The sequence below is a fragment of the Apteryx mantelli genome, chromosome 7 (genome assembly GCF_036417845.1).
Source record: "Apteryx mantelli isolate bAptMan1 chromosome 7, bAptMan1.hap1, whole genome shotgun sequence".
In the NCBI taxonomy this organism is placed as follows: Eukaryota; Metazoa; Chordata; class Aves; order Apterygiformes; family Apterygidae; genus Apteryx; species Apteryx mantelli.
The window spans coordinates 25,661,085-25,923,655 of NC_089984.1; the positions used below are offsets into that span (position 1 = coordinate 25,661,085).

The 262,571-nt window shown below is 39.1% G+C and overlaps 4 protein-coding genes and 2 long non-coding RNA genes across 8 annotated transcripts; 4 read left to right on the forward strand and 2 right to left on the reverse strand.

Moving 5' to 3' along the window:
- Positions 1-5,536: 5,536 nt before the first annotated feature.
- PCGF5 (polycomb group ring finger 5) lies at positions 5,537-36,654 on the forward strand. 2 transcript variants are annotated; one of them, XM_013954301.2, is made up of 9 exons: positions 5,537-5,894; positions 18,083-18,179; positions 24,674-24,729; positions 24,852-24,911; positions 28,398-28,546; positions 29,922-30,020; positions 31,649-31,738; positions 33,700-33,759; positions 36,107-36,654. In XM_013954301.2, exons 1-9 carry the CDS (start codon positions 5,783-5,785, stop codon positions 36,152-36,154), a joined length of 771 nt encoding a protein of 256 aa, XP_013809755.1. In that variant the 5' UTR covers positions 5,537-5,782; the 3' UTR covers positions 36,155-36,654. The 2 variants fall into 2 exon arrangements, with proteins under 2 accessions (XP_013809755.1, XP_013809756.1); XM_013954302.2 differs by lacking the exon at positions 33,700-33,759.
- Positions 36,655-89,990: 53,336 nt separating this feature from the next.
- On the forward strand, positions 89,991-129,427 carry HECTD2 (HECT domain E3 ubiquitin protein ligase 2). Its single transcript, XM_067300054.1, has 21 exons — positions 89,991-90,209; positions 95,399-95,528; positions 100,618-100,756; positions 102,985-103,087; positions 103,965-104,054; positions 104,881-104,945; positions 105,960-106,005; positions 107,105-107,214; positions 108,620-108,768; positions 109,534-109,657; positions 112,872-112,968; positions 113,863-113,970; positions 115,858-115,990; positions 119,688-119,776; positions 121,206-121,364; positions 121,833-121,907; positions 122,413-122,500; positions 122,768-122,874; positions 124,412-124,527; positions 125,176-125,319; positions 127,144-129,427. Exons 1-21 carry the CDS (start codon positions 89,991-89,993, stop codon positions 127,262-127,264), a joined length of 2,412 nt encoding a protein of 803 aa, XP_067156155.1. The 3' UTR covers positions 127,265-129,427.
- A 12,210-nt stretch (positions 129,428-141,637) lies between these two features.
- On the reverse strand, positions 141,638-148,322 carry LOC106494117 (uncharacterized). The gene is made up of 3 exons (XR_001294257.2): positions 148,270-148,322; positions 144,196-144,386; positions 141,638-141,700 (listed from the first exon to the last, which is right to left on the reverse strand). It is a non-coding gene; the product is annotated as an uncharacterized lncRNA (long non-coding RNA).
- Positions 148,293-196,121, forward strand: LOC136992418 (uncharacterized). 2 transcript variants are annotated; one of them, XR_010884654.1, is made up of 3 exons: positions 148,293-148,362; positions 154,844-154,952; positions 196,083-196,121. It is a non-coding gene; the product is annotated as an uncharacterized lncRNA (long non-coding RNA). The 2 variants fall into 2 exon arrangements; XR_010884655.1 differs by lacking the exon at positions 148,293-148,362 and adding an exon at positions 152,605-152,671.
- On the reverse strand, positions 179,701-182,417 carry PPP1R3C (protein phosphatase 1 regulatory subunit 3C). The gene has a single exon (XM_013954307.2). The coding sequence runs from the start codon at positions 182,292-182,294 to the stop codon at positions 181,350-181,352; it is 945 nt and encodes a 314-aa protein (XP_013809761.2). The 5' UTR covers positions 182,295-182,417; the 3' UTR covers positions 179,701-181,349.
- Positions 196,122-208,197: 12,076 nt separating the features above from the next.
- Positions 208,198-241,801, forward strand: TNKS2 (tankyrase 2). The gene is made up of 27 exons (XM_067300055.1): positions 208,198-208,408; positions 215,338-215,562; positions 216,575-216,670; positions 217,007-217,043; positions 217,366-217,441; positions 218,764-218,858; positions 219,999-220,065; positions 221,579-221,765; positions 222,772-222,893; positions 223,418-223,509; positions 223,615-223,693; positions 224,570-224,741; positions 225,507-225,586; positions 226,009-226,154; positions 226,590-226,755; positions 227,085-227,304; positions 227,893-228,002; positions 228,689-228,877; positions 229,633-229,885; positions 230,320-230,402; positions 230,962-231,082; positions 233,877-233,974; positions 234,660-234,734; positions 235,838-235,943; positions 237,458-237,644; positions 239,079-239,235; positions 239,540-241,801. The coding sequence occupies exons 1-27, from the start codon at positions 208,198-208,200 to the stop codon at positions 239,600-239,602; spliced, it is 3,513 nt and encodes a 1,170-aa protein (XP_067156156.1). The 3' UTR covers positions 239,603-241,801.
- The last annotated feature ends 20,770 nt before the right edge of the window (positions 241,802-262,571 follow it).

The following is a 262,571-nucleotide window of genomic DNA, read 5'->3' on the forward strand; positions in this document are numbered from 1 at the left end:
CTATATCCATCACACCCATTTCTTAAATCTACAGCTGCTTTTAGCTGAATAGTTTGAATTCTGCTGTGATAGATTGGTATTTTTAAATTTGCAATACCCATGAGGACTGTAACCACAGTTCTTAAAACTCTGTAAACCGCAGGGAGGTATGTCAAGCAGGTCTGGAGATCTTCCCTCTCAGTATGTTTAATGGTCAGCTAATAATATGTTCAAAAATAGGGGTTTTCTTTCTCTTCAGCCTCTGCCTACAAGTGGCTAAGGTTAAATTGTCTCTTTCATGCTAGTGGCCGTTTCTATCCTAGTTCATTTCACAATTACAATTTGTTTTCTTGCTGTGACAGTCTCCTCCTCCTTGCACTGCTATAACCTTGTTCCTTACTTGTTTTCTGTGATTCTCTGACCAGGAAAAGACAGTGTGTGCTAATCTGTATTTTAGTGTGTCAAGAAAATATATAACAATATGTATCTGCCCATCTTGCCCTTAGTAGAATCACTAATTTGATTCCCTTTCCTCTACCAGCAGCCAATTATTAAAAAACCTGTAGGAGCTTACTTGAAGATTTCTCTTACTTTTTCAAAATTGGTCGAAATTAGTTCAACAATTTAGAAAGTTGGAGCAGTTTGTGACGCAATTTTGTCCTACTCTAAAAATATATCTTGAATGCATTTTTCTTGTTTACGTGTTTAATTGTCAATGGCATAATAACACAGAAGTGGGCGTTTTGGAACCTGCTTTGCTACTTAATTTTAGAATACAGAAAGAGAGTGAGCATAACGAAAGAAATGCTATCTGTATCACTGAAGTGCTATTATGTGCTAATATACAGCATCCAATAAAGAGTTTAGTAGGAATGGAAGAAAGCCCTCATGGTAGAAACACAAAACCCCGCTGCTGATCCTTTTCAAGAATAAGAGTTGGGGGTAAGAATGGTCTAATTCCTACCATTTCCTAGCAAATCTTCACACTGAGCATAGTAATTTTGTTTACATGGTAAACACTGTTACTACTCTTTGCCTAAAAAATAAAGAAATATGATGCATGATCCCAAGATAACGGTAAAGAGTGATAATGACAGCTAAAGTTAAATTAACTTTACTTTTTTACTAGTAAATTATTCATACACATGGAGAAAGCACAAGATGCAGCAAGGGTAATTCCAATTGGATGTAAGGAAAAAAGTTCACAGCGAGGATTGCCAAATGCTGAGACAGGTTGCCCAGAGAGGTTGCAGAATAGCCATCCTTAGAGATATTCCAACCTTGCTTGGACAAGGCCCTGAGCAATCAGATTTAACTTTGAAGTTGGCCCTGCTTTGAGCAGGGGTTGGGCTGGGTGGTGCCCAAAGGTCCCGTCCCACCTAAATCAGTGCATGAGTCTATTCGAGTGACTGTCCCATTGGGTAGGGAATGTAACACTGAAAATAGAAGATCCAAAAGAGGTTATACTTGATGTGTTTTCTTACCTGAGTAAATATGCCATAATTTCAAGCAAGTTCTCAAGATTTAGCAGCCACAACTGTCAGAATAAAATGGCATTTCCATCAGAATGTCTAAAGATTCAGTGTTCAGTAAAGATGAATGCTGTGGCTTTCCTCTAAATACCATTCAGATTGCTCCACACTACCTATTAAAAAATGTAGGGTTTTTTTTTATTAATTCTTTTTATTATTTCCCTGGTCCAGATGAGTCCCAGTAATTCTTCTTTCTACAAAATGCAAGTAGCTCTTAGGATAACTAGAGGATAGTTGGAGACTTGCCTAGAAATAGAATTCAGTGTGTCTCTGCAGGGATGTAGGGTTGTGCTCATGTGGATCAACTTCCAGAATTAGAATTACTTGCTTGTTGCAAATGTTACTGACAGCTTGGCTGTACTGACAAATATATTTTGGAATTTACCTGAGAACTGAAATAAAATATTGACATTATTTTAAAATGTTGCAGTTGCATTAGTGAGTAAAATTATTGAAATGCTTGGAGTTCACAAGTTCTTATGTGTCCCGGCTGTTCCTTTAAAAAGATACATTTTGTTCTTACCAAATGTGAAGAATTACTCTGTCTTATATTGGCATGATTCAGTAGTTTTTCAGGGATTTCAATAAACCACTTCTCTACTTTGATAATTCTTAGGAAGCAATCTTTATTTCTGTACGTTAGACTATCTCATATATGTAAGGATGGACTTAAAATAAAAAAAAAGTACTGTTAATGGACACTCCATTTCTGTGACAGCTGAGTACAATTCAGTCAAGTCAGATGTTTAAGAAACATGAAAAAATTAGAGCAGTTATATTTTTATCATTGAGTTGAGGGCTATAATCATCCTCTTTTTACACCACGTTTGCTGTTGGTAATACAGGATATATATATTTAGCACTAGCTGAATTTACTTAATTCTGTTTTTCTAATAAAAATGACTGCTTTGTTTGATTCAAACACGACATCTTTGCTAAAAAGAAGGATCTACTTTTTAACTGCAGTAAGTAGATGCACATGCTCACATAAGTTACTTGGTCCTGTATTTTTAAATACACCTGTTGTATCCAATGCTGAGAGTTAACTACCTTTGAAATTACAAGAAATTCATAAGCATTTGTTAATATAATTTGCTTCTTCATGATATGAAGTAGAAATAATGATTTAAAGATCTTTTACTACTTTCCTCAGATAAGAATAAAATGAAAGGTTTCTTTGGACTGCTTATTTGTTCTTTATGCTGTGGTCTTAAAAGGTGCTGAATGCCTCAACCTTCACCGTGTTCAGTGAGAATTAAAAGAGCATTCAGCATCTCAGAGAGAGCTTGGCGTCAGTTGGACCAAGCTTCTAAACTGGAGAGAGATAAGGCAAGAATTTTTTCATATACAGCCACTTACCTGGCATATGACTGGTGCTCCTTAGAAGAAAGGTTTTAGTATGACTTGTGGGAATCTGTACAAGTTGTGCGTGTGTGTAATTACCACAATTGCTGATCGATTATTATCATATGAGCTAAACAGTAAAATAATGCTGTAACTGTATGTATAATGTGCTTGAATAGAACATTGTATATCCGTTATTGTGTAAACACAAGCCTAGCTGATAAATTTGTTTAGAAAATATGTTTTTTTCAATAGGGAGATTTGATAAACTAAGTTCTGAAATCCTCAAATTGGAATCCAAATCTTACAAGTCTCAGTCATTTCGAAACAGCTGGGAAAGCGTGAGCAGTTGCTTGTTTTAAATGCATGTACATCAATGTAATAATGCAGTAGTCCATATCCAAGCAGGGCCGCTCTCACGCTCATTCTGAAAAATGTCAACTGCTGCAAAATTGACAAAATGTGACGACTAATTAAAATGTTCAGTTTGAGAAGTAAAATTTTAAGTTATATGAACAAGAATTTATCTTCACTATCCTAGAAATACATTTCATAAGCTGTGCTTTCATAGGAGTAACATTCATTAAAAAAAAATGCTACTTTTCAGTAGTGCAGTGCTTTCTGCAATTTCCACTTTCAAGTATGTGCATCCTCAGTGTCTTAATTCCATTTCAAACTTATTTAAAGAAAAAACTAACATCATAGTTTGTGAGGATGACAGATTTTCAAAATTAAAAAATTTCCCAAATGGAAATTGTTGGCTATCCACAATGTAAGAGAAACAGCTTTAGAAAACTGGGTCTTAGGCTTCTTCTTTTCACATCCCTAAAGAAAAGAATGATTGAAAGTATTAATATATTTTACATATTATTCTTTATATTTTACTCAATATTTAAATTGAGAATATTTTCCAGTACTGTATTTTTTTCATTATATATTTTATGTTGTGTCTTTTAGAATTCAGTATTCTCTAATGTAAACTTGGCAGAGTATGCTTTATGGTATAATAATGGCAAACGGTGGTTAACAGTGGAAGGCCAAAACCATCAAAATACAACTCTTTGTTAAACTATAGCACATGCTGCTGCTTCGCAGGGCTCTTAGCTTCATAAACTCTTGTTCATATTGTGGGATTGCACCTCAAGAAAATTGTATTAGGAAAAATTATACACATTCTGTTGAATTGTTGTATTTCAGATGTATCATGCATTCACCACTGAAGTGTAACTTTAATTACAGGAGTTTTTACTGCACCTGACTCAGCCCTGCAATTGAGTTGATGTCCATGGAGAGGTACTGGAGGGTAACTGCTCCAGAAGCAGGAACGGGTGGCAGGAGCCGGCTGCATTCGTCGCAGCCTGCTGCTGCTGCTGCTGCTGCAGCACGTAGCCGGGGTACCAGGGGGACGGGGCGGGAGGGCCGATGCAAAATGAGTATTCGAATACGGAACGGAAAAGCAAGGACCTGGCACAGTAATTGTTAATGTGCTGGTATTGCAGTTAATATAGGAAATGCCTCACCCTATTTGTTGTTGTTAAAGTAAGTTTAAGAGAAATTTTCTAGAAACAGTGCAACTAAAAAATACCATAAAGACAGCTTTAGTTTTATGAATAATTATTGTGTATTTTTATGAACAGGGGCGCACGAGAGAGAGCTCTCTCTGGCTAGCCCTGATCGGGGGAAGCACATGGATAACTGCTTATGGTGCTGGGGCCTAACTTGCTCTCGGGAGCTCAGGGGTAAGGGAAGGAGTGGGCAGGGGGCTGAACGGGAGCCTCGCAAGGGCAGGAGCGCAGCGCCGGGAGCGCGGCTCGCAGCGCCGGGCTCCTTGTTCGCAGCCGGCCCCGCGGCGGGGCGGCGCCCAGGGCCGCGCTCCCCGCTCCGGCGCTACCTGTCGCCGCCAGCTCCGCCGCCCCGCCCCGGCCTGCCCTGCCCGGCCGCCCGCCCGCCACCTCGCCCTCGGCCCGCTCCACCGCCCGCGCCGCTCTGCGGGCACCGGCCCCCGGCCGCGGCGCGGCGCAGCGCCCCGGAGCGGCGCAGCAGGGCTCGGCCGGGGAGCAGCGCCTGCGCGCCCGTCCCGCCCGCCCGCCCTGGGACCGGCCGCGGCGGCGAAGGAGGCAGGCAGGGAGGGAGGCAGGGCGGGCTGCGAGGGGCGGGAGGCGCTCGCCGTTTCCCTTTCTCTTTCGCTGGGCGCCCGCCCGACGCCGCGGGCTCCGCCAGGTAGGCGGGGGCGCCGCGCCGCGCCGCGGAGGGGGCGCCGCAGGTGCGCTGCGCTGCGCTGTGCTGCGCGGGGGGCGGAGTTGGGCCGGCGCGGGGAGAGCCGCGGCCGCGCTGCCCCGCCCGGGCCCGGAGCCTGCCGCGGGCGCGGGGCCGCCGCGGGGGCGGGGCGCGGCGGGGGCGGCCCCGGCTCCCTCCCGCGGGGCCCCGAGGCCTGCGGGCCCGCCGCGCCTCTGCGGGGCCCGGCCGGGCCGGGCGGCTCCGGCACCTGTCACCCGCGCGCCCGGCCCGCGGCGCCTGGCAACTTCTGCCCCGGGCGCCGGCGGCCTCGCGGGGGCAGGGACGCTGCCCGGAGCTCGGCTCCCCAGCGCCGGGCGCGCAGCTGCTGTGATATAAATAATAACCGGGTGCCTGCGCCAAGTTCATGGCGACACTTGACCACCCACTGGGGCAGAGTCGTCAGGATCGTTCTGCCAGGTTTACGCACCTCTCTCCTTCCACGTGTGTTACAGGTATGAAAATGACTCGCCGGACACAGGAGCGGGAGTTATGAGCCATGTCCCCGTGAGACATCCAGAATTTCGATCAAATGCCTGGAGAAGTCCAGTTGCACAGAGGAGCAGAGCAGCTCTTGTGAACCACAGGCGTCTACGCCTCTCGGATTTGCTACTCTGGCCCAGAGCACTCTGTCAGCATTTCCTACCCCACGAATGGCTACTCAGAGGAAGCACTTGGTGAAAGATTTCAATCCTCATATTACCTGCTATATCTGTAAAGGTTATCTTATCAAGCCAACTACAGTAACTGAGTGCCTCCATACATGTAAGTAGTACTTTGCAAAACATCTATCCTTTGTAAGTAATACTTCCTTGAAGTGTTGCATTTTTTAATTTGATCTCTGTACTGGTTTTTGTTTGCTTCTTAAGTGTTGCATGAAATGCTATGAAGTCTCCAGTGGGGTGTCCTAGTCACTAGTTGCTATTTGGGTCATCTTGAGAGCATGTCTACTCTGTTTAGCAGCATGCAGAGTGAAGATCCCCCTTTCCTTTCCTTTCCCCCAAGCTAGCGGTGGTTGTGCTGGCTTCAGAACCAAACATATATCCCTGTGCCCTGGCTGATCACAGGCAAGATCATTAGGTTGGGTGTGGTATTTTGATAATATAACCAGGCTGCTATTGAAACGTAGGCATATCTGTTGGCAGCATGCATTATGGATGCACCAGTTTGGTCAGTACTGGCGTACACGTCTCCGTATTGTATTACATTGCGTTCCATGGCACAGTGCATAGACGTGCTTGGAGGCTGGCAGAATATTTGTGTAAGGAGTAGATCTCTTTGAATGAGACTGACTCTGGAAAGACTATTCAGGTTGCCTTATGCTTATTTGCATTACAGTAATTATTCTATTTCTTCCAAAACATTCATGTGGATGATATTAAACATATGAATGGTCCTGTCAATTTCAGTGGGCCTACTTGCATGAGGTAAATTACTTATACACTTGAATTTTTCAGTTTGTTCATGAATAGAAAATGGTTTGTTCAGAACGTCTTGAGAATTTGGCATCTTTCCAAATAAAATTTGAATTCTCCTTAAAGAAGAGTAGCAAAACCATACATTTTCTGGTAGTTTAATACATTTTAGCAAGAGCCTTGTGTTAGCATTTCCTGACATTTTTGTGCAGTGTTGTTCTTGTGGTTGTTACTGTCTTTACTGCTAATTTTCAAATTATGGTGTTATGTCTCTGGTATATCAAGAGCATAGAGAATTAAAACATATCATTCCTACATGTTGTTCATAGTACAAATATATTATTGTTTAGCATTATAATAATATTATTTTTAACTTAGTTGTTTAAAAACTATTCTGAACTGAATTTTTTGAAGTCTTATATCAGCCAAGGGTTATAAAGTGTTTGGGGCTATTATTCTTCTGCTTTGGGTTATTTGGTAAAGGAATTTTTAAGTTTAGGAGGAGAGAAGTTGAGTAAAATGTTCTTATAACAACTTTAAATAAAATGGGAGAGAAATATATTAGTTATTATTAAATTATTTTTCATTTGGAAATGGAAAAGTTCCAGCATTAAAGTTAATTTTTTTATGATTGAAGCTGAATAAACCATAGTAACTTTTTTTTTTAATGGTTGGAGAGAAGCAAAAAGTTTGTCATCAAAAATCAGCTCAGACTTTGACTTATTTTTATTATGGTATCCTTCTGTCTAGATAATTCGTTTGTTTATTTACTTTTGCTCCCATTACAAAACAATAATGGCAGAGGGAACATTTTTTTCTCAACAGCATCTGTTTCTCTTGTTCACTTGTAGATTGTGGGCTTTTCGCTGAGGAGCCAGACAGCTCTGTTACTGCCTGGTTCCCAACTCTGCAACCAGCTTAGTGCAAGTGAAGTTTACTGAGCTTCTGTATAGCTGCAGAGGTCTCCCCACACAAAAACAGTCACATATTTGGTCATTAACTAGAAATGCAGGAAATCAGGTGACCTTTCTTTAAAGGCAAGTTTAGTTGCCAAAATATGAAGCTTATAATACGAGAAAGGAAAATGAGAAATTTCAGATGTTGTACTAGTAATTGCCATAATTCAAAAAAGTGTTGCACAAATGATCAAAATCTGCAGATGTTAACAGTTTAAGAAGCAGAATATATTCATTAGGTAATGCGAACACAATTTATTGCTCTGGAAGAGATGAAAAGTGTGTATTGATGTACATGATCTCTGGTGATCATAGAAGAGCTATTGCGATCAATAGTAAGCAAATCAATCAGTGGTTAATTTCATATTTTCTGTGTTTACTGAAAAAGTTTAGTAGTAAAGTTCTGCATTGAGAAATGTATACCTTTTTAATATGAGATGTTTCTGTTGAGGGTTTTGGAAATGTTGGACTGACAGCTGAAGCCCAATATTTACTGGGAAGAATAAGAGCAACTTAGGCTTCAGTAGTGCAAACTGTTTGTGCTATCTGTGTTTGAAGGGAAATGATTATAATACTATAAGAATAATGAATTCTTCTACACACTTAGTACTTCATTTTGGTTTTGCTCCTTTCAACAGAATGATTTTGCTTATGGACTGAGACCTCTTTTTCTAGTCTATTACACGGTTGTCAAAGATGTTTAAGAACTACTGGTTCAAGTGGGCTAGATGTGAGCTTGGGGGTATGTCCTGTTGTCTGTCTCCTGAGTCACTCCATTGTTTAGGACAGTGCAAACTTATAAAACTTGAAAAATAAACTTTCCTTAGGAACATTCTTTAGTGTCCTAAAATATATCAGACTGTTTATATGATCATAGAAATGTTGGCTGGAAGGGAGCTCTGGAGATTTTCTAGGCCAACCTCTTGTGTGAAACAGGTCTGTTGCCAACAGTAGACCAGGTCAGCCATGGTTCTATATAGCTGAGTCTTCAAAAATTCCAAGAATGGAGATTCCACAACCTCTCTGAATAACTATTTCCAGTGCTTCCCTATCTAGCTAGTGAATAAGTTTTTCTGGATGCCCTACCAAGCCGCAACTTGTGACCACTGCTGCTTGTTATACCATTTGCAACTACCAAGAAGAGTTTGGTTCTATCACTTCTGTAACAGCCTACACCATTTGAAGGGCAGTTATTAGATCACCTATTAGCCTCAATTGTGATTTGCTCTTGGTAAATCTCTGTTGATTATTCCTGATTACCTTGTTGTCCCTCACAATCAACTGGAAATCAATTCCAAGGGGGCATGATCTGCCATCTTTCCAGGGAGTTAGGGGAGGCTGTTTGGCTATAGTTCCCTGGGTCCTTCTTCTTGTCTTTCTTAAGTACAGGTATAACACTACCCTTTTCCAGTCATCAGGGACCTCCCATAACCACCATGATTTTTTATCAGTGACAGAAAGCAGCCTCAGATCTTCATCAGCTGGCTCCTTCAGCTTAGTGAATCCTGTCTGGGCTTACAGATTTGCATACATCCAGCTTCTTTAAGTAGACCCTAACCTGCTGTTTCCTGGGTGTTGGTTGTCCCTCTTCTTCCCAAATCATGCTGCTATGCATGGAGATTTGGGATCAGGCTCTGCCTGTGAAGACCAAGGCAAAAAAGACATTGAGGACTTAAGACCTTTCCATACAATCCATCCCTGAGTTGTCTCCCTCATTCATTAACAGACCCACATTTTCCCTGAACTACTTTAGTACTTCTTTAGCTACTAGCCTGCTTGTAGAATCTCCTTATATGCCTCATTAGTTTTAGCTCTGGTTGAGTTTTGGCCTTCCAGGTTTTGTCCCTAATTATACTTTGTTGCCCATCCTTGTTTCCACTTGAATATGCTCTGGTTTTGCATATTCATTATGAATCTTTTGTACCAAGAAGTTCTGTCAGAATCCCCCATACAATGGGCTGGTTTGCTCTTGAGGTCTAAATAAGTTTTCTTTTAAAAATCGGCCAGCTCTCCCCTTCCTACTGGCAATCTCCCTGGGAATTCTGACTAGCAGTTGCCTAACAAGCTGAAGCTCCATCTCCTGAAGTTCAGAGTCCTAACTGGTGTTTAGCTTTTTAGCCTTCCTCCATATGCTGAACTCAGTCATCTTGCAGTCACGACAAGGCAAGCTGCTGTCTGCGGCTGCATTCATCACCAGTTTTTCCCTGTTTATGAATAGCAGATCAGGTGGAGCGTTACCCCTAGTTGGCCTCTTTAGCATTTGCATTAGGAAATTGTCAACCAGTACAGTTTAGGAACTTCCTAGATTGCTTGCACAATGTGGTGTCCTCTTAATAAAAGTCATGAAGACCAAGGTCTATGATTGGGAGACTTTTGCTAGTTTGTTATAGAAAGCTGCAGGCACTTCATGTCTTGGTTGGATGGTCTGTAACAGGAACTCCCACCACTTGTCTGATTTCCTAGCTCATCTTGACTTAGAGGCTCTCAACAGATTCAGGTCTGGTTTTATACTGGAACTCGGTGCAGCCAATGAACTCCTTTTCATAAAGTGGCTCTCCATCCTCTTCTTCCCTGCCTGTACTTCCTAAATATCTTATACCCATCCATGACAGGGCTTTAGTGATGTGCACTACCCCACCAAGACTCTGTGGTTCCAATCATGTCATGGTCCTGTGACTATGCATAACTTTGTCATACTCCTTGTTTGTTGCCCAGGCTCCGTGGATGGTGTGCAGACACGCCAGGTTAACCTCAGAGTGCAAAAGTGAAAGTTTACCTTGTAGCCTTCCCCATTGCCTGCCATCTCCATTGCCCACCTTTTCCTTTTGCAGTATTTCCTCCCTTAGCTCTGAGCTTATGTCCCTGTCCCCTAATGATTCTGGTTTAAAGCCATGGCTTAAGGCTTGCGGTTTAAGTTACCATACCAGTCTGGAAGCCATTGAAGTATATAGACAACTTTTTTCCCGAGTGAACTCTTCAGTAGGCAGAAGAGCACATTCTGAGATAGTGCAGTAGACAGGATTGTAGATGCACAGTATGTTCTTTTGATCTGGGTGATCAAAAGCATCAGTTTTGCAAGAGTAATGAAAGGACTTGGCAATTTTTAGGGCTTTAATACCTCTTGGAGCTTTTTATGGTATTTGCTGCTTAGTTCTTTCATGTTGCTACCCCTCATACTGTTTCAAGCAAAATCATACAACTCTAATTGTGTCTAGGTGCTGCAGCAGTTGTTTAATGGTGTTCAGGACAACTGACTTCTTGGAGGTCTAGTCTGCTTACTACTTAGCCAATCAAATGAGGGTTGAAAAATAGAAATTAAATTGCCCTCTAGATCTGGAGTCTGTCCTTCCTTTGGAGGATATGCATCTGATCCATCTTTACAATAGCTCTACCATAGCATGGAAATTCAAGATAGGATCCAGGATAGGTCCTTGATCATCCGAGTAGGTACAGAGGTGTTAGAGGTGTAAATGAAATGTCTAACTAGGAATTTTAAACTATCTTGGGCCTTCTGAATAACACAGATAAGAGCGTTCTAGAGATAATCCTTTCAAATCATTGAGACAGAGCAACATCATCACCCAGTAATACAGTGTTTATTGATATAATCCTTAAAGTCACAATGATGGAAGACTTACCTTTCCCACAGTTTAGAGATGCCCATCCACATAGGAGAATGACCAGAGAGATGGAGTTTTCAATATAGAAGTGTAGTAATCTTGCAACCTGAATGTTTTTCAGATTTTGCTGTAAAGTCTAAAATCTGCTCTCACCGAGAGGTCCCAACTAAGCATAACTGCAGCAAAACTTTCTGCCCCAGACAGGCAACCTGAGCTGCTCCCATGCTCCTCTTCCCATGGAAGCTTCAGTAAATAGCTTCCAGCAGGTCTTAAAGGTCAACAGATCCATCTTATTTTGAAATAGAAGATTTCAAACCGTAGTCGTTTTTGATCATCACATACTACCATTTAATCTGTCTTAATAGAAGGGAGCCAAGTTGGACTGTGCCTGGTGATTGTAATTAACAGTGGAGTAGTCTCACATGTAGGGGTTTTTTTCAGAAAGGTATCTAAGTATATCGAAGTTTTTTGTCCTGTTTCTATGCAGAGACTTTTCCTAAAAGTAAGTGCTTTTAAAATAGGTTTAAAGTCTTGGAAAAGCTTCTCTGGTAGTAGGTTAATAACTTCATCAAACATACCAAAAGACTTGTTACATCTCTGTGCCATCACCAAGATGGGTTTGATGTTCCACTAGCCATGCATATCTTGTGTTCCCTCCTTCCCTCGCTGGTTCAAGGAGTGATTTATTTTGACTCTGAGAGAGGAGGTCCTTGGAAGAATTTAGAGGCTAATCGAGCTATTAAGGCTCATCCAGAGGGTCATAGTACAACCAGGAAGTGTGGGTCCTCATTTCGTTGGTGTATGTGGCACAAACCTCAAAATTCCGCAAACTGTACATGCCCTGATTAAGCTGTTTTCTTTCAGTTTTTTTCTTTTAATCTGTGATCTACAATGAAGCAAGTAAAACCATATCATTTTATTAATGTATACCGTAAGTGTTAAAAGGTTTTTAATTTATTTCCTGAAGTGATGAATTAAATATATCTGTAATTCAATTTTGTTTAAAGATTCTCTTTTTTCCCTACCCTTTTCACCCAATACTTTGACTCCATCCCATTCTCTGAAACTTCAAAGTGATAGTCTTTGGAAAATGTTCTCCTATATGCCTCTTATATTGAGAATAACTCAGGAAGATTATACCTGTCATATATGAAAATACTGGTTGTTGATCCCCTCCTACTAAAAGTATCATGGATCATTATTCTTGAGTGCTAGAATTTCTGTGTATGTTTGACTTTTGTGTTGCTGTCAGTACATCACATGTGCCTTTTTGACAGACAAATCCTAATGGCAGCATAGCCTTACATGAGAAAAAGCAGAAGTTGTTTTAGATTACTTCAGTATTGATCTACGATTTTCATTTTTTTTTCCTTCATGGTGTAAGATAACCTCATGCTTTGACTTACCTGCACAAAGACTTGGTCCAAATCTGTATGTTTGTGGGGGCAGGGAATGCATCCATATAGAAGATTATTCCTAAGATTCCTAGCTTTTTATGATGTTTTGTCTGTATGTGTTCTACTCATAGATCTCTCTTTCACTGGAGATTAAAATCTTCATCAATCATTAGTCTCTTTCTTGGACCCCCATGGCTTGCACAGGTGCCCTCTTCTCTCAGAAAAGGTCCAAAGAGAGCACGTAGATATATTGAGACTGAGGACTTTGGTTCCTTTCCACAGATTGGTTTATATTATAAATAGTTCTTTAATTTACATTTAAGTGGATTTAGCAGACTTTATGTTTAGCAATATTTAGTATTGCTACTAAACATTGTTAAGCTTGGGAGGTTTGGGGAGCCAATCATCTGGCTTTAAACAAGCTTGTTAATTCTCTCTCCTGTGGCATAGTTCTTCTGAACAATAATTGTTCCAAGTTCTTTCTGGGTATGAAGGAAAGCCATAGCTCGGATAGATCCCTTTTGTGTATAGTTTGTAAAACAAACAAAAAGCTTAGGAAAGCCAAGTTTAGGTTATCTTTGCAAGGCAGATCAATGCGTCCTGCTTCAAGGTAGTCAGAACAGATCAGTGTTGTCTCATCATAGACTTCAAGAAATTCTGTGACATGAATGGAGCAGAGATCTCAAGGGCGGGTAAAGAAACTCTCCTCAAAGAATTTCAGACATAGCTTTCTAAAAGCACAGGGGAGTGTGGTCTGAAGGAGGCCAGTATGGGATTCTAATTGCTTACAAGAAAAAAAAAAAAAACAAAAAACACTCTCTGGTATTGCTATGAAGCCACTGGTAATCTTGCTGAAGAATTTTTGTGTCAGTGCTCTCAGAGTCTCTGTTGCTATAATTTCCAGAATAAGAGAAGGTTCACTATACAGCCTGTCAGTTTGAAAATGAAAACTGTCAGAATTCTGAGTGTTGGCCAATACTGGTGATGTTTGTACCATTTTTTACAAATTTCTTATTCTTTATCAATCCTTCAAAATTTGCATCAGATTAGAAAAAGTGAATCCAAAGAGATGCTGCTGCTTCTACCAGACTGGAGGCTTACCAAAAAAAAAAAAAAAAAAAAAAATTAAAACCAACCGCTTCATTTATCAGAGGGGTTAGTAGAAGAGGAACTCCGTCTTACTTTCTGGTCTGTATTGAAATAGAGTTATGCCTAAGCTCAATTTCTGTGATGTCAAGTTAGAAAAGGTCTAGAATAACCCAAACCCTTATGTTACTTACCTCAGTGGCTTTCAGCTGGACTTCCATATGGCCATTATTTATGACTGTGTATTTATGACTTTATGATTTCATCGTCATAGTAGTTGCTATGACTTTTTTCACACCCTTTAAATTAATATTCTTCAACTAATGGAATTTCTGAGATAACAGATGATTCTTAACCCTGTGGTTCTCATCAGTATTGTCATCACCCACCAATAATCTGTTCAGTTTCTCCTGACAGAGGTAATGTATCATCTCCATCTTCAGCACAGTGTGGAAACCAGGATTATGAGATGTCAGACGTTGCAGTTGAAGAGATCATTTGACAATAGTGAGTTCCACAGATCCCCTGAGTTATAAAGAAGCATGAACAGAACATGATTATTTTGGTTCTCATTGAAGTCATCCAGGAAATGCTTATTCTAAGACTTTTATTTCAGACTTTTAGCTCTAACACCTTTGTTTCTATCTCTGATTTCTGATTTAATAGGTTAATAATCTTTAGATCTTTAATCGACTTCACCCAGACCTAATATCTCTACACTTAATAGCTTTAATGCTTTCTGCTTCAATAATATAGAAGAATCATGCTCCAGAAATGTCCTGATTTTTTGATTAATAGGAAGAAAGGATCTTTTCTATCAATGAACAGGGAAATTTTAATTTTCAACAGTGTTAATTGCTGCCATTCACTGCAATATTTCCTTTTCTAGACCATCTTCTTTCTCTAAAAATCTCTGAGTTGCATAAAATAAATGTAGATGCACCATCTTGTGTTTAAAATACTTACATTTTTTACAGAGTTTACAATAGGTATTGCTATCAATTAAAGAGCCTCCTCCATCATGGTTTTGTGCCATATTATCAAAAGATACTCCTGTTTTGATCTTTGTATCGTGTTCAGAGTAGGATCTTTTTATGATTGGTCATTTTTCATTTCTCTAGAAGATAAATGAATGACTTGATACAAGGACTACTTTATACACTATTTCAGAGGGAAAAGCTCACTTGATTCTAGCTTTCTCATGAACATTATATCAGAATTTCATATTAATTAATGTTAATAGTGTATGTTCCAAAATTCAGATGACATGGTAAGTTCCTAATTTGTCTCGATAGTCTTCTGGATTACTCATAGTATCAAAGAAGGAAAGGTACTCTAATTACTGTTTAAAGATGAGCAAGAAAAATTTGGGGGAATATTACATTTTGTTGTTTGGCTAGCTTATCAAACTCCATCTGTGCTGATTGTAACTACCCGAATGGTGCTGGTGGCTGCTTGTAAGTAATTCAGGTTTGGATGCTTGCAGGGCTTCTATTTTTTCATCAGTACATGTTTTCACTGAGCGTTGTGTCTTTTCCAAATGTCTGACGTTGGGACAGTGGTGCTGCTCCTTCGCCGGTGACTCTGATACCGCTTGTGATGCTTCCTCATCTCAGTGGCTCAAGCATGCACCCAGGCATCTAGCTACAGGCGAGAGGGCTTTTCTAATTACTGTGTGCTACTATATGACACCTCTGCCTCTCCAGGCCTGTGCATCTGAAATGAGGATACACTCTGTTACCTTTGGATATGCTGGAGGTTGTGATTAGGAGTCAGGATTTTTATTTAAAGGAAGTGCAGCAGAGCAGATTCATGACACTTTTTGGTGAGGAATGTCTTGTTTTTATCTATTTACTTTACAGTCATACAAAGCTTAAGCCGTTTTAAGATAAAGTGCAGATAAAAAGTTTTAATCACAGTATCCAAAGCAAACAATGCAATTAAAAATGCCTATAAAAGACCTGGGTAAAGAAATGACCAAAAAAAAACAAAAAAAACCCACCCTCTATTTAATCTTGGCATGGCTAGTTGAAATAAGAAATGTCTAACTCTTATCCAGCCAGTGCACTAATATAAGAAAAAGAAAATGGTGATTGATATTCTTGGAGGGCTGGTTTTGTATATATTTTACAATCTGTTCCTCTTCTCTATTATATTGTTCTTTATATGTGGCTGGGTTTTGATTAGTGGAGGAACTAAAGGATGTCTTCAATTGCTCCTTGCACTTTGTATCTCAGGTGGGTGACAGAAGTAAAGATAGTTCAGATACTTAGGGGAACTGGGATACCTGAGGAAGGGAGCTGCTGATCAGCTAAAGAATTCTACTTTATGATATTTGCCCCTGGTTGAACAAGTGTAGATAATACATCTTAAAAAAAATCTTTCACCTAAGAATTTTCATGTCTTTTCATTTTCAAAGATCACTTTGATTTTTTTTTTCAGTTGTAATGGAGATTCTTAGTCATGTTAGCAAAGAAAGATTATAGAAATCCTAACTACATATGTCTTAAGAGTTATTGGGACTTATGCTTAAAGTTAAGTATGTTAAGTGCTCTCTTGGACTGAGGCATGAGTGCTTCTATGTGGGTGATGAAATTCTTTGTGTTCTAAGCTTAATGTATTGATCACCTAAAGTCTGAGGAAACCGGTTTTAAAATACTGGTATAAAGACACTACAGCAGCAAAATGTTTAAAGTTTTAGGTATAAAAAAGATACAGAAAAGTGAAGAAGTCCTGTTGGTATAGAACATAGCATTTGTTGGTCTTTATTAGACTTCTTACCCTGTGAGAATGTTAGGAAATACATGTACAAAAATGAATTAAGTGCAGTAATTTAACAAATTATAAGAAGTCTGTGATATAAGAAAAGTTTTGTGATTATAGTTTCTTGCATCTGTATGCCACTGCCAAAAACCTTACAGCTTGAGGATAAAAAAAAAAAAAAATCATTATATCCTAAGGGTTGAACTGTGCTTTCATAGCACCAATGTTCTTGGCTCCGTTTTGGAGTCCCTATATCTAGAGGACAGCACTGTGCCCCACTTACTGGGCTTGTTTGGCAGGATTTATGGGCTTACTGGACTCATTTTACCAGGATTATCAGAAATCTGCCGCGCGTCCACACTGCTAGAGCTATCTAGCTTGGGGAGGGCAGCCACCAGTCCCTCTAATAAAAAGAGCCAGCCACTGAGCTTTGAAGTCTGCATGTCAGACTTGGAAAGTTCATTGTAATTTTTACTAAAGCTATGAAGTTAGTGTCTTGAGGTTAGTGTTTTAAACCAGATTGAAAAAACACCTACACAGTAGTTTAATGTACGTATATTATCAGCTTCAGCTGATTTGTTCTAACCTTTTGAGCACTCTAAGACAAACACGATTGCAGACTTGGCTTGTTAGGTGACATTTGTTAAAATGCTTGATTTTTCTAGAGGTTTCAAGATTGCCATATGATTAAGATTTACCAGTTTGTTTTAGGAGTGCTCTTAGTTCTTTGGATTATTGATGAGAGAAATTATAAAATAGTGTTTCAGCAGAAGGCACGTTGCAGTTGCTGCAGTTTTATTTACTTTTTCTGTCCATTTACTGTTGAATTTGTAGTTCTTAGTTTAGGTGAAGTAATAATGAACGGAGAAGGGAGTTTATCTCCACCCAGAATGTTGTAACACAATAATAATAGCAAATATATTTGTTCTCATCAACTTGGGTTCCATTTTCTTATTAATGCAGGTAAAATCTGCTGTCTGCAATTAATCATTTGGAAGCAACAACAGTGCAGCACTTTGTTCAGTTTGATACCAGTTTATTGGATTTTAAATTCTCATTGTTGTGCTGGGTTTATTTATACTTACCATGATGATGATCCTGATTTTCATGATAAGATTCAAGTATTAAATGTTTACTGTTATTTCTGTCATTGCTTTTGAAGGCATTATGTCCAAAGGGAAACAGCCATTTTGAACCTGTGTACAGCTTTTGTGAACTTTTCTCTTCTAAGAAGTGTTTACAATAGTATTTTCAGTTGTGAGCAAGGCTGAAGGAAAGAAAATGATGTGCACAAGTCATTTCCAGATCATCTGAAGTAATGAATGGCTTCTGCTGGGCTGGAACTCCCCGGCATGCACTTTCTCAGAACCTGTGCTTTGCATAAGCTGCGTGGTGTGGTTGTTGCATTTTACAGTGCTGTGAGAATTATAACAAAAATACTGCATGCTATGAAGCAGTGTTTGTCTAACCTGTTCTGCTGAACTCGGTGCTGCTGAACGGAGCGCTCTCAGTCTCAGCAGAGCAGAACTAGCTCTGACTTTGGGTAACAAGAAGTAGATAAGGTATATATGGTACATTGTAATTATTTGCTTTAAAATAATATTCTTTTATGTTTGATGCATGAAGTAGTTAGCTGGTAACAACAGTAGGCTATGTGCAATCAATAATAATTAGATCTTGATCTAAGCTATATACTTTTTTTTTTCTGTCCTTCAGTTTGTAAGACTTGTATTGTTCAGCACTTTGAAGACAGCAATGACTGTCCCAGGTGTGGCAACCAAGTTCATGAGACCAATCCACTAGAAATGTTACGGTAAGATGGCATTAAACAACATTTGCTGAAATGCATGGAAGAAAAATTTTAAAAACTCCTAATATCTTTATGCTGAAAGTGAATTCCATTTTTTGCTTATTTGTAAAATTATATATCAGTTGTTCTTGCCTGTAGATTTTTGCCAGTTTTTAGTCACCAAATAAGTAGTAAACTGAGATTTTCAGATATAATAAAAGAAACAAAGACGAGGGAAAGACACAGTGAGGTTGGCTGTATTGTACAAATAAAAATATTTTTAAACCTCTAAACAAAGAAACAAATCAGACTTATTCTTTACATACTGTAGTTCATTTTCCAGATGATTTAGGGTTTTACATGTTGCGTGTAACTTTTTTCTTAGAGCAACATAGAAAATCAGTCAGACAAATAACTGTTTTCCAAGGGATAGGCTTACCAATCTAAATTGACATCTGCTGTCAGACTGATCACAAGGCAGTCATGAAAGAAAGTTTTGACACTGAAAGTGTGCTCTCTTGATTACGTGCAATTTTTTATATCACAATAACTTACATGACATTGTTTAAATGATTATTTTTATTGAAGTTCTGGATTCTCTTTTGGTGATGTTGTGTGGAAACAAAAGTGATAGCTATCTTAAAAGTATAGTACAGAGAAATCAAGAAATATCATTATAGGTGGAGGAAATGACGCTTTTTCCTACAATTTATGAACAGCCTTCTTTCCTTGCCCCTTCTCCCCACACCCCCAAAAGTTTTAGCTACTTTTTAGAGTGTTCTTGTTGGCAGCCTGCAGGATGAAAAGCCTTATATATGTGCTCTTCCCCTGCCTGCTACAGAGATTTCTGACTAAGTTGTGCCCAGTATCCTGAATAAATTAAAGTGGGATAGCTAATCAAAGTTTAAAGTTTCTCATATACAGCTGATATATATAATTCTTAAAGCCAATCAGTATTCTCATCTAAATCGAGCAATTATCTATGGAGTTAAATATAGTGTAGTAAATCCCTGCTAGTACAGTTACCTAGAGTAGGGAAACTCTTCTAAGATATCTGTATTTAAATGGATCCCTTCAGCTCTACAAGAGCATTCCAGGACGTACAAATTATGTGTTACTGAATGAACAACAGTTTGAAAGGATGCACAAGCCATACCAGAAATTAAAGACAACTTAAACATAGGCAGAAAGCTAGCAAGAAACAGGGAGACGGCAGGTTATCAGTGTAGGACTACAAAGACAAACTGTGACAGGTTCTGAAAAGTTGGTTAGGGAACATAGCAAGTTTATGCTGATATCCTCTCCCAGTATAAGCCTGTAATTCCTAAGGTGTGCATAAGAGGAGAATTTGTAAAATTTTCTCATATTAAATGAAGTAGGTCCAAATGGAAGTTAGCTGAATCTGTGTTTAATGTTCGCTTTTCTCTCAATATTTGATAACCAGAACAAATTGTTTAAGATATTTCTAATCTTAAGATATTTTATACATTGGTAAAAATGATATTTTTTTAGGAGCAATTTCACCTACTATTAACTAACCTACTTCTCTTGAAATGTTGCGGTTTCTTGTTGTGTAGTTAAAAAGAAAGTGTTGTAAAAACTTATAATTTTGTCCTTCCATATATAACTGTACAACCTAATACAATCCAAGTAGTTTTAGGAGAGATTTTCCTTAGTTGATCTTACAGGTATTTTTTCACATACCTCGTATCTGAATTAATCAAATAACAAACCCAACTGGCCAAACATAGAGAGAGAGAGAGAGCATGCATGCAAGAATGAACCTGTGCTTACAAGAGCTGACTTTTTATTTGTTTGTTTTTATTTTTCATGGAAACTGGTCTCTTAGCTGAAAAGAGGATTTGAATCAATGATCAATGAGCTCTGTAGAAATCAAAGCAGTAAAAAGTAAACTAGCTATTTTCTTGATCACTGTGAGCCAAACAAAACCAACTAAAATTAACTGGATGCTACCCAGGCAAGGCTATCCTGTCTGATTCAAATTCTTGAAAACATAATGCAATCCTAATGGTTGTCCCCAAGGAAGCATTGCTTTCTTCTCACAGCTATCCTTCATCTTCTGTACAGGTTAAAAAAAGAAGAAAAAAAATAGGTGCTACTGTTTTGCTCTGAGGTTTATTTGTTTTGTAGTACTACTGTAAATTTAGAGGAAATTTTCTTATGTCAGTCTGAGAATAAATATTCAAGTCTGGGGTTTACTAGGGTCAGTATTATTTCCTAATTTCCTTGTGTTTGCTACAGTTTGCTATGTATTGCTTTACATTTTAGATATGTGTGTGCAAAGAAATTCCTGGGAGATTGGCATACTTCAGTTGTATATCAAGAGGATAGCTGAAAGAGCTTAAATTCAGCAGCTCTAAGAGTGTAATTAGTGTAAATCTTTAAAACTATCATCTGAATGTTTCTGGAAGGATAGGGCTAAATAGGTTCATGTAGATATTTACCATAGGTATTTTTCTGATCTCCTGTCGCTGTCCGAGGCACTGTGTCTGCCATAGCATAAGATACTGTACAGAGTGCATAATGCACTGAAAAGCTGAAAACAAAAGCATTTAAGAAATATTTCTTTTATTCTGACAGGACCATTTCAGAAGAGCTGAAAATGCATTTTCTGAAACGCCTACAAGAAGTTTAGTAGACTAATAATATACTTTAAACAGGAAATGATAGAAGGTTGAGAAAAGTTAAGACCACAAGCCAGAAATGCAGGAAGAGCTATTTTCTTTGGGATATTTCCTGAAACCCCATTTAGGGTGAAAGGGGTTTATTTTGCCAAGAAACTGCATATAACTAGTAATTTGCTGGTTGTATTTTATGAAACATTTTTTAAAATTTGCTAAATTAATAATCAGAAGAGCACATGACCACTGTAATGAAATTATTTTTTTGATGTTGCCTGCATAACTTAAGGTGCATATTATACTCTGTAACTTCAGAGAGAGCAGCCCCATCAGTGCTTGAGAATGCAATAATTTTTTTGAGAAATGGCATTGAACATTGCAAATAATATTTTTAAAGAAAGATCTTTGAGATATAGGTACTTCATAAACTCAATTCTGAATAACTTCATAAATATCTGAGTTTTTTAGAAGTGTCTTTCAGCTGGCAGTATTTAGGATCTGTTGAAACTATAATTCTAAGTCTGACATTTAATGTCCAGCTCTAAAATGAAAATTCAAATTTTTCAGTAAGTGTTAAATTCTAGAAATCACTGTAATGATTTAACAGAATTGTATATGCATTAATATTCAGTAGCATTTGGTTATACCATGAAGACCAAGTTCTTTTTTCTTGTGAGCATGCTGCTTTGGATGCCAGTTTTCCTGAGAGATAGTTTCATTTGCTTCACTTCAGATAATTAGCTCTTATCAGAGAGTTGCTTTGATCTTGTAATTCATTCAGTATTATAGAATAGGGAAAAAATGGAACTGCAAAAAGCTGACATTAATGCCTGGTTCTTCTTTCTATGCATTCTTTTCTGGAGGTTGGAAAATGTGGGGGTGGAGAGAGGTGTGTCTAAAATATTTAATGCTCGTGTTTCAGCTTTAACAGGAAATATACTGAGTGACTAAGACCATCTTTGGAGTTATGTTATGTAGTTTCATTTTGGAATGGGTATGATGCAAGTCACAGAAATATGAGTCTCTCTCAGAGTTCTCATTGGCTTGGATGATAGGAATACTGTAAGATGCCTCTCAAATTGAGAGTCTTTTTTATAATTTCCTGAATTATTCCTTATAGTTAAAGTTTAGTTTCACTGTACTTAAAAATCAGATAATAGTGTTATTTTTTTCCTGCTTTTTTTTTTTCTGTAAGTCCTGGGGTACTTTGTTTTGATTAGTGTTTATGCTTCCTAAGGAAGGGATAGCTGGTTTTGTTTACTCTTTGAAAGATAAGAAAATCATTGAGTATAGTATGAAACCAGTTCTTGGGGCTAGCATCATAAATTCACTAAGTATACTGGTTTTCTTGCAATGTTAGTGTGACTTTTCTTTTGAGCCACTGAAGAACAAATAACAAGTGCTAAGTGGGAATTCTCAGAAATATGTTTTATAACAGGTCTATATTGTATTTTTATACATATGTACATATGTGCCTATGTGTATATATGTATACATACATATATAAAAAAATACAGTATTGGCCTGTTATTTGTGTGCGCACATAAAATTATTGGGAAAACAAATTACTGAAAATGTACATATACCAAAGGCAATTTCTGTATTGTAGCTTCTGGCTATATCTCAGGTTGCTTCATTTCTCTGTCTGTATTGCTTTGTGCTTTGTTGGAAATCCTGGATTATTTTTTTTTGTTTAGGTTGCGGACAACATAGGTTACTATTCACAAGGGAAGATATAGAGGGCTGAGGAGAGAAGGAAAAAGGAAACAGAATGAGAGACGGAGGAAACCAAAGGATAAGTGAGACATGGAGAGGAAGTAGAAAGCAGGTGATAGACTAAGTGTATAGAAGAGTAGGTAAAATTCACAGAGAAGGAAAAAAAATAGTTTTCGCTTCAATAACAAAGATAAACACGCTTTATCTTTAGGAAGGGGCTGTTACAGCTATTTTTGGCGCTATAGAGAATAATATATCAAGGTGTGAAAGGACATGCCTACGCTACATACTTTAGTGTGGTAGACAAACTCGTAATAGGTTTAAATGAATTAGCTTGGGTAGTGAGAGCTGTCTAGCCGGAGCGGCATGGATGTTTGTGTGGGTTTCTTTATCCTGCCAAGCTTGCTTCGGCTGTGCTGTAGTGAGTAGGGAATAGTCTGTTCAGTTTTTCATAACAGACTTATCACTCATAACAGACTTATCACAAAGGACTTAAACACTTAAAATCAATCTTACTGTATTATTTAACGGTAATTAAAAAAATGTGAAAAGAAGAATGAGCAAAAGATAAGCTTAAAAAGCTATTTAAAACATGAAATAACATAAATTAGCCTGTGCAGAGCCCTCTACTGCAGCATCTCACCTCACTGGTTCCTGAACAAGCTTGCACAAAGCGGCTTGTAGTGTGGGTGCCCTGAAGCCCGTGTGCATTTGTCTCTAGACCTTAATACTGTAAGTGTGAGGTATTTCTCTGAGGTAGAGAGAGAGGGACTACAGCTAAACTGAAGACATTAAAACCTCGTAGTATCCAGTCTCTTGAAACAAAATTTGACTACATAAAAAGAGTATATAATAGCTCAGTGACCTAAACATGAAGTGTAGTTGCATTGTAAAGCCTCTATAAGGGATGAAATAGTATAACCTGCGTAGGTGTGGTGGTTAGTAAATTTGTTTTTCAAATGCACACTGTTTAAAGTCATTGCAGCTGCAGAAATTGAGTGATGATTCTAATTCAGCTTTGTGCTTCTTTGGGTCTGGGTTGGCTGAGACCAAAAAGACTTGCCAGGAAAAATTTGCAAAATCAGAAAAGATTCACATTTGTGAGTATACAAACTGAAGATGTAAATGCCATATCAGTTACTCGGTTACTCTCATCTGCACATTGGTTTGTATCTCCACTGAAAATAGCCACATGCTTTTATTGACCTGTATTACACAGCTGTATTTCAGGTGTTAGCTTATTTTTATCTGTAGAACTGCAGTTCAGAGTACCAAAATATGGACCCTTCTTTTAATTTATTTTATATCTACCGGTGAAAGCAATGCGATACCTACTGACTTGCTAAGCACGCTGATAGAAATTACAGTGGAACCATCCTCTTTTCATAGGGGTTTGCACAAGTAACTTAGTACCAATCTTCAGTTACAAATAGTCGGTTTGCACATCAAAACCAAATACATTTGAAATTAGCCGCTCTGTAATAAAACTTCCTCGTGCAGTTTGTGCCACATCTGTACTATACTAAGCATCAGGCTTTATGCACGATCTGTTCTCGGAATGGTTATGATTTTTCATCTTTTTAATCAAGAGATGGAATATTATTTTGCTATGTTTTATGGCATAGAGGTGTTGCAGCGACAAGAATCTTTAAAATGATTATCCAGTAGTTTTTAACTATGAGTTTTAGGTCAGGAAGAATATCAGCTGTAAGCAGAAGTTTACAGAAGTTTACATGATAATGGTGTTTATTATTTCAAAGCTTACTACTCATAACTTGGATCTTAAAACTGGATACCTCTTTCCTGTGAGTTCTTTTTAGAAACATAATTATTTGCATGTAACACAAATTAAAAACAATGAAAATTTTACAGAGTAAAATTTTCCTCTTTTACTCCTTTTTTTGTCTTTATACATTAAAAGAATAAATAAATTCCTGGGTTATTTCTAAAAGAAATCCATGCAAGAGGTGGTTGAGATAAGCCTTTAACATGTGTTTTCTGTCTTTCAAGCTATAAAATCAATTGGTTTGTGCATGATGTGTTATTAACCAGAAATGTGCAATTCATTTTATTATTCAGAAGTTCTTATTCTTTAAAGGTTAAAAATATTTAAAATGCTGTTTCCTACTTAATGTGAAATGTATTTTTTCCCCTTGAAAGGCTGGATAACACCTTAGAGGAAATCATATTTAAGCTGGTACCTGGACTTCGAGAACGTAAGTTTCTGATTTGGTTTTGGTACTTATTTGGGTTGATGGAGGGGAGTATGGCTATTTCTATTGATATTTTTCTAGTATTGATTTAAAAATTCACATTACTGTTCTTTGATGTTAACTAGAGGAACTGCAGCGAGAGATCGAATTTTGGAAAAAAAACAAACCTCAAGAAAATGGACAAGGTGATGATTTTTTTTTTTCCTCCCCTCTCTTGTATGTTAGGTAAAATAGTTCCTCTGTAAGCCCTGATTCTACAAACACGCATGTACATTGTTTCTACTGAATTTAACAATACTACAGAAGCTCTTAACATATCTATGTAAATGTAATCTGGGCGTATGTGAACGTAATCTGTTGTTTTACAAACACTAGAAATGTTGTCATTATTTTTATTTGCATTTCCCAAAGCTCTCACATTCAGCAGTCTTTCGATTTTCTGTTTGAATTCTTAATTTAATATTACATATTTTTAATTTGATCCTACTTATAATCCATCATACTGTAGGATGTAGAACTACTTGAATTGTTTTTACAGATTATTTTCTGTTATCAAATTTGACCAGCTGTTAAGTAGGAGGTTGTCAAGAATTAGTTATGACAAGTAGTAAAACAGTTTTCCACGCATGCTAAACAATTGTTTTATATAGATTCCAAAATGCTTTTTTTCTTTTTTGTAGTTGACTCATGAACTCTGAGAGCTCTTCACTGAGCTGCTAAATAGGATTATATCCAAGTTTTATGCCCCCTTAATTTGACTTCAAAGTTTTGATGCTGTAGCCTATTTGGGTGTTTTGGTTTTTTTAAAACTATGTTTGAAAAGCTCTGCTAATCTAAAGAAATAGCTATTTCTTCTAAAGGATCACTGTCAAGTAAACTTCTTGTAATACTCTTTTTTTTTTTTCCTCTCTGCACTCTGTTGTTTATAATATCCTCTTTTTAATATGAAAATATTTCATATCCTTTTGCAGTAGTTCTGTACGTTTTGCAGTTGGCAACTATTATAAGTGACAAGGTTCTTTTCTGTGTTACATAATTAAATCAAGAGCTGTAAGACAGTTTAGATGAAATTATATTAGTTTACTACACTGTGTAGTGTATACACATTAAATTTTAAAAATATTTAGAAAATATTTTTATGAAATATAGGCTTATTTGTTGACTGGTTAATAGAAGATTTGTTGCTAAATAAATAAAGATGGACAGAAGAAAAAATAACATAGGATTTATAAATTTGTAGAATGTGACTTACTTTTAACCAGTCTATTCTTCTGGTCCTTACCTTCCTCCCATATTTTAATTGTAAATCTGATGGAGTTCTGTTACTAAATGTAATGAATGATTGAATTGTTTTGTAAGGCAGAGGGAAATTCAGACTCTCAAAATATGCTTTAAAGTACCTACAGGCCAACTCTGTTAGTGAGTATGACCTTGGGCTAGGGAAATTTGGCTATGCAGAATATTTGAAAGCCATGATAACACATTGAGACAAATTATGAGCATGTAGTTTATTCTCTGGCATAAACAAGCATTTAGAATCTTTCCTGAAAATAAAGTGTTTAGTAAGAATAATTCCAGTAAGAAGGGACTGTTTTAGTTGTCAAGACTATTGCCCTGCAATCCCATAGTCATAATCTAGTTTAAAAGAGTCCGCCATTTACGTACTGTACCACAGGTCACAGTACAGTTTCCAACCTTTGCACTTAAGATCTATAATAAAATATCAAAAGTTACAATTTTCACAATTTTTTGTTTATTTGTATCATGTTGAGATTTAATAGAATGCCTTTAATGTACCAACACTTTGATTTCTGGAAGTGGCCTGTGCAAACATCATTAATTCTAATATCTGCAAGGGTCTTTCTAGTAAATAGTATGGTGCCGTTTGGGACATGGAGGTGCATTTACATTTCTATAGAATATCTTGAAAGGTGAGATTTTTTTGTGTACATGTTTCTGGAATAATTTTATGATTGGAAATTTGCTAATTTCCCTAGGTCCTTATTTGGTTTGCCTTTCAAGATTTTTCAAACTGTGTAATTAAAACTTCCTCTATTATTCAGCACTGATAACTGTTGAACACTGTAGGTGTATTTATATTGCTGAAGAATCTATGAATCATAGATGGATACTCCTCAGACAGATGCTTGTGACAGGTAGACTTTGCCTGCTTAATTAAGAGAATTTAATTCCTGAACTTCCACAAAAATAAAAATTGTGTAGCTTGATAGTGTAATTTCTGTCATAGCAAATCGGAGACAATAGGGACAAAATGTACATATGATACACATGCAGTTAAAAGACTGAGTGGCTAGTAGGAACTCATGGACAAAGCTTTTCTTTTAATTCTAAAATATTTCAAAATTGTAAGAAAATAATATATAAGCTTAAAATGGAACTTGAATATGAAAACTTAATGAAGTGAACTAATTACAGTGTCTAGGAGCTTATGTATAGCTTGGTATTCCTTAAAGTTTTCATTCTGTCTTCTCATCTTAACTCTCTTAAATGTCATATTAAAAGTTTGTGATAAATGTAGGAAAACAGCAGAATTCAATTCGAAAGTTTATCAGGAATGTCAAAAATTCATGTTACTTGGACATATCTTCTGATAATGTTTTATGCCAACAGAGAGCAGTCTCTGTTTTAAATCAAAATAAATAACTAGGAGATACAGAAAAAATCATTACAACTGATGTATATGATAGTGTTATTGTATACTGTATTCCAAATCTGTAAAAATTACGCTATTTTACTTCACTGCTTGGTTATTATTTATGTACAGTGCAGCAGCATCTAAATATCCTTGCAGCTCTTAGGATTTGGGTCCAACAGTGCTAAACCTTTGAAATCTGTAGGAGATGGTACCTTTTCTGAATAGTTTGATATTTAAACTAAGATTCAGTAGGATGTGTAACAGCATCAATGAGGAGAAAAACATGGCATATGTGATTATATAGGCTATATGTGTTCTGCCAAAAAAATTAGGGACCATTCCTCTGTGTTTTTTTTTTTTTTTTTTTTTTTTTAAGGGGAATAAATATGTATTAGTTCTTCATTTATAAAATCCTGCTGGACAAAGGCACGTGGAGTTTTTACAATGACATTGCCTGGACTAGGTCAAAAATGGGTGAAAGTTAAGTTTTATCTTTCCTTAGTGTACTTCATAATAACATTTCAGGAACTTGTCTCCACAGGATTATTACAGCAGATAGTTAATGTGGATTACTTACCCATGTTACTTTGATATGCAAGTAAGGGGATTAGTTATCCCACTGTGTATTTAAAAGCAGGGAGATGTTTTTGGCAGTGAACGGTCAAACCATAGAGTAGGTGTGCGTGGTTGAGTGATCTTGATGCATTACAGTTGGGGACTTTCAACTGGACACAAAAATAGACATCCATAATCAGTAGCGGTCCATCAGCTTAATTATTTTCTGTCACATAGAAATCTGTTGTATGCATATTATGTTAAAATTTCAATACTAAAACTTCATTTTGAGAGATTTGGAAATTGATCAATTTAAGAACACACTGAATTAAAATTACATAAAGTTAATTTGAAGAAAAATATGCTGGTAGAAACAAAGTATTACTTTAAATAAATGTTTGTTGCCATTGTGACCTTGAACTATTTTACACCTAAATAATATGGTCTTCATATTTTACAGATGAAAGTCCAAAAGCTGATAAGCCCAAAGTAGATGAGGAAGGTGATGAAAATGAAGAAGATAAAGACTATCACAGGAGTGACCCACAGATTGCTATCTGCCTTGACTGTTTACGCAACAATGGGCAGTCAGGGGATAATGTAGTAAAAGTGAGTAGTTAAGATAATCTGTGCTCTTACGGTTGTTGTTGTTGGTGGTGGAAAAGCCTTTTACAGAAACCAAATAACTTCATAACAATTTGCAGTAAATTTAAATAAGACGTAATTGGTGACCTGTCTCTGCTTCCACAGTTATTTAGACCTTTTGTCTAAGGCATTTCAGAGACTCTTGGAGTTTTTACGGAATTCCATAGCATTATCTATCTGTGACTGAATTTTTTTCAGTACATTATAGAATCTTAGTCTACAGACTTGATGGTGTAAAACTGTGTTATATAGCAGATTACAGCATACCACAGAGGCACTTCTAAAGCTAGCTGTAGGTGAGCTGCCTCACACTTTCAGAATTGCTGTTTCACTATGGCAGTGTGAAGCTCTGCTTTTCAGACATTACACACTGAATGATTGCAATCTAGATCTTCTGACCTATAAACCTCATTTTGACACTCATTTCTTGTCTGCAGCCATGGGCAGGTCACTTTTCCTCTCTGTAAGATGTGTAGAATAATACCTACTCTTTGCTGTTTTTAGGGGGGAATAATGAGAATTAGGGATATTTTGTTTCATTTCAAAAAGAGAAGATTACCTAAGTGTATCAAGCCTAGAAGAAAATGTTTGGAAATCCTTTCAGATTCTAATAATATTTTATTAAATGACAAAGACATTAAAGAGTATAAAACATTTGCCTAATCAAATGCTGGCTTATATTCTGTGTGTGCTGTGTTACATGTATGATTTTGGAAGTTCTTACACATTAAGAAAGTTTTTATTCAGCAGGAAAATTTGTATGTTATTTCTGTCTGTCTGTACCATACAGTAAGAAATCTATATCACCATGTTAGGAGTCTCAAGTTTTCAACTTTCCCCTTGAATCAAAACTGTTAGCCATTTGGATCACAGAATCTGTGATAACAGATCATGTCTCAAGATTGTAGCTTCCATGTATTTTACCTAGATTATTGGAGGGTGTTTTTACTTCCTCTTTGTCTCAGTGACTAAAAAAATTCCAAGAAGAATAACATCTGTTTGACCACCAGTGTTACTAACTCAGACATTTAGATTACCCGTGTTGTTCTTACATTTTCTGTCCTTCCGTATCTTTTGTAAAATTCTTTAGAACCAGAGATGGGCTAATGAACTCATTTGTCATCTTGCAAGTTTCATAAAAATGAGTGAACAAGAATGTACCTATGGTGCCATTATGGATTAGAAGAAAGTGCAGTAAAATTGGTTACTGTTTTTAAAAAATTATTACTTACAGCTTTTCTTGCACTAAAGATTGCTTATATGCTATTTAATGAAAAGTGAGAATGCTTAGCTCCAAAATTTCTGACATGGCTTTTCTGTTTTGTTCTGGTTGCTTTAGGGTTTGATGAAGAAATTCATCCGCTGTTCCACCCGAGTGACCGTGGGAACTATCAAAAAGTTTCTCAGCTTAAAATTAAAACTTCCAAGTTCTTATGAGGTACATTTGAAAGAACCATGCCTATATTTTTATTCCCTTGTAAAGTATTCTGTTTTTATGACATTGATTGACATTTAAACCTGAAGAATATATATATATTTTTTAGCCCAATCACTGAGTACTGTTCAATATTCACAGTTACATTTTCCAAACTTTAAATGAAAAGTGTTCACTGGAAGTCATTTTATCACAGTAACTAAAGTTGTTAATCAAGCAACTCATGTTGTTCAAAATAACTTCAATTTGTTGCTCACCTGTGAAGGGACAGTTTGGGGTATTTTAATATAAAAATAAGTGCTTTTTCTTTCCATGTGGCTAAAGCAAATGTTACTTAACGTAGGTTTTGGCCAGTAACTGCTGGGGAAAAGTAGAGATAAACTAGACATGCACCAAACGATTCTGCAGTTTCATTTTCTTTATGTAATTTAATATAAAAAACAGTCCAGTAATGATGACGAAGTGGTGAGCAATACCATTTCAATCTTTCAAAATGCAAATACTATTTCTCCCCTTTTTTGGAATTAGGTGGAATTTGACAGAAAGAGGGGAGGATCTTTGCTCCATCAGTGATTTGATTTTGGCAGAGGGCCAAGACCATTCCCTGGGGCACTTCCTAACATGGTGGAGGTTGTGATGCAGGACGGAGCTGGAAGCCTGCGACTCCTGCCTCTGCTTTCCCTCTCCCCAGGGACACAGGGATTTTGGCCCCAGCACAAGTTTTTTTCTTCAGCCATTTCCCATACCAGAACCCAATGACTTCACAAACCGCAGGCTGCCTTTGTGCAGACAGCATCCCAGCTTTGGTCAGAGGTAGGACTGAGTTCGGCTAAGTGCACAGGTTATTGCAGAGCTATACACAGGAGTCTGTCACAGTATCATGACATCCCCACCGGCCATTTTGGTGTCTTTTGGTTTCGTATTATGTTAACTTAATCTATCTCTGGCACCTTAATGACTCTTGTTATATAGTATCTGCTTACTTCAGAATTGTAATGTATTTTTTCCTCTTGACAGTAGAAAAGCATTTCTGGTATAGTAATGAAAGAATTATCAGATGTTTTCAGTGGAAGGTAAATGTAAGACCCTGTTACGCAATTTAAACCAGTTATTTTCATTTTTCACAGTAAGATCATCATTTTTTTTCTTCTACCTTTAGTCCTCCAGTTAACGAAGAATCAAGTTTGTATACTCAGAAACTCAGTGCATTTGCCTTGTAATTTTAAATTTATTTTTATTTATTTTGAAAAGCTAAAAATTATTATACTTTTGTTTTGTTTCCTTGGGATTGAAAGTGTGTTGATGTAGCAAGAAGGCCTTCAAAATACAACGTAAGTCTTTCTCTTAAACGGGTACAGTGTAGGGTGGTTTCCTACCTAGTCTAGCAGATTTTCTGCAGCCCACACCCTCACTGAAAACATTGAAGTGAACAAATAAAGTGGAAGACTACTGTAGAAAATAGCATTTTGTCAGTATGTTGTATTTATCAGGGTTTGATACATACATCTGATTGGATTATTGTATCATGATAGGAGTTCTGGGGTTAATTCTCAGAGAATCACTTAAAAGTTCATTTAGTCATTGAAATTTTGCACGTGTTTGTCTTACTGTTTGTTTTGTTGTGTTTTAAGCTGGATGTACTATGCAATGGAGAAATCATGGGGAAGGATCATACTATGGAATTCATCTATATGACAAGATGGAGACTAAGAGGCGAAAACGTAAATGATGTTACCTTATTAATACATGATGTTTAGGTAGATTTATTATTATAGAGAGTATACATGTTTTCATGGCTTGGCACAAAATATATTCTGTGGCCCTTCAAAAAACCCTGTATTTAAAAATGAATTTTGCATGTTTTCTGGATTTCTTATGTTTAAAAGGATCTAATGAGTGAAACGTTGCAGTGAATATATTGTGTGGATTTTGAAACTTTAAATTAGCAAGAATACAGTTTACATGCGAATTCTGCTCTGAATTTTAAGTCAAGTATCTGAAAACCCAAGCGTTTGCTCATTGTCTGCAAATTCCTTTTCATTGACCCTTTGAGTTACAATAATTTGAGGAATCTGCATCCAGCCATTCTTTACCGGAATCTATATTCAGAATCTTTATCACAAGTCATTCGGTAATAAGCTGTGCCATTGAAAAAATATCTGAGAAATCTAATTGTTTTATTATTGTTTCTCTTAATACTACACCCCTAGTTTTTAGATATATCATATCACAACCACTGACATCCAGATAGTACAGCTAAATGGGTTTTCCTTGTTGTATGTGTATATTTTAGAATTGCAATATTTACCTTATATTTCTTTCAGGTCTGATACTCAGTTTGATTTAGTAGCCCTTGTATTGCTTTGTATATTTGGCATTTTTTGTTAGAAATCATATCCTCATTTCTTCTCTTTCTTTTATGCAATCGTTTGTTTGTTTGTTTGTTTGTGGCTACTGATTGTTTCAACCCTTCACTGCTTTGTGCTGTATGCAGATATGTTGCCTATCACTACCCGTGGAGGCTACATTGGAGTGCAGCTAAGGTTAAGCACCTAACATATTTTAGCGTACTAATCTGTAGTAAATTCCAGACTTTCTCCACTCTTTCTTTAAGCTTTCTGGTACTCGGAATGAAAAGCACTGGGGCATGGACAGAGAAGACAGAGGATTAAAGCACACTGTTGAGTTAACAATTCACAAGTTTCTTAAAGTTTTACCTTAATCTGAAAAAAGAGTAGATTTTGATGGGGAATTAGAGAAGTTACTTTGCATAGGCAAGTATTGCCTAAATTTGAAAGTAATATTGCACTGAAATTTGATTGATTACCAAAACCGCAAGATTGCACTCTTAAGGGAGAGTTTTAATCAAAAGTGGTATTTTTCCAATGCTGCCTTGAAACCAGTTGGTGTTTGTTTGGCTTGTCGTCTTATTTTGTTAGTATTGGCTGTGCTTTTAGGAAATGTTGAGGCAACAACTTTAGTAACAATGAAATTCTTTCATGACATTTAATCCTGCTGCCCCTGCCTACAAATGGACTTTTGGCAATTGCATTGGTTTGGAAGCAGTAGTAACTATCATCCTAACAAAAAAGAATTTTATTTGTACTGGTTAAAATTTTCAAAAATCTTAGAACTATTATTTTTAACTTTATATGAATATAAGACCTGACAACTCCTGATTAAATTAGTAAACTATGTTTACATGCAAATAATAGCATCAGGTATGTGTTGTCAGGTATGTATCTTTTCCTTTAGGTAGTTTTAAATCACTCCCCTAAACTCAAAGAAGACAGACTAAAACCTGTAACAAACTACATAGTACTGGTGATAAATCCAGTAACACCTGGGCTTCTATGATTCTGTTTCACCTGACTGAGTTGAGTCTTGTTATAAAACAGGAGTTAATTAATAATCTCTTCTTTTGGATGAAGATCCAGTAAATCCGTTATCTCCGTCTTTGATGTTATTCACCCTGAGCTTTTACAGGCATACCTGTGGACCTTACAAGAGGTAGAGTAGTTAAAGGAAGACATCCATTTATTCATTAGAAAACTCTTTTCTGTTTTAAATAAGTAGATGGATTTTAAACTTTACATTGGAAAATTACAAACAATTAAATGATAAATGTATGTGTCCAGCTGTGATTGCCTCTTATCTGATCAGAAAATCATCTCCTTCGCAGTTTCGGTGTCAGAACTGCTCATCTTCGCAAGTCTGCTCGCAGGATGGCACTTTTTATCAGGTAAGAGGCACTCACGACTGTACATATTACAGTCATTAAGGTCCTGTTAGCACCTCAATTATTGCAATACAAGTTGTGGAGTTTTTATAATTCCTCATTCCAAAGTGCTAAAATGTTACGAGGGAGGTCTGCGCATTTTCATTCATTCAGAGAAGGCTTTATTGGATGAATAAATAGAATCCACTCAAATTATCAGGTTTATGGGTTTCTTTTATTTTACTTTAGGCCATTTATCTTCTTGTTTCATTGTCTAGGCTGGTTTCTGCATGAATCTGGAAGAATTATCTAACCCTTCTTATCCCTTTAACTGGTAGCATTGGGCAGTTACTGACAAGGGATCAAAACTGAAGAGTGTGAATCAAAGAGACTACTTCGATTTCATTTCTTTATGGAAATTCCAATTTTTTTTTAATGGAGTAAAGAAATTTTAGGTTTTTCTAACATTATATTCCTTTCACTTTTTTTAAAATCAGAAATGGAGTAATGACTTATCTATAGAGTGTGGCAAACCAGAACTTCCAGAACCTGCAAGCTGAAATTGCTTTCTAAATTTCACCGGTCAGACTGGTGTTCTTTTTCAGCCTATTTGAAATAATGTTTCAGTCTGCTCATTGAGAATTTTGATTTGAACTAATTTCTTTTAAAAGTCGTTTTAAAAGTATAAATGGTGTTCTTGATTGAGTAAAAAATTACAGTTAGTGATATAGAGTCACTCGCACAATGGGTTATACTTTGCAGTCATGCCTATTCAAATAATTTTAACTATTCCAGCGTCTTGCATTTTATTTCTATAGTTGGTTTGTAATTTTTCTGAGTAGCATTCAGACTTCGTTTGCAAAAAAGGCTGAGCCATGTTGATTTACATGTTAAATTTTAAGGAGGTGACTGCTCTGTCTCTGCCTACATGCAATTCCGGTTAGGTTTGAGTACATTTAGAGGCGATTTATATAATCAAAGTATTTGTTTTGAAGTATGAACAACAACTGAAATAGCTTTTAAGTAATAATATGGTAGTCAGATCCTATATGAAAAAAAATCGGAGCCAAATAATTTATTATACTACAAGTAAATGGTTATTAATTACATTTGCAGACTGTCCATAGTGCTCCCTGTCTTCTCTCCTGAGTGCTCTTGCTATTTTTGAATACCTCTGGCTTTTCTTTTAGTTTCTCTGCACTCTATTTTTTTAAATCTTCAGCAAATGTGATCACATTTAGTTCTGGTGATCATTTCCCTATGATAGCATGAAAAGATCATTAACCTGTGTAAGTATCTACAGTAATATCTTTTGGGGTCGCAGAAGTTCATCTGTATTGCATTTGAAGGATGGAGTAAAATATTTCTGTTTTTAATGTTAACTTCCATAGTAATTCTTGATATTTCAATATTTACAATAAAAAGGACTTGAATTAGCTATAGTTTTCTCACAGCCCTGTGGCATAGAGGCCATTTAAGCCTGTGCGGTTGCTGAGACAATAAGATTTTCCTGGCTTTTATGCTATAGAAAATGTTCAATGTCCTAGCAGAGTTAAGAGGAAAACATCAGACTTGTATGCAATTATGACAGATTGAAAAAATAACACATTTAGTAAAACAGAACTTCCAACAACAAGTGCCTATATATTCCATCTCCCTTTCTGGAAACCCAATCTCAGTTCCCATTCCACAGCACAATTTTGTCCAATTCAGAGATCTGCCATTTTTCAATAATTTGCCATTGATTTGATTTGCCATTTTCTATTTTTCCCAATAAGAGCTACTAAAATGTATCACATTTTCTGGGAAAGTTAACCTTCATTTCTCAGAAAATTTTTTGATAGCAATCTGACCTGTTTTTTTGTTGTTGTTTTTTGTTTTTTTTTCCAGTACAAGAGTAACCTAGTTCCCATTAATTACTGTTGAATACTAGTGCAGCTACGGAATCCCTGTACATTTTAAATCAAACCAAGTACATTGTCTAGGAATGGATTTGGTTTTACAAAGTGTAAATATTTCAAAATTGCTTTTTCTCAGATACACAACCCAGAAATAAGAAGAGTTTTTTGAACACTCAATGTCATGAACTACATAAAAGTCAGATATGGGAATTTGGTATTCATGACAAAAAATAACAGCTAAGTTGCTTAAAAATAGATTTGAAATACAGGTATTTAATTGTTGAAATGTATAGAATTATTTCAGTTGTATAAATAAAACTATGATTGCCATATACATATGTCATAGAGATAAGCACTGGCTATTCTTAAGGCAGTCTTTAATTGCATTTTCTTCAAATTTTTCATGAATTACATCTTCATGTTATCTCTGTGTGTTTTTGTTGTTGTTTTTATTTTGCTTTTGTTTTCAGTCTTACCCTATGGTACTTCAGTATCGACCTAGAATTGACTTCGGTTAGACCAAAGGGCCAGATCCCACTGAGATGAATCCTGCACTATTTGTTTACCCATCGACAGATTGCACAATGAATGGATGTGCCTGGATTAGGGGGACACAACCAGATTTTCAGCATGCAAATAAGGACATTGTCTTTCTTAAAATTGTCAGTTGCATCTTTGTTGTTTCTATTAGAGCAAGCCAAGTGCCATTCTGCTACTGAAATGTGCATAAGATATTTGTGTATCTTACAAGTGTGCTGCAAGTCATAGCCAAAATCATGAAGTGTACAGTCAAGATTCAGAACCTATGGAATATTTTTGCCTGCATATTAGAAAAATTTTCTGGTCCTAATATTGATTACACTAGCAAAATGGCAGAGTGCTCATTCCATGTGGTGTTGCAATTTTCACATACGTACTATTTTACTGAATATTGTTGTTTAAATCATAGAGTACTGTACAAATAGCTAAGGATTATACCTTGAAAATATTTTGTATAGAAAATATATTTAGAAAAGTGGTGATTGGGCCACTGTCTTTTCTTGATAAGCTTCTCATGGGTCCAGGTATAGCTCACTCATGAGTGTGCAACAGTCCTTTTGCAGTGAACAAAGATCACCCTTAACAAGAGATGTATAACATGGTAATTCCAAGTATTTTTAAATTCTCTAAATAGATTCTACCAATATCACTTAAAAGCATCACAGTCTTTGTGATTGCACTTTTCTATGATTTCCATAAAGACTGGAATTTGAGATATAACTAAATTTGGAATATGGCTTCTGGTCAGATTACCTTTCTTCTAATAAAGCCTTTGTAAAAATGAAGTTAAAAATTATTTAAATGGCTATAAAGCAAAGAAATTTCACTATAAAATCACAACTAGGGCAGAATTTATACGTAATTATTGCCTTTCAGAGTAAGCATTTCCTTTTAAGATTGGGTGCAGGTAAATAATATGTTAAGAAAAAACTAACATATTTCAAAACCTATAGCTTTAATTACATTATAGATCTCTTGTGACTCTCTGGAGTTTGGAATTAATTGTAGAGTTTTTCATTAATTAAAGTCACATCATAAAACCAGTACCATAAAATTAGAAGTAATGCAATACTGAAGATAAGCAGTCTGACCAAAATAATAGTTCAGGTCATTTTTTTTCCTAAGACCTGGTAGTGCTGGATAAACAAGTGATTGTTGCCTTAGGTATTGCAAACATAATGGTTCTAGTATAGAATGTTTATTGAGGTTTCTGGTAATGTTGCAGGGAGCATAGTAATGCGTATGTTTTCTGTAGTCTTCCGTTGTCTTTGCTCTGTTTAAAAGTCAAATGAGTTTTGTTTGGTTTTTTTACTTTAAATTCTGTGGAGATAATTATAGTTCAGTACTTTTATGTAATTTCTACTTAATACACACCTACTAATATTGTAGATAACTATTTACTTTTTTATGCCTTTTGCATACAACAAAAAGGAACCAAATCAGCTTTTCAGAAGCTACTCTAGAGGGAACTAATCATATTTAGATAAGACAAAGTGAAAATTCTATCTTGAAAACCTGGGATCAAAGTATAAAAGATAAGATGCAAGGCTGTAGCTGCTTTGTAAGTTTATGTTCATGTACATTAGTGTGTTTCAGTAGGAGAAACAAGCATGTTGTGGATAAAATCTGGCCCCTTTAATGTTAGTGGGTGTTCTAACATCAAAGACTTCAGGAATCCATGTGTAGTTGGGTTAAATCCTACCATTGCACTCCAAAGCCCATATGACATGCAGAAGTAAAGATGCTGTCAGTAGCAGCCTGTTTAGGAAACCTGCCATTGCAGGTCAAGGTTGCACATATTGTGCAGACACCAGTGAACCTGGGGAAGCAAAATGTTTAGGAAGCTGCTGTTCCTTTCTGCAGGCATAAGGTGCTGACCGGTATAGGCACTCAGTTGCCCACACTGTTGATGGGAATGGGTGCACATACTGGCTGCAGGAAGTGGTCACCTTTTTGCCCACCTGGTCTGTGATGTGCTGCTTGACAGAAACAACAAGATATTTCATGAAGGGAGGGCCCTTCTCTGCATAGTCTCTGGAGACCAGATTCTTTACAAGCAAAGAGGTCCTCCGCATGGAGCAGCTTGTAAGATCAGAGCATACATTCTAATTGCGAATCATTGTTATCTTTATTATACACAATTGTTTTATACAGTAGAAATAGGATATTATTTGTAAATATTTACATGCACATGCAAATGACACCTTACAATTTTTATATATTTCACATGTTTTTATACCAGAATTTTCACTGTAGCTCCACTTAACATAAAAGGCCTGTTTCAGTTTATCACAAAACTAATGATAGTACTCTTAAGCGTAATTTCTACTTGGTTCAGGGGACAATTTTTTTCTCAACAATTGCGTTTGCTATTTCAGCAACTTTGAACAGACTTGTTTTAAGAAAAGAAAGGAAGAACAATATGTATTATTTTAAATCTATTTTCAGTTATCTTACATGAAAGTTTGCATCCACCTAACAGGAGCGCTGAAATTTGACTATTTTGTATTGGCTTCCGAATGATAACCAATAGAAGGTTTGAATGTTTAATGACTTTCTGCATTCCCAGTTCTGAGAGCCATTAATTTGTCTTGATCAGAATTGGTAACTGTTTTAACTAATGATATCTTCTTGATCCAACTTAAAGTTAGATTTCAGAAGGCAGATCTTCATTTTAAGCACGGAAAATACTGACAGATATGGTTTCATGTTCCCAGCTGAAAATCATGGCCTTAAATGCTTTTAAATGCATATAATCTAGCCACCTACACTTTATATCTTTCTGGTTTGATGGCACAGTGCCTGAGTGCTGTTCTGGTTTAATGGTTTTTGTAGCGGTGAAGTGCCAGTGAAATACGTATCTTAACTGGGCAGCTTGTATAACACAGGCATTGCTTCTTTTACAGGAAATTTCTCTTCCATATAGTATGTATGTGCCATGTGTCTACAGATATGCATATTTGATTGTCCCTGTTGATTCATTTGTGCCAATTAAAAATATCTGAACAGCATAGGAATATGAGAATGCAAGTACAGATTCCAGTGTGCCAAAGATGGGATAAAGTGAAGTGAGTACCTAAGCATTCCATTAAAACTGCACTGTATGCCCTCGTAGAGCAGGAGGTTACTCTATACAGTCACACTTTTTGAATATTTCCATGACAAGGCGTCACCACTACATAGTAAGTAAAGAATTGGAACGTAAAATAAGTATTGCTACAATTGTCTTTCTGCAGCTTTCCCATTTGGCAGTACCTAGCTGCAGAGGTATAAGACCTAAAAAGTTCTGCACTACTACTTAACCATCCAGTCTCTTACTCAGCAGATTTAGTGGTCTTTTTTCCCAATAAGCCAATAATTTGTATCTCCTTTTAACTCTGGGGTAACCCATTAATGAAAGTCATAAGCAACCTTTTGTTGGGCATAGCTGTATGCTGCATTTCTCTAGTAACAAACTGTAAGCTAGAATTTACAAGTGAGATCTTTTAAAAGGTGAAATGAATTACATAATCAAGAAATGTATGTCCCATCATGTATTATTACACTGCTCCTAGCTAAGGGCTTAGTCCTATAAACAAACTCGTATTTGAGTGAAATACCAAATAAGAGTACTACAATAATCTAAGGGACTCATCACCGCAGTAGGGATTGTTCACATGAATGCTTCTGGGATTTGGGCCTTAGCAGTATGCAACACTATAACTATAATGTGCTAGCTTGCAGTTCATATGCAAAAAAAAGTCTTTATTCTTTTCTGAAAAATACTATTTTGGCTTTACTGATAATATTATATAAAGCAAAGTGCCTGACTGTTAATACAAAATACCTTTTAAACCCATTATTTGCATCTGGCAGGTAATACTACCTTCTGTATTTTGTCAATGGTCTTAATATTTTCAGCAAGAATATTTCATAACCATTCTGTCTTGAGAAGCAATCTTTCATATGAAACAAACAGAAAAAGAAATGTGTTTGGTTAGATCATATAAAATTGAAGAAACATATCTCAGCGGAAACTATATGATAAGAATGAGTTTTATATTGAGATTATATCATTTTTCTTCATGAGGTAACCATGAATTCTGGATATTGATCTTTTCTCTCTGGGCTCTAAAAGTTTGGCTCTACTTTCCTCTTCTGCAGTTAACAGAAACAGTTCCACTGTATCTGTACAAGAAAAAAGGTTGATCACACTTGTTATAGACATAATCTAGGCTCTCATACTCCAGCACAGAGTGATGGTCCAGAGTTCTCTTCTCTTCTCATCTCATCTCTTCCATGTGTAATTGTTAGACCTGACTTTGTGAGAGAAGTAAACAATTTTTCTTTCTCCACTTTTCTAAAATATCAAGATACGCCAGTGTTTAGTCCTTTAATCCACCAAACTGTACTGTTAGATTTGTTTTTCATTCCCATATCACTGAAGACACCAAGAGACATTCAGGCCCCAGAAAAATATTCATGGGGGGCAGGGAGACGTTTGCAACAAAAGGAATAGCATCCAGTTCAGCCAAGTGCTAAGTCTGGTAGAAATTCTAGAAAACACATGATTGTTCAAAGCCAGTCTTCAGTCTCCAAATGAACAGGTTGAGCCCTGTGTACAAAAGGGCTGCATAAAATCCTGGCCAGTTGTATGGACTAATCAAACTCATTTTTATCCTGGAAAAGACCAGAGGCAGTTAGGGCTTTTATTCCTACCCACAGCAAATATATAAACATTATAGAGATGCTTAAATCAAGAACTTGGTCTGACTTCTTCACATAAGTTGAAGGCGTCAGTTCAATTCCATCAAAAAATGCATTTATCAGGCAGGGTATTCCCCCTCTAGTTTTACCTTCTTCTACCTTATTTTATTATTTACACCAGTTCAAAGATTTATTCAGGCTCCCTGTGTCCTGTAATTCTAGGTTCTTACAAAGCCTTTGTGCCCTTTCCCTGCCCCCTTTTCATGCCCAACAAATAGAAACATCAAATAGTTGTAAAGGAGAAATTGCACATGAGGAAGCAGATCATAGGTTTGGTTAGTCAGGCAATTCAGAAAAAGGGACAACTGAACCTTTCTCCCTTAATAATGGTTTTCATATCTAGCTTTGTATTTGCTTTTTTAAGAAGATTAAAATTAAGCATGTTCAAGAAAATGAATAGTTAGAAAAGATTCATGTAATCATTTATCTGCCCTCTCAAAGGGTCATTCACTTAGGTAAAGCCTTAATAATGTTAGAAAAGATCAGGTCCCATGGAGGAACATGTGGAGTGTCCCTTAAGTCTTAAGCAACCCATAAGTCTTGTGGTCTTGTAGTGTAGGAATAGTTTCATAGGTAACACTGAACATGGTGGAGATTCTGCAGGCTATTAACAATGTGTACGAAAGAAAGAAAGAAAACCCAAAATGCTGACTTTTAGGACAGGACCTTTTAGAACAGGAAGCACACTTCAAGCAATTCCAAGAAAAGTGCCAGAGCGTCAGTTTCCTAGATGTGAGAACAAGGAGGTGACACTCTGGAGCACTGGTGCTTGTCTTAGAGCACCACAGAATCAGATGGCATCATGACCATGACATCTGTAAACAGATGTTAGAAAGTTAATGCTTAATGCCCAAGTAATTTGTATTTTCTTTTGGGATTAAGCTAATCTGTCCTGGGTTTCAGCAAAGTTTTCGTGATTCTGCATATTGAATCCTTTATAGCCAATATGAACAAAGTAATGCTTCCACAAGGTGTTCAGCTCAACATACTTGTTTGAGGAGGGATTGCAGTCTACTGGAGCATGTTCCAGGATGGACACAAGGGGACTGATTCACCCTAAAGGAAATGTGAAAAACTTCCAACTGCTCATTTACCGCTAGTTTTATGAAGTATGGAAGGTTTGGCTTTCAGACTTCAGCTGAAGCATCCTTTTGTAGGAATGTCCTCCAAAAGATGATCTTATAATAGTAATATTTTTTTCTTTATAAGCAGGTTTTTTTTTTAACTACTACACTGCCTATGTTATAGATCAGGAAAAACACATCAGATTCCAGAACAGGAAATAGATTAATGGATTTCTAACTGAGAGATGCTTTCTCCCAAGGTATGCACCAGAAGTCCTATAGTGAATTCTTCTGAATTCAGGTAGCTTGCTAATACAGTTGAGTACGGACATTGTTTCCTTCTCTAGTAAGCAATTTAGTACATCCATGCAGTTCTGGAGCGTGAAGTGGAAGAGCTCTATAGACTAGTGGAAAAGTCCAGGCTACTTCTTCTACTTGCAGAAAGAGACCCAGTTCTGTAGACCCGGGATGGAAGAGACATTCTGGAATGAGAGATGTCTAGAGGTGGAAGTTTTTGTAATTTTAACCAAAGAGAGGCATTAGTTTGAATTTGCATGTTGATCTGAACCATTAAACATTCTTTTCTTTGAAGTAACTTTTATGTGTGTTTTTAGCAAATATTTCTAACAAGGTTTAACAATATGTGACAGATAACAGGATGAGATGGACATAAGTAGCTATTGTGTGTTTCCTTTTTCCTCGCAGAAATGAGAGGAAGGCAAAGTAAGAGTTAAGAGTTTGGTTGCTCCGTAATATACAAAATTGCTGCAACAGTAAAACATTTGTGCTGCTAGCTAACATACTGAGGTTTGTATTACAAATGAAGTTGTAATAAAGATGTTTATTATCAAAGTGCGAGGCACATATTTTATGATGGTATTCTATTCCTAAAATAGTGTTTTGTATTATAGCATATTGAGAAAAGTAGATGTTGTTGTTGTCTGATGAATTTTGATGTGGTAGAATGAAACATGCTCCCTTTTTACTGAAAAATATAACATACTAACTGACTTAAAATTACTATTTCTTTGTTGTCAGATATTTAGTTTGTTCATAAAAAATTAATTTTTTTTTCTAAAAATAAACTATTTTTATGGATAATCTGATTGCCTAATAGTTTTAAGGGACTTACTTAATACCAAAGGCAAGCCACCCAGAAACTGACTTGGAATAAGGCATTGACACTTTTCTGGAGTGCAGTGGTCCAGAGTTACACCTGGAATCAGTCAAGCAGAAGTTCCTGGTAGTAGCTGTATATGTCACCGAACTAAAGGGTTAGGCACACCTAGCGGTTTCCGAAACAAAATAGATTAAAAAAAAAAAAAATAGGACTAGTATAAGGATTGAGCTGACAGGTATAGAGTAGCTCTTTGAACCATAACTAATGTCATTAAAAAAGAAAAGCACAAAGGCTTGCATTACTGATGTGTCTGCTATACCTGGCCTGTGAACTAATGTAATACTTCAGTGTGCTGTCAATCCTGTAAACCTTCCAAAGCACAAAATATTCACCAAGCTACTTTTGGGTTTTCTAGTTGTAGTTCAGTGATATTTTGGAGGGTGGAAAGGACAGACTTGGAGGATTATGAGAAGATATTAAGTATGTTTTACAAATTTTTATAGATATTTTTTTAGCAAATGGCATTGCTGTCCAAGATGTCAGACAGAGATTAGCAAAAAGTCAATTATTTTACTTGTGCAGTATGAAATAGAAAGAATAATGAAATCCGGTAAATATCTTGATTTCTTTTTCCAGTATAGTGATTAACTAAACTGGAAGTAATAGGACAATTTAATTATTTAGCTGGCTCTGAAATATTTCATTCTAAAAAATTACTGATCTTAATTTTTTTCTCAAATATAAGCTTCTTAGAATAAACATTAAGCAATGCGTAATTTTTTTCCCATATTGCAGGCTTAACTGTTGAAAGGAAAATACTTTGCCTTTTTTTTTTTTTTTTTTTTTTTTTTTTTTTTTTAATTAATGCAAAGCCTGAATTGTTGGATGTTCCGGGCTACTGAATAGATGATATAGAGTTACTCTAAGTGGGTTTTTTCGGATGGGGGCCTAAGTGTCCTTATATAAGCTGTGATCCAAGTTATGATAAGAAAGGAGCCTATGGTGAGCAGTAATAATGTTCTGATGCTTCCTTGCATTTGATCAGTAGCTATCAGTTTTTAATGTAACAGCCCTCACAGTACTTAGGAGCTCATAGGACATATTGTGATGTTATGTTGCTAATTTGTTTTAAAATATAAAATGTTTTAAGCTTTTTGTCAAAAGTGATAACATCATATTACAAATAAACCTTTTTGTGGTTGTAAAATTTAGCTTATAAATCATTCAAATTGAAGTGAAAAAAAAAAACACAGGTCATTGTTAATGACAGTCTATCCTATTAAGAATATATGTATTTTTGTAAAGGAAAAGCACTTGTAGATATGTAATCAGTCCAATATCTATCTATGTTAATGTTTTGAAAAAACAAAATGCTGCTTAGAGAATCACATATTTTTATTTTTGTGCTCCAATGCATTTTCTCTTGGTTTATGGAATGTTTATTCTGTATGAAGCTGTATAGTTAGTACAGCTGGGCTAAATGCATTTCTTACCTGAACTTAATCAAGTATATCTGACTATGCTATTACATTTCCTGTCCGATCAGAAACCTGACTGCAAAACTTAGATTGGTGGTGCTGTTTTTCATCTTGATATTAGCTTCATCCTGCCTTATAACATTTCTACTTCATAATATTTATCATAAAAAATACTAATAATTTTGGTGAGAATTGTGCTTTAATGGATGTTTTAAGGTATGTTTAGTTATTCATTTGCATCTCACTATACCTATAAAATTTTTATAAAATGTTGACAAAATTTTACTTAGAATACTTAAAAACCAAGTCCCCCAGACAAAAAAATAATACCAGATTAGTCAAGTTTAATACTTATTTTCCTCCCAAGTAACCTACTGCTGGGCACATGCATGGATTGCATTACTAAAGTTTTGGTTAAATGAGCATTTGTACAAAGCGTTTCTTTAATTCAGAATAACTCATTTCTTGTAATATTTTGAGGCTATTTGAAATGTCATCCTTAAAGTAGTTTGACTCAACGAATTAACATGTTTTTGAAAAAAACAGTAAAACAGAAAATTTTGTCAAAGTACTAGCAAAGAGTGATGGCCAAATTTGTCTGTAGTTGCCCGCTTATAATACTCTTTATTTTAGTGGGATTCTACGGGGCTCTATTGAGGGGGCCTAGTACTGAGTTAATGTCTACAGATTGATCTCAGTGAAGTCACTTTGCTTAATTATCCTTGTAAATAAGACTTGAAATGAGCTAGAGTTCCCACTTCCTCACTGAGTTTCGTTTCATGTGTGACTTTTTCAGTCTCTTAATATTATTTAAGTTTAACCTTACTGTATTAACCTTATATATTTTGAAATCTTTGAATGTCTATACTAGCAGTAGATTCAGTGTTATAAGTTCAACTGAGTAAATACTTGTGTAACTGTCAAATAGTGAATTTCACTCAGACTATGAATCCTTGTAATGCCACTCTCATTAATATGCATGCTTTTCGAAGATCTTTAAGTGATCAATTTTTAATGTGTTTAATGATTTGAATATTGTACATTTCTACAATGTTTTCTTAAAGATAATTTATATATGAATTCACTGGGAGCTTAACATCTCAGGGTCCACAAAGTAGCATTTAAAAACTTAGATCCATTTGAGCTATAAATACTACATACATATATTGCAGTCTTGTATTTTTTAAAGAACCAAATATGTTGTGTTTTGAAGTGTTTAAACAAGCACTGTAAATTCCACCCAGTTCTGCCAAAGGAATTTTTTTTTTTTCATCTGTGCTAAAATCCTTAAAAGTTGAGTGTGGCCCTGGAAAAAATGAGAAACCTGTAACTGAGTTAGCTCTAGTGAGCAATTCTACAATTAGGTCAGTGAGGTGCCAGTATTAGTTTTCATTTCAGCAAAACCCTTTGGTACTGTATTTTGGTGCAAAGTGAAGTGAGCCTGTTTGAAGTTACATCTGTATCTGTAAACAAGATTTGTTTTAAAACAGTAGCTTGTGTGAACCCTGTAAATGGACCTTTTAAGATCTTGTGTACTAAATATATTTGATATGTAATGATATTTCTAATTATGTAACTATCTATATGGTTCAGTACCAGTGATGTTCAATTGAGTGCTTCATGCTAATGTCAAGAATGTTCACAGCACCTTTATAACTGCTGATAAGTTACAATTTGGTATGGTCCATATGCTGCAAGATGCCTCTAGCCCAGTTGGATTAATCCTATGAATCTAGATGAGCAAGAAGTATAACTAATCTGCTTACTAGCACTGAATTGCTCCTTTCTCAAAGCAATAAATATATTCATGTTGTAACATCTGTTGTGCAGCCTACAATACAAGTTGTTTTGTTGCGTTGTTTCTATATAATTTATTTTGTGCAATAAAAAAATCTCTGGTTTTATCTGACTTTTCTCTAGTTTGTAATAATACTTCAATTAACACATTTACTAGCTTTAGGTCTTAGCATGCAAGCATACTATCAACTCACAAAAATGCAGATTAGAGAATGGAATGCAATAATATTATGCCTTACAGAATGACCAGAATGTACTTATATGGCCTAATTTTGCTCTCATTAACATCATAGGGGGTGTTACCATTGATTTATATGAGCACAAAGCCTGCCTAACACTAAAGTTGACTGGATTTGGCATCCTCATCTGTAAAATATAATCAGGTAGATTATACAGTGCGATTGTGTGTTTGGGGCTTTTTAAAAGTTCGCTTCAGTGCTTTGCAGTCTCATAGAGCTTCTGCCACAATCTTTTTAAATCTAATTTTACTGCTTTTTATCATGTCAGATTTATTTTTTCCTTTTTGTTCTCTATCCTTTTGATGTTTTTTTTTCTGAGTTAATATGGGCTCAGTCATATTTATTGCTCTGTGTATTTACCTTCTGATTACCATTTTTTTGTTGTTTTTTTTTAACTCTAAGGTAATGCAAAATAAACATGCGTGCACATTGGAAACTAGAGGATATCCTTGTAAATGAGCCATTGGCATGAATGAACAGTCATGGTACTATATACTGAGTCATTGCACAGAGAGATACTACTCAAGAAAACTCATACTTTTTCCTGAGATGCTACTGTGAAACCTGTAGTCCCACTGCATGGAATCTGAGATGTGGTTCAGATCAGTAAGTCATAGAAATGATTGCTGATTAAACTAAAATGGGACAAAGTATTTTGCATCCTCTTGTAAAATTCTTTGAGATGTTTGCAGAAGATAACAATTGCTTCTGAACATAAAATGTGAAGACATGCATAGTATTTTGTAATATGCACATATGATTAAATGGAACCAGTTTTCCATGTCTGTTTTGGATTTGTTAGTAATGTTGCAATTTGCTGATACACAGGCAAAGAGCAGTCGTGATAATATTTGCTGCTATGATAACCTGTGCTAGAGAAAAAGTGCAGGCTCACTAGCTTTCTTTTGAACCTATTTTCATGTTGGCTATGTGACCTCCAAGTTTTTGCAATGTGTGATTATTTAGCTTTTGTCAAAGGTCATAGACTAGTATTTTTCCTTGTTCTTCTAAAAGTGTTCTTGAGAACTTGTCACTCAGTAGAAAAAATCATACTTTACATAATGCTTCTACAAGTTAGAAAAATTATTCTTTATGAAATATAAATTTGTTGAATCCTATTCAACTGCAAAATTCTGCTCTGAAGCAGGGAGAAATGCTTCCCTCAAGCAAGATTTCCATAAAAATGTTGGTGATTAAATTATTTTAAAGATTTACTTTGTTTCAGGCAGCTAAAAAGAGAATCATTATGGGAAAAACCATGCATATGGCTAGTAACATATCCATGATCAGTCATAAACCCTATGTTTTATTGAAGGAGGAATCCAACTCCTTCCTAGAGCCAGAGCTGCAGGTAGGTGGTATGCATACACCTATTTACATCAAGGACGCAGCATATGAATTTTCCTAGTAGTAGAACTGTGGTTGAAATTGTTTTATATCCTGATTTTTTTTTTCTTTTATTCTAGAGGAGAATATGCTATGCAACATCACTATAGGAGAGAGTAATTTTTATCATACTTTGTTTTCTTTCAAAAGAAAAGGGATTTAGTAATCTAGATTTCATTAAAGAAACTGAAATTTGCTGGCAGTCTGTAATATGAGCACCTCATTCCAGTGGCAGACTTCCAACATCTTCATTTGGAAAGAAGACTGCTGCATTCATAATTCATAAAAACATTGGCATCTGTCCCTTTAAACTAACACAGGAAGAGAAAACATTCTTATACTCAAAAACACTCTGTCCATCTTTTCTAAACTATTTATAGGTGAAATTCTGTCATTTTCTGCAGTACAGAAATAACTACAGTAAGTGCATTTATAGATATGGAAAATAATTATAATAATGAACCTACTCTTAGGAAGAAAAAGGCTGTGCTTGATACAAGTATTTTCAGAAATTCTAAATTCCTTAGATTTAATTTTATCCTGCAGTGATTGAAGATGTGCAACATATAGGTGTAAGTGCCTCTGCAGACTTCCAGTCATGCTGTCAGTAGCCTCTACAGACTTTGAGCGTTCCAGTACATCTGTGGAACTGGCAGATCTTGGTACTAGCTAATATTTTTCATTTGTTTTCTCTGCTCCCGTGCCCATGTGTTTCTCAAAGTGGTATGATTTTGTCTTGACTACTACTAAAAGACATTTTATTCCCATGCTTCTCCCTCTGAGCCACTAAAGCAAGTGGTGCAGATGTAAAGAGAGCACTCTGTGTCTGCTCATCTTTGTGTCCTTCTGCTGCAGCCAGCATCAAGATTCCTCAATATCTCAAAAAGTGGTCTTGGGAAGTTTACTTTCGCCCCTGTGCCCTGCTGGTTTATGATGCTGAATGTGTAAACCACCTTATTGCTCATGAAGAACTCCTAGTAGGAAAATGTCCTTGAAGAGCAGAGCTAATAGTCTCTTCTGAAGCAGATAATACATGACTCATTTTAAGAAATAAATGGCTTGCTTGTGATATAAGGGGCTACTTAACTTATTTCACAGGACTGGCAAAATTCAACACAATAACTTGAATCTGGTCCATGTGAACAATTTGACTGTCATCAGCCTAGATAAAAAAGAATTTTATCATTGCAAAAATGAAACTACATCTAAGAAGTGCTAGCCTAGTTTAAAATCATGTGTTTCCTACTATTTATTATAAAATCTACTATGTAGCATTGCATATAGATTATGCCTTGGGTTTTATCCTGTGTATATTAAAAAGTTCCATAGATTTTTATCTGTTACAGCATCAGAAACTGGCTGTCTGGACAGCATTAATTTTCTCTAAGTTCTGGAATTTATTTGAATCCATTACAATAAGAGGTGCACTTTCAGTAGGTTCCCCTTGGAAGTAAACAGCATCAGAATAGCGCCTGTAAGTTGATATGTATGCTATCTTCATCTCCAGTGTTGATCTCCTTCTAATGTTAAACAGCAGTTTCGTGGACTGCATCTAGAGCCCTTCTTTTTCAGTAAATATTCAGCTCAAACTGTTGTTCTCTAGCAATGAAAACCCCTGGAGCAAGAAAAGGAGGCATGGATCTGGTACTGGTACTGGTAAATAGTCTTCTGTTGCTTGCAGTGCTTGGCCTACCCCATCTTTTTTTCATGCTTTGCTGATTGTCAGAATCTTTCTTCTCAGAAAAGGCACTTCAAGAGTACCTGTAACTTGTTGCTTTTCAATTTTTGAATAATTCCTATTCTGAAGAGATCTGTGGCTAATACTTTTAGAGGGTGGATATGTAGGTGCATGTTCAGAGAATTGCCTATCTAATTTGAAATTTTTTTTATTTATTCATAAAGTCAAAAATATTTGGTCATGGTGACAGGAAATTTTTATTAATACAAAAATAAATAAATGTCTAATGCTGTAGCTTATTTAAAGAAGTAAGTTATACTGTGAAGGATAAGACCTGCACTGTTCTTACTTTCAGCCAAAGCCAGCTGTAATTTAATTTCCTTTCTTGCTAGGAAAAACACAAGGAGTTGTGTTGCAGTATAATCATAGCATGAAAGCAGTGTTATGTAGGTGCTTGATTCTATAAACAGGCATGTGCTTAGAGAGTACTCACATGAATAACATGCAATACGTATACACAGGATTTTAGTAATAGGACTGTAGAAATACGAATTGTCTTGCTGGTAGCATGTTCTCCATTTGTTTTACAGATTGTATCTAAGAGAAGAAAATCACCTGGAAAACAGATGCCTACCTTGTCAAAGGAATCTGAAGTACTTTGCAAATTATATATTAAAATATACACATGCAGGAGTGACTTCACTATGGCAACATGGCTGTAGATGAAAGTAGAATATGGCATTCTAGCACAAGAAAGGAAGACTGCATTCAGCTGCAACTTTGAGATAAATTTTCAAGGTAGCTGTAACCTGAAATCAGAATTCATATTGAAATCTGTTTGGGTTGGTACCATAACTTTGGAGAAAAGTGCCCCAAAAACCCTTTCAGTGATTGCACATGGAAAACTGCTTACCACCTATATTCAACCTCAAAACACTCTTATTTCTGCCCATAGCTCTTAGCCAAGACCATGGCAAGCAAATTCTCAGGAGCAAAAAATCCTTTCATCAGGAAAGATGGAGTAAAACTCTTCATCACTAAGAGCCTTAATACAGGTTTATATCCCAGATAGGGAAACTACAATAATCATAGCTTAAAGAAGCTGAAGAGAAGCTAAATTCTTTTAAGTTCCTCATAGTATTTGATGACTTTTTGAGAAGGGCATGGATGTGGTTGGAGAGACTAGTTGTCTTTCCAGGGAGGGGATTTGTAGTGATTTTCTTTCTTCTGATGTCATCATCTGATAGTCACAGAAGGAGACTAGCTAAAACCGAAGTTTAATAGTCTGTAAGAAATTCAGTCTTCAGTTCTTGTAGTTCTAGTTCTTCTAGTTCTCCCTAACTCTCGTAATTGCACAGCAGCGGATGGGGCCAAGAATTTCTGAAGAGGCAGCATCTCGACACCGTGCAGAGGCCTCTATATTGAGGAAGGTGCTAAAGGTTGAAAAACACGTTAACACAATGGAACACCAAGCAGACACCCTCACAAAGCAACAACTAGACAACCAAGTCAGTACAAGTACTGTAGCTGCATTGGTACAGCACTGTCCAAGCTATTAGCAACTCTGTGTGATCAGTGTGGAAACTGGTATCAGATAGAAAATACTGCATTGCTGCAGCTGTAGTTTTTGAACTCTCTGTGTAGTGTTGTACTACAGGAGGTAGAGGTACAAGCTCAGGTCAGTGCTAGCCAGGATACCCTTGCAACATGCTTCATTACACACAATGTTTGCCCATGGGAACGATACAAAAAGCTGTTTTCAAATTCGCCTAGCAAATACCAGCAAATACATTTTTATTATCACAAACCTTCTTAACTAGTGCCAAACCATAGCACAAATTAAACAACAGGTGACCAGCAAACATTACTGCATTTCTTAAATGTCCTCCCTTTTTACTAGTAAGAAGCTTACACTTAGTTTCAGCTGCAGTTCGCAGTTTGACATTATGAGTTACTAAAGAATGTGACCTTGGAAAAAATGGCATCCCAGAGCCTTACCACAGAATTACTGACAGAAAAAAAGGTGTCCTAGTTTTGGCAGAAGAGAGGAAACTTCTTGGAGTGGCCATGGGCCTGAGACTGAGGCTATGAAACTCAGTGCAAGACGGTCTGTATATTCACGAGTATCTTGTTGCTAAATGCTTTGGGAGCATAGGTCATGAGAAAGGGAAAGCCATTTGTTGTGAGGCAACTATATTGCCTGGCCTGCTTTTATTTGCCCACCACCGATCACTGGAAAAGGAATCTTCTTAGGGGGAAGAAGGGGAGGGGAATGATGTGGTAAGGAGTGCACAGTTGTGAATATAAATAAAACATTCTGGGAGAAAGTAAGTGCTAGATAGTGCTTCATACTATTAATAGCTTCTGAGAAAAGATACCAGGTCCCAAGAGCACAGTGGGTTGTAGTTGCTGCTAAGAGAACGTATCTAAAAGTTGCCCCGCAGAGGCCAAAGATTGTTTTCGTTTCATCTCTGAGTTGAATGTGTTTTTTTTCCACTTCAGCACGGGACCAATTATACATATCTCTAAAAGCACACAGGTACAAGCACCTCTAATGCAGCAAACCACAAAGGCACATATACATTTCTAATTGAGGAGCTGAAGCTTAACTGAATCTCTATCTCTTCATGCATCAGTGATATTTAGAAGAAGAAGAGAAATCTGGCTTTGGTTGAGTGATGACCCATGAAGGCTGCATTAAGAATGCCTGAAGTATCATAGATCCCTTCCAAGCAACACTTAGATGCTCCAGTTGTGATTTCTACAAAAGTCACCAAGAGAGATGGCAAGATGATTTTCCCTGACTTCCATGAATATGGGAGCAAGGCACTGAAAATGCCCAGATAGAGAAGTGAATCTGAGTAAGAACGGTGAGCAGCAGCTCAGCACGCAGCTGGTTTCTGTCGGCAGAGCAATGTGGATGTATGCAAGGCTCAAGTTCCACAGTGGGACAACGAGAAAACGGAGAAGTCCATCGCAGGGGATGGGAGGGAAGGTTCCTCTATGGCTCTCCAGAATCCATGCATCAAGGCTTGTTTAGCTGTCACCCACAACCAGTGCTTTTGTCTAGGGTGGAGTGAATATGCAGAGCTTGTGTTTTGCCTTGGAAGAACAATTACTTTTTGGCAATTTCCCAAAAGCCCGAGGCAAATTCTTTTTAAAGTTGATTGTAAAAACACCAATGCTGTAAAGTGAGAAAGCAAAGCTCCTCCCTTAGCACTGAGAGACATTCAGCAGCATGGGGAGACTGCAAATGGGACAGCAGCAAAGGAAGATGTTCCTGTGACCAGAAAAAAAACACTCATTACACTGAAAAACTGCAGAGGGTTTAAAAAAGAGTTCACTAAATTGTACATCAAAGTAGAAGCTAAGGGAAGTAGAATTTTAAAAAAGAGCTTGTTAATGGTTTTATAGATATTCTGAATGTTCATTAATATCTGGCCTTTTTTTCTGTAGAAAAACAAAAATTGAGCCCTAAGCTGTTAAAAGAGTATTTTACTGCTGTTAATGATCAGTACAGAGCAGCCATTCCCTGGGTTCAGATGTGGCAAACTTAGAATTTTGAACTGTAAATAATACCTTTACAGTGGTTAGGCAAAAACTAACCTTAAATGCAGGAGAGCGCTGCTGTAGATCACTTGTAATATCTGGGGAGGAAGGAGGTGTAGAAAGTTATCTTAAACTTTGGAAACTTCATCTGTCTGCAGTCTGTCATCAGTCCTGACCTTTAGGAACTTAAATAGTATGACACTATATCCAGGCAGGATAACATACCAAACAACATTTTGCACCTCTAACTCTACTATGCAATAAAGATTTCTAAAAACCATCCTTAATCTCCAGGATCTATTGTTTTCAACAGGTAACGCAGCTGGATCTGGGCACTTTTGATAGTATTTATGCCAGGTAGTCGTATAGAAAATCCAAGTTAAATTGGTCTGATACTCTGCCAGCCTGCAATAAGCAGAACAAGGAGAGCTAAGCAGTAAGTCCTATTCCGTTGCTGTCAGTCTCCCGGGAGCTGTCGGAACAAGTGTGCTGGACCTCCACGTTTTAAGCTCATTGTATATGAAATGTGTCACAGATATTTGTTTAAATTGCAGAAGGATTTGTGCTCAGCATCTTTTGCTATCAGTTCAATTCAACAGCTGAAGCCAATGAGCTTGCAGAGCTGTGAGCTCATGCAGTTAATTATACCAGCAAGAGTGACTATTCTGTTAGCTCTCCACAATGCCAGAAGTCCCATCTGAGAAGCCGGTTGTGTTGTGTAACCCTCTCAGACTGGATCTCTTAGCAAATCAGGGGCTGACTTCTCAGATATTCTTCTTACAAATTTAGCTCTATTTTTCATTAAAATGCCTTCGTCCTTTCAATAACAACAGCTCTGCTTGAAATTGTAACAGTTAATTTCTTTGAAACAGGTTCTGCTGGTGGTAGTTGTGTCAGCAGGATGGAAATTGCTGCTAAACTGGAAATCAGGGGTATGTGTAGTTGCTACGGTCTGAACGCAAAGTTGTTTTAGTCCTCAGTAACTCCTTCCTTGTTAGCACAACACCAAAGCCTGGGGCACCTTCCCCAGGTAGCCCCAACTTTCAGGAAAATTTGCTTCATTTCTGTGTAACGTAGAACAAGCCCATAGCGGTTCCTCTGGGCAGCCACAGCATGTTCTACCCCTTCTCTGGCCCGTTGGTCCTTGCTAAGAGGCTGAGTAGGTTGGTCTGGATTTGGCCTCACACTGGTTTGGTCCCTTCTGCTTTTCAGCTCAGAAAACTCCCAGGATGTAAACCCTTAGGAGACATTCTAGTTTTGTCCCTTAAATGGTGACACTTGTAATATAAGGAACGCCCTGCCGTGCTTAGAGTAGTGAGACCCCCTGATTCTGCAGAGACAGGAGTGTTATTATAGACATATGAGTAAATCTATTCAATGAAGTGCCCTGGTTAGCCACACTCAGTTAAGAATGTACTATTTTCTTTTTAACCTGGTAATGGATAGATCAGTTTTTCCTTTCTTTATCATTCCTAGTATCTTTATTCACAGTGTCTTTTACTGTGCTCTTCCTATAGTTTATAGTAATACAATAGCATGGGCCTACAGTCTATAGTACCAGCCCCTCCACATTTCTCTAACATTATGTCTTTTACAGCTTGGACACTCTACATTGGTATTCCATTTCTGAGAGTCATTTCACAATGTATATTTGCCCATGAAACCATCCTCTCCATAACTCAGTGCTTTTTCTGTTTTTTTCCTGTGCCTCCTGCTTCTGTGAAGGCCTGCTTCAGTTAACTTTTTTTGACATTTTGTTTGAGAACAACTATAATTTTTCTTTTTTTCTTTTCTTTTTTTTTGAAGCATGCTTTCCTCTCCCGTATGTATTTCAGTTAAATTTAAACCTTCATTTTTCTGTCTTCTTTTAAACTTTTTCTAAGGCTATCCAATATGTTCACTAAGTCCTGCTTAAGGATACCAATGGCGCTTCCACACAAGCATGACTCCCCAAAAAAATTCAAACTGGGGCCAACTTCTGTCCTGCCTTTACCAACGTGTTAGGATCAGGAAGATTGTATATGGCAATAATTTTGCCAGGATAAGACTTTTCTGGAAGAGAACCTGATTCTTTCTCTGTTTAAATCTGGGGTTGCTCCACTAACACTGTGTTCATGTAAAGCAGATTAGATTAGAGTCCCAGCTCCTTTTTTTTAGTATATGCATTATCAAATCTTATTTTTATTATTACAAGCAAAAAAGATGTAAATAGAGTGTCACTGCATACTTTTCTCATCTGATTAATGCTATTGTGCATTACTTGCCACAGGTTGCAGGTGTGTGAAAACAGACCCTACTCAAAAAGTTTTGCAAGTCTCCTCAGTGGCATCCACACATAAGCTAAAGTAACATGACTGAAGGATTTCCTTAGGACTCTCCAAGTAAGTCTTCACCTTCTTTTCAGTGTGGGCCTCCTTATGGGAGGAAACATGACAGTGAGACTAGTTCCCCTACCCTGTTCAGAAGCGCAATACTTTGTACTGTACACAGGGGACACTTGGGTTAGTGTCACCTTTGAATTTCTTTCAACATGAAAACAATGTTTATAGTAAAAGTTGGTTGATAGTAAACACAGCAAGAATGGACCAGAGCTCATCAGTGCTGCTTATTAACCTTTCAGTTAGCTGATTAAAGAAGCAGAACGTGGTCTTGCTCTTTACGTTGCTTCCTAGTATAGATAAAGTATCATTTTCAATGATAACTGCAGGAGGACATTGGCAAGAGATATGTGGATCTGAGTGGGTTTCTGGCTTTGTTTTAGTCTGTTTCTGAACATCTGCTGGGGTGGGTGGCTGCTTCAGGGGGAGTGGAAATTAACTTTATTGATTGAGTAATTTCCTTTATGAAGGGGATGGCTGCCTGCAGAAACAATATTTGTTAAATGGCCATGTTTGGAAAATGAGTCATCAGAAAATAGAATGCAAATCCCCCAGCTTATCTACAGCAGGGAAAGAACAGAGACATACTAAGAAAGGGGGAGAGATGCTGACTTGGTGCCAAGCTGAAATGACCCTAACAGGAATTTTTGTTCAATTTTGAACTGAAAAATCCATTTTGAAAATGTTGGAATTGGCCATTTCAAATACTAAAATTTTTCCAAATGAAAAATTGCACTGAAGTAATGGTCTTCTTGCAAAATATTTTGTTTCCCAAGTGTTCATTTATACTGGGGATAAAAGTTTCTGCAGATCTATCCTTTATCTACCTTCACCTGTTTTTTTAGAACAGAGACATAAAGGAGAGCACGGTGTTGCATTTAAGGTATGAATAACAAAGGAAAGGAAAAAGAAACTTGTTCTTTGTGTTGTATGAACTACATCAGCATAATATACAAGGCTGGCCAGGCTCCAGAAATTGAACAAATAATTCACAGACAAATCTTTGGGTTTTAGACAGTTAGGCAGCAGCCCATCTGATTAGCTAAAGTTACCATCTCTTTAGCAGCTTTGTCACCGCTGACCTTCCCATTTGGTATGTGTCTGTGTAGAGGATATTTTCCATAGCCCTTTCTTCCAGTAGCTGGCCCTTTAAACCCAGGAGCTGACTGAAATGGTTTCTACCTTCTCCCAGTTCGTGGGTGTTTTGGTTCTTATTTTCTCTTGTGTTCCTCCTGTTCCTGAAGAGGTGCCATGTACTCGCTTGGCATTGTGCCAGCGTGGGCTTGGAGTAACTGCTAGGGAAATAGTAATGCTTGTTATTTGCAAAACTTTGCCGGGGAGGGGAGAAGTGGAAGGGGAAGGGAGACTGGCAGCATTTTGATCAGAAATGCTAAATTACATCAACACTTTTGTTCTTAGCCCTAGGACTGGGGTAGGAAATGGTAGATGAAACAATATGAAATCCAGTGTTTACCAAGTAAGCCTTTAAAACTCATGCATTAAATTGGGACTCTGCTTGTGGAACAGAATAGCTCTGCACTGATGCAACAGAAATGTTTCCTGCCAGAGTTAAAACCAAAATAGCTTAGTAGTAGACAGGGCTTTGGAGTCAGAGGCCTGAGTAGATAACACTGTGGGTTGAGCAGCTGCTCTGGGAGTGAGCAGCCCTGCTTTTGGGGACCACTCTGACCACTCCTTCACCCTGGAGGACCTGGGAGGCTACCTTAGCAGCTGGGAAATGCTTTGAGGCTTTGAACTGGAAGATGTTAAAAGTTTACAACAGTTTACTCGTTTTTGCTCCAAATCCCTCTCCCCTGACTGTACTAACTGTAATACTCTTTTGAAAAAGAAAGCAGCAAGCAAGCAAAGCCTTCTGCACACCTGGGACTGCGCAGAATAAATTAGCAGCCTGGGGACAGACTAGATGATACAGCTTTGCCCGGCAGTCAACATTCACCCTCTGCTTTTTTTCTCTTCGTGGGTACTGCTTCGCCTCAAGTCTGTGATCTTCTCCATGAAACTGTTGTGCAATTGGGAGACAGTGGGATACAGTCTTTTTAGAAACATTTTTTGACTGATTTATTGTGGTTTAATACCAACATCATCTTTCCCCACTCATGCCAGAAAATACCTGTGCTGCATTAAAGCAAATGAAAAACTCCTGACTTCCACCTGCAACAAGGAGTGTTTTCCAGTCCACCTAAAAACTCTTATCTCTGAAGTGGTTTGTTATATGATTTTTCAAAGATGTAAACTCTAAAAGTTATTACAGAAACCAGTGGAAAACAGTTGATCAAAACTGTACTGAAATATCAGTGCTGCAGATAATAGTGACAAATAGAAGATTGTAAGTTTTGAAACATATACAAAGCAAGCATTTTCCCTTTTCTTTGATGCAGCAAAATATAATGGGACATGTGCAGGATGGTCCTTCCCTAGGGGACAGGGTTGTCAAATAGACAAAACATTTTAAAAATATGACTCCTTTCATGTCAGGGAGCCACTGGGGGTTGTGGCATTCTTTACAAGATGACCCTTCTAAGAATAATATTTGAGTTCTCTTACTGTAAATGGTTGTATTCTGGTCCTGGACTGCAGAGCATAGTTATCCTTGCTCTGTTTGTTTTAATAAAGATAGATGTATTACCATCATGTCCCGGTGAAATACAAATTAGTTTATTTCCTTCTAGCTAAAGCTTCCTCAATGTCTTTAATTGGATATATTCTAATTTGCCTTGTGAGATTGGGGAAGAGGAACATGCTGTTCAGAAAAGTCCTAGTCACGTAGGAGGTCTAACGAGCAAGCTGGAGAGTTTGTTCAACCATCTCCTTTGGTCTGCCCCAGAGTCCCCTGCATATCAGTCCCGTGGGCTTGCAGAAGCAGAGAAGACAGTTAAGTGTTGACAGTTCACACAGTACTTAATGGATGGACAAAAATCTGTACTATTGAATGTAACAGAATTACAGAATCACAGAATCACAAAATTATTTAAATGGCCAGTATGCTTAGAAATTCCTGAAACCTTCCACTAATTTTTTACCATGGGCAGCATATTTAGAATTCAAAGTAGATATTGCCATTGCCCTTTTTCTTCTTCTAACTGCATTGCCTTGAACTGCACCCTTTGTGTTAGCTACTAGCTAAATATTAGCTAGAACTTGCACTGTGGATGATAGGGAAGTCAGAAAGGTACCAATTTTGGTCTCTGTTCCAAGACAGCAAATATTAATCTATTTTGTCATTATATTTAGTCTAGAGACTCTAGTCAGTTACACAAGTTCAAAGAAAAACAGAAAACAACTGTGGACTAACTCCATTTCCTGTAGTAGATTTACTCCAGATTTATATGGGTTTGAACAAGGGCACAACTGAGTCCTATGAGTTCACCATGATTGGTTCCATAGACAATAAGCAAAAGTCAGCATTAAAAAAAAATTTTTAATATCTTTCCTTCTGCACTCTGGAGTATTTGGATTTACTTCCAGTAGGAAGATCAGTCATATTCTTTTTTCTTTTTTTTTTTTTTTTAGGGCAATTATTGACGAACAGATTTAATCCAGTGGTGAGCCACTAAGATGGGGGAGTTAGGACTGGGCTGGAGCACATGATAGAAGAAGAGAGAGCTATGGAGAACGAGTTTATTTATCCTTGAGGAAAATAAGGCTGAGGGGATGTAATTGCAGTCTTCTACTACCAAAAAGGGGTTAGACGGTTAAAAGGGGTAATTTCAGTAAACGTAAACTTCATTAAATACCAAAACTCCTTGTAGGCAGAAGAATAGGTGGTACCACTGAGATTACAGTGTACTGAGAATTAGCAATATGCCTGGGTGTTTGTAATACCTATTAACTGCTAGAAGAAAGCCAGCTTAAGTAATGTTTATCATATATTCTCTTCTCAGACAGTATCTGGGATTTTCAGCGTTCTTGTGATTTCTGAATATATATCTCACTCTAGAGTCTCTGTTCTGACAGTGGGTAGTAAACAAATAAAAAGCTTCAAGTTAGAAGTCTAAATTTCATGGGAATTGTAAATGTCTCAACAAATTTCAGTGGATCTTTAAAGTAGTAAAATGAGAGATTATTCCAATGCCTCTGTGTAATCAATTTCAGCATTAATATGACTCAGACTATGAAACATGCAATAATGAATTATTCATTGTGGGCCAAGAAGAAAAATAGGTTAGTGAATCTTACCATACTGTGAAGTATTATTACAGGATAGTGGTGTTTATACTGAACTTTTAAAAATCCTGTTAATGTAAGTTAACTGAAATGTAATAAGACATACCAGGCTTGATGTTTGGATATAAAAAGTTTGATTTCACAGTTTTTTTTGTAAATTACACTTTTCTGAAAGTGTAAGAAAGGTTGAAGTGAAAATAAGTATATTTGGATATTAAATTAACATGACATAACCCAATAACTGTTATTTTGTTTAGTTTTGATGATCTTTTGTACATAGGACAGTAGGGCTTAAAGGACTTCAAGAGTTACTGGCTCTCCAGTCTCTACACCTTTGCTATGGATGCTTGAGTTAGTAGAAACTCCCAGAGTCGTCATCATTTGACACCTTCACAGTAGCCCACAAAACTCAGAATGCCCAGCTTGTGAATATCTTTTGGCATTTTTTCAGAAAGATCAGTGCTCTGAGACAAGCTTGTGAAATTTGTAATTTTACTAGCTCCAAGCAATCCAGATCTGGTAATAACATTACTCAAAAAGAGGTTATGGGTGAATAAAGCACTTTTCCCCTCCCCCAAATATCAGTGATAATACCATTTCACCCAAACTGTAAGGTCAGTTTAGTGCTTGTACATATTGGGTCATATTCTGAAAGTGTTATTTATTACCATAGCTATTTCTAGAAGAAATCACTGGGGTTTTTTTATTTTCTAGCATTTTAGATTTGCACAGACTCTGTTTATTACCTGTGCTTACGTGTATGTGTCAAGCTGAGGAAAAAAGTTGTACATGCAAAAAATAGGCACTGCAAAGCCTTAAATCCGGACATTCGGCCCTTTTGTGGAATGCAGAACCACCAGTATAAGGCTGTAGATTCCCTGTACCTCAAACAGGGAGAGGTGGCCACCTCAGGATGACATCAACAGCAGCTGGAAAGACTGAGAGGAGGGTCATGCAAAGCTTTTATGCTCAACAAGAAGTTGCCTAGGTAATTGTCTGAGTAAAATGTCTTATTACAGCCTTCAAGCTTCAGGGAGACATCTGCTTTCTTGCAGGATTCTTGGTCCTGGTTCTGCTGTGACCTGGGTGGTTGCGAGCGTCCATTCTTTCAAGGAAGTGGCTATGGCTTGCTGGATTTGTTTGGTGCCCACCTTTTCCATAATAATAGATGATTAGAGGCCTTGTCTAGGAAGCAGGAGATTTACGTTCAGTTCCATTCTCAACATGAAAGAATTTAGGTCCACATGTCCTACTTTCAAGGCAACAGCTTATCCTGGAAGAAAACCCTTCCCCTCTCCTTTTGAATGTGTGCCACCAAACAGAAGTTAACTGAAGAGAGAGAAAGGATGAATACAAAGAAACAGAAAAGCTGCAGGACTGTAGACTAATGCTTAGGGCACTCATGAGGAAGAGACGAGTCCTGAGTTGTGGTTCCTGCCCACAAGACCAGTGATTTGGCACTTAAACTGTAATACATGAGAGCAGTTCTGGCGGCAGGAACTGGAACCTGGACTCCCTGCTCACTGTGGCGTGCCCTGAGCATGGTGTGTGCTTTCAGTGAGTCCTCAGTTCTTCCCTGAGGCTTCCGCTGGTGGGTCAGGGAGTCTTCCCTCATGGAGAATAAAGTTGTCACCTTGTGACGAAGACATTCTGCTCAGAGTCACAGCTTTCTTGCCTTCAGGCAGAAGAACCTGAACATCAGGCTGATAAAGAATTAAGAGCACCTGACTTGATTCTCTGTTCTACAAGAAAGCAGGAGCCACCATGGTATCTGTCTGCATCTCTGAAACTTGGAAACTGAATGCACCATGACCAAGTGATTTCTGCCACCGAGCTGAGCTAACGCCCTGCCTCTAGGTCTTGATCGGGTTGAAGCAGACCTGCATGGTGAGCTCCTCCACCCCATTTGAGCTGAGACAGTTCTAGAAACAGGAGCTCAAGGCACCTGGGCATTTTGAAGTGGAAAAAGTAGGTATCCGTGAAATTGATTCTTCTCCAGCATTAGGAGGCAACCAAGCAGAGAGAGTCTAGGATCAGGTACTTGAATGCTGCATAAGTCCTTTTTGATCTCACCTAGCATCCTTTTTTTGTCTCTTTGTTCAGCTCAATCTGCCTTGCCTCATTGCAAGGACCTTAAGAGAGCTCTGAAAGGGTGAGCATTTCAAAGGGTTATGTATTAGTGCAACTAAACATGAGAAATGCCCCCAGTATAAGGAAAAGCTAGTTTTAAACCAGCTTTCAATTTCTGCATTAATCTCAGGGCTGTCTGTTCAAGAAACTTTTGATGAGAGTGCTGTTCATTTTGGAACTTAGCGATAACAGCTGCTTTTGAGGATGTGTAAGCTGGGCTGTAATGACTTTTAGTCTGGGCATGCTCAGCCAGGACATGTTACTGGAAGAAGGATCAGCATTGGCTCACTTCTGCTGCATTGGCAGGCATTCCCTAGTCACTGATGTCTGTTTTCTTAGCCACTGGAGCCAGAGAGAGAAAGCTGAAATGAAAGTTAGGAGTGGCAAGGAAAGAACAAGGTATAAAAATGTGAATCTCAGCATTCTAATCACAGCTATGGTTATAATTAGAGATACGGCGAAGATACAATATGCAGCATGCCTGAGGGACTTATATATATCCAACTGCTCCTGGATTGCGATCTGACAAGTTAATTAACCACAACAATGCTGAAATACATATGCAGAATGATTGCTTGGGCCTGGACTCTGCATACTCTCGTCAGAGTGACAGAGAGGGAGAAAGCAGATAGAAATATAAGGGAGAAAAGGAAGCAGTGAAATTAAAGAACTGTTTCTCAACCAGAATGAGGGCATTTGGTCTAGTAAATTCTGCATTACAACTGATTTTAAAGATGAATGAACTCCATCTGAACCACAGATGGGACTCCGAGCATGCTTAGAGAATTCAAGCACCACAGAGGACAAAGAAATAAACTTTCCTCTATGTAAGCAGTGGAACGATGATGGAGCATTTCTTTAGGGTGAACAGAATGAGGATCCAAATTTGGCTTACTACATGAATAATTTGCTAAGCTGCAGGTGCTCAGATGTACTGTGATGAGTATCTACAATTAGATTATGTCACTATTGTTTGGCATGTGATGCCAAATCTATAGGGCAGAGGAATGATATCTTTTATTCAAAGAAGAATGGAGAGGTCTGACAATTTCTGTCTCCTGAGAAATGCTGACATGTCTGCTTTGGACACAGAGTTGAAATAATGAACTTTCTTTTGTTCTGTAGAAAACTTCAATCATGTGGAAACTGTTTTCTGGAAAATTCAGATGGGTTTCTATACTGACTATGTCTAGACAGATTTGGCAGGGCATGCTGGCAGTGTTTCAGTGGTACACTGCCATGCCAGTGACCTACCCTTACTCACCTTTCGGTCTCTTTGCTGACGGTACTGCTGCAGTTCGTAATTCCCCTCTACACTGGACTAGTAGAGAGGCACTGCTGCAAGATCTATGAGTTCAAATGATCAGGTCTGTCCATCTTCTCAAGTGTGGAAGATTAAACTGGAAACCTTAATTCATGTGGAGAAGTTGCTTCCTGTTGAATTCATGTGATGCAACTTATAACTACTAAAGAATTACAAGTGAATTGAGAGGCCTTCTAAGTGAATTGTAAATGCCTAATCAGACCCATGTTCTTTCCTATCACAAGTAGAGTTTGATATGTATGGTTGGTTGGTACAGAAAATCTGAAAGAGATGGCAGGTCTAAGTGAAAATCCCAACGTTACATCATAATTTGCCTTGACTATGTGTATATCCATTCATTAAAAGCATTTTTAAAAGTACCTTGCAAATTTTCAACTTCTTTTATGTTTTATTAACTATGGAGGTGGGTTTATGCTTGGTCTGATGCATCTCTTGTGTATCTTGTGTTTTAGCAGATGTTTACTATTAAATGAGCTGCTTACAATGATTGGCAGGTTTGTGATGGAGGTTCCTTTCTGCAAGTGTGAATGTTTGGGCTGTCTTCACTTCCTGAATAATTTACGATCAAATGAGAGCTTCTCCTCTGAATTGAAAATTAATTGTAACCAAACATTAGGGAAGCCCCAGTGATGATAAACAAAAATAAACAACCCCATAAAAATGCAAGCTGAGTAAACTCATGCTTTCTTCTGCTCACAGATAAACACCTCCGTTTAATTAGAATCTTTTCAATTGCACTGTTTATTCACCTGAGAGCACTATAGCACATTCTCCCATCTTCACCATAATTTGTTGTTTTCTTTCAAGCCACTAGTACCCTGTTCCAAGTAGAAATCTGGGAGGAGTGCAGAGATTAGGAGGCCGGTAGAGCCATATTTGATTATTGCAAGCAGTAGAAAAAACTCACCAGGTACTTTAACTTAACCTCTTTAAAAGGTTACTAAGTGTCACTGTGTAACTGAGCAGATGTTTATATTTATTGGAACAAACCAGGAAGATGTAGCAGAGGTAGTTAAATGTTCTTTTTCATTTTGCCTTATTGGGTATTTCTCATTAAATAAGAAAAGCCCACAATGCCAATAGACCAAAATGTTGTTTTGGAGCAAAAACTACATTTTGCAGTCCTTAATCAAGCAAAGCTTCTGGTAATTCAGATGGAAATCTTGCTGCAGGAAGGATCATTTTTTGGCTACAAAACATAAGAGCCAAAGCAAAACATGAATAATTTTGACAGGATTTACTTACTTTTTTTTTCTAGAAGACTTTTTTTATTTGTTCTTGTGACAAGAAATCTCCTCTTTCCAGCACAGCCACAGAGCCTGCTTTAAAACCTAAAAATTGTTATTGGCCTGTTTTCAGCTGCTTCTCTTGACGTCAGTGGGCAGATCTGTCTCTCCCTGAAACATATTAAAATAGTGGATATGAATCTTATAAATATACTAAAAAATAAAGAGATCCCTTCAAAACAAGGGAGAAGCAGCTCCTACATCAGCAGGTACCCTGCTACCTCCATTCAGCAGTAGGCAGAAGTATGGCTGTTTGGACAGGTGCCCTTCTTCTGTGCTGTTGCCTTCTGCTCCAAAGCATACGTATTACTTCTAAAACATTCAGTCACATCAAGTTAAATCTAAACAAAGGGAAGTCCTGTCAGGTCAAACTAGGAAGCAGATTCATTTTATTACAGAGTCAAACAGAAATAACTTTATATTCCCTGTGCAGAAAATTGCCTACTATTCAGGCATGATGACTGGTTTTTTTCACTGTGCTTTCGTACTGAAGGAGATGCAGAGGGTAACCCGGGACATTGGTAAGTGGCTTTTCTTGTAACATGAGACTTTCATACAGCACGCATATGAGCAAAGCATTTGTGTGCAGCTCAGCACGAATAATCCTGCAAAGATGATCATACTTGGTTATTGATGGAAAGATGATATGGCTCCTCAGCCGCACAGAAGCAGCTCTCCTGATGGTTTGCATTATTTCATATAGAAGGCATCCAGACTATGTCGCTGGCAGACGGCTCTGCCTTATTAGGATGAGGCAGTGTTCTTCTCACAGTCTGCACTTTCCTGGGTTACAAAGAAGCCTGATGGATGGGTAGATGTTATATCAAACCGGCTCTCGCTTTTTCATGCCAAACTGATTATACTATTTCAACATAAATCCCCTTTCCTTAAGGTATATGTTGACATTTATTTGACTCTAAATATATAGTTTTCTTTCCTTCTGAAGTCATAGATTATGCTCATTGCCATCTGTGGGTGAAAGTTGTATTCTTTACATTGTTTAGGTCCAGATAAAATCCTAAAGCTGCGTGTGCAGAAGCGAAAAGCTCTACCTGAACCTCTTCACTCCTCAATCTGCCAGCAGGGGATTTTTAATGTGGGAACTTCCTGAGGAGCTGTTGTAACATTATTAAGCAATTACTATTAACACTGCTTGGACCAATCAGTCTTGGGGCTTGAATGTTACTGTAGAAGTAAACAGATATAAAATATTGGACATTTCAACTTTGGTATTAGCCACATGTCTGGTTTTTACAGCAATGAATTTTACACTTAAAGCAGCAGCAGAAACCGCTTCAAGGACACTAATTCCAGTCTCCCTGTTCCCTAAAGAAACTTAACATGATAAACACGACTCTTCACAAAACTGAGCTGTGATCTGCTCAGAGATCAAGTGCTCTCCCTCCTCCTCCCCCAGCCACAAATCTCTATTTATAATAAAGATGTAATATCTTGGCTCCTGTCACCACTGCTACTACAGTAGAATAAAGATGTCTTCACAACAGAGCAGAGCCCAGTGTTTTACGGAAGCGAAGGTGTTGGTCTCACAGACTGTGAAACTACATTTCAAATATTTGGTTTTGCTGAAGTTATTGAATGACTTTTGTTTGGTCTAAATTTGCAAAGAGAGCAGAACTTGCTGAATTCTCAGCAAACAACTGAAAATATTGTTCTACAACAGACTCAACTAGATAACTACTTTAAAAAAGAAGAAGTCAAACAGTAGGCCACATTACTGCTTTGAACTTTTTCTGAAACCATGTTTGTTAGGAATAGCTCTTTCCAGTAATGAATGCAGTTAATTTAGACTATCACAACACCACCTTAAGAGCAACTCTGAGATCAGTGGTGAGGAGGGCATGATTTGGAGTCCGACTCATTTTATATAAATCCCAAAACAGTAGTCACACATGGAATCCTAGCTACTTCCCCAAGTGATTTAGAAATGCTTTCTGTTCCCTAAATTGTTGTTACAGCCATCACTAAATAAATAGCAGAAGAGAACAGGAAAATTCCTCCCAATCCTTCTAACTACTTTTTCTATCTCCATAAAAAATAAACAAGTATTTTTTTAAAAATACAGATATTCTCAAGTCTCATAGCCAAAGTCAGTCACTGGAATAGAGTGAAGTTTAACTAGTCTTCATTAAAAAAAAATCCAAAACCGTGTACAGAATGACTGAATTCCCAGTAAACCCTCTGGGGGGGACCCATCATGCCATAGCGTTTCATTTCTTTTTCTGCAATAAACTGCCAATTCCAGAAGGAAAACAATTCTCTTCTAGACTCCCAATCCACTAGGAGATTCATTTCTCCAAAGCATTTATATCACTTCTCTTACTTTACAGCTTTTGTTTCTGTAACTTTCCCCAGGGACATTCCACAATACTTCCTGCTCTAGACTTTCACCAAAGCCAAAGAGAGCTGAAGTTACACCCATAACTTCCTTAGAGACAGATTCCAGAGAGAATGCATAATTTCTTGGGTTTTGGCTCACTGTAACATGCTCAAGCTTTTTGAGCATTAGACTTTTAATGTGATCAAAATTTATACCACCAAGCAAACAGATGAACAGTATATAAGACCTCTAAAGTACACCTCCTGCATTGCTGTCTGTTAAATACACTGGAGAATGCAATGCCTCTCACCTGATTGAAATTTTCTTTTATGTCATGGGCATGTGCTTTTAATCAGTAAAAGCTGAAAGAGGGCCTCAAGCAGAGGTGTTGTCCCGTAAATCATTAAACTCTTAAGTCTCAATCTGCAAAGCAGGACAGGTTTAGACTGTTACACTTCTGCAGAGCCTCACTACCTTCTCTCTCAAGAATTAAAGCCATCAGGAAGACAGAAGTGTACAGAGGGTGATAAATATATAGGAAATCAGAGGTAAAATGTACTGCTGACCTGGGCAATGTGCTATTTCTTTAAATATGTTTATTTTTATCAGCTACTAAAAACTTATTTCTCTGTTGTAAAAATATATACAGTAACAATTACATTACTGTGGAAAAGTAGTATAAGCACAAAATTCTGCTTCCAGTTAAATTTGGAGCACTAACAAAAGCTTCTTATAACCATTTTTACAATAATATTTACTTAAGATATGTTTGAAAATTGTGTAATGTTTTATCCTTCTTAAAGACCTTTCCTTGACCATTTACTATATTTGTTCCTTCTTCCCCCTTCTTTACTGGGAACTTTTGCATGAAAACAGAATCTTTGTTTTGAGTCTTCATTGTGGGTTTTTCTCTTAATTGTATAAGGGAGAATTGACTTTTTTCTTTTCTTAATCCCCCTGGAATGTTGGCTGGAAAACTGATTCAGTCTGAGAGTGTCCGTGTTTGATCTGCAAAGAACAGACTAGAGCTATAGGAGCTGAAGAGGTCTCAAACAGTTGCTGAACTTCAAATGACTTAGAAAAGTTAGATCCACCAGAAGGTGTCTTCCATGTAATGTTTGCCTTCTTTGGGCTTGCAAAGGGTTTGATGTTCCTCATGGTTTTCATAGAGCTGTGCATGAGCTGTATCACAGAAAGTGCTTTGTAAGTTACAAGGGGGAGAGGGGGGTCAGCTGTAAATAGGTTTACATCTAATCTTGCTTCCATTGGCTTTAATGAAAGTTGGGGCTACTAGAGTTGACAAATGACAATAGTATTCCTAATGTAATTGAAGTCTAAGTATTTGAAGATATAAAAATCTAAGGGTTACTGAATAATAAAGAAAATCAGTCTTTAAGTATTTAGCATAAACATGAATAGGTAGGATCACATATCTATCTTATGCTAAGTATTGAAATTCCATAAATTTTAGGTAACCTTATTGTCACCTAGCAACTTAGCAGATTTCCTCAAACAAAGGTTTTCAAATTTGGAAACACCTCCAGAATAGCCAGTTACAAACAGTCAGTTTTGATCAAGTTCCTCTCTGATGTGATTTCTACTGAATCAGATGCCTTGCTTCACAGCTTTTCAAATTTCACATCTCAGAGCAAAAGCCAAATTTGCTAATACCTCTCTTATGGTGTAAAATGCAGACAAAACTAACACCTCATAGGCAGTAAGGCAAATGTTTGTTGTGTAGCTGTAGCTCTTGCAATGGGGCTGTGATGGAAGGTCTGGGTTACTAAAGGAGCTCCCAGCACTAACTCATATAGTTTGGTTACAGTCTGGTCCTGTCCCATTCTTTGAATGGACATTTGCCTATTGGGATTGGATCCAGCTGCCAGAATCCATCTAAGTCCCCTGTGTCCGAACAGTGACTGATGGCTGTTTTGTAAATCCTGAGTGCGTAAATGCATTGTTGAATATTTCCTGGGGCCGTGGGACACTGCAGGTCAGCTCTTGCAATGTGGAGGCATGCCAGGGTCCATGAGCCTGCCTGGGCTTGCCGTGATACCGTAATCAAGTGATGTCCATCTAATCCACACCGCTTGGCCGATAAAGCCATTAGCTGGCTTCTGTCTTAGTCTAATGCCCAACAAAGATGGGAACACAAAAAGTAGAGACGATCGTTATGTCAGCGCTTGGGAGCTGCTGTGATCTGAGATGCGTGCTACCACCCTGCTGCAAAGGCCGATGGAGCTCTGTTCCAGCGCACATCCATCACAGGAAGAAAGAAATAACAGCAATAGTGCTAGTGCTGGCTGCCAACTTGAGAAATCCACTGACCACCTGCTCACCTTCGTTTCCCTCCAACACGTGAACTAGGGTGGTAAGGAAAACAATTTACAAAGCAGTAAGTTTTAATTGCTGTCACTGATTAACTGCCACAAAACCAGAGGCAGAGCAAAAGCTCATCCATTATTCTTACAAGTAACAAGTGATCTTAACTGTTTATTTGGCCCTATAGCGGGTGAAAAAGAGTCAGTAATAAAGATTTATCTCGAATTTTCTGCTTGTCTGAACAGATAGCTAGTGAAAAGAAACAAAACAAAAAAACAAAAAAACCCTTCCAAACAAAACAAGGTAGGTCTTTCTTTCATTTTCTTAATTTTTAAAAAAAAAAAAAAGGGCTTTGTGGAATGAAATACCTAGAGATGTGGGAACACTGACTTTTCTGGGTTCTTCCTCATAATTTTTTCCTCCCATGATTTATGGTGGGTAAGATCTAGGCACTTTCTGGATGGCATGTCTCTCTCCCTATTGCATTTTTAAGGCCCGTTAGAGAGTTTTCCGTCTAATGTAATTTGAACAGATTTTTTTCAAGTAAGATTTATGACACGTACAATTTTAACTCCGTTCCTTGTGCAAATGAGAATTTATTTCACTTTACTGAAAAGTGACATTAGAAGCAGCAGCAAAACCTCAAAATAATCTGAAGTTTTCTGGCAATTGTGGGAAAGCTGTAGTGTAAGGCAGGGAAAAAAGGTTTCCTAAGTTACTGACCTGCTCAGGGTAGCTGGAGACTGACATGGTCTCTGCTGTAGTTTTATCCTAGCTAGACTTTGCTTGGAAAGTAGAGTCTTGCAGCATCTTCTCCCGACACACGCTTTGAGAGTCTGACGTCCTATGTCCAAGACTGCATTCAGGTTTTCATGGTCAGTAACCCCGGACGGACTTACTGTAACAATGTTTTCTAATTTCTCTTTGTCAGGTCACTGAGACTTATGACCTGCATAACACCCTGCAGCAACGAGTTCCACAGCTTAACAGTGCTCGGCGGGGGGGAGAAAAAGAGCATTTCCTCTTCTTTCTACGTCTGCTACACAAAGTTCTTGCGTTGTGAGAACAGTGAATAATCATCCCCTAATGATCTCTGCACGCGTGTTGCTACTTGCTGCCTGTGTCTTTCTCATGTCATAGCCCAGTGTTGAATTAATGCAGCAGTGGACTAACATGCCTTTCCTTAATATGGGGAAGTGGGAGATCGCATGACTATTATCTTTGAATAGCCTCTGACTGTTTTCTGCCAGCCCTCCGTCCGAATAGCGGAACAGCAGTCATTTGTTCAGACTGAACGTGGTGTTCTCGTTTGGATCCGTATCGCTGTTTCTTGCGGTAGGATCTGACTTGCTCCCTTCGCTCTAACTAGTACAGCCCAGCACGCAGTTCTCCTGGAGCATGCTGCAAGTCCTGAACTTAGGTTTTCATTGCATGTCAGGAAGAGAAGGCTGTCGATCTGAGAGGGGCTTGCTCCAGAATGGCCAGTAGTCTCATGCTTAGAGCTTGTATCTGAGCCAGGCAGCAGAGCCAGGGCTGAGCAATGGCCCTGCCTGAGGGGGGGCAAGAACTTGGCCTGGGTATCCCACGAGTGTCCTGAATGCCAGGCTGCTGGTTGGTGGTAAGGTTTCTCCCTCTTTATTCCAAGTGGAGAAGCCTTTTCTCTCAAAGCAAATGGTGGTGGGTTTTTTGTTTGTTTTTTGGTTTGGTTTGGCTTTTTTTTAGCTAATTTTCTTTAGTAACTATTATCGCAATATCTAACAGTCTGACAGTTTGTTTAAGTTCCCCTAATAATGTCTATGGGAGGTAGGGAAGGTCTGTTTTGTTGCATTTTACAGATCAGGAGCTGAGAACATTCATCCTGAAAGATAAAATAGCCCTAATACAGCAGTGCGCTGAGTGACTCTTCCCCAAGCTGAGCCAGGCCATGCATCTCTTGGTCCTGAATCCCGAGCAACATGGGCTATGGGCAAACATGCTCATCGCTGAATCACCTGAGTGTATTCCCTCTCCGTTACATCCAGTCTGGATGGAAGATCTTTTTAATTTATACTCCAGAACACGTGATGGACAAATTCTAGATCTGCCCTCTCCTGTCGAAATATGGATTCAGTAGTCAGGCTTGTATATACATGGTGAAAAGACATTTTTGAAAATCTTTTAGTAAGGGCAAGCTAGAAAGGCTACAGCTTCTGTAGAAAAAACATATGAACTATGCTTTTTAATGGCCTAAATGTAGTGTAGTATGGTAATTGCTAACATGTGTCTCTTATTTTCAAACTGTAGTTCAGCCAATTCTACTTAATAAACTGGATCATGTATTTGTTTACAGTACTCTTTGTTTAAAAGAGAAATCCCATTTTTAATAAGTGCGTACACATGGAAGTCATTTTATTCATGTCTTCTTATCAGTTGTTCACGCTTTTAGAACATTTATTCATCTTATTCCAGTTTCACTGAATCAAGAATTATTTCAGTTCAGAATTTGATTAAAGAAAAATTAGGTAAACAAGTTTTTACTGCTAATCACTGCAGAAGAAGTGAGAATTATTCTTGTCTGATACGGACAAGTGTGTCTGTATCACACAAACCCCAGATCAAGTGTGGGGTTTCTGCTGATTTACATTCTTTGCCCGTTCCCAGACTTGGCCATGTGTCAGGCTTGTGTGAGACTTTGCAGCTTCGGTTTAAACCTGCAGGTGAGTGACCAATATCACCTTATTTTCCTTGTTCGTTCCAGGCTTTCCCAGAGTGAGCGCATGTTTTGGGCTTTTGACAGATCTAAGTGCTGCTGTCGCCCAGTAAAACCTTGCAAACGATGTCTTTCAAACTGTGCTCTCCACATTGTGCAGATTGCATCATTCCCATGCAAACCAAGCCAAATTAATGTCTTTTTAAAGTCTGTTACAAAAGAGTAGAAAAGTGTGTACATAGGAGTTTAAAGGGGCAAGAACTTGCTGCCAAAACCGATAGAGAACTTAACATCATATTCAATTGTTTTTAACGGCTACAAAACAGAATGTTCTCTTTTCCAGTTCATTTAAGTTTTATGATGGGGTTAGCCTAAACTATGATTATATTAGCAGAAGGAAATAAATACTGATGGATTATCTGCTGGAAAACACATTCTTTTTCATCATTGTGCTTCCTTTTATGTAAAGAATCATTTTTGTAATCTAGTCTTTACCTAAATAATATGTTTATGTTCACTGTCTGTTTTCCAGTATTTTTCAATCCCAGGATAAGTATTTAACCATACAGAAAGACTTTTTAACATTTCTGCCTGTTATTGCTCCCCTAACTTCTATACCCCAAGCAAGCGGATAAACTGTGAGATACCCTTATTTCTTCTGAGTGGTGCCTTGCTTTGCAAATAGCTTCAGTGACCTCAGTGGAAGTCCCTGTTGTGTCTAGCAGCACTATCAAAACAAGACGTATCACCCGGTGAGATTCTGGCCGTTCCAGCAGGGTCACTGGGCTGACAGAAGTACAATTGCTCATGTAGCATATAGGGTCACAAGCCCAACAGAAGCGGGATCAAACTGAGGAAGCTTTGGGAAGGGCTAGGGTAAGAGCTTAACAGCCACACACACAGATATTACAATCTGGCCTTCAGTCATAAACAATACTGTTGAATGGCACAAAACTATTGAAATTTTTTGTTACGCAACCTACACAAAGCTTTTTGCATTTGAGGATCATGTAGGCACAACAGAATACTTCACACGTACAAAGACTAATTCCCCACCCCAAAGAACTCCAAATGACTAACAACAGATACCAGCACAGCTTTATTGATGAAATTGTTGTGCTAGCTTTTATGGACAAATGGAAAATATTATGCCTCAGTTTTTTTCAGATAGAATTTCATAAGGTATTTTTCTTTGAAAGACTTAATCCTAATTATACTATATCTCCCAAAATCCTCCTGCTTGTTTTGCTATTTAAATAGCACCACCTGACAAGCATTTATCCTTGTGTTTGCTAAATAATACAATAAAATGAGAGTTCAGTTTAAATGCAGAACTAGTCCCACAACATTTACTTTCATTTCATCTAGTTTATTATTTCGTCTTGTCTGTGAAGGGTATAAGAGGTTGAAGTCACTGTTGTAATAGTTAAGGAATGGGAGTTAGTTAAGATCTCACATCTAAAACTAACAAACTTGTCAAAGTCTATAGGGCCTCATAATAAGCAGCAGGTTGTTTTGTGATGATAATTCCACCCTTACAGAAAGCTGCACTTCATTTTAAAATAAATAAATAAATCGAATTGTTAGTTTCCTATGTCTGGTTACTGTAGATGCTAACCACCTGGGACACTGGCTGACTGGCAGTGGAAGCTGGTGAGAACGTGCAAAGCCTTCCAGTTCTCAATCAGAAGACCAAACAGTTTGGGTTAGTAAAGGCTGAATGCAGTTATTGGGAGGAAAAGCTGTCTGGAGTATTCAAAGCAGCAAAGTCTGATTCATGGGAATAGAACTTAAAAAAAGTCAAAACTGATTTTGCTGGTAGTTCAGCTCAGAGGCTGGAGGACAAACAAAAAGTGTGAACCTCCGGCTGATCCACCAGCTTCAGGCTGTTCACACAGGGGTGTCTGGAGAAATTAGTACCACTGTTGCTTGCACCATGTGCAGCTCTTCGACTGCACTGGTCTTGCTTTACGCTCTTTGGGCAACACAAGGCAGCCATAAACTCTTAAAGCTCTCACCCAGAAGTTTATATCAGCAAGCAACAGGCGGAGTACCACTGTGAGCCCATATATGCTGTTTTCTTGTAGGCCATTCCCAGCTGCTTTTGTTATTCAGGTTTTGGGGGTCCAGCTGGATGCTCAGCTAGTCTGTGAGAGTTGGGCAGGGTCAGGAATGAGGGAAGTCTCTTTCCAGACTGCAGCTAATGAGAAATGGCCCACTAAAGGTTGAGTATGAGTAAGGGAGAAGAGGGAACTTCGAAGGATGAAATGAAGAGCCTGGACTTTCCATTATGCCTGTTTTCCTTAATGTACATCAATGCATGAAGGAACTATGGCAAGAGCCTCCAGAAGTGTGTCTGATATGCTGATACCTCATATCAGCATGTCATGACAATCTGGTTCTCTACAAAGTTGCCTTGACCTTGGTCAAGATACAAGGAAAAGGGATTTTCAGCTGTGTACTGCATTCCTTTCCGCTTTGATCAAATGACAGTCTCTGCATAAGTGTTGGGTTTGGGGGTTATTTTATTATCTCTGGCATCATCAAATTGTGAAGTTAGTACAGGTGGAGGGTTATTTCTCCCTGCCCTGCCTGAGATGAAAGAAGTGAGATCTAGTGGAAACTCTCTAAGTTTCTTAACTCCAAACATGTAAGTGTCTAAGCAGACCTGGCTTTCTTGCTCAAGCAAAGCCCACTATTTCAAACTGCCCTCAGGGGTTAAACTTTATGCATACTCCTGTGGGATTTTCTAGTATAGAAAACAAAGATGGTTTTGGCGTGAAGAGTGAGGGGAAGTAAGGATTAAATTTTAGTAGTTTCACTTTTTCTACTAATGAGGCCAGAGCTGGTTAACTGCAGGGTGTCTGTTTTCCAATGAAAACTGTGTTGCTTCTTTATGTGGGAGATTCTAAAAATTGAAAATGAGGAAATACTAGAAACAAGAACTTTAACTGTCATATGAAGCTAGTTTTATAGTGTTAGTGCAGGCAATCTAGAGAAGTGACAGGATTTGCCTTTAGTATAGATCTTGTTGAAATAATTAGCACTAAAGAGACGAAGCTTTGAAGAACAGAGTCCTGATATGCTATGAAATATTCATTTCTAGCAAGGCATTAAATTAGAAGTGTAGAAAAGGGAAGCTGTTCCAAGACTTCCCACCAAGTCTGTGGAATAGTTTGGTGGGAATAGGGAGAGGGAAAGGAGAAGGAAGGGTTGTTCTGTTTTTGTTTTCTTTTTTTAACTTAAAACCTGACATGGAGCTCCCTGTGTTTATATTTGTGATGAATCCCTTGCTATTCCTTTCACGTAGTCGTATGATGCTGACCAAAACTATGAAAGAAATGTTTGAAATGTATACCTAAGTCCCTTCTCCTATTCCAGCAATTTGTACTGTGGGATATAAAGTAATATGAACCAGCAAAACTGCCCGAGGTGTTGGTTAACACTGTTCTGGAAGACTTATTACTACCCAAAACGAGAGAAATTCTTCTTGGTTGACTGATTTTATGGTAGTAAGATCTCAAAAACCCACGTACTGTGGCAATGTTTGAAAAAAAAAATTTCTCTTTGTACTACTGTGTTGTAACAGGCTGCCAGCCAATGTCACCCGCATGTCTGCTTGGTAGCAAAAAAGATTTTCAGTGTCTCTTATTACTAAAATGAAACACTTTATATATATTTCAAAAGCATCCTGTCATTTTAAATTAGATCACATACATTTAACTTTACTTCGAAAAGAAAAATAAGGTTCCTACCACTTATAGTTTGGCTTCATTTCATATCATTCACTTTCTCTCCTTTTTAAAGCATTTTCAGCAAAAACTCCACTCTGCCAACCAATTTTAAGCAGAACTGCTTAGATTAAAGCAGATAAGCTTATACAGCAGAGAATAAAGGGCACAGTGCTACAGCTCTCACTCAAGTAAGTACCTTCAGCGGCTTTACTCACACAGACTGGGAGTCTGGCATCCGACTTACCACGTGAGCTGCACTCGCAAGAACCCCGAGTTCATCACAGCTAACGCTTTGCCCACAAGAATGGAAGAAGTCAAGAGAACAGTCAGATAGTCACTGGAGACATTCGTATCATGAGCAAATGGAAAATTACTGGGACAAGGACATCTTGTGTCCTTCAAGTTGTACAGCAGTCTGTTACCATTAATAATTCTTATTTATGTGGTGGTAACACCTAGAAGCGCCAGTTTGGATTGGGACTGTGCTGTGCTCTGTGCGATACAAAGACCCAAGAAGCCTTGTTCTTCCTGGGATGGGCTTGCCAGGAGCCGTGGACACTGAGAGCAGACTGGCCTCTAGCTCATCCCCATGATAAGTCTGCACCGGAGTCAGAGACCCTGGATTTCTGCCTTCGGAGCACCACCACGAAGCACAGTGATGTACTGCGGCAGGACGAGATTCAGCGTAGGACAGACCAGCTGGGGGTCCCTCCTTAACCCAGAGATCCCAGCTTCGCGGCAGTCCAACAGAGCTCCACGACAGTGCATCAAACGTGCAAGAAATATGAGATGAAATATGTCAAACTCACTAAGTAGCCATTAGTATCATGGGTAGTTTCCAACAAGATTTTGAAAAGATACTGAGCAGAGTCTTCCTCTTTTGGAATCAGTCTTTTGTTAGAGAACAGGAAGTTTTTATCTCCTCCCATCTTCTCTGCAAACCAATTCTTGAGATCACTGAGCAGCCTATAACAGAACTGTTTCATTATTTCCATCTGTTAACATTCATTTATAGTCATTTGTATCACTTGCAGATTGCCAGCTCTCTTCGAGCCTACCTTTTTATTTCAGTTTTATAAAACATTCAGCACAGAGAGCTTCTGGTCTTCTAGGCACTCCAGAAACAAGGGTGAATAATGCCTATATACAACTCTAGGCTTCTTGAGTGTGACTTTTCAAAGTGTGGATAAATATCCAGATTAATATAGATTTCCTCATTTGGATAAATATCCAAATTAATATTGCTTTTCTTACTTTTCTCTTTTCATCCATAGGGGCAGTTAAGCGAAATCTTTCCCTCAAGAGTTGACTCACCCAGTGATCCTCTCAGTAATTCTCTGGAGAATAATGGGCAGAAAGAGAATCCTCTGGAATGCCATTTCTTATGGATAGAATCAAAAAAAAAAAAAATTTCAGCCATTTTCTAAATGTACTGCTGTTCAGGAAAGCTGTGCTATCCACAGCTTCTTACAAAATTCTGCCAACTTGCTTTCTCAGTTTTCTTATAGGTATTATACACGTACATATTAAAGAACATGATTTTTAAAGATATGTGAATAGTCTTGAATACTTCCTTAATAGTATAAAAGAATAAAATATAAAGAGATTTTTTTAAATAAAATTCACTCCTCTAAGCCAATACCTGCATATCTGCCCTTTTGTTCCTTTTGGAACTCACAACATATTAAAAGGGAGAGTAACTTTTCCAAATGTATTATTAAAGTTACAAAACCTTTAACCTTGTATAGGTTTTGCATCGGTGACTCTGTGAACATGCCTTTCAGATACATTTGTAAAGCCTATCTGATTTTATGACAAATAAATGTTTACTGCGCACAGATCTAAGCCCCTTGGCGTTTGATCACCTGCTCCCAGTGCGTTTTCTGTCCCCCTCTCTCGCCTGTGGACGCTAAACTCGCGGTCGCATAGGAAAGGGAGACTGAGTGGTTTCACGGAGTAATGCAAGGAGAATTTTGCAACGTGGGAATATAAAAGCACAGGTTTTGATGGTTATGACTAGAATTATTAAAATGTGTAACACCAGAGAAGTAAAACAACAAGTTTAATTGCTTTTATTATAATGAGCAAGTTGCTAAGAAGCAGATTGTAGTTAATGAAACTACTCACATAAGTAAAATGGGCAGGAATTGGCTCTATAGCTCGCTAAAGCTGAAATCTAATCACATTGGTTAATTTGTTATTTACCCAGAACACCCTGTTTGTTACATTGTCATCCTTCACAAATAACTTTATGTAGAAATTTCCCTTTCCTCTCTCCTAATTGTCTGACAACAGAACTGGAATGTATCGATTTACAGACAGCGGCATCCACTGAATTACTTAATCAAAATTACAAAAAAGGGCCAGGGATACTTTTTCCTAAAAGGTGGTTGGAGCAAATCTTCCTCTTTAGCTGCTCTCTTAAATCACAGTCCTTGTGTGCCACCCAGAGTTGGGATAGCCAGGGCACGTATCGGGTTTAGAGGGGACTATAAGTCACTGCAATCCTCGTGTGTCAAGCATCCCCTTCCATGTTTCCTTGGAGAGGAGTAACTTTAAATACAGTTAAATACTAAATGACTCCTCTCCTGACAAAACATAGGGAGGAAAATAACATCTCCAGAAGCTAAAGAGATGCAATGTGTGGCAGTAAACTAGTATTTTATATGGTGTAAATAATTACCTATAGTTCTTATTTATCTATGACTCATTTCTAAACATAGATCACTTTTTGTACCCCAAGAGACAAGGAGGAGAGGAGAATGTAAATTGAGTCCTAGCTTATCTTGCTGGCAACGAAGAAAGGCTTACCTTAAAGAGTTCACTTCTAAGTTTTTGCCTCTTCTGTGGTTGCTTCTCCTGGGACTGACATTCCAACTTCCTCCTCCACATGTGATAACACTATGTTTCCATGTGCCCAGCAGAGTATTTTTAGCACTTATTACAGCTCCTTAGATGGGAAGTAAAACCACAATGTTGTATCTCAGTCCAACGGTATCTCTTCAGACTCTGCCATGAGCTGGTACTTAAGTCATACATCCTCAGTTACATCTGATACACGCTAGGATTGCATTCTTTGCCCTGGATGGTTGCTGTGGTATGTCATGTGTCAAATCACACCACAAGCAAAAAATATTTGCTCTACCTTTTTTGGGCAGTTCTCACAGTATGTAACTTAAGTGTGCATTTCCTGAGCATGCTCTAGGTAGGAAGGCATCAGAAGTGAGTGTGGGCTCAGGATCCCAGGTTCAAGGAGTGACGTGTTTCAATTTCCCCCATAGGTTGATTTAGGCACCCAGAGCACAGGACACCATTTCCTGAACAATACACGGAAAATGGAGACACCTAAATCAGTGTTGTGAACTCCAGCTTTGGAGATAACGCCTAACCTTTAGGCACTGCAAAACTGAGCATTACTGTGCCTGGGTCCTCCTGCTGGTCCTTTCCATGAGCGCTTTACCACCCTGGCTTGTTTTTTCCCTGATATAGGCACAATCGGTTTTCCATGTGACCACACACAACTCTCCTGCAAACACAAGCGAAAGGGAGTGGTGGGATGACAGCAAGCAGTTAGAAGGCTGGGGAAGGGTGGTCACCTTCTTTCAACATCAGAGCTGGTTTATGCTAGCTTGAAGCATCCATGAAACTGCAGCCACAGCTGACTGTCTACAGCATTAATAACTTAGACCCTCCACCCAGCTTCTGCTTTTCTCACTTGAAGACAGGTACAGCAGAAACTTGTGAGAACTAGAAAGCTCTGGTGTTGACCATGGTTTCCTGATGAGAAACACTACAGTGTGATCTGGGGTTCATTGCAGTGGAGGAGATGCAAAATTTGCTGGCCAAGGTGTGCTTCTCCAGCCTGTTCCCTCTGACAGCACGGCCTGGGGAGAGGCCTGCAGCTCCTGCCTGCAGCCTGGGCAAACCACCTAGGCCACCGCAACAAGGGGCATGAAACAGTCAAATTCAGAGCTCTGGACTGAGCCAAAAGTCCCAGAGTGCCCCACCAGCATCTGAGAAGGCGAGTACCAGGCACCGTGGCTATTCCTAGTTCCTCCCCTCTGCCTAAACTCATATTCAGGCTTCTTGAAACCTCTTTCTAAAGAGGGTAGGTTGTTAAAGAAACAACACTATCCCCAACAGCAGTAGTAGATGATGTATGATGTGACGTTCCCTACACTCCTGCGGATCCAAGAGTAGGTCTAAGTGGACACTGATGTAAGGACACATTCTTCTGCCTGAATCTCATGAGGCTGTGTCATTTCTATCCAGCATGTACAATAGGGAAAAATGCAATCTCTTATTTTCCAAATGTCCTTTCAGATGTGAACAAAGAAAGCAAAAGATTGATAGAGAAGAAGCCCCTGTGAGTTTGGGTTTTAGGGTTTTTTAAATCATAAAATGAATTTAACATTTTGAAATAATTAAAGAGATTGCGTTCTGTACAACACTAGGCATTTTTTAATAAAACATGATTTGGCTCAACCTCCAGGTCTGTAGAGTTGAGAAAGTGGATCCCTGAGTTTTCTGTAAATTACCTTTCAGAGAAAGTATTCACAGAGCACATGATGACCAGAAAACATACTTTCTTTTTCACAGTGACAGCTGTAGCAAGAGGGGAGGAGACTTCCTGACAAGGTTCCCATCAAATGATGACATAAGATATGTGGCCTTCCCAATGGTATGCTGGAGTGTTTGTTTGAAGAGTAAACTCCAGCTGGCCTGATTTCAAAACCTGACCATAAATTAGTTCTCATCCACAGCTGTCTGAAAGGCAAAGAAATTAACTCAGGTTCTTCACATTGCTTCATTCTGACAGGAAGGACCAAAACATTTGCACATAATTACTATAAGTTGCAATGCTAAATCTTGGCCATGAAATAGATCTTGATACAGTATCTTTATCCATTATTTTGATATTGCTGAACATAATGTGGATTAATTTTTAGAGTAAAAGGTACTGATGAGTCTCTATAAAGAGGTAGAGGCAATGAATGTTGACACTCTACTGTTCTTGAAAGACAAAATAATTGAGTGGTGAATATACTGTATTATGTATGAGCAAATGCTTCAAGCTTATAATCTTGCAACTGGTCTTTATTCATATGTGGGTCCAATTGAATTCAGTGGAATGACAGGATCTAAACTTAAAAATATTCACCTGTAACCATTATTGTAAATACACTTTGTCTCCTAATCAGATGGAGCACACCTCCCCAAGAGGGGTAGGGTAAAGAAGTAATAATACACATTAACTTGTACTGGCATGTGTGCTTCTGTAAAGGGTAAATGGATCACTGGAAAAATTATAGTTAAGAATTTGAAGATCATATTAAATGAGTAAATTGACTTGAAACCTCATCACAACTTTTGTGTCCTGTAAGCATTCTTAAAACTTAGAAAATTAATAAATATGCATATGTTTATATGTATAGTATATGTAATATATTAATATATTATTGTGTAATAATACATATGTATAATAATATAGGACACGGTTTATTTCTGAAGCAATTTAAACATATTTGCAAATAATTATGTGTATTTTGCCTCCATTCATTACAAATGGAAACTTGTGCTCTAGACAGATCTTTGTAACAGCTCTCTGACCAGGCAGGACCTTGCTGGCATTGCCATCTCTCCCCTTCTGTCCTCCAGGATACTTACAAAAGAAAGTGAACACAATGTATGACACCTCATTTTGCATGAAAGATCCTGTGTTATGCATTCTGCTGATTTTGTTTGCTTGACTACCAGAACTCAGAGTTGTTGACATCAGGATATGGCAGAAACCATTTCCTTGCGCAAAATGGAGCAAATGGGTTCATCTGTGAATGTATATTTGATTTGGGTTATTATGTGAGGGGCAGCTTTTTACTGTTCAAATAGTGTTGTAGGTCACTGAATGTTAGTGATCTGCACTAATATAAGTTGGGGTTTTTTTTGTCTTTTTTTAATTGTGATGCCTTAGACTTTAATACACATATTGAGTAAATATCAGGGTGGACGTAGGGCTGTCCTCTGCAGTAATCGCACAGGGAGGAGGTTCTCCCTTATATAAATTAGAGCATTAAAGGCCCTCTACAGTGGTAGAAGCTAGTTTGGGCCTGAGGGTTTTGTCTTCCCTTACACCATGCTGTCTAGTAATATGTCATTACTTTGGGTAATGCTGTGTTCACTGTAGGTCTCCTCTCAGATTTTTTTTTCTTTATGGTGACTTGATAAGGATAGTTCTATTTCAGCAAAAATTATTGTTGCTTAAATTTATTTCCAGGGGACACTGTCCTTGGATTATTTTTATGTTACTTGTATTCTTATTCCTCATTGTTCAGGCCTGTAAATTTTGGAGGATGAAGGAAGGAAAGAGCTTTTGTATAGCTAAAACAGCCAAGCACTAAAACATCTGCAACCACTGCATAAACAAACCATTTGACACCTTTAAAAGCTTTAACATACTCTATTTTTGGAATAAAATTAGCATCTCTGCTGACAGCTTACATGCCAAGTTTCAGTTCGATGCAAATTTAAAAAGCCCTGGATAAAAACTGCTAAAAATCAGGAGTTTATAAACGCTACCTGATCCTAAATAACATTCAAAATAGACATCACTAAGCCGCAGTACTTATATGTACTACTTCATACATTGGAAAGATAGAAAGAAAGTAATCTCCTTCTTTAGAAGAGCTTTACCAAGTATATGATTGGGTCACCTGAAAGGTTATTATAAATAGAAATACTTAACTTGGCTGAATACAAATGACATTATAACTTGGCACCACCGTCAAGGGATGGTGTCGGAAGTACATTGATTGCCGTCCTCACGCGGTGGCCTCCAGTAAATCAGACACCTCTACGCTTAATAACAGTAAACTTTGCAATAGCAGCTGAAAACGTCCACTGCTTGCCCCGCTCCATCCCTCCTGGGACTGGGAGGGTCTCGCACCTCATTGTTCGCCTCTTCCGCTGGACGGATGGTTCAAGGGAAGCTCTGCAAGAACCTCCTCTGCCACTTTTCTTCTCCCAGGGAGGTCGGGTGGAGCGGTGCGGGATGAAGAACAGGATGAGCCTCTTCCGTCACTCAGACTGAAAAAGAAAGCGACGCTCTGCTCACACTACCAGCGCTGGCCAACAAAGCTGTGAGCTGAAGCCAGTCGCGAGAAAAAAGCTTTCAAATTTATTTTCAGAAGAGGGAGTTTTCAGTTTAAAGACTAGTAATAATTTATACGGGGACCTGGTATAGCTGCTAGTTTCAATATCTTGATCTATATATGAAAAGCCTTTCGCGACTACAAAATTCTCTATTGCTTTACTGTGTGTCTGCGGGACTCCAGTGAGTGTGACCCTCCTAGATATTACGTAAAGGTGAAGATCTCTCTGAAAATGTTGGAAGATGCATTTTTTTAATGTAAGTAAGTGCAGGAAGAGTACAAAGGAGAAACATTTTTTTAGAAGTGAGGAGAAAGTCAGATATATCAATCTCATTATCTAGACCAACGCTTCGCTTTTTGGAAGTTTCTACCATTAGAGTTAAAAATTGTTCGTTTTCTTATACAGGAGTTCTGTGCAGATAAAAGGCAGAAAACGTGATTATTTACTGCTGTGTGAAGAGTCTTCTGAAGATGACAAAAAACAGAAGCAAAACAAGATTATTTGTTCATATGTTAAGTATATGCAGTTGCTATTATATTTAGTTGTGTTTGCATCCCTCCTTTTGTTCCACACACACTGAGGGGACTTCTTTGTGCTTGTGTTTGAGAAGGAGCCTTTATTAGTGTAGACACTCAGCTGTTTGGGAAGGAAAAGGAACAAGTTCTGAGTGAATATGGGTGAATTGCCAAAGTTAGCCAATATCCATAAAATACACCTACTTGCCGTTCATGCGTAATTTTAAAACCCGTACTGGAGCACGCTGTTGGCAACGACAGCATGGCCATGGTGAGTGTTCGGATGGCACCCACGCTGCGCAAGGCAGGGGTGCCCTCGGCACCCGTCCAACCCAGAGGCAGGATTACAGGAGAGGTGTCTCACCCCGCCTCACGTCAGCAGGTGCAGAGCAGGGATGCTGCTGGTAGCAGAGTGGATGCTCCCCAAAAGCTGCTGTGAAACCTCAGACGTGCTCCTTAGAGAGGGTGGTGTTGAACATTTCAGTATTTGTAATGGTCCTCTATTGGTACTACAGCACAGTTTGGGGACATTTGGGTTTTTTTCTCTCCCTTTTGAGGTTTTGGTCTGTGGCTGCCGCAGCACAGCGCTGTGCCCCTTACCTCTGCTCCTTCTCACAGCTCTTCCCAGCAAGCTATTGACAGGCAACCAGCTGGTCTATAGTGGTGTCCAAGTGGAAATTTTGAGAAAATCTTGCGAAAATGGAAGTGTTCGGTTTCGAAGCCCTTTCCTCCTTGGGAGATTCAAGAGTTCTCTAAGTTTTCTCCTATCCAAGGAAGTCAGCCACCATCTATTCAAGAAACAGGAAACACCATGAGAGCCAGCTAACCACGGCAATGGAAGGACGAAGCACCGGACCTGTCCCGTGCAGACATTACAACAGTGAATAGCACACAGCGTGTTAAAGATGTGAAACGCTCAGCAGCCTGCAAGCATCAAGCTCTTGATTCTGCCAGAACTACCACGAGTTTGACTCTATCCACGCCGTTTGTTCGGTCGGTTTCAGATACTCGTGCAAATTATCATATGCGTGATCAAATCCCACATCTATTGCTTTGAAGGACCGAAATTTAAGACTTCCAGCTTGCCTGTGAGCTCATAAACGGTTCCAAGAGCCTGGGGAACGGGGCAGGAGCAGGTGCGGCGCGGTTTCCCGGGAGGCAATGCCGCAGCGGGGCCGCTGGAGGGAGCCGGAGCCCGGGCAGAGCCGGAGCCCGGGCAGAGCTGGAGCCCGGGCAGAGCCGGCGCCCGGGCAGAGCCGGAGCCCGGGCAGAGCCGGCGCCCGGGCAGAGCTGGAGCCCGGCAGCGGCTCGCGGCGCCCGCTCGCGCCTCCCCGGCGCTGCTCGGCTCGGCTGGGTCTCCTAAGCAAAGAGGCTGCGCATATTACAACTATTTAAATTTTCTCTCTTGCTGTCACTTCAATTCAAGAGTGTTTTCTTTTTAAAGAAAATTGGGCTAGTTTACTAACCTGTAATTAAGGAAAGATTTGCAAAGCCATGTTATGCAGTAATCTCAATTCCAATAAGCGTTTCGCATTTCGCAGGTCATATGATGGCTAACAAAGTAAAACAAGCAACTTCCTGAATTAAAAATTATATACTGCGCCAGGCTATCTTAAAGTGCTCCTCAATTGAATCTTCTTTAGCAATGTCATACTTGTTTTTCATTTCCCGTTTGAATAGAAATTGGGCTAAAATCCTGTGTCTAATATCTGCATCTATCTATCTCAGTTTAAAATAATTTACAGGCCAAATTTGACAAAGATAGAGAGTATCTCCTAGCTTCAGCTTTAGTCCCTTCCAATACCTTGGGGAAGAACATGTTGCTGGTCCCTCTCATAAGAGTTTAAAAGACTGAAGGCCAGCTAGGAATATGGGGGGTTAAAGATATTCAGGACACAAACAATTCCTAACCAACACCAACTTTCTGGAGAGAAGAAATTTTTGTGGAACCTTCTTAAGTAAAAGTTGCATGGTTACTAAGTTCACTCTCTTCACTTAGTGAATTTTTCTCTTGCCTTAAGTCTTTTTCAGTGTTTGCATCCAGCATGTTATCACAGATGATAACCTCATTCTGTGGACACCACCAAAATATCCTTAGTATTCCTAAAAACAGAGGCCAGTGATTTCTTTCAACCCAAAGGTTCTGTTCCCTATCAAAGGGTAATTCAATATTCAGCTTATCTGAGTAGACAAAAAAAGAGTTAATCACTGACCCAAAAAATCAGCTGTTGCCTAGGCACCAGTGACCAGGAGCTTGTTACAGTTAGCTGGTACGAATATTGTATTGCACCAGACAGCGACGTCTGGACAAGGAACCTGAACAGCAAAAGTAATTATGCAGAAAAGACAGAACTGCTTGTTAGCTCTTTCTTATCTTTTTTAGGAATGAACAAGCAGGTCGAACCTCATATGATCATGTACCTTCAATCAAAAGTTTACCATGTATCAAACAGATGGATATAAGTGAGCATCTGCCAGGACAAAAAACAACAGCTGGGTTACTTGCATGTAAGAGTCTCACATGAATTAGCTGAAAAGCTCTTTTAACCACTTTTGTAAATGTTAATAAAATCTTTACAAAATGGGGCTTTCCAAAACACTGGAGGATGGCCAAAGGGTAAGTGAGAGATATAGATCAGTTCTTCTAATGTTAGTCATAGGGGAAATAATGAGACTTAGCTCAGGAGAGTTCAAATTCACCTTGCACATGTGTTCATGGAAAAGAGATATGGCAGACGGAGCTTTTCTATCTTGCAGACGAAGGCATACAATCCAGGGACTGAAAGCCAGAGAAAGGCAGGCTCAAGTGTGACATAAATTCCTGTTCCCAGCACAAAGAATAAATACTATTGGACTAGCTTGTCAGCAGAGGTAGAAATTCACAATCATTCAGATTTTTCAGGACAAAATTCCAAAAACTTATACTTTAGTCCAGTTTCTAGAGAAATAGACTGGGGTCATCCCTTCTGAGCTCAGAGGTGACGCAGTCTTGGAAGTTATGACTTGTGGGTAGACATGAGCTTCCATTTTTCCTAATCCGCTGCCTCCCTGACTGTGCAGCCGGGTGGTCCGGGAACGCCACGTGAGGCTAGAGCAGCTCAGGCATTAGCTGAGCAGGGAGTCCAGAAGTCGTGCGGTCCCTGATTTTGGTGTGATTCACATGACAAGTGTGGTGAGCCCTCCAACTCAGTCGGCAGGGTAACAGGTGGATTTCAGCGGCATCTTGCCCGAGTTCTGCTAGAAGGTCATTGAAAAAGATGCTTTTCTGTAAAACATTTCCATTTCAATGAATCAGGTCTTTCTGTTGAAAGTGAAATGTTTTGCTGAAAACCTGTTGTGTTGGAAAACTCCCAAACGTTTCTCTCTCTCCTACTCCCATAGAGCGGAAATGGGTTGTCTCCAGCTTTTTGCTTCCCCTTTCTATGTTTCAGCCATCCTCTGCTTCCCTTCGTGCCCACTCAGGGTCCATCTCATAAAGCACACATCTGTTAAATCATCCAAATATATTTGTTCTAGGAAGTGTGTGAGATCTTCAAACAGTATGAAGAGGAAGAAAAAGTATTGTTCACTAAGTAAAACGGAGACAGTACAGCTGTGTGATGAGAGTCTGTCACCAATCGAACAGAAAATTCAGCCCAGCTTTTCTAAGGGATGCAGGCCGCTTCAGTTCCTGAAACCTTCCTCGACATTCCTGCAAACACCAGTAAAGCATTTCAAGGACAGGAAAAAAACTGCAACAGGCCAATACCATCCCTAACATTACTGCACGAAACCAGGGCTGAATTTGGCCATGGCTGCATTTTGACTTCTGACTATAAAGAAACATGTGATCAGCTACAGTGAATTATTTGTCATGAAAATATTAGCCAGGGAATTTTAGCCCTTTTGATTTTTTCATTTGTGCATCACTCCCAAATGGTAATCTCTGTAAATGTGTCTGTTCCTTGTAAGCATTTACTAATCATTTGTGAACAAATGTTAGCATTTGGTTTGCTTCCATCTGTCATTTCCTGGTGGTGGCCCGGCCACGTCATTGCACAGAGATGTGCAGTTGACTTTTTCCCCCTTCCTGACAACTCAGACTCTTTGGATAGAAGAAATGTGTTGGTGAACAATTTTAAAACATGTTGTCAAGCAGCTCTCCTTTGGTTGGAAAGGCCCAGCACTCTGCTAAGGTCGGATTGCTCTCCCACGAGTACAAGAAGGCATTTCTGGGCCGCGTGCTGCCTGTGTCCCTGCTGCAGTCAGGGGTGTTACTGCGGTCGATGTAGGCTTGCCTGAGCCTGCAGTGCGGCACGTCAGCGTGGGGTTCAGCGCAGGCTGCCAAACTCATCCAGGAACCAGGGCAAATGTGTGGGCCCAAGCAGCCTGGATTTGACAGGAGTAACAGCACAAGTAACCTGTGACTGAACTTTCCCATTCCCCAACTCCTCCCAAAATACTGAGAAGTAGCCAGCTCAGTGTGACTTAAGATCTTTTAAGCAGCTCAGAAGAGATGAGGAAAATCCAGGAAAGTGTCCTTGGAAGGATAAATGAAGGAACACAGTAACAGCTGACAGTGGAAAAGCAACCATTAAGGTAAGCAAAAGAACTGACAGCCTCAAAAAAATGCAAATATTATGAAAGGTGATCCAAACAACGAGCCTGCAAATGCTTTGAACTTAAAGGCACTGAGTGTGCACAGGCCTCTGCCTCAGCTCCCGGGCCATCTGGCCAAAAAAATTGGTGAAGTCTTGTAAATAGGGGTTGCATGACCTCCGTTTAGTTTTGCAAAGTTGTGCATGCTGTACATGCAACAACTCTTCTCTGACTGGAGATGCACTGTCTTTCTACTGTTTGCTGACGGCTCCATTGCCCGCTACCCTGCTTTATCACTTTGGCAGCAAATGCATTACCTGACTACATGTGGCACAGCTGCACCCAGCTAGCAGCCATCCACGCTAGCAAAATTAAAGCCAGCTGAGACATGCCTTTCCAAGCTGTGGTTACATCTTTGACTGCATTGTGGATGTATGAATTATCTTGAATACCTGCAGTTACAAACCATAGGCAACAGTTTATGCTACCTTTGTTAGGAGTGGGAAGATGCATTTGTTTCTCCTTCAGTATATGGTCCTTTTATTCTCTTACGAAAACAGCAAGAAGAAGTTCTTTAAAATGGTAGTTTTGTGCCTGTCTTCGTAATTGTCAGGGGTCAAAATGTTCACCTGACATATATTCGTTTGTTGAACTAGAACAGTTTAGTGTTCTGTTGCAGACGATATTGTTTGACATTTCTATGCACAGTAAAAAATGATGTCTTTAATGTCACATTAGCTTTTGTGCAATAATTTTGGTAGAAAGCTATTTCGATGTTTTTGAAGCTATCAAAAACCAAGCTTTATAGCTCAACAGAACTGAAAAAAGCTGTTACGAATTCATTTGTATACTTCCCTTCCTGCATTTCTATTTCGCTTTGCTTCATCTCTCTCTGTGCAGGCTCATGGGAGTAAATCCTTCAATGTTTTAAGTCGGCATAGCTCCACAAAACAGCTGTGCCAACTACTTACAGTTGAGGACTGCCACTGGGAGTATAGCTGTGCGTACCCAAGTCATTGCAATTACTATCATTATGTTATAACTTGGCAAGGAAAGGAAGAAGACGAATGGGGCGAATGTTTGGGGGGCTTAGTTGAACTGCGATGGGCTGCTCATGCATGCAAACCACTGCGAGCAACTGGGAAGCAAACACGGTGAGAACAAGCGAGCTTTTTGGAAAACCAGCTCTCAAATTTAACTCGGTGCGGAGACAAAGGGATTTCTTAATGGAACCTAATCACCTCCGGTCTGCCAGTTCCTTCAGAAAGGCAAAGCGCTTGTCAGTGTGGTAGCTGCCCACTGCAGCACCCCTTGTGCCCCGGCTTTTATGCAGCTTGCAGAGACCTTTTCCCCCACAGCTCCAGCCCGCAGGAGCTACGTGAGTAATGGCAATGCTGAGAAAAACCGTAACATGCTTTGTCCCCATCTGAAAAGCTGTACAATACCGCAAAGATCTCCTACAAGCGGCGCACAGCTCCGCAGGCGCTGCCTCGGCGCTGAAGCCTGGAGGAGGCCTCCTCCCCGCACACGGCCCGCGCCGCCCCTGGGCGCCCCCTGCCGGCGGGGCGCGAAGCCGCTCGGGCCGGGCGGCGAGGAGCGCGGCTGCCCCGGGCGGCGGCGGCGGCGGCGGCGGCGGCGGCGGCGGCGGCGGCGGCGGCGGCGGCGCTCCCCCCCCCCCCTTCCCGCCGGCGCGGCTGCGCGGAGCGTCGCGGCAGCCCCGCGCCCTGCGCCACGGCGTCTCCGCGGCCGTGTCCTCCGCTGCCCCCGCGCGGCGCCCCGGTCGCCAAGCGCGTTTCCATGAGCCGCCTATAAACAACATGGCGGCGGCGGCCCCTGCGGCTGCCCCCGGGCTGTAGGTGGCGCGGCGGCCGAGGGGGCGCCGCGGGCGCGGCGAGGCGGGCGGCCCCCGCCGCTCCGCTCCGCTGCGGCCCCGCGCTCCCCCTCCTCGGCGGGCACGGCGGGGGCGGCCGGGCCGCGCTCCGCTCCGCCCCGCCGCGCGGGGGTGTCTGAGCGCCCGGGAGCGGCCCCGCTGCTGCAGTGCCGCGGCGGCCCCGCGCGGAGCGGCGCGGAGCGGAGCGGCTCCTCGCAGCGGGCTGGAGCGCTGAGGGGCGGCGGCCGGGAGCGGGGCCATGTCGCTGCAGAGCCCGCCCGCGGCCGCGGCGGCCGCCGACCCGCCAAGCCCGGCGCTGCCGCCGGGCGCCGAGCTGAGCCGCGGCGGCGCGGATCCCCCCGCGGCCGCGGAGGACGGCGAGGGCGAGGGAGAAGAGGAGGAGGAGGAGGAAGGGGAGAAGGAGACGGAGCGGGAGAAGCTGCCGCCCATCCAGGCGGCATCCAGCGCGGCGGCCGGGGTAGGTGGGGGCCGCGGCCGGGGCCGGCGTTGGGGCCGGGGCCGGGGGCGCCTCTGCCTGCCCGCGCCGCGGAGGGGCAGCGCCGCGGCCAGCGGAGACCTGCGCAAGTCTCGCCGCGGCGCGCTCCGCCGGCGGCTCTGCCCGGGGTCAAAAAGAAGGGAAGAAAAGGCATCGTTTCGGTTTAACGGTCTCTTCCTCTGGGTGGCTTTCATTCAAGTTTCTTAAAAATAACAAGTGCATCTGCAAGCAGTGACATAATGAAGCTATAAATTCTCAATCTACTTATAGTTCTTTAACATTTTACAACGGTCTGTCCTTTTGGGTTAGTCATGACAGGATTTGCAGCGCTGTGAGTATTCGTTAAGCTTTTGGGGGTGGAGAGGTTCAGTCTGTAATGCACTTACGGCAGAAGAACCAGCTGGGAATTACTTCTTTGTTTTTAAGTTTTTTCTTGAAAGGTCTTTTTCATTTTTACATTGTGTTAAAGGAAAGATGACAAAACATTTCGGTAACTGTTGTATGAATTAACTCGGGTGAAAATGCGCAAAAGAAATCTGCCAGAAAAATTCCATTTCGTAAACCTTATTCGAGATTTTTTTAAATCTTGCTAGAGTCAAAATTTACTTTCTGCTGACTACATAATGTTATGAAACATAAAATTTTCCTGGCATAAGTTGCTTTTTTTTTTTTTTTTTTAAGTAGCTCAACCTTCAAGCTTAGCATAGCTTACTTTAGCCTAACAGAGAAGCAAAAATGTTACCGATCCTATAGTAATACAGTTACGAGCCTTTAGTTCAATAGTTTTGATTAATATCTGACTTATTAGAAATTATCACTTTATACAGCTTGACTTTAAGAAATTGAGTGTCTAATGTTTATGACCGTTCTGAAATAACTGTGATGTTAAACCAAGTAATTGTGGGCAAACTGCAAACTCCTTTGCGCCATTCTGCCCCTTTGTGTTTTGCCTACAGCATTCCGATCTCCTGAAGGACTTTCAGCTTTGTAAGTCTCTCTGAATTTGGAAGAAATCCCATGTATTCGATCTTAGGATTCAAGTAAAGTGTTGGAGGGAGAGTTTCGGGAGTCTGTCATGGAGAAGTACCCAGGAATCATTTGCATCTTTGAAAATCTCCACTTCAGACTCTGATAAGCAAATGCTAGTCCCTTAAAGCTTAGGTATGAGTGCTGGTCTAAAATGTGTCAGGCTAATGACAAATGTGTGTAATCAGGGAGCAAAGTGTCCTAAAGAATCAAGAGAGCTAACCTAGCTGTAAATGGCATATCTTCATGTATCTTTGAACTGCAGCCCACAGGACACGAGTTGTCCAAGCTGACCTGGTAGAGAGGAGCTCGGATCTGGCTAGGTGTGACTGCTTGTCAAACACACGTGAGATTTTGAAGTTACAAAGAGATGCATACAGGTTTTAACAGTGTAGCATGGAGAGACAGTTTTGTGGAAAGATGTAATAGATATTCCCATAGTGCTGTATTCCTTTGTGTGTAATAGGAAGAAATTTTGATCCAAATATACCAAGTAGGGAGCACAGATATCCTTTTGCAAGACCTTTGTAAGTTGCTGTAAAGAAGCTATTGGACTACTGGTCTGCTGAACCTTAGTTCTGACCAGCACAAGCATCTAATTCCAGGTATTTATAAAATGTGTTGCTAGATTCATAATTTAAAATCATAGAATGATTTTAATACAAGTTCTTGTATTAAAAGCTCTGATTGAAAATCAAAAACAAGTGTTACTTAATCAGATGCTCTAAAATACTTTCAAAGTAAAATATATTTTCTGCTGCATCCTCATTAAACTGGAGGAAAAATTGTAATTTGATATGATGACTAATGGGAGAAATTAATGTCTTTTTTTAAAATTTCTTTACATATTCATGGTTTTCCCATTAAAATTCCCTTCCGTTAAAAACAAATGCCTGATACAATTATTAAAATACTCCCAATGGCCTTAATTTTCTCAGTGTCTTTGTTTTGTCTATATTTGTAGCCACTGTGTGTTGACTTACCTTGTAGTCTCTATATGAACAGCGAGCCTCAGATATCCTTCTCTCAGAACATCTCCCAGTTTCTTGGTGAAATTGGTATTTTCTTCAATGCCCTAATGACCCACCACAGATTGGCATGGCATGGCATTCCTAGAAGGCCATGCAAAGGTGTGACACATCCTTTAAAACCAGTTTCCAGGCTCCATGATAGCTGTGGAGAAGGTTGGAATTTGAGTAAGTCAATAGGTAACAGTAGCATCCATCTCATAAGAGCATGTGTGTGAAAGATGTCACATCTTGAGTCTAAGCTGGTAGCAAGCAGGAATAAAGGGCTTACATGACTACTGCTGTTGCCGTCTGCGTTGTGCTGCTTCCTAGCTGAGGACCATGTGGAACCGTGGGAGAAGGATTACTTCTTTGAGAAATGAAAGCAACAAAACATAGTGGAGATTGTATTATTCCATTTAGTTCAGGCTTTCCTTATGGGTCAAGTGGTGATAAAAACCAATGTGTTAGGGATGATGGATGTCAGTTTTCAGATTCTGAAAAGAAATCCATAGGAAGTTAAAAAGCTTGCCATATAGTAAGCAGGAACAGGTAGGAACATAAAGAGAACGTAATCCTGTGTTACAACTTCAAGACTTAAATGAAAAGGAATATTGTACTTCACAAGTAGGCTGTTGCATTGACGGCTGCTTTCACGTAATTTGAGTGTCTTCCGTGTTGTATGCATAGAGAGGAAAGCCTTTTACTCTTCCCTGGCCTTTGCTTGCCACGTACAGATGGGTCTTGAGCAAGTGATGTTAGAGCTAAAGCGGAGAATTTTTGAGAAGCTCTTCTAGATGGTCTCTTTTTTTCCTTTTCCCTCTTCCCAGAAAGTAGTCTCTACTTGTTCTTCACAAACCATTTGACTTTTTTTCACCATCTGATTTAATTTCAGAAATGACAAGCATAAATTTATGAAGTATAAGGCTAGTACTTCTCCAGCCTTATGGAAGGCTTACTGGTTTTGAAAACTTTCTCTAAGAAGCAAGAAGTGTTATGAGTTATTAATATGCTCTTAAGAAAGAGGATTAAAGATCGCTTTGATCCACTGACTTGCTTAAGCATGCTCTTTCTTTATGTGGGGGTTCATTTTTTGTGAAGGCAGCATGTGAGTCAGGCTCTAGAGGCTGACTGACCTCCTACAAAGTTTTTCAAGTGTGACGTGGTGCTGTACGCTTGTCCTACATTACTCTCCCAGGAGACGTCAGAGATCCTCATTAATGAGCGTGTAGTTTCCTGGTTTTCCTCCAGGGCTTTTTCCAGTAAAGCCCGTTTCCATATGTTTATTTAAAAAGTGTTGGAATTGCACTTGGAGCAGGATGATGCAGTTAAGTGGTATGTGTAAGTTTGGGGTTTTTTGATCGCTTCTCGGGGAGGTGGCATTAAGAGGAACCTGTTTAAATGCCTGTACAACTATACTATTGCAATGGCAAGACTGGTGTAAAATGTAGAAAGCTGTGGAAAGGTTATATCAGTCAAAAAGGCTGTCATAATAGCCTGCTTCATAAAAGCTCCTTTTTTGAATTATGTGTGAAGGCTCAAGGAAGTCTTCTGTCTAGAGCATATGTTTTGTGGCACAGCAGCTAACCGTCAAATCTGGGTTTGCTTTGAGGTCCTTCTTTGGCTGATCACATCTTGCTATGTTTGTTCAGGGTCTGGGGTATTTTTTGGCCAGGTGCCAGAAGAAACCGTGTTTTGGATGTTCTAGAATAGAAAATAATAATAATAGGAATTAATTCTATTTTATTTTTGAATATTTGTTGCATACAAGGAATTTTAAGATAGAAATTGAAACTCAGTAGTTTTAAAGCCAAGTCCTGCTATTTGCTGAGCTATAAGCCATGGGAAAATGACTGTTTGTGCCATAGTTCTTTAAAATTCCTGGCAGTGTACCAGGGTGCACACACTGGAGCATGGCAGGTTTATGGGCTCTATTACCTTTCTGGTGGTATTTCAGGATGTTGTGGTGGGAGTGAAGTACTTTCCACAGAACTCTGGCTACGTGTCTTGGCCAAAATTTATTTCTTTTAAAGGAAGTAGAAATGCATGTTTTTAAAAAAATTTGTAGGATAATGTGTTTATTATTTTAGAGTTTCTATTTTGGTTTGGGGAATCCCACTTTTGATTTATGTGGAATCTCTCCAGTCTTACAAAAACATTCATTTTTTTCCCGACTGTGAGAGCGCAGGTGTTGGCTATCAAGCAAAGTGCTCATTAGGTTAATGGGAGGATGAAAATCCTGCTGCGCAAGAAGACAGTATGTGTTGTCTCTGCAGCATCCACCGCTGCTGAGTGTCATCTGATCTTCTGGAGCCGAGGTGGAAACTAGAATCTCTGTCATCTCGGACAAGCCCCTTAGCTCACCTGTGCTTTGCAAATTCTCTGTAGTAAATAAACGTGTTTAATAGCACGAGTGACTGGCGCAATCCCGTGCACGTTCTGCTGTGTTACTTCACCACAGTTTCCTGTTAAAGCACATTAGCACTCGATGTGTTAGCAAGGGTTTGCGCAGGCTCCTTGGTGGCAGCACATGCAGATGTTCAAGCAAGGTTTTTTAACATTGTGTTAACAAATGAGTGTTGGCTGGCCTTTCTTCAGTGGCAGCTGATGCTGAAACTTTTGAATCATTAGAGCTTTTTATCCAGTTAGGCATTATCTGGAGTTTATTAGCAAGTAGCTCATAGCATTCTCGGATACACACTTCAAGTCTCAGGAAGTTTGTCTAAACTACTTCAGTACATCAGGGATATCTTGAAAAAGGACTATGAGACACTTTTGTCTTAAACTGAGATGGATGCGGCAAGGCATATGAGGGAATTTGAATTATGGAAAACTAGAATATCGTTGAAAATATTCAAATCATATTGTGTCCTGCTCACAGTTATCTAGAGATGGCTTTACATACTGTAAATTAATACATGAGTTTTTGAACAGGAGAGAAATGGAAAGGAATTTTATGGTGTCTTTCATGATTGAATTTGGAACAAACTTGCTGAAACATTGTTTAAGTCTTATTTAAATATTACTTCTCTTATTTCAAGATAAGTTATTTAAGCATTCTGTATAATACCTCATGAGTAAGATTACTCTTGCAGTAATGTATTAGCCCTTTATAGCATACTGTCATCTTAATTACAGGGGTTGGAGAGAGGAGCCAAAAATCAATTTTCCACTTTCAGCAATTTCATCACAACTATCAACCAAAAGAAAGAAAGCACCGGAAGCAGAAGTCCACCTACGCAACTTGTTATACCTAACATCAAAAATGGTAAGAGAATAAAACTCCTGTGTTACTTAGTTACCAATTTAAGAAGGTGCTCAGTGTTCTGCCAATATTTGTGTTGTGCTAGTGCCAGAAAATCTAGATTTCATTGAATTACACTGTACTGTGCATTGTACAGTCAGTGGGATGACAGTCCCTGGCATCCTTGGAGAAGGGACTCTGGAGAAGTTATGTCACAGAGGACAAGATGGATAAGAAAAACAAATTGGTAGTAGAGCTGGAGGATAAAGTAATCATCTGTAGTTTTAAAGGAAATTACAGATTCAGTAGTCTGTCTGTAGGTGCTGTTTGTCTAACTGCAGTCAAATGACAGATTTCTCTAGAAATTGTGTCAGAACTGTGTCAAGAAAACTTGACTCTGACTAAATTTGAAGAAGGATGGCAGGAATGAGGCAAGCATAGGGTTTTTGAGGGCAACAGTTGATCAGTTGCTGCTTTTCAGTGAAGATGAAGGCCGGTAATGACACAAAATAAACTTGTAGGCAAAGAATAGTGATTTCTGAAGACCTTTAAAAATGAGAATGAAAGTTACTGTGATCTTATGAGGTAGAGATAATTGATTGAAAGGTATAAAGTGGATCTGTGTATTCAGGATGATAGGCTAGAATCACAAAGTCTAATAAGATGATACTGTGGATAGACCTGAAAAATTTTAGCATCAAAGATGTTGAAATAGATTTTTGTGACAGGATATGGAGTTTCAGTAACTTCAGACTTCTAAGAAAAGACTGCATGAACATTTGTCAGGTTTGTATGAGCTGTGCTTACAGTAGCTAGTCTTGCCTCTGGGCAGGTCCATTTCGGTCTCAATATTCTGTGATTCTTTAAGTCTTTGTCTTTATAGCACTTTTGAGTGAATTTGAAGCTGGAAAGAAAGAGAGTGCATTAATTAAAGAATCAAAGTAATGAGTTTGAAACAAATCTGTGGACAGAGAAATTGTCAATTTCAAATTTGTGCAGAAAGAGGTGGCTAATAACTTGTGGGATTGGATCCTCTAATAAGATAGTCTTCACATCCTTGCTAGCTATCCTGCAAACGTAACAGTCAGTGCAAAACTTTTTTTTTTGGAGGAGGAGGAGGAGTAGTAGCTTTTGACACTGAGTAGGGAGGTGCTTCCTTCTTCAAAAAACCTGATCATGGAAACACACAAGGCAGTTATTTGTAAATGACATAATTTGTTTTAACTTGCATGGTTTGAACAGGATTTTTTACTTCACTCAAGTCGCTTTGTACCACACAGAGCAAAGAAAGAGGACTGGAGATGGCCAGTGAAGAATTTTTCCACTGCTGGTACTTTCCCAAGGGTAAAGTAGAGGCAGTGTATTTGAGGGTGATACATGGGGCAAGGCAGAAAGAACATGCTGCAAAGCAGAGCTCTGGTGATTCCTGTGAATGCTGTAAGGCCTCCCTGAGGAAGCAGGAGAACCACCTTCCTGTGGCCATTCCTCTCCCTTGTATATTTTAAAGAAAAGCCTGCATATCTGAACTGCATGTAAGCAGTTACAGTATTGTCAGAATCTGAAGGAGGTCAGAGAGAAATAAAATGTTTTGCCTTTTCAAATCAGGACACTTCTACCTCAGAAGCTAAAAATGACCACTTGTCCATATCAACTACTCATCTGTGCTAGCCTTTTTAACAGAAAAGTATATGCATTAGTTTCGTAGACTCCTACTTTATCTTCCTCATACCAGAAGCCTTAATTATTTCCTGTACAGTTGTAAGCCTTTAAGCTTCTGTCTGGGTAGTTGTTTAACACACACTCATGTTATGATATGCAAGTCTGCTTCTCACAAAAATTTAGGACAAAGTAAAACTAAATCTAGTATCAGACTAAGCAGTGTGAAAAATACAGTACCCTTCCAAATAGAAGAAATCCTTTCTTTTCTTTTTTTTTTAATGATCATTGTAACACACTTCACGTTTTAAAACATTTCTGTTGGTATTCTAGAGTTCAGGAATGATGTTTGGTTAGTAAAGTCAAAATAATGTCTATATACACATACTGTGTGTGTGTATATATATATATGTACACTGTAATACCTTGGTAGGCTCGAGTTAGAAGAATGTTAATTTCTTTGGAAAAAGTAACAGCACAGCGAAGGTAATGCTGATAGTATAGCATGAAAGGTAGGATGAAGTTCATTTGCTATGTAGCTGCCACAAAGACTGAATTTATATAACAAGTTTTATGATGCAACAATGATCTAGCGAAAAATGCAGTGAAATCTGTATGCTTAATTGTTCTAGTTCTTCTATAATGTTATGAATACAAGTAAGATTTGTTTGCTTTAACTACTTTGGAAATTTTCATCTGCCTGTAGCTGCGTTGGTTGCTGTGAAAATACTGCTACTTAGATTCATTCATCCTGCATTTCTTTGTAGTAATCAGCTCTACTTCGTATCTGTGAGATTTTCTTTCGCAGAGTTCTTGGTCGTTCCCGAAGCAGTCGTGCACTGCAAAGTCATTTTACTTGATGTAACTGGGCAAACAGCCAGAAGTGATTGCTTTTTCTTGTCTTGTAGGATTGTGTTATTGCTGCCTATCAACTCAGTACGTAAAGTTTCAAGTTTCTCTTGAACAGAACTCAAGTGACAGATCTTAATGAATATTTTTGAATGTCAGACAGATAAATATATTTACAGATAAACTTGAATTATGGCAAAACATTGAAGATGACAATATGCTTTAAACATGTTATTAAAACTCAGTTTTAATGTATCCAATTTAAGCAGCGTGTATTTTAAAGAAAATTGCAGCACTGGAATGGTGCAAGTTACCAGCTTAGCACCTGCAGTGGCAATTTACTGAAGTGAGAAACAGCTTCTGTCAGCAGTAGATCTTCTACAGATGCAGAGAGAATATTTTCTTCATTTCAGTGTATTCAGCTGGTTTTAATTCAAAGTTTAATTCATTCAGATATTGAGAAGACAGAATGAGAGTTGAATTAAAATGATTTGTCTTTCATAGATTAAAAAAATAAAAGACCATCTTAATTTCTTTTAAGCCAGTCCATCCTGCTTTCAGAGAAGGATGTGCGAGAGCAGAGCAGTTGCACAGTGGGATTGTTTGGTACCTTGAATTAATTTAGTATCTCCGCGTCCGCTTTGTTTGTGATTACTACTTTTCTCTTTAAATGGCTTAAAAATTCCAGCTGTGGGTATGGGCAAAGTTCCATATCTCGAGTCAGCACTGTATGCAGGGGGCTGAGGGCAGCTCTGCTCTATTGCCTTCTCATGAAGGGAGCTGAGCCAGTCGCGTGCTGTTCGGCTGTCATTAGCAGGAGCGAAAAGAGTCTGCCCTTGGGTTTGGGGGATTTTATTAGCTGTTAGCATTTATCACAGCTGTTTCCCTGCTGTGATAAATGGAGTAGGCAGCAGAGTAGTGATAGTACTTTAATGTTTGGTTTATTAAAAAAAAAAAAAATCCTTGGAATTATGGGGGGGGGGAGTTCTTAGAGGGGTTTGGTTTAATGTTTGACTTTTGAGGTCACTTTTAGGTAGTGTCTTTGGTCCCAAACGTGCATCAGAATTCATATAAATGCTTTTTTAAAATGTGCAGTATAAATCAGATAAAAACAGCATTTTAATGATACTTGAGAAGAGACTCAGTAGAATGGCTGCTTGTGTATGCTGCATTAGAGTATTTTTTCATGTTCCTGGATCAAATATAAAGTAAGGAATAGGAGAAAGACCTTGTTAAAGCACTGTATTTGTACTTAGAATAGGCAGCCAAATTTACTTAGAAGAAATGTTGAAAGATACTGCTGTGCCAGCAATAATTCTCTGAAAGACAGAGCACTTGCATATCCCGTTTAATTTATGAGAGAGATTCTTTAGGATCCACAGTCAGCTCTAGGTGTAATTATATATGACAGCATAGGCAATCAGACTGATGACTTGTCCTTGTATGTCAGAAATAGTTGGGCTTTGGTCTGGTTGTGCTTGAGATTTTTCTTAGCCTTAGGGACTGCTGGTGTTGCAGTTTGTCTATCGTTACTTTCAAATGAAATACAAACCAGTAATGGAGAATGCTACCAACGTCATGGACGTTGCTGACATTCATGTGCAATTTGTCTTTTCAAACAGTAAATTCTACAGTCTGGATCAAACTGGGTAACTCTAATTTCTTGGCATCTTTTGTAAGATTAAGAGCATTATGCTAGTTTTTGCTATCATGTTCCAACTTACTTACCTCAAGTTCCTCATAGATTCAGGTGGATGTGAGGTTATGAGCTACCTGGGATGTTCAGAATAGGCATTTTATTGTATATCTGACCTTAGAAGGTACTTGACTTAATTTTCAGAGAAGTTGAGCATCTACAGCTACAAATCGATTTAATGAAAATTTTGCAGCGCTCATTTTGAATGTGATACTACATATGAAATTGGGGGGTTTTTTGTGTGGTGCAAATACTGCTGTAACACTAGATGTAATACCAGTCCATCTTATGTATGTACAGTATTTTATTATTTTCCTTAAAATTAATCAGTTGGAACATGGGTCACCGGCTTTTTTGTCAGCAGTATGCCAGTAATTCAGTTGTGATTTTGCAGGGGAGAGGTGACAGGAGAGGGGAGGTTTGTAGACAAATCCTATGTTTGCAGCTTGGGCCACCGGTTCCGGTATAAAATAGCCAAGGCTCCCTCCTTCCAGGAAGACCTAGCTCAGAGACAGACTGGCCAGTTTTCTCCTCCCGTTGGCAGGAGGGAGCAGGCAGGATCCACTGCCACATAGGAAGATAGCAAGAAACACTGTGGAAGTTTTTCCCTGTTCACTAACAGCTTGCAGCTTCCCCTGCTTTTGCAAAGACCTAGTTATGACCTCAGGACACAATTTTTGTTCTTCATAGGGTATTATTTTCCTTCAATTACTATAAATGTCTTTCCTGTCTGGAAAGATAGTTCTAAGAAAATTACTAGGAATGCGTAAGGGTTTAAAAGTCGCATAACTGGCCATTATAAGTTTTCTTCTTTTTTCCCTAGTTCATATGCACGTATCATTTACTAGCTCAATATGTTTATTATGTATATGATTGCACTGTATTTATTGTTGTTTACATTTTTTTGATAAGTGAGAGATCTGCCACCTATTTGCCTCGATGTTAGACAAAAGCAGCGCATCTCTATAGATACACTACCACAGGAACTGAAAGCACCGATCCCTCCTGAACCTTCCCTTCCCATCCGAACCAAAACTGTGAAAGATTTTCAGTAAGTTGCATTGGTGTTTCTGAAAGTATACTTTCTTTGTTTGGACTTTCTTCATTTTTTGCCTCTAATTTGTACATTTGTTTTTTGTTGGCCTCAAATGAGGGAACCCATTAAGTGTGACTGCCAATTAGTAGATAGAAGGTAATAGCTGCAGTTAGTCCAGCTGCGGTAATGGGATTGATACCGCCGTTGCTATGAAATGGTCAGAGGACTCTCTAGCTTGAAGTGTTTTTCTGCCCAAGAAATGGGAAAGCTTGTACTTGGGGAGTTGGAAATCCAACACCTGACATCCAGTAGATGCTTAGTTTTGGAACAAATAAGCACGGCTGGTCCTAGGCTAGAAAATCCATTTCAAACTCTTTGTATTCCCAAATGCTATTCTAGCACTTCTGTATGAGAAGCGCTATGTTTAAAAACTTTATTTCGGTGAACTTAGGGCAAAGAGTCTGTGCAGACAATATTTTTTATGCTGCTGTCCTATAGCACTGATTTAGCAAAAAGGAAATCAGAATCCATCAGAAGCAGCGTCTTGTGTTCTTCTTCCAGCGTTTCAGGTCTCTGCAGACCCTTCGTCCAGACTGTATCTGCATGAGACTTCTGCCAACATAGTTACGTTACTTGGGACATGCCAGGCTGGCTTAGCCAGGCTCCCGGAAATCCCCAGTGAACCTGGCTGAATCATCCGTAACTAGTACAGCCTGTGTCCTGGATCCGGGTCTGCACTACAGCGTTTTGCTGGCTTTGCTCAGGTCACCCTGGGGGCTGGGGACAGGGAGCAGCTTTTACACTACCTAGCACAGCTATCCATTATCCCCAAAATTGTGACAGTGACGCTGTCGTTTGAGGAAATGGTATAACTTTGTAGAAAAACTAGTGGCATAAGCAGTCTACACTAGGGGTTTCTGCCTGTAATGCCGCAACATACCTGTTTTGGCAGAGTGTTTCATTAGAATAGATATGTTCTTGGAGCGGTATTCACTAATCCACTCAAAGTGTGGCTTTTATTTTCCTCCCCCTGCCCCGAGTGTTAGCACCCACACAGCAGCATTGTGCTGCTGTTATATCCTTGATGTTTTTACTGGTACAAGAATCCTGGTAGGGAAATGGGGGGGAAGTATTACTGGAAGAAGCCTGATTCTTCCATTTTTCAAACAGATGGAAAAAATCACAGCTGCTCTAAGAGACATATGAGCATATCCTCTTCATTGCTCTTTTTCGTGTTTGAAATTTTTTGCATTCAGTGAGGAAAAGGAATGCTTCTCAGTTAGTCAGTGTATTTATTTGGTGCAAAAGGATACAGGTGTAAAGATAATTTGGCAAAAGATGATCCTTTGCCAGTGTTCAGGTGATCTGAGGTGCTGAATTTTTTCCATATTCAGACTTTTTATCTGACTTCTGTATAATAACTATTGAGAACTACTCTTTCAAGTAAAATATTAAAAAAATTGTCACTAGCATTTTGGTACATCCCACTAATGATTTCTTTGTACTAGATATTAAAAAAAAAAAAACCATTTATCTGGGAGGAAGAGAACTGGGATTGCATCACCAGCATTGTAGACAGCTAAGATAATGTTTGTAATTCTGTGATGTGCTTGAATATTTTTGATCTCATTTTTTCTAATTTATTATATTAAACAATTTCATATACAGGTAAGCTTTACAGGTCCAATACTTAAATTTATGGGTAAATCCATAGATTTTTTTTTTGTCCCTTCAAAGAATATGTACAGTCACATTCAAAGTCTAAATTTTAGTTGAAAAAAATTGGAAGAGAAATAAAATTTGGTATGGATAATAATCAAATTAACTAGTTTAGGAGCCTGCATATTTCAAAATAAATAAATTAGTCACAGAAATTTCATCATGGGAGTGCTACTTCAGCATAATTCTGTTCTGCTAATGATTTGTCTTACCGTACTGAACTGTGACACCATGAATTAACATTTTGAATAAGAGACGTTGCTCAGGTGTATCAAGCACAATCTATGCTTTTGTTCTCTTGTAAGACCATGATCTTACAATGACAAGGGAGATGTTAGAAAGACATTGATCTTATACTTGCCTGTCTTCTGAATATGCTTACTGAAGAAACTTTAGAGTGAGAGCACAATATAAAATGGAAAGGTGTTTTTTTTCTTCTTCTTCTTTTAAGGCATTTAGTGTCTGTTGTTGGGAAGATTGAGCATTTATATTTAATTACCAATATTTTAATACATTATTTCTAGGGATGATATGGAAAAAGCTAAGTCATCAGGAGATTGGAAAGCTGTACATGATTTTTATTCTACATCATTTGATTCTTTTCTGGAGATAAATGCTGCATTTAAGGTAGGAAATAATTCGTAATGTTATTTAGCACTTTGTGCTTTGCATCTTCAAAATGTTTAGACAATCATAATTTTAAGACTTTTGGCTAGTTACTCAAACCAGCTAAGATCGTTTTATCGTGATCTCACCTGCTATTGTTGGATTACCATTGATGTATTCATTTCAGATTAAGTAACTACATTTCAAGCATACATGTAGCTTTAAAACACAAGTATTTAGTTTGCTTTGTGACACTATGACTGCTTAGGTACTTTCTATATAAACTGTGGTTTAAAAGAGTGCAAGCTTAATGCAGGGGCCCAGGCAAACCTGGAACCTGAAATTCCCTCTTCCTAAAAAAAGTGTAATTTGGGCTCAAGTAGTATAGTTATTCTTGTGCTGTGGTGGCATATTCAATTTTGCTTGGGCAAGATTGTATCTGTGAGTGAAAAATCTTTCAACTCCATGCTAAATTAATATTTTCTGCCTGTTACAGAGCAAAATGTGCTTGTGATATTTGATATTGACAGTAGGGTCTGAACCTAGGCAAAATAACTGTTGAATGCTCATGGCCGTTGCTCTTGTCTGATGATGGATCTGTAGCAAACATGGAAGTTGGAAACTACATAATTCGTTATTTAAGACCCTCTTACATTTTAAAATAGGATGTGTAGTTAATGGAGTCATGTGAATTTTGCCAATATGTAAGATTCATATTCTTTAGTTTTATCTTTCAAATATTAATAATAAAAGTGACTCATTCTTATGTTTTGCTAAGGAAAATAGTTATGCACATGTGTTTCACTTAAACTTGCTGTTAAACTTTTATTTTTAAAGAAAGCTAAAATATTCAAAATACTTCAAAAACAAAATGTTTCATGTACTATCTAACTTGCAGAAAGACGCCAATTTTCCATTTAATACCATTGAAGACTCTGGAATCAATGCAAAATTTGTGAATGTTGTCTATGATGCCTTATTAAATACTGTAAGTAGAAAAAGAATTCATGTTTTAGAACATTTTAACAATTATTTCAGTGAAGAAATATGATAAGAAGCAATTACACCAAAGGTTTTTCTCGGGTAGGCATGATTTCTGAAAAATCTCTCAAAACACACTTAAAACGGTCCCATGAGAATTGCTGTAGAATCATGAAAATCACTCTTATAAAAGGAGAGGAATTTCTTGCTACTAGTGATGTGGCTTAGACTGTGGTAGATCTCAAAGACTTCTTGCAAGATACGACATGACTTTGATGGGGCACTGCATGGTGGGGAAATAAAGAAAATGTGGGAATGGGCAGCAACAAGTACATGCTGTGCTTACTAAGTAGTAGTCAGGAATAACATAGAAATGATGGTTACAGTTCTTAAGTTCATATAAATAAGTGAATGATAAGGATATCCCTGCTTAATTTAGGTAGGTACCCTTGCTTGACTCCTGTTTGTAGTCTTCATAGCCCTCTGTGGCTGCTGCTAATATGCAGTATACCACTTGCACCTTTGCTCTAAGAGAAGGTGGTAGTCAATTTTGCTATTGCCTTCGGCATACTTCCTGGGCACAGGACTTCCCCCTGCTCCCCTCTCCCCAATTTTGAATCTGGTTAAAATGTTTAGTGCTAGCTGACAACACTTGCTCTGCTGTTTCTAGGTGATATAATTGGCAATATAAAAAGTTCAGTTTTGTCACCATTTCTAATATTTTACTTCAGGTATGATTGTACCACTCTAATCTTACTGAATTACAAAAATAAGTTTATCTAATACCATGAAATCTGCTTAATTTTTTTTCCTCCCACCTTCTTTTTCCATAGCCTCAAGACGTTCAGAAGTCAGTCCTAAAGGGAATAATTAATGGTCTGTTACAAGAATGGAAAGGGTAATTATAACCAATTTTTACACTAGAGCTGTTCCACTTATTTACGACACTGACTTTTGTCTTTTATTCTACTATTTTGGCCAAATGATACAATTTATTCGACTTAGAAGAGCTTGTCTCCTTTTGGCAGGCAAGTCTGCTGAAATACACCTTGAACACTGTAAGGTGACATTGAACTTCTGAGAAGCAGACCCAGCCATTCATTCCCCCACCCAGAATCCCAGTCCCTTGTGCCAAGGCAATCTCTTGGGCATCTGAACTGTGAGATGCATTAGGGAATTGATCTTGGATAACCTCCTGCCGCCCCCCGCCCCGTGTTAGTTCTAACCTAGATCAATTCCTTGACCTGAAATTCGCTTCACAACACCTTACACATGTGGCAGCAGCACAGAAAGGGAAGTACGGGGTGCAGAACAGAATAGCCAGGGGGTTGGGAGAAGGAAAGATTTTTAGCAAAAAGTAATAGAAACAAAAATGTGTAGTCTGATTCACAAAAAAGATACAGCAAGATACAGCCCCCTGCACTCACTTGTGACCCAGCCCCTGCCTATTCCTTTCTGCGCCCTGTATTGCCCTCTGTATGCTGTTGCCACACTGTATTTGTGGTTATGTAGAAATCTGGAGGCAGATGAACAGCAAGATGTACGGAAGGCTGCAGTGGTAGAAATTATAGAGAATTGTGGCAGGAAATACCAAAGATGGAGCAAATACTCCTCTACGATATCTTCTGAGATAGACAAGAGCATGGATTGAAAGGCCTCTTGCCTCTTCAGTTCTGTGGGGTTTTTTGGTTTTTATGGGTTTTTTTTTGTTTGTTGGGGTTTTGGGGGGGGGGGGTCTGCCTCCTATCTTGTATTATACCACAAGAGAGAGATGCTAGAATAGCTTACTCCTGAGCATAGTGTACAAGTATTGACAAAGCAAAGTTGAGTCCTAAGTGCATGCTTTCATGGCTATTAATGTGTCTGTATAAGGTATCCATATGATTCTGCTTCTTATTTCGTTCATTCTTAGGCCACGAACAAAAGATGATCTTAGGGCATACTGTATACTTCTACAGGTAAGAAAAATATGTTTATTTAAGTATATGTATGCTTAATTTATAATCTATAAACCAGTATACTATGCAAACAAAATATTTAGTAAACTATAACTGAGAAACTTCACATTTAATTTCATGTTGTAGGTGTGTAATAAAATACGAAAAAGGTCTAGGGTATGCATGATGGGAAGGGGAGCTTAGTGAAAGATAGTTGATGGGGAAATGTTGTGTAGGTTAAAACTATGAACTCAGAACATTTAGACATACAATTATTTCCTACCATATTGTGGTTTGAAAGAGCAAATATTTTCATGGGGTTTTTTTGTTCTTATTTCCTCCTTATTCCCAAGTTTGCTTTATTGATATGCTGTAACTTTGATCCTTCTGAAAAGTTTCAGTATATCCACTTTTTGGTGTTCCTGGAAATTTCTATAGTGTTTCAGTTTATTCAACAAACTCATTCCAATTTTTGTCTGTGTTAGCATATGATCTTTGCTACTAAAGTTGGTTTCTCCTTGTAGCAAATTTCTTCTTTAATTTTTGGAAGTGTAGATAACACCTGTCCACATGAGAGAAGTTTCTGCTGTTAGCGTAAAAGATCAGGTGGTAATTAAATTTTCAGAGAGATTTTCTTCTCTGGGGTAGTATACTAACTGTGAATTATGAGGAATATATCCTGCTGAAAGGAGGGAGTGTTTTGGACTCATGCATAAGAGGGAAAAGTTGAGACTGATGTGCTTGAAGGTAGGAGCTGTTAGAATAAATATACTGAGATGCAAAGCTCATCACTCAGAGGAGTGTAATTTGTGGGATATATAGTATTGGAATATAAAAAAAAAAAAAAAAAATTAGCAGAGTTTTGCCTTTATTACCGGTGGGCTTTCTTTTAAAAGACAAAAAAAGTTATACTTTTACAATATTGGAGTTATGTATTTTTCATTTGAATAGAAGTTATAAATAATATTTTTTCATAGTTTTCCACTGTCACAGCAGTTTTCTGAATTACACTTTTCTGGATAATTGTGTTGGCAACAACAAGCAAATAAAAAACAATCCTAACGACTTTTTTCCCTTTATGCAGATTATTAATCTAACACATTTTTTTAATCTTTTTCAGAATCCTCAATTTAGTAACACTTCTACTTATGTCATCTATGCTCACTTGCTAAGACAGATAGCAGCCTTAACAGAAGCTGACCATCATTTCCTAGTGCACTGGTCTAAAAAGTAAAAAAAATAAATAAAAAATAAAAATAAAAATTCCATTTTTTTTAGGATTACAATTGTTACTGTATTTCCATTGATGTTGACTGTTTTATATAATATTTAAATTATATGAAAGTTAATTAAGTTGACTACGGAGATTGTTTTTGTTGTTTTCAAAGCATATTTGGACATAGTCCACTAAGTGATACTGATTTATAGATGCAAACTGTATATAATGTATAAAAATACCTTTACACAAAAAGAAAATAAATGCCTTCATTGCAAAATAATTTATATAAGATTAGTTTTTTTGTAAAGACGTATTCAAAATACAGTATTAATGCGAATGACTCTGACCTTTGTTTAAATCTCTCTTTTTGCATTATTTCCAAAAGCTGTTGTAGCTTTGCTCTAGAGCATGAAAACCACAAATGAAAGCAATTCCTTGCTTCATACAGTTACAAAGGTGATGAGAGAGTGTTGTTAAGGCATTAAACTTTAATTAACGGAAAAAAATTCTAATATCACCAACCTAATAAAGTTATTTATGGGTATAATTGTCTAAAAAATATCTTTTAAGTTTGCATGCATGATGCCTGTCTTAGAGTGCCTGGAGTGAAGAAAGTTTAAATGTCCTTATTTGCGACTGCCTTATATCCTAGGGAAACTGTTAATTAAGGATTCCTTCCCTGCAAGGATAGGGATTACCTACATAGGTAGATGTATGTATGTGTCTCCCTCCCCCCCTGAAATATGTCCACATTTGCTTAAAATTGTGGTAATTATCATTTTATTTGGAATAGTGTTTGCAAATCAGATTTACTCTCTTGGTTAAGGATGTAATAGGCAGATTGATATTTTTCATTCTTAAAACAAGCATTAGAAATCTAAACCATTTAAAATGAGAGCTTTTAGTTCTAAAAGGATTTTTTTTAATGTATCTAAATGTGTGTGTGTATGTGTATATATGTACACACACACGTATTTTTGCTCTGATTTATGGAAGTGATATAGTACATGATTTAAAATGTGCACTTGTCACAAGTGCTTGAAGTTTTTTTTAGTGTGCACTCATTAAGGTTGAATATCAATCAAAAAATTGAGAATTGCTCAGTATTCAGATTGTATAGTGAAATAGATAATGTGGTTTTTTTTGTTTAACATTTTGTTTACTAAAAGAACAATGATTCACATGTAAATTTTTAAAAATTGCAGATGTTAAAAGGCATATTTGAAGAGAGTGCTTTTGCACTGAAGAGCATTTTTGTGTGCTAATAGTAAAAGCATGCTGCTTCAAACTTTATAATTTTGTTTTTATGTATAGGAAAAAATCATGTTCTTCAGAAAATAGCGTTGAAATCTTGATAATGTAGGCTTCAGTGTGGGCAGTGATCGCATAAGAGTAACTGCAGCCTGTTTGTTCTAGGATTTCACAGAGAAGGTTCAAGCAGCTGGTGGACAGGTTACTGCAATTTATTTCTTTACGCTTGTTTCCTGCAAAACCTGAAGAGTTTCCACCCATGATGAAATGTACCTGGTGGATTCCATCAGCAACCAAAGTCCTGGCTTTATTTAGTAGGTTTTTTTTCTTAAAGCGTGTGTGTATATACACACATCTGTATGTACGTATACATGGTTTGGGGGGGACAGTTTATACCTCTCTTCTTGAGAGGGAGAGTGACAGGGATGGTGGCATAGTAAGAAGTACAGTAGAACAGGATGCCAAAAAGCATCTAAGCATTTCTAAGCAGAAACGGACATCTTCTGACAAGTCTTCATACTCGCTTTTTAGTAGAGAATTGCTATGTTTCGTTTCCTCCTATGGCAACAACTGAAGATCATTCAAACAAAAATCTGCAGAGGTAACCTGTGCTTAGGGTTTCCCTTTCCATCCCCTTCTGCAAACAGGCATCAAATTCAAACAGGTGACTTACCTGGAAAGCCTGTAGAGGTTATAGCCATAGGTGTGTTTGAAATTAAGTGAAGTTGTATCAGAAATCCATCTTTCAAACTGCTTTTTCATAGATTTCGTCAGAATATGGCATTAATCTTCATCCGTGGCATCTTAACTTATAGTGTGTGTCACTGACTAAATTGGCTAGAGTCAAATGCCATAGAGGTATTGGTCTTGATGTTAAAAAAAACGTATATCAAGCTTTTGTTTTCCTAGGTGGACTGAGCTGGGGAATTATTACTTCTACTTTGGCTAAGGCCAAAACAAAGTTATTAGTAGCTGATTTATTTTACAAGTTTCTGAGATCATTAGTGCTCAGAATGCCTGGAAACTGATATGCCTAATCAGGGCAGTATTTTGAAAGACCTTTTGTATTTTCTTTTCAGATGCTGCAAATAGTCTAAGTAATCCTCCTGTTATTTCATATACGGATTTCTATAATTCTACACTTGATCATATTGATCTTATGGAAGAATATCATAACTGGCAATGTTATGGAAATTCTCACAGGTAAGAAGGGAAAATAGATTCTTGTTAAGTAATATTTCTTCTGTCTTTATGCACTATTTACATATATGCTGTTTTCCAGTAAATTATAATATTTAATACAGCATAACTATTGTTTGCAGACACTGGATAGATTTGAGGTTGACTGTAATAGAATTCATATTCCATCTTCATAAACTAGATAAAGGTGTAAATTATAGATAGTACTGAGTTTATTATTTATTGATATGGATTTCTCTGCTGCTTTTTGTACTAACTACGTCTTACCGTGAACATATTATTTCAACCTCTAACATAATCACAGAAAGTGATGTGTGCATGCTTACCACTTAACAATAAAAACGTGTCTAATTATGCTTTGTATGATATATGTGGCTCTGATCCTGAAAAGACTTAAGCACCTCCTTACTTATATGTATTCTTGTTAGTCCAAATGATTTCACTGGAACAATTTCTATTGAAAAATGAGAGTATAACTTAAATCTTTACAGGCTCAAGCTTATTAAGGTGTTTCTCTTCTTGTGAGAGACAGCCAGAAGTTTTATTTTGAAACATATAGATAAATAGGCATTTAATCTTTCTACTGAGTTTTAAAATTTTGTTTGGTTTATTAATAAAAAAAAATGTATTGCAGCGTTTAATATAGGTGTCTTTTTCAGCAACCTGAAAAATAACATCTCCAGATTCATTGCTGGGTCTTTATGGCTTGAATCACAAGATCATTTTTATTTTTCCCTTACTTCAAGACTTTTTCAGTACCCTAATTTAAGACATCAGCCTCCAAATGTCCTTGTGCTTATATGTGTGTACAATTTTCACTGCCCTCAGCAGGTTGTTGAGGAAAACTTGGAGGGCAGAATTTGTTCCGTCAAAGCAGGCATTTTAGGCTAGGCTTCTGTCTGATATCTGGTATTCTGCTTGGGAAGTTGAAGGGGAAGGAAAAATAGCGTGAGAGATGATAGCAGTAGATGTACAGTAGGCTTTATGTAGTCTCAGTCAAAGTATTAGAGTCTCAGTGATGCTGAGCTTCAGGCTGCTTTTTGCATGGATACCATCTGGCTACTTTGGCACCCCCACCCGGATGTACAAAAGGGCTGTGAGATTTCCACCTGTGCCAGTTCTCTTCAGTTAGCTGGGACACTTGGGAATTCAGTATCCAACACAACAGAGTTTGCTTGATCCATAGTCTCTGAAGTAATACAGACTGTATCACTCTTAATGTAAATTTGATTCTTTTTACTTTGATATTCCCACTCTATTTTCTTTAATTTTACATCTTGTAAATCTGCATAGTTGCACTTCAAAACCAAAGAATCCCAATCATGGCTGTATGCTTAGAATTAATAAGGCCCAGGATAAGCAAGTCTCAGTTCACCTTGCATATAAAATATTTTGACATACACAATTCTTCCAACTAAGTCAAGACTCCTTGGTAAAAGTCTTTGGCCACCTGGAAATTTTAATCCAAAAAGAGATCTTTACTTCCTCTTTTTTCTTTCTTTCCTAAAGACAGCAGAATCCAGACCTCCTCGTGGGCAGGATTCAGGGCGTGTATGTAGGATCTGAAGCTCAGTCTGGGCACCTAAGTATGAACTTCTGCTAGATGCCCAGCTCACTCTGCCTGCCTGTACTGCTGAGCCTGTCAGAAATTCTTCAGCTGGGGTTAGCTTGGAACAAATTTTGAGCTCATCTCCTGAGAAAGGCAGGCTGCGTTAGCTTGGGTTTCACAGTGCGCTTGAGAGTAGAAAGAATAAACTCACAGGTGCCTGCAAAGATAATGTAGGACAAGATATTGGTGATAATTGGGACTACTTAATGAAATTTTGCAACCGTTGTCAGATGTTTGTCTTCCCAACAGCAATGGTCTGTATAAATTTCCAGAAGCTAGGCAAAATTCCCAGACAAATGAATTTTAAAGGTAACGTAGAAGGTTTATGGATTTTTTTTTGTTACAGAAAGTTGTGCAGTGTTTTACCAAATGCCTCTTTATGGTGCCATAATCATAGTTAAAATAATTTGGGAACAAAAGTGAAAGAGTTGGCTTCAAATTGACCTCAGAAGAAGACAATGTATGAGACTTGCCTTGGCTTGCATCTTAAATCAAACTGTCTGCTTTTGTTTGACATATACAATACTTCTCAGTACTAACAGTATGAACTACTGACTTTTGAGATTTTGAATATACCTACATAATGCTTTCCAAGGTAAAGAAATCTTTTGGATTTAAATGTGAAGTGACTTTGGTTATTTCTTCATTGCTATTAAGTTGCTTAGCCACTTAATTGGACTGCTCTAAGGTTTGGCATCTTGAATGCAAATTTCTACGTGCTCCACAGTAAGTCTGGGTGGGAGAGAAGCTGTTGTATTCTGTTGAGTATCGTAATATTAACATAGTGTTTATGCATTGTTAAACAAAATATATACTAAATGCTGCTAGCGTTGTTGCTTATCAGAGTTAAATCCTTACAGGTTCACACAGAGAAGCTTGTTAATATCTATATTTTTTTTGCTAAACTAGGGCTTTTTGCTGAACTAGAACTGCTATTATCTGACTTCCATGAGCTAAATGGACAAAAGACTTACTAAAGTAACCAGTAACAAAAAAAATCTGTTACCCTAATGATTTCTGAAGTTTTTCAAAATCCTTGGTGGTATTTGATTGCAGTGGGATGTTGATGTGATCTGATACTTTAGAAATACTGAGCACCTGTAGCCGCAGATTAAATCATAAGGACCTGTGGAAAATCAGTGCCTTTGAAAAGCAGATCTGCAGCAAATAAGCCAAAAGAGAAATATTTGTACTGTGTATCTGAGAATGCTACGCTGAGATAGTTGTTCTGCTTGTATTTAGTAAGATGATGTTCACATTTTCGTTAGTTCAGTGTAGCAATTGAAATTTAGTATTCAGAGCAGGAGATACTTCCTGCCATCTGAAACTGATAACTGCATTTTCTTAGGACTATTGAGCAATGATAAACAAAAAAGAGGTTTATTTAGGATGTGTACCATTGCTGATTAGAATTTCTACTTGTAGTATTTGTAACTAAATGGTTTTGAGTTTTACTGAACTGAGTATGTATATAACACAAGAATGGCAGCTATTTACAAATTAATACCAGTAGAGGGAAGATGGTTATTGAATACTAATACAAAGATTCACTCCTCTTTTGCTCTTTAGGAAATGTTATATCTTTTTTTTCCCTCATTTGTCATTCAGGTTTTCTTTCTGTCAATATCCATTTATTATTTCAATAGCAGCAAAAAAAGTTATTATTCAAAGGGATTCAGAACAACAGATGATAAGTATCGCACGGGTAAGTCATTTAGTGAAAAATGTTTGTGTCTAATCAGTTGTAATCTTACAAATCTTTGGCTAAATATTCCATACAGCACTTCATCACAACTTCTAATATTTAGGGCTACCCTGGAAAAGTACTTGAGCTATCTTACAGTTACCAGTCTACAAATAGCCATACTGAATACTTTCAGTATTTTTTTTATGTTAGTGTGCTTGGCTTCAGGATGCTCATAAATACAATGTTGTGGGGAAGAGAGTTTCAGTAAATTTTTTCTTAGTTTTCTTTGAGACACCAGCATGATGTACTAGCAAGTTTAGTTAATAAGATAATTAAGGAAGAAAATTTCCCTGAGAGTTGCGGTCCACTTCCTATTTTATTTGTAAAGATGTATTGTCACTGAAGACCAGGATGCAGCTGTACGTTCACAAGTTGCAGAAGAGGTTTGCTTCTGGGCAGTCTGTTTCCTTTGGAAAGAGGCTTTGTCTCCCTCCTTTGGTGACTTCCTTCAGATGGTAGGTGCTACTGGTTTCCCCAGTGCTCAGTATGGGAGCACCACATACCAATTACTGTCCCGCTGGACCTGTCTTGTGGATAGATAAATAAAATGCAAGCCAGTCTCTGGAGTCTTGTGGGTATATATTTTTAACTGTTTGGGAAGTTTAAGATTGCTGTACAATTGCCACCTTATGGTTTAGACTTCCTGATAAGTTTGTTAGAATATGGTGTAAATGCTATCTGCAGTAGAAAGGAGATTGTATTGCTCTCCACCTCTTGCAAATATTGAAGCAGCTGTCGTATTAGGGTAATGTCTTTAATGCAAGATATTAAGGATTTCCTACATTTAGCCAGTGTGACACTTTGTTTTTTAAATGAAGATGTATGTATGATGTTTCTTTTCCTTTCAAATAGCAAAGCCTTGTGGACAAAGTCTCTCGCAGACAGAAGCCTGACATGAATATGTTGTTCCTAAATGTGAAAGTGAGGAGGACGCACCTTGTTAGTGATTCGCTTGATGAGGTATCACAAATGTAATTAAATGGTGTTACTGCAAAGTAGCTATTGTACTTTGATTTCAGTATGATAAGTCCATTTAAATCTTTCTGTGCAAAGAGCTAGGAAATATAACTGCATAATACTAAATAAAAGTAATAACTGAATTACTGTGTCACAGCAGTTTGAGATTGAGTTGGACATTCTGAACTTTGTTTTCTGCCCTTGTATTCCTCCAGAGCTAAGCCCACAATGAGCATGTATATTTGCGTGCTGCATAGTCTGTTGGTGTGCTTGTTTTTAAATTTTCCCTTAAGAATACTGTGCATAATTATCAATTTATATGGTACCTTGTTCCATGGTAGAAGCACCAATAGTAAGCGGCTAGTCTAACCACTTGATGAATTCATTCGGTTCTAATTCTTGGAATACTTTTATTCTTTTTCTCCTCTAACTTCTCTATCTTATAATATTTATTTTAGGCTTTCTTAACCTCATATCTTCATTTTAACTAATTTCTCATGTTCCTGAATCTAACTTTTCCCTTTTTTTAGAGAAGAGATAGATGTGTCCACGGAACCTTTTTAAGTTAACATTAAATAATGAAAATAATGAAATCTAGTTCCCTAATCTTTCTCAACACAAAAAACAGCCTGATGGTATTAAAAAATTGTTTCAAATGGTGAAAACAAATCAAGACTGCTGTATCGGTTCTGATTGCTCATGTTCAGAAAACATAAGTTTAAACTTTTTTGCTAGATTAAAGCCAGTCTATTTTAGTCTCATCTCCTAAGATAAAGCAGTTCATAGTTCTTCTATCTGAGGCATTGTAGGTTTTTGTCTATCACACTGGCATAACTATGAACAACTACAAGAGTTCTGAAAGCCAAAACCTTCTCCTATTTATTTCTGGTATTTTCTTCTGCCCATCTCAGGGATGAGTGAAAATGTACTATAAAATTTCCATGCTCTCAAAAGAGTGGGGAATGGAAGCTGGGTGGAGGGGATGTTTTATTTTGTTTAAAATTTGAAAATTAATTTGCAAAGGAAAACCACTTCAACTAGTTTTAAAAAAAAAATCAAATAATACAGATACCTATACATATAAAACTTACACAACTGGGATTTACTTGAGCAGCTAAAAACTATAATTGTTTTAGTACATGCATCATCTTAATTGGTTTAAAAGCTTTTTCTGGAGTTGGCCAGTAATTATTGTTTTAGAGGAAAATTGGACAGGGACATTTTCTGAATAGTCGATGCTAATTGTGAAAGGCTGTAATCTAATTCTTAGTAGGCCTCTTGCATACACAGATGAAATGCTGCACGTAGTCTTTTAGGACAAAGTAATGAAAAGAGGTGTTACTATAGTCTAAAAACCAGCTTTGCAAAACAGTTGGTATTTGCTGGCAGATATCCTGTGCTGAATAGAACTGTTTCCAAATGTTGACAATTTTAGTTACCACCTTATTTGCTAAACATCTCCCAAGCAAGGATTTTTTTTTTTTTTTTTTTTTTTAAAGGCAGCTAGCATTTCTTCCTGGCAGATTGGCACTTGCATAGATCAAAGAGGATAGGTCCAGAGTATTCCAGACAGACTCATTTTCAGTGTTTCTAGGATGTAGTAGCTCATTAAAAGGCAGCTTTGCGAACCACTGAGCTTGTTCTCCAGTCTAGGGAGAGACATTCTGTGCAGGTTGGTTGATGATGTCAAGTGGTCGTGAAACCTGCTTCCCCAAATGAATCTTTTTTTTTTTTTAATGCACTTGTGACCTGTTGGTAGGAGATAATGCAAATTTCTAGTTTAGAGCCCTCTAGTAAGAGCTGTAGAGATGAGGAAATGTGTTCTGTATATCTAGAAGTTGTGATAATACATTAAGTCTGCTTTTTTTTAATCTCCCTATTTCGTAATAGCTGGCAAGGAAGAGGGCAGATCTGAAAAAGAAGTTGAAAGTCACATTTGTAGGAGAAGCTGGTCTTGATATGGGTGGCCTGACGAAAGAGTGGTTTCTTCTTCTAATTCGACAAATTTTTCATCCAGACTATGGTAAGTCCTCATAATTGTCCTTAAGTACAAGTTCAAAAATTGTTAATTTTAAATTATCAAAATGGTGATGGATAGGAATTTTCATTAGTCCAATATCAGGCAGGTCAGTTACTAATTGATATTGTGAAAACAAAGGAGGGCAATGTCATCACTATATTTGGGAAGAAGTTTAGGCCTAGAAGGTGGCAGAAGAGAGTGGGATGTATTGAATTGCTCAGAAGATTTTGGATTTTCACAAGGAGGTTCAAGTGTCCCTGAGAAACTGAGACTTCATTTCGGTGGTATGACAAAATTAGAAGGTGAACAAATCTCTCATCAGTGGAATTAGAATAAAAAGTAGAATTAAGCTTTTTCAGACTTTAGTCATGCTAAATCTCATTTAACAAACCAGAGACTCAATGTTCATGTTTTGTTAGGATCCCTAGGCTAGTGAGTACGTTGGGTACAAACCAGGAGCATTCAAGACTAGCAGTGGACTTTTTTTTTTTTTTTTTTTTCCAAGTCCATTGTTATATCTGTTGTGTTACAATGTTTCCAGCTCTATCCAGAGACAGGACCTTGATTTGCCTCTAGGCAGATAGGAGAAGGCCATTAATTATTTTATGGAATGGGACAGACATGGTTTAAATCTGTTACAACTCAGATGGAATTGGGCCTTGGAACAGGTGCTTTCAGTTTCTTTCCTGAGTAGTTCTTATGAGTATTAGTGAATTGCTAGACTTACTAACAAGCTAAGAAGAATAAGCAAAAATTGTTCCAGCCATTCAAACACTGGTGTCTGCCCTTGGAAATCTTCTAGGATAAATAGAAGTATATATGTGGAGAATATTCCAGTATTTGGAATCAATAATAATCTTCCCATTTAGCTTAATATGTTGTTTGGTTGAAATCAGAAAATGGTATTCTTATTCTAAAATAGAGAGGCACATAACAGCCTTTGAAGTAGGTAGTTTAGTAAATACTCAAGTGCTGATAAGGCCAAATGTATTGTTCTTCTCAGCCACTGTTCATGACTCTTCCTTCTCATGCTGCATTTTCTACTTTTACACTGCCCTCAGCTGCCCTCATATTGTTGCTTTAGAGGGTCTCTCTGTTTTTCAGAAGTAGCTGCAGTTGGGTGATGTTACTGCGCATGGTCATGGCAAACTGCTGGTCCTGGTGGCCACCCATGTATCAGTTGTTTCAATTTGCACTGATAGCTTAGTGTCTGCAAGCTCTAGTACAATATCTTTGTGATTAATAGAGTTTAGTTCTTACTTGAATATTTGTTATTATATCTTGTGGGGCCAGTATTCTTAAAGTGAACTGGTCTGAGATGCTCTCAGAAGAGCAAGGTCCTTGAATCAGGAGCAGGGAAAGTACAGGCAGATGTGACACTGAATGGAACAGGCTGCCTCTGCTGTTTCCAGGGCCTGTGAACTGATAATAGTATTTTCGGGGGGGGGGAAAAAGGAAGACTTTTGAGTGAATAGGATATTAGATCTGAATGAACATTCATAACCAAGCAGTTCAGTCTGCTACTTCTGTAGATGGATCTGGACGGGCTTTTTTTCCCCCATTTTGAACTTTCAAATGAGTCAGCTTTCCTCTGTTGTGTATAAATATGTTACTAATATGTTTCTAGGTTAGAGTGTGTGCAGGTTGGTTTAGATTAGAAACATTAATTAACTGTCATTCAGCATGACACCTGATAGTCCTTGATAGAGTGCAAGAGCTTGTCTGTCTCTGGAGGTGTTTGTGCCCCCCAAATACATGGTACTCAGTTGTTTATAGGACTTCTTTTAAAGATCCACAGAGTTTTAAGCCAGAAACATCTCATACCTGCTGAGATCCTTTTTTTGCCTAGAGTCTTTTTCTAGTAAAAAGGGGTCTGTGTGGAGAAATAACATTTAGTGATAAACTTAATAGGAAACAATTTATCCTGGAGAAATTGTTCTGTAAGCTTGACAGTTGTGTTAATAAAAATGTGGTGTCAGTAGAGCTTGGTAACTGACGAGTTTGGAAACATTTGAGAGCAATTTTTTTTCACCAGTTTTGGCAGGCTTTCTCGCTTTGGAGTGTAAATTCTTTCATTGATATGACTGTCAGCCAAGTGAGGGAGGAGTTCAGTGTTGTTCCTGTCCCTTGGAAGGGGACTGTGTAATCTGCTGTCTTTAATGCTTAAGTTGCAAATAATGTCTGTCAGAGAAGCTTGGAAGGACAGAGGACCTTGCTGTCGCTACCCTTTTGAGCTCAGCTGTGGATTCTTGTGGATTTAACCCCTGAAATTAAAGAACTCTGACTTAACTCAGGTGCCTGCCCTCCAGTGTGGAAATGTTATGATGGTTTTTTCATCTTGATGTGGCTCATTTGTTAATGGAGCTTGAGACCTGTTTTGCTGCAGCATCACTGCCGTTGTTCGGTGCATGGACCTGGCGCTTCCCAACACGCAGCTGTCCTCCTGCTTCTGGTGTCCCCTGGCTGAACATTTTGTGATGAGCTCACTGTCGTAACTCAAGTTTGAAAAATAAAGTGAGATTGCTCAGGAGAGTAGGGAAAAATAAAAAATCTGAAGGCAGATTTTTACCTACAGTTTCTCATAAGGACTAGAGGTCTGTGAGACAGATTTTTTTTTTTTTTTTTTTGTTGACCAAGAAGTTTGATTTTCATATAAATCTGTATTTTTTTTTTTTCCCCGACTTCATTTACAAAAGGAAATGAGGTGAGGTACTGCATACTAGATATCCTTAGGACTATTTAGTGCTTTGGTTTGTACTCTGGCTGTGAAAACAATACTAAACTGTAGGCCTGTTCAGTCCCAACAAATTAAAACCAGTCATCAGTTTTTATCCGATTTAGTTATGAATTGAAGTTAATTTCACTCTTGCTTGCCTAACAAGGTATAAATTACTTTTCTTCTTTTCTTGCTTCTCTGAGAATATTTCTTGCCTAGGCTTCTTAAAGCTGTTACGTGGTTTCCTTACATAGGTTTTTCCTTTCTGTTCCTCTTTAAAACGATAATCCATATCTGACGCAAATAGTAGTCATACCATTTTACAGTCCTGATTTTAGTAGGCTCTAGCTTCTAATTTAGGACAATGGATGATTTGGGTTTTTTTGTTTTGTTTTAAGGTTTTTGTGGTTGTTTTGGGAGGTTTGTTTGTTTGTTTGTTTTATAACTTCTCTAATTGAATTTTTGGCCACATAAGTATGAAGAATGCACCTTTCATGGATAAGATGGACTTTTTACAGCTTTCTATTCAAAGATGATAAAGCTTATGATATTTGCATCATGGGATTCATGCCAGCATTTTTAAAGATTGTGATCTGCTGTTGATACTGGAAGGCAGGAAGAAATGGGCTTACATTGCGGCTTGGAAGTTTTAGGTTAGTTACATTTCTGACTGCACAGATTACAAAGCACTGAAACAGACTGCGTAGAGGTGGCGTAGAACATCTGTTATTAGAGGTATTGAAGAATACATTACACAAACGCCTATCAGGGCTGATACAGTTGATCCGCCTGTGGAGCTGCTCTTGGTGATCCTTGCTGCGAGGTTCTCCGCTCCTCCTGTGGAAGGGAGGACGCAGGGTTGAAAACAAGCGTGGAGATGTACACTGATAGACGTGCTTGTAAGGGTGTATCTAAGGAAAAAATGTTTTAGTATGACCTTTTATTGAAGATAAAGCTTTGTAAAGAACAACTTTGTGCTTGCAGGTATGTTCACATATCACAAGGATTCCCACTGTCATTGGTTCAGCAGCTTTAAGTGTGATAACTACTCCGAATTCAGACTGGTTGGCGCTGTATCCTTTTATGTTCGCTAGAAGGTGCTGTATGAACAGGCGTTTAATGTGCCGTTATACGGGTTCAGTGGGGCATGAAGATCTGCTTTCAGCTCATTCTGCTACTGTATATACAAGTATGTTCCATTTTGTAGATATAAAAAGAATGTGTCATTCAAGCAAGAGAACTAAAAATAGGAATAAAATGTTTGTGTATAGGTGCATGGTACATTTTGCAGTCAGAAAATACTAGAATTAAGATTACATGTGCAACTTTTTATGTATACATGGTCATTTTTTACATGGTTATGTTTTTCAGTCTCATTCAGTAAACATAAATGACTGCATTAATATTTCATTATTTCATTTAAATCCCTGTTGATCAGTACGTGCATGTTGGCGGGGGGGAGGGTTAACTGAATGGAAGCCAACTGCTATTTTGAGCATAGGTTTATTTCCTAGGTTTTCTGTTGTGCCCATTTATGAAGTCCTCAGACATATTATTAATGATAATGAGATGGCGATGTCCCCATTTTACACATGGGAAGCTGAGTCATAAGAGTATTCTGCTAATTTTTGGTATAATTTTAAATTTGTACTACAGACTGTTAGTTCAGGTAATTCATTATTTAATGTTTTTGATATACCTTATTTAAACCATGTAAAGGACATGGAAGGCATTGTTTCATTCATCAAGAGAGAGTATGGGGCAGAGAGGACTAAATTGGATGATTCATCTACTTTAATTGAAACCAACTAATTGAAAATTATGCTGGTTTTGTGTTTGTTCTACATGTCCAAGTTTTATGACAAAATGTGGGATATTTCTCGAGTGTAAGTTGCCCTTGATATGAAGCTAAAACAGTAGGCTGTATTAGCAAATCTGGCGGTAGCAAATACAAGTCTGAGAAGAGGAATCGGTTTCTTGTACACGCAAGTATCTTTTGGCAGCTTGTTCTCTCCCATCCCTACCTATTTCCCCAAACTCTGCCACTATGACGTTTCATCAGATATTCTTAAATGGGCTAGTTGATGAGCTGTAGTGCCAGCACAGGTTTGTCTTTAGGCTTTTAATTTTAATCAAAAGAAAAATTACTATATTGAGCGCTCTCTAGGATTTTTGGATTAAAAATCTATATCTACAGTTATTCTAAATTTTTTATTTTAACAATACTTTGAAACAATTGCTTCAGGAAATACTTTATCAAATATTATGATGAAGGACTTCAAATGTGCATCACTTGACTGCTTTAATTATTACCTAATTGAAATATAAAATTGTGTTTAAAATAATGTCAGTCCAAAAAATTTAAATAATTTCTGTCAGTTTATTTAGCATTTATTAGAGTATGCTCAGTAAAAATTCAGATCTTTTTTTTTCCAAGTTAATTAAATTATTAACTACAGTAAGGATGTGGGTTTTTCTCCCCTTAACCTTTGACATATATAGCTTATGGGACTTGCTGTATATAATAGCATCACCTTGGATATTCGTTTCCCACCTTGCTGTTACAAGAAATTGTTGAGTCCTCCCATTGTTCCCTGTGATCATAACACACTCGTAGGCATCTGTGATGTTGCATTAGAAGACCTGGTTCAGATTATGCCAGTAAGTATTAAGCGTTTTTAGAGGCTAAATTACTGATTTAAAATCTGTTTTATTTAATTTAATTCTGGAATCGTAGACAACTTCAGAACAGCCCCCTTTTTTGCACTGACTGATAAATAGTCTCCCTTTTTCCATTGAAAATAGAAATTCTCCACATTCTCTAGCATAGTAGAATTTTGTAAGATCTACTTTAATTGAAGTTAGAATACCAGAGTCAAGTGTGAATGTTTTGAACACATTTTCCATAGTAAAAGGGAAGATTTAACAGCTTAAATTGAAATTAAAAAAAAAAACCCACACACTTCTGAATATTCTATTTAGGCACCACGTTTTTCTGTATGTAAACATTTTGAATATGCATTTTTTTTCCAAGATACTTTTTGTATAGAGTAATGATTCTGGTATGTCCTTGTAAAGCACATCTTTTGGTTTTGTAAGCTTACTAAAGGGTTTTCACTGTTATTGTAGGAATTGGCCCATGGACTAAGTGAACTTCTATCCTATGAAGGCAATGTTGAAGAAGATTTTTACTCAACCTTTCAGGTCATTACGTACACGATTATAAGTGATTCTCAAACTAGTCCAGTAATTTGTAACCAGTGTTTCTGCAGTGGAGCGGCCCGCAAAGCGTGCTTGCTGGTTGTTGGGGATGTAGCTGGATGAGGATGAAAGCTCGCTTTACGAGAACCAGTCGAGTCCTTGGGGCTCAGGGCGTGCAACAGCCTGCTCCAGCTTGCAGGGCTTTGAGCTGTGGCTCCGTGGCAGTTCAAGTCAATCGAAGTATTGACTGCCAGGGTCCCACATCCTGCTGCTGGTGCGTTTCTAGCTTTCTACTTCCTCTGACACCATCGCCTTGCAATCAGTGGCTTCGTCTGTGGAATTGTTGAAAATTGTAATATTTAATTAAAAAAAAAAAAATCCTCACAATTGCAGCATGCTCTAAAGAGAGAGACAGATTAAATACTTGCAGTAATAAAGACAAGCTTTTTAACTTGTGAGTATATGAACATGTTCTCTAGCACTGAGCTTAAATCTTCTCTTTCCCCAGGTTTTTCAGGAAGAATTTGGTGTTATAAAATCTTACAACCTAAAGCCAAATGGAGATAAAATTCCAGTTACGAATCAGAATAGAAAAGGTACTTAATGCATATTAATTATGCATACTTGACAGATTGAAATTTATCAGCTTTTCCCTTTATAAGTCTACATTTTATTTAACAAAATATGAAATTGAAATTCTTAAAATTTTTTCTGGTATACCTACCAGCTTTAATAGTATCTTAATAGTACCTGAAGTAAAATGCATTCATTTTTATTAATTAATGCAATTTGAGATAGCACAACAAGTGATTGTCTAAAACTCTTACAATGTAACAAAAGATTAAAATGTTTTTCTTTTTTAGAATATGTGCAGCTTTATGTTGATTTTCTTCTCAACAAATCAATCTACAAACAATTTGCAGCTTTCTATTATGGATTTCATAGTGTCTGTGCTTCATACGCGCTACTGGTAAGAATAAAGTAAAGCATAATTTTTCACTTCTGTTTCAAATATGTGAAAATGACTAATCTTAATGATGCAAGTTACTCTCAATAACTCCAGTGGTTGTTTAAGGGTTCATAAAGAATCTTTATTAATCATGTAGTTGAGTAAACATCTAATTATACCTATATAGAGATGTTTGTTTTGATACTGAGGAGTCACAGGTTCAGACATAGTTTTCTCCTGCTCTTTTTGCTGTCAGGCCTATCAGTAATTTTACAAGGAGAAGAAGGAAGATAATGAAGTAGTAAAAGTCATAGGTTGAGGACACTTTTTTTAAACAGTGCTGTGCTTGCAAAATAGAGCAGGGGAGATCCAGAGTAACACAAAAGACCACAGCCAAGTTATGCATAACTACTTTTAAGGATAAGAGTAAAATTCCATGTTTGTAGGCTGTGTAATGCACTGGGAGCAGGTCTACAAGAGTCCCAGGAGTCCAAGAACAACAAAAGGAATTAAACAGGCAATGAACTGTTACCTGTAGTGATCCATTAGAAACAGATGAATAAAGGTCCACGAATTATTTTATGTTTAACAGTGTGTATTCACTGACAGTTCACAAGCTCTCATGAACGTTTACAAGGACTCTCTGTATTACCTACAGTCATAAGCAGTAAAGCTCCAAAAGCCCGTGTTACATTCTGCAGGAAGAATATTCAGTGAGACCAATACTAAAGATTCTTGTGTATTCAGTTCTATTTGGCTGTTGGAATGTCTTTTATATTTTACGTTGTTCCTTGTGCAGTAAGAAGAGAAGGAAGAGGCGATTATAATTTGCATGAGAATTTCTGCATTCCTGTGAAATTAGCCAAATATGACACACTTGCAGCAAAGTGAAGTGTGACCAACTGCAAGGAAGTTTCAGGAAGGAGACTGAAAATCCATTGAAATGCCATGAAGTGCTTTCATGCAGCTTAATATTGTAGTAAATGATTAAGAAGTAGGTTCTACTAGTGTAAGTTTAGTAGTCATTTAACATGGTTTATTGTTTTATGTATTAGCGTTGCACAGTAGTGTCTACAACAAAGAGGTTCTGTCTGCCCCTGCTCCTCATCAGTCCACTTGGGGTGTAAATGAAATAGAAATTGTTTAAAAAAATAAATAAGAGAGAGTGAGAGAGAGAGATAGAAGTCCCTCTTGGGGAACTCCAGATGTACAAACCTAATTCTCTTCCTGACCCATTTGTAATCTAACTGGAAGACAGGCAAGTAAGTGTAATAAATGTAACAAAGGAAGAGAAATGAGGACAAAAGAAATATGCTAAAATATGTTGTTTTCCAGTAACTTTGCTTTTTACTATATATGGTAGTAAGAGATTTGTCAAAATATTGAAGAATTTATTTTTCCATGAAACAGTGTGTCAGATCAAAGTTATAAATTTATATTTGAATATTGTTAATTTTTTATAGTGCCAACAAAATATCCTAAATTCTTAATGTGAATCTTGTAGCATTGTTTCTCATCTTTAACAAAAATTAAATATTTTACAATTAATTTCTGACAGCTACTTCGTCCAGAAGAGGTTGAAATTCTTGTTTGTGGTAGTCCTGAACTGGATATGTCCGCTTTACAGCGAAGTACCCAATATGAGGGCTACCAGAAAACTGATCTTACTATACGGTACGCTTAATTTTTTTTTTCATTCTAAATGCTGAATTTTAAAACAGCATAGAATGGTAGACTATTAGGAATAATCTCTTCTTTAAATATAGTCTGAGAATGAATCATAAATGATTGAAGCTTTAAAAATGTGTTTCCAAATAAGACAAAGAGACTTAATTTATCTGCCAGTAGGAACACTTAGAGCCTTAATGATATAATGTGTTACTGGGTATCTTTAGAAGGATATAACCAGTTTGAATTGGAAGTAGTCAAAAAGAACAGTAGTTTCAAATCCTGCATGGTGAAATCTGAGTCTTTATTTTTATTATTCAATCTTCTAAAAATGCTTTTTCTCTTCCGTTACCACTTGATACTCAGGATATTTATAATAGTAGGACAACAATTATTTTTTATAGGTAAGTGGTTTGGGGCATCATTTGACAATACATCATTGCAAAATTCATTAAATGTTGTATGTGTCAAATCCCCAGGAATTTTTTCAAACCTTTACATATTAGGATAGTACTGATATCCTACTCAATACGTTAATTAAATTTGTAGCTAGTGACATTTCATCATATAATATTTGCAGTTGTATTATATCCTCCTGCTTTGTCAGGATGTTTCGTCTTGCACCATTTTCTTCTTCCTCTGTCTTGAATATAGATACTTTTGGGATGTAGTACTTGGATTTTCTCTTGACCTTCAAAAGAAGCTGCTACATTTTGCTACAGGAAGTGATAGAGTACCTGTGGGAGGGATGGCTGATTTGAATTTCAAGATTTCAAAGAGTGAAACATCCACTAATTGGTAAATAATTTTCTGGATTTTTTTTTTTATTTTTGTTCTTAAATTATTTCCTGAGAGTCCTTGTTGCTCTTGAATGTCTTTATAAAGAACAGACTAATTTATAAGGGAGAAACTGTACGGTCCCTTCTAGCTTGTCTTCAGGATGTTATTAAACCCATTTATTGATTACCTAAATTTAGCAGATGATCATCTAATACAAAATCAGTTCTCCAGGCAGAGTTTACATTTGAGTCCAGGAATTACTTATTTATGAAGATTTTTCCTTACATGTCTTCAGTACAAAGAAACTATTAGCTTTAGTGTTTCTAGCATGACAGCTGAACTAATTAAAATATGCTGTGAATCACCACAGATTTTTCTGAATTCATTGAGTCTGCTTGTCATTACGAATAGCAGCCCCTGCAGCTGCAGAAAAACATTTACATTTCTTGACGGGCTAGATAAGGATTTTAACGTGTATGGCTGGTAAAGACAGCGTTCCTTTCTGGTCTCTGGTAGATAAGTTGTCTGTGAACTTGCTGGTTCTGAAGCTTCCTCAGCAGAAGTTGCTGGCTTACCCTCCTTTCTCAAGCTTTTAACATAGTTCCTTTTAAATGTCTTTATTATGTTTCTAAAAAGTCACAATTTTGTTGGTTTTCTGTGGAGACCTGAAATATGTGCATGCCAACTCTGTTTTTGTTTTTAAATTTTGTTTATATCATTACTAAAGCTTTATTCAATTAGCTGATAACTGATTGCAGTAATATGTTAAGTGAACATAAGGATCTGGTAAAAAATGAAGAAAATTCAGTCATCTTTGAATTTGTTTAATTTCCACTCTCTTGTAAATTGCTGTTTTTCTTGAAACTGGAGAAATGTGTTTTGAAATGGTATGTATTTTAGAGTTACGTGGGTCTGTGTTTTACAAGCTAATCGTTGCAGTCAGACTGCCAGTGTGGTGATGGACATGGGCATGTTGGCATTGCACTGCTCACACGGAAGGATCGGAGAACGTAATTCCCTCGGTGCTCTCCTGCTTGTCACTGGAGGGTGTAAAGGGCAGGAAGATCCCATGGTTTCTGTCTGCCTGCGGCTGTGAGGCCGGACATTGGTGACATCTAGTACTGATGACAAAGCAAATATTTCTTTTACTGAAGAATAGTTCTCATCTAGCTAATCCCTCTTAGTGAGGAGCCGTGTTTGCAGTGTTTCAACCAGGCAATGTGAAGAGACATCTGCAAATATGTTCAAGCTCAGCTTTCAGAAGAAACTCACAAGTTCAAATATTGGTATGACTAGGACCAAAATTGGTCAACTGTTGTTTTTCCAGGGCTTCAATCAGTTCCTCAGTGCTTTGCCCTGACATATATGTCTGTAAGGATGATTTTACCAGGCTGAACTTCCAGCCTTCTGTATCCTAAGAGTAACTTTGGTCCATCTAGTTGTGTCCATACCTACTCCATGACCCACTTCATTCTTCATGTTGTGGATTCTGATTATTCCAAATTTAGTATTTAGAGAAGAACTGATTTTTGAAGTTGTGTGGCTACTTGGAGTTTGCAAAACCTGTAAGGGATGTTTCCAAGTTGAGCAAAAGGAAGGGAGGGGAGGGGGGGCTGCAGGCAAACAAACCAGCCTGAGAACCTGAGGAGCCCCCAGCACCAGCAGTGGGGATGTTTATATTTACAACACAACTTGAACAGTAACACTGGGATAAATATTCCTTTTATAGGGTTTCTTTTTTAAGTAATGTTGAACTGGAAATGTGTAGTTAAATGACAGTGTCCTGCTTCTATTGTATTATTACTAAATGAGAGATTTTATTTTTTTATTTTAATTTTTTAGGTTACCTGTGGCCCATACTTGCTTCAACCAGCTTTGTCTCCCTCCTTACAAGAACAAGAAAGAATTGAAGCAAAAGTTGATTATTGGAATTTCAAATGCAGAGGGGTTTGGTCTAGAATAAGGGGAAGTACTTCAAGAACAGCATTTTTATGTAGCACTCACTCTCTTCTAATTGTGCCTTTAAGCTTTTCATTGTTATGTCTCTTGATACTGTGCAAGTCTTACCCAACTTAGAAACATTTTTTAAATTAAATATGAAGTGTATGTTTCTTGCTGTACGGCAATACATTTACTGCTTGCTTTGTTACAGAAAGTAGTTTTCTTCATATGAAAAGTTGGTCTATTTGATTTAAAAAAAAAATACTGACTAAGGCAAGTTCTAAGTTATAGCTCATTTCTGGTTGTTCCTAATAGCACTTTATCATTAATCGTAATTACTTTACATTGTGTGTATCCCACTGGGAAATAATATACAGAATATTTCTTGATTAACTAATCCCAGTGGTAGAACGTCTTCAATTAACACGAACAGTAGAAAAGAATGTAACATACAGCATGTAGCCATATTTTCACAAAGGCAAATAGAAATTTTAATCTTTATAAAATGTATGCAGTTTTAATATTCTGGTTTTCATTCTCAGTTAAACAGGCTGTCTAAGAAGCATGTAAATAATTGCCAGTGAACAAATAGGGTTTTGATAGTGCCATTTACTGCTAAAAGTTTATTTTTTATGAATAAGAGGTTTTAAATGTTCTATATTCAGCTTTTACAGATCAACAGGATTGACTGTACACGAAGGTTAAAAGGTGACTTTCAGGTTAAGTGGATTCAAGGTCAAACTGCAGGTGTTAAGCAACTTGTATGTTCCTCCTTCAAAACTGACAACAAACTAACCAGATTTACTGTAGTTTCATAGTCAGAGTAAACAAAACTAGATATTTAAAATAAATTCCTCATATATTTAAATCAGGAAAAGAATGAAATCACAGCATAAGAAAAAATGATATATAGTGTCATGCTATCATATAATCAGCCACTTTGTTGAAAGTCTTAAAGCTATGACAAAAGTGAATACAGTAACATTTCAGAAGAATGTTGAAGCCTTCATTAACTTGAAGGTCAGTACCTAAAGACAATATTTTGTGGTTTTCCCTGCACAAACTAAGTGAAAAAAATTCTTAGTATGCCTCTTCTGAATTAGTAAACTAGGGGCTGGGGAAGAAACTGGTTCCAAAATGCAGGTGTAATTGAAAGTCTGCATTTAATTCATTAAACAGAATTTATTAGCATGCAGTATAGTATTTTTTTCATATCAAAAACTACTGTGTGTTCTATAGATTTTTATTTCAGCTGAATGAGGCCTAGATCTTCCAAGATATTTAGGCATCTAACTTGTCAGCTTTCCCAGCTGACTTCTACTGGGAGTTGGATGCTTAAATATTTTTGAATATCTGAATTCAATTACTTACTTGCAATAATAGCAAATTATTTTATTATTCTTGTTTTCCCTTCCTTTATTTGTGTACAACCAACAGATTTTCACATGATGAACAAATTCATTTGTCTAATCTGTAGTCTCAAATTGGGTTTTCTTCAATAGCTAAGTGTAATTTCATTTTATTCTGTTTCCTAGAGAAGGCAGTTGTGATTTTATTAATTTATTAAAGCAGAAACAAATAGTGGGATACTTTAAAGTATCTGGCACTGTATTAACTGTACTCTTATTGAAACAAATATTAAAATTTGTTGACTTCAGCTTGGAACAAAGCTAAGGTAGCACTGTCTGTGTTAAAAGCAGCACTTCAAAATTGTGCACTCTATATCGTTTCTTCCAAAATGGAGTTTTCAAATAGATTTCAATTTACGGGAATTCAGGTGTTAAGAAAGAAATGAAACTTTCACCATTGCACTGAATGAACTAGGCAGAAATTTAAAATTGCTTGAACCTGGCAGCAGAAGCGGATGTAGGTAAGAAATCTGGAAACAAACACCTCCCTTTGCCCCTCTGTAGAATTGGACTCGTGGAACGTTGGCTCATGAATAAATAGCTATACAGTTTATCTGAAAACAAGGCACATTAGCCAAAATATTTTTTTATGGCTTAAGCCCAATTTTAATAACTGTTTATCTATTATTGTTAAAATAAAAGCTTTATCTTCTTATTTTCACTGAATTGCACTGTCTTGAGTTTAGTTTTATTTATTAAAGCTTTTTTGATTTACTGTGTAATATTACCTCAGAATTCTAAAAATGCTATTGTATTTGCATCGGTTTTTAAATAAGATACTGTCATGTAATGACATTTTATATATTTCCTGATGTTAATAAATTAAATAGTAAATTTTGTATTTGTTAAATGAAAGCATTGCTCTTATTTATGAAATAAGCCTCTGATCATTTAAAATTTTTCTTCAATGACTTTTTGTTGTTCTTTTGTCTTGCCCTGTAATTCAGCAAATCTTTTTTTTATCTCCATCATTGTTTTGTACCGTACAAAAGAAATCTGGTTTGTATAAATTTGTTCATTACTTAGTATCTATTTTTATGTATTAAAATTGTGCAGTTGTTAAATCAAACACTTCAATTTCTGGCCTTATTTAATTTCAGCTTTCCAAAATTGATCATAATGGACTTGAAAATCTGATCTGTCTCTCTGCTTTTGCCTTATTTTTCTTTGGAAATTTTTTCTTTGCAGTAACAGTTTTGTTAAGTCTTAGTACAGCTCACTGAATGAGAAACTGAGTTTCAACTACCGGAGATACACCCAGAAGTATATTCCATATCTATAGTCAAAATTAAAGTGTTCTAGTGCTTACCATGTTGTAACAGTGCTGTAAGATAGTGTGGATCCTGAATTTAGTTTTCTTTGTTTGATCCCTCAAGTGTAAGAGTACTCTGACATACAGCGAGAGACAGTTGTATGCTTCATCTTTTTCCAACTAATTTTAACATTTAAACCAGGAGGGATATGGAGCAAGAACATTAGGCTTTTCCGTGGTCACAGGTCCTGATGAGAGGACGGATCTCTGACCATATTTAAACCTTCTTGTCTCTTTTGTCCCACTCATGTTACCTACAGATGGCAGCAAAAATGAGGATCAAATCAGCTTAATTAAGTGTCACATTTGCCTCTTTACTTACAGGAGCTACTATAAGTACAAATAACTTTTAAAAAGTTATCTTACAAAAGAATATCACAAATCTTTTCAGATTCAGAAAAGCAGCAAATGTAAATTTTCTTCCTTCTACTAAGTGCGTATGGAGGCGGGAGGGAAGAAGCAGTTGCTTCTGTCTAGTCCTGGGTTTTGAAAATATCTTCTCTTTCCCCGAAGTTTTCTCTAGCGTGGTTAGGCATAAATTGGAGACCTTTCCAAAGCTGCCAAAAGAGGGAACTGCTTGCTGCTGATCTCTGAACAGTCAACAGCCTGAAGACTGATGTTCAGAAAGAGCTTAGAAAACCTAGCTTGTCTTGTCTTATTCAGGCCAAGTATCAGATGGCTATTGCTGGGGCTTAAAAGTGAAATGCAATATTTCTCTTTTGGTTTTGGCCAAGAGGTGGTGAGATTCTTTCTCTGTGGTTGTTATTGGTGGTCCTGGCTGACTTGCTCCAAAACCAAATGCTGTATCTTTCACAGATGTGATACTTAATATGCTTTCAGAATCCTTACCTGAAAGAAAACCCTGAAAGATCTTAAAGATCCCTTAAAATCTGCTTTCATGTCAGTAATGCTGACAGGCAGACTGTAAGAGCATTTATTTTTCCTGTTGGAGTACCTGGTTCATGTAAGCTAATTTCTCTTATTCCTTTGGGTCAAGTAATTTTCCATTCTACCTGGATGTTTTTTCTTCAGGATCTCTGCTGTTGTATATGTTGTATATGTATACGAAGTTCTTTGCACTTTTAAAGATTTATAGTGTCTAAGAGAATAGTGATGGGATGGCTTAGACTGACTGCCACAGCTGCTTAATCCATAGTCAGGTGGGTTTTGTTGTTAAATTAATGAGCTAAAATGGGCTTCCTCAGGTTCTGCACCTTTCATGTTGTTAAATAAAATTTATTCAAGTCTTTAAACCCCAACGGCTCTATGTAAAATATAACAAAAGAAAGTAGTTATGGCAATGGTTATTATAGTTTGATATTTTCTGGAGTTAATGTATTCATAACTGTAGAAGGGATCCTTGATTCAAAAGTAATTCATTCTGCAAATTATGCTTAGGAGAGAACTCTGAGGTCAAGGAGTATGGGGAGGTAAAGAGAGCAGACGTTTGTTCAGCTCTGGGAAAGTAAGAGAAGATCATGCAAGGTGGGAAGCACCTAACTTGGTCCAGATCCAGACCCTTTCACAATGCTAATGTTAAATAATACCTATGTGTTCGAGAAACATAAACACATCTTGAACAGGATGTATACATTAATGATACTGTTGCATCTTTTACACCTTTTATGTCCTACCACAGAAATGCTTCATCTGCCTTTTTTTTGATTGCATCAATATTTATGATTTGATATTTGTAGTGATGTAAACAAACTTTCACTGTCTGACACAGTATCTTTTTCCCCAGAAGTTGTGCTACATCGTGTATGACCCTGGATAGGTTTAATATAAGGAATTCTTTTTTAAATGATGCTTTGACTCTATAGCATGCGTTCATATTAACCTAGGAGAAATGCATCTATTTTCACAGAATCCTTAGTATCTTTACACTAGTATCTCTGGCCGCTACCACCCTATAGATAATGTAGTCTGAGCCGGTACAGGGTTAGGCAATAGCTGTAGACAATATCAGGACGGAAGTATTTGTCACTGTGTGTGTTACTCATATCATTCTTGTCAATGAATGAGTCTGCCTAATGTACATTTAGTCTCTTTGCTCTAGCCAAGTAGTCCAGAACATTCACTAATTTTTCTTTTCATTTAATGTCAGCAGCTTTACCGTGGAGAGCAGGACCTGAGAGTGTTCTCTCCCCTGGAAAATTAATATAGCTGAATATAGATTCGCCAAAGCACAGTCATTTTGAAGGCAGTGTGGCTTAAACTCAAATGTGTAGATCTTAGTTTTGGTTTTGTCTTTGTCTGTCTTTCAGTTATTTTAGGTAACCTTACACACCACCTTTTCAAGGAGTGTGGTGGCAGCATTCATACTGTTTGGGGAGGCGAGGGGGTTTAATAGTTGACCTGGAAGGATGGGTAGATACGCCAGTAGCATCAGTCACGCAGAGCAGAGAAGGCACTTAATTTTATCATCTTACTTATTTCCCTAAAGAGGGATCTTTTCCCAAGTCTGTCTGGATATCAAAATGAAGGCGTATCCAGCTCTGATTTTAAAATTATTTGACAAGACACATTCTGTGATACTAAATGCATCTTATTCATTGTTAAGCATTTCACTTCATTAATAGAAAAAGTAATCCATCATGGTAGTTAAATGCAACTCCATAAAACGGGGATGGCTTTAATACATGAGGAGAAAGCACAGAATCCCATATTCCTCTAAGATTCTTACATGAGGAAATAAAAACAGTTGAGACAAGCCAGATAGCCTTTAATTTTAAATGAGCTCTCTCTTTTCTCTAAATGAATTACATACCAAGCCACCATGAAAATAAGAGTGCATTTCACCATTTCACTTTACCAGTTTTCAGTGCTCTATTTAGCAAGTTAAAGTTGAGATAGATTAATATTTCCTTTAATGCTGCTGTTTTCCCCTAGAAAAGTCATTTCACAGATCTTAAGGCTCATCATTTCTTTGTAGCCATCTACTGGTTCTGAGAGAACTGCAGATAATTTTTTTTGTTTGCTTTTTTTGTTGAGAATATAGAGGAAGGTGGCTGGCAAGAGAAGTCTGTTTTGAAATAAAGCCAAAATAAAGTAAAAAGTAAGAACAGGAGGTTTGAGTGGTTAGAATTTTTTTGTTTAGGTTTGGTTTGTTTTCTAGTTGATCTCTTCACCCATCCATTGGATTGGCAGGGTACAGGTAAGAGAACTACTAACTGAAAGCAAAAATTAGCACTTTTCCTTAAAAGTAAAAAGACTAAAGGCAAGATAGTAAAAACAAACAACAAAAAAAAGAAATTAGGTGGATTGAGCAATGCAGGGAGAAGGGAAGGCAGTCTTGGAAGCAGAGGAAAGTTTGTGGAAGAGGAATTCTGCTTGCATATATAGTAGTTCTGCAGAATTACTTTTTAGTCATAGAAATCTAAGTTTATTCCTTTCTTAAATGATGAGGTTTATTTTAGTGATTTTACTGTTTGATTACTCTTTTAGAGTTTAAGAACTAAAACTATTGTTTTTCTTTAATTCAGTCGTGTTGGATAAAATTAGCTAAAATTTAGGTAAACCATAATATTCACCCATATGCATATCTGTACAGTGCTTACTGATTTCAGTACAGTTAGACAATATTGTAACATGTTCTGCATCACTTTTCATTTGGGACTATAACTTTGTGACAATTTTTGTAGTGAAATAAAAGCTTTTCCAAAGGCAGATCAACCGTTAGCTTTGGAAACACTTGCCATTCACACAAACCAAAGCTTTTAAAGTAATAAACTTAATTTATTCCTCTTGCATATAAAAAACCTGTTTGCATTTTGGTTTGTGTGGTTTTGTTTTAGGTTTCAGAATCTATTTGATATCATATTTCTGCATATTGATTTAAGAGCACTAAACTGTATTATCTCAAATTGTGCTTTCTGGAACAAAATCCACTTTCCAGTAGTCCAGGCTATTGGAGAATTACTGTAAATCTGTGAAAAGGGTTCCAAGTTAATTCCCCACTTTGCTCGGCTGGTTGCCAGGCAGGGGTTGAAACCTCCTGTGGCATTAGGACTAAGCTGTATTTGAACTCCTTACGGGTTGTTTGCTGCTTTTTTTTTTTGCCTTTTTTTTTGCCTTTTTTTTTTGCCTTTTTTTTGCCTTTTTTTTTGCCTTTTTTTTTGCCTTTTTTTTTGCCTTTTTTTTTGCCTTTTTTTTTGCCTTTTTTTTTGCCCTTTTTTTGGCCTTTTTTTGCCCTTTTTTTGGCCTTTTTTTGGCCTTTTTTGGCCTTTTTTGGCCTTTTTTGGCCTTTTTTGGCCTTTTTTGGCCTTTTTTGGCCTTTTTTGGCCTTTTTTTTGGCCTTTTTTGGCCTTTTTTGGCCTTTTTTGGCCTTTTTTGGCCTTTTTTGGCCTTTTTTGGCCTTTTTTGGCCTTTTTTGGCCTTTTTTGCTTTTTTTTTGCTTTTTTTTTGCTTTTTTTTTGCTTTTTTTTTGCTTTTTTTTTTGCTTTTTTTTTTGCTTTTTTTTTTGCTTTTTTTTTTGCTTTTTTTTTTGCTTTTTTTTTTGCTTTTTTTGGGTGGGGGGCAGGGATTGATCACCTCATAGCCCATGCTCACCTAGTTTCTGCTGGTGATGGGTTTCACATGCTTTCAGGTTTCTACAGTGTTGGTTCTTACACTGAAATATTCAACACCTATAAATCCTTCCTTTCAAAAAGTAAACTTAGTTTCTTCAACAGTCTAGGGTGTTGGCCAGGAACTTACAGCTCCAGGGCTAATATGTTAGCGAAATTATTTTAGAAGAGCCACTTTTCTATATTTGCTTCTAAAAGTTAAGCATCCTCCTATAATCAAAGCTGTTGAGGCAACATCAATTCAGCTATGCTAGTAACTGCCTTCTGTTCTTCATTCCCCATTTGTTGTCGGAGCTACTGTTTACACTCATTGGCCTGTAACCAAAATATGAGTGATGCAACAGGAGTAAGTTTAATATTAAAGTGATATTTGGGGAATTTTTTAAGCTGTGCTTGATTTTTCCCCCCCACCCCATCCCCTAACCCCCAATGTGCTAGCTGTATTTGTGTGTATTATTTCACTTGTAACTGTTTGCAGTGGGTGCACTTCATACACTGCAGTTATGAATGTGAAGGTCTCATTGCTTGGGGCATTTTTCACAGGTGTTAAAAAGAAAAAACATACTTCCTGGTTTTCTCTTCATTGTCTCAAGGAACATCAGTTCCAACTGATGCATCAAATCTTTTGTATTTCATGGTGCCAAGGTACTCTCAGTTTATCTTTTGCCTTTGAAAACTTTCTCAATTTCTTCATTGCTGACTCTATTAGCAGAGCTTGTTAAATATATGACATAAGCACAGATGCTATTCTTGATCATACATTCAGTTAGAATTTTCATACTTACAGGTGTACCATGAAAAAGAAATCACTAGTTACATGCAGCACTACCGATCCCAGACTAATTTCTCCTGTCATTACATACAGCGTCAATCCTGTGGTTTTTTTCATAGTAATGCAGCCTCTCACAATCTTCAAGATCTACTGCCATTTATAATACACCATACCATGTAACTGTAGGAAGATAAAGAAATGGAAGCTTTCACTTTGAAATTGTACTATATATACATATATAGGTCTATAATTTGGAAAATTCATCTAGAGTTCAAATAAGCCAGACCTAAGATACTATACAATAGTATACATCATCTTTGTGTCTAGGATAGGATTGCGCTGAAAGCAGCACAAATTAAAAGCGGAAAGTTTATCTTGGACACTGTTTTTTAAACATAACTGAAATAACGACAAAACCCATTACCAACTAGAATAAGACATAAGTATTGTATGCAATACCATGCTAACGGAGTGTTGCAAAGTCATTAATATATTCAGGTCTGATAACATTTCAAATATTTTGCTTGCTGGTATCTCAGATTCTGTATGTCTGGCAGTGGCTAGGTTTCTAAAAGTCCTGGAAAATATCGACTGCACATATTCAGAGCGACCCTGTTGTCTATGCATTTTTAATCAGCCCTATTTCCACAGCTCATCCAACTGCAGTCCGCCCTCACCCATGTCTTAGTGTAAACTCTAAACAAATGCGTCTTTTAGCAGGCTTCTCATTAGCAGTGGTCCTGAAGGTGGCAGAACAATGTCTTTAATAATCTTAGGTTCATTTTCAGTATCTTCATGGTGATTTCATTATGATATGTGGTGGCTCTGGAGCTTTGGTCAGTACCCATCTAGTTTAAACTTGGGTAAACCCAAATCCCTGTGCCTAGTTATGCTATTGATGCTTGTAGCCCAAGGTCTTGGCAGTAGATTATTTTTTGCCATGCACTTCTTCGGTATATAATCCATATTCTTTTAGATTAAAGGTTTAAGTTTTAATAATGAGCTGCAAAGAAAATTTGAAAATATCACTTGAGTATTATTGAAAAGCTGTGTTAGCCCAATTAAGAACAACAGCATTCCAGGTATTAATTACAAATTCAGCTGTTCTTTCATGTGGTACCCATTAATTCTGTATCTTTTAAGCTTCTGCACTATTATGCATCACAGATACCCTGCTGGCAGGTGATTGCACCAGCATAAAGAGCATTTTGCTAACACTTCAGGTTTGGAAGACACAGCATAGGTACTATATTGCAAAGCCAAGTTGCAACAAGAAACGTTTAAAACTTTCTATAATAATCTAAAGTCTCTTGTGTTCTTTTTACAGATCTTGAGGAAGTGTTTAGAAACAACCCAAACAGCCTGCATTTCAGCTGAGGTACTATAACCTACGGGATGATTCTGTAATCTAGGGAAGTTGCAGGTAGTTGACAGAAATAGGCTAATTTGTGACATATTTAATTTTTTTCTCTCCTTTTTTGTGTAGAACTCAAGTTTTACTTTGTGTTTTCTTAAGGCATAAGGTAATTTAGGGGACCTTAACAGGCTTCTTTCTTCACAACTGAATTGTCACTTATATTGATGAATTCTGTGACTAATTCTCTTGTCAGTCCTTATCCTTCCTCGCTATATGTAATGTCAATCCTCTATTTGCAGTACATTTTCATAAATCAAAATGATTCTAATATTAATAAAGAAAAGGAGAATGAGTTGTGTGTCTGGAGTGCAACTCAGTCTTGTAAATGTGTCTTTGCCTTTTAAAAGAAAGCTGGCTGAAAAGAATGGTTGGAGGTTGTGGTGGGGGAGGATTGGAGAGTTTAGCATCCATTTGGCCTCTTGCATCTCGAGCTCATCCCTGTTTTTCTTGCCAGTCCATTCAGTAGCCCCCAACCTTTCACTGTTTTCCTGCTCTGTCTTATTTTTATTTGAACTTCCCTCTTCTCCTCCTTCCCAGCCCTTATGTCCCCCAGATAAGTCACCGCGTGGCAGCTAGCTTCTCTGTTAGGAGACTGTGTTTCTCCCTGGCTCAGCTCACAGTAATGACCCCGGTGGCCGCTGCCACCCTGAGCCAAACCATCCCTTTCTCCAGATCTTAAAAACAACCAACCAACCAACCAAAAAAAGCTTTATCTTTTGTTTCAGAGGTTTCTGAGGAGCCAGGCAGGGGATGTGGTTATCCTCAGTTGTAGAAGGCCTGTCTAGGAGAAAAGTACGTTGAGGATAGCCTGTGAGTTTCAGATCAGTCGGTATTTGGATCTCTTCTTCCTTGTTCTCATGATTAGCTAAAGTAATCAAGCTCCATATACAATCATATGAAATCCCGTATGGACCATATGAAATCCCAACCTATTTGACAACATTTAAACAGTCAAAGAGTTAACAGTATCTGTGTCAAGCCTGGCTATTTGGACCAATTTTTAACCAAGCCTAATTTAAATAGCACCAGGAGATCTCAGTGTTTGCTCAGCTAGCATGTCACCTGCTGCCCTAATAGAGCCATCTCAGGGATTTCGAAGGCTGCCAGATGGAAAAGTGCAGGACACTTCGTTTAGCAGCATTATGTCAGCAGTGCAGCAAGTTGCCTGCCTGTGCTGAGGGGCTGCAGTCCTTCGCTTAAGCTCTTTAAGCTCTTCTCAGTTTTTCACTTTGGAACTGCTACTGCTTGTTACTGTCAGCCAGTCCATGAAAGCCAGACACTAGCTGAAGCTCTCTGAATGTGTCGCCTATGTATTTGATTTCCTGTCCTTGTTCAAACAAGTTTTGCTAGAAATTGGTAACTAGACAGGAACAAAGGACCTTGCAATGTAGGTTTATTTCTAAACTGATGAGATTAGTGGATGAAATGTCTTGATATTAGCCAGTCATTTCTTTTAGAGATAATTATGGAAAAAAGTCTCTCTTTATCTGCCTTTTTTTTAGCTTCATTTATTCATGTTCTTTAGTACTGGACCTATAACTGTCTTAAGAATGTCATAAATGCAATATCCTGATGCGCTAAATTTTTGTGATTAGCCGTTAGTTACATCTAGATATCTCTGTAATGACTTCAAGTCAACTTGCACCTCTGTGTCTTTTTACCCCAGAGGTAAAGGTGGAAAACATGAAGCAAGAGACTCCTGTGTTTTGGAAGGATCAGATCCTACAACCAAGTTATATGCCAGGTGGCTACCAACTCTTTTTAAGCTTTTTAATCAAGATCACTTTTGGAAATGTGTGGTGCTGATATCATAATTTCTTTTGTCTTAATTATAGCAGATTAAAAGGTGAAGATTCTGCAGCAAAGACTATCTTAGAGCTTTTTGTTGGTAATAGTTAGCAAAGAATTTTGTCACAGCTTGTCAAGTGTGAAAGTAGTGATATCAAAAGAATGCAGGAAAGAATTGCTTAGGTTAGAGCTTCATTTTACAATTATTGAATTACTTGTTCAAATAATCTGAATAAAGAAGTCTCATTAGGATATGTGCTGGACAGAACAAATAAATCCTTTGGAACAGGGATTTTAACACATTTTAAAGGGAAAACAGAGATTTTAATGGGAAATACTTGTATTTCACAGAATTTCACAGAATCACAGAATCACTGAGGTTGGAAGGGACCTCTGGAGATCATCTAGTCCAACCCCCCTGCTCCACCAGGGTCACCTAGAACACATTGCACAGGATTGCATCCAGGCGCGTTTTGAATATCTCCAGAGAAGGAGACTCCACCACCTCTCGGGGCAACCTGTTCCAGTGCTCTGTCACCCTCACAGTGAAAAAGTTTTTCCTCATGTTAAGATGGAAGTGTCTGTGTTTCAGTTTGTGCCCATTGCCTCGCGTCCTGTCGCTCGGCACCACTGAAAAGAGTCTGGCCCCATCCTCTCGACACCCTCCCTTCAGATACTTATACACATTGATAAGATCTCCTCTCAGCCTTCTCTTCTCCAAGCTAAACAGGCCAAGCTCTCTCAGCCTTTCCTCATAAGAGAGATGCTCCAGTCCCCTAATCATCTTTGTGGCCCTTCGCTGGACTTGCTCCAGTAGTGCCACATCCCTCTTGTACTGGGGAGCCCAGAACTGGACGCAGTACTCCAGATGTGGCCTCACCAGGGCTGAGTAGAGGGGGAGAATCACTTCCCTCGACCTGCTGGCAACACTCTTTCTGATGCAGCCCAGGATACCATTGGCCTTCTTGGCCACAAGGGCACATTGCTGCCTCATACTTAACTTGGTGTCCACCAGCACTCCCAGGTCCTTCTCAGCAGAGCTGCTTTCCAGCAGGTCAACCCCCAACCTGTACTGCTGCATGGGGTTATTCCTCCCCAGGTGCAGGACCCTGCACTTGCCTTTGTTGAACTTCATGAGGTTCCTCTCCGCCCACCTCTCCAGCCTGTCCAGGTCCCTCTGAATGGCAGCACAGCCCTCTGGCGTATCGGCCACTCCTCCCAGTTTTGTATCGTCAGCAAACTTGCTGAGTGTGCACTCTGTGCCTTCATCCAGGTCATTGATGAAGAAGTTGAACAAGACTGGACCCAGTACTGACCCCTGGGGGACACCGCTAGCTACAGGCCTCCAACTAGACTCTGTACCACTGATCACAACTCTCTGAGCTCTGCCATTCAGCCAGTTCTCAATCCACCTCACTGTCCACTCATCTAACCCACACTTCCTGAGCTTGTCTATGAGGATGCTATGGGAGACAGTGTCAAAAGCCTTGCTGAAGTCTAGGTAGACAACATCCACTGCTCTCCCCTCATCTACCCAGCCAGTCATCCCATCATAGAAGGCTATCAGATTGGTTAAGCATGATTTCCCCTTGGTGAAGCCATGCTGACTACTCCTGATCACCTTCTTTTCCTCCACATGCGTGGAGATGGCTTCCAGGATGAGCTGCTCCATCACCTTTCCAGGGATGGAGGTGAGGCTGACTGGCCTGTAGTTCCCTGGGTCCTCCTTCTTGCCCTTTTTGAAGACTGGGGTGACATTGGCTTTCTTCCAGTCCTCGGGCACCTCTCCTGTTCTCCATGACCTTTCAAAGATGATGGAGAGTGGCTTAGCAATAACATCCGCCAGCTCCCTCAGCACTCGTGGGTGCATCCCATCAGGGCCCATGGATTTGTGGGTGTCAAGTTTGCTTAAATGATCTCTAACCCACTCCTCCTCCACCAAGGGAAAGTCTTCCTCTCTCCAGACTTTCTCTCTTGCCTCCAGGGTCTGGGGTTCCTGAGGGCTGGCCTGAGCAGTAAAGACTGAAGCAAAGAAGGCATTCAGTAACTCTGCCTTCTCTGCATCCTTCGTCACCAGGGCACCCACCCCATTCAGCAAAGGGCCCACGTTTTCCCTAGTCTTCCTCTTGCTGCTGATGTATTTGAAGAAGCCCTTCTTGTTGTCCTTGACATCTCTAGCCAGATTTAATTCCAAACGGGCCTTAGCCTTCCTCGTCGCATCCCTGCATACTCTGACAACATTCCTATATTCATCCCAAGTGGCCTGTCCCCCTTTCCACTTTCTGTAGACTTCCTTCTTCTGGTTGAGTTTTGCCAGGAGCTCCTTGCTCATCCATGCAGGTCTCCTGCCTCCTTTGCTTGACTTCTTACTCATAGGGATGCACCGCTCTTGAGCCTGGAGGAAGTGATGTTTGAATATTAACCAACTCTCTTGAACACTCCTTCCTTCCAGGGCCCTCACCCATGGGATTCCTACACTCCTTCCTTCCAGGGCCCTCACCCATGGGATTTCAGTTTAATAAAGACTCTTAACTGTGCAATGAGTTATAGCTTCTCTTTCAATAACCACGTTATGCTTTTAATAACATTCAGTATTTTGCTCCTTACATCTTCAAGGCATTTGGGGAAGTATTTATTGGTGAGTATTAACTGTTCCCCTGTTTATTGACAGGGAAACTACAAATTTTCCACTGCTGGTGAAAGCGACTCTGCGTCATGACCACAATTAGGTATCATAAAATGTTTTCTAGCCCTTTAGCCCTTTTCATCAGTGTAATGCACTGCAATCAAACTTCAGTCTATAGATTTATACATGTTCAGGTTAAACATTAACATTAGGAAAAAAAAGATTAAAATGGAAACCACTATAATACATTTATTCTGAAATGTATCTCTGTTCCTGAATATTCACACAGGAACCAAAATGCGTAGTGATGTTACCAAACTTGAAATACCTATTATATCTAATAAATCTAAGTAACTGTCTTTCCCATGTCCCTCAACTACTTTTTAGCATAGATGGCTTGTGAAGAGAGAACCACAGCAAACTGAACCACATATTTACAACTCACCTATAATCAAAAAAAGTTTATTTTTGTGTTTTGATTTTTCTTTTTCTTTTTTCTTTTTTTTTTTTGTTGGTTTCTCAGACTGACCACAAGCAGGGCACAGGATGGGTTTGGCTGAAGGGAACTGAAAAACAAGAGGTAACTCTAGGTCAGTGTTCTACTTTGTAACCAATACATGCCTTTAGTATTAGTACAGCTTCTGGCTTCAGTGCTTATTTCACTGAAGACTTGGGGGTTTTTTAGCAAATGTGTCTGATTTTTGCAGCAAGAGAAACAAGTACATCAGAAATTACGTTTGATAAATGAAGTATTCATAAAATATATCTAAAAGGCTTTGCATACTTATAGCTATTCAAAACTATAGCAATTTTCTTTTGTACCTTCAGGATCTACCTGACATTTTGTTTGATCCAAAATTAGCCACAATTTTAATGGGTAATTTCAGCTCTTAAATACTGTCGCCCCACAGCCTGATTCACGAAATGAGGGAGGAGTCGTGCTTTTCCATCTTCTTGATGCTGCGCTCCAGTGGTCAGAGCACTTGCCAGCCATGGGGGAAGTCAGCAGTCAAGTCTTCTTGGCCCACATCCCACGAGCTCCTAAACCTGTGCTTTGCATCAGGCAGGGCCTGGGCCTCCCGCATTCGAGGTGAGTGCACCGAGTTGGTCAGTAAAAGGAAGCTGTGCTCTCCTCAGCTTTGTGAATGGCGTGTGAGGTCTAGTTTAATTTCTGTGTCTTGCTTTCGTTAAACGTGCCCGAATGAAATAAAAGCTTCCTTTCTGATTCAGAGTGAATGAGGGCCTTCTGTTTTCTCTTCTCAGCAAAATAAAATAAGCCCCACTGCACTTTTATCTTGACTTTATCTGAATCTTTGTTTCCTAAAAATGTTTTTGGTTCAGCAGCTGAACTGAAATATTAATCGCACTTAAGGGCCCTGCCTGAAAATCCTCCCACTGGGTTGCAAGACAGGCATGACCTAGGGGAAGGATGGAAGGAGGCTGCGAATGGGAAAGCATTTCGCAAAATGTAATCACACTAACAAATAAAATACCATCATTCTTCATGTCTCGGTATGAAATTTTCCTGAGCAGCGTGCAAAAATAACAAAAAAAAAAAGCTAGAATGACCTTACTGATTGAAAATAGAGAATAGTGTGAAAACCAACATGGCAAGTTTTTCCAGTTATTACATAGCACAAACTTCTTTATTATTAAACTCAGAAAATGACATGTTTTATTATAATATAAGCAACACTATATTCTCGCTGTGTTTACTTCCTTATGTAGCATCATAAACCTCAGAACGAGACCTCCATTAGTGGAGCAGGCAGGGATCCCTTATGATCCTGGTCTGAGCTGCCTTCTCCAGCAGGTGTAGGGGGTTTCTCCTGATGCTGGGGTATTTGCAGAAGTCTTCCCGGGTGAGAGCAACAGTCCTTACCACTGATGCTTACTGCTACTTTCCAGTATCTCAGTCAGCAGCCCACACGTTTTATAGTAATTCTGTGTGAACAAGTGCAAATCAAGGCATCCTAAAATTCCCACTTCTGAAGCATATGGAGAAATTTTTAAGTGTCTTTTTTGGTGGGTGTCTGCAGAAGCCATACTGACAGTGAATGTTTATGAATGGTCTCTAGGCCATTTCTCCTGCAAAACTGTTCTGGACTGCAGATAAACAGTTGAGTAAGTTTAATTCTTCAGTTTGGTATGTATTTATCGCAGATTTTTTTAGTAGAAAAACCTTTGTACTTGAAGTGCTCAAGGAGGGCATGCTTATGGAATTATTTTCATCACAGAAGAACAGAAATTTCAATAAACTGCACAAAATCACATAAAGAATGGAACCGAACCTGGATTTCCTGTCTCCTGGTTTTCTGTTCTTATTACTAGCTGGCTTTGCTGTGTAGAGTAATTAAATATAAGCAATTTTGAAGAATAATATGGTTTTAAAAAAATGCATTCAGTGTCTCCATAAAACTTTGTATTTTTAATATAAATTTTCTAAACTGAAAACAGTCCATTTTGATTACAAAGCTACAGGGAGTTTTGCAAAGATAGAGATTCTGAGAACAGTGTGCCATTCACATTATGGAATATATCATGTTAAAGTCCTTATTCAAGTCAGTAAAAATCTCCCACTGATTTCAGCAGGCTTTGGGCAAGTCACATAGTTGCCAGCTTGTAAAAATGCTGTCAATATAAAACTCAAGTTTTGCTTGAAGAATTTTTCAGTTTGACAACCTGATTGGCAGAGACTTATCACAACTATTCCTAGGCTCACTAACTTACAGAAATATACTCCCAAATTCAACACTTGTTAATTCATTCTTTCCTTACTTATGAAAATCATAACTTTGTGTACAGAATTGTAAACCCCACAATAAAAAGATGTTTTTGATGCTCTAATTTCTACTATTTCTCCTTCTATCAAGCTTGAATGTTTTGTGAGTGTTCTACCCAGAGCACAGAGGATGCCAGTAACACACAAGCAACAGTGTCCTCTGAATATTCATAAATTACCTTATCACTAAGTTACTTTTTCGAATACTCATAAAACCCAAATACTCTGTTTTAATTGAGAAGGTGTTTGTTTTGAGATATCAGAAGGTAAATAGTGTACCTGTAGGTTTTCTCCTCTGCCCTGAAGTACTACCACACTGAACGTTATGCTTGTTTTCAAGGGACCTTTCGTTCTTTAAGAAGCTGAATTTTGGCAAGATGAGCAGCACGTTGGTCATATTGCCTGTACAACTCAGGCGTGAGGGGAGGGATACAGCAGGCGGCTTCAGCAACACTGTGATTCTGAATATGCTAAGGGCGGAAAATAATCAAAACAGAAACAAAAACCAGCATGAGTAATTGTGAGCTCATTTGCCATAGGTATTTATACAGTGTGTTTTTATTTAAACTTTTCTACATATGTCCTATTCATTAAGAATTAATAGTGCCATAAGTTAACTTCTACAGTTCTAAGTCTGAGCTCAGTCATGTTTAATTGCTTTCTGATATAATTCCACTAGCTCCAGATGATATTGTACGTGAGGTGAATTTGACCATTTCTAACAATTTTCATCATTGTCTTCAGCACAATTATTCTGAGGATGCTGTTAATGCAAAGCATACAAACTCCAGTCACTAATCTGTAGACAGTAACTTCCATAAGCATGCTGTCTTCCACAACTGTTGCGTACCTCCGGATGTTTCAAGTTTTGAATGATTAGGCTGAAGTAATAAAGTAAATCAATATCCAGAACGTGTAAGCTTCACAATTTCTGTGAGTATGTCTCTGCTGGTATCTCAGCGTGGGCACGTCAAAATCATATTTTGTAAATACTTCTAATACAAGTAAGACTTCTGCAATCTAGTTATTTTTTATTTATTCAGAATTAGTTATTTTGTTGCCCGCTAACCACTTAGTCTCACACTTTTTTGTCCTTTTTTTGTAGGAGATTGGCTGTTTGCCAGTTTTCTTCTAAATATGTTGAAGAATTCTGACTCTGTTGAGGCCAGTAAATGCTTTTCATAGGCTGACGTGGAATTCATTTGGGAAGCTTACTCGGGGCACGCACATTGTGAGCACCAAAAACTGAGATTCGCTGAGACATCCTAAAACGGCCTGGATGTGCCAGTTCACACTAGGTAAGAATCTGTCCCAAGCTTTTATCTCCATTTAAACTACTCATTCTAATGCGAAGGGCTGTTTTCTCAGAGGAGTGTTGATAGTTAACATGAAAAAAAATCTGTGCTTAAAAACTCCTGAAAGGATTTCATCTACAGAGACGTGCCCAATCTTCCATTATAAATTCTTAAATCACTATTAAACACTTTCTCTTCCATTATCCAAGAGCAAATCACAACCTAATTACCTCCACTTTTAGATATAATTAATGCATTCCTGAAACACAGTAGAATTTCCACTTAATGCCATGGTTTGTGCATTACGGACGTCAGACTGCTTATAAAATGTCCCAATGGATCACTACAGAGTACATTTATGTCTTTGATAGCCGCTGTATAAAAATGGATTTGTGGGCTCTGCCTCTCCTACCTTGTCTGGCAGGCCCAGATGGCCCAGCCTGTCAGCAGGAGCTTTCTCCTGGTAGGCAGCTGCGCCGTCGGTGTCTGCCAGACGGGTCGGTCCCTTGGCAGTCCTGCTGCGTTCCTCAGAGTCTTCTAGCAATGATCTGCACAGGCAGGGATGGTGCTGACCCACCGTCGTTGCGCCAGGATGGAGCCAGAGTCCATTTTTGCGAGTTGGATCTGATTTGCAGCCGAAAGAATGACCTCGTGTGCCAGGGATGTCCCCTGAGCAATGAGGGTCTGAGAGCAGGATGTCAGTATGAACTGTCAAGTTGCAGATCAGGTACTTCATATCGTAGGACACGCTTCAGGCAAATGAAAATGCTGTTTTAGACTTTTCTTGAAGCGCCTTTCCAGAGACAGCATTCTCACTGTCAGTGGCACATTGTGCAGGTTTCTCTTAAGCACTAGCATAACAGATTACAAAGTGACTGAGAATGAACCAGATTTTATGGGCTTTTTACCTAAAATTTCTCACTGTGCCAATTTAGATTTGCATTGGGCCTTAGATCTGAGAGTAACTACTCCTGAGCCTCCCATGTGCAAGGCATATTTGCCTGAGACCAGTCATCAGTGTTCATACACTTTTGCTTCTTGCAACAGCCGGACTTCCTGAGCAAGTATAAGCAAAAGTGGAAGAAAATGGCAAATGAAATAAAATAGGCTTTTTTTTCTTTATTCATTAGCAAGCCCTGCATTGTTACCAATTCAGTAAGACCACAAGTGATCAGAGGATTCAGCAGAATACAGAGCCAACCCATCTCTCAGGCACTAGGAAAAAAGAACCAGTGGAAATAGCTGAGCTGCCATGTCAGCATCAGCGTATCCTAAGTGCCTGTTCGCCCCTTCGTTGCCAGTTTGCCACTGAGGAGCAGTGTCGGCTATTTGAGCTGCCTGTGGCTCAGGGCACCTTTCAATTCTAATTCTAAAGCCTTACATATAGCAATAACTACCTGCAAGGCTTTCAACAGCAAAGCCTGTTTTCCTAAGGCCAGTCATCAGAGGTTTATTTAGCAGACTTGCTAATTACTGTGCTGCCTGATGCATAATTTGCCTTTCCTAAGCCCTTTTCTAAGCTTCACAAACTTTCTGCAAGAGTCAGGTGGGGATCGCACCTCTGTTCTCCTTTTTGAAGCTTGCCTCAAGATTAGTATGATGAAAACCAAATAGGAAGGTAATGAAAATACATCTTCCTGGCAGTGTACATGATCTAGGAAAGAAGTTGTTAATGGACAGACTAAATTCAGAACTGATACATGCATGTTATCTGGAAAACATGATTTGCAAATAGCACCACGCTGCAGGCTCAGGCTCTGGTACCTTTTGCCTATCCGTCTTCTCTGGGAGAGGAGCCCCTTGTGGAGCACTGGAACAAATCCTGAGATGCCCCAAATAAGCCCTTCCTCCCACCAACCACACACTGTACAGGGGTACATCAACCAATCCTGGTAAAGCATCTATTTATTTAAAATTCACCCGCTAGGCTATTGAATTGATTGGTATTTTGGGACTGATAACAGGTTCCTAATGTGTCTAGTAGTTCCAATGCATCTGGCATTTATATGAACAAAGATACAAATCTCGCTCTGAATTTAAGTCATTTCACAATCTGAGCATAAAATATGTTTGTGGGAAGTACAATGGTATGCGTTTATGCTGTGCGTGACATATCTATTGTGGTAGATAGAGAGAGGAAAAAATAGATGCAGTCGTGGAAAAATGGTTTAGAGACTTTTTAATCAGTGAATTCAGTGAATATCTAAAGATAGCGAGGTAATAATCTTTAGTGTCTTGAAGTACTTCACATTTGTAAGGTAACGAAAAACATGTTTCGTAGAACAGTTAACGACAATAATGCATCTTGGTGAAGGTGGGCTCGCTCTCATTCAAGTATGAAATTCTTGATTTTCAGAAGGAAGTCACTTCTCTAGCAATCATTATGTACGGTCCAAATGATAATTTAATGCTTTATAACTGGACTTTTTTGTCTCACTGCAGAGTTCTCTAGCAGGAATATAGGTCTAGATTAAAAGAATAAATAATACTTTTTCATAAAATTCTGTGGGCTTTTTATTGTAATTTCCACAGGGCTCTAATTTCTGTGAAATTCTGGCTTTTTTGTATTCTGTGAGATTTTTCCATAAAGAAATAATTTCAGAATTTCTTCCATTTGTTCTTTTTTTTCCACTTGTAGACATACGTATACTTTGGAGAGTTAAATGCTAGCGATTTGGTGAGAAAGCAGAGACTTTAGCGATGAAGGCTCTGGCCTGAAGCTCAGGTGCTCCGGATTCGGTTTCTGGCTCTGCAGCAGGCCCTTCGTGTGGCCTGAAGTAGGCGGCAGTTTGCAACCAGGTGTGCGGGCAGCCGCCACGGGCCTTTCCTCTCCCGCAAGGAGGGAGGGAGGGAGGGAGGGAAGGAGCAGCCGCCGAGGCAGCCGCGTCCCCGCGCGCATCCCGCTCGCCTGCCCCGTTCAGCCGGGGGCCGGGCACGGTGCCTCGCTCCGGCTCGTCCCGACCTCGGTGATGCTCCGGCCACCCTGCAGTCTCCCGCAGCCGTTCCCGCACGCTTGTGTATTCCCAAAGCCCCAGCGATACCCGTCGCAGCTCAAAACCTGTCTTACTGCAGCTCCCGGTGTCTCCTCCAGATTGCTCCTGCTCTTGGCGGCTGGGAAAAGGGAAGCAGTCACAGACCTCTCCCGAATAAGGTAAGGGTGATATTTCGCTTTTGGTTTTAGTATGGTCAGCTCATTCCCTGAGCTACATACTTTGTACGTGACATTACTTTTTTAGACATCAGTATGCTTCGTTATTGCTCTGTTTTGAAAGTAAATAGCCTTTATACCTGTGAGTTATGGCATGTTGCTAGTTTTCACAGGTGAGGCCTGGCTGCAACAAGGCTGGGAATTATCGACCCTCCAGTAAATCAGATAATCTCTCTAGGCTTGGTTTCCCCATACAGAAAAGTGGGAGCAATGCGGGGTTTTAGTAAAAGCTTTGAATCCTTAAGGAGCTCAGATAGTGGGGAGCCACAAACCATGAGAGGCTGAAGGAGCTTTGTTGCTTGCTGAGCAGTTAAGTAACCTCGCTGGAATCAGTCTTCCTTAAAAACATTATCTCTTGCTGCAAAGTATTATTCATTTTAAGAACATATATATGTGTCTGAGAGGGATGATAATATAGTGAGCAAAATGAAGATAATTCTGGGCCTACACCAAATATAGCTGAGCTTTCAGCTGGGGTAACAGTGTCTTGATGCCAGAATAAACAGATGCTGGTTTTTCTTTCGCCTTCCTTTGAAAAACTAGCTGCACGTACATAACTGCCAACCTCCGTTGGCTCAGTTAACATGCTTTTTACAAATTCAGATTTAACCTAGTCAGTGATTACAGTAGACTTTCTTTGCCTTTATATGGCTGTTTCATATTTCTCTGGATCTAGCTCAACCTACTCTCAGTTATGCATTCTTAGTTTAAGAAACAAGTTTTGTGTTTCTGGGCATCCTTTGTGATTTTTTAAAATAGCATACCACTTACTCTCTTACGCCTGAAGGATGCTAAACCCATGACTTTTAGTCAGCTGTTGAAACCTGATAGCGTTAGTAACGAATGACGCTAAAATAGTATCGAGCACCCCCCTTTTGTTGTGAGAAATACATTGTTCTTGATCATTCTCCCCTAAGATTTATGTACATTCTGCTTCTAAAAAGTCTTCTTAAATAAACAGCAAACCTTGTTTAGACTTGGAATAAATTTTTGTCCAAATCTTGACCATATTTAAGGAGAAGGGTGTTCATATTCCCTGGAGGAATATGGGCGGGATTCTCCAGGACAGGCGTTATTAGCACTGCATTAGCAGAACAGTTCTGGAGCCTGCTCTGCACGCGTCTCTGCATTACTGACTTCTCTCGCTTTAACCTGAACTAATAAATGTGCAAAATGACGCGTGACTATTTAACCATATACAATGACTCCTGATGACCCTTCGTTCCCACTCGCCACTGAACACCACTTTTTCACTCCGAGGTTAGGGCTGTCAGAAGTTCAGTGATAACTTTCTCTTTGGTGGATGCAACAGAGGGAAGGGGAGGTACAGTCATGCAGAAGAGGCAACAAACCCAGACAAGAAAAAGCCTTGGGAAATGTTAATACAACATAAGCAGTGCTAGTGTTTGTCACCAGCGTACTCTGCTTGTAGTAATAGATTCAGTTACTTTTTCCATCCTGAGCATATCAGTGCGGCCTTCATCCAGGGCCCAAGAAAAGACTCTTGCAGGTTTCTGTACCTAGAATTATTTTAAACCAGAGTAAAACAAGGAAGACACGCACCATTACATATTATGTGTATTTGTCTGGTATTTGTTGTAAGAGCATCAGGCTTTCACGGGGACAGAGAAATTGCAAAGAGTAGCCAGTGAAAGAGTCCAGCTTTTAAAAAGCAACCGTAGCAACGACACTTCAGCACCAAAGGTACAGTATGTGCATTTCTGGATGTATTTTCTGTGTCTATAATGGCTGAATATTTGCCCCAACGCTGTCCTTTCCGTTTCCTTCAGCAATATCCCTTTACCTCACATTAAAGTACACAAACTGGCTAGTTTAGGTAACATCACACGTACCAACTGTTTTCTTTTCAGCATTGTAACTAACTTATTTCCAGTCAGAGCTACATGAGGGCATTACTGGACATAGTACATGTAATTTGTATCCATAAAAATTATTTGGAATGAGGATTTTGCCACTGAAACACAAGCACCAAATACTGTTTTCTTATTCCTAACACTCCAAGCAGAATCCCGAGAGTTTCCTCAGGACTGGCAAAGGCCGAAGGCATTTGCTCTTGGACGGCAAACAGCTGCTCCTGTTCGTTTAAGCAGGAGAACTAAAAGCTCTGATCAAACTCAAGGTCAGCAGAGAAGTTCTGACTGGCATCCTTCAAAATTCAGCTCTACATTTACAGGCTGCACATGGAGCAATCATGTTCCCAGCTTTTGTGTTTCGCTTTTGTGGTGATGTGAATCCTTTCTTTTTGCAGGAGTTTGTGTCACACCTGCATGCCTGTAGCGTGGTCTAGAGCTTCGGAGTACTCCTGTGATATAAATGTTGATTGATAAAGCTTAGGCAATATTTACCATGTAGCGTAACTACGCAGGGTTGGCTTCAGACACACGGCTGGTGGATGAGCCCTGCCAGGCTGCATCGTACGCCCGGGCTGTGCGCGGCACGGGGCAGCAGCCCAGCTGTGCGCACCGAGCCTGCGCTTGCCACATCCCGAACGGGCATGTGCCGCCTCTCTGGAAACCGCGGCCGGCTCACCTTTGGCTCCTGCCAAAGCAATTTTAACGTATCGGCTGTGAAGATTAAAAATTTTCCTGCGGTTGCTAGGAACGTTTTAAAGAAAAAACTTTCCTGCTAACCAAATGTCTTTTTTATTTTACTGTTCACTGAGATTTGAAAAACTGAGCACATTCGTGTGAGCATGAAATGATAAGAGGGCTGGCTGTCAGTTACTGAGTCCCAGGATGCTGCCGTGTCTCACAGTTTGTGGGTCTGAAGATAGAATGAAAGCCACTTCGTGATTTCATTTTTGGCAATATTGCTTTCAAAGAAGCTTAAATACTTGGTTAGAGGCAAATTGAAACGTTTGCTTAAAAAGGCAGGAGAGAAAGGGAAGAATTCTTGTTCATAACATTTTTATTTCATCTAAACTGTGGAACGTTTACATTTTTGTTTGCTAAATGTAGAAACAGCACATCTGTTTTGACTAAGAGTAGCACTTTGGAAAATGTGTTGAAATACAGAAAAACAAGGGTAGAAAATGGTTTATTGTGCTGTAGCAGGGTTGTCTTGTGTATTTTTGGAAGACATCAGTGGCAGAATGTGTTTTAAAATTAAAAAACCTTAAGAAGAATTTGCCACTTGATACTAACTTGTGTGTTATTCAAATGCAGCACGCAATTTTGGCAAGAGTTGTTTTTCTAATACAGCTGGAAAAGTGATCTCTGTTTCCTGTTACAGTACGAGCGGTGCTGCAGAGGCCCCCACGGAGGCTCACGGCTTGTTACCACCATCTCACATCTCACGTGCCTGTGTTCATTGAGCAAGTGTCAGGTTACACAAGCAAAGTTTACACATGCTACTGAACACTGCAGAAGGAATTGCAACACTATGTTTTATGACATGCTTTGGCACTTATGGAATATTTTACTGAAAGCAGAGATTTTTCAGTGTGCGGGAGGTTCGCTTTGTGGCATCTCCAAACAAGGAGCAAAGACTGAAACTCACTGCAGGGCTTCAGAGATTTCCGTAATGTTGTGGTGATGTGTAGGGGCCCTGCACACGCCACCTGAGCCAGAGGGGAAGGTTAATCCTTTCAAACCTGGGAATGAAGTGAGCCTTTATTTATCATAAAAAGGAACATATATTTGAGCCTGTGATCCCTGCACTCTAGCCTCTAAAAAGAGGCAGGAAAGCTTTCCACTGCTGCCTGCCTTTTGTATTTAATCATCATTGGACTAAAATGAGTGGAAATCACAAGACTTCGTGAATAAGATAGCAGAAGAAATCTGTGTCGTATGCAAGGTCTGTAGATGAGCAGAAGACTGATGTTAACAATGGCACCAAGTAACCTCTTAAAATATTGGCATCAAAGAGAAGCTGACAGCGGCTTGCATTTTTGAACAGGCAGTCTGAGGTGGTGTTTCTCAAAGTACAAAACACAACCCGGTAGCAACATGAGGGTGATCCAAGGTGGGCCACAAACGGGAAGGAAACATGCAGGACTTCAGCAGGAGGTAGCAAAATTGCCAAGTTACAGCATTTTGCTCATTTTCCTGAAGCAGAAGGAACAGCCTTCGGAAGTTTAAGGCATCCTACTACAGATGAAGGGAAATGGTTGTCCTGGGTTTCCAGATGAGTGTTCATCAAGGCTGTGCACTGTCACAGAAACTAAATTGATAAAACTGGACAAAAAAAATGTACCTAGTGTTTCTCTTCACCTTCTCAGCTGTTAAGAAATGTACGTAGGGTGCACGTAATCCATTCGGGCTCCAGTTTGACAGTATACTATCTAAAGCATACATTTAAAGCTCAGTATGTACTAAAACACTCTATTACATAGTTGTATCTGTCTGTATTTGGGCTATATGGTACTTTCAGTACAAGCTGTATACATAAAACAATGTACTTCTGTATGGGGGAAGGGAGGAGAAAAAGGGTGAATGAGAATACCATGGCCTTTGCATTCCAGCTCCGCTAAGCAAATCCAACCATTTCTGCAAACAGCCTTCATAGTTCTAAATTCATCATAAAAGAGCCAGAGTAGTGCTCCAAAAGACTAATTTCAGCAGCAAATGCAGACAAAATGAGAAAAGATTCTGCTTTTGATTATTCAGTCCTGTCCTGAGGTCTCCAACTTAGCCCATCAGACAGTAATTAATTAACATCACACTGGAATAAATATCTTCATTTAGTAAAACATAAAAAGCAGTTAGGCAATCCCTATTTCAGGTCAACATTCTAGATTTATCGTTAGGGTAAACTTTTGGCTGAAATTCTTTGTTTTTTTTTTTTTTTTTAACTTAAAAGGTGCTCAAAAAGGACAGAAACTTTTAGTGAATCAGATCCAAGGGCTATATTTCATCATGCTCGAGGCAGACTTTATCAAAAAGGATCATTTGTATTGGCGGTCTTTCAAAGGCTACCCTTTAACTATGCTCAAATCAGGTTAGTTCCACAGAAAACTCCTACTTTATTCTGAACATTACTTCAAAGATTGCAATCACGCAAGTAAAAAGAAGATTGTTAAATTTTAAATGACCTTAAGTTTCTTGCTGATATATTAAACTCATGTTACCTGTGATTGGTAAATATATATTTTTAGCCACCTGCGTGTTAGTAAACAGATGGAAGCTGATCAAAAGCATTCCACTCCTCCAGGTTTTGAATGCATTTTTTTTAGTAAAAAGTTACAATTACTTCACCATTAATGTTTTGTAAGATATTTCTTCTCCATTGCTAACTAGTCATTAATGCTGGTGCATTTTAGAAAATCAGCAGTCTTTTAAAGTTGGCAATAGTTTTACTCATTTTTCTTCCCTCTCCCCATAAGAAGGAGTTATAAAAAGTAAAAGTGTTTTCTTTTTCACAGGTTGTGAACTACACATTTAACTCTGTATTAGGCAGGCAGCCCACAGTTCAGCTGTCAAAGTGATCTCCACCATGAAGGTGCTACAGACCTCTGCCAGACATCAGACTTGGATTTAAAAAAAAAGAAATGGCAGTGCCTATTTGCACTTCTTTTACAAAATAAACTTTGTGGGTGAATCCCATAAACAAAGCGCCAGTTCCAGAAAATAATGCTGGCACTTACTTTACCCTCACTGAATATTTAGACCCTTGCTTATGTGAGTGAGACAGTTGTACCTTTTTGTACTCTCATTCCAGGGTTTCTGCGGTCTAATCAGTTATGTTTGCTCAGGAAATTGGGAGTTTAGGGGGGAAGGGATTTTGAGATTTTTACTGCAATTGCAACAGTGAGCGATGTTCTTTATATTGCTTTCCTTTTTTGATTTTTTTTTTTACTTTGTTTTGTTTTTCCTTTAATGGAAGTTGAGTGAAAGATTCAGGGGGAGGCTTCAGGGTAAGATTCATTGGCCACTTCTGGGCCCTGATCCTTGCAGATTCAAAAGCCTCTTCCAGACTGCTCCAACAAATTAGAAATGCAGAGGTTTGTTTCCCTGGGGCTCCGTCCCTGCAGGGAGATGTATCTGCCCTGGAGTCCCAGATACCATTTGGGCACAGGTTTTTGGCCATGTGCATCTAGTTGCATGGGTGGAATCATTATGTTACAAATGTCTGTCTTTCCTGTTTCTGAAAAGAACAATGTAATAGAGGGAACAAATTCTTTTTTAATCCTTTTCACATGGGGAAGACTTCAACTTAAGCCTAAGATTCTTCTGACAGGGGGAAAAAAAAAAGTCAAACATACTTAGCTGCTAAAATTTTATTTCTTTTCTTTTTGAAAAAAAAAAGCATGTATTTAATATAGCTCTGTAAAGTTGAGAATCGTCTTTCTCTTGATATTTCTAGTCTTTCTTCCTGAGCAGTAATTTTCTGAAACACACCATTTTGTCTGGTCTGTCACTGATTGATTGTTAGTTATCTGAAAATGTTGTCTTTGTGTCTAAAGGGATTTGGTCTGGCTGCCTGACAGAAGGCTGCAAAAAGCAGCCCCCCGCTCTCAGTCTGCTGCCTGACTTGGACTGTGCCAACGCTGAGCCCAGACTTCCGCTTACCAGGTACGTTACAGCGGAGATTCACAAGCTACCATGCCTTCACTACGAAAAGCTGCCAAAGTCAAAGAGAGGAATGGGAAAAATATTCTGCTTTTCAAAGTAGGACATGTGGCCAGCTGTGCCCTATGACCTTAATGGCATCAGCACGCTATAGCTGGAGGAAAGACATTGCACAGACCTAAAAAACCTATCACTATACAATCCACAAAATAAATATTTGGCTTACAGCAGGCCCCTTCAGGGACTCTGTTCATGTGTAACATGCTACATACACTGACTGATGTCCCAGTGACACAGTGAACTAGAAAATGTGCTGTTCAGATGCACGTGCCTTCATATTTTGAACTAGCTTCACTCAAAAAATCTTTGTTAGCTTCAGTGCTGTGCCTCTGACACCTAATCGCCCTCTAGCCAGAATGGAGGAGCCCACTTTTTCCATAAACTTGCAAGTATTACTGAAGTTTGGCAGTTTCACTTTAGGAAACAAAATAATTCCTTCATTCTTATATCTTTTAGACTCTGTTTTTAAAAAGTTTTTATGAGCCACTACTTTTTTCCCTGTGAAGAGCCATCCTGGTTCACTGCAGGGCACACCAAGGAGAAACAGGGGTTGTACAGGACTCTCTTGTACTGTATTTTCTATTTCAAAGGACTTTGTATTTCTTCAATGAAAAATTTAGAGAGTTTAAAAAATGCATCAAATAGTCTTCTCACTGTAAGTTTTTCCTAATGCTTGCAATACTGTGCGAAAAATAGATTTCATATTTTTTCAGCTCTGAGGCCAAAAGAATGTAATAAAAAACATGAGATAAAAGATGCACTGAGATACTTAAGTTCTCTGGAGCATAGAGCCTGTTCAACAATGAGCTTTCATAAAATGTAGAGCAGAAGAGACCATTAATAAATCTAACCTGAACACATTACAACTTAGACCAGAGACTTTCCTGAATTAGTTCCTAGTTGAACTAGATGCTGTTGTTTAGAAAAACACCTAATCTTGATTTAAAAATGGAGTAGCCTCCATAGGCCTTGGCAAATTTTTATTCCAGCAGTTCAAACACTGTCAAAACTTTGCAGCTGATTTAATTCATTTAGCATCAGCTCCTACTTATGAGATCTCATTATTTAGGTGGTCACTAATCCTTCCATTATCATACTTACAAACCCTGTGTTTGTCACAGTCAGCTTATTACAGAATCACAGAGTGGTTGAGGTGGGAAGGCACCTCTGGAGATCATCTAGTCCCACCCCCTGCTCAAGCAGGGTCACCTAGAGCAGGCTGCCCAGGACCATGTCCAGTCAGGTTTTGAATATCTCCACAGATGGAGACTCCACAACTTCTCTGGCAACCTGCTCCAGTGTTCAACCACCTTCACAGCAAAAAAGTTTGTTCTTATGTTTAAATGCAATTTCCTGTATTTCAATTTGTGCCTGTTGCCTCTTGTCCTGTCACTGAGCACCACTGAGTAGAGTCTGGCTTCGTCTTCTTTACTCCCTCCCATCAGGTGTTTATTCACATTGATAAGATGTTCAATTAATTATCTTCTGTGATCCCAAATTCTTTTTAGAATCCATTTCTTCCCCATCCAATGAGTACAGCCTGGCTTCTTCCATTTTGGATGGATTCATTCCCATTTGCAAATGTACATTAATCACCCAGCTTGCCAGCTGAAGCAGTGGGTTGTCTGCTTTACTGTTTGCCAGCTCCCAGTCTTCATGATAAATCTTCATATGTGAATTTAAATTGTTTCTGTATTTGAGATCACTAAAGTATTTTGAATTGCAAACCATAGTGAACTCACTTTTGCTTTTGCTCTAAAGTCAGTGTTCCTACGCAGTGTAACAAGGGAGAATAATGGGAATGGAAGAGAGGGAAAGAAGGAACATTGTTTGAATGACTTTATTTGGCCAGTGATTTGGAAATTCATAGTAATTTGCAGTTACTTTACTGCTCTCATTTGTTATTTCTCTCTCTAACACTGAGGTGAGAGTAGTTTCCACTTGCAAGATCTGACCAAGGAACAGTTTCTACTTATTAATACATCTTTCCTATCCAAAAGAGATGAGGATAGAAATTAATTGACAGTCTACCTACAGTTGCACCTAAAAATTTCTAATGTAGTGCATGAACATAGAAACAGTCTATTCTATAGACTTATTCAAGTTCCATAGATCTATAGATCTTGAATGGATAGACCATGGACTAAGGGCAATTCTGTGAAAAGATTCTGTAATGGTGGTTCATAAAAGCCGAAACCAAAAGCCCAACCCAAATGTACGAGTCACTTCACTGTGAGCACATGTCCTTCATCTGCACAGTGCACTTTTATTTGACTGTGCTTGCCTGTTAGTTTGAACCTTAAAGGGACTTGTATCTCAGGAAAACTGGATGTCTCTCACCAACACTGTGAGCTGCTAATCTGCAACCTGAGTGTGTTGAACTTAGGCTGAACCTTATTTATTTTTACTTCTGTGAAGAGGACAAGAGTCATCTTTCTGACACAGGATATAAGTAGATGCCTTCCATGCGGTCACATTCTTTCTTTTGCAGGAGGTGGTAATAGACTTCAGCATTTCCTCTCTCAATGCTCTGTTCCTGTATTGCTTCAGGGCATGGATATGCTTATAAAGGCCACCATGGTCACATGGGAAACGGACCATGTAGCTTGAGAATAAGTGCATAGGAGCAAATTATTCCCAAGCAGATAGAGAGTAGAGAGTTCACAGGAATTCAGGGTTGAGCAAAGCTGGTAAGTCTTATCTAAAAAAATTGCATGAGTTGCATATGATATTTTAGGCTACTTACAGTAAGAATGGAAAGTATACTGGGTCCCAAAAATGCCCAACATTTTGATTCAGACATAAAGGAAAGGCAGATTTTGCAGATGGGAAAGTCCAAAGCACATACAAATACTGGATTGATGGTCCAAGCTTCAGTGAGCTTCTGGTCTCAGTTCTCCAAGTGGCTTAGCTTTCCCAGTGCTTCCTTCATGTCAGGGAGGATCCACTGTCAGCTTGGGAGCCCACTCATTGGGATTTTGGCTGGTTGTTTGATTTTGAAGCTCTGTAGCCAACGCCAACATCTTGCCTATATTTTCATTCTGCAGCAGAATCTGAAGCGAAGGAAAGGGGCAGCTCTTTCTCTTCTCCTGAAAGCAGCAGTGCATGACTTGTTTCTGTGGTGATAACTAGCTAGAGCAAATCAGGGAACTGAAACTTTCTTGGAAGTCACTACAAAGGCCAAATACAAAGTGCTGCAATGCCACTCATTTAGTCAGTTTTCAGGGAAGTCCTTATTGTCAGATGTAATATACTTCAATTAAAAACTCAACTTAGAAGACAACTGCTCTTTGGACTGCAGGATTGGCTCTCATGACTTATGGGGCAGCCCTTGCTGCTAGGTTTTACTTGGGCATGCAAGTAGTAACAAAAAGTATTGCTTTACATGCTAATATTGGAAGGATGATGACTCGGTAAAAAAGTGGTGTGATAGCAGGGAAGGAAGTTTCGGAGAGTTCTTGTGGTTCAGGCCTGGAACAGCAGCCGCAAACTTGTGGTCTTATCATAATCACGGACAGAAGTCCTAGCTGCTCTTAGGAGATACTTAATATTCTGCATCTTACTTTCCCCATTTCTTTCCCCAAAGCTTGCAGAAGCACTGGTATATAGTTCTCCTAGGTAACCTTGCTGATGACATTCAGTAACAGGGATAAAATGACAGAAGAGCAAAAGAAAAATGGACAGCATCTAGAGTCACTTCCATGGTAGTAACTGAACATAACCAGGAATGAGAGCTGCTTCTAAAAAAACAAGAATTAATCTCCAAAACACAGAAGTGTTTTGTTCAAGTTTGAACAATTTTCATATCTTTCTTAACATTTCCCTGAGAAGCTGCTAGTTTTTCTGTCGTAGTTTTTTTGTGATGTCCCAGAAGGGAGATTTCAGTTCTGCTGTCAGCTCTAGATGCTGTGCAATAGTCAATACTCATATAGTCAAATCAGTAAAAGCTAATTCTTAACACTGCTTTCTCTGTACTTGCACAATTTTTTGCTGCTGTTCATAAGCTCTTCGCTGATATTTGTTCCATTTTAAGAACAGAATCTGAACCAGTCCCTGCATAAAAATCCAGAAACATCCATATCTTCTGATGGCCTTGCGACTTGATTCATTTAGTTCTGCTGCTGGCAGCTGCTGCAAAAAAATTGATCTTTGAAAGGAAGCAAAATGGAGTTGTATTTGTTTGGTCAGAGTTCAGCTTTTCCCATAGCGCAATACAAGCCTCTCTACAGGGCTGCCTAATATCCTCACAGTAGCCAGTAGCCTTGCAGAGAGAGCTGTGCAGTAGCAAAACATAGTGCACTGTGGCAAAAGCAAGTCTTGACAGGGCTTGCTAATAAGCAAAGAGAAGGACCATAGGAAATGCAGCTCACAAAAAAAGAAGAGCTGCAGGAAATCAGAGGGAAAAGAGATGAAGATGAAATTAATATAATCAGAAACACTTGAAAATTGTACAGATGTTATTGAAAGAAAAGATAGCTTAAAAAGGAGCAAAAGAATGGAAAAAGGCAGAGCAAAAACCAGCAAGTTAAGAAAGGGTGGACTGAATTATCTATGCACACTGAGTGTCTGCCAGAGGAGGAAAGGAGCAGAATGCAATGTTCTTCCTAGACAGATTCCGTCTAGCACAGTATTGCAGCAGCCCACGTGGATTAAAAAAAAAAAAAAAAAAATTGGACTAGATCCAGTAACTGCAAAGAGAATACAAGATGATGTGAGCAGGAACTCATTTTATAGCTGAGATTTTGTAAGCTCAGCAACTTTCGCGATATGAGCTAATAACTACTATCTGCAGAAAGTGGCACAAAATGAATCTCAAAAACCTGAGGCATAAGCAATTCATTTGGCTTTGAGAGAGATGGTCAGTAAATGATATCAGACTGGGAAGCTTGCCTACTATAAACTGTTTTATTTATAGTCAAATAATTTGGTTTACTATGTTACAATGTTTACAACTGTAATTAGAGATTGACTTTTTTCGTTACTGCAGCAAACCTAGCAACTAATTTCATGGTAATTTTGTTAAGTGATAGTTTGGTAAACATTTGCCAGTGTGTTAAAAGTTTTCCAAACATCCTGGAGCAAGTTTTCTTTGGAAATAATGAGAAATGTACTAAGAAACAGACTTATGAAAAATAGTTGCACTCATCACCAGTAAAATTTCAAGCAAAATTACCATCTACAGCTACTTCTTCATTACTAATGTGATCAGGCAAAGAATGAAAATGTCAGTGGTAATTTATAGTTGGAAAAAAAGAACAATCCACCAGGCTGAGAAACAAGAACAATTTTGCAAGACTAATTTTGGCAGTCCTGCATTACTTATGCAGGAACCTGAAACTCAGGACATGGCTGAATGTTAGTGCAAGAGATGTTCTCTAGTGCAGCTAGCAGAAATTCCAATCCTGTGCTCTACAGGCAATAGTAACAGCTTCTTCTAAGCAAATTTGACATATGAGTGTCAACTTCTTAGCAGTAAGACTGCACCGTTTATGTTACCTAGAAGCATCTTACCCACAACAACTTGACAAGAGTTAAATATATTTTCAGATAATTAAACAGTGCTTAATGAATGTACAGTTAGTAAACTGTGTACAAAGAAAGAGGGTCTGTTTTTTAGATAGTGAAACCTATATGTGGTGCCTGCAAACAGCTATATTTATGAGACTGTCCAGCAGAACAGACAGGAGCAATTTCAACATAATTTTACCACACAGAAATGCTGAATTGTACAGCCTGCAAACCTCACATACATATGGCAACAAATTCCGTATTTCTATGTTTTGATAGATATTTATACATACATTGACATTGTACATAAGGGCGTGTAAACTGGTGCTAGGGGGTGAATGTCTTGGAAAATAGACAAAAATCAAAAGAATATACAAGTGTCAGAGTATCTGGTGTGTTTTTTACCAAGGCATTTAAAACCAGACAAGAAAGAAAAACAAACTAGAGTACTTTTAAATGCTCTGACTTAAGCAATTATTAAGTACAGCCAGTCATTTCAACCCGTTTACAGCTCTCTGTCCAGCATAGACTCCTATTGCAAAGCTCAGAAAGATCCAGAATGCCAAAAAGCAGAGACAGTAAAGCAAAGGGAGATCAAAATTCTTCAGAGAAAACCTTTGTCCCGCTTTTTCCCATTAGAGGTCTGCTACCATTCCTTTTGCATTAGCTAGTCGTGGAAAAAACCTTAGAAGCAAAGCATAGTATATAAAGCTGGAAGAAAAGTGCTTGTCTCAAGGGGTGTTACGTTGGAGGACACTCTGTGGGCATATTACATGCGAACTTTTAATTCCAATGGAAATGGAATATCTGATTTCTTTTATCCTTTAATGCTGATGCAGGGACCCTGCAGGGACTGGCAGAACTGAAGGTGTCCCCCACTTTTCCAAGTCCTGATTCTGCCCCACTTAAAATCCTTATGATTTACTATAGAAACTGTCATGGGCTGTATTAAATGAATGGGCACTTTAGAAAAATCACTAATTTTAGAATGATCATAAATATTTATACCAGACAGACAGTAAACAGCAGCTTAGAGGCTATGCTCTGTTTATATAAATCCCCCTTAATTTAGAAAATACTGTTTTGATATACTGAGACATCCATATCCAACAAACATATATTTGAGGAAACCTCTATACAGTCTCCTGTGACTGAAGTTTCCCCATTCATACAGCATTTGGCTTTTGTTTCTAACTGAAGCTACTCATAAGAGTTGCCTGCAAAATTATTTTAGAAATGTCTGTTCATGCTGAGTTCAAATGCTGGGAAATTGCTAAGACCCTAACTCTAAAGGTGGAAGCAGCTTTAGCTGCAGACAGGCCCCTCCAGCCCGTCGCCTGCTCGCGCGAAGGGACGCTGCGTGAGCGGGCGCCCGGCTGCAGGGTCAGGGCTTTGGGCTGTCAGCCCACGTGGCGGGGAGCTTGCCCTCTTACGCGTCTTGCACGTTCGGCTCCCATCCTCATGAGGTGCTGCTGCAATACGAACCAAATTGTTTATTAATAGCAATATAAAGTGTTTTACTCATGCATGGTTTGAAAGCGCTATTGTAACTAAGACCGTTGGTCTGTGATTTTCCTAATTTGAACTAAGAGGAGGTTGCTTCTTGGAAGGGGATGTCACCCAGCCTCCAGCAGCTTGTTGTTGTCCCCGCTCCTGTGCTGGCAGTCACACTTTTGTAGGCACATAGTAAAACAGATCAAGTAAGTGATGCAGCTGATAATTGACACAATAAATAATATATAAATATTTTGCAGCTAAATCAGTATCCTGCTCTGGCTCATCATCTGGTCACACAAGCATAAGAGGGCCTAGGAAAAGGGAGTAAATACATGGGTGGGTAAAGGAGAAGGGCAGGACAATTTTTTTGTTGGCATCTTGCACTTGGATTGACTTATGGCTATTGTGAAACCACAGTACTAGAAATGATTTCTCTAAAACTGTTTTAAATATTTGATCTTGGATTCAGGCCCTGTAAGTCTCATTTTCTGCCCATAACAGATGATTTTCTCTGGAAATATGTCTGCCATCGTTGGATTCTAATTACAGTTGGAGGAGATTTTCAGATACTCTTAATTCAAAAAGGTATAATTAAATGTTAGTTCTGTACACAAGCTGTATGTACAAGAAAACCATGCCATTGAAAATCCTTCTGTTTCATTTGCAGATTGCAATGGATTATACAGAAGTGTTACTCACTTAGAATCATTTTTGGTTATCACACAGTAGCGCCTGTGACTGTGCTTTGCTGACCAAAAGGGCAGTTTTCCCACTTTCTTTGTCTGTGAGCAAGCTCAAAGCCAAGCTATGGGAGCGAGGGAGCAGCTGAGTTTCAGAATCCGCACCCAAGCCACAAGCAATACTGGTGCTGGGTTTCTTGGTTATAATGAGGCCAGATTCCCCAAAACAAAAGTATTATTTATCTGACATTTCCTATTTTGCAGTAGAAAACAGGAACCAAGTTGACCAAAAACACTGCTAATGAGAAGTTACTTTGCCAAGTTGCCATGTCATATTAAGATGGCAGAGCATTTTGCACACATTTACTGCACTTTTTTCCAAGTTCAACCCAGTTTCCTGAAATGAAAGCGATTTCATATAAAACATCAAGGCACAATATAAGAAATAGCTGCTGAGGGCTCCGGATACAAAAATACAATTATTCTATCTAGTTTTAGTGACACAGACTGTGGGAAAGGGCAGCTTGTTTAGAATGATTTTTTTAATTTATGTGATGGGGCAAAGTGTCTATGATTGAGTTACAATAAGATCTGCATTTTCTGTCTGTTATCCACTGTCCTTCCTTCATTATACTTACGCAGATTCACCAAGGGGAAATCATGCTTAACCAATCTGATAGCTTTCTATGCTGGAATGACTGGCTGGGTCATTCCCAGGGGAGTCAGGAGGGGATAGCAGTGGATGTTGTCTACCTTGACTTCAGCAAGGCTTTTGACACTGTCTCCCATAGCATCCTCATAGACAAGCTCAGGAAGTGTGGGTTAGATGAGTGGACAGTGAGGTGGATTGAGAACTGGCTGAATGGCAGAGCTCAGAGGGTTGTGGTCAGCAGCGCAGTCTAGTTGGAGGCCTGTAGCTAGTGGTGTCCCCCAGGGGTCAGTCCTGGGTCCAGTCTTGTTCAACTTCTTCATCAATGACCTGGATGAAGGGACAGAGTGCACCCTCAGCAAGTTTGCTGACGATACAAAACTGGGAGGAGTGGCTGATACACCAGAGGGCTGTGCTGCCATTCAGAGGGACCTGGACAGGCTGGAGAGGTGGGCGGAGAGGAACCTCATGAAGTTCAACAAAGGCAAGTGCAGGGTCCTGCACCTAGGCAGGAATAACCCCCTGCACCAGTACAGGTTGGGGGTTGACCTGCTGGAAAGCAGCTCTGCGGAGAGGGACCTGGGAGTGCTGGTGGACACCGAGTTAAGCATGAGGCAGCAATGTGCCCTTGTGGCCAAGAAGGCCAATGGTATCCTGGGGTGCATCAGGAAGAGTGTTGCCAGCAGGTCGAGGGAGGTGATCCTCCCCCTCTCCTCAGCCCTGGTGAGGCCACATCTGGAGTACTGGGTCCAGTTCTGGGCTCCCCAGTACAAGAGGGATGTGGCACTACTGGAGCAAGTCCAGCGAAGGGCTACAAAGATGATTAGGGGACTGGAGCATCTCTCTTATGAGGAAAGGCTGAGAGAGCTGGGCCTGTTTAGCCTGGAGAAGAGAAGACCGAGAGGGGATCTTATTAATGTATACAAATATCTAAAGGGAGGGTGTCAAGAGGATGGAGCCAGACTCTTTTCAGTGGTGCCCAGCAACAGGACACGAGGCAACAGGCACAAACTGAAGCACAGACAGTTCCATCTGAACATGAGGAAAAACTTCTTCACTGTGAGGGTGACAGAGCACTGGAACAGGTTGCCCAGAGAGGTTGTGGAGTCTCCTTCTCTGGAGATATTCAAAACCCGCCTGGACGTGATCCTGTGCAGTGTGCTCTAGGTGACCCTGCTTGAGCAGGGGGGTTGGACTAGATGATCTCCAGAGGTCCCTTCCAACCTCAACCATTCTGTGATTCTGTGATTTGTCCTTGGTCGTGTTCTGTGCCTTAGTATTATAATAGTTTAATGACAGTCTTAGCAAATTTATTTAGTTAACCCAAATAAAACCCAAATTCCCAAGAACACATTGGGTTTGGTGATTTGCTGAATCTGTGTTTTTATCAGAATGTTTATTTTGGTGCTTTGCCCATCTGCTAGACTTCTCATTACTCTTTAACTTTATTGCTTATTTGTTATCTCTCTGCGCATAAATCAATGATGGCATCATATGGTTTTGACTGTAATTTTTTTCTAAATATATCTGCTCTATATGGGATAAATTCAAGTCAGTGGATGGAACAGTGAGTTCTTCAGAGAATTACCTAGAGAGATGTTTCTCAGGAAATAATGAAGCTAGTACAGAATAGTACAGAAAGAATTACACTGAGCATTGCTGTCTCACTGGCCCTTTCTTGATTTTCTCTGGAGAGAGTATTTATCATGGAGTAGCATTTGGCTCTCACATCAATTCACTCCCTTATTAAAAACAAAAAAATTGCATCTGGTTTCCTAAGGAAATGAGACTGTATGATTACGCTGTGTGACCCTGTCAACCATCATCCCAGCCCCCCACAAACACGCTCTCCCAATAACTTCTTCCCCATAGCAGTCAGGTCTGAAAAAATGTAGAGATCTGAAGGTTATTAAGTCATTAAGGATATAGAGATCCTCCCTGCAGAATCTGTGGTCACAGATCATGACTGTCTATGCACAGACTCTCATGCCAACAAGAGGTCGCAATTTTGGTTTGACTTACCTGGCAAGAGGGAGAAAATAGTGAGTGGAGCCATCCACGCACAGGTCCTGCTTGGCCAGCAAGCGCGGCTGCCAGCTGCTGGCCAGAGCTGCGCGTGCTGCCTCCTTGCCCAGTAAGCAAGACAAACTGGTGGGATCCAGTGGAAGCTGCGAATTTTATGGTCATAGTACTGGGGTTCAGAGGAGGGGAGGGGGATTTGTGTGTACTGAGCATATGAATATATAGGGAAATTTTCCAAAAGGGGATGAGAGCATAAGAGAGAACCAGGGCTCAATGGATTTCAAAATGAATTCTGCTTTCCAAGGAAACTTGCTCACACCGTATGTGTGTTGCCATCTCTAATAACAAAATTTTGGCAAGCTTTTGGGCTTTGACCAAGTGACTTATTTGGTGACTTATTCTCAGAACAAGTCCTCTCAATTGACATGTCAACTTTGCAATCCTAACTCGTGTTGTTGAGATGAGTACGTAGGGTGGCTTAGGTGCAACTGTTTACCACTATGGAGAAAGGCTGCAGTCTAGCACAGTTAGTGCAGGCTCTGTCCTCCGTTCCTGGCCTTTGAAGCAACGTTGTCCCAGGGAACGTGAATAACTTGGTGCTCTGTGCGTAGCATTAGGCTTTCTCTTTTTTTTAAGAGGATCCTGCAGAGGATTCTCTCTGTGGTTTGCAGGTTAAAATCAAGGTGTATGGAGCATAAAAGAGTACCCTTTAGCAATAGAAATGTGAGCTTGGGGTTGAGCTCTGACATGGATAAATGGAACTTTCTCTTTGTGGAAATCAAGTAGAGGACAGGGTGTTTTTAATGCAGCTCTGGCAGGGAAAACATCCCACAGAGCACAGCTGGTGGGCTGGGGGTAGCAAGGGATGCCTAACCCTAATACTGCTGGCTTTCCATCTTAGCTCTTAAATTACCTTTTTTTTTCCTTTTTTTTTTTTTTTTCCCAGAAAGACCCTTTTAGCAGTGCTGAGAGATTAGATATTACTCCTACATCCCAGAAGCACTCAGGGTAAATGGCAGACTGCAAGGCCTCGTGTGCTTATATTTTCAGAAAGTTTAATGCTAGAAACACATCTGTGCTCTGAGCCTGCAAAAGTGAGAACTGTGGTTCTTTCTCATGCTCTTCAGCTCTGCGCTTTTAAACCCACAAGCTGACCAACTATATTTTGGGGATTCTGTTTTGTTTGTGCTGAAAAGGTGCTTGGCAGAGGTGGACGTTCCTCCACTTGTGAATTCTCTGGGCAGCCCAATATAGCCACGGTGCCTAATAGCCCAGCTCTTTGCACTTTCCCATGCAGCCCCAGGTATCAGGCTGTACCTCAGGAAAGGTCTGGAGGACAAGCTGGATGGTCAGAAACGTGGCAAAGCCTCTGTGCATGGACTGTTCGGTGCCTTCAGAGCAGCCCGCTCGGCTGCTCAGCGCTGCCGTTAACGAGAGGAGCTCCGCGGCTTCCTCAGCTTTACGCTGAGGCCAGATCCAGGAGGCACAAAGATGACTTAGTCCACATGTATCTCCCTTCAGCCTCCCTGGGAAACTGCCTGGAGTACAGTCCCTCGCCTGAGACACACATTTTTTCTTCTTTGCTTGATGTTGTTGTACACTCACTGCTCAATTATCTGAGGTAAGGATGAGGCAAGATAAAGCAAAAGCTTGATAATATAAAGTATATATAAATTCAGCTATAAAAACATACTGAGTTTGTTAACCTTTGCCATCAGCTCTCTGAAGAGAATAGGAAGAGCTTTAAACAGAAGTAGGCCAAGCTATGTCTGGGGTGATCATAAAACACTCGCTGTTATGAGCGCTGTGATAGATGCATCAGGTGAAGGCAGGCCCTGATTAACCCACAACTTGGATAAGTGTATGTAGCTTTCAAATGATATCCCATTTTTTTAATTAAAAAGAAAATACTGTTCATTGAAAATAATGCTGATGAATTCTTTAATAATGAACTGTAGGGCTGTTGAAGGATCTCCTTGGAAACAGACAGTTGTGTCCTTATGGTAATCTCTGGTAAAGTGAATTTGTGAATACATACATTGCTATATCAGCACTACCAAAATCAGAATAATACATGACTAGCTTTATTTCTCATTAGAGAAAATATTTTTGTGGCATCTTGGCTACGTTTGTAACAAGGTATTTATAAATAGAATTCAAACAAATGTTCCAGTGTAAACTGTAGTTTTATTTCTAGCCATTGTTATATGCCCAATAGAACTACTCACATTTGGAAAAAGAACATAAATTTGCACATTAAAGAACTGTTTAAGAACTCTGTAATAGTGTAAAGAAATTAGCTGTGTTTTTTCTGAAAAATGCAAACATTATATACATTTCAGGGAGGGATTCTGCCATTTTGTCTAAAAAAATCAATTTCTTCTGGGTACATACAAGTTACCCAGGAATCCCCCTTATCTCTTTAGCTGCTACTTCAAGTATTATCACGGGTATATGGTAATCTTATTATGAATACATCTTTCTTTTGAAAATAAAGGGAGGACCAGAGGTCAGACAGCAGATCCCTTGTTGAAATCCAGTGCACTTAAAACTTCATTGCACTTAAAAATCTGGTCACCAAGGTCCAGATCCAGAAAGGAATTTCGGCATCGAAATCACTGCTTCAAATTCCATTTAGCTGCTGCTTAAGCTTGCAGGTATGTACAGTGTATAGCAGCTTCAGTTTTTATTGCTATTTCTATTGCCTAAAGTTATGGGGTTGTGTGTCTCCCGCGAGCACAACTGTGAGAAGGCCCCACAGCTGAGCACCTACGTCCAACTCAGTCCTGTCCCAGGTAGGTGGAGGGATGAATTCCCTCCCTGGACTGCTGCAGGAATTGCTCGTCCATTTTATCCAATGGCTATTTAATACAGAAATGCATAAATGTTCTTAGGACAAGCCAAGCCAGGTGAAGACCCTGAACACTAGGCTACTAAGATATACCCATCTTTGGATTATATGCAGTGGAGGTTTATGTCCACAGTGCACAGGAGAACACCTTCAAAAAGAAGCTTTTCAAGTGCTTCCTCAAAACATGGCAGAGCATTAGCTTGTGGACAGGACACTCCCCTAGAAGAATTTATTTTTAATCTTCTCAGGCATAAGAGGGAATCAAATTGGATCTCCCCCACCATGGCTGAGGTAGCTAGCAATAATCTGGTGCAAAAAACGGGGTCCCAAGATGCCCGTGGCTGCAAGAGCCCCCACACTGTGTGCTCTGCCTGGCAAATTTGCCATCTGAGTTATTGGCAGTTCTGTGCAGTCACAGTGAAGGGCTGACAGGGAACGGGAGATCAGGACTTTGCTTAGGTTCATGCACCATGGATGCTTCCTGCAATATGTGATACCTGTAGTTTTATCAGAATCTTGAAACTGTTGTGACTGGCTAGATCATCAGTCGAGGCAATGTGCTGGACAAAAAATTCAGTAACACTGCGTGCTTAGAGAAAGACCACTTGATATGTTCACCATTTGCAGTTCAACTCTGGAGACGAAAAGAGGGAGGAAATAGAGGTCTTGCAGTCACATTTATGCTACCAAAATCCCATTTCCATTTGATTTTATTCTTTCTCTCAGCTGTCTGTCTTTCTATCCCCCTTTCTGATTCTTCCATTTAATAGACATGGGAATCTTGAAAGGAGATAGTAAGGTAGGTTTTAATTCTGACTTTCAAGGCATCAAAAGGGAAAATCCAAAAGGAGGGAGAAGCTTGGCAGTGCTGAATAAAGTGCAATTTTAAAAGTACAATTAAGTGCAAAATAAGTTACTAAGAGGAGCAGGGCTTGACCCACACTTTCATACTGGCTAACTTAATAGTTCCCTCTAACCATGTGAATTTTATGGAGCTGATATTGAAATGCCTAACTTCCCCTCAGGAAGAACACAAGCAGCCTCAGTTTTGAACTCAGGCAAAAGTTGTTGCCTGATTAAGACCAAGCTACAGATTAGGAGCCTTCGTGTCAGCTCTCGTACGTGACTTGCTCTGCATAGTCTAGCAGTCATTCGGGTCTCGTCTCTCCATGTTTGGCATTCAGATGGTGCGTTGTGTTTACATTACAGATTCAACACTTTAGTTCTGAAATGCCTCCAAAATATTTTCAGCCTTAAAGAAATTATCTGCAGAATGTAACATCTTTATACTAAGTAAACGAATAGTGAATTAGCATTTTGTAAAATTAGAACATGCATAAAAAATACTGTCTTTATTTTATTAGCTACTGCAAATGCTGTTTAGGGTATTACACAAAACATATTTAGGAGATAAGGAAAGATTATCCACTTGGCCTTATAAAGCACTGAGGGGACAGCATGTCATTGCTGTGAAATACTTGATAAGCAAAATATGTCAAACATTTAATTCCTTAAACTAGCCACAAACCAAAATGAGGTTCTTGGTCTCATCCTGACCCTTTATTGATTTGTCCAATACACTATATTGCCTAATAGGTAGTCATTGTCTAGAAAGGAAGACCAGAAGGGGAAATGTATCTGAAGAAGGGGGGGCAGTGTGCTTGCAAGGCTGTGAAGGAAGATTGCAGACTACAGGTACTGCAAAATACTCCACTCTTGTGCGTCTCAGCTCAGTGATGTTTCATACTGTATCTCATAAATACCTAACCCCATCCATAAATTTTTAAAAAGAAATAAGAAATAGTTAAATTCTGGAAGAAATGCCTGTGACTTTACGTTAAATTGCTAATTATTGTAATTTACAACAAACATTAACTGAGTCAATCACACAATTAACTGCTGGTTCCTTTTATAATATTGGTATCCAATTATGTTTAGCTCCTGTTTTGATGGATCCTGCAACATAACCCCATGGTGCATTCATTACATAACTCCAATCTGTTTTGTTCAGATGATAGTAGATTTTAAATCTGTGGTTAGGCTGACATCAGTGTGGCATGTCACTGTGATACCTGGCTGGCCATCTGCCTCCACCTTGTTCAGAGCGAGTAGCGAGCCAGGAGCACAGGAGAACTGGCAGTGATTAAAGAGGCAGAACAACTGGAGAATAAGGTTTAATTGCTCATGCCTCAGTTGTGCCAGAATAATACTATGAGCACTGACTCATCAAAATAAACTGATTTCTAACTACAGTGCTGTGTTTCTGAGAATCAGGAGAAGAATATTTGAAAGGGAAGAAAATGTGAAATTACTCAAAGCATTTAGGCACCATCCCTGCCCTTCCGTAGTGCTTTAATCTGCAGTCTGTGAGTATAAGAGGATATTTCAGGCTGCAACAAAAACACCTCAGTATAAACATGTTACATGCTTGGCTGTGGTTGTAGAGCCTGGACCTGATGATTCAGGTGGCCCCTTCCAGGGTGATAATGCTAATACGGGTTTTGCTGAATCACCCTCAGCTGCAGCACCGCTCTCCTTCATAAAGCCGCAGCGTGACTGCTGCTGACTCACACGAGCACGCAGAGCCTATTGATTCCAGGCAGGATGCAAGGCAGGAATGGCTCTGCCGCAGGTCTGGGAGCTGGAGGTGCACAAGAGCCCCAGACCGGGCAGCAGCAGGATGGCCAAATTACTGCGTTGCCTGACTTGCGATAAACCTAAGGGCCTACCCGAACTGTAAACTATTTGAAGCGTGTTTCAGAGTAGGGTGGGAAATACAGCTGTTTAGTCCAGGCAGGAAAATCAAAAATAGCTCCTTCTACTCCATTAGTAGTGTCTGCATTGAAAATAGCTTTGTTAATTATGTTTGAAATATTCAGCAGGCCTGCAAAAACATGAAAATGGGTGAATGGTTTAGTTCAGCCCAACCGTGACACCTCCATCTTCTACTCCACTTCATGTGAAAGTAAATTCAAATCTGATCTGTAGCTCTGGCCTTTGCTGAATGAAAGGAGTGAAAATCGTGTGAAGAGAGTGAGGGATAAAAATACATGTATTTCTCGGTTATGTTTCCAAATTAGCAAAATTAGCCTGAGGCTCTCAGTTCTTGTCTCCCCATCACTGGTCCATCTGTCAACTGCAGGAGTAAAATAGATGTTTAAGAGGAAGCAGATGCTGGCAGTACAACTATTTCAGTGTCTCTTTACAGCAGAGGAATATTTTGTTTAATAGAGCTGAGCTGCAGCACAGCCCTCACCGACCCAACCGTCCCCTTAACCCCTGGACTCCGCTTGGCAGCCAGCGTGGGAAGCAAGGCGCTAGTGGCAAGCATTAAGGACCGGATGGTGGAAAATATCCAGGGACTCTTGTCCACGTCCTTTCATTTTTCACTTTTGTACTGCTTGCCAGTTTGGGAGGCAGTCACACACGTCCCCAATTTATTGAAGGACAGAGACACTTAATTTAAACCATTATGTGAAGGGAAATCCACACTGTCAGGGGAAACCATTTGGGCTCGTGGTGTTGAAAAGGAGCGCTCTTCGGTGAACAAAAGCTCAGGGAAGGTGGCTTGAACATAATGGGCCAAAGTCACTCCTGCAGGACTGGCATTAATTCAAGAGGAATTGCCCTACAGATACGTTTCCCTCAGCAGCAATGTCAAACAGAGTCTGTTGAGTAGTCAGAAAAACAGCAAACTCATAGTAACATCAAAGATTAGTTGCAAAAGGCCGGAACTGAAATCAATTGAAAAAATACATTAGAAACAACTGTGCAGATTTGTCTCTATAGAGGAACACAAATACATTACGTAAAATACTGCAGAGGCTCCCATGCTGTTATGCACAAACTTGTGACTCAGAGGAGGAGAGGCAAAAAGTACTCTGACAAAAATTGAAACACTGAATGAAAAAAAAACCCTCCACTGTCTCAAGATTATTTTAACCCTGTGGCAAATGTCCCTGTGACAACGAAACCACAAGTTACGTGCCTATGAATTACGCTGCTCTGTTTACCAAAAGAACCATATAAAAATAGAGGTAAAATATTAGGAATTTATTCTGGTTTTTAGTCCTACAGGAGAGTTGGTAACCCTGCTGTCTGAGAAGAGCCCTCAAAGGTTTTTATGAGAGCGCATTTTTGTAAGTACTGTTTTAATAGCTATGCCTTCAAGATTTAAAAATGCTCAGTAAACAAGAAGAAATGGAAAAAAGGTAGAATGGTGTCTGGAAAGGGTCCATAGGCCACTTCAGAAAGTAAGTGCTAGGGCTGTTAATAATATTCCATTAAGAGCAGGGAAAATGCACTTCCCTCTCTCTTTATTGTTTTTAATAAAAGATTTTTAGCTTTGCATCTTTAGAACCATCCTGTGAAAATCCTAGTGTTTTTTACTTTCTTTTGTCAAACCATTTTGACTGCTAACAACTGCAGTTATCACGTAAGCTATAATCCAGTCCTTTCGCTGGCCAAAACTGTTATAAACAAAAACATTTCCTTCTTGTGTCCTGAAATACCCCTTCAACAGGTTTGTGTGCTAGATAACACACGGCAAGGAGCATTTAACAGCGCCGGCACCCACAACCTTCCCTTCCCGCCCGTCAGGGCACCCCTGAGCCCCGGCGCTCCCCACCGCCCCGGGCAGTTCGGCTTGGTGCGCAGGAGAAGGACGTTTCCTCTGCTGCTAGCGTAAAGACAGAAGGTGGCAAACACGCCTTCCTTCTTTAATACCACGTCAGCCGATAAATCTCAGGTGCAGCAGAGCTGAGAGCACTTTGAAAAGTCTCCCAGGAGGGACAAGAAAACACAAGAGGGGCTAATGTAATCCATGCAGAAAGGGAAGAAGGGTAGTATTTTATGTCTGGAATTCACTCTGCTTTATTCCTGCTGCCTTAACAAGATAATTAACTATGTATATAAATATGCATATGTGTGCCTCTGCTTAATGGTTCCCTGTAAGGCTGAGGAGGGTCTCGGTACATGCCTGTGAACTGCAGGTCCTGAAGGGTAAACTTCTGTGCCCTCCGAGGAGCTTTCAGCCCGAGGACGGTGACTGCTCGTTTGACATGGCTGCGTAGGCCTCTCCTTCCGCTTCATTGCCACACGGACAGAAGTAATTCTTTTCCAGTACTACCGTGAGAGACAAGACGACTACACCTATCAAGGGGGACAGTGTCACAGCCACAATGACCCTGAACTGAGTTCAGATGTCCGCCTTGGGCAGCTTCCTGGAGTCACCAGGAGTAAGATGTGATCTCTGAAACAGGCTGCGTATCTCTTTCTCCCTCTCTCTCTGAATAACGACTGAAGTGCAAGGAGAAATCCAGCACAACCGCCACACTAAATTAGCTGCTTTAGGCTGTGGTTCCGTGACGGCTGAACTTGCCCAGATTGTACGTTTGTGGTATTTGTATGACATTTTATATTTAAGAAGTAGCATATTTTTCACTTGACAGAATAAAATGAGATGTTATTTATGTAGTATTGATATTCTTGAGGATAAGAGGATAACATTTGGTGTTTGCAGTCCACTGAAAATATCAAAATACTGTGTTTTCTAGAATTACTAGCTAGAACCAGTATCAGAGTCAAGTTCTTCAGTCTTCAGCTTTATAATGAAGTATGAAACAGAAGAGCAGAGTCTTCACTCATAGTCAGCACAGACATCACTATCTCTTGAAGCTTGGTGGGCCCTACTGGTATCTAGAAACACATTGTACCTGCACTGTTTCTCTGTTATCCTCACAAAGTCTGCACTGCATTCAGCACAGGCCCAGGTTTTTCCTGCATCTTCTTGCCCAGTAGCACTCTAAGTGCTATGGAAAGTACGGGAGTCAAAGACCATGTTTATTCCTCTCTTTGATGGACCAGATTGCTAAGCAGCTGCGGTGGCCCCAGCCATCATCACCAGCTGATGCCAGCCAGACTCTCCTTTGGCTTTCCTTCTCTTTCTAGGACTTCACCTTAAATGAATATCCTGTTGCACCTGTGTAGACTGTTGCACTGCTAATCTCTTGACTTGTACGGGAGAAGATTCAAATTGAGGAATTTTTCCAGCTGAAGAGTAAGCTTTTATTTACCTTGTTCAACATTTTCCACTAGCCAGAGCAGCAAGTGATCCTGGGACCTCTCTGAGAGGTCCAGAAAGCAAAAATACCCAATGTTTTCTCTACTGATTTATTCAGTGGTGCTATGGACTTATGCTTCCACATAAGCTAATGAAGTTGGGCAGCTGGTCCCAGTGTAACTAGGATGCTCGGAAAAGGTCTTGTGAGCACCCCCCCCGCCCTTTTATGTTTTTTCCAGCAGAGGAAAGGTTTGATTTGGAGGAGAAAGCATGCCACTTGGTTATTCAGCAAATAATTACCATGTTTGCCATACAAGCAGCATCTGCTGCTCCCTTTTCCTCAGCTGCTGCTAATGAGGCACTCAGCACTAGTTCCCCACTCCCAGGCTGGTACGAGGTCTGCACAAGATTTACTTCAGCAATAACACCTCTTTTACTGCTAGGGTGGCTCTTAGCTCCTGTCCTGTGGACTTGTGAATGGTCCTAACTCTTCCCATCTCAATTGCTGCAGTCGCCTTTCCACCAGCAGGTTTTTCCTGTGTATTGGAGTTATACGTCTGCCCTGGTGTCCTTGCTGAGGAGAGATGGTGACAGGCCCCTGAAAGTGATATGGCCCAGTGATTCAGACACCCATGCTCTTCCAGAAGACTACTCCAGGTAAGAAAGGGAGGATCCCAAAGCTTGATAGATGAAAGAAGCTCTAAGGATGGGGAGAATTACTTGGAAGTTAACATATCCCTCCTTCCCTATGTGGAGAGAAGGATAAATGCCTTTGCTGATGCAGCTATGAGAAGGATAGTTACAGACATGGAACCTGTTTGCTGGCCTCAGCTGTGTGTTGTTGAGGGCAAAAGGGAGGGTGAGACCCTTTCAAGGGCATGATAATGTTAAGCAGAAAATTTTAGGAGGTGTCCATCACTCAGCTGTTGTTGAGCCCAGATGGAGTGTGTGAAGGATATCAATGTTTGGAATATGATTGTCATCTGAACACCCAGGTATCTTTAATTATACCTATCCAACTCTGTAGCTCCTGTATGTTTTTGTACTGTATCTACATTTGCTCTCGGCATTTTAGGGGAAGAGGAGGGGAGACAAGTCAATGACTGAGGCTGTTCTGTAAGTTCATGGACTGGCCTGTTTTTCTGTGGTCAATAGATTCACTTTATTGCTTAGAGCAAAATCCGAGAGGTCTGTGCTGTAACATAACATTCTTGATCTGACTTAACTGCCCTGCCCGAGGTATGTAATTAGTTCTTAATTAAGGAATAGAATTTTTTTTTCTTAATCTATATAAATCTATTGTAAGTGTGAGTTTAAAGCAAGGCAGCTGAACAGTTTCAGAACTACTTGTCTTCTGGTTGCATGTTGAATTACCTCAAGATGTGATGGATTGCTCTTCTGAGGCAAGGGAAACAGGAGGCAGGATGTGAGTGGGAAGAGGAGGAGACAAGAGAGTCTTGCAAAGAAAACCCGTAAAACAACTGAAATGGGGGGGAAAACACAGGGTGAGCTTTGTGTTACTTGTTGCATATTATATATTTCTTTGTTAAAAAGATCCTTTCTGAAAGGAATATCAGTATAACACATTTCTTCAAAAATTTCAGGTGTTTGTTCTTAATGTTAAAATTTCCCAGATTTCAACTCATGGTCAATTCTAGTTGTGCATGTGGTTGGGGGAGGAGGGGATTAGTTGGGGCAGGGGTTTTGCTGTGTGAGGTTTTTTGTTTTGTTTTACTATTTCTGCAAGAGACGGGAGTTCCCACACTGGCCCCGCTGCCCACCTAGTCTAGTTTTCTGTGTGTTATCAGCAGCCACTTTCATGTTGTTCTGGAGCAAGGTGCAATATGTTGAAAGTCTGACAGTATATAAAGTACTGTGATTACCTGAAACAAGAAGAGATAGCAGAGGTATTTGTACAATAATCACTTTGAAGCAAATCATTCAGCTTCTCTACAGCTTTTGTTCTTCTCCATTTATTTCTTTTACTTTATAGTGAACTGTAGACCAATTTCTTTTCTTGCAGACTTCCAGTTTCTGGTATACTTTTTGTTTGTTTGTTTTCAGTACTTATTCCCTTCCCCTGAATTAGTTCTGGCTGCTAATTTATTGTAATCATAATATTACTAGCAATACTCCTGTCAGAAAGCCCGGTCTTGAGATGCCGAGTAACTTTACTCTTTCGCTGGGCTCAAAGGAAGTTGAGGATGTCCGTTGTGCAAGGCTGCTGTGCTTTCAGCAAGCTACAGCGCCCTAGAGTGCGTTATAAAATGATCAGTAACTGAGAAGACCCATGCTTTGCCTCAGCAGAATTAAGACTGGTGTTTTCTAGCTTACTGTTCGAAAGGTGCACTTACAGAGACGGACACTGAGCCCCCTGCAGTGAACACTGCAAGGCTAAATGTCAGTCTGCCTTTTTTTTGCACAAATCTTATCAACTTGCATGAACTTTGTCTCTGAAGCAGAAAACGCCCCTTTTCGCACTGAAGACATGAAGGCTAAACAGCTTAACTAGTTCAGAAAGGAGATAAACGAAGGCTGGAGTACCAGAAGTTTGTAACGTAAAGGGAAGAGGAGCATAAAAAAGATGAGTGTTTTTAATGGAGGAGATGACATCCTTAGAATAAATTGACCCGTGAACCACATCACTGATTCACTCTGCTCAGTTGTCATAAGCTTCAGAGAGCACCTGTCGGGTACTACAGGAATGATGCATACGCTGCCTTGACCTTATGGTATGAGACAGATTAAGTCAGCTGAGCAGTGAAAGATGAGTATTGAGTTGTACTACATTTTCACTGCTGAAGTTAGGGAGCACATTGCAAGACTTTCACTAGAGCTGGCTGAAAGTGATATTTCTGCCTTAAGGAAAATCCAAAGGTCTGACAGGTTCCTCAAGCTGAACAATTCATTTTTCATAAAACAAACTATTACTTAGCCTAGAGAAGGGATGTGGGGAGAGCAGGGAAAGTTGGTATTTGTCCTCAAGTAATTACAGACTTTGCAAGGGGAAAGCAATACTTTCCTCTTCTTGTCTGTGCAGAACAAAACAAGGGAGGGACTTAATTACATTAACAGTGAATATTAGGCTAAGACCTTAGGAGCCTCTTTTAATGCAAGAACAGTGAAGAAAAACTAGAAAGCTTGTGGGGCCTCCATCACTGGAGGTGCTGTAAGAACAAGTTAGGCAAATGCATGTCAGGAATGACTGAAGTATAGCTGATTCCTCACAAAGGAGGAGAGGGATCTCGAGAGATGTTTTATGGCAGCCTTACTTTTATTTCAGCCTCACTGAAACATGTTGTTCTTGATTACGTTTAACTTCAAAGTTCACAGGGGATTGGAGAGGAATGAGAGTGGTTGCTATATATATGTGTGTGCATATGTATGTATGTGTGTACATATATATGTAAAGTATGTATATATTTACACATGCATGTATATACAATGATGGACAAAATGATTCTGTAATTGCCTGTGAAAATTTTATTTATGTTCTCAGGAAGTGTTCAGACCTACTGAGCTAAAGGAGTGTATTTACTCATTCACTGTGTCACCTTAGCAGTGGAAATGCAAGTCCACAATAAAACTGCCTGGGAAAATGGCTTCATAAGAGCATGAGAGGGTGTTGGAGGTTGTAGGCTCTGTTTCAAGGCCTGCATCTGCTTTTTACCTTTCTTTTTGGAATATCATGTATCTGAAACAGCAGTGTCCAAAATAAGTGTTTGAATTACCTGGGCTAAGACAGTTTTACAAGGGTGACTAGCTTTTTCTCAGTTTCTGGTGTGCATTGTAAGACTAACTTTTCACTCAACACACCTTACTGCTATTAACACCTTCCTTTAGGTGTCTGTTACCTTTTTGATGGATGTGAGCTTTAGTGTCAAATATGAGCCTGGTTTAAATGGGGAAGTGAAACCGTGTTGTTTTGACAGGGAGTGGCCAAAGAGCAAGTTCTCGGGCTTCTGCCTTGCTGCTGGGCAAAAGAGATCTTGCAAGGTATCTTTGTAAGGAAGCTTGCTTAAAACCAAAAGCTTGATTAAAGAAGCTGCTTTCTGGTGTTTTTAAGTGATTTATATCTCAGTCAAGAGCAAAACAAGTAAGCATTTTCAGTTGTGGCGACTAGTTGCAAAATTTGGCTGGAGTAATGTTCCCCCTCCTTGCGGGAGAGGGTTTCGGCTCGGCCCCCAGCCTTGCCTTCGCTTTGCTGGGGTGAAGCAGCGCGTGGACGCAAAGCGAGCCTCCAGGCCAGCGAGGTTACAAGTCTCTCTTCAGTGCAGTTTGTTTTTCTTTGAGCAGGGAGTTGGTGGCACATTGCATATCATGGTCTAAGATCTCCCTAAGAGTAAGACTGACTTGTTTACAAGGTACTGCATTGCTTTTTAGTGGAGTCTGGGAACGGTAGATGAGAGTCGGGGAACAGAGAGGAGGGTGTCTGTCCAGTGCAGGCTTGGCAATGTGGAAGCTCTAAATTCATTCTCTGGTCCAGAAACAGGCTGTTACAGCCATGTTCTCTTCCACCTTCTTGGAATTGCTTTTTCCATAATTAAAACCATACTTCTTGCTGAGAAACTTCCAACTTCTTGGGCACCAGACTTAACCAAACTTGGATCCTACCACTGAGTTTTCTTAATGTGTTAAGAAATCCCACGTAAAGTAGCTGGTGTGTCACTTGTTTTGGCTAGCTTGCTCTTAGTCTGTGCTAGTCTAAATTGCTACCTAGGAGAAGCATGAGTGTATCAAACACCTCTGTGGTGCAGGCCCTTGGGGCACAATGTGCTATTTTCTTCTTTCTGAAGAGCTGCAGAGGGTGTTTCTGCTCTGCACTGCACTGCACTGCCAGAAGCAAGTGGCCAGCTCAGACAGGCACTTCAGTTCCCAGCAAGTTGTTTGGTGTTGATGGCAGTTTGGTTGGGTTTCCACATTAAAAATAAATGAATAAAACACACACACACACCCATCTCCACATAGCCTATTATGCTAGCTCCTTCTGCCACTATGTTGCTATGTACCAGGTGAAAACAAGCCTAAAGCCATGAAGTGCTCTGTCTGGATGCACCCATGCCAGCATTGCCTGCAGATGCGCTAGTTCAGCTGCCAAGCCTGGCCCAGGGATAGAGAGACTCACCCGAAGTACAGCAGAAACTCAGACAATCTCTCAAGCCAAAATATTCCCACTGAATTTTGTGAGATACAGGTTAACATTTAAAATGATACAACTCATGAGCAAGGTTAATACCTTTGAGGACCTCTTTGTGAACAGGTTGGATTTCATCTTACCTCAGGCTAATGTCAGCTGCTGACCTGACCTACCATACCATACCATGGCCACATTTAGCAGTGCCTGGTAATGCAGCACAAACTTGTACTTTATATCACAGCTGAAGTTGTTCAAAGTTAATGAAATTGAGTCATCAAGAACCAGGTGTATCAAAATACATTTTATTCTTAAAATGACTAGCTTACACAGAACAGCAAGGGTTACATAGGAAAAAGTGCAATTAGTGGAAGAGGCTTATTTCACTTCATGTTTATCTTTTCATTGCCTTGCAAGTAGTTTCAGACTCAGAATATTATACTTTTTAGCAAAGGGCAAAAGTGTGGCTTGCATTTTGATGTTAACACCATCTCTGTATAGCTAAGTGAAGGTATGCCAGTATTCACACCTCCTGAGTATGTACTGGACGGTCTCCCACATGAATCTTACAAGAAACAGGTTATCTTTACAGTTTTATAGCTCAGAAAGCTAAACTATAAGCATACATATACAAAATATACATTAGTTCACTGCAGTCTAAAAAAAAAAACCCAAAAATTTCAACTTAAAAATGAGGTATGATAAAATAGAGCAGTTCCTATTTATGTGCAAGCCTATATTCTTTCTAGAAAAGCTAGCGGCAACCTTGCTCTTTTTAAAGAAACTAGCTTTACCAAGTATAGTTAATTCACTGTCTTCAATATGAAGGACCTTGCCTATGTTATACAGTTTTGAAAAGTTATCACTAACTTTGCAATAGGGAGCAGGACAGTCAACCATCAGACATTATAAGATTAGATCAGGAGAGCAGTCAAATCACGTAATGCTACTACAGACTAGGATGTCTTCAAATCACTTGGTCTGCTTTGTAGACTAGCCATGGCTCCAGCTATTACTTCTAGCATTTAGGGTTGTAGTGTTGTTTGAGTGTTGTTTGTTTTTTGTTTTTTTGTTATTTTTTTTTAAAGGCACATTTTTCTTTCAACATTAGAAGGTAACTATCTGCCTGTTAAGTGAGTAGGATGAAGAAGGTAATAGCCAAGGTTAAACTTGTTCTCAAATGCAGGATACATATTCACAAGGTAGATGTAGACACAGATGTCCTCCCAAAACAGTGGTGACTTTCACCACTCACTCATTTATTTTGCATTGTTTTCTGTATTCTCATTTTTAACATACAATTTTTTGATACTTCTAGAAGACCAGCTTTGGAAAGAAAAATAAGTTGTGCATCTCTACACACCTTTCTTCTTCCCCTTCTCCCACTTTTCCATTATTGTCTCCAAGTTTTTTAACCTGTACTGAAGCCACAACCCCTAGCCATGCACTCCTACCTGCCTCTGCTACAAGCATGTAGAGGGTCTGCAGCGAGCCCCCTGTCCAGACAGCATCACCTCATCCCTACCATGCTCCTACCAGGCACAAAACAAATTGTGGCGTTCTGTTCACGTACCCTCTTGCACACACACAGTTACTACAGCTTGCAAAGATACCATTGTCTCTTGTACTTCCTCATGCTCTTCTCTAGTGACTGAGGAAAATGAATAACAAAGAAAGCATATATTTAAGATACAGGCATGCTATTTCTGTGGTAGGTGGCAGATGCATGGGCTTTATCTTGCTTTCCTTTCTGTCCAAGGATAAGTTTTGGCTAAGAACTTTAGTAATGTAACATGGTTAATAAGTCCCACATACTAGTGAACTTGGATTTGTGCAGGCAGCCAAAGCCTGCCAGGTGGCTTTGTTATATTGTACATGAACCAGGAAACTAACACTGTTCTGTTGCCAAATGGAAGAATGCTTCCTAGCTAGTATCTGTCACCAATATGGTGACGAATTTTCAATCCCTCCCAAGCTCTGCCACTGTGGAAAGAGACCACTGGACATCCTTGGACTGCCTAATTGATCAGGCTCTCTCTCTTGCGCTTTCCTTGGAGCCTGAAGATCTATACAGTCATCCCTGGCAGATGGTATTTGAACGCCATCAGATTTCCACTCTGCATGGAGAATCTTGTAATTCTGACCCTCGTTATTGTCCCAGAAGATGTGTTCTCCGCTTTGGTAAGAAATGCAAAACTCAATCTTTTCTTGAGAGGAAATGGCAGGAGGCAGGTCAATAGTAAACGAGAAGGTGTCGTTGTCAGAATCACCATAAACATTGTTCATGTATATGCACTCAATGTCCGTGTAAGTCTTCCAGGTATCAAAGGTAATTCGAACCTGAACCTTCTTCTCAAAGCTTACATTTTTTACTTTGACAGTCCCCGACAGTACCTTCTCTAGGAGGGTGCAGTTCTCCAGACAGACAAAGTTCTTCTGCAGGCGGCTCCGGAAGTCCAGGTAGTCAGCTGAGGGCCGAGGGAAACCCAGAATCAAGTTTTTCTCTTCATGTAGCTTTAAGCTAGACGTGATGTTCTCAAGGCCTAGCAAGTCAAACTGCAAGTCCCACACAGGGTGCTCCTGAAACTCGGAGAAGGTGTGTATGGCTGTCAGGGACAGCCCCTTCGAGTCCGCAAATACGACTCGCTTCTTGGCTCGGGCTGACGGGCGGTTCCAGTCGCTCTTTTGCGCTTCAGCATCACGTTTCATATTGAGGCATGGGCGGAGAGGTTTGAATCTGTTAACGAAGTTGTTTCTTTGACAGTTCTCAAGGGGGCTGAGGAAGCTCTTCAGCGGCGGTGAATGGGCTAAGCAAATTCTCATGGCCACATCCACAGGCATAATGGGGCTTGGCAGCGGTCGCGGATCCAAGATCTGTATCATTCTGAAACAAGCAGAGACAGCAAGTTACATTGCCTGCTACATCAGGGAAGGTGCCTCTTAAGAATGCATTTTTGCTTCATTTGCCTTCTTAATTATTCATGGCCTGCTCTTTGCACAGCTTTAAGTAACTCAGACTAAATTAAAATTGACTGCCAGTCAGTTCAAGCTAAGGAAGTAGGAGGAGAGTATTCAGCTATTTCTTGCAGATTCTGAACTCTTGATTCAAATGTAGTCTGTTTGCTTTTCCAAACCTCTGTGGAAAAATGGATTTTAGTGACATCTAATTAAATATATTCATTTTCTTGAAAATACAGGAGAAAAAAAATTCTAGACAATCAGTGCAGATGGGTCTATTCACAATTAAAGTGTTCATCTACTTTAAAGTTTCCCTTACAGAGACTGAACCAGGTCTTAAAATTTGTGCAAGCTGGATCAGCTGCTTCATCTGTGAGCAGAGATAGCACTGTGTTAAACAAGTTATCAGTCCCATCACACAGCATCAAACGGGACAGCATCACACTATGGTTCTGAACAATCAAACGCATTTATTAGGCAATCTGGTTTTGGTTAATTCAGATGAACAAAAGTGCAATAGAAGTATTGTCTTTGAGCTATTAACCCACGTCTAGGTAACAGAGCTATCTTGCACTGTTAATTTTGGCTGTTGACTGAATAGGGGAAAAAAGGGGGGAAGGAATCCGTTTTCATGTCATCATGCTTCAAGAACTAGCTTAAAATATATCTTTCTGTAATCCCCGAAGTCCACAACTAAAGCCTGCTGCAAGAATGCTATGGCCTGATTCATAATGCCGTAAGCATTCATAAGCCTCCCTGTGAGATGATGAAAACTGGTTATTATGCAAAAACCTGGTCCATTTCAAGCCAGTCTGCATTTATATTTGTGGAAGTGAGCTTCAGCTGCAGTACCTCTCGTCTGAGACTGATGCACTCCTTTTTGGAGATACGGAATTTTTTTGTTGAGTCATGGGAAGCAAGAACACTTGCTTTGTCATTTTAAAAAGATATATAAATAACTTTCTCCTTCCCATTGGTATTCCAGAGCACCTCCAAAAAAAAAAAAAAAAAAACCTGCAGAAACCTCGCAATTTTTCTCCCTTGCTTTTTTATTATAGCAGTATTTGCCATAATAGGTAGGATGCAGAGAGCAGCAGCAGCAAGTTAATCAAGGCTTGTCCCGCTTTATCGGGACCGGAGCTAAAGCCCCAAAGCCTCTCTCCCGGCTCCGCGCGGCCGGGCGCCAGCTCCTGTTCCCCGGCAGGATGGAGCTTTTTTGCCCCCCTCCTTCCCCTCCCCTCCCCTCCCCCCCCCCCCGGCAGCCTGCAGGGAGGCGAGCGGCGGGTGGCCGCGGCGCCGGCGCTTACCTGCCGCAGTGCATGGGGCAGCGCCGGCCGCGGGCGCCGTGCAGGGAGGGAGAGACCGAGCGCGGGCGCCGGCTCTCGCCGCGGGGCCGCTGCGCGCCTCCCCGCGCGCCGCCTTTATGGGGCGCTGCCCGCCGCCGCGGCGGCCAATGGGCGGCGCCGCCCGCCCCGGCCCGAGCCGGCCAGAGCCGCCCAGGGGCGCGGCGGGGCCCGGCCCCGCTCGGCTCGGCGCCCCCGCGGCCGCTTCACGTGTCCGTCGCGTGGGGCTGCGGGGGGCGCAGCGCCGAGCACCTCGCCCCGAGAGAAACGCCCGCCTTTCTTTTTTCTTTTTTTCCCCGCTTTTCCCCCCTGCTTTTCTCTCGCTTTTCCCTTCTGCGGTGTGATAGGCGGAGGCGGGGGCGGTAGCGCACAGGCCGGTACCGCAGGCTGGCCGCGGGCCGGGAGGAGGTGCGCGCCCCGCGCCCAGGGCGCTCGCTTTTTGCAGCCTCCTGCCCTGTAGCTTTCCCGCCCGCCCGCCCGGCGCGGCGCCTCCAGGCCCTGGGGACAAAGCAGCAGGGCTTTGCACTGGAGACCCAAGGGACCCACAGGCCGTCCAGGGCTGCGCGCGCCTTCCCACACCACCCACGTCGCCCAGTGCTTGTTCAGGGCAGCCCAGAGGAGCCCCATCTTGCTGTCTGCTTTCCGAGCCTGCAGCATCGTATCAACCCAACCTGTGCTTAAGATGTTAAAATAAACCTCCAGTCAAATCCCAAACTCCCCCAAAGTGGTCTCCAAAACTACTGTGCTTGAAATCACTTTGATTTTTTTTTTTTTTTTTCCAAAGGCCCCATGTCCTTACTGCATCGCCTGTTAGAGGCCAAGGGCAGCTCCTCGTGCTGTATGCGGCTCTGAAGTCCCCACAGTCGTTGCCGAGGAGGAGCCAAGCGGAGCCCTCCAGGCAGGAGGGGGGCTGCCCCATGGGAGCTGGGGGAGCCAGGCCCTTGGGGGCCCTGCTCTGAGCCTCACGGCCACCTCATCCCAGGGAGATGCCCAGCAGGACACACGGCAGCACTCACAGCCCCCATGGAGCCGAGGGAAAGCAAGCAGGAGGGCTGAAAGGAGCTTGCTGAAACACCTGCCTTTTCAAGGAAAACAAACAGGATTTGCTGTATAGCATTTCCAGGTGAGGTGGGTATGGTTTAGCACGGCAAAGCAGGGCTTCGAGTCGCTGCTGAAAGATATCAGCTAGTGGAACAAAAACAATATCCAGCTGAAACTATGAAGCATAAGCTTTGTTGAAAGGAACTGGAGCCCCACGTTGTAAGATATGTTGCCAGGGCCAAAGTCTCTCATCCTGGAATATAACTGTCTTTGTTCTCGGTGGAAAAAGTACTTTTGCACATTTAAGTTGAATGAGGCTATGCACAAGTGACTGGCAGGAAGTCCTGTGGTCTTTATGAAGCAAAGTGGGCTTGCAATGATGACCAGATGATCGAGGCTTTTCTAGCTCTTTTCTGTTCTTGGTTTGTGAGCTAAAGGAGTGAAAAGCTCTCCTAAGGAGTGCGAGAGTTTGTTAGGAGATGATGTGTGAGTGCAAGCCAAGGCATAAAGGGAAGTGTGACAATGGCACCTCCGTTTTGGATTCAAGCTACACGGGAGCAGAGAAAAAGAAAAGTCTGCCAGGGCCGGAGGGGAGAGGCCTGCTGCTCTGCTGACTGACACGTGGCACGCCGCTCTATGCGCTCTTTCTGTACGTGTAATTAGAGCATTCACAGGACACCAAGACTTCACTTTCTGAGCGTGGACCCTTGGTGACTGAAGCTCCTGCACTTCATGCCAGTCCATGACGATGACTGTCACACAGGCGAGGTCTGAAGCGCTAGCTGGCAATGTAGACAACGGTCTTTGGAAATGCAGTCGTCTGTTCCTTGGCGCCGGTTATTCAGGATGACCTTCCCCAGTCCTCTGCTTCTCAAGTCACGTCCCCTCCGCACACATCCTCTTCCTCTCATTTTCCCTGTCCGTCTTCCTCATCTCTTGGTGGCTACCAGCTCCCTCTCAAACACAGGTAATGTTTTCTCACGATTTGCTCAGGAAAAGTCCTAGAAAGCAGTACATGTGCACTTGAAGTCTTGTTGGCTCTTAGGTTTTACTTCTCTAGAGTAAGAACTAAAAATGATTTCAGCCCTAGCCACATGCATGACAGCAGTAAGCAGGACCCAAGATCCCCCATAGGCTAAAGGAGAATCAGGCATATGGCTGACACCAAATATCCTGTATTTACCTGTTATAAAAGGAAAAAAGCATAACCAACTTTGAGGAGGTGTTATGAGCCTCTGCTACCTGGAGTCTGTCCTTGGAGCTCTCCTGGTAGCACCACTAAGCCGCACTGCTGCGGTATCAGTGAGCGCACACAACAGCTGGGGCATAGCTCACCATAAACCTATAGGCATTAAATAAGATCTGGAAAATTGCTTTATTCCACATTGACCCATCCATGCTTGAAGCCTGCCCAAAAGGAGTTACCTTGAAGCTTTGCTATACACGTTTCTGCTACACGCCTTGTTGCACTGTTTGCTACTGTAAAACACTTTGCTCCTGTCCTATTACAACACGTGTTTTGCCTGACTTAGAAAACATTTTGAAAGATTATTTAAGGTGATGTGCTTAGCAAAAAACCAGCAGTGAGATACAGAACCTTTTCATGGACAGATCATTGCCCAAGTTAGTAAATATGGGCTGGAAACTGCAGCTTTTTGGCTTCTTGGTAACCTGAAGTGCGTTCATGGTCATGGACTGGTGTTGCAGTGCCTGGGTGCCAATACAAGCAGAGAGGGCTGTGCACAGCCAGAACTACTCTTTCCTCACCCAAAGAGGTGTCTCAGGATTGTACTGAGCCAAACTAATGGGGTTATCTGAGGTAGCGCAACAGTTTGCACTGTCAGTGATGGTTCTCTATCTGCTCTTTTTAGAGGGGACTCAGGTTTCCAGTTATTTTGGTACAGCAGCTTTCCTGTCATCAGCAGCTTAAAAATGTAGATCTGTCTGTCTGTCTTATCTTCAAATAGGGTTGCTAAAATGGGAGCTCCAGAGAAAAAAATACCATTGTCTTCTTAAGCATTTGACAGCAATTTGTGCCACATCAGCTTTCCTGACATTTGCAGGTGCATTTCATACAGAAGCAAGGGGAGAAATATATTCCTGGAGGAGGCAAGGGTGATTATAAAATCAAACCCCATCATAGGGGTTGTACTTCAAACTGATTCTGTAACAAGTAAAACAAAATTGACACAGATATACTAGTTCTCTCCCTTTTCCTGAAAATGTTACTTCAAATATAAAACTCTAATTGTAACAAATTAACCAGTGTAAATTGCAACCAGTTTCAGTAAACCTTAAATGTATGTTTTTAAAAGTAGTTTCCAGTCAAAATTATCCCTAAGCAATGTAACGCATGGGCTGGCTTTTCAATGAGTTCACAGAGATTGCTCTGTGACAACGCGGCAATCAAGTCCAAGCTGTTCCGTTCAAAGACAAATATAAAATATTAGCTCCACAGTGAATGCTTTTATATGTGGACAGCCCGACATGTCTCGCTGTTCTTCACCTGTCTAAATGAACAGACCCTTTTCTCAATCAGCAACTTTTAGAGCAGATGATAAATCAGAGAGCTAATGGGTTGTTTGTTCATTTGTTTGTTGGCTGTGGTCATTTTGTGGCAGAGTAGGATGAAAGAGCTGCTTTCTTCAACCTCTGTTCCCAAACAGAGCAATTAAACAAGGTTTTGTGGTTTAGTGTTTGACTTTGTTACTTTTAGGTTGCTGTTGCTGTGCTTCTGTGTTGTGTTCCCCAGAGCTTCAGGAGGGAAGAAGGGAGATCTGTTGCAGTTGAATGGCCTTTAGCATTTAGTTGAAGCCTTCTGAGCAACGATAAACAAGCATTTCCTCAGAACAATGTTAAGTCAAAGCCACATTTATAGAAAAAAGTCCATACAGAAAAAAATATAGGCTTCCATTTCACTTGTCTGGTAAGGCATCCCTTGAAAAAACTGCTGTTGTTTGCAGGATGGAGAGTAATACTAGTTCAATGCAGTAATGGCATGCAATTTAACAGGGAAGTTTTGATTTGATTTTGGGCTTGAGACAAATGAATTGCTAGCCCAAAGGCAAAATACCAGGGTTAGAAAACACCCACCTTTCTTTTGGCTGGCACATATCTGGTCCCCACAGCATCGCTCCATATGCATTAATGAAGCCGTGCTTTAATGACAGGTTGTCTGTGATAAGAGATAAACATGGCCCATTAGGTCAGGGGACGGTGCTGTCTTGCCAGGTTTAAACCAGCCATTCTGCTCTTGCATTCAGCTCTTACATTAGCTTTCAGTTGCTAAGACTAATCTCTTAAAAAGTATACGAGCTAAGAAGTTGGGCAGCAGGCATCTATGATTGTGCCTACAGTGCAAATAACCATTATTCAGGTATATGTCAAGGCTAGGGAAGTCCTAACTGAGCTGAGCCTGTAGGCCTTTGGAAATTGAAACTCAGGGAATTATCTGATGAAATATGGTCAACCGAAGCCTTGTTTAGTCCTAACAGAAAGCTCATTTTCTTTACTTGCTTCTCAGAGCACTTCAGTGAACTCTGAAAATTTCTAATGGTCACAATCGTGTACCAAGGCAACTTTCACTGGGAGGCCCCATTGTTGTTTTAGGGATTTTTTTGTCACTGGCACAGTCCATATCAGGAATAAATAAGTTTTTCATCTTTCTAGAATTTTTATTACCCCATTCCTCATGGCTCAGCTCATGCAAACAGCGTTTTGGAATCCCTCTGGTAGAAGTAATCAGGAGGACATCAGTAACTTATGACGACTTGTTAACATACAATTTGCAGAATAGCTAGAAAAAAATATTCCAATACTCTACAGCAGTGACCACAAAACTCCTCTTTATCATGATGATCCTGCTATGCTTTGGGAGAATCCAAAAGCATTTTTTTATTGATATCATTCAGGCTGAAATTGCTGATGAAATATGTTTTCTTTGGAATATGCTGATTTTTTTTCTAGAGCATTGCAGGAAAAGGTCAACTTTCGCAAACATGCACACTGCAGAAAAAAGAAAGGTTAAAAAATCAGAATAGTTAAAGTATCACATTTCACTCCTTCACTCCTCAAACAGCTTTTAATTCTGAAAGAACAAAGGTAAAAATTAAAACGAAACATTTCAAACAATCAAAATGACCTAATATCTTTGGGGTGGGAATAGTAAGTTTTCAGAAATGTTTCACTTTTCCAGATATTTCATTATTAGACAACTTATGAAATCTTAGACTTTCACCAGAGAATAGATCTGTTTCCTACCCAGTTCCAACTTGTTTGTAGAAACCGGGCCTTTCACAGATTTCCCCCGCAGAATACACCCATCCCCTAGAGAAAGGCTCAGGTGGCAAGCAGCCACTCACACTGAAAAATTACGCAAAGATGGGTGGATTTTATGCTCTCTTACAACTACTTTAAGAATAATCAGTCTCACCAGGATATGATGTTGGCCTAAAAATTTAAGTACTGGCAAGGGGTGCAGGTCTGGTTCTTTTTAAGTCAATAACAAAAGTTCTTGTCAGTATTGGGCCTCACAGCTTCGCAAGGTTGCATTTTAAGTCCTAGAAATTTAAAGCTTTGAACTGAACTGGAAACTAGAAATTGATTTAAAATGTTTAATCTCATTAAGACTGATTAATGGTAGATTAGTCAATGATAGTCATTGCTTTGGAAATGTGCAGTGCAGGAGAAGTACGTTGTTTTCTGAAACAAGTGACATAGAAAAACAAGAAAATATGTCTTAGGCTGCTTAAAAGTTTTGTGTAATGTGATTTTTCAACATGATTACCATTCCTGTAAGACTCTGGTTGAATGCTTTTGAGGTCCCTCATCCTGAATAAACATTGGTTTATCTTCCCACAACCCAGCTAACATCTGCACTATGATGTTCTCCTGGAGTGTTTAGAAGCCTTTGAAGGGTCTGAATAATGCTCCTTTTCGTACTCTACCACCAAGGAGACATAATCCATTTCTGTATTTGAGATTCTCTTACAGGGTTTTTTTGTCTTGTGTATCACAGGGGAAGATCAGCGCTTGGAAATTTGTTCAGTGAAATTCTGTGTCAATTTTTGCTTGGATTTGCTATAATGAGGGGGGGAAAGCTCCCCTATGGCATAGGTCTAAGGGATGAATGAACCTTTTCTCCTTCAGGTTTAGTCTAGTTTATAATCACTTCAGTCTTAAAATAGGAGTTTCCCTAGTATCTGACCTAGTTATTCTAGTATCCTTTTTGGGTGTGCAATATATAACTATATATTTCCCCAGTCTCACAGGGTCAAACTTCATGCAGAGAATAATTTCCTTTTTAGATTTGCTGGTAAGAATGAGACCTCTTAAATCCCAGTGCTATAACAGCATCAGTCTTGTTTCATCCCGTAACAGGAGAGGAAGTAGTTAGGGCCTCTGAGTGTAGAAAGGACTGTTACCTAAATAACATATTTGCAATAAGTTGGTTTCTTTGGGTTATTCTTGGATGCTGCTCCCAGAACACAGAGAGTTCACTGTCAAAATGTGCTTACTTCAGATAAGCAGTAATTCTTACAGCAAGTTCTGCACTCTTTAAAACGTATTGAATCCATGAAAAAAAAAAGTTTCATATTTCTCTAGAGAATTACAGTAATAGAGTAACTAAGGTTGGAAGAGACCTCTTGAGGTCTTCTAATTCCAATCTCCTCCTCAAACCAGGGCTCACTCCAAAGCTGGATCAGGTTCCTCAGGGCCTTGCCTCAGGGTTTTTAATACCTCCAAGGACAAAGCTTCCCTGGACAACCTTCACCACTCTTGTTTTTTCCATTTATCTAACTGGAATTTCTTTGCTTCAGCATAGGTATTTGTCTCTTGTCCCTTTGCTGCACATGTCGGAAGAAAGTCTGTCTCCATCTCCTCTATAATCTCCCTTGAGGCAGTAGAAGGCTGCACTGAGATTTCCTGCATTACTTAGCCTTTTCTTTTGCAAATGTTCAAACCCAGCTCCCTTGGCCTCAGCTGGTGGATCACATGTTCCAGTCCCAAACCGTTCTGGAGGTCTCCCCCAGCTAGTCCATGGGTCTCTTTTATTGAGGGACCCAAAACTGGGCACCGTGCTCCAAACACAACCTTGCAGGTGCCCGACGGAGGGGAATAGTCCCTTCCCTTGACCTGCTGGCTGTGCTCTTGGTCATGCAGCCCTGTATGCAGTTCCCTTGCCGAGACTGATCAGAAGAGCAGACTGGAGCTATTTCAGGATTTCAAACAAGCCCCATGGTGTTCTCACCACAGAAAATAAACAGAATTTCTGCTTTGTTTGCTGTGGCAAGACTTTTTGTACAGGTTGGTATATAGAAATTTGTGCAATTTCTCAGAGGCTCTTTGGTTTGTTTAGGAAACAGCAGCTCTCTCACCTGTACTTCAGGGTACAACAGGTTGTATTTCATTTGTAGTTTGGGGTGGGTTTTTTTTTCCCTTTTATTCCAAATTTGGCAGTTTTGGAAATCATTCTCTTGCTCTCATATGTGGTTTCAGTCACCTATGGAAGAGATATGGCACATTTGGAAAGACTATTACAATCTCTTTCATTCAGGCCTTCAGGAGTTTTGATTTAACATCGGTCTCCATGTCCAAATGAGACTTGTTCATAAATATGTGTAAAGCTTTTTCAGTCCTCCCAAATGCTGATACAGGAATCATTTACTTTGCTTGCTGCACCAGTTTCGGACAGGCAAACTTCAAAACTTTTTGGAGGCTTCTGCTCTCACACTACATTTTAAGACCTTACACAGCTTTATTTCCACCCATGTTGCTGCTTCCATCTTTCTGCTGCTTCTGATTCACTTGACTGTGTGACTTCTTATGGTTTTGATTTACATTTCACCTTCTGGCTGAAAGTCTTCCCCAAACTGGTTCACCACACTTCCACTTTCTCTCCCTTAAACTGTTACCAAAAGTTTATTACTCTATTAACTTAGCTAAAGCCACTAAGATTTTCATTACTAGATTACCTCATCTCATTTAAACATTCAGGCTGGCAATCAGTGTGTCAAACCTCTCAGTTTTTCTGAAGCCATTAAAAAGGTGTCTAACACAAAAAATAACAGCTGCTCTTTCAGCAAGCTGCTCCTATACCACACCAACAAAAATTTGCTTCAAACCACTTAAGGTTGCTCAAATGCTAACCTAACCCACCCACATTCTTCCTGGCTATTTCTTTTTAGCCACATTGCATTAACCAGGCGACTGGATGGATTTCGCACGTTGAGCATAAGAGGGAGCACAGTTCATGCACCAAGGTCATCTAACTTGCACCATAGATCTGACCTCAGTGACACTGACATATATTTACTAGTCATAATGTACTATTTAAGGGTATGAGGAATTATTTGAGGATTTTCGTCTGAAGGAGAAAGCACTGAGTGTGATGGAGATGGACAGGAATTCTGGTTTTATTCTCGGCCTAGTAAAAAAGGAAAAAAACCTCTCTTAATCAGAGGTAGTAAGGACTTTTTATGTTACAAAATTGGAATATTTAGATGAAGAAGTGTTTATCAGAGCACTTCTTGGAAACACAACAGTTTTAAAATCTTTCTCTCTTTCTTTATCATGGACTTCTACCAGGGTCCCTTCCCAGAGAGTAGGAGAGGCCACAGAATAACATATGGCATGGTGGCATGGCATTCATGTCGTTCTCCTGGGTTACAGAAAACCCAGGCCCAGACCCTGTTCCTTTCCACATATTCCTGTACCCATATATTCCTCTGTGACATATCTACATGCGAAGTGGTACAGCTCTAACGGGAGAGGCTGAGGGAGACCTTACTGATAGAGCAAGAACAGGTTATCGCCTGACCCAGTCAGTGCCTAGCCACATAAATTGGCTGTTATGGGAGATGTAGTTGTGATTCTGTCCATTGGAGGCAAGGGAGGGAAGTAAAATCTTAAAAAAATAAAGCTTAAAAATCTGTTTTCATCTGATCCAGAATACTACATTTTAAAACTCTCCCTCCTCCATGGGAAAAGAAAGTTGCTCCCTTTCTTCCTTTTATTTCAGAGTAGTCATAAAGACAGCATGAGAGAAAATAAATTCTAGCTCTGTATAAAAATGGTAGCATATAAATGATGTATCCATTTTATTGCTACCATCATGCACTACACATTTGGCTTCTCCAAATAATAGCCATATTCATAATTCATATACTGTTTGTATTTGTATATCCCATAAGAAGGTATTTATGGAGAAACTTCTCACTAGTCATAGCACAGCAATCGTGAAAGCAGGATGGGGCGTTGGTCAATGGAATGTCTCTGTTTTAGAAATGACTTTATCTTCAGGGCTCTTAGCTTCAAAATCAGGTTATGAATGCCCTGCAGGTATAATACCAGAAAATAAAGTAATATACCCGGCCCTTTTTATGTAACACATTGTAGGTACTGATAGAGGAAGAGAAGTGATGATTCACTATCTGTTCATCCAAAAACAAGATTGCTGATTCATATGTTACATCCCAAAGCTTCTCAAGTTTAAACGTACTCTTGACTATTGACAAATTTCTATTAAAAAAAATGCTGTGCAGAGGAGCATGCTTATGCCTTCTGTCGTTGATCTTCTTCTAAATTAAAAGGTCTAGATCAGTCTTAGACTCATTGGTATGTAATGTCATTTCTAGTTTGCCCAACTTCTAGTTTCCTCTGTTGTAAGTTTTACAGGTAATACAGCATTACTCTATCCTTTGTCTTTTTTAAATGGCATATAGAACTTTTAAAATACATACTATAGCCCATAACACACTTGAGCTTTTGTAAATCACAGTCCAGGCTTTTGCTTGTGCCTTCTTTTTTATGACAGCCATATACAAAAATCAAACCTTCTTGTATGTAAAGATCAGTTAATAATATCAGGCATAACTAAAGACATAGGTACAAAAAACTGCTCTTTTGAACATAGTCATACTGTGAGTCTAATACTGTTTGCATAGCATGTAACAAAAATCAAAACACACCTACCCACTATATCACTACCTTCAGGAGGCAGTCTACCAATTTCTGCGTGTCTTGTAAAGCAGATGACCAGAAATCCTTGTCAAAGGCTGCTGTCCATGTACATATTAAATGCTTCAAGCAATAGGTCAGACATAAACACGGTTAGAGCTACTGCTTCAATGCCATCCATTCTGTCCAAGGCAAGGATGTGCCTGGACTCAGACTCAGACATTTTGCACCAGTTTGCTGAAATTTGCACAGTAAAACCCTCTATCATTTTTATAAAAATAAGGTGTTGGATATGAAGTTGATTAAAAATAACTATGCCTAATGAAATTACAGATTTTCTGAAAAACACAAGGCTTGCTCCAGAGTAAGCACATCAAGCTTGTGTGACGAAAAACACGTTGCCATATAAATATAGAAGGTCCCTGCCATGATTCTTCTGACAATGTTCTTTAGCGATAGGTTCTCCGCTAAGGCAACAGAGATACTCCTATTGCTTTCAGGGGCAGCAGGGCTGGGTCTGTAAGGTCCTCTGTACTCAGCGTCATTTCTCCTTTTTATCCATATGAATTTGAAAGAGACAGTAATTACTATACTCCTTACGATCTTTTCCTTGAAAATCGATGTTACTACACTCAATGTGTAACCCTTACAATAGAAGAGATAAGAAGGGTGGAAACTTTCACTTCAAACTCCAACTGCCAGGTTTTCCTGATGGAGCAAAGGAGATGATTAGTGGGTCTGTTCAAGTGGGATGTGCTCTGAGTTTTGAGCAATTCTGCTTTCATTGTGCATCATCCCCACAGTTGCACTAGACTGCACAAATTTAATTGAGCACAAGCTCCCTTAGAATACATGGGATTCTGCACTTAATGCCCTGCACTTGTTTTGTGCCAGTATAATTGAATTGTCTTGAATGGTAATAACAGACATCAATCTTTTGCAATGCTAAAAAGAAACAACCTAATGTAAACCTATGACAGTTTCAAGAAGTGTTGCCTAGCATTTATTTATTCTGTCTGTATTGTGGAAGAAAACATGGTTCAGTAGAACAACTGAGCAACTACTTTGCCTATGGATTAATATTGGTAATAGGTTTCACATCTAGAATTAGGACATTTGTAGTTGCGATACAATGTCCATTCTGATGTTTTCATGCCTTAACAGAAGAATCACAGTAGTCAAAGTCCAGAAACACAGAACTAGAGCAAGACTTTCTAGCAGAAAAAAGGAAAGGAGACTGGCAGCTATATCGTATTGCATCACTCCAGCAACATAAAACCAAGCTACTGCAGAATTGTTTGAGCTGCTGTTATGTTGTATAATATTTAAGCTGTCGAGTCAGCATACTTTTAGTATCGTAAGACTACCGAAACATATTATGACTGCATTGCTGATACATGGCATCAGAGCTAAATCCAGTTTCCTTCCTTTTTAAATCTTATGAGCAGATGAGTTCAACTACCCATTGAGACTTCAGTCTTGCAGATAATTGACTACTCATCCACCTCAAATTTGTCTTTGGTAACCTGTCTCGAATAGCAGGTGGTAGGACTGCTGATGCAAAAGCATGTGTATGGATTGAGAATGAGTAAGAGAGATATGAGCATACGTTCCTAGAAAATGCTGTTTGCTTTAATTTTAATCTGAAAAAATGAGGCATTTCCTGCAAGGGGACATTTTTGACCAGAAATGTCTGAAATTATCTATTAAATTGGGTCTAACTTCAAGTAGAAGGCAGAGAGTTGGAGGAAATGGTGATAGAAAAAATGGATGCCAAGCTAGAAAATAAGACAAAGTAGAGAATCTGTATCTTGGATGCCATGTTCTGCCTCTGAGCACCGTTCCAGAACGGATACTGATGCAGCCCTGTACTGTGGGGTCCTCCGCTTGCCTCAAAGGGGAATTGGAGGAGAGCTTGCTAGTTCAGATTGATCCATTTCTCCCACCACGTATTTAGTAATTCAAATGTAACATGTGCCAAAAAAGCATGAAGCAAAAACCTTTTTATTTAGATACCCTGTATAAACATGAAGGGAAATTTTAAGTCTTCATCAGTTCTGTATTTTCATGCATTAAGTGTTTTGTAGGCACTTCTGATTTTATCCAAACATTACTATTCTGGCAGAAATTCCCTCTTGGGTTTTATTAAAAAAAAGTCAGTGTCCTTGTGCAGTGCTAAGCACAAGGGGCCTAATTTAGTGGTGATGCTCACCACCCCTCTTCCTGTACTCTATTCCCTTTACCTTGTACCTAGAGCAATGTAACACAAATGTTAAGAAAAGGTGAGAGCTAAAACGGCACATGACATTTTAAGAGGCACATTTTCCTGCCATTCCCTTCCTCCTCTTACCACTCTTTTTTGTCCCTGCAGGGAGAGGAGCTATGCCAGGCCTGACTGAGCACGTCCAGCTGCTGTGTCCGTCAGCCTCGGAGCTCGCACACGCGCAACGGGAAACCCTGCACTGGCCTGAGGCTGAGCAGGTTGCTGCAGTGAATGTATCAGGGGACTCAGCTTGCCTCTCTTGCCCTGTGGACACGAGGGTAAGGCATAAGATCTGTCCTTCCTTCCTCTCGGCTGGGACATCATAGCAACCAGGGGAGAGCCAAGAATTGATCCAGTGTTCCTAATTCATTTTAGGTCATGTCAGAGAGGTTTGCTGCAACTGCAGCTGGAGTTCAAATGAACTTCTTTGCCCTGCAGACAACTAGGAGCAGTCCTGCTCTCAGAGCTGAGAGGCAGCTTAAAAAGTTATCAGCCTGTCAGCTCCAAAGCGGTGCCTACCTGTGACTGTGCTATTAGACTTACCATATGCTAACATGTGAGATGCAAAAACAAGATTTGCATGTCAGTGGTCTACTGTGAACAAGCTCCAATTCAGCAGCTCAAATGCTTAGTCATGAGCAGACACACCTTTAAAAGGAAAGGGCCTACATCAAATTCAGAAGCAATTCAGAAGCTAAATTCAGAATTAATTCAAAGCAAGACCACAGTAACCTGCAGGGACTTAATATTTGGTATTACTGATATGCTCTTGTCCTTTGCTATGTGTGTTTTACCACCTTATACCACTCTCAAACATTTATCTGTATGAAACTTGCACTCTCCTATTTTTAAAGTCCCTGCAGGTTACTGTGGTCTTGCTTTGAATTAATTCTGAATTTAGCCTGGAATGTCAATATTAATTTCAGGTCTCTGAGTTGTGTGTCACCAAACACAACACAACACAGCCCACCCAACCTAAGCTGCAAACATAAAAAACAGTTCCCCTATCTTTGTCTTACTTCTCCTAGTTAATTACTTGGCAATCTAAAGCCTTCCAATAAATGATGGGAAAATCGCTAGTTAGAAAGCTTTTTAGAAGTCCCTGGTTTGAAAGGCAAGATTTTAAATGAACACTGCTCAAGATATCAAGCAAGTATGGAAGGTATTTTTTCGTGTTATCAAGACCAGGAAAAGGTGGTTTTGTTTTGTCTTTTTACAAACATACTTTTTCCTATAACAGAAGTGATGTAATTTTTCTTAACAAGCAGCCACAAAGGGCAGCTAATTGTCACACACCTGTGAAAATATTCCCCCATTGAAATTCTACAGTATTTTTTGAATATTCACTGCTTTTTGGTGTTTGAGGTTTTAGTTACCATTTACACTAACATTTTCAAGCATTAATTTTAAGCATTCCAGGTTCTGCAAAAGGTCGAGGCACAAAATAGTTGGCATGCAGTATTACAGGGTAATTTCTTAGCCATATTTCTAAAGCAGCTGTTATCAATTTGACCTGAAAAATCAAGGTCTTTCACTGATTTTAAATTTCTGGTTTGAAACTTGTTAACACATAATGCACATCATGTTTGTGTTACTTTCTCTTCACTCAACTTCTTTTTCTCTGACCAGCTGGCAGAAGGTAGGGTGTCCAAATGGCACAGACTGTGTTCTAAGATATAAACAGTACCTGGCATTAGAAGCAAAAAAAGCAGCAGACTTTGCCAGTACTCAGAATAACCACATGTCTAGATGCTTTACATAACCACTCCCAGTATAGATACAGAGGTGCTATATCAAGCTTTTACACAATGTAAGTTTGTAAGCTCTGTCTGGGGAGCATGAAGTCACCTAAGCTTCTGCATTTGTGCTGGGATCAGCTGGAGCCAGAAGCATGAGTTTAAAAAAGGACGCTGGCACGTTGCCTAAGAAAAAATAACTGGCAATAAATCCTCTCTCTAAAGTATTTGAACCAAGTGTAACTTACAAATTTAAATAATCAGTAACCAGGCAATTTCAAAATACAAACAAAGCCAATCTTGGATTCCTTGTTTCTTTGTAAAGAAGAAATATATTTCTGAAGTAGTTCAGTAAGTAAAAGATATATCTGGTTCTTTAGGCTTCTCTTTCCTCAGGGATGAGTTTGAGTTTCAATGTTGTCCCAAGCTGACTTCTTCCCACACATACAGATCTCTAGCTCAAGTAACATGATAAGTTTGGCCTGCCTGGGAGCATAGCTTGGAGTTCATGTGTTCCTGATGCTGAAACCAACAATAATTGTGAGGTTAGGACTACTCCCTTCTGCTCATACAACTACTTGTGTGATTCTAACATTGCTTTGCAGCATGTCCGCCTTTACTTGAGTTAACACCTCTTCCATTCTCACGGTAACTCTTCTACCCTGTCTACAGTATAGACAACTCTACAGGTGAATTACCTCTACAACACAGACAAAATAGGTGTATATATGCTATTTTGAAATTGTTCCTGCAGCAGTGCTGTACTCCCTGTCCATCTCCCACCCACACCGCTGCCTCGCGAGCTGCTGGCAGGCTGCACCTTGGCGGCCTCAGGGGCTGGAGTCTGCATGCTCTGAGGGACCAGCTCAGGCCACCTCTTCACCCCTGCTCACAAGCTGCCATCTGACCGACAAGAGAGCTGGACAGGGCTGCCCTTAATGCATAATTAGATTTAGCCAGTGTGGTTTCCCGTAGCTTTTCTCAGCAACGTAAGCAGCATCAACACTGGTTTAATATCTTACTGTCCTGAAGGGTAATGTCTCTGATTTCATATAAGAAATGGTTCTCCTCTTCAGAGGCTTATTACATATGCCCTTTATGAATATTATGAGCTCGGCATCAAAGTACATTTTAAATCCATCCATAAATAAATAAAACACTACTGAGGAGTATTAGTTAAGGGAATTTGCCGTGACGTTTGTTCATTTCTCTATCCCTTCTGCCAGTGCAAAACTTCAGGCATCCCCCAGCAGGACTGCCTGGCCCAGAAGCACAGGAGCAAAAATTTCAGTTTCCTTTCCTATCCTAAAAGGAGTAGTAGTTGGCCAACTTATTTAGCAAAGTATTTTGATATGTTTCTGAACTTCCAGTACAGAGGTATCTCTGTGTAAGTCAGCATGACTACTGAAAATATCCTAATGCTTTGCTAGCCAGAGCTAGGCCAGCTGGGAAAAAGAGTCACTGATTCAGCCCTTATCCAGGGTAGCCTACACCAAAGAACTCAGTGGAGTCTCTACTAAAAATAAAGCAATTCTCCCCTGGAAGTCAATATTAGGTGCAAAGTACAGTTTCCACCTCCTACTCTCTATAAAGTGAATCTAACTTTTCTTCTGAGACCAGCTGCCCTCTCTGTTTTCCCTTGAGTAGCTGCCAAATGAGAATAGCTCAGAAAAGATCAATTTTATTCAGTTCCAAGTTTGCTCTGCTAAAAGCTGTTTTGGCTAAATGGGAGGATTCCTAAGACCTTCTGATGTTTCCTCACTGTGATCATTCTGTCTCAGATAAAATAATAGTTTCACACGGGGAGGTATGCATCAGTTGTTCTGATAAGCAAAGTCTGCAGTTTGGTCAGTCAGATCTTCGCTAAAGCAAGCAGACTTCTTTCAAATCACTCAATCTAGATATAAAATGGGAAACTAATATTCCTAATAAAATTATCAGGTATTATTATAGTCCAAAGTGCCTGAATGGAAAAGAAAGTTACTGAGCCATATGTGCACTCTTCTGTGTACACTGTCATAATTTCTACAGTGCTTTGCACTGCTCTGAGTCTAGGGACTTTGCTAGGTGTGTCAAACCAATTCAGATGATAGAAGTGTTTTGTTTGCATGCAGTTAAAGATCCCTAGTAACAAGCATGCTTTCCATAGATTTTTTTTTCCAGGAATATGATTAATCTTGGAACAAATACAAATGAGACAAACTTTTGTCATGTACTTATTTGCTGCACGGGATTTGTGTTTAAAGCTAAAAGGGCTAGGTGCTATGTCCTCATATGCACTCTGGGACTATTCTGATACACATTAAAGAGTTTCCACACATGGACAGTATCCAGAAAGACAGCAGTAGCTCTGCTGCATGATCTGTCCAGACAACAAAGAGAGGATTGCTAGTGAAATTATTTCTGAAGAATAACTGTTACTAACCTACTGGGAGAAAGCCATTTCAGAGTTACATGCCTGTGGAGCAATTTGGTTTGCATGTATATTGTGTGCAATGATAGCATTTCAGATGTCCTGAGGTTTTAAGATCTTAATCATGACCACTACCTCCACAACCAGTACAATTTTCTACTTAGCTGTTCTGTTTCTAGTTTTGAAATGTTATGGGTTATGAGGTATACCTGGAAAGAGAAATGGGCTCCCACTGGGCAAGTACTGGAGGAATGAGGTAGAAGACTCCTTCCGCTCATACTTTGAGACCACATTTTGAAGACCAAAGAGCTTGGCCAGATGAGGCAAAGAATTGAAAAGGAAAGGGAGAAGTATTATGACCACTCTTCCAGAGGGACTCCAGAGGGAACTTGAGCTATATTTATTTTTACCCTCAAGTCACCTTGCTGTTGAAATTACATCCTGTGCATTTCATATTAACAGTAGTTCACATACATGCAACATTTTAATATAAAAAGGGCCTTTTTCTGTTTTTATAAAAATGTATTCAGTCACCTCTAAAATACAAAAAGAATAATGTTGAAATATATTTCCTGCATAGCTCTAGCTTACCTAAAAAAAAAAAAAAAATCCTGCATCTAGGATCACCCTATACAGTCAGAAATGTTGCTATCTAAAGAGGATTTTATCGGGTGTTAAGCACTGGGTGTACTGGCCAAGTACACAGAGGGTACATAGCATGCAAAATAATCACAGTCTCAGGTGAAACATAAGCACTACTATTTACTATTTTTAGGCAGCTGGGTTATATCACTGCATAATCATGATCATGAGAGCAACCATAACGCAACATTCCAGCAATCAAGGTATGTCCAGTCAAAGAAAAAAAGACTTGCATTTTCTGGAATGATTGGAAAAAATGATTTTTCATGGATCGATAAAGATAAATTATTGTTATAAGACTTTTTATAGCCTATGCAGAAGAAACTTTTCAGTTGTCTACAAAGGATTACAGAAATAAGTGGATCATAGAAATAATCCTAGAATAAATTGTATGAACAAAACTCTTGAAAATTTCCCTCTCTTGCTAGAAAATACAAAGTCCAGAAAAATGTTTTGAATCTACAAAAGTGCAAGGTACATTGCCATTCATGTACACCACTCAGTTGTGATAAAAAAGCAACAATACTTAATTTGCCAATGTTTTCCCATCCTTCAAATGATAATATTGGTGATAAACAAAACCTACCAATATATTAACGCTTCTTTCAATTAAGAAAGCAATTTCTTAAAATGGCTTGATACATGGGTGTGGGTGTGTGTGGGGGGAGTGGCAGTGATGCGCAAGACATTATAATTTCAAAATGTTTTTGATAGCTATTTGTTACTAGGCAGTTGAAAGGGGAGTAACCATTTGTCTGCTTAATAATTCAGTGAACCTGCATGTAAAATGTAATTCAAATGAAAAGATAAATATTACAACAGTCAAACAGTTTGAACTTTGGTACTGTATCATCATTTGTGGCTGATAGAGGAATCTTCCAATGTAACATCAATAATCTGTCAATGAATGAATGGAAAACAAAAATGATTATTTTCTTGCAGTATATATAGATTTAATGCAAAAAAGCCTGTGCTACAGATAAGGAGTTAGTTTGCTAGCATGTTTCAGTGTCCCTCCGTGAGCTAAATACTTGCTGAATCTTTGCAGTAATATACTTCAGTGTAGCATCCAGCAAACACTCTATATAGCATCAGTGAAACTGTTGGATGATTTCTTTCTTGCACACACTTCCCTTAGCCATGTTATGCATACAAAAATAGAGACCTGAATGGCAGAGTCTCAAAATAAAGCCAAATTCATAACTTTTATTTCAGTTTTACAATATAGTTTGCCCTTAATACAGTTCCAAGATAGAATTATTTTAAAGCTCTTTGATTACACAGGGTTTTCTAGGTTTCTCTAGGCCCAATTCTACACTAAATTTAAAATATTGCTTTGCTTTGATCTGAAGAGGCTTAATAAATAAATTCTGTCTTCAATTTATTCATGCAACAGATGAATGAAATGGAAGATCTCCCCTAAGTGAGGATTAGTTCCTTAAAATACAAGGGTGATTGCCTACTCTGAATTCAGGCAGAAATGCAGATATCATGTTTATCTAGTAAATGTTTGAGACTTTTGAGATTTATCCATTCTAGGCAAAAATATCTTTGGATGCAAATTTTAAATCTTGTTTGCAGGAACACAAGAATTGTTTTAATGGATCACAGCACTTGCTTCCTCCAAGAGTATCTGTGGCAAAATGTACTCTGCCCTTCCTGAGACGTTAGTATCGGCCACAGTAAGTGAGAAGATGTTGGAAAAATCATCCAAGGAAGTTTCTTTCTAATTGTCATGCATTGGTTTATCTCCATGATAACTTACACTTAGCAGGACATATATATAATTGTGTTCACTTTTCATAATTTTTTTTTAATTGATCATTTATTTTTATTGTTTTCTACTGACAATGTGTGACCATTAGAATTTGATTCCAATAACCTTTTGAAACTGTTTCCTGCTTTCTGTCACTTGGTTATAATCTGCCTAAATATATTCTTCACACTAAGTCTAAGGATTTTAATTCTTTACGTATCTGATTTTAATACCTATGTAACCACATTCCTTCTTTTTATCAAGATTCCTCTTCTGAATCAGTGCCATGGACTAGTTTTCAGTAGGAGCTTTCCATTAGAGATTTTGAAATTCATTGTATTTGATCATTATTACTTCATGCGAAAACTATAGTTATTTCTTGACCCAGGTAACTGTGTTGCTTAGGATTAAGTCAAGAACAGCCTTTTCTTTTGCAGAGTGCAGAACTAGCCATTCCAAAAAGCCATCATATGAATTGTTGAGAAATTGCCTTTCAGCAATTTGTCCTGAAATAACACTTTGCCAATCCACAGGCAAGTAGTTGGAGCAGTACACTACTGCTTTTTAAAAAATTATAAGACTGAGTTGCTTCTTTGCTTTTCCTTCACACTGCATATTCTGTATGATATTTATATTACATAATATAGGCAACCAATTGAGTTATCTAAATTAAAAGCCTAGGCTTCTTGTATAGTAAATGGAAAGAGGTAAATTGTGTTAGAGGGCCCTTAAGAGCACATCATTTAGAAAGCTGCCCACCTTGTTAACTACATAGCAGGCTCGGACACAGACACTTCTGTTAAATGCCCGAGATGATTGTGAAGAGGTCTGAACATCCCCAAAGCCTTTTATTTTTTTAAATAAGGCTGATTCAAAAAAAAAAAAAATCTGTTAAAATAATTTCACTTGACCTCCAATTTCGGTGCATGGAGATTCTCTCTCTAATTCTTGCCCCTCAGAAATTTTCTCCCACTAAAATGGAATTTCCAAGAGAATTACTATTTCCCATGTCAGTGGTCTGTCTTTTTTAGATAGATTATAACCTAAGTATCCCACATTTATTTTTATTTCAATCAATTTCAGAGAAGCTGAATATGTCATGCTTTCCTTCCATTGGTTAGGCATTCTAGTTTGCCTTTATTTGCTTTTAGTTTTTTTGTACCTATTTGAGATATAAATGAATTTGCTGTGCTAGCATCCCTAACCAATGCCTATCTTTGGCCTGCCTGCTCCTCTGCTGCTTGTGGCTTTCTTCCTAATAACAAATACCAGTTCTCCAGGCCTCTGCCATGTTCCCTTGTTGCCAGTCCATGTAATTCTGTTTTGCATGTGTGGAGTCTATGCTTTTATAAAAGCTCTCTATACTCTCAGAAGTGTTTGAGGCACTACAGAAAAACAAAAGCTCCCTTTAAGCCCTCTATACATGTGTCTGCATAGTAGTCTTTGACAAGAAAACTGGAATCATTTTAAAGAAATCACAGGGGTCCTGGAGCAAAAGCTTTTTCCTGACCAATTTAAATTTAATTTCCATGACCTCTCATACACTTCTCTGTGCTTTTGGTGTCAGGATCACAAGCTTCTCCCTACCACTTACTGCAATTTTCTCTAAATGTATTGTGTGAACTGTCATCTTCACAGCTGGTCACCAAGCTGCTGAACAGCTCTCATGGTTGCTGCACACACAGGTATAAGTATTTTGATGAATAAATCTCCTACCATTACAACTTATCGACATCTCACAGGTGTATCCCCATCTCCTAGAGGGACCACTTAGATATGTAATTGCTCCTCTCTGCAATGCTCTCTCAGTGTTTCACTATCTCCAAATCTCCTTTTATCTTAAAAAGATTTTATCCCTTCTTTATTATTTCAGAACAACATGTTATATTTATTCCACTTTACCCCCATCTGCTGGTCAAACAAAGCTGGCACATATAAACCACTAACTGCAGACGAGTGACTGGCAGAGAAAAGCAACTACTTTCTGCTTGTTTAAGGTAAGTAGCTGAACTACTTGATAGATCAACTGAGATGACTTGATTTAAAGAAAAAAAGGAAAAAAAAAGAAAGAAGAAGGAGAAGGTTCTTTAAAAGATATGGTTGCACACACATTCACTGTTACACAGCTTTAATTTTGCTGTATACTCTTATTTCTCAAACTAATCAGCATCTCTTTTCACTTAGAAAAAATAGCTTGCACTGAAAAAGTTTCTGCTTATAGTTTTTAAAATTTAGTTACTAAACAATTGGCCACTTCTGTTTCCCTCCTAAATTTCCTATTTTCATTTTAGGCATGTTTTTTATAATTTCCTGGTGTACAGCATTAATTAATGTTGTTTTTTGCTGAGTCTCACCTGGAAATACTTCAAAGGGTACATCTTCATCATTCTTCTTTTGAAATAAGCAAAATTTCTGGACGCTTGAAGTGTCTTATTGATACTAGTAGATATTTTACTTCGCTTCCAAGTGCAAGGCAAAGCTAAAATCCTAAATCTGATGGACTGTCTCGCAGGATGGCAGGGAAGATGGCTCTGCCCCTAAGCAACCTTAGTCTCCAAAGGAGAAACTAAACCTGTTTCTCTTTCAGTCAGCTCTATCAGTCTGTCCATACCCAACAGTCCCCTTTTCTTTTCTGCCCTCTAGTGACCAGTCAAGCAGGTTTCAAAAGAAACTATTTAGGTACACTCTTTAAAAATACATTCATGTATTTATTCGGCCAAGTCATGCCACTAATTTAAATATGCTATAGAGAAGAAGCTATTGGTATATCACGATTTACACTAAAAAATGGCAGTCAAATGTTTGTAAGCTGTTGATGGGTGAGCTTCTGGGGTGGTGCTAATAATAGGTGAGTTATACCCCCCTGCTTCCTCTAGAAAAGTCCTCACCAGAAGGTTGGGCATATATTTCAGCTACAGTTTTCTAAATTTACACTGCTGTACAAAAGACTGAAAGAAACCACTGAAATTTACAGGTTATTTTCTCATAAAATAAATAAAAATATAAATAAAATAAAAACTAGGTTTATTTTATGGGGGGCCGATCTCTCAAAAATCAGTGTGAGGGCTATTAAAAGACCAGTCCTGAAAGGTGCTAAGAGTCTTTGACTCACTGAATTCAAGGGGAACTGAATTGTGCTCTTAGAGTATTACACATCTAAAAATTATTTCCCCTTCACAGAGACATGGCATGGTTTTATACTCAAGCTGTCAGGAAGCCATACTGGAAAAAGGAAGCCAGGCTACAGGTAATTTTTTTAAAAAATAGCATCTTTTTAGTATAAAAATGTGGAAAAAATTGATAGTTTCCTAATTTTAGATCTGAAATAGCAATATATTTTATAAGCATGCTCTTGTTCTAACTCACTTCAACCTTTTTCCATTAGCATTTCATAATGATGTATTTTGCCAGAGTTGAAAAAGCAGACTATCAGGTATACAGTCCCTTCTTCAAATTGGAAACAGAAGCAACCAATTTCAAGTAAATTCATTTGCTATTTCTGTTGTAGACCTGAAGAAGGGTTTATGAACTCAAAAGCTTGTGTATTTTCTTCCAGCTACACTAGTTGGCCTACTAAAAGATATTCTCTCTCTCTGCAAATCTTGTTGTTCTGTCCTTTGACCATCAAAGAGATGATAACACCGCTATCACAGGTAAAATACAAAGCATTTCTCACAAGTGGTTTTTGTGATTTTCTTTTCTGCATATCAGCTGTCTGCTTTTTGCCAGAAAATGTATGGGATGATCATGTAATTAATATATACTTCAGATTTCCCTGAGGTGCTTTGATGGGTGTCCACCAAAGACTGGGGCTCAGAGGGCAGGAATGGTAACCTCCGCTGCTTGCCTGTGCCATGCGAGGAGGTGCTCAGGGTCCACTGACAGCAGAGCAGGTCTGCTGCTCCTCCAGCCAACACCACCTCTCCAAACCCACAGTTATCTAAGAGGGAAGATGATGCAGTGCTTTAGATAATAACTAGAACTTGACTCCCAACATACACATGCTTTATTTTCCTTACGTGTTGTCTGTTGGGTTTTCACAGTCAGGTTACCAGCAACTCGTTTGCCCCGCTGACATTTCAGGAAGCGAACTGCAGCACTGCAACTCTTCTTTTCCATCTGTGGAGCCTGCATGTAGAAAGGGCAGCTTTTACCATGCATAGTTTGGAGAACAAGATGTTGGGAAGGTCTGAGGTGGCTCTAGGCTGATGAGCCATATTTGATCATAGCTTACACCAGAATGGTATGGCCACATGAAAAGCAGTGGATGAATTATGTATGTGTGATAAAATCTGATAGAGACTCTGGTCATACCCTGACTTTTCCCTGCCTACTAATAATCCTGCCTGCTGAACAGAGCTTGTGAGGTAAGTGGTAAAAAGGAGACATGCCAGTGGGGTGATAAACAATGTATATGCATCATCAAGGCTGTCTGCCAAAGCACATATTTTCTGTCTCTGTGCCTGAGCTGTCTGCATTCTTCTGCCACACAACTGCAGCTATATGTATATTAGTAAATTAAATAGTGCCAGGCCATAGATACAGGCACTGGGCCTTGAGCTGTTACTGTAACATGGTTTGGGCCTGGGACAGCTAGCAGTCTCCCAAACAATTCCTGGGCACAGGTTAGGCATTAGCATGGAGCGGGGACAGGCAGCTTGGATGTAACTACCCCATTTCAGGGGCCAGGAGAGTTTAACAGCCTGGAAGTGACTAGGCTGTACCAATTAGCAGCAGGGTCTGTTTCCTGGTTTGCAGGCCATTTAATTACCAGTGTAACAATAGTCTGCAAGTTCAATTGGCTTTTGGGGCACTTATCTTTCCTGCCTTTGGAACAGAAAGCCACTGACCCTATTCAACTACCTTTCCAAAAGTAAGTGTTTTTATTTAAGTAGTATAGCGTCAGTGGAAAAAATATTTTAGAATTACTGAAAGAATCCTCTCCCAGCCGGCCCCATCCGAGCTCCCGCTTCCCCGTGCAGCCCGGCAGGCAGGCTTGCGTGCTATTTTACAGAAGGGCAGAGATGCTCTGCGTTCCTTCGTAAAACCTTGTGTTGGCAACGGCAGTCAACACTATTTCCTAATAGCGGTTTCCAAGATTAAGAAAGAAAACTATATAAATTCTACAGCATAACTCCCATTTCATAGTTACTATGCAACTACATTACTTCCTTCTGAGGAACATATTTCGCTACGTAACTGTGTAAGGAGCTGCTTTGATTACCTCATGAGGCTATTAGCAGCAGAATGCACTCTTACGCATTTTTCAGAAATAAAAAAAAAAAAAATCCCCTCAGCGGTTACCACGTGGTAACCGATCCGCCCCCGGGCTCACGCACGGCTTCGACCGCGCCGCCGCCGCCGCCCCCGGAGCCCAACGGAAACACCCGCCGCCGCCGCGCCCCGCCCCCGCTCCCACCGCGCATGCTCCGCGCGCGCCCGCGGCCCGCGCGCTCCCCCTGCGCGCGCCCGGCCCCTCGCAAGGCGCCTGCGCGGCCCCGCTCCCGGCTGTGGCTGCTGCCGCCGCCGCCGCGGGCCGCCGGCGCCCACTCCGCCGGATCCCTCCGCGGCGATGCGCCGGGCGCAGCTGGCGGCGCAGCGGCGCGTGTCGGGGCGCCGCGGCCTGTGAGCGGAGCCGGCGGCTCCTCGGCCGCCTCCTGCGGGGCCCGGCCCGGCATGGCGGGGCGGCGGTGCGCGGGCGGCACGGCCGCCCTGGCCGCCCTGGCTGAGGCGCCGGGCTGCGGCGCGGCGGCGGAGCCGGCCCGTGAGCTGTTCGAGGCCTGCCGCAACGGGGACGTGGAGCGCGTGAAGCGGCTCGTGCGGCCCGAGAACGTCAACAGCCGCGACACGGCGGGCAGGAAGTCCAGCCCGCTGCACTTCGCCGCAGGTACGGCCGCGGCGGGGCTGGCGGCGCCCCGGGGCCGCGCGGGGGCTCGGGCCTCGGCGCCCGCGCGGGCCCCGCGTGCGCGCAGCGCCCATTTTGTGGCGGTGGCGGCGCCGCGGCGGGACGGGACGGGCCCGCGGAGCTGCAGGGCCGCCGCCCGCGCGGGGTGGTCGCCGGGTGGTGCAGGTGCCCCCCCCCCAACCAAACCAAACCAAACCCAACCCGCTCGGCTGGCGCTCGGGACATCTCGCTTGAGATTTTTGCCTTTCTGTTGTGGCCTGTGAGCTTTGACAGGTGATGTGTATCGCGGGTACCGTTTCCATTGATTTTAGCAAGTCTGTCTATTTTTAGAATTTTTCCTATGAAGGAGGCCTGTCAGATCGCGCAGTTTCTAAGCTTTCTGCAGTCTTATCGTTAACAAATACACTTTGTTAATTCGGTGCTTAGATACATAAATAACTGACATCACAGAACAACTGCTTTCCCTGGCAGTTGTCCAGAGGATTGTATCCCACCTTTTTCACACAAAGACCTGATTGTGGCTGTTGTTTTCCTGTTGTTTCTTTTCATTTGATTGCAGCAATTATATGTAGGACCTCAAGACAGGTTGGCTACAAAAGGCAGCAGCTTCTCATCTGCTAAACAACATGGATTGTAATAAAGACGTTTGTTTCCTCACTGAATTGTTTTTGAAAAGGTCTCTCTTTAAGATGCCTTTTTCTCTTGTTCAGAAGACATAGTGGGTGTAAATTTCTGAAAGCCTCTTTTCAGGACAGCAGCATTTCACGGATTTAAGAAACCTGAGCACAGGAGATCCCAGGAGGCAACTTTAAAAATCCAGAGGAAAACAATTTTGCACCTACCTTTTTACATGCAGCAGTCCTGCCTGTTCACTCATCAACTCTGAACTTCTCAATAAATCATTATGTTTTACTGCATTTTGACAAAAACAAGTGTTTTTCTGTTTGGTTGCGTTTTGTTTTGTTTGTGCCTGGTCATATAATGTTGAGATTTGGTCTGCCTCTCTGGACAGGTGTGATCTGGCTTGGGTTTGGAAAACAGAACTTCTGATCTATAAAAAGCTTTTTCTTTAAAAAGTACAAGATGAAAAGTTCATGTGTCTGTTAGACTTCTAATGTTAAACAGAATGGTGTGTAAATGGGAGAGGCCATGGCCATGCTTATGTCTCCTTCAGACTTGATATAGAGAAATTATTAATGGCGCCTCTCAGAAGACTGCAGGATTTGCCAAAACGTTATGATTAAGATCTGGCATAAAATACTTGCATAATTTCTTGATTTAGCAGTCTTCCACAGCTTCAGATGGCACTCTTGTGCTGTCAGCCTACCTGCAGTAGACTCAGGTAGGAAGATAGTCATAAGTAACTCCTTCATTTTGGTTGGGTTTTTTTGTTTTGCTTTTTTCCTTGTTATTCACAGATTGAATAACACAGTTTCCCGTCTCTGGAGGAATTACATTCCAGGAGGTAAAAGCAAAAGTCTGTGGTGTCCTTGCTTTGTTTAGGCTAGGTGTGTGTACGTATTTGTTCTTAGAAAATAGGCTATGAAACTTCTTCAACTAGTTTCATTCAGTTTCAAGACTTTTTTTTATGGAAGAGGCTAAAATATGAAAATAGATTTTGTATTGCCTTTTTTTTCTCATTTGCAATGGCATTCTAATTTGAATTCAGGTTCCAATTTTTAAGGGTTTTTTTTCCCCCCCCAGATCTTACCTATCTATTTACAGGAGACCAAAAAAAAAATAAAAAACTTCTTTGTGTATGTGTTATTTTGTAAAGATGGATTTTAAAAATTATTGTAACTGCAAGCTTTCCCTGGGCATGTGCCACTGTTAAAAGCAATACATATTGAGATCTTAGTAAAGTTTGCTCTCTAGATTTTTGCAATTTGCAATTTTGCCTGTGGCAAATATATTGTAGCGATGTTTAAGTCAACAGTTCACTAGTCTTTGCAGCATATTGGGCTCAGTCTTCTCTCACCATAAGTCACATGCTTATTTAAAGGCAGTCAGTCCTTTTCATTGCAGTGCATATCAACCTGAAAGTATCACAATGTTTTAGGGACTTGGCAGGAACCAAAATGCCTTTACTGCAAGGTATAACTCATCTGAAAACCAAAGGACTGGGGTAGGGGAGAAGAACCAGAGCTAAAAAGTAGAACAATTGTTTCTGTCTCTTTTCATCCTGTCAAAATGAGATGAATGTCAATAGAATGTCTGCTGACACAACAGTGATTATTGGCAACATACAGTTACAATTTTCTGTTGTGATTGATGTTCAGGATTTGTAAGCTAAAAGTTTACAACTTTTCAGATGAACAGAACAGCTACTTGGCCATCATAGACAGTAGAAGACTGTCAACTGGAGACCTCGATTAGCCTTCTACTCTGCAGTCAGAATAAAGTGTTCATGATGAAGACAGCAATTATTTGGCACAAGCGTGGATTGTGATACTATTTATTTGGTCTTTTTCTAGAAGCTCAAGAGCCAAAAATAAAAATACTTTAAAATGGCAGCATATTTTTTACTAAGTATTGAAATTATCCTTGCAGTGGTGGACTAATAGCAAAGAGGAACAGTAACAGTAGATATTGGCTTCCTTTTCTGTGCTGGCAAAGGCTGTCTTCTCTTTCCACTCCCAGCGAGAACAAGAGAGAGGAGGGAGAGGCCGTTGTACAGAGATTGGCTACCTCCTCTGTACACATATGTCCTTTGTAAAATAATGAGAAAATACTTCTGTTTCCACATATGGTGCCCTCTTGTACAAATGCTTCTACAAGGAAGTAAGGAATCCCTGCTGTGCACTTACTGCTGAGGAGAAGTTACAGAAAATGGTACAAAGCAAATAATCTGTTGTCTCCACATTCAAATAACTACAAGTAGTTTGGGCATGTTGCTGTACTACTTCGGAGATTTTCCAAATGGATGCTGGTTTTGCACTGAGGAAGGCTATGGGTTGTCCATGAATTATATGTGATTGAACCCATTTACTAGAGAACTAATTCACCTGTCAGTCCTCTGTATCTATAATGGGATTTACCACAGCTGAGTAATTATCCATTTTGGTATTGATTCCCACTAAGTTTAGCACTTCATATTCAAAACCATGGATGTGCATCAAAGCTTCGAGGGACAGGCATATCTTCTGTACAAAAAATGAATGATGTTTATCCACCAGAGGCACTACTTCTAGGCAGCAAATTGGATCAAAGGTCTTTCTAATGTAACTAAAGTAGTTTCTGTAAAACATTTTTTATTTTTTGGTACCAAAAGAAGATACCAAGCAGTCTATTGTGGAACACAGCTTTGATGATATCTTTGCAGGACTCTGGCATTTCTGAAAGGCGTTGTCTGAGTAGATCCTGTGAGAACATACCAAATTTTGAGTATGTATTCAGACTGAAACAGAATTTTAGGAAATTTTGAAGGTATAGAAAATTCCAGAGGAAACATTTAAGAAAAATAAAAATATTTATAATAGTTATGAAAGCTACATTTACTTTATTTATGAATGAGAAATATGTTGCATATAATCTAATATATAAAAGATAGGGCTGTATGGATATATGTTGCATAGATACTGATTTTTATTTTGGCGGCAGAAGCATGCATGTGCAGTGAATATGACTTACTGTGCCTGTGCAGAGAAATTGTTCTGGCATGCATGGTAGATCTGATCCAGTTCGCATTTCTAGTGTATGGGGTTTGTGGCTCATATTCTGTTAGTTTGATTTGTGTCTGCACAATAGCACAAGCTGGTGACCTACAGGATATGGTTCTATAGGAGTTAGAGTGCCTAGCAAAGTAAGATTTGAATTATATAACCAAATGTACTTTGAAGAGTTGAAGCACATCTCTGTTTGGTGACCATTGCTCTGAAAGTATCTTGGTGTTCATTCTGGGATTAAAAAGTTTCACGTAACAGCATCTTTATAATCCATAGAAAGTTACGGGGAGTGTGGTTCCTTACCAGACATTTGAGGGAGGAGGAAAGAGAGAGATTTTAAAAAGGTTTTTCTGAAGACATTTCCTGGCTTCTTTGTCTTTGGCACATTTAACTTGTATATGGGATCTCCTCTCAGCATGGCTAACTAATGGCATTTATAGACTTGGCACAAAAAATAGTAGGATCCAGAAATTGCTTAAAATTGCAACATTTGTTTTTTGAGCTCTTAACAGCAAAGGTGAAAGCTACTCCTGCTCCAGGTTTTCAGTTGTCAGTCTGGAAGAAGAATTTGCTAAATAGACCATGCTATGAAAAGATTCACGGTGGTAACTAAAATGCTAGCGTGTCTTTCTGTCTGCTCTGTAATTTTGTCACTGAAATACTGTGTAATCATCAGGCATAAACATAATTTCTGGGTTATGTTGCCCTTGAATTCTCTCTACTCAGTGACTTTCCATGGATGATTTATAACAAAGTTTGAATTTGTTACAGCCTGAGTATAATTGTTATTTGTAATTGCGTGATGATTTGGTCTGAGGGAAAAGCTCCAATAAAGAGAATTCATCCCCAGTTCTTGATCTCTTTGGGGAAAAAGGTTTGCAATTCAGAAATTTAAAGCAAGGAAGGGCAAGTCCTATACACGTTTTTTTTCCTGTCATGTACTTAGAACAAATCTGATATGTACCAGTCTATGGCTTTTACCTGCCTAATAATCCCTGAGACCCACCCAGACCCTCATGAAACCTTTGAGGGAATTTTGTTGGCAGTGTCTTTTAGAGCATAACCATACAGGCATAATGACTATAAACAAAAGTCCTAAGTCATTCTAGCCTCTTGTGAAGATGTTAGAGAAAGCATAGACACAGTTGATAAATGTTTGAGATACTGGTTTATTTGCTATTATATAAATGTGCAAGATACAGCTAATATTAAATTATAGTAAATATAGAATTGGCTTATAAGAACAATTACTTTACTTATATATTTCTAGTCCCAAATGTCTAAATAGGCAAATTTTTTGCTACCCACCAGCTTAAATGACAGGATTGGAAAACTGTGCCACAGAATGTAAGAGCCTGTTTGTGCTTCAGTCGTGATCAAATATTTATAATCGTATTGGGCATCAGTGAAATTAGAACTTATGAATATCTTTAAATTATGGTTGTGCATACTCTTATAATAAATTTATTCTATAGAGAATGGTCTCTTAGATGATTTTTTCTGTCCCTAAGGGTCTACTTAAGTGATAATTCCAAAGATGAAAACTGTGTGTATTATATTAATCGTCCTTAGAAAGCAGACAGCCAGGATTCTAGAGTTTTAGCCTTAGAGCAGTGCAGCTCAGCTGCTTTTTTAATATAAGCAGTGTGGTTCTGTAAAATACTTTTTCATGCTGTATAACTATTTTTAAAGTCTGAAATATGAATTGTACATGCATTGGCTTCTAGCCAGCCTTACCCCCTACTGCTGCCTGGGCTCAGCTGTTGGTCCTTCTGCAAACTGACTGCAGGTTGGCAGAGTATTGTGGGCACTGGCTTTTAAAGACCACTAGTCTTCCATGTACTTTAGAAGTTAAAAATCCCACAGCCATTGCTTCTAATTACTGGAACTACTGTAGTGCACTTGTGAGCTACTGTAACACCTACTGATTTATCAGAGTCTCAGTGTGCCAGGCACTATGTAATTGCAGAACTGAAAGATGGTTACATTAATAACAGCTTATGCCTTCCTAAAAAGTAGCCATGTGAACAAGAATATAATCAAACTTATTTTTCAGCCTTTTAAAATTTGCATTGTTCAGAGACAACAGTAATCTTTAATATTATTTGGTTTAAAAGGCAAATTTTTCCATTTATTCAAGTATCTTAATTTTTACTTTCTGTATCATTGAAAGGCTTTCTTTTGATTAAACGTGGTTACGGTAAAGTACTGCATCAGTTTAAAAGTTTGAAGGAGAGTTCTATTTCTTGACTCTGTTCCCTAAAGTGAATACTTCGAGGACTGAACGGATAAGAAAATTAATACTGAAGAGGGAATTACTTTCAATAGTTTTCAGATGGTAGCTACTCATTTTATACCAGTATAAATGTGCATCATACTGTCATGGCAATTCAAGAATGTATCCACGTTGAGCTGTATCAGTTATAACAGCTTAAGTGGTGGTGGATTTTTGTTCTTGTTCTTAAAGCATGTGGTCAGGATAGTAGTCATTGGTATAAAATTTGTCTCGTGATCTGAATGTGACTAGTATGTTTTCTGAAAATAATGCTATAAGTTCCCTTAAATCTGTAATTATTTTAAGCAGCTGTGAGAATTTCTGCCATTTTCTTGTACAAGGTCTGGCACTCAACTGTTTTGTATCTTGGGGAAAAAGATAAGGATTCAGTTGTGTCATATCCATGTCAGATCCGTGTCACACGAATCCATTGTAACTATGAATTGTGAACATTCAGTGACTAGTTACAGGAAACAGTAAAATCTTGGGTCCTGTCTGTTAAGTTTTTGTCTTGAATGTAATTCCTTAAGTTCAAGATAAAAGCTGCATCAACTGCTGCCTGATTCCATCCTTTGCAAAACATCCCTGGAGGCTTTCATAATCTCCCCTGCTGTGTTCATTGGTCATCAAGTGGGATTCTTGTACTGAATCATAAAACAAATATTAGCTTTAACAGCCATAGAGGTGGGTTATTTTGTTGTCAGTGTTCTGCTCTTTTTTTATGTTTTCAAGAAGCTGTTGATCCTTGTTCCAGAAATCTCGAAAACTATTTTTCTGCTAATTTTAGTGTCGTTCTTAGGGGTTTCATAACTAGCCTTAGTGTGTAAATGCTTCTTTAGTGAGGAATGCCGGTTGTGATTTTATGGAAGTTTGTTGTTTTACTCTGGATATGTGGGACAGAGGATTTTCTTCCCCCACCCCCAAACCTTTCTTCCCTAGCAGATGACACAGAGCTCTCTTATCTATTCCAGGTTTTGGTCGGAAGGATGTAGTTGAATATTTACTTCAAAGTGGTGCCAATGTCCACGCTCGAGATGATGGAGGCCTTATTCCTCTTCATAACGCTTGCTCTTTTGGTCATGCCGAAGTTGTCAATCTTCTCTTGAGGCATGGTGCAGATCCTAATGCTCGGGATAATTGGAATTACACTCCTCTTCATGAAGCTGCTATTAAGGGCAAGACGGATGTCTGCATTGGTAATTTTCTCCCATTCTTCCTGTGACTGACTCATTTTTTTCGTTACTAAAAAAAAAAAAAAAACCTTTGAAAAATGTTTTTATTCTAAGAAGCTACACCTAATATAAGGATTAAATCCAAAAATATTTTGTAAACTTAAACTCATATGCAATATTACCTGAGAAAATAACTGTATTTTTTAGATCTGTTTTTGATAATTCCCTAAATATAATGGTTCACACTGACTTCATGAGGAAGGAGCTTCAGAGCAATGTAATGGAACTAGATTCACTTCAGGCTCAACTCTATCCTGCCTTCTGCTGTTACTCACAGTGCAGAGTAGTGAACAGAACTGTTTTTAATAATGGATTCATTTTGTCTCTCTGCGTAGCAGCTATATTAATTAGTTAAGCGTATGAGCTAAACTTAAACAAGGTGAATACATTGTATTGACCTTATGTTTGCTTACACAAGCCTAAGACTTAGGAAGAGGTAGAAGTGTATGTGTGTGGTAAAGAAGCTGTTTTTTGGATTGAGCTGTTTCCTTCCATTTAATTTATTCAGGAGCACATCTGGAGGATTGGATATCCAACACTGCATTTTTGGCCCCAGTACCAGTGAAAGGTCTAGAAAGATGCATGGCCTGCTACTTTTGTGTACAATTTAGGGCATAGTCACTCATGGTTTTGAGGCAGCAGGCTCTGGACCTGATGAGAGGTAGCTATCATTCTTTTGGGGTGTTTTAGTCACAGTCTTTCAAATGAGAATGCCTGCTGTCAGACTGAGAGTGTTCCACTTCTGCTCTGCTCTTGTCTCATAAAATGTGTCTAGGCACGTTTTGCTAGTTAAACTGTTCACAGACAATGTTAAGGAATTTTTGACATACAGAATTCGAGAGAGGAGGTTAGGACTGATAACTAGATTTTTTTCTTTCGTTGCTTCCTGTTTAGACAAATGATACGTTTCAATAGCTCCTATAGAGTTGTCTGCCTTATAGAGTTGTTTTCTCATGAAAACTTTGCTATTTTGTAGTATTGCTGCAGCATGGTGCTGAACCAACCATCCGTAACACAGATGGAAGAACAGCTTTGGATTTAGCAGACCCATCTGCAAAAGCAGTGCTGACTGGTAAGTGACAGTCTTTATCTGTAATTCATTTAGAACACGTTATGGCTAATAACACTCGAACAGAATACAATACTCTGTTTTCTTCCTCTGATACTGGCTTTATAATTCTAAATAGAAAATTCCCCTGTGGCCTTTGTCATCTCAGAATGTATTCAGTCATGGGATGTGTTCTGGATAAATAGTTTATTGTGCTAGTTCAGTAATGATCTGTAAAATTTTTAGCACTTGTGCTCTCTAAAATTTGGAGGAGGAGGCTAAGTATTAAATTTCCACTCATAAACTTCACATATATAGCTATTTATTTAACAGCTAAAGAAATTCACTTTTGACTTTCAGGTGAATACAAGAAAGATGAACTCTTAGAAAGTGCCAGGTATGCATTTCTACGGAAGACATCTTGAATTTAGTTGTATTTTCAGAATTGTCTGAGGGTTTGTATGTAATGAATATAATATTAGCTTTTGAGCTGCCTTTCCCTCTAGATGCTAAGCTTGGACTGTTGTCTGTGAATAAAACTACTAGAATAAGTGTATAAATACATTTTTGTTTTGCCTTTAATGCGGTCAATACAGAGGGAAATATATAACTTAGAACGGATTTGTAGAATGTAACAGCAAGCAAAAACACAAGAACATAATAAACTACTAACAATAGGGATAAAAAGAATTCTGCTTATTTCGTATCTTGTTTTTTAGGAGTGGAAATGAAGAAAAGATGATGTCTCTTCTTACACCATTAAATGTTAACTGCCATGCGAGTGATGGTAGAAAGGTATTTTTTTTGTCTAAAACCTGCTTTAACATTAGGTCGTTCTTAAAGATTTCAGGGTTACCATTTGACCAGATTTTAAGAATGTTAAACATGGATTCTGTATATTTTCTTAACTATTTGTGTGGAAAAAGAATGTGCTAGCTGATTATGCTTTTTAACCTTAAAAGGACTGTGCAAGTACTTCTATCTAGGAGCAATAAATTAACATCATCTCAATTGAAATTTCTGCTTCACATCTGCAGTGAGAAAGAAGGGAAGCCTTTCATAGATTATTATAGTTACCATGTAATAAAGAAATATAAGTAGGCCCCTTGTTCACCCAAAACCCTAGGCAAGTTACTGCCACTGTTTCAGAATCAGGCTAATTATCGCTGTAAGTATTGGTAAAGATATATTTGCAAATACATTCAAAATCTCCATTTAAAAAAATTGTGCTAGACCCCCAAGCTAAGCCTATAGCCTACTGAAGCTGAGTTAGCTAATTTTGGTGTCCTGGTTGTTCTCGTTAAGTATGTGTACTCCATCTTTTTAGTTTGTTAATTTTTGTTTGAACCCGTTTCTCTGTGTTAGGCTTTGCTGTAAGATACTGGGATCTCCAAAATACCTAAGCATCTCTATTTTCTCACCTTCTAAGCATGAGACTGAACCTTTAAAAATGTACAAAGTCATTGAGTTGATGAATTTGTAAATGAAGAGTTTGTAAATTCTGTTGCTTTTTAGCTCTGTGCTTGGTGCTGCTGACTGGTATTCTGGGTTTTCTAGAAAGAGCATAGAGCAGTTATCTGACTACTCTGTGGAGGGGGAGAAGGTAGAAAAGAAGGTGAAGATTGCCATGTATCCCATTAACTTATGCACTCACAGGTGTGGATAACCATCTCTGATGATTTTTAAACTTAACCTATTGATTGTCAGGGAGACCTATTTATAATTTAGCAGTCAGTGCTTGTAACAGCCTCCTTAACTCCCCTTTAGCAAAGGGCTATAGTTTGTCCCAGCAGGTAAGAGTATTTATAGTTATGGTAAGCTAAAATATAGAAATGGATTGCAGGACTCAAAAGTCTATTAAGAGGGCTTTCATTGCCAGAATGTATTAGTGATTAAATAAATTTAGGATTTGTGTTTATTGTAACTAGAAGAGTAGTCAGTAAAGAGTGAATGTAGTTATTAAATGTCTGATTCAAGCACTCTTTTTTTTGGGGGGGGGGGGGGAACGATGACGACAAGTATTTTAAGGACCTGAGTAATTAAAGCTGTTAACAAGTATTGGGAAAAAAAACAATTGATTTTGTGTTGCTGATTACTTCTACATTCTGCCTTTTCAGTCAACTCCTTTACATTTAGCAGCTGGATATAACCGTGTTAAAATAGTGCAGCTGTTACTGCAGCATGGAGCTGATGTGCATGCTAAGGATAAAGGGTAGGTTCATTTTTTTTCCTGGGTTCAGAATAAACAAACTTTTCAAAATTAAGCTGTATTAAAGAATATTAATACCATTTTAACCATGAAAGTTTTCTAATTTGAGGCCGTTATGCCATCTTTTACCTTTTTGTCGTGACAAAAATACAAAGTGCATGGTCTTAAGTCTTGTGAAGCAGCACAACCCAAACTGAGTTCACCGTAAAATGTGCTGGGGTTTTTTAGATATCATTAAACAACATACTATCTTTTGTTTAATAATATACTCTCATATACCACTGTGGAGTCAAATGTTTTAATGGTTGAATCAGTGATAAAATGATGAAAAGTTGAAGATCTGTTTCTCAAAGGCTTTATTTGGACTACATTTTTAAGCAACTCAGGAAATCCAGTGAAATATAGACCTGTAAGTTTATTTACAATTGCACAAAATATAAGAAACCTGTTTTTAAAAACGTGTATGTACATTAAAGATTGTGGAAAGCAACTTTTACTCCTCCTTTTTCCTCAGATCACTTCAAAGATACATAAATAGCTGCCTGATAAGAGGGCTTCAAGTGTCCCCTGGGGCTGAAATTCACTTTTGTCAGTCCTTGCTCCCTTAATAGCCCACAGTGAAAGAATTCACTTGGGGGAATTTCTCAGTTGCTCCAAGACAGCTCAGCTCGAGAGAGTATGAAGACAGCCTTAAAAACACTGTAGCTCTGCTGTCATTGTAGAACATTGTACAGTTGCTTAAACATTAGTCAGTAAGACTCCTTTAGTTTCCAAGGGAGAAGATAATCTTACAGCAATGTTCTTGTGAAAAAGGAAATAATTACTGTCACTCCTGAAAAGCTCCTGCAAATAGTTCTTTCTGCTTAGGGTTCCAAGTCTGTCAGAGAAACCATTTCATATGCAATAAGACACTGTAATTCATTTCTATTTTTGGTCACTTTTAATGGTGGTTGTTCTGAATAACACTGTAGAGTTTTTCTGGGTTCTTCCCCAGCACATTATGTCCCCTCAACTTCATTTAAGTGTCTCAGTTACTATTTTTGTAAAGTGTTCAACATGCAATGTACTGTTATTTGCAGTGTTCTAGATAAAATTGTAATTGAAATGTGTGATAACATATTCCTTCCCTTCTCTCCTACACAGAGATTTGGTTCCACTTCACAATGCCTGTTCCTATGGTCATTATGAAGTAACAGAGCTTCTAGTAAAGGTTGGTCTTTGAAGAGATTAAGTTAAATTGAATAATATTGCATAAGAACAGTTTGTAATAGACTATTGAAAGTTGCATATCTTTTATTTTGTACTTAGATTTACAAAGCTTAAAAAGAATGGTTGATTCGTTTTGCTGTCCATGTTAGTTAGTGATTATCAAGCTGGAGCTAAATCTCAACAGCACCTTCTGCTTGCAAGAAAGTTTTCTCCTTACAAACATGCTTTCTGGTTTTTTCCCCTCTCTTGGCTCCAAAGTTGAATGTTTTTGTTACCACTATGCAAGTGTTCCTTCTCTTAACCCTCCCATCCCCCATGCAAAAAAATCCACAAAAAATAAAAACTGAGGAGTATTGTGAGTTTGACAACAGAAAAATGTTTCGGAGGACGCAGTATGAAAAGGGGGTTTGGAAAGTGTATTGGTAAAGATTGTAAATGTTTAAGATTAAAGAATAATCATTCTCTTTACAACATCAATTCTGGCCCTGAATCATAGTCCTCACCCCAAAGAAAGAAAGTGTGTCAACCTTCATAGCATAAGTGAACTCTCAGAACCAAAGTGGCTTATCTGGATTACATTAATCTTGAAGATAAAGTATGATACACTACTAAACATTAAACCAGGGGCTCCAAGATGTGGCTTGAAAGATCTGACTGTTGTCCACAAAAGGACTTTTGAACTGTGTCTATTTTCAGCTGCTGCAGCAAATCATGAACATGCTGCGGGGTTTCTCTCAGATGACCGTGGATGTTTGGATGCTCAGGGACTAGCTGTTGGTCAACCCTGTACATCTCAGTCCGCATTAATTCCTTTTATTTTTCTATTTCTTTACCAAAAATTAAGTAACAAGTGATTAAAATAAGTATGTATCATAATAACTTAAAATAGTCAAGCGGTGGGGGAGACCATGCCCTACCAGACTTGCTTCCAGACAGAAGTTAAGGTACCTAAAGAATGTTACTGGTGAAGAATTACATAGAAATTAAACACCTGAGAGTATTACTTGCAGAACCTTTACTTAAATCATTTGAGTCCAAATCAACTTTAGGTGCCTACCTCCTTTAGATATTTAGCCTTCATCTCTCAAGGGATATTCACAGAGCATATCTTTATCTTTGTGAAACTGTTCACTGTAGACTTTTTCTAGAGCAACAAGAAACAGAAGCTTGTTCAAATGTGATTTGGAGCGGGTGAACTAGGCTCTTCCTCTGATTTGTCCAGTAGCAGAGCTCCTCTCTTTTTAGAGAAGCTGGAGAAAGCCTGAAGAGACTAGTCTTCCTGTGGCTTCTGCAAACGTATCTTTGGGAGACCGGACGATTAAAAGCTGCAATGTGCTGAAATATTCTGTCAGTGGAGATGTTATATTAAAGATGAATGTCTGGAGAATATCTTGGAAAGTGTTTGCATACGTGCATTGATTTTAACCATCTATTGCATTGAAATTAATGACAGAAGTCTTTTTCTAATAATCTGTTTTTGATATTGCATCTTTTTTACCCCTTTCCCTTTCAAGCATGGAGCATGTGTGAATGCAATGGATCTGTGGCAATTCACTCCTCTGCATGAAGCAGCTTCTAAGAACAGGGTGGAAGTGTGTTCTCTTTTGTTAAGTTATGGTGCTGATCCAACACTGTTGAACTGTCACAACAAAAGCACCATTGACTTGGCTCCAACACCCCAATTAAAAGAACGATTAGCATGTGAGTATAAAGTGAGCTCAGTTCTTCAGTTATAGATTGTAATATATACTTAGGTTTTCTAGACAATGAAATGCCAGGAATCATATTTGGAAAATGCTTACACTTTTCAAGCAATTGTGCAATGTTTGACAGTACCTTTCACTGTTTAGGATAAGAGCTTTATATAATTTGAGGTTGCTGTATTTTTCTGAACATAGGCATTTAAAATAGTTTTATTTTAAGTTCTACAATCATCTGGTTGCAATGGCTTTTGTAGCTTTTTCATCCCTGAATATACGCTTCCCTTCACAACCTCGCCAGTACCCTTTCATTTTCCACACTTATTCCTGTCATTGCATCAAGGCTGTTGAAATATTTATCTTTATTGCACTGTGTTTTGTTTGAACAAAAGAAAAACCTTAATTGTTTAGAATGCTAAATACATGTGTTTTGAGTGCGCTGCCATGATTAAAATTTCAAAGAAATTGATGAAGGGCATTCATTTTGTCCAGCAGACTTGAAGGGTTGACAGGAATGTCCTCAATTTCTTTCTGTGAGTGGACAAACAGTAACTTTCCAGAGTATGTACGCAAATGACCTTTACATACTATATTAGGCCACACGTTAACAACTAGATGTGGTTTTCCAAAGGGAGGTCAGAAATAAAGGTTTATTTATATTTGGACTCATACATATGCAAAGAGCGGAACCTAGAACAGTGGTGAGTGAAATAGATCTTGTTCAGACAGCTTGGATGTCTCTGGCTTTGGTTTGGAGGCAATCGGGGTATGTTTCTGTATTGTTTTGATTTACTAGCTAATAAATTTTGTTAAATGATTTAAAAGCTTAGGTCTTTGAGTTTGAAATGTCTGCATAGGGAAAGATGCCCCTTAACTATCTTACCAACAAAGAAAATGAATATTTTCTCTAACTGAAAGAAACAATCCACTTGATCCTGCTAGAATTAAGGAGTGTAACCTTCTGTTTTTTTTGTTGTTGTTGTTTTTGTTTGTTTGGTTTTTTTAAGATGAATTCAAAGGTCATTCGCTGCTACAGGCTGCAAGAGAATCAGATGTAGCTCGCATAAAGAAACATCTTTCTTTGGAGACAGTGAACTTCAAGCATCCCCAAACACATGAGACAGCATTGGTAACGTTTCAGGATTTATTAATTATTTTGCATATATTGTGGCTGACCTAAAAATAGTAGGTAATAGTCTGAAGATTTCTGTGATGAACAGTGTAATTCAGACCAAACGGCAGTATGCATTGTCTAACTAAAAAAATCAAGTAGCACTGATTTATATTTTGTTGCTTGAAGTTAATGTTAAGACTAATCAAATTTGCCAGTTTTATTTAGGTTGTGGAAATTGTTTTTCTTCTCTTTTTCTCTAGAATAGTCTAGTTCTAAGCAACAGCAAGCTATGTGTGTTAGCTTTGTTTGTTTGTTTTTAAGGCCTAAAGTTTTCCAGCAATTATTGGAGAGTGTGTGTTGGAAAATACCAGAGTTAATCCATGAGCCCATGTGGAATCTCTTGAATTAATAAGCTTCTACATGGTTTTTTTCTGTCGACTTTGCACAGAACCAGCTCTTAGCTTTCAGCTGATCAGCAAGTAGTAAAATCTGTGTGTTGTGAGCTAGTTGTTAATGCTACAATTTTGTAATGTTTTCAGCACTGTGCTGCTGCATCCCCATATCCAAAGAGAAAACAAGTGTGTGAATTGCTGCTGAGAAAAGGAGCCAACATCAATGAAAAGACAAAAGAGTGAGTGGTTACAAATGAATACGCCTAACTGCTTGTTTAGGAGGTTTTACAGAATACATTTTTAATTACTCTTTTTTTTTCTTTCTTTCTTTTTTTTTTTAACAGCTTCTTGACTCCTCTACATGTAGCATCAGAAAAAGCTCATAATGATGTTGTTGAAGTAGTTGTGAAACATGAAGCTAAGGTATGAGTCACTATTTATACTTTTTGTTTAGGTTCACCTACTATGTATGTTTTCATAGCATGAGAATGGACAGCTGAGTAGACTAGGGAAACAAAGTTTGGTAAAATAATTGTTTTTTGGAAGTTTATATATTTTATATACATAAGAGGCTATTGATCCATCAGTACAGCACTATACTTTGAGTAAGTAGTTAGACCATACATGATGTTGTGCAGTAAAATTACAGTAAAGGCAAAATGTTAAATCATACAACACAGAGTTTAGGCCAAGTTTCCTTAAGGAGAAAACAGAGATAGGAGATATTCTCTGTAATGTTTGAATTGCCCAAAACTAGGAGTCAGAGCTCTCTTATAGAACTTTTTAATGCAGCCAGACTGCTGTGACGTTTAGGGAGAAGTGATGATCAAAACCAGTGAAACAGTAGGGAAGATAAGTAGGCTTTAGGTACAGGGTTTTAAATTGTTAAATATATCTTAATTAATTGATTGACGCTCGTATAAAGTCCTCAGTCTGAAAGACTGCAATAAGCTGATGCAGTTAAAACCATTCTGCTTGTTTAAACAAAGGATGTGTGCTATCATGAACAAAATTAAGACCTATTCTGTATGTGGTAAATAGGCTGCAATTGTTTGTTTAACCCGCACTGTGGATTACTCAATGTCTTCAGTGAGTGCAGTTTTAAAAAGCAAAAACAGTTTGTAAAGTTATCTTCCGAAACTTTATAATCTTTGGAAATATGCTGAATATGTTCCTTTAATCGAAGTAAGAAGAGTGCTTGTGAAATCCCACTGGTCACCAATGAAAATAGCCTTATTGTTAAGTTTTGATGGTGGTATTTCTTGTAATTGTATTCTCAGGATTCTGTGTTATTTTTAGGTTAATGCATTGGATAATCTTGGTCAGACCTCTCTTCATAGAGCTGCACACTGTGGTCATCTTCAGACGTGCAGATTGCTGTTGAGTTCTGGATGTGATCCTTCCATTGTGTCACTGCAGGGCTTTACAGCCTTACAAATGGGGACAGAAAGTGTGCAACAGCTACTACAAGGTACAACTGATTTATTTACCATCCATTTCTAATGCAATGTCATGTTTCAATTTACTTGCCATTTCAAGTGCTATCAAGGAATAAGAGCGAACACAAGCAAAAAAATTTCTCCAAAAGATTAAAAACTGGTTTGGTTTGTACAGTTCTTGAGAGAGATTTTTTCCATTATCATGTGCACATCTTGAGTGTCTGCCATAGGTGTGGTTACGGGTATCGGTTACTCTGTAGCATTCAGCTACACAGATTGTCAGAGATGCTCAGAGTGTTTAATTGTGTAGCCACTTGGAATCATTTTGGAAAAATACTGCGGTGGGCAGGGGTGAATCTCCTGAGCAGAAAATGAGGTTCAAAAGCAAAAATGGTTGCTGTGCATTTGTGAACAAAGGCAGCAGGGTACAGGGTTTTCCATGAATAAAGTTTGGACATTATACACGTACAGATAAGCTTCCTGGGACAGCCTAATTCTGAAACTGAATAAGAATATTTAATCAGTTCCACAATACTCCAAAATGGGTAGGAAGCATGTTGCTAAGGGCAACTTTAATATGGCTTTGGAGCCTTTCAAACACTGTTGAAACTAACAGCTACAGTTGTAGATCATAAGAAAAGACTTAGTAAGAAAGTCACCTTAGTAAGAAAACTTGTCTATAGCTGATTAACTTTCTTTTAAGGGAAAATACTTGAAATACTCAAATGATTTCCTGTCTTAACAAATTCCTTCAAGTACATACAGTTACCTGTCATACAATATCATTTATTTTGCAGAAGGTATCCAACTAGGCAATTCAGATGCAGATCGCCAGTTACTGGAGGCTGCAAAGGCTGGAGATGTGGATACTGTAAAAGTAAGCCTAAACCCATCCTAAAAATAAGAGGGAATTGTGTGCCAAACTATGATTTCTCAAACAAACAAGAAAGCCCAGACTGTTTTAGGGCTGTAATCCTTGTCCTAAGGCCCTTTTATTGCACAAGAACTACAAATAACAAAATCTGACACTGACTGCGTTGTAAAAGTTTCATTCAACTTTTAAATAAAAAGCTTAAAAGTAACAGGTGTGGATTTGGGGAGAGGGGGTACTAATTATTTTGTTCTTTCTGGGGAAACAATCTATGAAAAGTAAGGGCTTTATGTTAAAAAAAAATTTTTAACGAAAATAAATATTTTTTCAAATCAGATGTGTGTAACAACATTTTATGACTAAATTAACAATGTGCAGCATCATATGTAGTTATAAATGTAGTTATAAATGGCTGTTGGTTTTCACAGAAACTATGTACAGTTCAAAGTGTGAACTGCAGAGATATTGAAGGACGTCAGTCTACACCGCTTCATTTTGCAGCTGGCTATAACAGAGTATCAGTTGTTGAATATCTTCTTCAGCATGGAGCTGATGTGCATGCAAAAGATAAGGGGTAAATATTCAAAAATATGTTTTCTTGGCAAATGTAATTCTTATGGTATCTGTCAGCTCTTGAATATTGCTAGCTGATTTGCATCCCATCTTTCCTCAGACATCCACTTTCTTGTTTTCATGGAAAGTTCCATTAGTGTGGAGCTGTTCAGAAAACCCACAGAAATATTTTGCAGTATTTGAGAATAGTAACCAAGACCCTTTTTCCCCCAGTTTGTTTGGGGTGGGTTTTTTTGCTTTGTTTTCCCCCCAGTGCCACTACTGATGGCATTTGTACCACTTTGGCAGTAGATACTGTATTAGAATATTGCGGAACATTCAGAAAACAAGAGGTGTTTGTTATATTGTGATTGTTAAAAGTGCATTGTGTTTTAGATTTATATCACTTTGTCAAAGAGGCTTTAATTTAAGGAATTATTCTTTATTTTCTTTTCAGAGGACTTGTCCCTTTACATAATGCTTGCTCTTATGGTCACTACGAAGTTGCAGAACTGCTCGTTAAACACGGAGCAGTTGTAAATGTAGCTGATTTGTGGAAATTCACTCCCTTGCATGAAGCTGCGGCAAAAGGAAAATACGAGATTTGCAAACTCCTGTTACAGGTATTCTGTATGTTGGAGAGAGGTTACTTTTTGGAAATACTTCTTTCTTTTTCAGTCTGAAATGTGATTCGACTTCTAATAAGAATTGGTTTGTGTTTTGTGTTTCTAAATGACTGTAGCTCCATGTACGTTTTCAGTAGGGGAATACTATTTGTGTGTTGTCCTTTCTGACACGGTGTGTGGAAGGCTATTTTTTTTAATATAATACATCTTCTCTCTGAAGGAGTTGAATACATGTTGAAATACTTGCTCAGTAAGAAATGAGACACCTAAGATTTAGAGATGTTTATTCTGCTTATGTGTGTACCACCTGTTTTTAATGTGCACAGCACGGAGCTGACCCCACAAAGAAAAACAGAGATGGAAATACTCCTTTAGACCTTGTTAAAGATGGTGATACTGATATTCAAGACCTACTTAGGGGAGATGCAGCTCTACTAGATGCTGCTAAGAAAGGTTGTTTGGCCCGAGTGAAAAAGCTATGTTCACCTGACAACGTCAACTGTCGGGACACACAAGGACGACATTCAACACCCCTACACTTAGCAGGTTAGTGCTTTGATTAGATTTAAGAGTTATTTCAACTGAATTTACTAAGTTTAAGCAAGTTTAATAGTACAGCCTCAAGTTAAAGGATTCCAGAATTCCAAAATTTTGTTAGTACTATTTTCTTAAAGAGTTTGACCTCATTTTAGTGTTTTATGTGTATTTTCTGGGGGTTTTTTATATCTTCTGTTCCTCCACTTTTCAGAAGTGTTTAATACTAATGGCTTCAGTTTCCCATTCTCTCTAGCCCCGAGGTATCTTTTGTTCTGTTTACTGACAGAGGTTTTAAAACCAGATACTCTTATATAAGGTGAAGCTGTCTTCACTAATAGATAATACACTGTCTTCATTGGGACTGACACTCTAGCTTTCAAGTAATTAAGTGAATTATCATTTCTCTACTGTCTATTGAGAAAGTTTTGGCTGAATACATATGAAGAATTTTTGTTCTGCTCTGCAACTTGAAGCTGTTTGGTATTCACAGGAGTTCTTTGACCTGACTACTCGTTTGCCAGTTTTGTTACTTCTAATATTATTTCTTTTATTTTTTAAAAAACGTTATATTTACTCTTTCCTTTTGCAAACTTCCAGCTGGTTACAACAATTTGGAGGTTGCAGAGTACCTTTTACAGCATGGCGCAGATGTGAATGCACAGGATAAAGGAGGTTTGATTCCTCTGCATAATGCTGCATCTTATGGGGTAAATATCTCAAACTTTCCAAGGCTTTATTTTTATTTTAAAAAAAAGGCATTTTATTGGCAATATCATGGTCCGATAATCGCTCTAGAAAGCTTTTGCCATTCTCTTGTAATGTAAACTTATTCATGAAAAGCAAAAAAGTAACTGACTTAGTCAACTGACTGTATAGGTGAAAACTTTTGAATTGACAGAATGAGTTTTCTGAACATGAACATTTACAGAACAAGTAGTCTAAAAGGTGTTCCATAAAATGCGTTTTCTTGCCCATGCCAATCAGTTTTTATCATCAAGATCTCATTTACACTACTTCAGCTGCAGTTGAGATGCTGCTTGTTTGTATGGTCCTTCAGTCAGGATTTTTGTGCTTTGATCAAGTCTTTAATCAAAACAACTGGAGTACTTTCCAGACTGGAAGTTTGGATTCCAGCTTTTTTTCATCTGTTAATGAAATTCAGGGAGTTTGGATTAGGGATTCTGTGGTCTGTCCTTCTTTCACAAGAGGAGTAGTCTTAGCTTTTTACTGGTGTATTGCAGGTCAGGTAAAAAACCACCTTTCTTTTAATACTTTTTAATTACAATTCTAAGAAAATTCAGAATGAGGATTACAGAGAAGAATCAGTAATAATTCTGAGTTAGCTTAATATACTGTAGCACCTTGCAGTTTAACAGGTTGTTTTATTTTTCAGCATGTAGATGTAGCAGCTTTACTTATAAAGTATAATGCGTGTGTGAATGCTACGGACAAATGGGCTTTCACGCCTTTGCATGAAGCAGCCCAGAAAGGAAGGACGCAACTTTGTGCCTTGTTACTGGCACATGGGGCTGATCCTACTCTGAAAAACCAGGAAGGACAAACACCATTAGACCTGGTCACCGTAAGTGATGGGGCTCTTCCTGGGAAATTGGTACTTCTCTGCTTGTTGGGGCAGCTCCTCTAAAATTATCCTTTTAAAAAAAAAAAGTAATATGGCAACTTCTGCAAAGTTTAAAATGCTTTGGTTTCTCTGGTGTTTATACGTGGTAAGGAAAGTCAGTAGAGCCTGTTTAAACTTTTTTTCAAGATTTTCCTGCTTAAGGCTTCTTATTTTGAAATAGAGGGGGAAAAAAAAAGGTTTTAAGTGGATGCATTTAATTTGGTACCTGCAGTTTGACTAATACAAAAACTGTTGTGTCGATAAAGTGTAAGCATAACTTGTAGCAAAGTAAACTTAGGAAACTATCAGGCTCTTAGGCTTCCCCCCCCCATATTATAATACAATCAAAAGCTGCACTCGGAGTAACTCTGTATTTCATAAATTCTGATTGTCGATAGAACCTTTTGCTAGTTTCCCCTTGGAAATGAGAGTTTTGTTTGACTCTCTCGGAAGTTTTTGTAGAAATATTGAAGGAATTACTTTTTATCTTATTTCTGTTTTTATTTTAAAGTTTTACTTACGTTTCTTATGTCTTTATTTTCCGTATGTTGTTGGCACAAAAGACCATTTGTAAACTGACTGAATTTTTCCTATATGTATATATTTATATTGCAGTATACTTAGGAAGCAGTCTGGAATAACAATAATGCATTCTAGGAAAAACTGTTGTGTGAAAGCATTCCTGTATTTTTAATAAATTGTCTTCTGATATTTAGGCAGATGACGTCAGCGCATTATTGACAGCAGCAATGCCTCCTTCTGCCTTACCGTCTTGCTACAAACCTCAGGTTATAAGTGTATTGCAAACTACAGGCTCTACAGCTGATTCCCTGTCTTCTGTTCCATCCAGTCCATCCAGTCTGTCTGCTGCGAGCAGCCTTGACAACTTGTCTGGTAGTTTTTCTGAACTTCCTTCTGTTGTTGGTACAAACGGTGCAGAGGGAACCACTGTTTTAGAGAAGAAAGAAGGTGAGACTTTCTCAGTAATGAATAAGACTTTACAACATATGGTAGAAGGAATACCTAAGTTTGAGGCTATGCACAGATAGTATAGTTTATGACATATGCAATAGCTCTATTCCTTACACTGTCATTAATGAGGAACAGAAGTCTAAAAGTCTTGCAGTACAGGATTCTGGTCCTTTCCCCTTGTAGAAGATCTTAAAGTCCCTTTTTTTTTTTCTTTTTTCTTTTTAAACAGAGGCTCACAATGGTGAATTGTGGTTTAAAAAAGAAATCACGTGAACTTTGACTCCATACTAAGCAGTATTTTACTACAGACTTTATCTAGTTTCTAAGAGGTTGTTCTTAGATCAGATATCTTGAAAAGGTTGTTTCTATAACATCATTTTTTAATATAGTATGGGTATGAATGTTCCTTCTGAGTTTTTCTTCTTATCCAGTTTCAGGTATAGATTTTAGCATAAATCAGTTTGTGCGAAACCTTGGCCTTGAACATCTGATTGACATATTTGAGAGAGAACAGGTAAGTAGTTATATTTCCACATACTCAGCTAGGATGCAAGGGAATAAAATGCTGACTTTTTAGGATAGTGTAATGACGCAAATTTAAAATGAGTAAATGTTTCAAGCTGGATGTGGAATGAAAGAAAGGACTGAAACTGGATTTTTTTTTATTTGTGCAAAAAATGAGGCAATATTATCTATATCAGCTTGAGAGTATAGCTGTATTTCATTTCAGGGGTATAAATGATGGAATCAATAAGTAGTCAGTGCTGATTAGTAATTGCTGTGGTTTTATCTGTTGACTTTAATGTGTTCAGAAAATGATATTTCTCAGTCAGAAACATGATCTTTATAAGGAATACCAGTTACTTAACTATAGCTTGTAGAAAATTAATTTAAAGACAGAAGTCTGGAGAATACAGTAGAAGCAAAGCCAAGGATGAGAATAATATGCTAATTTTCAATATGCATATTCTTTTCACACTTTTTGCCACAGCTATTGCAGAATATATTCGCAGTGTCATTGGTAGCTGTTCTGTTTTTGCTATTGTCAAAAAATGATGTTGCTCTTACTCTAGATAACACTGGATGTATTGGTTGAAATGGGACACAAAGAATTAAAGGAAATTGGAATTAATGCTTATGGCCATCGGCATAAAATCATTAAAGGAGTTGAAAGACTGATTTCTGGACAGCAAGGTATATACTTGTTTCAAAATACTATGTAACACTGCTTTTATAGAATCCATTTTTGTAAATTCTTTAGGTCGTTCCAAATGATATCTCATTAAAAACAATTTGTAGTAAAACTTAGTTTATTCTAAAAAAGGGCACTTTTAATGATAAAATGTCTTTTGACCTGAAGCATGAGGGCTTTTAGAGGGCTTTTATTTGTGCTTTGAATTACTGTGAATCTTGTCTTCCAATTTTCTCTAATTTTTTTTCGTCATGATCACTGTTTTGTGTTTACTTGCTTAGCGGAAGTGTAGCTTTAGAGCAGTTTGATTTGTAAGGCTTTTTAAGTAGGGAGTGGTTGTCTTCATCAGAGCGTCTGTTCATGGATTAGGGCCTGTTCTACCCTGTTCCTTCGGGTTCTGCATGGGAATAGATACTGTGTTCGCTTTCTTGGAGAGCGAGCTGAAAATCTGGTATATCCTTTTCTTTAAAAGTACAGTTTGTGTTTCCAGTGAGCCAAAATTAACATAGCTGCTCTGTTTAACAGCTTCAGCTTGTATTGAATTTTATGCTAAAGCTCCTTTATTTGTGCAGCATTGTTGATTCCAGCACAGTCCTGGGAATAGCACGCTTCATTTAACTATGGCTGCATAGGAGACAAAAAAAAGTACGCTATTTTTTTTTCCTCCCTGTCTCACCGAAACATCAATTACTATTGTTTTGCTATGTTTCAAAGCAATGGAATAAATTAGTTAGAATTGGTAGAGTTTTTTCTCTAGAGATGCCATCTGTGAATTCTCATTCCAAAGTCTGAACTCCATAGTAATGAGAGACTCACTGTCCAAAGCACTAAATGATTTTTTGCTCCTTAAGACAAACCAAGCCATAAGATAATCCTTTGCCAGTGATGAAGAATTTCTGTGGATCTTTAACTTCCTTTTAACTTTCAGTTGCTTTTTGACTGATTCATTGAGTATTTTGGGTGGAAACTATTTTTAAGGAGCTGTTCCAGCCTCATGTCCTATTGCAGTTTTAAACTTCTGCAAATAGTAATCATAAGGTTTTTTGCCTTCCAAATATATTTTTGAAAATATATGTATTTGTCCTTACCCCCCTTATTCTTCCTTGACTCTTCCTGTCTTGCACTGAAAGGCCTGACATTTTCATTTGTAACATTAGCCACAAGCGTAAGTACTTAAACTGAATTTTTCAGTAACACTTGTTTTGTTTTTTTTTAAGCTTTTGTAATTCTCTATACTTTGCCCTTGTGCTCTTGCATTCTAGTATGTTGGCATTAGTATTTTGTCATCTCTCACTGAACAGCATAGCCTTTGTTTCAAAGTCCATAGGGCTTTTATGGAAGAGTTTGATTTTGAAGCTTTCATCAGTTTCTTGCATCTGAACACTGGATTCCAGTTGCACGCCACTAATGTGAGGCCCCAAACAGGAAACTCGAGTGACTGCTGTTAAATATTAGCTGAATGACTTAAACATCTTGGCTCCCAAATGTGGATGAATCCTCAACTTCTCCTTTTTCCCCATGTTATTCCTTTCTAGAGATATTATGACAGACCCAGCATCTAACTCTGGTTGCCTGCTGTTGGTCTGGGAAGGCTATGGCAAAATGATACCTGATACACCACATCTTCATAAATTCTTAAGTCTAGAGATTACATTTCCATTCCAACTGTGACAGAAGTCTGTATGAAAACTGACAATGCATTCTGTATAAAATTTCAGCATTATGCTGGCATGTTTGAAGCATTTAATAGAGGAGTCTCCTTTGAGCATTCGTTATCAGCCTTAAGCCTTTTAGGTTCATGGACTATCTTAGCTACATTGTCAGCTCTTTCTGCATTATGATTTGAGATAGAAATCCTTGCATCCAAGGTGATCCAAAGCATGAATATCTTAGTCTGGTAAATATGTTCCTTCTGCACTTCCAGTCAAGTCACAGAATGACAGAATATTTGGGGTTGGAAGGGCCCTCTAGAGATCATCTAGTCCAACCCCCTTGCTCAAAGCAGGGTGAGCTACAGCAGGTTAACTAGGACCTTAACCAGTCAGGTTTTGAATATTTTCAAGGACGGAGACTTCACAACCTTTCTGGGCAACCTGTTCCAGTGTTCAACCACCCTCACAGTAAAAAAGTGTTTTCTTATGTTCAGACAGAATTTCCTCTGTTTGAGTTTGTGTCACTGGGAGTCTGGCCCCATCATCTTTTCTTCATGATGCCATCACCGTTAGATCAGCAGTCAGGGACTCTTCTTACAGGGACAGGTTGCTCTCATTGTTTCAATGCCTAGAGTTCAAACAAACTCAAGTAGGTAACTGCTTACATATAGTTTCCATGTCTTGTACATTGGAGATACTGAGCTAAGCACATTCAAATGGGTTAGTGTGTCTGAAATGTTTATATGTTTTGAGAGAATGATGGATCAGTATCCACAGATAAATGAATAATTGTCATTGATTGGCATCCAGACCCAGCTGCTGTGCTTCTGATGGCATGAATATTATATGGATGATAATATAAGGGTAGAAGTTATAGATAAAGACATTGAAAAGGTTGTTTTGTTTGAAACTAATGAAATGTTTTGAGGGATGGCACTTGGACATCCACAGTGTGGGTGAGGGAAGGCAAATAAAAACCTTGGTAACTTTTGCACTCCTTAGCAACTAAACTCTTCATCTTGCAAACTGAGATTAGAGAAGACCAGTGCTTAAAAAAATAATAATAATAAAGTTGCTGCTTATTCCAAATCAGTCATCTTAAAGCAATATCTGAAACTGTTGTTGTATTTTGTTATATTCACAGGACTTAACCCATACCTGACTCTAAATACTTCTGGCAGTGGAACTATACTCATAGATCTTTCTTCTGAAGATAAGGAATTTCAGTCAGTAGAAGAGGAGGTATGCTTTTTTCTTTTTTTTTTTCTTTTTCTTTTTTCTTTTTTAGTTTCTCAGTGTTTTTGTCACTGTTACTAAGGAAGTAGACGAAAGAGTATTGCTAGGCAGTTTAACTGTGTGATTAGCTTTTCTAAGCATCATAAGAAAAAAATAACTTAAGGATACTTTGAATTTTGATTTTTTTTCTTGCCTGCACTTCTTGACTGCACCAGTATTACGATCCATACTCATGATATCCATAATTTTTTATTCTTATCTATGTTACTATTGCTAGTGGTAAAACCTCTAAGATACCAAAAAGTTCTTTGATATAACATAAAAATTCAATGCTACCAATTGCTTGTCTGTTAGACACAGGTTTAAGTCACTTCCTTCCAAAGTGTAATAATCACACAGGGCAAAGTACTGAAGAAACAGTACTCTAAATAGAATTGGGGGGGGGGGTTGTTTTTTGGGGGGCGGGGGGGGGAACTAGTCTATAAACTGTTTAAGGTGTAGTTTTAAAAAGTCATAAGACCTGTCTGTGTGCCTCCACAATCCAGCATTGCTTAACAGACAGCTCTTGCCTAAAAGTTTCTTCTGTGATCTTTTATTTTTTTAAGACAGAAACAGTTCTTCTGATTGTTAGAATGTTTGAAGGATATTATTCTGGGGCAAAATAACACTCCTTAAAATTCTCAATCTTCAGATGCAGAGTACTGTCCGAGAGCACAGAGACGGAGGACATGCTGGCGGAGTCTTCAGTAGATACAACATTTTAAAGGTAGCAGTCGCATTTTTATGGTTGATGGTTACAGCTTTAGTGTTCTGTCTGGAAGTATCTTTAACTCAGCAGTAAAATGTTCTGTGTTCATTAGTTGAGCTCCATAAGAGATGTGTCATTCTGAAACACGCACAGGAAAAGGATCATGCTCCAGGGAAAAATCAAAAAATAAGATCATATGGAAAAACTGCTTATAGGCCAGTAGAGATTAAGGACTTTTTTTAGAGATGGACATAGAAGGACTTCACAGAAAAGTGCAGAATTTTTGAAGAAAAAGACAGAAGGCTTAATAGGAACCAAAGGATTCTTTTCTGTTGATAGAATGGCAGGGAAAAAACATGAAGCAAGAAGTGAAAGAAAAACTTCTGGAAACATGGAAGTAAATGGATCTGGTATGGCTTGATACTGGATATGGTTTGATTTAAAGACAAAGAATCTTAAAATATCAGGAAGCAGACAACCTTGCTTTTAAATAATCTGCTGGAGTTTTGGTTTGCATTCATATTTTTATTTTCCTAAAGAAATGGTCATTTTCATTAAAACACTGAAATTTTTGATTTGAAAGTAAGTACAAGTTTTATGCTAAACTGATGTTACATTTTTCCCAATGGAATAGATATGCTATATCTACACACACGTTACAGTGAGAATGTTCAGCACACCTCTGCTTAGAGGAATTTTTTTTCTTTTTGAAACCTTCTAGAAGTCTTCGTGGAAGATGCTTTTAATTTACTAGATGATCTTTTTGCTAATGGTTTATATCAAGCAATGTTTAGAGGGACACTAAAGTATAATTGTGATGAAGCCTTGTAAATTTAAATTAAGAGGGATTACTCGACAGATCTTTAAAATGAATTAGCTCTCATGAAGCTTATAGTTAGGTTTACTCAAAGTGTTTCACTGTTGTGTTAGAACAATCAACTTCTGTAGGATAAGCAACAGAACTTCAGTGTTGTTTAACTGAGCTCTAAGTAAAGAAAGATTCTTGTTTAAGTGGTATTTTAGAGTAGTGTATTGTGGTATAGGTACTATATATTAAATATCAGTTAAAGCAAACAGAAGTTTTCAGCTTCAGGGTAGAACTTACATCTTGACTATTTCAGATTCAGAAAGTGTGCAACAAAAAGCTTTGGGAAAGATACACTCACAGGAGGAAAGAGGTCTCTGAAGAGAATCATAACCATGCTAATGAAAGGATGCTGTTTCATGGTGAGATACTGAAATACTCCTTATTTACCAGTTTCACACTACCAACACTCTTTAGTGGAGGATTTCTACTGGTTCATAGAAAATTTTCTCACTGGAAATTGGCACTAGCTTTTTTGCAAGTTCTATACAAACAAGTGTTGTCAACAGTGACATATAATGTATTGAATCTTTCTTCTGAAAATTGCATCTCCTTGTCTCCCCACAGAGGGGACTTTTCAAAAGTTTAAGTAAAATCATTTTAGCAATTATGAATGGAGATGAAGGGGCTTACATTCTTCTTGGTTAAGTTGCTAATTCTGTTTTATCAGCTGTATGGCCAAATGATCGAGTCAGACTTTATTCTGCAGTGGTTTTTTTTCATTTTTTAATTTAGCAAGTTAGCTCTTGTTCAGATCATAATTCCAGAGAAGATAGGTTATAATTGTCAAATCAAACCCGGTTGAAAGCTCTCTTGCGTTACAATGAAAGCTACGTAGTTCCTAATGTAATACATTACTGTTGGTAATAACAATAACATAATAATCACTGCTTGCCCAAAGTCGTACAGATTAAAATCCTGTCATTTGACTGTGGCCTGTACCACCATTAGAGGAACATGGAATGACTTCCTTGATGGAATTACTCTCCTTTAAATAAAGATCTTATAAATTAGATAGTAACAAAATTATCCCTGGAACAGGGGAATTTATGCCGTATGAATGTTCTATGAGTTATGTAATTTTTTTATTTACATTAACACTTGTCTTTAGTCATTATGCGACATGCAGAACATAATGGAAAAAAGCTGTGACTGTTTCCAGTTCTTTTCATGTGGAATGTTGTTCTACTTCATATAAGGTTTTCTTATACTGGAGGATAAAACTTTGGATTATTTTCACTAAAACTCCCTATGTAACTGAAATGCTATATTCTCTTAGAAAGCTCCTCTTTGAAGCTTTTATAAAAATAGTTACTAAAAAGTTACACCTTTTGTGAAAAGGAATGGATATCAGGTGTCTCTAGAGCTACAGAGTCCAGTTTGAATAGATTATTCTTTAAGGCTAGATTTTATGCCCAGTGAAAGTAGATACATACTGAAGGACACTGGAGGGAGAAACAGAAGAATAATCTATTCTCCTTAAGAGAGTTACTTCAGAGTTTTGACTGGAGTGCACCTATTGTTTTTTAAATGTAGTTCAGTGTTAGGAAGAGATGGGATTTGTGTGGCAAATTCACAAAATCTTGGTTAGAATGAAGCTGTGCAGAAAGGAGTGCTGAATAATAGAGCCTTTCCTTGCCTCAGGCCTTATACTTTGTAAACATAAGAACGTACACGTATCACCTGCCATTCTATGTATAACACCTCTAGCAAACTGGTCATGTACACCTGAGTTGCTCAGAATTTCTGGAGATTGATTTCGTTGTATGTGTGAAAACCCGTACTAACAGTGTTGAGGAGTGGATGGTAGAATTAAGACACACCCAAGTACCTTTTGAAGTACTTTATTTAAAATATTTTTCTTTCTTTCTTTTAGGCTCCCCATTTGTGAATGCAATTATTCACAAAGGCTTTGATGAAAGACATGCCTATATAGGTGGCATGTTTGGAGCTGGGATTTATTTTGCTGAAAATTCTTCCAAAAGCAATCAGTATGTATATGGAATTGGAGGTGGCACTGGATGTCCAATTCACAAGGATAGATCTTGTTATGTTTGCCACAGGTAAGTCATGATCTTTTACACAGAGGAATCCAGACTTGCGTTTGCACATTGTATAATTGACCATCAAGTCAGCAGATTCTCTGAAGAAAGGTTTGCTCGGTAGTGAAACCTTCCCAGCATTTACTACATGCTGAGCCTTTCAGAAAACTTTGACACTGAAGTCTCACAGAACCTTTAACCATCTTCAGTGCACTTACCTGAGTCTTTGCCCTTAACTTACTGTAAAAATCAGGTTAGGTAGGCTACGAGTGAAGAGGATCTGTTAGACACTTGTGTGAAAGATAGAGCAATGCAAGGATTTAGTCTACTTCATTGCCTGTTACAGAGGAAGGAGAAATTCAGCAGTATTTGGAATCTGTATGCTTTGAGGGTGTGCTCCGTAAGAGCCTCCGCCTCACTGCTGCTTCAGACAATAAAACATAGACATGGATTTGTGGAATCTCTACCACTAATTCTGAGTTCTTAAATCTGCTTTTCTGCAGAACACCCGTTCTGTCCCATTGACATCTTCAGTTTAGAATAAAGTTATTCTTTCTTCATGGAGTTCTCACAGTAGTGGCCATCATTTCAAGCAAGAAAATACTGTGTTTGTGTACTGTTTTTCCACTAGTTTCACAGGGATAAGGCAGCTGTTGCAGTTTCCTTCCTTGAGTCTGTGCCCCTTTTTTCTTCAAATTGCATACACTTTTCCAGCATCCTTAAGTAAACAAAACAATCTTCTAGATTTAAAGAGGCTGTCAGTGTCTCTTCATAGTTTTCCTATTCATATTTTCTAAAATTTTGGTAAGTTCTTCCAATTTGTCGTGTAAGAAGAATCTGAAAAGCAAAAGTATTTTGGCTGAGCATAACAGAATGGTTCATAACATTGATCTACAAAAATGCTGAGACTATATTGCCATTGTGTTGGAGCATATGTAAAGAAATAGCTACCTTTGTTCTGATTTTTTTTTTTTTTTAAAGAAAACATTGTAATGTAACATACTGACAAGTGCTAGTATTGATGTATTTTGATTTCATCTAGAATTTGTGGTTTGCACTTGGCCTTGATGATGATATGGCTGTTTTAGGTGCGAATCTGGCATTAGAACACAAGTGTATTATGTTAGTATGAGTGATTTTGGGGAAGTGGGTTCCCTCAGAAAACTTAAAAAAAAAAAAAAAAAAAGCGACAGTCTGAGTTCATTGTTAAGCATTCTGTTGCCAGTAATTGTGATTAATATTATTCAGTATTAGTACCAGCTCTTTCCCCAGCCTAAAGACCTTTTCCTAAGGGAGCATAAGTTTTACCATTCCAAACAGAACTTCACAGTTTTGCTTACAACAAGGACTGACTAAAGTGGCTCAAGTAAAAGTTTCAAATTACTAAGATAATCTTTCTGTTGCTTCACAAGTATTTTTTTTTATTCATAATCCTTTTTTCCCCTTCTAACATAGGCAATTGCTGTTTTGTCGTGTAACCCTGGGCAAGTCTTTCCTGCAGTTCAGTGCTATGAAAATGGCTCATTCTCCCCCAGGACATCACTCAGTTACTGGGCGACCCAGTGTAAATGGACTGGCATTGGCAGAATATGTCATTTATAGAGGAGAGCAGGTAATTCGCTTTTTTTTTTGGGAGGGGGGGGCAGATATTATTTTAAAAAGCGCATAGTAGAATTTTTTTTTTTTCCTTACTTTAGAGCTGCTAGGACTTGCTTTTGTCTTATAAGAAACTCCAACTTTGCATGAAGGTGAAAGATTCCATGTTTCCTGAATGCTTCAGACATTCTGCCATTGACGTTTAGCCTTTCTTTTCCTTGACATAAATACTGCACTCTTTTTTTTTCCTCTCTGCACACAGATCTTGCATATATCCAAAAAATGTAATCATAATAAAGAATGTGTTTGTCATTTTTCAGGCTTATCCAGAATACTTGATTACTTATCAGATTATGAAACCTGAAGCCACCACTGAAGCTTAAAACAAATACTTTTGAGAAACCGTCAGACTTTGGATGTGAAGATATAAATGGCTGACATCCTGTTAATTCACACTGAGTTAAAAAAAAAAAAAATTCATCCGCAGGTGGTGTGGTAGCAAATGTGAACAAAATCTAACATTTTTGACTTGATAAAGCTTTAATAATGTACAGTATGTTTTTCTAAAGTTTCAGAAATGTCCTCTTTTTCAGCACTTTAACAGATACCATTCCAGGCATAAACTGGGGTTTGGCTTACTAAATTATAAACAAAAATTAACTTGAACAATGGTTTTATACAATACTACATGAAATTTAGCAGAAATTGTAATGCTCTATACAGGAACTCATTTTACTAATACCGTGTTCTTTAAAACACTGCATTTACACTGAAAACAATTTCATTTGTAAAACTGTAAATAAGAGCTTTTGTACTAGCCTGGTATTTATTTACATTGCTTTGTAATATAAGTGTTTCAGAACTGCAACCTTGTACAAAGTGTTTTTTCCAAATGTTGGTTTGTTCATCTGTGTTTTCTCATGCACAATAGATTAGAAAAGCCAATTTTTTTCAGGGTTTATCATTAATTTGGGAGGAAGACAAATTTTCTCTGAAGAGGTGTAGAAGTATCAGCATTAGAATGATTACTCATATTTTTGTTCTGTATTTTTATTTATGAAATACACATTCCTGAGAATGATGGGCTTTGAAAGTAGAATGTTCCAGATGAATACTAAAGTGTTTTTTCCACCTACTTACTAGAGTTTCATATTTTATTTCTTTAAAATGTCTTTTAAAGTTTTTATTTAACTATAGCTATAGTTAACCTGTATCCTCACTTCAAGGCTATTAGACCTTGCAAGTTATAGTTTTAGTAAATTATTTTATTTGAATGTAGTTGGAAAGTTAACCTCAACGAGGTCTTTCTAGATAAGTTCCACTTGCTTACATTTAAGCCAGGAAGTCAAATAGTTTATTCCTAATATCAGGGTAAACAACTTCATCTTTTTTTTGTTTGATTATTTTTGTAAATTAATCTACTTGTTGGTGCCCTCAGGATATGAATATTATCAGGTGGAAATTTCAAAACTATTCTGTCATCTTCTGTTTTTCTTCCATGTTTATGTTCAAGCTCTAGTTGAAGCACTTGTGTAGAAGTATGTTTTTCTGCAATGCTTTTGGCTGAGTGAAACTGGGGAGTAAGGTTTTGATCCTTGCGCTCAGCCAGCTGGACGAGGAGTGCATAAGCAGGATGAGCAGCTCTCCCACTGCAACGGCTGGATACGGTAACCCTATCAAGATCACTTGGGTGGAGGAAGAGTACAAAAGGTATAATCCCCTGTCAGGGTTACTGATTGCACTGATCAGTTCAGTAAGCCCTATCTTACCTCTCTTGTGTATTCTGCTTCTGTCCCATCTGCTGTTTTTACCTACATATTTCAAAAATATGTAAATAAAATACAAACAAATTATAGTTCATTTGGGTTTAATCTTAAAACTGTTAGGAGCATATTTTAGTTGTTTGATATTTCTACAGATAGGTTACTGTTGCAGAAGACAATTTGTTTGCAGGGCATGTTATCATACCATGGTTTAAATGTAGTAACTGGTCAAGATAATGAAATTGTCTTGCTGATGTGATGGTCGTGTGATTATGCTCTATGTAAAAAATGTATTGAACCTTACCCAGTTATGTGGGGAATCTGAATAATAAGATTGCATAACTTAACTCTTGCAGGTAATAATATTGGCTCTGAATAAAAGAGGCTTTGTTTTTTTGGTTTTTTGGTTTTTTTAGGTACTTTCTCCCAGCATGTTGCCTGTTCCTTAGGTATAGTAATGCTGGAATTGGTGTTCATGCAAAATCTGTTAAGTATGTTCAAAACATTTTAGTTATTGCTAAAATGCTTCATTCTCTATGAACGATCACTTAATGTCTTGTAAAATATTGTGGTATGATAGCATTTAAGTGGTACCACAATGTTGGTTTTGTCTGTTTGGGGATTTTTTGAGTTGCTTTTGCATGACATACCTTGCACTCTGAAGGGTGGAAGCTGTAATGGTTTGATGATATTGACTATTGAGGTGAACCTTTAATCTTTTGTGCAATTAGTTCTGCTTTACTCATCTTCAAGTGTCTTACATGTACTGTATAACATTCCATATCCATTTAACACTAAATAAATTTAATTCACTGGTTTTCTAGTAGCATGGGAGTAATTACAGGTGTAGTATGTCAGACTGTTGTGTTGAATGTAAGCATGCGCAGTAATAAAACAAACCACATAATTAGAGGGGAAATTAATTGTGTTAGACAAGCTTTTAACATGGATGACAAATTGTGAATGCTGTGGAAATTTGTAGTTTGGTATTGAACTAAGATACAGCTGATTAACAATTTTAGCTATCAGTGAAAATGTTTGAATAATAACTTGAAGCTTATTTCTAGATTTTTGCATTTCAAACTTCATTATCTAGCCCAAAGCTGAAAAAGAAAACTGCCTTAAGTTGGTTTTGTAAATGAGCGATAACCTGAAAATTCTGACCTTTTGGATTACTGCATAGGTTAAGTGTGGTGCCTAAATGAGCAACAATAAAAATCCTGCTTAGATCGCTTGCACTGTGGCCATCAGCAAATAGAGTTTTATTTCAGCAGGGCCACTTACATGGTAGATGATTTCCAAAACCAGCCTTATATATAATGTTTAAATAGATATGAGCACTAGAGGGCAGGAAAGCAACTAAAAATCGAAGGTGGTGAAATTCTGGAAGGTATTTTGAAAGTACAACTTTTAATAAAGTTAAGTGCTTCTGAAAATTCCACCTATCTAGGTTGAAAAAAACAAAAATTAACTTCCCATTCTGCATTAGTTTTTTCAAAAAAATAAGTATAAAAGCTGCTGCAACTAAGCAAACTGAAAATATTAGGTTTTTTTCTTAAAAATTTTATTTATAACTTAGAGCTTAATTTTTGGAAGTTCAAAAGTAATTTAGCAAGCCAATGGATAACTGAAAAAAAACCTAGGGTTATCCATACAAGAGGTGTTCAAGGGGTATGTTGGCAGTAATTTCCAGTGGAGATAATTGTATATAAAAGTTGTTCCTGTCTTAAGTCATGCAATACATACATGCACACTCCCTCCTTCCCTCCCTCCCTTCATTCACCAGGAAGCTGAGAAAGAGTGAAAAAGGTGATTCATCCAGTGGACCAGCATTGCCAGAGAGGGTTCTGCAGCTCAGGAGCCATTTCCCCTTCCTCTGGCTGTCTCCTGAACTTAATATGATAATAAAACAGTTTTTCTCTCTTGCTGGAAATGACAACAGAATCCCCCGGGGTGGCTTGCCTTCTGCCTCGTGGTGAAAAAGTGTAAAAGCCTGATTTGTACTCATCTAATGTAGTATTGACAAAGACGACTGCTTTCTCACCTTCGGTGAACTGGAAAATCAGACTGACTGAGGTCTGCCCCTCCGTGGCTCTTGGAGTTGTGCTTCTCCTGCACCGGCTGAAGTTGCAGTAGGTGGAGATAGTGTCAGCCAGGGAAGTGCTAGAGCTGAGGGCGCAGAGGGAGGCGTGTGCCCCTCTCCGCCCCTCTCCAGCAAGTGCAAGCAGTGGTGCTTCTGCGAGCGTCAAGGGGTTTCTCCCCCTGCCTGTGGCTCGCTAGCAGACCAGACTAAGCTGCAGGCAGCTAGAACAGAATGCAAGATGAAAGGAAAAAGCATGTGGATGACTGGTTTGAAGTTAACGTTCTGCCCCAGAAAGGCAACAAGATTGATAACTGGAAGAAGACAGACAGGAGGGGGGAGACAATAATAAGAAATAATAGCTATATACAAAGAAAGAAATCTAAGTTATTAGAGCTCTCAAAAGTTACAGTAAAAATAGCTAGCATAATTGTTAGGAATGGCTAAGATAATCAGTACGTTAGCTTCCACCTGTGGTAGGAATCATTTCTGTCACATTTTGAGTTAAAACAGCAAGCAATTGTTGATTCATAGACATTATGGGGATTTCCAGATATCTGCTCCTGAGAAGAACATGCATGTTTAGGAGGAGAAAGTTGCAACCAACTCAGAGCATTAATGAACTAAGACCTGGGAAATAATGAGTGCAAGAAAAAGAATTAGGATTCAAAGACTGAAGGCAAATGTCCTATACAATAGTTCTTAAAAACATTGGTTTTTTTAAGCACTGATTATCACAGACAAGTCAAATGCCAGTTGAAAATCCACGGTAGATTAGCCTACCAATAAATGAAAGTATATCCCATAAAATAATTTGCCTGGGTTGTGTCTAGTAGTAGGATATGTACATGGGTGGAGGGCATTTTAATTTTAATGCAGACAGAAAATTGGAAGAAGGAAGTGGAGGTCAGGTGCATCTTTCCATCTCTCCATCTGGAATCTTGATAAAAGTGCTATGTTTATTCTGCAGCAGTAAAGAGGAGAGGAATTAATACAGTTCAAGTATGTTTCAGCTGTGGTCTTACTGGATAGAAGTGGAAGGGATTGGGGTTCTTTCTGAGTATGGTCAAGTGCAATGTGTGTGACACATTTGCAAAGTTTTTAAGACCATTAAGAGTTTTCAAAAAATATTACTATTATTATTTGAAAAATGTGATATTTAAAATAGTTGTATATCATTTAAGGAGCAAATGAAAATGGACAAGTGCTTAAAATGTATGATTGGCACTTCATATTGGGGATGCTGCTTCATGTCAGCTGATAATAATGTTTATGGTGGTACACACGAGAAAGGATCAATATTGAAATGTTGAAGCTGATATTCTGAGAAACAGACTTGAAAGCAGTCCATTAGTGTATTTTTCTGTTCCTTTTCTAGCTGCTCTTGAAAAGGTAGCTCTTTTCCAGCAAGAGCTCAGGAAACTTAGGTCAAAACAAGAAAACTGCTAAAGTTTGTAAGGCAGATAGAGAACTTTTTATTAGCCTGGTAAAGGAATGCACAAATACTGATTAAGCAAGTAAATAGGATTGAAGTGAAGTGGAACAGAGATAACATGAATGGAGGAAAAATGGATTTTGTTTGCAAAGGTAACAGTAAATCAGTTACTATATGTAATATTTATCACCCAGCTGAAGGAAGACTTTGCATCTAATAGCTTTTATTTATTGAAGTAGCCAAAATGGTAGCTAACAGCAGTTATATTAAATGTTGTTTTAATTAATGGTAGGATGAACTACCAAGCAGTCCAAAAGTGTCACCTTTAAATAAATAAACTTGTATATGATGATCAGTGCATGATAGATGGTATTTCCCTAATTGGAAGGATTTTACTGAAGCAGTGCAAACATGCACTAGAATAAATTAGATTTGGTTTGATTTGGTATCAAAGGGCTTGCTGAATGAAATCCTTTCATTTTAAGTAATAAATATCAATGACAATGCACCTTTTTCATAAAGTCTAATTCAGGACTTAAGGGCAAGAACTGGGAGACTTTGTAGTACCTTACGAAGCAACAAAGATTTACAAGTGAAAGAAAAACTATATAGATAATCACATACAGAAATAAATTTAACCTCAAGGGAATGGTGATGAAGCTTATTTCAAAAGATTAAGAATGTGAAAATGCATTAAACCTGCAAAAACGTAGGTTTTAAAAAAGAAAGAAGACAGGTCTCCTTTGGGGGCCAGAGCTCTATGAATGGAGGACAGGTTAGCAAATTACTAGAAAGATGGGTTTCTAAAGACACAGAACAGACATATGTTGAAGACAAAACTGCTGTTTTGAGGAAAAAATAAAGGTGGGGAGGGTGGATTGAGCATTTATGAGAGTGCATCTGAGAGAGATGTGCTAACAGGTATGTTAACATGGAAAATCTAGTCAGTGGTGTGCCACAAGAGCTTAAATTGCTTATACAAAGATAGAGTGAAAGGCAGGAGAGAAAATAGAGAAAAATACTGCTCTTAAAGGTGGTGAAGAGTAAGTCAGATTGCTGAATTTCTGAACTGAAAACTGTAAAGTGAACCTCTTCTCCAAAGTCCTATTCATGGATGCCACATAAGTATCTTAAATGTCTGTAAAAGGCTCTGAGCGGGTGTATGATCAGAGCAGAAGCGAGTGGTGTGGCAGAAGGGTCGGCTGAGGTGAGGGCCTGGCTCTAGCACCCTTCAAGCAATTCTGAATAGGAGCAAGGAGCAGGCTAGTCCAGGAGGGCACTCTGAGGGCACTAATCCATTACGGAGCGACAAGGATTGGACAAAACCAGGGAAACCTACTCTTTTTGTATAACTGTGTAATAGACCGTTATCCAAAAAGCTACATTTCTTCTGAAATCTTCCCTGCTATTAAAAGTGCACTTGATCAATAATAACATATGAAACACCTAATAAAAAGAATAGATGTTTGTAAAATACAAAAAGAAATAATAGTAGTTTCAGACCTGGACTGGTTACAAGTGATATTCCATATTTACTATAAAGGGAAAGATTTATACAGGGACAGACTTTAAAACCAGCTATGGATAGTTTTATATTTAAAAGTACCAGTATCCTACCATAGGAAAGTAGTCCAGTAGAAATCATGAAAATAATTTGCTAGAGATATGAGAATCTTGTGCACATGGCAACTACTAATAGCTGAGGACTAATACAAAGTGGTCAATAAACAAATAGCTATGCCTTAAGCTATGCCTTAAGCTATGCCTTAAGCTATGCCTGCCTTCCGTCTTCTGAGACTCCCCTCCCCACTCCCATTCCCAGGAAATGCCAGCTTTTCAGTAAAGGAGTTTAACAAAATACATGAGTTGAATATTCCGATAGCAAGTTTTGATTTTATTTATTTTTCTGAAAAGAGGAAAGAGTAATGATACAATGTTGTATAATTAATAACTTAAATATTGTTAATTGTGTAATAGGGTGGATTGTTATGTATTACAGATGTTTTATTGCAGTATCAATAAATAACATATTTTCCGTTAAAAAAAAAAACTTTGAAAAATAATGAATGTTCAGTACGTCTCCTTTACTGGATTAATTTTACAATAGAGATTTTGAGGAGTTCAGCATCTTTAACCTACTTGAAATACTGTTAAGGTAGTGGGGTTTGGACTCACTGACCTACTAGTTTTAGTATAATGAATGTTCTTATATCTGTAAATGTGGTAAAACCCCATGTATTTGCTTCTGAATTCTGTTGCTTTCAAAAAAAGTAAATCAAAACTCTACTTATGCATGCCCTAATTTAACAATACAGGTATTTTAAAGTTATTAGCAGTTGGCCTCTCAAACTTGGACACAATTAATTCTCCCCTTTTGTATCTAATTCTGGAGGTAAAATGCAACCGGTGTTTCCCAAGCAAATTCATGAAGTATATTGTCTTTAGTTTTAAAACTTAATTTATTCTAGTTTCTTCCTTTTTATAGTGTTTCCTCTCTTTGACCCAGTGGAATTGTTACTTAACTACCTGTGGTCTATTTTAAAACTACCTAAAAAAGCATTAGTGTTGTCACTAATTCTCCCTTATACAGAGGTCAAAATGGGGGTTAGCATGTGCCACTACAGGGAAAAGGCTGTGCATAAATGTTTTTCCTCTAAAAGTTTATTCCTTGAACTGAGCTTTTGCCTGTTCCCAGGAGGGGCTGTGGCTAGTTTAGGAAGATTCAGAAGGCCAGATGACCTTTCCCTGAGCAGTAGTGTTTTCCGTTGTCACCGCTGTAGGTAGCTCCAGAGCACCGTACTGTGTCAAGGCGTTAAACAAATAGCACTGAAGCCTGCATCCACCTTAAAGACACATACTTTTATCAGTGGCTTTTGGAGCCTCTCACGCCCGCAAGGCCCTGCAGTCCATAACAAGTGCCTCAGCGTTCTGCTTTTTCTGTCCAGCTATGGAATCTGCACCTGAACAAAAGAAGTGCTGGAAGTCTGTTTGGTGCGTTTCCCCTGGTTGGAGATTCATGGTCTTATACATTTGTGTTATGTTTTAGATGGCATGTGAGAAGAACATATATGTCCTAAATAAGCAGTTATTTCCTCGAGGATCTATAGATGAACAATATATCATTTTTATTGCTGGAAATTCCTATGTTTCTCCTATAATCAAGCCTATCTCCACTATGCAGCCATACAATTTTGTCTTTTTTTGGGGGGACCCAGCTGCCTAATAAGGTGATTCAGGCTGGAGTTCAGTGATAGTCACAGTATTCACTGGGAAGCTGAAAGGCATTTCAGTTTAGATAAAAGTGAGCTTTCTGCAGCTTACTCATTCTCTGGTAAAAATTCTACACAAAGATATCTGCCATTGCTCTTTACAGTACACCTTGTAAAAGCAAACTACATTAATTTGGATTGAAAAGAACCTATATTCCAGTTGGTAATTTTAAACCTTGTATTTGAGAAGGATAAAAGTGTATATGTATTTTTAGAGATCTTTGTTTTAGAGAACTTTGCTTGCTTTGAAATAGGCTATTTCTATTCTAAATGTTATAGTAGTAAGATTACACCATAGTACACCATAGCAGTTTGGCATTTTAAGTAGTTTCAACTAAATAAGGAGTATCAGAAGAAAAGGAACTATGTTCAGCTTCTATTTACAGTTTAGGATTAAAGAAATTAAGTAAAGGAGCCTGTACCACTAATTGTTAAGAACAAGATAAATTAATCTGCATACTAACAATTTAAAATGAATGTGAAATGTATAGCTCTGTATGTCGAAAGCAGCACAAGAGAGACCACCAGTTCTGACAGTCAGTCATTCACATTTCCCACTGTTTTGCTCTATTGTAGAAAAATGTGAGAAGCTGCTCTCAAGGCCACACATACAATGCTCTTTATTGGTCTTTACTGAGGCATGATCAGACATCTATGCTGAAACTGCCAGCCTGAAAGAAGTGCTACTTGATGGCATCTGGCAGCCTGGCTTTGCTACAGATAGATTTATGAGCTGTGAAAGATGGTCAAATTAACATCTTCTGCATTCTTGATAGGATTAGAGTTTCTGGGACATGCAGCCATTTGCATATTGCCCTGACTTACCACATTTGTCTTGTGTTCAAAGCTCATTTTAATAGATTTTTGTGGGGGTCTTTTTCCCTCTGCATCCAACCATTTTTTTTCAGGCACTATTGGCAGTGGCACAGATGTGTTGCTTTAATAGACCTAGCAGAAATCATACTTTGGGGTTTGACATCTTCCAGTTAATGCAAATTGGGAGTAGCAGCAGTTGCAGTAAACCCTGTCTTCTTTTGGGGAAGGATGGTCTTCACTAGGGATGAGCTCACACACACAAAATAAAGTTGAATGTCTAATGCACTTTTATAAGAGCCCACAAAAGTTGTCGCTAGCAGTTAAGATGTGATCTAAGCTATCTTGCTACAGCATATTAAGAAAAGACTTCAAGCAGTTATTAACGTTCTTGGAATTAACGTTCTTGGAAAGCTTAGTTTCACGAATAAAAAGGTGATTAAAAATCCTGAAGGTCGCAGCAGGAAGGGGCTGCAACTGGGCCATAGCAGGAGGCAACACAGGCGCACCCTGGCAACCCCTAAAGCTGCCCCAGTGCCTGCAAGACGTGAACCGCAGCAGTGCCACACTCGTGTGGGGCTCAACCCCAAGCGCCTCTTCCCGTCCCGTCCCGTCCCGTCCCGTCCCATCCCGCGGCCTGCTTTGGCCCTGCTCACTGCCGCTCCCAAAACCTCCTTGGGGTTCGGGCTGGAGATGCCCATGCCCCAGCCCGTGGCAGAAGGGGCAGTGCGAGGGCAGCCACAGTCCCTGCCAGGCCCTGGGATCGCTCTGAGCCTTCAGATGGGAGTGGGGGTAAGATGGATAGGGGAGGGTGTAAAATGAAACAAAGGGGCTTTGCGCCTTAGAGGCGCTGCTATAGCCCCGTTAAATGCAAGGGTGAGCATTGTATTTAATTCATGTTCTGGATCAAGATGCTCTCTGGGAAGCTAGAGGCTCATGTTAATGAGATTGTGATTTTTGTCATCACAGACAAAAGAGATCCCATTCTTACTCACTTCAGTAGCCAAACTGGTTAAACATCTAGATTGAGTGATCAACTCCTTTAAACAGGTATTTTTCTGCCCTCCAGTTTTGTTTTCCAGATACAGATATGTGGTGTAAGTGTGACACTCTGTGGCAGGAAACTGGAAGGGTTATTTCAGCCGCCCAGGCAGCTCCTTGCCTGTGGGATTGGAAACAGCAGCCAGCAGCCAGCCCAAATCCAGAAAACACAACTGACAACTTTTAGAGATAGAAGGCAAACAGAAGTGCAATTAATTTTGTGTAACTGCATAGATTTCAAGTTTTTGGTGATCTTCTGAGCCAAAGGTTAAAATTTGACAATTTTGTGCTCCTTTGCTGCAACAGAAGAGTATCTGAAAGCTCCTGAATTTGTGCTGTGCTCCCCAAACTGTCAGAGCTTCTGAAAGGTGGTCAGTAATCACATCTACAGATGCAAACATCTGCCACAGTTAACTGCAGATACTAAACAAAAGAGAGGAAAGCATATCATCTTGTATAATTTAATAATGCATGCCTATTTTCCTCTTCCCATTAAGCACTAGCATGTCTGTGTTTTGCCTTTTATTGTAGCACTGATGGTTAACTATTTAGATAATAGGTATTACTTGCCCATATGCCGTCAGCAGCCCTTTCAGTGATGGGACAGCACCTGGGTGAGTTGTGCTTTTTCATGTGCCTGTCCTCTATAACGACTGCACTGGATGCTTTTCACTACATTTCCTTATGAATTTCCTTATGAAATCTGATTATGCAGACATTAGGAGTTAAAATCCCACTTTGCTTTCTAGAAGTCTCTCTAACTCCAGATAGTCTTAATTTTTTTTTTCTGAACATTCACCAACCTAGAGAGAGACTAATCCTGAGATCAGAGTATGAGCCTGTCTCTCAAAGGATTTGGGTTCAATTTCTAGCACTTAGAGAGTCCAATTTGACAACTTAAAACTGTCTAAAAATCAAATATTTTATACTTCCTTTCTTCGAACATTAGCTATGTTTTCTTCTTGGCTTGTAAATTTTTTGCATTAAGGACTGTCTCTACCTATATGTATGTAATTAATCTTATCCTGGCTCTTCAGATACTACTGTAATACAAATGATAGGCAAGAATAACAGTTTTCTCCCTGTAGACCCCAAGTACAATTTACCTGCAATAGACCTCTCCAGTTTCAGGCATGCTGCTGCTATCTTTTTGTCTTGCAGACTCCTTCCCTGGCACCTGACACCAGCTGAGGGCACTCCGGTCCCTTCTGAATGCCGTAACGAATGTGCCTGGAGAGTTTGGTGCTTACACTGGGTCTTCCTAATTCAGCTGCATAAATTCACTGTACCTGATGCTAGGGGATACATTGTTGTTGGCTAGTTTGAACTCACCCTTTCTTCAGAGCAGGTTTATAAAATAAATAAGTAAATGAATCTTTGTGGGGTCCTAATTGCATTCAGTTGCAAGACTTGACACAAAAATTGAGTAAATTGACTCACAGCCAACTTAAGCAAGATTTCACCAACCCTGTCTTTGAAAGAGCCATTCTTGCCTGTCTTCAGCTTCTGTGCGATCACTTCCCTGATGCTGACACAGCATTTGGGGGAACTGACCCAGCTGAAACCTTCCCCTGCCCCAGGAGATTTTAACCTGGATGGGTTTCCTGATCTTGCTCAGAATGTGGCTGCATAAACACTTGTACTGATGTAAAAAAATGGGGAATAGAGAAAAAGGCAGAAGAAGGACAAGGCTACCTCTTTCAGCAGCAAGGCCGGCTTCTGCTGACTGATGGTGAATTTCTGGCGTAAGCAATGTTCTCCAGCCTTGATATCCTAATGCGAGATAACCAGGTTAAGTGAAAGGGATGTCCAGGGTGCACAGAACAGAGCCTGTATCCAACAAATCACTACTTAGAGTTTACAAATAACACTTCAATGTGCTTAGTGCTTACCTGGAGTATGTAATAACAACAAAAAAAAAAAATTAGCTATTCTTCTTCAGGAAACAATGACTTTTTCCAGTGTCGTCTTCTGATCTCTCCAATCCATTTTTTTACACTCACTTCCATTCTGATGTGAAGTTAGGCTGTGCCTTCTCTCTAAAGCCAATTTCTTTTTGCTGTGAATTATGTGTGATGGGCATATTTTCATTAAGCTTGTTTAGGAGTTAGCTCCAAGCTTCCAACAATGAGTCTCCTGCGGTATTTTACCTGAAAGAAACTGCACAGAAAATAAATCATTTTGTGGAAGCTATTGCTTGTGGCCGCTGTTCGAACAGCCACAGGCTGTTTTCAGCTCCTGTTTTCGCTCAGACTCGCAGATCACCCCAGGGAGGCGGGATGCATTTTCTTTAACCAGCGTAACCCTCACCGGAAAACTAACGGCTGGGCTTGAACAGCACTGCCAGAGCTTGGGCACTGCTGTTTGGCGTAGGAGAGCCCAAACTAGAGGTAAGTAAGAGTTTGACTCTCCTCCAAGTTCAGGCGCGTTACAGACCTGCAAGGCCTTGTCATGTCGAGGACGCTGCCTCTGCCGCGGCGTCCCCCCACACCAGCTGCGCTCCTCCTGCACCGGCATGGGCTGATCCCAAGGCAACAACTCCCGAAAACCGACCCACCACAGGTAACCCGGTAGGACCGAGCACCCACGCGGTGCCTCTGCAGGTGGCTCGCTCAGCCGTGACCCGCCAGCCGGTGCCCACGGGGTGCAGGGAGCTGCACAGGAGCCATTGTGGCTGGCGCCGCTCGCTGCCTCACGCAGGCACGTGCCACGCATGACAGCTCTCGCAGCTGGCAACTTGGGCTCTCCAGCCAGACCAGCACAAGCAGAAGGGGTCAGCCCACAGCCTTGCTGACCCTCAGCAGCCATTTCAGCTGTGGGGGGTGGCACCATGACACCCAGCAGCCATTTCAGCTGTGGGGGGTGGCCCCATGATTCCTGGCAGCCATTTTGGCTATGGCGGGTGGCCCCGTGATTGCTGGCGGCCATTTCGGCTGCTGTGGGCAGCCCCACGATGCCCAGCAGCCATTTTGGCTGCAGCAGGCGGCCCTGCGATGCCCAGCAGCCATTTCGTCTGTGGCAGGTGGCCCTGGCCAGTGCAGCCTGGGAAGGTGCTCGCTCGTTCCTTGGCATGTGACTGCGGCAGACCCCAGGGCTGCCTCGCGTCCCAGGGAGGAGCACACGAGCCTCACCTCCCTTGTCTCTCAAATAACTTCTTAAAACAACGTATGTTTTTTGTTTCCTGGTGCTGTTTTCCTACGTGACTATTGCACTGTGAAGTTCTTGGCTAAGGTAAGTACAGAAGAAAGCCACTCAAACAAAGTGCCATGTTACCGCTGCTGTTTACCATGCACTGATAGAGATTTAAAATGCTCCCAGAAGCCATTAAAATGCAGTTGATATGTACATTTCTGGCTGTGGCGGCCCGCCGGAGCACGCTCATTGGCCCCTCGCTGGGTGGGATGACATCAGGCCCCGTATTCAATAGGGCCTTCAGTTTGCCTAAATGTCTGCCGAGGGCTGCGAGAGAATAGAGGCGAGGGGAGAAAACGTCCACACTACATGGTCTGCGGCCCAATGAAAACACGGGCTGCCTCAGCTGGGGATAAAAGAACTTAAAAAACAAAAAGAGAGAGAGTGCCTGTAGTCCCGGAGCTACTATTAACAGGAGATGAATCGCAAGAGACCATTTCATGCCGAGGCACTTTAGAGAGCAGAATCCCAAAGAGCCATTAGCTCTCAGTGAGAGTCGTGTCGAAGTCCTTTGCTGTCAGGACAGAAGCATGCATATAAATTTTATACCATTTGTCTTTGAGCAGAGACAAAAGATCAGCTCTAAATCCTCAACATCTTGTCTCTGCTAATGTGAAATAATACTCTCTTGTGTGGCTGTCTTGTTACTCTTTTCCCATCAAAAGAATACTGGTGATAAATTTATTCATAATTTTGAAAGGTGTTCCTCTTAAAATTAAAAAAAAGAAGAAATCACGTGGAGTAAAAGCTGTATTTATTCCTGTTAGTGCAAATCATTCTGCTCCTAAAGATGTGCACCGTACTTTTTTTTTTTTAATTTAAAAGAAGCAGAGCTTTAAAAAGTTACCCACTAGATTTTCTTCTTCTGCTTTCCTCAAAACTAATTCTGAGGATGATACGTCTTGTATATTTTCTAGTTCTAAGCGTGTGGTAAGTGCAATCTGAAAAAGGCACATTATTGTAGGATTTTTTTTGCTCTTTTCAACAAAGAAGTCAAATCCTATAGACATTTTGGTTCCTGAGACCTGCAAACACTCCTCATGCAAGTAAATCTGGTGAATCCAGTAGGTCTAGTAACACTGAATAGGAGTTCTGGCTATAATTTGTGGAATAAGGCCCTTTAAGATCTTTTTTATTAAGTTCATTATGTGTGCCTAAGTAGATCTTAGATAAAATTTTGCATTTTATGATTTGAATCTTTTTTATTGAACAAAAGTTTGTTCTATGTATTCCCTGTGTTAAATACATCTTTTATCTTCAGTAGTATGTGTATGCATAATAAGAAATGATTTCATTCTGGGTTTACCATGGCCCTTTCATCAACCATTTTCTCATTTTATGTCAATCTAAATAGAAAATAATGTAATTTTGGAGCCTAAAGTTAATTAATCCTAAAGAGCCTTATTTTAAAAGGAGTAATTATTCCCAGATTTCCTCTGAGATTTAAACATAGAACTTCTCCAGATGATCCAATAGCTCTGTATGGGTATAAAATGGAAATAAATTAGAATTATTCACAATGGTTCATGTATAACAAAATGCTGTGTGCATGACACAGGACAAAACCAAAAAAGTTTTTGGTTTAAAGTTTTAATAATTTAATAGTTTTACACAGTTATTTTTAGCATGTTTCCCTAGCAAGGCACAGCTGCTAACGGTACTGTGTGTGTCTCTAGTACTAACCTAGCATTCAGCAGAGCCCTTTTCCTAGAGGACAAACTGACAGCAAGCACTGTTATTGAGCACATGTACCCATCCAGGGTGCGAGGGCCAGCAGCAAGGACAGCACTCTAAAATATAGATATATATTCTTGCTGGCAATGAAGTATCTGTGTGTTTTCCCTAATCCGCTGAGACCACACAGGCCGGGCCCTCCGCATTTGTCCTTGCCGTGTGAAGGCTGCGTGGGAGCTCAGGAGAAGCACCGGAGCCACTCCAGGCACATGGGGGGCCTCTCCCATGGGAAGGCTGGAGCTGACGAGTAAAATCACACCACGGCAATCAGGCCATGTCCCCTATTCAGAAAACGGGAATGTGGGCTGAGTTAAGGCTGCTGCTGCCGCCCCTCTCACGCCCTCTCCCCGCTCAGAGAAACATGCGTCATTAACCTTCTGAAAGCTTGAAATAAATTGGGCAAAATATTTGCCTTCTCAGAGGCCAACAGAGCCTGTACAAATTTCATGAAGCAAGGTGCATACCAAACAAGGTTAAGCCCTAAAACTCTGAATTATTTCTAAGTCTGTAGAGTATTTTATACATAATTGTGCTTAACAGATCCCTTCCACTTAATGAAACAATCTGAGGGCTGCAGGACTTGATCTAAACTCTGTAATACTGTATGGTTAAAAGCCTCTTTCATGTAATTGTGTTTATGAACTGAGCTTGGAATTCTTAACAATCCAAATTATTGCAGAGGAAACTTAGTTTGGTATTTGGCAAAATCACAAAGCCTGCCATTCACTTGCCTCTTGTATTGCTTTGTTTTACAGTGAGTTTCAGAAAAGGGCTCATGGCACAATGGAGATGTGTGTAATATGTTGGGGTCATTTAAAAAGAAATTCCCAAAGATTTAAGGTTCCATTATCAACTTGCTCTCACTTGAGTGGCTGCTTTTCTTTGCCTCTGCCTTATTGTTCTTATTTGTTAATAGCCTGACTGCTTTTAAGCTGCACCACAGATCTCCAAAAACATAGCTTCCTTTTGTCGGGTACCCACAGAACAAGTTGGTCTTAAAGCTAGGTAGAAAACATCAGTGTCAAATTATCAGAGGTAGAAAAATTAAGTATGTAAATACAGGCACATATAGCAGATAGAGCAGATATTTGAACTGAGATTATCTGACAAGATTTTAATTTTTCACTTCATGAAACTGTTAAGTGTTCAAAGATATTGTGAAAGCATTACTGAGATGCAAATTCATCTCTCATCTTCCTACAGCAGTGCAGAAACGCAGTTTAAATCCCAGTTTGTATCAAACACCTGACAGTTAAGTTCAGTTCATGACGGATTCTCTTTAGTGTTTGTTATCTCATAGGAAATCGAACTTTCTTGTTCAGGGTGTGTGGTGTGTAAGCAGACAGCTCAGCCCGGCAGCTGGAGACTGTTCCTATTACACAAGTGGTGAAACTAATTTTTACATTGGACTGTGAGTGCTACAAAGAAATTGCTTAGGGTTTCATAGGGAGAAACGGAGTCCCGTTGGTAGGGTTGGTGACACAAGGAAAGAAAAGCCTCATGCAGATCGAGGTGGGCAAGGACCCAGGCTAAGCATAAATCATGTTAACCCAAAATACTGGCCTCATCGCCTTTTCAAAAAAAGTTTCTCACAAATATAATTAAAGAACTTCACCAGGCAAATTAAGGCATTGGTTTAACCAAGGTTTTGAATCAAAAGATTTAAAGATGTTTCCGCACTAGCCGAATAGGACCTCGATGGCTGGTGTTTGGAGGGTTTCTGTGGAGGGGGGTCTGTGGGTGCTGTTGTCCTGGTGTGGGAGCTTCACAGTGCCTAGGCATGGGCCAGGATGTCCGGGGTGCTGGGTGAGCACCCCAAGGGAATGTGCTGGGGGGTGACCTGTGCCCCGTGGGGACCTCGTTTCTGTGTGCTCTGGTCACACGTGGGGTTAAGGACAGGGCTCTCACAGTCTGACACAACCAACACAAGTTGTGAGTGTTTGGTGAGGGACCTGTACAGACTCTGCTGCTGTGTTTTCACAGGGAGGAGATTTGGCTTCTCTGCGGCGACTAGCTCCTTCACAGGAACGGACTGTCGACAGCCACCACTGGCAGGTAAGGGCTGTGGTGTGATTTAAACACAGGTTTTTCAGGCATCCTCTGCTTTGCAGCATCGGCCCCCCCCAGCAGAGCTGATGGTGGGAAGCAGCAGGAGAATGCACACCGCAACCACCATAGCCAACACTTCACCCTGAGACACTGAATACAAACTACATTTTTGCATTGTTAAACATGTAAATAATGGCATCTTGCTCAGGTATCTCTCCCTATTCCATCCTCCTGCTTTTTTCTGTTAGACATTTTCCACATTGAAGTGCCTAGTGCAGAGTCCAGGAAAGAATAATTCCTGTTGTGGTTATTGTGCACTAGGACAAAAGAGCAAACTGATCAAAGTTTGGGGTCTGCAACCCAAAAGGCATCACGTGAGCAGCCATCTCAGTGTTTGCAGCTGTCAAAGGACAAGCTGGGCTGGAGCTGTGTTGCCGTTCCCGGGCGCTCACGTTACCTGGCAACAGCCTCCAACAGTCCCCCACTTTGTGTGAGGTTTCGTGACCACCGAAGACTCTTGGTGAAACTTTCTGCAGCTTAGCCATTTCAAGGGGTTTTTTTCAATCGCTCTCCATAGCCCTCTTTGCTTCGTACTGTGCTGTTTGGGCTGGCAGAGATGCAGCACCATCTGTGGGAGCATCAGCCTGTGTCTGTCTGCATTAAGATACCAGAAGTTCGTGGCCTTTCAGTACTCTGTTTCTAACTCAAAATGTCTTGAAATGGGTAGGGAAGAGGTGAGCAGGAGTCTGAATCTGTAGTCCAGGGACTGAACATGTAACAGATGAAATGAAAAGGGGACAGGTAAAGCCCAAAGTAATTTGCTGAGTCAGTATTAGCAACGTAGCTGTATGCCAGAGTACCTGTGCATTGTACCACGGTAATTAATGCACTGAGGACGCACAGAAACCAGTGCCCACTAAGTCAAAACTGTAGCACCTTAAATTACAATATATGTACTGTATATTGCGGTATATTGGCATGCATTGACCTATTTTAGTTTCAGTTTACCTTTACAAAACAAGAATAAACGGACGGATGGTCCTTCAAAACAAGAGCTAGTCACATTGTCTAGATTGGGTGGAGCACATGTGCTGTCTGTCCTTTTGTGGATAGCAGACTTTTCTTCCACCTCAGCCTAGCATAACTCACAAGTGTCAAACTGACTTACAGACATGGAATTGCTGGAAGTACAGCACAGCCAATGATGAACTTTAAAGCAGATGTCACAGTGAATATCACTTTTATGCAGAATCTTTGCCAGTGCTTGTTCTTAGTTCAGCTCAGTTCAGTTTTGAAGAAAGATTTCTTGCATGTATTAATTTTGTAATGTCGTTTTATAGGAGGGGATTGTTGCAAACAGCAAGACAGAAGAAAGTTTAGTCTCTGCTCTAACCTCACAAATTAGAATAACATTTTTTATTTTAATTGCCCCTTCAAAATCAGAAAGTGGTGAGAGATTATTAGTTTGCTATTTAATAAGCTCAAGGGTTTTATATATGTAAAAAGCATGAATAAAACTAGTTACACTAAAAACATATCCAGATTCAGCATCACTGATTTTCTCCAAAGGAAAATCAAGAAGCAGTATTGCCAGCTCTTGAAACTGTATTGGGTACTCTAGATACTCGGAGGTATTTGTTTGCATTGTCTCATAAATGCATGATGAACTGTAAATTCAAACTGGTTGCTATCTCTACTGAGCAGCCAGAGGAAAGAAAACAATTTTGTATGTTTATAATTCAGCACAAAGCTGATATTTTACCCCCCAAAACTTGCAAACACTTAGAGCCCCCAGAATTCAAAATCCAGACACTAAAAAATCAATTGATTTTTTTTCAAGATAGCTCATGCTTTCCTTTGAAAGCCAGACCTACTGATCTTGGTGGATTTAACTGGTAGCACTCTTGTGAGGGTAACAGAAGCTGTAACTCTCTCTGAGGAAGATCCACTCTCGTTACTGATGCTCTGGACCACCTGCCTCCAGGATGGGAGAGCTCATCAGCTCTGCCCAGAGGCAGGCTGTCAGGCTGTTTGCTCTTGCTGAGGACAACAGGGCGACCAGTGAGAGCTGAGGAGGGAAGGGCGAGTTGGTTGGAGTTGTTTGAGCCAGGAATTGTAAATGTGATGAAGGACTGTGGCAGGAGAGCAGAGGTAAGGCAGGCTGCAGAGTGGGTATGTGGCCAGACGTGGGTTGCTGAACCAAATTAACGGGGAGTGGGGTGACAAGCACATGTCATGGTAGAGCTGTTTTAGGGCTGGAGAGGAGCAGGCTCAATTGGAGATAAAGATCTTGTAAGAGGGGCCACAGGTTCTTTCTGTGCTTGGTTGGCTTAGCTGGTGGCACCAGCCATTGCCTAACCATGAAAAACACTGAGTTAGGGAGCAAAGAGCCATGGTCTATTCCCCTTAAAAACAAACCTGAGGATCTGACTGATTTTTCAGCCTTTGGGATCTGCAGTACCCAAAGTGCAAGAACTCAGTATTTGTTGCCATTGAGCTGTGGGCAATGATATTATTAACCAAAGCAGATGTGATTAATACAGTATCTTGGGTTGTTGTGTTTAATTATTTAGTGGTGCTATAGGAAAGACTTTGAGCTCTTTCGGGGAGTGGAGGAATAGTGCAGTGAAACATGGAGAAAGGGATCCTCTTCCTTCTCCTCCCTCTAAGATAAAAGAATGAACTTGTTAAGAATTTCTACTTAGGGTTTTTAAAAACACTGAGATGGGGGTAAGCAGATTAGTTGCTGTGGTTTCCACTTTGCATGTGTTAGTGTAAAATGCAAGATCCGACTGCACTGGACAAAGTTGCACCATGTCTGTAGACTGCTCTGTTGATCTGTGAGGCTGAATGTTTTATCCCAATAAGCTTGCCATCAGTTTAGCTGTGAAATTCAAACTTTTGCAACATATTCTTACTACTTCCCTTGCATGGAAAGGTAAAGTTCTTTCAATGCATCAAGGCAAACAAATAGTGCTGCCATAATAATAAATATGCATTACATGACTAAACACATTGACCTGTAATGCTAGAGCTTTGAAGATGTGTGTTTTCCTGCAGCAGAGAGCTGGTTACACAGTGACCACTAGTCTTGTAAAAGTAGTGTCTGACTTCCTTTTCTAACCTCTTTGCTTTCCAAAATCATTCTTTGGGGTAAAGAGAAAATGTATTTGGTGCTTCCTGATGTGATTGTTCCTTTGAATGTTCTTATTTCTTCTTTGGAGGGGGACTAACACCTGCACTATCTGCTTTATCCATAGTATATGCTGTTCTTTTACTGCACCTGCTATGGATCTGATGTTTAATCACTGGTCCTGTCTCGGGTGAAGGGACTATGATATGTGCTCCCCTGCTGATGGGATATTGCTTTTCTGTGCTCAGTCTGCTGAAGCTCTGAAACATTCTGGTTCAGGAATAATGTATGAGAAGCAGCCCTCTACATGACTGTAGGGGGAATTTCAACTTATCCCTGAGGAACAATTAATTTAATGTTATCTTTAATCAAACATCTCTCTGCAGACAGGTATTGTTCCACTTTCTGTACAAGTGACTCCCCAGGAGCTTCTTTCCTCATGAATGTAGAGGCCAGATCCTTCCCACGTTTACCTCTACTGCAATCCTGCTTTCTGCAGAGTTGCCTTAGGCAATAGGGCAGAATTTGACGTATCTCAGCAAAGCTGTTGATGCTCAGTCAGACACATGCTGTCGGAATCACCATTGCTCTTTCAGAATCTGAGTGGGATGTGTCTAAATGAAAGAAATGAGGCGTGAGGAAAACTTAGGCTTTCTTTTCCAAATTGTACCAGAGAGTTCCTCTTCAGTAAGTGGATAAAGTGTTTAATATCTCAAAAGCCTCTTCCTCCTTTGTAAAACAAGGAAGCTATTCACCTACTTCAAAAGATTGTGTGGACTGATGTGTTTATACTTGTGTGGTACAAGGAGGTGTCTGAGGAAAGGCAACTAGAAAATCAAGTTACTTCCCACTAATATTTTTCACTTAATAGTGTTGAGCACATGAAAATAGGGGGATAATCAAGAAAGTCTTGCAATGCTCCTGCAAGAATGTCATATTTCTTGCTTGCACCTTTTAGTGCCTTTTAGTCTCCAAATGTGATGTGGAAGGTAGGTAGTCTTTATAGCTGTGAGATTTAAGCAGCAGCTGAATGGCATGGCCTGAACTAGATCACTCTTTCAGTCCCTACCAAACTCTTTTAACCATTAGAAAACACTTATTGCTTGTCAGTTTATTGGCAATGTGCAGATAATGTTCCAGGAATAAATTACAGAAATACAGGTCCTTCGCCTGGGGACACAGATATTTTTTTATTTTTCTAGACACACCTGAACTTCTCAAAGTCTGTTCAGTACATTTCTCTTGATAGTCTTTTATTCTCAGACAAAAGAAATACGAAAATGATGAAAAGCTCTTTCTGCACTTCAGAAAAGAATTTGGAATTATTCCAAGTTCTGCAAAACCTTCCAGGCTTGCTCTGTGACCTGACTGCAGTGTCCTCTGAGCACTGCTCATCCTGTGGCCAGCTGAGCTCCCACCCTGCCTTCTGGGAGATGACCTGGTCCAGGGGAGCACTTTGGCCACATGACTACAGTCTGTGTTCATGCCCACATCTCAATTATTAAGGCTAAAATGACGGAATTTTAAATAGTATCTTATCCCTGTTGAGGTATATTCTAGTTTGAGATTTTTTTCCCCCTGAAAACTATGTGGAGTACTTCTGCATGAGAATGAAAAGCATTTTTCTGTTTGGAAGAGGAAAAACCAACAACAAACAAACAAATGCTGTTTAGAATGGCAAATGTCTTTCGATGTATAAGCTCCTCGCCACATCCTCCCATGCCAAGAAAGCAACCTCTGTGCTACCAAACACTACGAACATGTTGTGCTTTTTCCATTTGTTGCAGCACAGAAACACGAGTATTCCCCTCTTGCTGATACCTAACAGAAGCCTTTCTTCAGAAGCTGCCGATAGCTTCCAACTCTGTAACTTCTCAGGCTTGCTGCCCCAGGCTCACCAAGGTGGGGTAGCAGCGTATTCTTGCTCTGAATTGTTGGGATTTTGGCCACAAGAGTGGGACTTGCAAACCCTGCGTGGGCATCGACCTCGATGCACAGTCTGTGGAGATCTGGGTGCCTCACACAGGATCAGGACAAGGTGTGTGCTGACAAGGAAGCACCTCAGCTGCTTCAGACTGAAAAAGATGTTGTCTCCAAAGTATCACTGAGCAGACACATACAGCAACATTGATGGTCATGGAATGAGAAATACTAGCAGCAAATGATTTAACTGTTTTCTTTGAGCTAAACGCATATGGTTTGGAGGCTGGTTGGTTTTCATTACAAGGGGAGTGTGGCCCCAAAACAGAAAGCCAAGAAAAGGAAATTTTAGGGACTGAGTGTACTAATCTGCATCTGTCACCAAAAATTGGCCTCTTGGTCCAGGCAAAGCATGTTGTGATCATGGTCCTTGTGGGCAGTCCCCCCTTCCAAGACCTCAGACCCATACAGAAGCGTGTGAGGAGCCTGCCCACGCCGATGTTGTAGGTTGATTCTGTGCCTCTAAAAAGTCAAGCCTGCTAGTGAAGTCCAAAACATCTTTGAAAATAGTTCCTAGTTGAGAAGACTGAATAATGCAGTAGCAAAGTGAGAACAGTATTTCCCTCTAAATGTGAACTTTGTTTTGGGCTTTGTTTTTTAGGTAGGCAAAACACCATTCGATGCCAAAACTGAGTCTGTGTATCTAGCTGCTTAAGTTTCTGTTGGGAAACCTTTCCATAGTTTTTGTTTTGCTTGTTCTTCCCCCCCCCCCCCCCAAACTACATTCCTGTTTGAAGTCAGTCAGTGATAATCTACCCTGGAAATAGGGTTTGACTTGTACGCAACCCACCTCCATTGGGTGAGACTTAAGGCTCCCTCTAACAGGTCTTTTTATCCTGAGATTTGTGTAAGCAAGAAAGTCC

Coding starts and splice junctions, on each gene's coding strand:
- PPP1R3C (XM_013954307.2), bottom strand. CDS start 182,294: ATGATACAGATCTTGGATCCGCGACCGCTGCCAAGCCCCATTATGCCT.
- PCGF5 (XM_013954301.2), top strand. CDS start 5,783: ATGGCTACTCAGAGGAAGCACTTGGTGAAAGATTTCAATCCTCATATT. Junction 5,895..18,082: donor AACTGAGTGCCTCCATACAT/GTAAGTAGTACT, acceptor TCTGTCCTTCAG/TTTGTAAGACTTGTATTGTT. Junction 33,760..36,106: donor AGGATGGCACTTTTTATCAG/GTAAGAGGCACT, acceptor TTTTGTTTTCAG/TCTTACCCTATGGTACTTCA.
- TNKS2 (XM_067300055.1), top strand. CDS start 208,198: ATGGCGGGGCGGCGGTGCGCGGGCGGCACGGCCGCCCTGGCCGCCCTG. Junction 229,886..230,319: donor TGTTTTAGAGAAGAAAGAAG/GTGAGACTTTCT, acceptor CTTCTTATCCAG/TTTCAGGTATAGATTTTAGC. Junction 237,645..239,078: donor TCTTGTTATGTTTGCCACAG/GTAAGTCATGAT, acceptor CTTCTAACATAG/GCAATTGCTGTTTTGTCGTG.
- HECTD2 (XM_067300054.1), top strand. CDS start 89,991: ATGTCGCTGCAGAGCCCGCCCGCGGCCGCGGCGGCCGCCGACCCGCCA. Junction 95,529..100,617: donor TATACCTAACATCAAAAATG/GTAAGAGAATAA, acceptor TTTTTTGATAAG/TGAGAGATCTGCCACCTATT. Junction 122,501..122,767: donor TACGAATCAGAATAGAAAAG/GTACTTAATGCA, acceptor TTTCTTTTTTAG/AATATGTGCAGCTTTATGTT.